The sequence below is a fragment of the Sorex araneus genome, chromosome X (assembly GCF_027595985.1).
Source record: "Sorex araneus isolate mSorAra2 chromosome X, mSorAra2.pri, whole genome shotgun sequence".
Taxonomy (NCBI): domain Eukaryota; kingdom Metazoa; phylum Chordata; class Mammalia; order Eulipotyphla; family Soricidae; genus Sorex; species Sorex araneus.
In genome coordinates, this window is record NC_073313.1 from 288,867,894 (window position 1) to 289,140,843 (window position 272,950).

Sequence of the window (272,950 nt, forward strand, 5' to 3'; positions counted from 1 at the left end):
AGTATCAAGGGCATATTCAAAAGCTAAATATTGTCCAGAGATTCGTGGAGAGTACAGATGTTGAGGGCCATTGGCATTAATTACCATGAGACAGCATATACTTAAAGGTATGACCCTGTGAGGAAACTCTGAGGAGTCTAATTATTCTGTGAGCATTGACTATTATGTCTTAAAAGTGATTCCATGTATGTGAAATGAAAAAAAAATCTCATATAGTTCTGTGAGTGAGAAATTAAATCACTGCAGGAAAACTGAAATGAAATGATATCATGCATGGCTTTATGTTTCAGAAACACAATACTCTTATGGTACTCCCAGGCTTAATAACAAGAAAAAAATAAAGCATACAGTTGTCTGTCCCACCTTGTTTGAAAATTTGGTCAAGCAAAAGTGAAAGCATTCTTCAGGGGTATTCCTATATCATTCCCCACACCCCACCCAAAACTCTTATTAAGGAAAGAAAAGCTTTCCAGTTTTAATTCTATACCAGCACATAAGAAAACACACACAAAAAACACTGCATATTTTAGGCAAACCTCATTAAAATATAATCAGAAATTGACAGAAACACAACCACAATAACATTTTCATTTCCATTCAATTTGTTAAGATGATATAATTATTTGTATGAACATCATACTATAGTTGGCTATACCCTTTAAAAAATAATTCACATGAATTACCCTGGTCTTATTTAAAAGTTCATTTTAATTATATTTTTATAGATCAATATTGTATCATCATGGGTCATTTTGTCAAAAATTTAAATCATTGTTGAATGAAAACAGAAAAAGAGAAAGCACAGACATGTTTTTATTAATTGTACAGAAAAGCATTTATTTAGTTTCTTTCTGTACAAAAAGATATTAATCAAGAAGACTATAAACAACCATTATTCACTGGATATGGTTAAAAAAGCACCCTCATTCACTGCTGATGATACCGGTTATTTGGTTCATCCTCTATGAAAAAACGTAAGAAGATTCCTCAAGGACAAATTGAGCTCTGATATGACCCAGCAATTTCCTTTCTTGGCATTCTAATCTCTGATGCAAAAATATTGGTTTGAAAAGATATACACACACCTGTGTCTATTATAGAGCTAAGTATGGTAGAAAGGATGTGAAAACAACCCATATGTCTAGTGACAGATAGATGTATAAAGAAGCTGTGATGTATATACATTATAAAATACCATGTAACTCCAAGAAAAGATGAATTCACATAGTGCTTTTTGCTGCAATGTGGATGAAACTGGAGGGTAACATGTTGAGTGAAATGTGAGAAGGACAAATACTAGATGATTTTATTCATCTGTGTCTAGAGAGATAAATAGGGGAATACACAGAACAGAACGATGACAAATCTTTAGTCTGGGATTATAACCCCGAGATCATCAAGTAGTGGGAGCGAAGTTGAAGGCTATAAAGAAGTGGATTAGTGCTGACACAGAGACAGCGGTGGAAGGCCTTGGGCAGGTTTGTAGTGGCAAGGTTCAGTAACTTTGTACATCAAAACCCTAAGTATTAACAGCATTATAGACATGTTACTTAAACTATAATTTTTAATATTTAAAAAAATTTTTTAATATTGAATCACCATGAGGTACATTTACATACTTACAAACTTTCGTGTTTACATTTCAGTCATACAATGATCAAGTATCCGTTTCTCCACCAGTGCCCATTCTCCACCACCAATGATCCCAGTATCCCTCTCACCACCCCACCACCCCTGCCTCTGTGGAAGGGCATTCCCTTTTGTTCTCTCTCTCCTTTTGGGTGTTGTGGTTTGCAATAGAGGCATTGAGCGGCCATTGTGTTTGATCTATAGTCTACATTAGGCATGCATCTCCCAACCTAAGTGGGTCCTCCAAACACCCTTTACTTGGTGTTCCCTTTTCTATCTGAGCTGTCTTTCCCCCAGCATGTGAGGCTGGCTTCCAGACCATGGGGCAAACCTCTTGGCCCTTATTTCTACTGTTCTTGGGTGTTAGTCTCCTATTCTGTTACTTTATATTCCATAGTTGAGTGCAATCTTTCTATGTTTATCCCTCTCTTTCTGACTCATTTCACTTAACATGATACTTTCCATGTTGATCTACTTATACGCAAATATCATGACTTCATCTTTCCTAACAACTGCATAGTATCCCATTGTGTAGATGTACCAAATTTTCTTTAACCAGTCATCTGTTCTTGTGAACTCCTTTTTTCCCCAGATTTTGGCTATTGTAAACAGTGCAGCAGTGAATATACAAGTGCAGATGTCATTTTTACTATATTTTTTTGCATCTCCTGGATATATTCCCAGAAGTGGTATTGCTGTGTCAAATGGGAGCTCAATTTATAGTTTTTTAAATTTTTTTATTTTTTTATTTTTAATTAGTGAATCACTGTGAGGGTACAGTTACAGATTTATACAATTTTGTGCTCATGTTTCCCTCATACAAGGCTCGAGAACCCATCCCTTCACCAGTGCCCATTCTCCACCACCAGTAAACCCATCATCCCTCCCACCCTCCCCAAACCCATCTCTCCCCACCCCACCCTGCCACTGTGGTAGGGCATTCCCTTCTGTTCTCTCTCTCTAATTAGCTGTTGTGGTTTGCAATACAGGTGTTGAGTGGCCATTGTGCTCAGTCTCTAGCCCTCATTCAGCCCGCAACTCCCTTCCCCCACATGGCCTTCGACTACATTATAGTTGGTGATCCCTTCTCTGAGTTGCCCTTTCCCCAGAATGTGAGGCCAGCCTCCAAACCATGGAGTCAATCTCCTGGTACTTATTTCTACAATTCTTGGGTGTTAGTCTCCCACTCTGTTATTCTATATACCATAGATGAGTGCAATCTTTCTATGTCTGTCTCTCTCTTTCTGACTCATTTCACTCAGCATGAAACTTTCCATGCCGATCCACTTATATACAAAATTCATGATCTCCTTTTTTCTAACAGCTGCATAGTATTCCATTGTATAGATGTACCAAAGTTTCCTCAACCAGTCATCCATTCTAGGGCATTCGGGTTTTTTCCAGATTCTGGCTATTGCAAACAGTGCTGCGATGAACATATAAGTGCAGATGTCATTTCGACTATGCTTTTTTGCCTCTCTGGGATATATTCCCAGCAGTGGTATTGCTGGGTCAAATGGGAGCTCAATATCTAATTTTTTGAGAATCGTCCATATTGTTTTACAAAAGGGCTGAAAGAGTCGACATTCCCACCAGCAGTGTAGAAAGGTCCCTTTCTCCCCACATCCTCTCCAACAGAGGATGCTTTTGTTCTTTTGGATGTGTGCTAGACACATTCAATTTCTAATTTTTTAAGAAGCGTCCATACTGTTTTCCAAAAGGGCTAAACCAGTCAACATTCCCACCAGCAGTGAAGGAGAGTCCTTTTCTCCCCACATCGCGCCAACACCGGTTGGTTTTGTTCTTTTGAATGTGGGCCTGTCTCTGTGGTGTGAGATGATATCTCATTGTCGTTTTGATCTGCATCTCCCTGATGATTAGTGATGAGAATTTTTTCATGTGCCTTTTGTCCATTTGGATATCTTCTAGTTTCTGTTCATTTCATCGCCCCATTTTCTGATGGGGTTGGATGTTTTCTTCTTGTAGAGTTCAACCTGTGCTTTCTATATCCTTGATATTAACCCCTTATCGGATGGGTATTGGGTTCTTTCCCATTCTGTAAACTATCTTTGTATTTTAGTCCTTGTTTCTTTTGAGGTGCAGAAGTTTGTTAGTTTAAGACAGTCCCATTTGTTTATCTCTGTGGCTTGCTTGGCCAGAGGTGTGTCATCTTTGAATGCCACCTTTAGCTTCAATGTTATAGAGAGTTTTGCCAACTGTGTCTTCAATGTACCTTATGGATTCTGGTCTGATGTTGAGGTCTTTAATCTATTTTGTTCTGACTTCTTTCTGTACATGGTGTTAGGTACAGATCTGAGCCCATTTTTTGGTTATGTAGCTGTCCAGTTTTGCCAGCACCATTTGCTAAAGAGGCTTTCCTTGCTTCACTTCACATTTCTTGCTCCCTTATCAAAGATTAGATGATCATATATTTGAGAAGGTGTCAGTATATTACACTCTGTTCCATTGGTCTGCGACTCTGCCTTTGTTCTAGTACCACGCTGTTTTAATTATTACCACTTTGTAGTAGAGTTTGAGTTTGGGGGAGGTGATGTCTCCCATTTTCTTTTTCCAAGGATTGCTTTACCTAATCATGGAGGCTTATTGTTTCATATGAATTTCAGGAGTCTTAAACTACAATTTTTAAAAAATTATGTAAAATAGAGATGTGACCCCTGGGGCCGCACGCATGTGCGGCTCCTCCACAGCTGCACGAGCGTGAATCCAGACCCAGCTGAACCAACTTCAACATGGACTGCTCCTTGCAGATTGTCTCCAGACAGAGAACTAAACCACGACCCCATGCCCGCCCAGGAGGGGAAAGGTATTTCTCTCTCTCTCTCGCCTGTCCCTTCCCGGGGATGAAGGGCTTGGGGACCGCCATATTATGACGACCACAGATGGGGTTTACCAGCTTGCAATGATCCGGAAGAAATCTCCCTGGACTTAGTTGTTAAAGTACAGAAATACAAAACCTCATATCTCTTCACAACAGGTCTGACTCTAGTGGGGTACTCCTAATAATAATGGTGAGGTTTGTGTTGAAATATTGAATGTAACCAAAGTAAATAGAAAGTAAAGTGAAATTTATGAGTTACAAGGCGGGGGGGGGTGCGGGGGTGGGGGGGATGGGAGGTGTAGTGTGGTTGTTTTTTTTTTTTTTGTCTTCGGTGGTGGCATATGGGCACTGGTGAAGGGATGGTTGTTTCAGCATTTTATGACTAAGACTTAAGCCTGAAAGCATTGTAATTTTCCACCTGGTGATTCAATAAAATAAAATTTTTTAAAAATTATGTAAAATAGTACAAAAGTCTCAACTCTAGTTTTCCCTGATGAACTTAATGTAACCATGGAATGAACTATATTATCAATTTTGTCAAATTATGTACTAGAACCAGGGGAAGATGATTCCTTATTTATAGGTTCGATGAACACCCAAAGGGATAGAATTATATAGAGGGTTGGTTGGTTACCCAAGAGGTATCTTGGAAAATTTCTTAGAATCTCACATACCCAGTGAGGAAATGGATCTAAAGGAATCTTAACCACTAATTGGCTGAGGGAAACTGGAAGAAGAGAATAAAATTAATTATGTAGAAAGAGGAACAATAGCTGAGCACACCATATTGGAACAGAATTGGAAGAATTTATGAACCTGGAAAGATTATAAATGAATCTGATAGTAACATACAGAAATGGCATTAAAGAAATTCTTGTGACTTTTTAAAACATTCATTTTTTGTATTTTCCTTAAATTGCCACATAATGTCTCGAGTTTTAAAGATATTATAATTATGTTGAGAAATTTCAGTGACATCTGTTTTTCCTAAAGTGTTTGTAATAAGGATCAGGATTAGAATCATAGAACAATCATCAGAAAGCCTTAAGACACTGGAAAGTATATAATTAGAGAATTCTATAATAGAGACCAAATTTAGAAATTGGGCAGAATTGAGCCTGGAAAGGTAACATACTGAGTGTCTCATCAGGAAAATATTGAGTGTATCATTTTAAAGAAATGATTTCGCTGCAAAGAAAATTAGAATTTCAAGCTTAGAAGTGTTGGCCAGATAAACATTTCAGAGGTTTTTCAGTCTTCATTGGTGAATAAAAAATAAAGTAGAAAATAATAGTAATAACCACTGTTTTTTTTTTTTTTTTTTTTTTTTTGCTTTTTGGGTAACAGCCAGTGATGTACAAGAGTTATTCCTGGCCCTGCACTCAGGAATCACCCTTGGCGGTGCTCAGAGGACCATATGGGATGCTGGAAATTGAACCCAGGTCAGCCACATGCAAGGCAAATGCCCTACCCGCTGTGCTATTGCTCCAACCCACCACTGTGTTTTGGATGCCTATTATATTCTGGCTGCTGCTGTGTGTGAAGCAATTTTTTTTAGCTCATCTAATCTTTTACAACTCTTATCAGATAAGAAATTTAATTATACCTTCTATATAAGAAAGCAGAAGCTAAGGGCGTTCCCAAAGTCACTTGGTTAATAACTGATGGATCCTCGTTCCTGGTTGCAGATGACATACAACAAGCATATAATTTCTACTACTGTGCATTATGTTGCTGTCTTTCAAAGAAAGGAGAGTGTCACAGAGAGGAATGAATGGAAGGAGTGATGATAAATGGGTTCAAATGGCCAGTATCCTGTTAACAGATTAGATTTCACTCTGGGTAGAAGATTAAGGGAGGTGAAAAAACTCAAGAACAGTTCAAGACAGGTATAAAAAGTTGTATGTTTTTGCATGCAGCTTAAGTTGACTTAAAAGTCACTCAGTAGGCAATGATCTTGGGGACAGGAGCTGGGGGCACAGCTGACTGTGCTTCGGGCTCACTCTGGCTCTGCTCATGGCCCACTCCTCAGAGGACCACATGACATCGTGGACTCAATCTTGTTTTCTCCATGTGAGGCAAGTGCCTTACTCACTGGACTCTCTCTGGGCCCTGCAGTGAAGTTCTGCACCTTTATATTTACAAGATTGAAATTCAAGTGGTTTAGGCCTATGATGCAATGAGAATATTATAGGTGTAAACCTGGATATGCCATTAACACGATTTATAACTATTAAAATGATATTTTTGCTGTGTGGATGGAGCCTAAGTTTCCTGAACTGATATATGTGAGAGAGTCGTATTACTATCACAGGGTTTGCTGATCTATTTTCATTTCATTTACAGTATTTTAGATTTGTAATGATAAAGGTACCTATTGAGAATTTTTATTCTAATCATAAACAGGGAGGATGTAGATGAATATTGTTTCAACTTATAAAATTTAAGTATTCAAGATTATGTTAGCGGTCAAATTGTACTTTCCAGAAAAAGTGCACCTATTTCTAGTCCTTTTATCGGGAGGAAAAATTAAACAACTATAATGTATTTGGTCTTATTATTACTAATAGTTTTGGCATATATAAATATATAACTGCATTTGCATATTCATATATAAATAGCGTTTGTATTTAAAATCTTTGAACTTATTTCATTTCTTAAATAAATTAAAAGCTGATAAAATATCTTTACATCTCTACTTCAGTTGAAACTAGAATGACTTTGGCGAATTGGAATCTGTTTTCTAAGATCTTCCCTGGTTAGACAACAAGCCAGGAGGTTCCTTGTGATGCATTCTGTTTCTTAACAGCAGAGCATCAAACACTATTTGCTTCATCTTGGAGCTCCTATTCTCCCAAACCCCAGGCATCTGTCGCCGGTTTCTCACAGTGGGAAGGGCTGTTTCGCAGGTCACCTACGTGTCTGCCGGTCTGACTCTACCCTTTGAAAACCACAGACCGCGTCTGCGGGGCGCGGGGCGCGGGGCGCGGGAGGGAACTCCCGCCAGTGGGGGCGGGGAGCGGCCCGGCCAGGCTTCCTCGGCTGAAGGGCTCGGCAGGTGCGGGGACTCCGCAGGTGCTGCCATGGGGAACGTGCCCTCGGCCGTGAAGCACTGTCTCAGCTACCAGCAGCTGGGCCGCGAGCAGCAGTGGACTCGGGACCCCGGGGCAGGGGCGCTGCAGCCCGTGCAGGTACGGCTCGCGCCCGGCCCACCCCGCCCGCCCGCCCGCGCCCGGCCCGCCGACCCCCGCCCGCGCCCGGCCCTCCCCGGCCAGGCACCTCCTCTCCGCCTCCCGCAGTTACTCCGCGCTTTGCTGCCACCATCCCCGCACCTTCCCCCAGCATCCCCGCGCCTTCTTTCAGCATCCCCGCATCTTTCCCGCCTGCATCCCCGTATCTTTTCGTCCTGTATCCCGTATCTTTCCCTTCCCCTCCTGCATCCCCGCATCTGCCCCCAGCATCCCCGCACCTTCCCTCACAGCATCTATGCACCTCCCCCCAGCATCCTTGCATCTTTCCCCCAGCACCCCCGCGCCTCCCCCCGCCCGTCTCTCCCACCCCCTACCCCGGTCTTCCTGGCGAGGCAGCGGCCTAGGCCTCACGGCCTGCAGGCCTTTTGTCCTTTTCTGTCGGGTGCGCTGAGACCCTCACCTGTAGACCCCAAATCCCTCCCAGGCCCATTGGGTGCTCCTTCATCTCCCCTCGGGAAGGAAGCGTTATGTGATTGCAGCCCAGCCGTAAGCGCCCCTCCAGGATTAGGGCCTTCATTTTCGGCTCATTCCTCATACCATGTGACAAGGACAACAGATGCATAAAAAGAAAAATAGTGAGACAGAATGTAAGGAAAGCAATGCAGGTTAGAAAAGAACGCAAGGCAGGGTTAAATGGCTCTTCGCATCGGTAATTACGGTAATTACTCCTCCCCAGTGAAGCTTCAATGCACTGCAAGGCTGGGTGGGGGCAGGGCATATAGAGCTCTTCAGGCTAAAATTCATTCATGTGTGATTCCTAAAAGTCGTTTTTAAGACAATACTTAATTGTATTCACATTTTTGTTTGTTTTAGTACACTCAATCTGAAATGGCTAGGAAATAAAATCTTTATAAAATATTTTTTGCTTAAGTGATAGTTAAATTAATATTTAAAGTAGCACTGCATCATCATCGTCCTTTGTTCATAGATTTGCTCAAGCGGGCACCAGTAACGGCTCCATCGTGAGACTTGTTGTAAAGTAAGGGAGAAAAGGTAGGACTAGAAAGGGTCTAGCTATTTATAAAAATATGTTCTGCTAGGGCCTTGCCTTACAAGTGACCACCGAATGCAGAGCCAGGAAAAAGCCCTGAGCACTGCCAGGTGCGCCCCCAAACAAAACACACCATTTATTTCTGACCATCTTCCCAGCATAGTTAATTATACTAATGGTACATTTTAGTAGACCCAGTAGAGTTTGCTGTAGATTTAGGTAAATTATTCCAATGTAGGGATCTATTTTCTTAAAGTTTTACAGTTAATTCTTTTTTTCAGTTCTACTTAGCATTGTGTTTAATAGTGACCTTAGCTTTCTCTACAAATGAGGAAAGCTTGGCTTTGTGTGTTCTTTCAACAGAAACATTTGTATTGAAATAGCACTGGAGTCAGACGGACTGAAAGCAAGCTTCAGGTGGTGCAGAGAGAAAGCTGGTTTTGACAATCCTACTGATGGCTCATTTTCCTTCGTTTTCTTACTTAACTTTTTCCATTGTAGCTTTTATCTTTTATATTCAGTCTACTACTAATCAGGAATTTGTAACTTTTAGTTTCCAAGTCTAAAAGGCCATTTGAGTCCCCCACCCTTGCGTTAAAATGGAATTTCATTTTCCCCAATCACTTTCTTTTTGTGGGTTTGGGGAACAATAATTGAATCTAGGCTCCTAAATGTGAATGCCTACTTTGCTCTACTAAAAAGTAGAAGTATGGCAAATGAAAATGGCCAGGATGACTGAACAAGGAATAATAAAAATAGGACTTAGGTATCCCTATCAGTTGAAGACACTTTTTGTGCTACTTGAGAAAAATAACCAGATTTTATTATTTTTTTAGTCTTCCAAATGTTTTGCCTGGGAAACTTATTTATTCCTAAAACACAGCTTAAAGTTGATAAGTTTCTTTTCCCGCTTAGAGTTCTCCTTTTCTGTGATGTACTAACCATTTGTGTAGGACTGTATTTTGTTCAGAACTTAGCGAAAAACTTAAATTATTTTCTTCTATTTGAACTCAGAGCAGTAGTGACTTATTTTTTGTATTTTTTATTATAGAGCCATGATTTATAAAGTTATAAATAATAGTTGCGTTCTAGGTACATGGAGTTCAGCACCAATCCCTCAACCGGCATTCCCTCCAGCAGTGCTCCTGGATTCCCTCCCCAGCTCAACCTCCACCCTTGCCTGGACACTTGACTGGCGTGTGGCTGGTGGAACCTGTGTGTGGCTATCTGGTGCTACCCCTCACATCTCTGGTCTAACGAATGCCCATTGATTCTTGTTCACTTTTTTCCCCTTTGATTTCTTTTCTTCTCTGTGACAGCTGGCTTTTGACTTATTGACTTAGCTTCTATCTGTCACTGTCACTGTCACTGTCATCCCATTGCTCATCGATTTGTTCGAGCGGGCACCAGTAACGTCTCTCATTGAGAGACTTATTGTTACTGTTTTTTGGCATATCCAATACACACAGGTAGTTTGTCAGGCTCTGCTGCGGGGGCTCCATACTCTCCGTAGCTTGCAAGGCTCTCCGAGAGGGGCGGAGGAATCGAACTCGGGTCAGCCGTGTGAAAGGCGAATGCCCAATGGCTGTGCTATCGCTCCAGCCTAGCTTCTATCCAATAGCATAAATTTGCTGCTTTAAGCCCTTCATTGTTCTTCAGTTTCCTGGACTGGCTCGGGCCTATGTTTATCTGGTAAATGCTCTTTATGACTTTTTTTCTTTTTGGGTCACACTTGGCACAGCTTGTGGGGAATGTATGTGGTGCTGGGATGGAACCTGGGTCTGCCAGGTACAAGGCAAACCCTTACCGGCAGTATCGGCATTCTGGTTCCCTTCTACACTTCTTTCCACACTCACGGTTTTGATGCCGGTGGGTCCACAGGTGACTTGTGTGAAGTGAGGAGAAAAACAGTCACTTTCTCCCCATCTGCCTCTGCCATCTGGGACCCAGGGTTACTGGGTTCTTGTCTCGCCTCCCAGAAAGGAATTTCAGGAGTAGACAAGCAGTGAGATAAATAGATTTTATTTGGAGGGTTTTTGAAGGTGTGGAGGGGGAGAGAGTGAGTGACACACAGAGAGAGAGAGAGAGAGAGAGAGAGAGAGAGAGAGAGAGAGAGAGAGACACTCAAGAGAGAATGTGAGCTTTTCTAAGGGAGAGCCCCTAGACACATCCCAGCGTGAAAGTCCACATCTCAAGAGGGGAGATGCGGGTGACAGATACAGATCTGCTTAGGCACCACATGTGCTCAACCATGAGGGCACAAGCAGCACATGGGCTCGGGCAGCATATGTGCACCCTTCCTTTGTTCAAGATGGCCTTTATAGGGTTTCTCCAACCTGCCCCCATGTGGGGCTTCTACCTAGATCTAACTCCATTGCTAAAGAGGTTACCAGGGAGGTTGGGAGTGGTGATGGTCTTCTTTGTGCTGAATCACTAAAGTTAGGGTAGCACTGCATTGTAGCACCCGTTGTTCATCAATTTGCTCGAGCGGACACCAGTAATGTCTCCATTGTGAGACTTGTTGTTACTGTTTTTGGCATATCGAATACACCATGGGTAGCTTGCCAAGATCTGCTGTGTGGGTGGGATACTCTTGGTAGCTTGCTGGGCTCTCCCGGAGGGTTGGAGGTATTTGAGAGATTTTCTTCATCGGAAGGGGTCCAATCTCCTCATGATCCATTGCTGCTCACGGTCTTATCAGGCCTTAGTTCCTGCTTCTCCTGTTTTCTGCAAGGTCGGCTTTTGACATTGCCTTGAGAGGGGGCCTTTCCTGTCTTGCCTACATCTGCTTCAGTTACTGGTTGTGTTTTAGTGTCTTCCTGGTTTCTATTTCTCTCTCTAAGATATAATACTGGTTCTTTCTGACCCTTGGTGTCATGCTAGAATCTCTCAAAAGCAATCTTAGGGTCCAGTATTTCCAAACTTTAATTGAGATGCTCTCTGTTACTACCTGAGGCCTTCCCTCTGAAGGAAGAGAGTCACAATTTATTCTGTTATTCAAACCACAAACCAGGAGCATATCCCCGCCCCCCCCTCCTTTAGTATCACTAAGCTCTGCAGTTGGTTTTTTTAGCCTTGAAATTCTCTTAAATCTGTTTCCTCAAATATACTGTTATACCACCAATTTTTTTGTTGCTACCAATTTTACGTTTTGTTTAAACTTAAAAAAAATTATTTTGGTGTAGACAAAAACCACAACTCTTGATGCAATCCTAGAGTTAAAATTGAGTAGATAACAAGGCTCCAATATTAAAGTCAATATGTATAAAAATTTTACTTTTTGTATGAAAATTGTTTTATCTGACCACGCAGTTGTCACGTCCTTGTTTAACAATTTATTGAGCTTTTATTTATTTATTTATTTATTTATTTTTGGTTTTTGGGTCACACCTGGCGATGCACAGGGGTTACTCCTGGCTCTGCACTCAGGAATTACTCCTGGCGGTGCTCAGGGGACCATATGGGATGCTGGGATTTGAACCCGGGTCGGCCGCGTGCAAGGCAAACGCCCTACCCGCTATGCTATCACTCCAGCCCCTTTATTGAGCTTTTAATTGCTAGTTGAGCCTCTTATATTATTATTTTTGCTTGTTGGATTTCATTGGCTTCTCTGCTACTTTCCCTTTCAGCACTGGTGTGCTCCCGCTGGACTTTCAGTACTGAGGGATTAGGAGGCCACTTGATCCAGTGGCTTCAGGCAACATGGTCTGGGCCATTGGGTTGACATGGAGGCAGCTGGGAGAGGTGGGTGTAACTGTACTGGGGCAGTGGGGGTTGCCCACCCCGACTCAGAGAAGACCCAGAGTTCTAGTCTGGCCACCAGTTTGGTGTCTCTGCAGAGAATATTCATGAAGCTGTGGAACTGAGCCATGGCTGCAGTAGTGGGATGGGTGTGTCTGCTGGGGCTTCGACAGGGCTGGTACTGGGCCAATTGCTCCCTTGTGCACACTCTAATTTTTAACTGAGGGGATTCAGGTGTTTTCATGAATCGGAGCTCCCTGCAGAGTTAGGTGGGAATCAGTAGAGCAGGGCTGGTGGGTGAGTCAACATTAGAGGAGAATATACTTTCAATTTTATTTTTTAAATTCATTTTATCTATTTAATTTTTCTTTTGGGGCCATATCTGGTGATGCTCAGAGTTAATCCTGGCACTACACTCAGGAATTACTCCTGGTGGTGCTCTGGAAACCATGTGGGATCAGGAGATCAAAGCCGGGTTAGCTGCGTGCGAGGCAAGCACCCTACCTGCTGTACTGTCGCTCTGGCCCCTGTACTATCATTTAAAAATGCCATTATTTTTCACATGGACTATTGTGATCCCTTAAGATCACTGTACAATTAGTTGCAAGACGGTTTTTGGTTCACAACCACCTGTGAATTACTATTGCTCTTAGAGATGAGTTCCCACCCAAACTCTGAATGATCTTTTCATTGTGTTTTTCTGCAATTTCCTATGAAGCTATTCTTTCCAAGTTTTCTTTTGAGTTTTTAATCATATTTTCTCTAGAAATAGGGTCTTTGTTTGTTTGTCCTAATGCAGGAATATTATTTTAAATTATTTATTTACATTCACCCTTCATAACTCAAGTGATGCAATCTCATAAAATCTCTTCCAAACTTTCAAGGTAAGTAGGCTTTATTATATTACACAATATGTTGTTAGCTTACATGTATATTGTTAGTTACATATTTAGTGGTGATTATTTGATGATTAATTCCCTAAAGTACTCTAAAGTGTAATAAAAATAAGGAAAATATCTATCACAGGATTATAAATAACTAATGGAAGAGCTGGTTACTGTTTGGTGGTCAATATATACTGTTGAATGAATAATGGATGTTTACCTTCTACCTACCTTTTGCCATACTTTGATCATTCTTACGAAAGACTGAAATTCTTTCTAGATCTATGGAATCCTAAACAATAATTGAACAATTTAGCACAATGATAGTTGAATGAATGCTAAAGTGTTAGAAAGACGTGTCAATAAGATTTGATTTTTAGGGAGAATATATTGAATATTATTATTGAGTTTACCTTCTCATCTCATAAAACCTAATCATATTTTGATGAGTTGAAGTTTAGAATCGATCCTGGAGGCTGTGAAGAGAGCTTAATACCCCACCACAATAGTAAAATCTAAATCCTAGTGCTCCCTTTTAAGTACCTTAGATTTCTAAAAACTAAGGTATAGGTTATGTGAGGTTAAGTCTACATTGTATCCTCATCCTGACGCTGATTGAGAGCCCTCAGTCCATTCTGTCAGAAAATCAAACACCGTTACACAGACTTTTGCAAGGAGGATATTAGGGTAAGTGAAGTCAGAAGAAAAGGGACAGATGCAACATCTCTGTGTGGAATGTAACACACACTGCCATGAGACTACAGATTGTACCTGACATCCCACATCTCTTGAGAACCTGCCAGGTGCTCAGTCCAAGCATTGCTGGTGTGGCCCCTAAACAAAACAACAATAAAAGATACTCAGCAAGATAGTAACGAAGATCCAAAGGCAACATAAAGGGGGAACGGGCACCAGAACTGAGTGGGTAGTGGGGGATAAGGACATGGAGGGAAGCTGGGACCCTTGGGAGACGGAGATGGGCCCACTGGTAATGGGGGTGCTGTTAGAATTATGTCCAAGAGAAACCGTTATTAATACTACTCTGAATTTTGTAAAAAGAAAAGAAAGGCTGTATTGCAGTCCAGAGTGCAGGAAGGGTAGGAACGTTGCTTTGGTTTATGTGTCCCTTGTTTCAAGGAATATTTGTAGAAGTGGAAAGAGGGACTTGAAATTAATCTCTTCTCCACTTATTGAAAAATAGGAGGTGTATTTCACGACTAACAGGCTGGAGGACACTTCTGACTTATTTCGGAAGTAAAAGGCAAGAAGGACGTGGGTAGGGGTTTTCCGAGTGTGTGTTTGAAGTTCCTACCTGCAAACCGTAGATCTTGCAGTGGTGGCATATTTGCGTCTACAGAGCAGTGCCTGCAAAACAGCGTGAAAGGGTTGTTTTCTCCAACTTCCATCTCAGGCACCAAATATGGTCCCTTAAGCAGGACCAGAAGTCATCCCTCAGTGCAATGCCAGGAATAAGCCCTGAACATATCTGGATGTGGGCCCCACCCTCCCTATAAAGAAGAGTTATTATTTTTGTCTAATACAATTTATCAATGTCAGTTAGCGTTATTTATTTAGTATTATTTTATATGGCCCTGCCACTTTGGAACTACAATTTCTGTCTTTGAATGTTTATTGTTCATAAAATTTATTACTTGGTGTTAAGGAGGGGGGGGAGCTTTTGAAATTTAACCTAAATCAGCTATATTTCTGCTTATATTTAAACCCCGGATCATATGATTACTTTTTTTTTTCATTTGGAACTCTGTAGTTGTTAGAACATTTGCTTAAATACCTTTTAGAGGAGGGATTTTTCAGGAAGGAAACCCAAAACCACACTGCTATTGTGTGTTTGTAAATTGTGAGGCGTTGTCAGTGTGTAGGGTCTTAGAGCTGCTCATGGAGATTGTGTTAGTGTGTGGGCCCATTTGTTCGCTCCTTAGTATAACCATTTCTATGGTTCCCACTGTGGTGAGGCTTGTGCATAGTTGTTTGCAGGGCTTCCTGGGGGCATTGTTTTGTTTGTGGTGCTTGGTTGTAGGGTTGTAGTCCTCACATATATATTTGTTATTTGTTATGCTTGCTTATTTCTCACATAGGAGAGATCACTCTGTGTCTGCCCTGCCTCCTGACTAAATCACTGAGCATGGCATGCTCTAGTTCCATCCCCGTGTCAGAAAATTGCATGCTTTTGTCTCGTCTCATAACCAAGTAGTATTTCATTGTTACTACTGAAATGGAGATAAACCCAATGAATTCATGGGTTTATATATCAATATAAAACGTACATTTTTCTGGAAATCAAATGTTGGCTATAATTTTATCATGAAATCTAAATATTGAAGGATAGGGTCAAAATTTGGGCTGAACGGAATTATGGGAAACAAGCTTATAAAAATTTAATGTATAAGGGATCAAATTCTAAAGTAGGAATAAAAACCTGTGTGAACAATGGCACATGTTTCTCAGAGAAGAAAGGGCTTTGATACAAGTAAAAAGGAGCCAGTCTTTTTTAAGTAGTGAAAATCAGAGACGCCATTTATATGTCTCATCACAGGTAGGTAGAGGAGACAACTCAGCTTGTGTCTGGGACGGTATAAGTCAGGCAGGAGGCTCACAGAAGGCTGATGGGCTGTTTGGAGGTCAGAGGGTGATGGATACATTCAGTGAAGGGTTTGGGGAGATGGTGCAGCTGTCATCAGAGAGCTGAGTTTCCAGCTAGAGAAATCAAAAGACTTGAGCCTCATTAAAACTGGAAAGGCAGAGAATTCTGTGGGGGTTCTACGGCAGACAATGGCTGTTGGATTATAATATGTTGGGGAATAAAGAAAGAACAGGGTTACGTGATAAAGTAGGTGAGTGAGACTCAATAATGGTGAATAAATGTAAGTCTTTGAGTAACTCAGCACTAGCCAAGTTTTAGATTTGTTGCATTTCAAGAGTTCTATTCTCTCAAGAATAAAGGCCATGCCCTTTGGGGATGCCTTTAATTTTTTTGAGTTCTGGCTGCACTGGGGAGAAAGTTCCTGGTCAAGGCCATTCACATGTTTATTCCCCAAAATAATTGCCTGACGCAAGCATACTGAAACGAAGGACTGAACCCCTGACATTTTCCCTGAGAGGTGTCCAGCAGCAGGTAAGGTACTTCTCAGTAGTCCAGTTAGGACCACGGAGCTGTAGAATCCTGAGCACCACCAATTATGACACCAGGAACAAAACCTAGAGGAGCCATGAAACTTGAATCTTGGTGTCTTCCCTTTAGAGTATGCTCACCAGTATCTTATAAGAGATGAAATAATTTTCATGTCCTTTCAGTGTTTCATTCTGTACTGAACTATAACTGTTACTCTGTAGAAGTCAGCTCTAGTTTTATTTTAGTTGATGGCGTGGCTGAGTGTTCAGTATGCACTAAGTCATGCCTCATTGCTTTGTACAAAGTAGGTTATTTAATTTTCAAAAAGATCAATGTTCTCTATTTAGGATGTGCACAGATTACATAACTTGATCACAGTGGACAGCTAATGGGTAGCAGAGCTGGGAGTTGAATTCAGGTAGTTTTACTTCTGTCACCCACAGTTTTCATGACTGAAGCAATACTTCCTGCATGTTTCATGTGATTGGAATCATCTGGGGTGTTTATTTAAATGTACTGGTCTGATTCAGTAGTCACACCAACTATGTTTGTTGTAGCTATGCCGTATTTTGAAGACAAGGGTGACTCATGCTACCACCCCCTTATTCCGGTACCCACCCTCAGTGTCGGCTGTCAATTTTGTTTTCTGTAATCAGCTTTCCAAAGACCCTGACTCTTGCCCTTGAAATACTCCCATGAGTCTCAGCTTCCCTTCTCAACTTTGAGGCTGAGACTAGAATTCTGTCTGGAATAGAATTGAATTGGATACAAAAGGAAAAACAAGTTGCTTTCCAATAAATTTCCTGTTCCCTTCAATCTCTGATCCTTTCTGTCCTTGAATTTCTGTTGGCTCCTGTATTCCTTACTTTCTCTCAGTCCAGCTGGCTGTCATATCCTTCCCTCCCCCACCCTGTGTGCTTGTTTTTTTCATTAATTCCGAAGTTTTCTAAGTCTCCTGGCTTTGTATATGCTTATTCATTCTGTGTTGTAACTTCCCCTGACCCTTTATTCTCTCCTTGTCTAGTCTCAGTTTAGTTTTTATTTAGTTTTTTTTTCTTTTCCTGGATCTATGTAGATCTTTAACTGCAGTCAGTCTAATGTTATGGAAGATATTGAGATAATAAGGTAAAGGAAAAAATCACTTATTTGCAGACTGTACTTTTAACAGAAATTCCTTTTAACTCTATTATAAAAAACAACATGGAGTACCTCAGATTTTTTTTCTGCTAATCTCTATTGTTTGTCAAACTGCATGAATTAGATGTATTTTACCCATGAAAGGATTTTGTTTCATTGAAATAGAAGCAGAGAGCACATGAGTGCCTGTATCAGGATTTATACTTTTAATTCTTATATTTAGCTGCCGCTGGCATTCTGGTTATCTTCCTATGCCTGTAGATAATTTGATTCTATGATCCTCCATGGACAGTTTCAGATGATTCATTAATGAGAGTTTTCTGGACAATACTGTCTCAGTACTTCATAATGAGAGTATTTTAAACATTGGAATAATTTTTAGCAATGTACAGCCTAATCATAATCATTCAGTAGAAAGCTCTTTTTAATAAAATTTCCAGACACCATTTCTGAGAACTTGTTTCCAATACATTCATTCTGAGGTCAGATTTTATAATAGAGAGTTTTATAAATAATTCTAAGCATTTAGGTTCTTAGGGGTTTATATCACTATTTGTATTTGAATCCAAACACATGTTCACTATAAGAAACTAATTCTTTTTTCCATGGTCAAGGATAAAAGGGCTGTGGCCTAGCTGTCTGATACCTGCAAAGTGGTGAGGACTGTGGTGGGGGGAGGGGGAAGTTACTATACAATCACTGCAGATTCTGTTCCGAGAGATCCATCCAGACCATATTTTTATTTCTCATTGATGTATTCATCTGGAAGAATTGGTTCCTCATTTTGGCATATTCCTCTGAGAAGAATTGATTTCTCATTTTCCCATTTCTATTGTCATTTGTTTCACTCTATTTCTTCTGTAATCCTTACTTCAAGTTCAGTTGGAAACTTCAGGCTGGAAGTTGGTGTAGAGGAAGTGAACGATGCTAATGGCAATCCTTGTGATCAGGGAAGATTTTAGGTAACACAGGATTTGGATAAAAGACGTTTATGGTCAGAATTTCATGATTCAAAGTTTATGAACAAAATTAATATGGTAAAATCATGCAGAATTACTCATTTAATTATAAACATACTTGTGTTTGAACATATATATATCATTCTATATCTGTATCTGCACATATGCATAGATCATTTTCTGTGTCTACATATATTTATATCAGTCAACTCTATAGAACAGATTATACGTGACCCTCTCTAGGTCTATTTTACAGAATAAAATCTTAAGTTTTCTTTTTTTGTTGGTTTATCATAGTTTATCATAGGCCATGTAAATTCAGGGGATATAGATTCACCTTTTCATATGTGCTTAATATTCAGGATTTTCACCATCAAAAACACCCTAAACCTGTTCCTCACTCCTGATTTTTCTCTCTCATCACCACCATAGTTTTCACCATGGCTAGTTTTGTTTTAGTAATTTATATTCCATCTAGAAGTGATGACTTCCAGCAATATTTTTTTGGGGGTCATACCCGGCAATGCACATGGGTTACTCCTGCCTCTGCACTCAAGAATTACTCCTGGTGGTGCTCAAGGGACCATATGGGATGCTGGGAATTGAACCTGGTTGGCCATGTGCAAGGCAGACGCCCTCCCCACTTACAATTACTTCAGCCCCAATTGTTAATTTCTTCCTGACTTACTGCATGTAGCACAATCCCCTTAAATTCCATGTTTCCCCCCCCAAACTCATACACTTTTATTAAGTGTATTTTACTTTGATTTTTGTTGTTGTTGTTTTGGGGCTTTACCTGAAACAACAGTGTTCTCCGGGCTTACTCCTGGCTCTGCACTCACTCAGGGATGACTCCCAGCAAGTCCTTGGGGACCATATGGGTACTGGAGATTGAACCTGATTTGTGTGCAAAGCAAAAACCCTACCTGCTGCACCATCAGCCCTGTTAAAAATTGTAGTTTTAATGGTAGAGCAGCATTCTATTGACTATATTCCAGCTTCTTTGCTCAGTCAACTATTATTGAACATTAGGGTGACTTCATATTTTAACAATTGGAAATAATAGTTACTATGTAAAGAATGATGCACATTTCAGAGAAAATAAGGATTCACTCATCTTAAAGCCTGACAACTTATTATTATTATTTTTAATAATGTAGGAATACTTCTATTTGTTCAGCCATTTATTAAGCTGAATGAATTGGGCATAAACTCCACATTACTTTTTTAATTTTGCTGTATCATCGTGAGATAGAGTTACAAAGCTTTCATGTTTGAGATTCAGCCATACAATGATGGAACACATAACCCTCCACCACTGCACATTTTCTACCACCAATGTCCCAAGCATCCTTTCCCCGACACACATCCCACTCCTCACCCTGCCTTTATGGCAGACAATTTCCCCAATACTCTCTCTCTAATTTTGGGCATTATGTTTTGCTCGAATTTTCCTATCACCATTCAAGCCTACTTTCCAGGGGCAGATACTAGATAAATTATTTTCCATTGCTCATTTTGAATGTCACAAGAGCTCATGTGGCCGCAATTATAAATGTAAATTTCTAGATTGTAAATGGTTGGGTTCCAGAGACATCTCTGTATGGCACTAATCAATTTTGGGATTCAATTGGGAGTCTCTGGGTCAGGGCTGTTGGTGCACTAGTATAGCACCCAGAGGCAAATTGTGGGCATCACAGCCAGTCTGCTGGGTGGGCGGAGACCCGGGGAGGGGAAGCCCAGTTCCTTTGCCTCCATGCAGCCTGGAGATTTAGCCCTGGAACTTGAATACTGAGGCCTTGCTTATGGAAGCTCTTGGTCACTGGGGTTCCATCTGGAGTAGGCGGGGAGACTGATGATGGAGTCATCTGGGGTGCCCCGGTGATATTGGCTCGATATGGGGCCTGGAGAGATCTCCAACACTGTGGCTGACAAAGTTATTTTTTAAGCATTTAAATATATTTAAAAATGAGTGTATACAGTTTATAAGTGGTGAAATTCTCTTACAAGTATTCTCTTATGCCCTATTGCAAGCCACACTTTTGGGGCAGTGCTCAGTGGACCCATCTTTATGTTTCTGCATTGAAACAAAGTGACCTACCAGACATGATTCAATAGAATGAAATATCTTTGGTGTGTGGGAAGGGGCCACACTTTTAGTGCTTCGGGGTTCCTGCTGGCTCTATGCTCACTTGTGACAGTGGCTGCAGGACCCTATGCAGTGCTAGGGATGGGGTCAGCCACATTCACATGCAAGACAAGAACCTTAATGAAGTATCTCTTCATTAACTATTTACCATGTGTATAGTTCTACATTGAGAACTTAAGAAGAAAATATAATCACTTATTACCCAAAGAACCTAGATATTTAGATCAATAATAAATGTTTATATACCTAGTTTCTAGTTTCTAAATGTTATTACCACAGAATTCCAGAGTATAAACTTCAGGTTCTTTAAATCAAATTAACTGTTTTTCTAATACATAAAATCTGGCTTCAATTATATAAAATAATTTCTACACACAAGAATGAGAAGTTTTAGTTCCTATTTTTATATTGGCTTGTGATAGTTATATTTTAAATCCAGGTACTAAGTTTGGATGTTTGATATACCAATGTTTTTTGTTGTTGTTGGCTTTCACTGTAAGATCTGAGAAAGCAGAATGTAGCTATCTATTCACTTTTTCTGTGCTTCTGTTAACTCACATAATACACAGCACACATCTCACAACTCAGTTTTATCAGTGGAGGAACATTGAGGATCTAATGATCCCCTTGGGGCAGTGAGCGTCTTCCTTTCAGTGTTTATCTATATTTTTCAGTTTGGGATGTGGCTGGAAGTGACACCGATGGTGAGTGCATCAGATGTCACCTTGTTGCTTGCAACTTTTGAAGTCCCGCTTCCTTGGATTTGTGAAGTAAGGAAGTATTGATCACAGGAAACACCAACTACATAAAATAAGTTTAATATGGATTTTACTATGAAATGAGCATTTTATAAAATTTTTCTGGTGAACATTTTAACAAGCGCTGGGGTCTAGGAAGCTTGGCAAAAGGGAGGCAGGAAACCCCAAAGAGCACACGTCTGTCAGAAGTCTTTCCTTCTGGGCTTTTCTTCCAAATGTTTTTGGATCTTGAAGGAAGTGGAGTGGCTCCCTGCCACCACTTGCATACATCTGTGACCCACTGGGTGTACAGTCAGGCACTCACTTTAGAACTCTGTGCTCAATCACATTTATTTCACTCAGAAATAAAAGCTGATCAGAGGTTAATGTTGAAGTCAAAATAGGAATCTTAAACACAATTTCTACTCTGGAGAAACTTTGGTTTAAGGACCAAAAATTCCCAAATGTTAGATCTGTGGAATAATGTAAACTTGCATTTTACAGAAAGCTGGGAACCTGGTTAGAAGCTGAGGGCAGTTGTGAGTGCTGCTTGCATATGTTCTAGGTCTGTGTTTAAAAGGCTTTTGCAAGCGCTATGGAGAAACAGATGGAGTTATTCAGTGTTTCACTCGTAAATGTCTGCTATCACTTAGCCCTGATTCCCTTATGACACAATTTTAATATTTAATTTAATATAATTCTGCTGAACTTATGTTCTAGAAAATATTGAAAGGAAACGTTGGCCTAATGGAGATGGAACAAAACTAGCAAAAATGCTTATGAGCTCTATCTCTGAAACCTACTTGTACTTTGGAAAATTTTATATATATGTTGACCTTTTGACATCGTGATAAATTGTTACTAAAGTGTCAAGCTTTTGCCTGAATTGAAAAAGTGTTATCAGAAACACTAGTAATACTGAGCATATCTGCCCTAGATTTCCAATGGACTTATTGTATATAGCAAATGATAGCGATTGAAATGTAGAATGCTAAATTTACTGCTGTTATCGGCTTTATGAATAATTGATTCATTATATGCTAATATTAACATCAATCATAATTTATCAGATAGTGATGTTGTTATTCCAGTGATTTTGCTAAAAAGTATTATGACAACATGTTGTTCTGTCTTTTAGGATGAGCAAAAGGAGCCCCAGACAGTTGATAAAATTTTCATCTGGTGACACACTTGTTAGAGATAATAAATCTGAACCATTTCAGATTCTGAAGTCTGCAGTTCTTTTACTACTTAATATTAATTATCAGTTATAAGAAATAGAATCTTCAATTGTTAGGACTATATAATTTTTCTACTCATTTAATGTGACCTGGCTTTCTTTGAGTTAATTAATGAAGTTCTAGATTAACCCATCACTTATGCAAGGATAATGTCGTGGATTATAAATGGGTTAGGATAATATTGCTGAGTCTTCCTCATCAGTTCATTTTCAGATCTTGCACTAAAACCAGAAGTAGATCAACCACAATGTATCGATTCTACCTCCCCTAGGTATGGGAAGAGAGCTGGAGTGCACGGAGCCTGGAGTGGGGGTAGTAGATCCAGAAAAACAATCTACCTTTTCCCCCAAATATTTTCAGCATTAAAATGATGTCTCTATGTGCTCCTTTATTTTTTTAAATTTTCTGTTTGGGAGCGGCACCTGGTGATGATGCTTAGGTGTTATTCCTGGCTCTTCACTCAGGAATTACTCCCAGTGGTGCTCAGGGACCATATGGGATGGCAGGGATAGAACCTGGGTTTGTTACATGCAAGGCAAAATACTTGACCCACTATGCTATCTCTCAAGCCCTATGAGTTTCTTTCAGTACATTGTAATATATGCTCATATTCCTTAAACTTATACTTCTTGCTTGCCATAGAACTTAAAGAGGGGTAGAAAAAAGCTAAAGGACTCATGAATATTATAAAGACACTTTAGATAGTTGTTTTAGAATTAGGTGTTTGAGACTTAAGATTTCATAGTAGTGAATAACTATAGTGTGTATGCCGATAATATTGACTAGAAATAGCTCAACTGAGGAAACAAATATCTTTTCCACATAGATATTCAGTAGTGGGATTCGAAAGGAAGAATTAGTAAGTTTATTACTCATGGTTTGACACTCAGTATTAGAAGTTAAAAATTAGAATTTTTAAAATCAGTTTTACATTATAGTGGTAAAAGGATAATACTCACAGTTGGTATACAATGCTATTTAAATATAATGAATAAGTCTTTCTGGGTGGGCACACCAGGCAATGCTCAGAGGTTACTCCTGGCTCTGTGCTCAGGGGTTACCCCTGGTGGGAGACCATATGGGAGGTTAGGGATAGAACCCAGGTTGGCTGCATGCAAGGGAATAATCCTACCCGCTGTACTATCTCTCTGGTCTCAAGAATTTTTTTTAAGAGATGACTAGCTAGGGCTGGAGCGATAGCACAGTGGTAGGGCGTTCACCTTTCATGCAGCCGACCCATGTTCAATTCCTCCGCCCCTCTCAGAGAGCTCAGCCAGCTACCGAGAGTATTGCACCTGCACGGCAGAGCCTGGCATGCTACCTGTGGCATATTCAATATGCCAAAAACAATAACAACAAGTCTCACAATGAGAGACATTACTGGTGCCTGTTTGAACAAATTGATGAGCAATGGGATGACAGTGACAGTTACTAGCTAGACCTGTGGGTTTTTTCTTTTTTTTAAGACCTGTGCTTCTTAAATTGTGATCCTTGAATCAACTGTATCCCCATCATCTGGTTAATAGTGCAAGTTCATGGACACAACCTGACCTAATGAATCATAATCTCTGGAGATGATCCCAACTAGTTTCAACTAGATCTACAGGGGATTTATGCACATTAAAGTTTGATAAATATGAATCTGAAGGAATAGTCCATGACTAAAGATCATTATGATCTATACAGGAAGCAGCTGGAATGAAGAGGCATTCAATTTGTCTCAGTGTTATATTGAAGGGACCTTCCGTATTTTAAAATAGGAAACTGCATAAACTGAAATTGCATAAGAAATAAATTACAATTAAAATTTATCTTAAAAGGTAATTGAATTAAATTACCGCAATATTGTTATTTATATGAATTTTCTGGAAAAGAGTATATTATCAAATATAACATAGTGCTTTTTTTTTTGTTTGGAACCACATAAGCAGTGCCTATAACTTATTCCTGACTGTACTCAGAAGTTGCTCCTGGCAATGCTTGGGGAATCATCTGAAGTGCAGGGGATCGAACCTGGGTTGGTCACATGCAAGGCAAATGTCTTACCCACTGTCTCTCCTCTCCCAGCATATTCCTAATTTAGAGTCAGTAGTTTCTAAAATAGATTGACCAAACTAATTATCACAGTTTAAATGAAAGAACTAAATTAAGTGTTTTTGAGCACTCTAATAAGCTTTGTTAGAGATTAGTTTCCAAGCACAATGTTGCTGGAAAGTACTAACTAGTCATTGAAGGTAATCTGGTAACTAGTCCTCTGAGGGGAAATTGAAAATTAGTCACTGTGATTGACTTTGTACATGGAAATTGAAAATAAGAACATTAATTTATTGCCTAAAATGGCCAATAAAGGTTTTATCCAACTTTAGCAGAACTGTGCACAACTTTTTCCCTTTGTTTTGATGTTTTAGTCTGCAGATGTTAGCTGTTTTTGTGAGGAAATAATGGTGTTAGCTGTGAGTTTTCTTGGAAAGAAAGAGCTCAAAAGCTTTGGAGGGCTGGAATCACAATCTGCACAGCCAAATGAACATGGATGGAATGTTAGGTGAGGCCCAGGGGGAGTCGTTCCACAGCAGCATCTGGAAGGAAACAATAAGTGACTGGAGGGGTTTACTCTTCAGGCAGATGATTAAGAGGCGATTAAAAGAAGGTGTTAGGATGTGAGGGAGAGAAGGAAGTACTGGAGGTGTATATATAACATGGAATGGTGGAATTATGAAAAAGACTTAACAGAATGAACCATAGATCACAGCTGAACTTATAAAGAGCTTGAATTGGAATTTGGACAAAACAGCTTATAGGTATCATGTGAAATAGAACATGAGATTTATTTAATATAGAACATAAGGTACTTTCTTTTTTTTCTTGAATAGTTAAAGACCATGATGATGTCTAGTTATTCAGAGCCACTGGAAATCATTCTTAGAATTGGAAAGGCTTTCTGCTGTTGCACCTTTATGGTCTCACTCTGGTTCTATTGGCCTGACTTTAAAGTCTCAAGAAAGTCCTGAGCTTTAGAAATAGAATTCCAAGATTTTGATTAAGTGAGTGGTTTTCTTCTAGAAGTTTGATACTAAACCTGACATGATGCAGCAGTCAATGTAAATAATGTTTCTTTTTACTTTTCTCATGACCAGTTTTATCTCTTGCCTACTGAGAATTCCCCACTTCCAGTTGTAAATGAATAAATTTACATGAACAAACAGATTTATATGAACAAACAAATGAACAAATCTCATTTAGGTGGTATGAGATGAAAATGAGTTTAATTTCTTCCCAAAACCTTTATCCTTAGGCATTAAATCAGTTGTACTTCTGACTACCATTTTCTTGTGATGTAATTATTTGAGTTCCTGAAAAAGCTAGACATTTAGAGCAAAGGTAGGTAAGAGCATAATGGAACCTAATGCTCTCTTTTACCCCAGTTATCCTTCCAACCAGCCACTTAACAATCCTTTATTATTTTTGAAATTTTCATTTGTTTTTGGGTTTGAGGTCATACCCAGTGATGCTCAGGGCTTCCTCCTGGCTCTGCACTTAGAGATTACTCCTGGAAAGGCTCTGCAAACCACATGTGGTGCCAGGATCGAACCCAGACCAGCCATGTGCAAGGCAAATGCACACCCACTGTACTATTGCTCCAGCCCTGAAGATTTTTTAGTCCTAGTGCATGGAGTGTTTGTAAGCAGAAGCTCAGTATCTTCTCTAGGCTTACTACCAAAGAATTGAGTTTTATTGACCTAAAATACAACTCTTCATTTTCTTTGGCTGAAAATATCCTCAAAAGACTTTTGGTTCAAGCTCAGCATGGATAATTTGGTCCTTCATAGACTACATTCAGAGAGCCAGATTCCTTGTCTTCTGGACCTGTTCTCTTCTACATCCTATCCATTTAGCTGGGGATTAAGAAATATATCATGAGACAGACATATTTACTCGTTATCAATTCACTCCAGACACACTGTTACTTCTTTTCTTTTCCAGAATTGATGTGAATGGCCATCCCCCAGTGTTTATTGAAAAATCACAACCATTCCTACCAATTACTTAGAAAAGCTTTATTTCTCATACAGAAAATTTCAATCAAAGTGGAGACTACTTTGATTTCAATCAAAACTCAGGGACTAAATGAGCAAATTAAAGGCCATACCTGTAGTTGTTGCTCTACAATAAAACTTTGGAATATCAAATCACATTTAATTCTATGTAAATACCTCTCTGGCCTCTTCTCCTCCCAGCCTTTAGAGATTTTTGGTTTCTTAATGTCTAAGAATGGTAATTTCTTTGAGTGGTCCTGAGAAGTCAAAGTGTAAGAGATTCTTGATTGCTAAAACATGTCTTGGGGTTGATTTCACAAGTAGGTGCAAGGTGTGGGAATAACTACCTGCTCAAAATCTGTTCTGGGTTATTTTAAGATTAAGATAGCACAGTTGATAAATAAGATTGCCTTGGCAGGTTATGAACAAGGACTGGCAAAGTTTGATGAAATTTGGAAAGGAGGAACAATTTAGTTACTTCTTGGGTGGCAAATGCATGGGGTTAGGGGTGTGCAGGGTCATGGTGGAATAGAATAAAAAAAAAGTCCAAAAACCAAAAGTGTAGCTCTGTAAGAAGCAGAGTTGAAAATTAGTCTCCTTCCCCATTTTTCCTTTCTCATTCCAAATAATATTTTTTATAGAAACACAGAAACTAAATATGACACTATTTATAGGTTGTAAAACACTATCTGCCAGGGGCTGACTGGTAGAAGAGCCCCAGTGGCCCTCCCTGTCGGCCAATCCCTGGGTTTCGGGGTTCAGTCCTGGCCACTCGCCCAGCAGAGCAACCGGGTTCATGGGGCAGATGAAAGAGGGAACGAGGATCAGTTGCCATTTATTCCATTCTCTCCACGTGTGTGATCCAGTCTCAATGAGGTCCCCATATCTCCTCTCTCCTCTGTCTTCCCCAACAGTCTTCCTCTCTAGCTCCTCACTCCTCCATCCCACTCTCTTGATCCTCTTCTCACTCTCAAATGTCTTCCTTCACTAGTGTCTCCCCATACTTTTCTCTCTGTACCTTGCCCTCTAGGCTACACACAGTCAGGTAGCAAAATAAGAAACATAAGAAAGCCCTTCCTGAGGGCTGGGCATTCCAAAGCCCTTCCTGACTGTCAGCAGGCAAAATACCTCTTAAGGTTTTTCTCCTTTCCTTTGTCCAAGAAGTTATTAACATCTTAATACTAGTTATTTTTGTATGGACACAGTAAGAAATACATTGAGGCTTGCAAGGCAGCTCTCCTGAGAACATCTTGCAGACTCAGACTACAGCGCTCAAGCCAGATTAATCATTCCTAATGCTAGCAGGGTCTGAATCTAGTTATCACTGTTTGGATCATGACAGCATTTGTCCATGACCAAACTCTTAACTTGTAGTTAAGCATTAGGCACTTTGGCCAGGCCCATCTCGATGCCAGGTTAGCACACAAATCACCGCTTGCCCTGGATCCATCTTGTCCCTTGTCGGGACCCTGCTTTTGGGGGTGCTAGGAAGTAAGGGCGGCTGAGGCTTAGGTCAAGAGAACAGATGCCCAGGAGAAAAATAACATGCAGAGTCAAATGACTCCCAGGTTACAAAATCATAGCATTTGCTAAGTCTTCCTGTGCCCATACAAAAGGACATAGCTCTGAATAAACTATGCAATGAACTCAAGGAGAAGAGAAAAACAATATTTACAAGTCAACAGGACACAAAGAAAGAAGTTATGAATTAAGGCAGAGGAATGGGAGCACTGTGAGGGGAACGACCCAGTAAGCCTAAGCTATCTGAGGCTTTGTTATCCTACAGTAGGCGATTCACATATTGGAATTAAAGGATTATTGGAGGAGAGCGATTTTGCTTATTTTATTTTATTATTTTTTTTAGTGAATGACCATGAGGGTACAGTAACAGATTTACACATTTTCATACTTGTGTTTCCCTCATACAATGTTCGAGCACCCCTCCATTCTCCAACACCAGTGAACCCAGTATCCCTCCCACCTCCCAATCCCATCCACCCCCTGCCCCCGCCTCTGTGGCAGGGCATTCCCTTTAGATCTCTCTCTCTCCTTTTGTGATTGTGGTCTGTAATAGGGGTATTGAGTGGCTCTTGTGTTCAATCTATAGTCTACTTTCAGCACGCATCTCCTCTCCCGAGCGGGTCCTCCAACCAGAGCTTACTTGATGTTCCCTTCTCTATCTGAATTGCCTTTTCCCCCAGCAGGTGAGGCCAGCTTCCAAGTCATGGAGCCAACCTCCTGGTGCTTATTTCTACTCTTCTTGGGTGTTAGTCTCCTACTCTGTTATTCTATATTCCACAGATGAGCGCAATCTTTCTATGCCTGTCTCTCTCTTTCTGACTCATTTCACTTAGCATGATACTTTCCATGTTGATCCACTTATATGCAAAATTCATGACTTCATCTTTTCTAAAAGTTTCATAGTATTCAACTGTATAGATGTACCAAAAGTTCTTTAACCAGTCATCTGTTTTCAGGCATTCGGTTTTTTTCCAGATTCTGGCTATTGTAAACAGTGCTGCCATGAACATATAAGTGCAAATATCATTTCTACTATACTTTTTTGCTTCTCCGGGATCTATTTCCAGAAGTGGTATTGCTGAGTCAAATGGGAGCTCAATTTCTAATTTTTTGAGAAGCGTCCATATTGTTTTCCAGAAAGGCTGAATAAGTCGGCATTCCTACCAACAATGTAGAAGGGTCCCTTTCTTCCAACATCCCCATTCAACAGTGGTTGCTTTTGTTCTTTTAGATATGTGCCATTCTCTGTGGTATAAGGTGGTATCTCATAGTTGTTTTTATCTGCATCTCCCTGATGATTAGTGATGAAGAGCATTTTTTCATGTGCCTTTTGGCCATTTGTATCTCTTCTTTGGAAAAGTTTCTGTTCATTTCTTTGCCCCATTTTCTGAAGGGGTTGGATGTTTTCTTCTTGTAGAGTTCAACCAGTGCTTTATGTACCCTTGATATCAACCCCTTATAGGATGGGTATTGGGTGAATATTCTTTCCCATTCTGTAGATTGTCTTTGTATTCTGGTCACTGTACCTTTTGCAGTGCAGAAGCTTCTTAATTTAATATAGTTCTATTTGTTTATCTTTGTTTCCATTTGGTCGATCAGTTGCATGTCATCTTTGAAGATACCATTAGCTTCAATATCGTGGAGGGTTTTGCCAACCTTGTCTTCAATGTACCTTATGGATTGTGGTTTGATGTCGAGGTCTTTAATCCATTTTGATCTGACTTTTGTGCATGGTGTCAGGTAGAGATCTAAGCCCATTCTTTTGCATGTGGTTGTCCAGTTGTGCCAGCACCATTTGTTAAAGAGGCTTTCCTTGCTCCACTTGACAATTCTTGCTCCCTTATCAAAGATTAAATGATCATACATTTGGGGTTGTGTGTAGGAATATTCCACCCTGTTCCATTGCAGCTCTGCCTTTATTCCAGTACCATGCTGTTTAATTCTTAGCACTTTGTAGTAAAGTTTAAGGTTGGGGAGGGTGATGCCTCCCATCATCTTTTTCCCAAGAATTGTTTTAGTTATTCTTGGGCCTTGGTTGTTTCATATGAATTTCAGGATAGCTTGATCCATTTCTTTAAATAATTTCATGGGTAATTCTTTATAGGGATTGCGTTGAATTTGTATAATGCTTTGGGAAATATTGCCATTTTGACAATGTTGATTCTCCCTATCCATAAGCACGGGATATGTTTCCATTTCCTCATATCCTCTTATTTCATGGAGTAGCGTTTTATAGTTTATTTTGTAGAGGTCCTTTACTTCCTTGGTTAAGCTGATTCTGAGGTACTTGATTTCCTGGGGCACAATTGTGAATGAGATTGCTTTTTTCATGTCCCTTTCCTCAGACTCAATGTTTGCATATAGGAAGGCCATGGATTTTTGAGTATTGATTTTATAGCCTGCGACTTTACTGTACAAGTCTATTGTCTCTAAGAGTTTCTTAGTAGAGGTTTTAGGCTTCTCTAGATATATTATCATATCGTCTGTGATTAGTGAGAGTTTGATTTTTTTCTATCTTATCTGGTTGCCCTTAATGTCTTTTTCTTGCCTAACGGCTATTGCAAGTACTTCCAGTACTATATCGAATAGAAGTGGTGAGAGTGGGCATCCTTGTCTTGTCCCTGATCTTAGAGAAAAATCCCTTATTTTTTCACCTTTGAGGATAATGCTTGCCATGGGTTTATGGTAGATGGCTTTGACTATCTTGAGGAAAGTTCCTCTAAAACCCATTTTGGTAAGAATTTTTTTTATCATGAACGGATGTTGGATCTTGTCAAATGCTTTCCATGCATCTATTGACATGATCATATGGTTTTATCTTTATTTTTGTTGATATGATGAATTATGTTGATTGATTTCCGAATGTTAAACCATTCTTGCATCCCCAGGATGAATCCCACTTGATCATGGTGTATGATCTTTTTGATGAGTTGTTGGATCCTATTTGCTAGTATTTTGTTGAGGATCTTCACATCGTTGTTCATCAGGGATATTGGTTTGTAATTTTATTTGTTAGTGGTGTCTTTGCTTTTGATATTAGGGAGATATGTGCCTCATAGAAACTGTTTGGGAGAGTTCCTGTTTTTTCAATTTCCTGGAAAAGCTTGAGGAGAACTGGTAGCAGGTTCTCTTTAAATGTTTGGAAGAATTCGCCAGTGAATCCATCTGGACCTGGACGTTTGTTTTTAGGGAGACTTTTGATTACAGTTTCAATTTCCTTGATATTAAAGGGTTTATTCAAGTATTCCAGGTCTTCTTTGTTCAGTCTTAAGAGATTGTAGGAATCAAGGAATTCATCCATTTTATTTTAGGTTCTCTTGTTTCGTGGCATACAGACCTTCAAAGTAGTCTCTGATGATCTTTTGAATCTCATTGGTTTCAGTTGTGATGTCCCCCTTTTCATTTCTGATTCAGTTTATTAGGGTTCTCTCTCTCTCTTTCTTTGTGAGTCTTGCTAGTGGTTTATCAATCTTGTTTATTTTCTCAAAGAACCAGCTCTTAGTTTCATTGACCTTTTGGATTGTTTTCTGAGTTTCCATGTCATTAATGTCTGCCCTAATTTTTATTATTTCTTTCCTTCGGTCTGGTTTGGGTTCCTTTTTCTGGTCCTTTTCTAAGATCTTGAGCTGTGAAGTCAAGCTATCTATGTAGGCCCTTTCTTCCTTCCTGAGGAATGCTTGCAGAGCTATAAATTTTCCCCTTAACACAGCTGTAGCTGCGTCCCATATGTTTTGGTAGTTTATGTCTTCATTATTATTTGTTTCTAGGTATCTTCTGATTTCTTCCTTGATTTCCTTCCTGACCCACTCATTGTTCAACATTGAGTTGTTTAATTTCCAGGTGTTTGATTTGTTTCTCCATGTCTGTGTGTGGTTAGCTTTTATCTTCAGCACATCGTGGTATGAAAAGGTAGTTGATACATTTTGTATTTTTCCAATTCTATTGAGGTATGTTTTGTGGCCCAGTACATTGTCTATTTTGGAAAATGTTCTGTGTGCACTGGAAAATAACGTGTTTTCTTTCTTTTTGGGGTGTAAAGCCCTGTGTAGGTCTATTAGTCCTCTCTCTTCAATTTCTTTTTTCAGAGTCAGTGTTTCCTTGTTTAGTTTTGTTCTTGTCGATCTATCCAGAGGTGATAATGTGGTATTGAAGTCCTGACTACTATTGTGCTGTTAGTGATGTCCTCTATAAAGTCTGTTAGGAGTTGTTTTAAGTGTTTAGCCGGTTGTTCATTAGGGGCGTATATGGTTAAGAGTGTGATTTCCTCCTGTTGTACATATCCCTTGATAAATAGAAAATGACCTTCACTGTCCATTCTAATCTTTTTCAACCTGAAATCTATATTGTCGGATACTAGTATGGCCACTCCAGCTTTTTTGAGGGAGTTGTTTGCCAGCAGGATTGTTTTGCATCCTTTGACTTTGAGTCTGTGTTTGCTCTGACTGTTCAGGTGTGTTTCTTGCAGGCAGCAGAATGTTGGGTTTAATTTCTGGATCCATTTTGCCACTCTGTGTCTCTTGATAGGTGCATTTAGGCCATTGACATTGAGAGAGATTATTGTGATGGGGTTTTGTGTCATCTTTCTGTGGGGTTTTTTGTTCTTATGGGTTCCTCCTTGTCTTACAATAGCCCCTTTAGACCTTCTTTTAAGTTTGGTTTTGAGTCTTTGAAGTTCCTGAGCTGTTGTTTATCTGAGAAATAGTGTATGGTTCCTTCGAGTTTGAGTGAGAGTTTAGCCAGATGAAGTATTCTTGGTGAGGTGTTCATTTTGTTGAGTTTTTTCACTACGTCCCACCATTGTCTTTGGGCTCAGAGAGTTTCCTCTGACAGGTCTGCTGTAAACCTGAGTCTTTGTATGTGATTTCCTTCTTTGACCTTGCTGCTTGCAGAATTGTGTCTCTATCCATAGCATCCATCATTCTGATTATGATATGCCTTGGAGTCTTTTTATTCGGGTCTCTTTTTGCTGGTACTCTTTGGACTCCTTGGATCTGGATGCCTGCCTTTTCCAGTTCTGCGAATTTCTTGGTAATGATGTCTTTCACTGTGTTTTTTTCACTGGGGTTACTTCTCTGTGCTTCTGGTACTCCAATGATTCTTATGTTGTTCCTCTTGAAGTCATCCCCAAGGACTCTGATTTGCTCTGTAGGCATTTTGAGGTCTTTTGCCATTATTTGCTGTTCTCTGTAAGCTTTCTGCAGATCATCCTCAAGCTCACTGATTCTGTCTTCGGCTTTAGTCATTCTACTGTTGAGGGCATCTACTGAGATTTTTAATTCATCTAACGATTCCTTTATTTGTGTGACTTCTGCTCATAGCTTTGAAATTTCTGCTCTCATTTCTTCCTGCATTTTTGGTAGACATTTCCATTGCTTCATTCATATCCTCCCTTAATTCATTGAATGTCTGTTCCATGGTTGATTGGAGTATGTCGACTGTCCTCAAGATTTCCTCTCTGAATTCTTTATCTGAGAGGTTGCAGATGTGAGTAGCCCTTGTTGAGGTTTCTGGAATCTTCTTCTCCCTCACTTCTTAGAGGGGATTTTTGCTGTTTCTTCATATTGTTATGGAAGTATAGAGTTGGAACCTTGTAGCTGTCTATTCCTATTCCCTCTTGCTGTGGGAGAGGGTGGGAGGGGGGTCTGGTTGTGCTATTGCTGATGGCAGCCTAGTTCCTATTCTAGAGTTCTTCCTTACTCTCAGGTGCTCTTCCTGATTGATGTGGGGCTTCTAGTGAAGGCTTAAGGCTATGTTCTCTTTACGAAGGTTTTGCCCAGCTACTATTATTCACTGATAGTTTTTTTGAAGTTAGAATAAGCTAACAGGCTATTTTGCATAGAATGATTGAGATGGCTAGGGTGATTTTCAAAGAAACAGACTATACCTATTATGCTGAACCAAAAAATAGTAAGTACAACCACGCCCCTTCTGAGACCACGCCCTCTGATATACAGGCCACGCCCCCAGTATCTTCTTGGGATTACCTGGAGACAGGGACCCAGGCTGGGAGTCGCAGTGCTGGGAGGCAGGACTGGGCGGCTGTTGGACCGATTTGCTTGTTTTAAAAACATTCTCATTTACTTATTTCTTGTTGAATCAACATTGACTTTGCTTATTTGTGATTTTTCCAAGTCCATGTGGAGGGAATGTGAGAATCACATACCAGAGGCAGAGACAGATGCCTTCTTATGTCATAGTGATCGAAGAAAGCTCTGTATTTTAATCGACTAAAAAGGTTAGAGAATGAAAGCAAGTACAGGAGAACTGGTCCTCAGTAGGATGCTTGTCCCTGGGGCAGGAGTGAGGGGACAAGTTGGGAACACTAAACAATGGGGGAGGGGAAATGTGCCTGCCACAGAGGCAGATTGGGGGGTGGGAGGGGAACTGGGGACATTGGTGGAGAGAAGTGGCCACTGGTGAAATGATGGGAGTTGGAACAATATAGTCCTGAGACTCTATCATAAATATCTTTGTAGCCCTGATGATTCAATGAAAAGAAAAGAAAAAAAAAGTTTCATAGAGTGAAGTCTGTATTCCTTCAAATATAATTTATAAAGGTTATTTATGTGAGAGGATTCTTCAGCATGGTGCTCTTAAGATAGTAGTATAGTAATTACCTGATGATAAACATTCAAAGTACTTAGCAGTCCCACCTTTAAGAAACTTTTTAGCTTGCACATCTTTCAACTAATTCCTATGTTAAATCAAAATGTACAGAAATGACTAAGGTAGACTTTTACATGTAAAATGCACATAATTTTCCATTATTCCTCTGTCTTGAAGGGTAAATTTGCAGTACTTTTTTAGCTGACTGTGCAGGTAAATCTCTGTAGGATGACATTGCTTTGTCCTTTCTCCCTTGCCACACGGAGCTTAGGTTTATCCAGGTCACACCCATCAAGGTGCTCCCGAGTCACTCCCATTCCTTTGTTTATCTGTAACCATTTCTCTATGCTTTCTTCCCCAAACATTTAATCAGTTCCCCCCCCCCAATCAGACTGTTAATTTGTGAGATCAGATCTTTCTAGGGCACTGAACTTATATTGTAAGTTAATATTGCCTATCGCCTCTCCTTATGTCTTTTGAATAGTTTACTTTAAAGCAATGTCCTTCTTATGGGCCGGAGTGATAGCACAGCGGGTAGGGCGTTTGCCTTGCACGCGGCCAACTTGGGTTCGATCCCCGGCATCCCATATGGTCCCCTGAGCACCGCCAGGAGTAATTCCTGAGTGCAAAGCCAGGAGTAACCCCTGTGCATCGCCGGGTGTGACCCAAAAAGCAAAAAAAAAATAAAATAATAAAGCAATATCCTTTTTGTATAGACACAAGAAGACAGATTTATGCCTTTGTAACTTGGGATTTAGTTGGCTTCGAATATTATTCATTCCCGGGCATCTGTTTTCTTGACTTGAGACTCAGTTGCCCTCAGTTTCTAGCACCCCAAAATCAGGGTCCCGACGAGGGACGGGATGGACCCAGGGCAAGTGGTGATTTTTGTGCTACCCTGGCATCGAGATGGGCCTTGCTAAAGTGCCTAATTCTTAATTATAAGTTAAGAGCTTGATCATGGACAAATGCTGTCATGATCCCAATGCGATGATGAGCCTAGGACCCTGCTAGGGATAGGAAAGACTAATCTGGCCTGAGCACTGTAGTCTGAGATCAAGATGGTCCCAGGAGAGCAATTCTATAAGACTAATGCATCTCCTACTGTTTTCATACAAAATAATTAATATTATGAATGCTTATATGTTTGCTGGACGAGGATAGGAAAAACACACTTGTGGGATTCCCCCCTTGGGTGGATGGTCCTGCTGAAAGAGAATCTGTCCTAGAAGCGGCATCCCCTGAGGGAAAGAACTTTAACCTCTTGACTGTGACCACACCTATGTGTAAACCCCAATGCCTCATGCTGGGGGGATTTAACTAGGCTGGAAGAGAGGGCTGGAGGTCCTGATAGAGAGCCCGGAGAGAAGCAGAGAGAGAGAGAGAGGAGTGAATGGGGGATGAAAATGGAATAAACAGCAACTGATCAATCTGATCAATCAACCGGCTTGGCCCTTGTTTCCTTCTCCGTCTGCCCCATGGCCTGGGCCTCTCCAGCTGGGTGAGTGGTCCAAGACCACCCCCTGAACCCGGGGCGGTCAACTGGGAGAGCTGCCAGGGCTCTCCCCCGGCCATCCCCTGGCAGATGTTTTTTACAAACTTCTTCTGAACGTTTTTTCTCTTTAATTAGTACTTGAGGCAGTGAAGCCCACTCTAGGTTACAAGTCTCGAGTAAGGGGTTTCATACTGATCCCAAAATTTTAAGCTTTATCTACATATCCTGTTTCTTGAAAACTACTCCCCTGTTCAGTTTGAGAACAGAGGACTGGGGCATGAATTAGGAACAGCCTTTTTAGTAGAAGCAGCACTTTTAAGTACAGGAAGGGTACTACTGTGCTCCCTTTGGGCAATATAATTTATTGGGTAACCCAGATATATGGAGAACATTTATGCAGGGCTAGATTTAGACTTACAGGCAATAGATACACAGATAATGTGCTCAGTGGCCCTAGTCCACCTCTCACCAGTCTGCTCATATTCTCAACATCAGAGACATTTTTGGGGTCTATAGTAATGCTTCTCTGAAATGAAATCAACCACCTCAGCTGGGCTCTGAGCCATATGAGAACAAAACATGTTTGTTAGACCTGAGGTCAAAGTGTTAGAAAACAGAGCCTGGGCCAAAGCAATAGGATAGAAGGGAGGACACTTGCCTTAAGTGCAGCCAACCAAAGTCTGACCCTTGAAACCCCATATATGGTACCCTAAAACAAGCCAGGAGTAAGCCTTGAGCACTGCCAGGCTTTCCAAATGGGGTTACTTGCTGTGGGAATATGGCATTTCATGTTACTGGGAAGCAAGACGGAAGAACTCTCTCTTACCCCCAAGTTTACTGCCCATTGTGGGAAACAGGTTTAATACAGCCATGGACTTTATACTTAGTACTTGAGGGAAACAAGAGTATATTTTTAAGCAATTTCCATGTAAATTAGTATCCAGATGTGAATTCTTTGTTTGTGGAGGCCTAAGAGTTAAATGGAGAAAGAGTACCAATGATCAGTATCTTTGAATTGATTGAATTTCACTGAAGGAAGTACAGGGAAACTCCTTGTAGGGAAATAGTAGTATTCTGCAGGAACATAAGAATGATTTAATGAAACAAATTTTTGAATACATTTAAGAGTTTACTTTCCTATTTTTTACATGTGACACCATTTCTTTCTGAGATTATCTTCACTTTCTTGCATTTTACATTGTCAAACCTGCAGGGAAAATAAAGATTTAAGAATTTTACTGAGAAGGCAGGTGAGCCCAGCACCTTCCCAAACAGAGCTTCAGCAGCCATAAACCTTCCATTCCACAGTTACAGCCATGCTCATGGCCAGACTCCAAAGCGTGGGACAAGCCTCATACAGAAAGTGATCTGTTGAAAAACTAAGATGTCTGGGTTCTGTGACTGAAATCTCCAGACTCTCATCTCCATCTCCCAAGCCAGGCTACCTTCCCCCATCTCTCTGTTCTTTGGGAAGCCTGGCACTCATGCCCATGAACTACCTCTGGTGCCAAATGAGCACATTTACTGGCCATGATCCAAAGACTCATAAATAAATCTTTAAAGAGATAAACAAATTGCAGAGATACTTCTGGACCCCGCACTAGGCTCTGTTGTCTGGGGCACACAAACTCACCATCCAGTTAAAAATTTAACTCCAGCTGTATCGTCCTATTCAAAATTTTAGAATTCCTAGAGCTTGTGACCATGCCACATCTCAAACTAGACATGACTGACAAACCAGGTGTAACATATCACATTGGATGTGATGGAAAGTATAAGGCAAACAATCTCAATAAAAAAGTATAAACACACAAGGCTTAACATGTAACATGGTAGTAATCTTTTCTATAAGGGCTTAATGGATCTATTGTGAGACACGACAATATTCACTTTATTCTAAGGAAATATTTTTGGTCATTTTTAGCAAATTATAATAAGCAATTTAAAATAAATTATTCAGGGCCTGCTATAGGTTCAGGTTTGAGAAGTGGTTGGGAAAATTGGAAATAATGATGATGGGAAGGTGCAATGGTAGTTGGATTGGTGTTGGAATACAAAACATAACAAATCATGAAAAAATATTTTAAGAATTTAAAAAACAAACAAGACATTTATGTGTCCTGCCTAGTTCAGTGCTGGAATCAGGACACTTATTTTGTCTGGTTGAAATGTTGTTTGTATCCTTCATAATCTCTTCTGGACCTCTCTACTCAAACCATCCTAATTTAAGCCTTGTTTTTCAGCTAGCAGCCATATGTCCCCTATCCCCCATATATCCTCCTATAGCGACTGAGTAGTGCAAACAGGACCACAAGTTATTTAAATGATAGTCATGTAATGGGAGCCAATGCAGGAGACTAGAGGACAGTTGGCAGGACTGGGACCATAGGAAGGGAACAAGACAGAAGCAGGTCATGGTTACTGCTTGGGTCAGGCATTGAGTCAAGGCACCACCATCAACAATCTGGATTATTGCTGTAACCTAACTTTGAGTCTCTTTGTTTTATTGCTTCACTTTTTCAAGTTATTCTCAGTAGAGAAGCCTATGCTTAAATCTCAGTGTTTTGTATTTTGAATGGGGATAAGGTTTGAAATGTTTTGTTGTTCTTGGTTATCATAGAAACTACCCAGAGTGCATAGCCCTACAGGAGGTAAGGAGGTGGTGGTGCACCACAACCTATGTGGGAGAAGGGCCACTCATCAAAGTTATTGCAAGAAGGATTCAGTATGACTGGCGCACAGGTGAAGGCGGGATGAGAGAGTAATGCAGAGATGGGCTCAAAGCATGGTAGAGACTTAGGACATATCTTTAAGGATAAAAGAAGTCATGGAGATGTCTCCTTCCTGGAGTTGCGATTCTAACTAGACTCCAGGGAAGCCAGTTTTCATCCTTAATCTGTGGGGGGCAGGAATTGAGGCACACCATGCATACCCGAAGCTGCAACATTCGGGGCACACTCTGCTTATCCCATTCAGGTATCTGGCCTTTATCAGGGCTCCTTCCTGGAGCAGCGATTCTAACTAGACCTCAGGGAAGCCGGTTTTCATCCTTGATTTGTGGGGGGCAGGAATTGAGGCACACCATGAGTACCTGAAGCTGCAACATTCCAGGGCACACTGCTTATCCCATTCAGGTATTTGGCCCTTGTCAGGGCTCCTTCCCAGAGCTGCGGCCATGTTAGTTATTCTCCCCCTCCCCTTATATCCCATAAGAACCATAAGGTACCCTCTTAGTTGGAACTTTCACTAGGTTAACATAACCACCAGAAACACATTAGCTGATAACCCATTAAGCCCACTTCAATTAATACTGCATCATAAGCAAAATAGTAACGGTGAGTGTCAAGGGCTAAACCACATAGGTGACAATGATAAAGCAATGCAGAAGCCCACCAAGCTTACTTATTGAAGAGGCTAGCCCAGAAGACCCCAACAGCAATGAAGTGCTAGACAACCTCTCTGACAAGGAATTTAGAAGGGAGCTACTGAGGATGCTTAGGGAACTAAAAGAAACAACAGAAAGCAACGCCAATAAAATACAAGAGAATTTGAAGGTAGAAATGTGGAAAATGCAAACAAAACTACAAATGGAAATGTCAGACCTGAAAAACCTGGTAGGCGAATTAAAAAACTCAGTGGAAGTCCTCAACAGCAGAGTAACAGCTGCTGAGGACAGAATCAGTGAGCTCGAAGATGAAGTCCAAAGACTCTCTAGAAAAGAACAGAAAATGGAAAAGAGACTCACAGGAACAGATGGCAAGAGACTATCGTGATGAAGTCAAGAGGTGTAACATAAGAATTATTGGAGTCCGTAACCAAGATAAAGCGTAAACGAAGTGAAACTTATCACTTACAAGGGCGGGGACTGGGGGGGCGGGAGGGGGCGGGAGGTATAATGGGGTTGTTGGTGATGGAATATGGGCACGGGTGAAGGGAAGGGTGTTTGAGTATTGTATAACTGACATAATCCTGAGAACTATGTAACCCTCCACATGGTGATTCAATAAAATTTAAATTAAAAAAAAAAAGAATTATTGGAGTCCCCATGGCTTGGAAGCTGGCCTCACATTCTGGGGAAAAGTCAGATCAGATAGAGAAGGGAATACCAAGTAAAATGTGGTTGGAGATCCTGTGCGGGAAGGTAGATGCGTGCTGAAAGTAGACTAGAGACTTAACACGATGGTCACTCAACACCCCTATTGCAAACCACAACACCCAATTGGAGAGAGAGAACAAAAGGGAATACCCTGCCACAGAGGCAGGGTGGGGTGGGGGGAGATGGGGTTGGGGGGTGGGAGGGATGCTGAGTTTATTTGTGGTGGAGAATGGGCACTGGTGAAGGGATGGGTTCTCGAACATTGTATGAGGGAAACACGAGCACGAAAATGTATAAATCTGTAACTTGTACCCTCACGGTTATTCACTAATTAAAAAATAAATTAATTTTAAAAAAGAATTATTGGAGTCCCAGAGAGACGGGAAGAAAACCCTGATGAAGAGGAAACTGTCAAAGATATCATTGCTACGATGTTTCTAGAGCTAAAGAAAACATGCGACCACATTCAGGAAGCCTGAAGTGTACCAGCTAGAAGAAATCCAAATAAAAATACCCCAAAATACATACTGATCAAAATGACCAAAACCTTAGATAAAGACAAAATCCTGAAAGCTCAAGATCAAAGAAAGAAATTGCCTATAAAGGAGCATCCTTAAGATTCACGGCCAACTTGTCTGATGAAACCCTTACAGCCCAAAAACAGTGGTGGGATATAGTGAAAAAACTCAATGAAATAAATGCCTCACCAAAAATGCCTCCCAATCCTCTTTAAACTTTTCCAGGAAATTGAAGTATCAAAAACACTTCCAAACAGTTTCTATGAAACAAATATCACCCTGATACCAAAAGCAGACAGAGATACCACAAAGAAAGAGAACTACAGACCGATATTCCTAATGAACACAGACGCAAAGATCCTCAACAAAATATTAGCAAATAGAATCCAATGACTCATCAAAAAGATCATACACCATGACCAAGTAGGATTCATCCCAGGGATGCAAGGATGGTTTAACATTCGCAAGTCAATCAACATAATTCATCATATCAATAAAAGAAATAATAAAAACTATATGATCATATCAATAGATGCAGAGGAAGCATTTGACAAGATCCAGCACCTATTTATGATGAAAACTCTCAGTAAAATGGGCATTGAAGGAACTTTCTTTAATATAGTCAAAACCAACAAGCTCAAGGCAAGTACCATTCTCAATGGGGAAAAAGTAAAAGCTTCCCTCTAAGATCGGGCACAAGACAAGGTTGCCCGCTTTTGCCACTCCTATTCAATATAGTACTGGAAGTCCTGGCCATAGCAATTAGAAAAGAAAAAGATATCAAGGGCATACAGATAAGAAAGGAAGAAGTCAAGCTATCACTATTTGCAGATGATATGATACTATGCTTCGAAAACCCTAAAGATTCTAGAGAAAAGCTCTTAAAAACAATAGGTGGGTATAGTAAATTGGCAGGCTACAAAACCAACACCCAAACGTCCATGGCTTTCTTATATACAAATGATGAAAGAGAAGAAAGAGACAATTAAAAAAAACAATCCCGTTTACAATAATACTTCAGAAAATCAAGTACCTTGGAATCAGCTTAACCAAAAAGGTGAAGGGACCTATACAAGGAAAATTACAAAACACTACTTCAAGAAATAAAGCAGGACACTAGGAAATGGAGACACAGCCCCTGCTCATGGATAGGGAGAATTAACATTGTCAAATGGCAATACTGCCCAAAGCACTATATAAATTTAATGCTGTCCCTATCAGGATACCCATGACATTTTTCAAAGAAATAAACATACACTCCTGAAATTCATATGGAACAATAAACACCCACAAATAGCTAAAGCAATCCTTGGGAAAAAGAAGATGGGTGGCATAACCTTCCCCAACTTCAAACTCAACTACAAAGAAGTAGTAATTAAAACAGCATGGTATTGGACTAGAAACAGACCTGCAGACCAATGGAACAGAGTTAAATATCCTGTCACAGACCCCCACATATATGGCCTCTTAATCTTTGACAAAGGAGCAAGAAATGTGAAGTGGAACAAGGAAACCCTCTTCAACAAGCGGTGCTGGAAAAACTGGAAAGCTACCTGCAAAAAATGAACTTTGACCTCTGTCTAATGCCAGGCACAAAAGTCAGATCAAAGTGGATTAAAGACCTCAATATCAGACATGAATCTATAAGGTACATAGAGGAAAATGTAGGCAGAACCCTCCATGACACTGAAGCTAAAAGCATCTTTAAGGATGAAACAGCACTGACCATGCAAGTGGAACCAAACATAAACAAATGGGACTACATCAAACTAAGAAGCTTCTGCACTTCAAAAGAAACAGTGACCAAAATACAGACAGAGCCCACAGAATGGGAAAGAATATTTACCCAATACCCATCTGATAAGGGACAAATATCCAGGATATACAAGACACTACTAGAATTGTACAAGAAAAAATCCTCCAACCTCATCAAAAAATGGGGAGAAGAAATGAACAGAAGCTTCCTCAAAAAAGAAATACAAATGGCCCAAAGGCACATGAAAAAATGCTCCACATTGCTAGTCATCAGGGAGATGCAAATCAAAACAACAATGAGATACCATTTCATACCACAGAGACTGGCACACATTCAAAAGAACAAAAGCAACCAGTGCTGGCATGGATGTGGGGAGAAAGAGATGCTCTTTCATTGTTGGTGGGAATGCTGACTAGTCCAACCTTTCTGGAAAACAACATGGACAGTCCTTCAAAAACTAGAAATTGAGATTCCATATATTATATCCCGAATATGCAAAAAGCACAGTAGAAATGACATCTGTACCTATATGTTTATTGCAGCACTGTTCACAATAGCCAAAATCTGGAAACAACCCAATTGCCCTAGAACAGATGACTGGTTAAAGAAACTTTTGTACATCCACACCATGGAATACTATGCAGCTGTTCAGAAAGATGAAGTCATGAAATTTGTTTATATGTGGATAAGACATGGAGAGTATCATGCCAAGTGAAATAAGTCAGAACGAGAGGGACAGAAATGGAAGGATTGCACTCATTTGTGGAGTATAGAATAACATGAGGCTGACACCCAACGACAGTAGATACAAGGGACAGGAGCATTGCCCCATAGCTGAAAGCCTGCTTTATGAGTGGAGGGGAGAAGGCAAATGGAATAGAGAAGAGATCACTAAGAAAATTATGGCTGGAGGAAACAGTCTGGATCAGAGATGTTTGCCGAAAGTAGGTAATGGACCAAATATGATGGCCTCTCAGTATCTGTGTTGCAAGCCATGATGCCCAAAAGTAGAGTATGGGGAATATTGTCTGCCATGGAGGCAGGGGGAGGTGGGAAAGGGGGGGTATACTGGGGATATTGGTGGTGGGGAATGTTCACTGGTGGAGGAATGGGTGTTTGATCATTGTGTGATTGTAACCCAAACATGAAAACTTGTAACTATCTCACACTAATTCAATGAAAATTTTAAAAATAAATAAATAAATGAATAAATAAAAGAAGTAGTGCAGATTTTTGAAACAATTGAGCTATGGATCTGGCTTTTTATGATAAAGGTATCAGTAAGAGAGCTTCTTTGGGTGGTGAGGGTGGAAACATAATTTACAGTGCTATCACTGTAGTCTAGGTGAGAAACAGTTATTTGAAGGTAGTTGGTTGATATATAGTGTAAGAAGAGAAGAGTCAAGGATGAATTGATGAATATCAGTGTAGGGTTGAACAGTTATCTTAGACTGTTTGGGTTTGTACCTGACAAGGAATGGAGATTTATTTTCATTGTTGTTAAGGCTGGGATGTTCAAGTCAGAATGCCAACTAATTTACTGAGGGCTGAGAGCTACCTTCTAACTCACAGCTATTTTTTAAAAAATTTTATTGAATCACTGTGAGATAGTTACAAGCTTTCATGTTTGGGTTAAAATCTCACAATGATCAAACACCTATCCCTCCACCAGTGCACTTTCCCCACCACCAATTTCCCGGGTATACCCCCCCTTTTCCACCCTCCTCCTGCCTCCATGGCAGACAATATTCCCCATACTCTCTCTCTACTTTTGGGCATTATGTCTTGCAACACAGACACTGAGAGGTCATCATGTTTGTTCCATTATCTACTTTTGGCATGCATCTCCCATCCCGACTGATTCCTCCAGTGATCATTTTCTTAGTGATCCCTTCTCTATTCCATCTGCCTTCTCCCCTCCGCTCATGAAGCAGTCTTCCAGCTATGGGGCAATCCCCTTGGCCCTTGTATCTACCGTCCTTGGGTGTCAGCCTCATTTCACAGCTATTTTTATTTTACTCTCACGGAGTAGAAGTGGAGAGGGAAATCTCAAAATCTTTTTTCCCCTGTTTTCTCTTGTGTGTGAAGCTTGTGGGGTTGGGCTACACCTGACTCTAGTCAGGGCTTATTCCTAGCCCCGCGCTCAGGGATCACTCCTGGAGGTGCTCTGGGGACCATACCTGATGTCATGCTAACATCCTGGTTGGCCTGTGCAAGGCAAACCAGCAGCTGCATGTGTTCTCTCTCTCTGGTTCCCAGAAGTTTCTTCTAAGGTAGAAATCCTGTGCATGAGGGTTCCACCCTCACAACCTCGTCAGTTCCCAGTATCCAACCTCCAAATACAACCACGCTGGGAATTTAGGTTCAAATGTACAATTTGAAGAAACCCATTCTGTCCATTACTAATTCAGTTTTTGGTTTGGGGGCCACAGCTCGCTCAGTGCCTGGGACCAGGCCCAGTGGTGCTTGGGTGACCATGGGTGGTGCCATGACATCTGCTAGACGAACAACAAAATCTTTGTACTGTTGCTGTCCCAAATGCAGCAGTTCAGAGAAATGCCATTTCTGAGATGGGGAGACCCATGGGAGTGCTTTATATTTTAAGTCTGCTTTAGACTCGACCACTTGTAGGTCTGGCAGGCAGGCCCTTCTCTGCATTCCACGCTGCAAGAGGCCTGATTACTTTCTCAAAATTGTCTTAGATCTTCACTGCTAAGTATATTCTACTACCCTTATAATTTGAATATCTTTTTTTAGTTTCCAAAAATTCTAATGTATTTTGAATGTTACAAAACTCTTCCAATTCTAGCAACTATAATGACAATTAAAAATCATCATGTTACTCTTAGAATATTGACAGAGTGAATCACTGGGAAGTTATTTTTAGCTAAGGTTGTAGGTCAGTTCAAACTGCTTTGGTGGGAGTATCTAAGTCTATCTGCCAACTTTATATTCCAACAAAGAAAGTCCTACATTAAAAAGAAAAAATTTGACCTCCTGTTTTCAAAGATTATTTTTTGAAGTGATTAAGAAGCTTCCAGAGAAGAAATTAAAGCCTATCTTATAAAGAGGACATTATTCTTTATAGTACTCTAGCCTCTGAGTCTGCAATAGCAATAATAATCCGAATTATTAATGTATTTAATTTGCCTTTTAAATTATTTTTTCCATGAAAACATTTCCAATAAGTAACTTGCAGTGGCTCCTGTGTTCACTGAAGGCATCATCAGCCGGTTTTGAATCTGAACTCTTATTTACGCGCATGATGAAGTGAGTGCCCTCTGCTACCCCCAAAGTTCCAAGCTGAGGTTGACATGGCCAAGTGGAACAGGATGGGTGGAGCTCATGGTGTCAGCACTGGTTGTGGATAAAATCACTGGCAGGCTCCAGAGTGGGATAATGTCTCTAAGTTTTCAGGTCCTTGCTGAAAGGCCTTGAATAATTTCCATGTATTATTTTGATTGTGGCAAGAGCTGTATAAGGTAATCTGCTCCATTCTAAACAATGATTCCTTTCAGTGCAAGTTTTAGACAAGTAGGTATATTTTAAAATGATAAATGGAGCAATTTAAGCTGTCCTTTAAAAGTATTAGGAAAAGAACTTTACATCTCCAAGTTTGCCTTCAGTTAGGCAGCTAGTAAACAAAACATTGATTAAATACTGAAGCACCATGGTAAATGCTGCATATTCACATTCATATTTGCAAGTGCCCAACATGCATTATTATCTCTCCAGCCCAGGAATGTTTTCTCTTTTCTAATCTCTCCTTCTTCCATCTCTCTCTGTGTGTCTGTCTCTCTGTGTCTGTCTCTATCTGTCTCTCCTGTTCTGTATTTTTTCTTATGCCGGCTGAACAGTAGGAGTGAACAGAAAGCTTTCACTTGCCTTTTTCTAATATAATGACCCTTATTTTTTAATATTATGCACCAAGGGATGCATTGGTGGCCATGCTGTTTCAGCTTCCAAGTATTTTTTTTGTTCTAATTGCACATCTTTTAACAAGAAAATAACTATGGAGAAAAGTGGACCCAGGTGTCTGCCCCACCAAAGGGACATAAGGACACTTTGGGAGTCAAAGTATCAGTATCGCCTTGGACCTTGTGACCAAGATCAAAATTGTTTTGTAATTTACTCATGGTTATTTTGAGTGAGAAGGCTGATGGTTCTTTTGGGAAAACTTAGACGAATTCCTGTATATAGTTATCTGTATATAGTTGAGTATATACAGAGTATACAGTTGAGTGAATGTTTGTACCATTTACTCAAGGTTCTTTTGAGTAAAAAAGGCTGATGGTTCTTTTAACGAAACTTAGACGAATTCCTATATACAGTTACCTAAGAAATACAGGGTCTTTTTCATTGGTATCTGATTTTTTCTCCAGGCAGTTGGTTTTGGTCTGAAAATTGGTTTTGGTATACAAAGCATGCAAAGAACTTTTTATTGAGGCAGCTAACCTCAGTTATCTGAACCAACATAGCCTTGATTTCTGTTCAGATCAGGGCCTAAACCTTAACCCCATTAAAATTTTGGTTTCAGTAAGTGTTTTGGAAGCCTGCTTTGTTCAAGAGAAGATGTGTAGCTATATACCTGACCTAGGTCTAGATTTTTGGTCGATGTTCCTGAACTGGATACTAGTAAATACTCAGAAATTATGGTTAAAAAATGACTAAGTATTGCCAGTCGCTTGTCAAAACCATCCTGGGGGAAAATACAGTATCTTTTGACATTTGTGTTTGCTGTAAGTTAAAAGGGAGTTTTAATATCCCAGATGTACCCAAAGCTGAGAACTAATGAAAAATAGCCAACAAATGATCTAGCTCTGAAATCCCATTTTAGGTATTGCTTCATTAATTCTGTTAGGCCTGATTTTTAGAAAACAGATTCTTGTTGAGTATTGTAAGTTGTGTTACTGCCTTTGATTGATTCAATATGGGTGAGAAAGTGAGTAAGTTTGGACGAGGCAGAATGAGAAGTGGAGCGACCCGACAGTCAGTCATTTGAAGATGCCTTAGTTCAAAATTTCTCCAAGCAGAGCTGTTATGGTCTCTGTGAATTGTACTTTCTTGAGGCAGAGGGACCAGACATTTATGCACTTGCATCCAACACTAGTTGGTCACAGATAAGAGGCATAACATTAGGATAAGGATTTTTTTAATGTTAGTTAGAACTAGCAGCCCCTGGGCCATTCCCCTTCCTGCCTGACCCTGTGGCTGCTGGTTTTGTATTCAAGGACCATCAGGGGTACATTCACTGGTGCTGGGGGTGATTGCATGTGGTGTCAGGGACAAAACTGAGGGCCTGGAATATGGTAGACATGTGTTCTACATGAGTAGGAAACCTCACCTGAAGGCTCTTAAAATTCTTTTTTTTTTTTTTTGCTTTTTGGGTCATACCCAGCGATGCTCAGGGGTTAACTCCTGGCTTTGAACTCATGAATTACTCCTGGAAGTGCTTGGGGGACCATATGGGATGCCGGGGATTGAACCCAGGTCGGCCGCGTGCAAGGCAAACGCCCTACCCGCTGTGCTATCGCTCCGGCCCCAAGGCTTTTAAAATTCTAAGACAGTTCTTGAAAAGTAAAACATCGTCAGACACCAAAAACTTAAATTTCCGGAAGTAGCTTAGTCCTGAGTAGCATTCCTAAATAACCACTTTCCACTTTAGTCCATAATAATAGAAATTAAATTTCCAAAGGTATAGATTTTACCAAACATTATTAGCATATGGCAATTTAAAAAGATCAGCCTCTTATTCTGCTGCCATTGACACTAAACAATTAGAGCCTAAATATATCTAAATGTATATTTAGGCTCTAATTGTTTAGTGTCAATATACAAGAAACTAGTAATGCATCTTAATGAGTAAGACTTCATGGGTGTGTAGTCTGTTGTCCTATTTTCTCAGAATTTTTGATGTATGTTAGAACCATGCAAACATGAGTTGATTTTGATTGATCTCTGCCATTAAGAAAAATAGGTACCATGTAAGCATTTGTTTTGATAGAGGATCTTCATTAAGAAATGAAAAAATTTGTTCAGTGTTTGACTTCATAGATGGCTGAGTACCCCTCATCTACTTAATGAAGGTTATTATAAGATAAAAGGTCATATTGTATCTCTGGTGTAATTTCCTCGTTTGCTATTGCTGTACTATCAGTAGTCTCTAATCAAAAAGTTTTATAAAACAATGTAATTGATTTTTGTTAGTTACAGTAACTCAATTTGATAATCATTTAGAGCAATTTATCGTGATTTGTTAGCCAAATTATAAGGTAAGAGCCTTGCTATAACAGAGTAGGATGCCTACAATTCCAACACAATTCTGTACCTGAGTACTTAACCTTTGCGATTATAAGGTTACGCTGCTTGTAAAACTAGATTACTATAGTTAGCTGAAATTTCCATTATAAGTCTGATCCATTGTTTTCAGAAATTTATTATCTGAAAAACTATTTCCATGACGAAAGGCTATATTACATGGCGTATCACATTTTGCCCCGGGAGATCCAGCTATTCCAAATACATATATTTTCCAATCAACTTGATTGCATTTGTGTTTGCAAATGACACATATAATTTTAATGGTTTCAAAACTATTTTATTAACAAAACACTGAGGAAAATAAAACTTTCTACATATAAAATATCTCAAGTCACATTTTTTTTATCTTCTCACTAACTCTTACCTTACTGTTGTAAACTTTAACCTTAAAAAACGTAAGATGATAATAATAATAAAAATCTTTAAACAACACTAACAAATTTTCTTTAGTGTATTTTACTTTATTGTTATGGTGTCATCAATGCAAAATTAATTTTTCTTGAATTGAATAATATAAGTAACAGCTACCATTTTGAAAGCTGTTATTATGACGCAGGCTTCCATGCTCTTAGTTATAGACTTATTTGAAGTGCTGTTACTAGGTGATTTATTTAGTTCTTGCATTCAGTTTTTTCTTTTCAGTGGGGAGTGCCTCCTAAGCAGTGCTCTGTGGACTGGGGACTGGACTCTCTTCCCAGTAATACTCAAGTCATCCAGGGCAGAGGGGATGGTGCTGAAGGCCATCCAAAATCCTCAGGACATGAGTGCTTGGGTTCTCTCCACAGGATGCCCCTGCAAAGTACTTACCCAACCTCTTGTCCCCACAATTCATGACTAATTTTAAGTAAATTTTTTTCTTACATGATCTTATTGCCATACTTATTTATTTATATTATTATTACCATTTCTGTTCAGAAACTTTGGACATGCTAATATTTTTTGCTTTCAGTTCTCATACACTATATTATTTGTAATATATTCATGCTTTTATATTAATACTTAATGCATGACTAATACATAGGGGTGTATATTTTACCCAAGATACTTAAAATGGAATTGTTATTTAAAAGAGAATGTAGGTAGTATAGATATTAAGAGCCTCATTTTAAACTTTAGCAACTAATTTTAGATGACCTTATGTTCATCATTCTATATTTTGATCTTCTATAATGGCAGAGATCCTATTATTTTATTAACTACTCTTGATTTTCAGAAGTGTTTATAAAATTTGTGTACTCTCAGGAGGACTTGATATTCAATCATGCTGTCAATCTACCTTGACATCCAGAAATTAACTTCCAAGAAATGCCCAGAGCAAACAACACACATGCACATAGAGAAGTGCTCACATTTTTAGTGCTTTTTTTTAATATATTAGAACTTTGATTTGAAGGCATTTCGGAACAAAGTATTGCCATGCTTCTTTTCCTTTTTTCTCTCCAAAAATTGCTAGTGGGTAAGTGGATACCTTTCTTTACTTTTTTGATTTAGCATATGTATGTGTATGAATATATATTTGCAGTAATTGAGGGAACTTAATAATAAATTAAAAACTTATTTTTACGTGGTTACAAATGAATTTTTCTCAAAATGTAAGAGATTCCTTGGGATCAATCTTGGGAACATGGATCTTCTGCATGATGGGTTTCAAATATCAGATTTGTTGAGTCAGTTTTTCATCACAGAAAAGTACCCCAGGAGAGAAATGTTTTTAGATGGTTCCAGAGGACTCATAGATCTTTTGGATAACAATTTTCTTAGTAATAATGCATTATGTGTTTCTTTCTCTGTTTAGTTAAAAGAGAAATTAATATCAAAGAAATAACAAATAGAGGAATGTGGAAAGTTTAACCTTACCACAAAATGCATCGTGTGCATATTTTAGATGAGATGACAAAATCGTATTATTTAGGAAAATTGGACACCTAATGCTCCCTTTAAAGTCCAATTTAATTTCAAAAGAAAATCACATAATTTCCTGATTCAGACTTCTCATCTGTGCAGTGGGAACATTTGATTTGGCTATCCTACTAGTTTTCCATAGGAGTACTGGCTATGAAACAGAATATTTCAGAATCCATAAAGACTTTATTTACACATAAAATTACTTAAGAAATGAAGTAGAACATATAAAAATGTGTCTAGAAATTTCTACTGTGGATGGAATCATTTTCCTAGGGGAAAAAGCAGTACTTGTAGAGTGAATAACTAAGAATCATATCTGTCACCCTGGAGACTTGATTATATATATGTGTGTATATATAATATATATATGTAGTCTCTTGCCCAGCTGTCTTCAGTGGGGCCCCTGGGAGTGGGGCAAGTTTAGTTTCCCTCCTCGCCCCAAGTGGAGCCCCGGCAGCAGAACCCAGCCACAGCCATGCTCAAGGTCCTGCTCCACACGTTCAGACGAGCCTCACACATGAAAGAACTGCAGAGGAATCCAGGTGTGCGGGACCTGAAGCTGAGATCTCCAAGCCTGCTCAGATTGGAACGGGGCCTCCTTCACCCAGACACCCCATTTTCCAGTAGCTTGGCAGCCACACCCACAAACTTCTTTTTTAAAAAAATTATTTTATTGAATCACCATGTGGTAACAAAGTTACAAAGTTCTCAGGCTTATGTCTCAGTTATACAATGCTCAAACACCCATTCTTCCACCAGTGCCCATATTCTACCACCACCAAAAAAGAAAACAAAAAAAAAAGTACACCTCCCACCCCCCACCCCCACCTGCATAACTGACAAAATTCACTTCACCTTCTCTTTACCTTGATTACATTCCATATTTCAACACAAAACTCACTATTGCTGTTGGGGTTTCAACACAGAACTCACTATTCTTCTTGGAGTTTATCCCCCCAAAATACGGCCCTATTGACAAGGAAACATTTAATAATTAGTTCTCCACTAATGAGAATAAAGAGATATAAGGTCGCGCGGCTGCGGTAGTGGCCCCGCGGTTTAGGATTTCTGTGTTTTAGTAATTAAGTACATGGAGATTTGAGTGGGAAATTTCATCATTTCCCTTCCTGGGGCAGCATAAAGCAAAAGCTTAGTTCACATTCTGGGTACATGGCTGTGAGCACTTGCTGGGTTCAGAAGTAATCTAGCTGGCTCTGGATCTTGGTTGTTCAGCAGCAAAGCGGCCGTGCAAACACATGGCCACCTGGTTCAAATCTCGGCAGAGCGCGAGCCGGAGCTGGTACTGGCCCCAGCCCAAGACTGCCCAAGCGTCCCGCTGTTTCAAGTTCAAAACACACCCACAAACTTCTTCCGGCATCCTGTAATCCCATCAATGGCCAAGATCCAGAGAGTGTAAAACAATGCTCCCGGAAGTGCATGTGACCTCTTATAACCTTGTTTTCCCTCTCAGAGAACTTAGCAAGGTACTGAGAGCATCCTGCACGCACGGCAGAGCCTGGCAAGCTCTCAGTGGTGTATTTGATATGCCAAATACAGTAACAATAATGGGTCTCATTCCCCTTATTCTGAAAGAGCCTCCAATGTGGCACCGCTGGGAATAACGAGTAAAGAGACTGCCAAAATTTCAGGGCTAGGATGAATGGAAACGTTACTGGTGCCCACTGGAGCAAATTGATGATCAATGGATGACAGTGATACAGTGACAGTGATATATATATTTATATATATGACTTATGAGACACTCCCTACTCATTTTTCATAATTGCCACACCATATTTGATAGGGTTCAGATAGTAGGCAACAAATCATAGAGGGAAATATACATATTATATATAAATACATAAATATATATATATATGCCTGACTGGGAACACCTGTAAAGGTGATTAGAGGCGGCCCCAGAAACCTCCATCCCTCTCCAAGAGCCTGGAAAGCTACCAAGAGTATCCTGCCCACACGGCAAGCCTAGCAAGCTATCCGTGGCATACTCAATATGCCAAAAACAGTAACAATGACAGTCCTCATTCCCCTGACCCTGAAAGAGCCCCCAACATGCCATCGTGCTACACTACCATGCAAAAGGGATGAATTGGAGACATTACTGGAGCCCACTCGAGCAAATCGATGAACAACAGGATGACAGTGATATAGAAGCCACCATTATGACTGCTGGTAATTAAGCTTGCATGCTATCTAATAATTAATATAACACATAGGTCCAAACAGAGCATCCCGTGCCATGGAGCAGACTTTGGGGGCTTATTGTTCCATATAAATTTCAGGAGTGTATGTCTATTTCTTTGAAAAATGTCATGGGTATCCTGATAGGGACAACATTAAATTTATATAGTGCTTTGGGCAGTATTGCCATTTTGACATTGTCAATGATCAACCAAAGCTGGTTGGTTGATCAGATGTCGTTTATTCCATTCTCTCCACGCGCCTGTTCCAATTTCTCTGAGCCCCCATTCTAGTCTCACACTGCCCCTCTTTCCTGTCTCCTCCTGTCTCTCCTGCTCATTTCTCTGTGCTCCATCTCGTTCCCTGCTCTCTATCCCACCTCCTCCAACTTTCTCTCCATGCTTAGCACTCTGGGCCAAAACTATACCCAGTCTGGTAGCAAAATCAACATAAGAAAGCCCTTCCTGACTGCCCATCAGGCTCAAGGGCAGAAACACCACCCAGGGGTGTTCCTCTTCTCCTTAGTCAAATAGCTTAGTTAACATCTTAATTAACATCTTAATATTAGTTATTTTTGTATGGACACAATAAGAGATACATTGAGGCTTATAGGGCAGCTCTCCTGGGAGCATCTTGCCACAGACTCAAACTACAATGCTCAAGCCAGATTGATCTTTCCTAACCTGAGCAGGGTCCAAATCTAGTTATTATTTTTGGATCATGACAGGATTTGTCCATGATGAAGCTCTTAACTTATAGTTAAGCATTATGGCACTTTGGCCAGGCCCATTTTGATGCCAGGGTAGCACTTGCCCTGGGTCCATCCAGTCCCTCATTGGAACCCTGCTTTTGGGGTGCTAGGAAGTAAGGACAACTGAGGTTTAAGTCGAGAGAACTAAGATGTCTAGGAGGAAAATATCATTCAGAGTCAATTAACTCCCATGTTACAAAAGCATAGAATTAACTGTCTTTTGTATCCATACAAAAAGGACATTGCTACAAATTAACACTGCAAAGGACTTAAGGAGAAGAGCAAAACAATATTTACAAGTTAACAGAGCACCAAGAAAGAAGTTACAAATAAACACAGAGGAATGGGAGCACTGTGATGGGAGCAACCCAATAAACCTAAGCTCCCTGCGACAAGGCAGAAAGGACAAACCAATGTTATCCTACAAGTATGTCAGAGAAATTCCCATTCCAGAATATGATGTCTGTTTAATTTGATGTAAAATTGAATATGCGAATAAAATTACCCACTTATGTTTTGCATAAGAGAATAGTCTATTATTTTTTCTTCCTATGCTCAATTGGCAATGTTTTTAATCTCATCCTAAAGAAAACTTGAATAGGAGCCAGGGAAATTAGTTGGGTAACCTTAGAAAGCCACTTAATCTCTCTTTCAGTTCTGTCTACTTCACAGGGTAGCTTCATAGATGCACTGCAGATAGAAAAGAGCTTTGGAATAATAAAGCAACATGTAACTGCAAGATAGTATTGCTTTTGTTGTTGCTCTGTGAAAGTGAACCATTAGAAACCTGATGCCAAGTGTGGGCACACACTCAGCCATATAGCATAGCTTTTTGAAACTGGATAATACTTCTTTTGTTTTTCACCAGAATCGTACACTATTCCACATTAAACAGGATACACTGAGCTCAGTAACATAGGGCTTTTAATGCTATAAAAATAAATGTAGATGATCGACCAGTTTAAGGACTATGTTCCTAACTTCTGCTGACTACTTTTTAAAATTCGAGCCCTTGTAACTCACAAGTTGTTCATCAACTCTAGATTTAGTTGTGAGAAAAGTGCTCCTCTCCCCACCTAGCCCACTTCCAGAAGACAAGGCGCAGATCCCTATGTCCTTAAGGTGTGAGCTTGTCAGGAGTCGGGATTGTTGGTCTCCATCACACAGTAACTGTAGTAACGGCGGATAATGTGTTAGAAAAATAAAAGGTCAACTTCTAAATTTTAGATGTGAGGTCATTGATTCATGCATTTTTTCATTTAATAAATGCTTAGACATTTTTTAATGAACTGAAGTTTGTATAAAAAAGGTGGGATACATGCAAAATAGTAAAATACATTTATTTTTACAGGGCAATAGTTTATTTTCTTTATTATATTATTTCTGAGAGACTTAAATAAGTTAGAACCCCCGAATTATTGAGGACAGGGCATTTGAGTGGCAATAGATGAATGTGAAAAAGAAGGTAAATACATTTTCCTTTAAGAGATGAGTAGAGGTGAAAAACAAGGTTAAGCACATGTGTCCAAGAAAAATACTGAGAAACTAATTTAGACAATGAACAAATTCTGGGAAGAGTCCTTGATCCTCTTAGGAGTATTTTTTTAATTAAAAACTTTAAGTTAAGAAACCACAATTTACAAAGTTATCATAGCAAGTTTCTGTGTGCCATGTTTCAGAAGCAGACCCCCCTTCAGGGTCAACTTACTTCATCCAGCATTCTTGGATTCCCCCTCACCCCCAAGACCGCCTCTGTGACAGGCACATTTTATTTTATTTTATTCTCCTATTTTTATTTTATTTTTTATAAGGAATATATTTCCCTTTAAGATTGGTTGCCTTCTACTTTAAACCCCATCAAGTGTGGTGTGCTGTTCTTGGAGTATTAGTGGTGTGAGGTAGGAGATGTCTCATTTGCAGCAGCGTGGTCCAGGAGTAGGTTCACCCATGGGTGAGGCTTGGCCCAAGCATGTGGAGAGTGGCCTTGAGCCTGGTGGTGGTTGAGTTCTGGAGGTTTTTGGTTGCTGGGGCTGGGTCCCTTGGGGCAAAGAGGGGCCTCACCCACGCACTCCAGGATGCTCTGAATGAAACAGCCTGGTGCAGGGTCCAGCAGCATGGTTGTGGCGAGTCTTTTTATGCTCTTTTCGAGAGAGAAGGACAATGAATCTTTGGATCTTGGCTGTTGATGAAATTATCTGGCCCCAAGGTAGACACAGAACTAGCAGCCAAAAACCTCCAGAACTCACCCACTGCCATGCTCACAGCTAGTGACTGAAAACACCACATTCAAAGGAACCAAAATGGGTGACCCTTGCCTATGTTCCTCCACATTTCCAGCGACTTGGCAGCCACACCCACAAGCCACCTCTGGCTGGCTATAGGCACAATTTAAACTTTGGTTCTCTCTTTTTTTTTTTTTTTTTTTTTGCTTTTTGGGTCACACCCAGCGATGCTCAGGGGTTACTCCTGGCTTTGCACTCAGGAATTACTCCTGGCGGTGCTTGGGAGACCATATGGGATGCCGGGGATCGAACCCGGGTTGGCCGCGTGCAAGGCGCTACCTGCTGTGCTATCGCTTCGGCCCCTAAACATTGGTTCTCATGGCTTGGATCTATTGCTTCTAGTGTTATTTGGTCTACTTTGGCTTTATACCAGTCCTCTACACAACCAATGTCCCAGAGACCCTTGACCTTTGGTCCCCTGTGATCTCCCACCCACTTCTTGCTACCAACATCCATTTATTCCCCTTCTTTTTCTCCTTCTTATATTTTAGGGTCAAGGATGATTCAGTTATTCTCCCTTTAATGTCTTGCATTCCCCCCTCCAGTTATTTTGTAAATCACACATAAGTGAGATCATATGGTGTTTGGTCCTTTTTCTTCTATCTTCACTTAACATGACGTTTTCTAGTTTAATCCCAGTTGCAGAAAATTGCATGATTTTGTCACCCCTTGGTGCTGCATAGTAACATAATATTCCATACAATGGATGCTGAGAAATGCGTGATCTTTAGGGAAAAAGGAAGAATGGTGTTTTCATATGTAGTGAGGGATTTGTGAAAGTCCTTGGGAATTGGTAACAAATATGTTGACCATATATTATAGTTGACAACAGCTGTCAACTATATTGCCTGTATTGTAAAGATTGTTATAGTTTGGTTGCCCAGAAGTATGTTCAAGCATCGACTTGAACCCATGGTTATTCTGATTCTGGGTAGCAAATGTTTTTGGCAGTCTGGAGGTCAGTTCTAGATCTACCCATCCTAACAACTCACAGTAAAATGGGATCTAAGTGAGCTGAAGTTTCTTCTTCCTCTTATTCCAGCAGTTCTGGTGAATGGACAAGTGAAGTATTTGCCCAAAAGGCACAAAGTGAAACATCTGAACTTTGATGACATAAGTAGAAAGTCTTGAGAACTGTGTTGCCAGTTGGGGAACAGCAACAACTGCTCCTTTCCTGTGCTTATTCCATCCCATGGTCCGTCATAGCAAACTTAGGGACATTAGAGTTGCTAGCTAGTTGTTCCCAGGTTTTGTACTGTGAGTTTTGGCTCTTTCCAGGAAGTTAGTGATCTCGGATAGACAAACTCCCGTGGGGAACCAGAGAAAAGTCATTGAGTAGCATGCAGGGTCCTGAGCCCCAAACTAGTGTAACCGTGCAAAGAACAATCTAAGATTGAGAAACAATCAGAAGAATTAGAGATAAGTTTTATCGTCAGCCTTACCATCTAAGGAAATACCCTGAGCCATCATATCTTATGAAAGATGTCAGATATGCTATATTGAAAATAGAGTATGTGCAAAGTCAAGGCTATAACACAATAGACATATATATTATATTATATTTGCTATTTTGGGCCACACCTGGCACTGATCAAGGGGATACTCCTGCCTTTGTACTCTGAAATTACTATTGGTGGAACTCAGGGGGCCATACGGGATGCTGGGAATAGAACCTGGATTGACTCCATGTGACGAAAATGCCCTATTCCCTACTCACTGTACTACTGCTTAGGCATGGGATCAAAACTTTTCTTTTTTAATCTTGGTGGAAACCAGTGAAGCTGTGCTCACTACAATCAAGTTTTATCATGGTTAAAATAGATACTAGATATGATGATTTGTTGGCCCTATGATTTGTGGCTTTCTTTGGACACTAAACATTTAAGTTCATTTGAATGGGCTAGTGAGAAGTGGTTACATTGCTTAAGAGTCAATGTAATTGTGCCCTTCTTGCTGATCCAGAGCTCATATATTCCATGTTTTTCCCTTGATATTTCCTAGCTTTGTTTGTTCCCTTGCTTTGAGGGAAACAATGGTTATTGGTATATGAAAATAATGCTGGATATGCTGGAGAATTTGGAGATGACGGAGACTTTTATGACTGTAAAAAATAAAGGCATAGAATTTAGCACCCTCGTCAATCCTGGGGGAAGAGACCATTTGGTAGATCCATGGATCCATCTGGGGAATTTAGACCTAGTTCAGACTGGGGAAGGAGAATAGAATTGGCTGTGTGAGCAGGACATTTTTGGATACAACACACTCTATGTTGTTGCTCCTTTAGCTGGAAGTAGCAAAAACAACTGATGGTAGGTAAATGATTGTGAGTCTCTGGCCTCTGTGTGCCATGCACATTTCAATCACAGCATTACATCGTGAAATACACATGTTTGTGGTTCCTTCTCTTAACACATTTTCCCACATTCTGATATCCCTTCAAAACCATAATTCTCAGCAATTGGTTATTTTGCAAATGGGAGCTTAGTCTGGGCACTCATGACTTACTTGGAGGAAATAGTACTCGAGGACAACTCACTGCCCTGTCATTGCTACCAGACAGCTTCTGAAAATTAGCTTTTAGTTTTCCGCCCACACTCGTAGTAAAACTAGATGTCTGATTCATAGACTTTCAGAACTTTGGCCACTATAACCTTTTTGACAGATCAATAAGGTCTCACCCACTAACAAGGAATGGAAATCTAAAATGCCCTACTATCAAATGGAAGTGGTCGATTCAAGAAAGGATGGATCGCTGCCAGTACTTCTGCAGTTTTACATATACAAAAATCACACTTTCTCTTTTCTTCCTTCTCTGCTGTCTGAAGCGCAGCTACATGCCCTGTGAGTCTCTCTCTGTCACCTGCTTTTCCTGATGTGTGAGCCTGCTTGAACGGTGCATTAGCTTCACCAAAGTAACATGCAGCTGCTCTAGAGCCAGAACTGAAAGAATGTGGTTGCTCAGTAGAACTGAAACTGTAGCTGTGTCTCTACTGGCTGTTCCATGGTGGTCAGCACCCTCTTACAACTCTGCCATTGAAAACATGTTTACTATTCTTCACAAATTATAGCTTCTTAAAACAAGCTGCCTCTACTCCCAATGGTCTAAATAACATGTATTGACATGTATTGCACATAAAGTACAAAATAATGCTGCAGCTTTTGATTCTCCTTCTCCTCCTCTTCCTTCTCCACTGCCTCCTTTGCTATGAACTTACTCCTGGTTCTGTGCTCAGGATGACTCCACACAGTGCTTAGGGTATCATATGTATGATGGGAGATCAAACTTGGATTAGCTGCACCAAGGCAGGAACCTTCCCTCTTGTACAATATCTCCAGCCTCACAATTTCATCTTACCACCATGAGATTTCTTCCTTGATGGTGATGCAGGTGTTGTCCCCTTGGGTATCTTTGTATATGTGTCTTTATCCATTATTATCCCTTTTGACCCAGCTAAAGGGAAGAGAGCATGGAGAAGGGTACGTGGAATATTGTTATGGGCCAAGCATAAAAGTTGTATACATAATGCACAAGAACTTGTCCAAATATGGTTTCTTTGGGGTGAGTAAGTCAGACCTGCTGGTGGTCTGGGTTTATTCCTGGATTTGTGCTCAGGAATTGCTCTTGATTGCTCTGGGTGGTGCTCAGGGGGCCATATATGGTGCTGGGGACTGAATCTGGGTTTGCCCCATGAAGCACAAGTTCCTTTGCTGTGTGCTGTCTCTTCAGGCTCAACACATAAATCTTAATGCAATCCAGCCAGTCCCATGTCCACAAAGAAGAAAGATGTTCTCAGTGGAAAGTCTTTGTCGTAGATGAACTATTACAGTTGAAATATTTTACTTAGCATGTTTCTTTAAAATACTATTTACAACTTTTTTTTGTCAAACACTGATATTTGGCCAAATAATGATATTTCTTTAAATAACTTATTGACTTACCATTGCTTTATTGTAATATGAAAGCTCAGCAGTACAGCTTGCTTGACACTTCTATATGTATAAAAGCTTCACTATATCTGTCACCAAAGTTCTAATGCCATGACAGGTTCAAGATGACCCCCTCCACCTGTTTCTCCCACTCCATCCCTTCCCCTATAACCATCCTATTTTCATATATAGCAAAAAAGGTAAATTTTATTGTGTTTGACCAGTTTGTTTGCATTGATTATTTATATTCCACATAAAAGAGAAATATTTAGTACTTGTCTTTGACTTTGTGAGTTACTGCTCTTAACATATCTCAAGTTTAATGTAGGTTGTTGCAAAAAGCAGTTTTATCTTTTTAAAGAGATGAGCAGTACCCTGATGTAGAAATGCAGTTTCTGCTGATGTAGAATCTGCAGTTAGGTAGACTCGGGGAATCTATATGAATAATGCTTCTGTGAACATTGAGATACAATTATCTTTGTGAAGCAATATTTTCATACCTTGAGCTAAAGATTTGAAGTGTTTTTTCTAGATCATGATATTGGTGAATTGTATTTCTGTGTTTAAATCTTTAGGAATCTGCATATCAAATTTCATAGTGGCTGTGCTATTTAACCTTCTAGTCAACATTGTATACATTCCCTTTATCCATGTTCCTTATCAACAGGGCTATAATTCTACAATAGTTATAATGAATATTAAAGTTTTGTTCATTTTTGAGGTGATTTACGAAGTTATTCACCCTTGAGTTCCAGACATACAAAACTCCAATGTAATCCCATCACCAGTGGCGACTTCCTTCCACTAATGTCCCAGTTTACTTCCCGATCCCCAGCCTGCTGCTCTGAGAGTAATTCTTAAAGTTTGGTTATTATGTTTTAGATCACATCCTTTCAGTTCCGTTAGTTCTGTGGCTCCATCTGCCCATGAACCTCCCCTCTATGCCACCATTGAGCCCAGGCCTCCAGCCCCCTTTCTCCCTTGGACTCTTCTTACACTCCTCCCCATTTCTTTTCTTCTCAGTCCTATAATCTAGGAACCAGAGTATTCTAAGTCAAATACTGATATTCATTCATCTATAAATAATTTTTTATTGATTTACCCCTTCATACCCTGCTGTTCTATATCTCACAGAGAAGTGAGATCATCTGGCATGATGCTGAACAATTTCTTATAAACTTGTGAGGTATTCTTCGTAGTAGAATCCATTCTGATTTTTTAACTATTTTGTTATTTGTTTTATGTTATTGTGGACCTGTGTAAGTTATTTATATTTTTGCTAGCAAATCCTTCTCCATGTAGGTTATACAAATATCTTCTAATTTGTAGGTTATCTTTCTTTGATGGTCTTTCTTCAGTTGTGTAAATATTTTAAATTTTGGTTTAGTCCTATCTGCTTGTTTGTTTTCTTACTTTTAAACATGGGTGTTTAAGAAAGAGATGGGCTGTTCACCCAGCTCCAAGCTAGTTGGCGTTAAAATTGAAATTTCGACACACACAGATACACAAGTAATGAAGAAACAAGTCTGTTTATGGCATTTTGCATTTTGTTCTTATTTCTGCAGTCTTTAATTCAGAGGTAGCAAGAATGAACTTCTTTTATTTACTTCACCTTCATGGCATCTATATTTTATTGCCTAATCAAGATTTGTAAGGGACTTTTTGTGAGACCCGATTTCATGATTGCCATCGCAAACTCAGCGTCAGTCTAAGGAAAGCCATATTTCTTATCTCAACCCAGTGTCCTATGTTAGCCATATGAATCATAATGTACTCAGAAGATGTGGAAGTGAGAATTCTTTTTCTTCTGTGTGTATGTGTGTGTGTTTGTGTGTGTATTTTGCTTAATGAATCACTTGATTTCATCAACCTTTTAGAGAAGTATATGTAAACATTGTAACAGTGGCCATATGGATTCTTTTACTAAATTAGTTAAACAAGAATGCTAATAAAATCAAATAACTGCTTTGAATTCTAGAAAAAAATAGGAACAATATTTGTGTCATAGAAACAAATTGGACTGTGTTCCGAAAGAGCCTCTTTACCAATATACGCTAAGAATTTATTTTTAACCAATATGTACTAAGGGGTATTTGTTACAAGGACAGAAACAATCCAGTTTGGTCAGCCCTAATTCATTGCCCTGATGAAAGAAAATAAAAAAGAAGTGAGACAGAGCTTTGTAGGAAAGATCCTGTTTATCCAGTTTCATAAAATATTTTTTCCTTTTTTCCCCCAAGAAGTTGTATAGCGTATCTAGACTTAGCACAAAGATACCAAGAATATGTTAGTTAAGTCTGAAAGGCATAGCCTTCTTTTAATTTCATTTAGCTATTGGGGGTGAGGTGGGGCATTGGCCACAATCAGAGATGCACAGAGGGTATTTTTGGCTCTTTGCATAAGAATGACCCTCTTAAGGACAATATAAGATGCCAGGGATTTGAATTGGAATAGGAGGAGTGTAGAGCAACTGCCTGTATTCTGTGTGACAGAATTTTATATTTATTAATAACATACTTCTAATTTAAAATGCAAAAAGAAATTTAGAAGTACTATAATTTTCCCATTTTAAACATGTCCTAAATATCATATTTTATAGTCCTTAGTAAGGGGCCAGAGATGCCAGCGTCCAGATTCCCTACCATTGTAGATTTGGTAAAAAAAGTAAAATGAAGTTCTGGGCTGGACTGAAGCTAAGCTGTCCTCTCTCGAATGTCAAGTAATGTTGGAAGGTTTGAACTTCAGGTTGTGCTGTGTGACACAAAGAAGTAAATAGATACCCTCATCCTTAGTTGTCATCTTCTGGGAACATGCTGGAAAAGGCAATCCACTCTACTAAAGCCTCAGACTCTGTAGGACATATCTGCTTGATTATAGTTGCTAAAATCTTTTAATGCAAAGATCTGTTTTGTAGTGATTTATAATCAGACCTTGAATTAGTTACTCCAGATGGATTTTTTTTCTGGGTAAGTCACCTATCCCAAAGTGACTTAAAAATTAGTTGTTTGAATTTGAGTCATACCAATACTCAATAACACCGTGTTAAATGGAAAACAACGTGTAATTATAAAAGAAACTTGGTATTTAGATGTTATGACTATATTTATTTCTTATCACTTCGATATTCTGGAAGCAGAACTTGATAGAATGTAAGTTTTATTATAAATAAACATATGTGGAGATATGATTTTCTTTTCCTTCTTTTTTGTTTTTTATTTCAGCAAGCATCCCCATTGTCTGGACTCCCAGAGTATGTTAAAATAGTAGAAGTTGGACCCAGGGATGGACTGCAGAATGAAAAGGTACTTTGACATTAATTTTAAACAATTTATTTCAAATAAAAAGCCTAAATGTTATACTAAGAGTTAAAATTTAAATGGAGCTCATATATTACATGATTATCTTTAGTCATAATTGTTACATAAATTTATTAATGTTAAATTTGATTTCCTTTAAGTTAGGGAGTAGCTTTATGTTTTTGCTTTAGTGGTTCCTTATATATAATACAGTACTTAACGTTTCAATGTTTTAATAGGTCATAGTTCCTACAGATGTAAAAATTGAATTTATAAACCGGCTTTCCCAGACTGGACTGTCTGTAATCGAAGTGACCAGCTTTGTCTCCTCCAGATGGGTACCACAGGTATGTACATCACCATTTATTAATCAGATCCTTAATTCAACCTTACCAAGATTTTGTACACAAATATACATTGCTATCAAGTTGATATAATTACTGATTTTGCTTTCTTCTCACAAATATGAAATAATTCCATGTACATGGAATTCTTAAAAAAAAGAAAAAAGAAAGAATCTGGCTCTCTACTGAGATGTGACCTGGGTGGCTGCACGTGTGTGGCCTCTTCGTTGCTGGATGACCGTGATCCTGGAGGCCAGCAGCTTCTTGCAGAAGTGTCTCTAGACTGTGAACTAAGCCACGGCCCCATGCCGCCCCAGGAGGGGAAAGGTTTTTCTCTCTCCGCTTTTCCTTTCTAGGGAGGAGGGGGGTGGGGGGAGAGAAAGGCGTGAAGACCACCATCTTATATGGACCACTAAAGAGAGGTATGAGATTGCAATGATGCAATTTCTGGCAGAAATTTCCCTGGACTTATTTTAGTTACAAGATACTAAAATACAGAAATCCAAAACCTTATAACTCTTCATTCTCACCAATGGAAAACAAATTATCAAATGCTTCCTTTTCAGCAGGTCTGATTTTTTTTTTGGGGGGGTACTCCAAACAATAATAGTGAGGTTTTTTGTGGAGATATTGAATGTAATCAAAGTAAAGAGAAAGTAAAGTGAAAATTATCAGTTACACAGGCGGGTGGGGTGGGTGTGGGAGGGGAGGTATACTGGGGTTCTTGGTGGTGGAATATGTGCACTGGTGAAGGGATGGGTGTTTGACCATTGTATAACTGAGACTTAAGCCTGAATGCATTGTAACTTTCTGCATGGTAATTCAATAAAAAAAAAGAAAGAATCCTTTGATGAAGTGTTTCTTATTAATCAAGTCATAGAAACTTATTTGGAGCTTTAGACAAAACCAACTTGAGTATTGTTTCACTATAAGGGTGAAGGGAAACATTCTTAAGTAGCAGCATGTGTGTGTCTGTGTGTGTCTTTGTATGTGTGTGTTGTGTTATGGAGGGGATGTCTCTGCTTTATATTTACTGTTTTATAGGTCTTTGTGAATGATCAGCACATCTCCAAGTGTCATAACTATTTTGTTGTTAGAAGTAAGTGTTGATGAATCTCCTCATGCCTACTTTGTGTAATGCCTCATTGATAAGTGAGAAATAATCATTTGCAGTTTTCAGGGCTTCTGTCTACTAAAAGAGTTATATATCCAGAACCTTTTTATTCTATCATTCTAGGTGGTTCCATTTATGTTCTTATTTATTTGATATTTATTTATTTAATTTTAATGAATCATCATGAGATATATTTACAGACTTACAGACTTTCATGATTGCATTTCAGTCAAACAATGTTCAAGTTCCCATTCCTCCACCAGTGCCCATTCTCATCCCAAATGTTCCCATTATCCCTCCACCCACCTCTACTCCTTCCCACCTCCTGCCTCTGTGGCAGGCACAATCCCTTCTACTCTCTTTGTCTTTTTGGGTGTTATAGTTTGCAATATAGGTAACAGAAGTCATCATGTTTGGTCCATAGTCTACTTTCAACGTTCATCTACTATACTGAGTGATTCCTCCAACCATCATTTATTTAGTGCTCCTCTCTCCACCCCAGCTACCTTTTCCCCCAGTGCGTAAGATCGGCTATTAAGCCGTGGGGAAATCCTCCTGCTCCTTATTTTAGCTGTCCTTAGGCATTAGTCTTCTATTTTGTTACTTTATATCCCACAAATAAGTGCAGTCATTTTATGTCTGTCCCTCTATTTATGACTCATTTCACTTAGTAAGACACTCTCCATGTTGATACACTTATATTCAAATTTCATGACTTCATTTTTTTTCCTAACATCTACATAGTATTCCAGTGTGTAAATACACCAAAGTTTCTTCAACCAGTCTTCTGTTCTTGGGCACTTGGGTTTTTTCCAGATTTTAGCTATTGTAAACAGTGCTTCAACAAACAGAAGTCATTTCTACTGTACTTTTTTGCATTGCTGGCATACATTCCCAGAAGTGGTATTGCTGGGTTAAATGTGAGCTCAATTTCTACTTTTTTGAGAAAGATTCATATTGTTTTCCGAAAAGGCTGGATCAGTTGGCATTCCCACCAGCAGTGAAGGAGAGTCCCTTTCTCCCCACATCCACACCAACACTGGTTGCTTTTGTTCTTTTGGATGTGGGCCAGTCTCTGTGGTGTGAGATGATATCTCATTGCTGTTTTGATCTGCATCTCCCTGATGATTAGTGATAAAGAGCATTTTTTAATGTGCTCTTTGGCCATTTGGATTTCTTCTTTGAGATAGTTTCTGTTCTTTTCATCGCCACATTTTCTGATGGAATTAGATGTTTTCTTCTTGCAGAGTTCAAGTGCCGTGTATATCCTTGATATTAATCCTTATCAGAGGGGTATTGGATAAATATCCTTTCCCATTCTATAGACTGTCTCTGTATTCTGGTCACTTTCTTTTGAGGTACAGAAACTTCTTAGCTTAAGATAGTCCCATTAGTTTATATCTGTTTCTACGTGTTTGGACAATGATGTTTTGTCCTCGAAGATACGTTTAAGTTCAATGTTGTAGAGGGTTTGCTGACCTTTTCTTCAATGTACCGTATGCATTCTGATCTGATGTTGAGGTCTTTAATCCATTTTGATCTGACTTTTGTGCATGGTGTTAGGTAGAGGTCCGAGCCTATTTTTTTTTTTTGCATGTAGCTACCCAGTTTTGCCTGTACCATTTGTTAAAGAGACTTTCCTTGCTCCACTTCACATTTGTGCTCCCTTATCAAAGATTATATGCTCATATATTCAAGGGTATGTGTAAGGATGTTCAACCCTATTCCACTGTTATTCAGGTCTGTTTTTGTTCCAATATTATGCACTTTTAATTACTACCATTTTGTAGCACAATTTGAATTTGGGGAAGGTGATATTCCCCATCTTTTTTTCCCCAAGAATTGCTTTAGTTATTCTTCATCATAAAGGGGTGCTGGATCTTCTCAAATGCTTTCTCTGCATCTATTGATATGATCATATGATTCTTGTCTTTTCTCTTATTTCATATGAATTTCAGGAGTGTTTGATCAATTTCTTTGAAGAATGTCATGGGTACCCTTATAGGGATCACATTGAATCTGTATAATACATTGGGGAGTATTGCCATTTTGACAATGCTAATTCTTCCAATCCATGAGCAGGGGATGTGTTTACATTTCCTCATAATCTCTTTTATTTAATGAAGTAACATTTTGTAGTTTTATTTTACAGGTCCTTTACCTCCTTAGTTAAGCTGATTCCGAGGTACTTGATTTTCTGAGGCATGATTGTGAATGGGATTGCCTTTTTTATATCACTTTCTTCTCTCTCATTATTTGTTTATTATTTGCCATGGACTTTTGGGTAATGATTTCATAGCCTGCAACTTTACTACACAAGTTTACTGTTTCTAGGAGTTTCTTGGTAAAGGCTTTAGGGTTCATATCACCTGCAAATAGTGAGAGTTTGATTTCTTCCTTTCCTATTTGGGTGCCCTTAATGTCTTTTTCTTGCCAAACTGCTATGGCAAGTACTTCCAGTACTTTATTGAATAGTAGTGGTGAGAGTGGGCATCCTTGTCTTGTCCCAGATCTTAGAGGGAAGGCTCTTAGTTTTTCATCATTTAGGATAATGCTTGATGTAGGCTTGTGGTACATGGCTTTGACTATATTGAGAAATGTTCCTTCAATGCCCATTTTGCTGAGAGTTTTCATCATAAAGGGGTGCTGGATCTTGTCAAATGCTTTCTCTGCACCTATTGATATTATCATATGATTCTTTTCTTTTATTGATATGATGGATTATGTTGATTGACTTGCGAATGTTAAACTATCCTTGCATCCCTGGGATGAATCCCACTTCGTCTTGATGTATGATCTTTTTGATGAATTACTGGATTCTATTTGCTAATATTTTGTTGAGGATCTTCACATCTGTGTTCATCAGGGATATCGGTCTGTAATTTTGTTTTATGGTGGTTATCTGTTTGCTTTTGGTAGTAGGGTGATATGTGCTTCATAGATACTGTTTGAGAGAGTTTTCATTTCTTCAGTTTCCTGGAAAAGATTGAAAAAGGACTGGGAATAGGTCCTCTTTAAATATTTGGAAGACTGGACTTCTTGTTAAAGTACAGAAATTCAAAACCGCGCGGGCGCTACTGCGGCCGCGCGACCTTATTTGTCTTCACAGTAGGTCTGAATCTAGTGGGGTACTCCTAACAATAATAGTGAGGTTTGTGTTGAAATATTTAATGTAACCAAAGTAAACAGAATGTAAAATGAAACTTATCAGTTACAAGGTAGGGGGTGGGGGGGCGGGATGGGAGGTGTACTGTGTGGGGTTTTTTTTTTTTTTGGTGGTGGTATATGGGCACTGGTGAAGGGATGGTTGTTTCAGCATTGTATAACTGACTGAGACCTAAGCCCAAAAGCATTGTAATCTTCCACACGGTGATTTAATAAAAAAAAAATAAAAAAATAAATATTTGGAAGAATTCTCTAGTGAATCCATCTGGACCTGGGCTTTTGTTTTTCAGAAGATTTTTAATTACTGTTTCAATTTCCTTGATGATGATAGGTCTATTCAGATATTCCAGATCTTCTTGGCTCAGCCTTGGAAGGTTATAGGAATCCAGAAATTTATCCATTTCTTATAGGTTCTCTTATTTTGGGGCATATATTTCAAATTAATCTCTGATGATCTTTTGAATTTCGTTGGTTTCTGTTGTGATGTCCCCCTTTTCATTTTTGATTTAGTTTAATAGGTTTCTCTCTCTCTCTCTCTCTCTCTCTCTCTCTTTGTGAGTCTTGTTAGTGGTTTATAAATCTTGTTTATTTTCTCAAAGAACAAACTCATGGTTTTATTGATTTTTTGGATAGTATTTTTTGGGTTTCCGTGTCATTAATTTCTGCTCTAAGTTTTATTATTTTCTTCCTCCTACCTGGTTTGGGTTCCTTTTGTTGGACCTTTCTAAGATCTTGAGCTGTGAAGTCAGGTTATTTATGTGGGCTCTTTCTTCCTTCCTGAGAAATGCATGCAGAATTATAAATTTTTCCCCTCAACACTGACTTAGCTGTGTCCCACAAGTTCTGGTAGCTTGTGTCTTCATTCTTATTTGTGTCCAGGTATATTTTGATTTCTTCCTTGATTTACTCTCTGATCCACTCATTGTTCAACATTGAGTTGTTTAATTTCCAGTTGTTTGATTTGATTCTCTGTTTCTGTGTGTGATTAATTTCTATCTTCAGTGCATAGTGGTCTGAAAAAAGAGTTGATACAATTTCTATTCTATTCTATTCTATTCTATTCTATTCTATTCTATTCTATTCTATTCTATTCTATTCTATTTCTATTCCTTCTATTCTTCCGATTATATTGAGGTATGTTTTGTGGCTCAGCACATGGTCTACTTGGAGAATATTCCATGTGCACTGGAAAAAAATGTACATTCAGTTTTGGGGAGATAAAAAGTTCTGTACACAACTATTAGCCCTATCTCTTCCATTTCTTCATTAAAAGTCAGTACTTCCTTGCTGAGTTTTAGTCTGGTTGATTTATCAAGAGATGATAGGGTGGTGTTAGTGTTTATGACTAATATTGCACTGCTACCAATGTTCTCCTTGAAGTCTATTAGCAGTTGTTTTAAGTATTTAGCTGGTCCCTCATTGGGTGCATATGTGTTTAGATGTATGATTTCTTCCTATTGTACATATTCCTTGAATATTACAAAATGGCCTTCGCTGTCCCTCTTAATCTTTTTCAGCCTGAAATCTATGTTGTTGTATACTAATATGGCCACCCCAGATTTTCTGAAGGAGTTTGTTCTGACTGTTCACATGTGTTTCTTCTAGGCAGCAGAATGTTGGGGTGAGATTTTTTAATCCATTTTGCCACTCTGTGTTTCCTAATTTGTGCATTTAGACCATTGATATTTAGAGAAATTATTGTCATGGGTTTTTCTGCCATCTTTCTATAGGGGTTTCTTGTGCCTATAGTGGGTTTTCTTGTCTTACAGTAGCCCCTTTAGTCCTTCTTTTAAGTTTGGTCTTGAGTCTAGAAGTTCCTGAGTTGTTGTTTATCCATGAAATAGTATATGTTCCTTTGAATTAGAATGAGAGTTTAGCTGGATAAAATATTTTTGGTGAGGCGTTCATTTCATTGAGCTTTTTCACTATAGACCACCATTGTCTTTGGGCTCAGAAGGTTTCCTCTGGTATGTCTATGGTAAATCTAACAGGTGCTCCTTTGTATGTGATTTCCTTTGTTGACCTTGCTGCTTACAGCTTTGTGTCTCTATCCATGGTGTCCATCATTCTGATTATGATATGTCTTGAAGTCTTTTTATTGGGATCTCTTTTAGCTGGTACCAGACATACAGTTTTTCACCCTACTTTGTGCTGATAGTTTAACTGTCCTCTTTGAAATTATGGTTTTGAAATATCAGTGGTTTGACTATTATATCTATTTAGTTATGAATGCAAAGATTCATCCTCAGCATAATTTCTACTTCACTGTCATTGATACAGTAGAGTGTACTGTAATTGCCTCACATGAAATCCATAAGCATTCTTTTTATATCCCTTATATATTTTATATATTGCTTCTAGTTAATCTTCCAGACATTTAGTTTATCTCAAACTCCTGTTCTGAATTCTCTATTTCCTTTCTCCATTGAGAAAGTCTAAAAACTTTGATCTGACATTCAGAACTATCTAAATCTCTTTCACTTCTAACTTTAACCCTGATCTCCCTTCTGTGTTCTGCTGAAGCTTTTCCTAAACCATATTGTTTATTGTTTCATGTTTCCATGTCCTTATGTGACAAGCACGCTATACTTTTAATCTCTATGTCCTCATTGATCTGAAGTCAAAACGTGAGAGTAAAAGGTTTTAATATACCTTTAAAAAGGTAATTATTAACATTAAACTGTTGTTTAGTTAAATATTAAACAATTTTAATTAAATATTTTGTTTATTTACTTCTGCATTGGGGGTCCTGCATGTGCTCAGAGGTTGTGACATCATGTCTGAAGAGTCTCAGTTGGGCCTGGGGTTCCATGCTCAACCCCAACCATGCTGTCCTGGTCAAGCGATGGACAGTGAGCTCTGAAAGGCTTAGAGTCCTCCAGGTAGATGTGGTAATGCTCATGGATTACAAGGTGTTGGCATACAATTCGGGTCCTGGACCATGTGCCCTTTAACCCTGGACTATCACTCAAGTCCCTATAAATCCTGTAATTGTGTAGCAACAGAAGCAACAAAAACTACCTCAAGATTGCTTGTTATTAATTATATGTTCTTTTCATAGTCAATCCTTCATCCCTCTCGGAGATCCCGGCAAATTACTGACAGTATTCCACCCGCACAGCTGAGTCTGGCAAGCTACCCGTAGAATATTCCATATGCAAAAATCAGTAACAACAAGTATCACAGAAGAGACGTTACTGGTGCCCACTCGAGCAAACCGATGAACACGGGATGACAGTGCTACAGTGCAGTGATTCATAGTCAAGTCAATTTCATTCAGTATTTTCTTTATACTTTGTCTCACATTCCAGTATGTATGCTCACATATACGAATATGCATATATAAGTGATATTTTAACCTATTTTCTTCCTGTACTTTCTTCTGTAAGGAGTGGCCATGTTCTACAAGAGGACATTTCTCTTACTCACGTATCACCATTCTTATCACTACTTGCCTAACAATTGCTGCTATATCCCCAGTGACTAGGTCCTACTCAATTGATACTCAGTAAATGATTATGAACTAAATGACTCTTCCTGCCTGAAACAATAATAACATTGACTTCATTTTTTTATATAACCTTATGAAATGGACGTCTCAGATGCTTTTCTTTGGTAGACACAAACTTTAACGAGATTAGAGTTATTTAATAAGTATATTCATTTTGTGAAAGGGCTAGTTTTACTCATTAATTAGAAGATTTATCAAATTTAGATTTTAAGAAAAGTCACACTTTTTCATTGTGATGGGGTCAGTGGTAGAGCTCAGGGGCTTCTCCTGGTTCCATGACCAGGCAACTTACCTTTGGGAAACTTGATGCCTGATACTAGGAAGGTTTGGGGTGAAAAGTCATACATGAGTTCCTATGTGTGATTATTCAGAGTCCATATCATGGACTAGCTGAGCAGTGCATTAGCTTAACCTGTCAACCAATAGAAGAGTATTCTTACCTAAGACTCCCTGCAAGTGAGCCAGTATCTCCTTGATGAACAGCCTCTTAAGTATTTTAATTAGATATTTAGCCTAACCTAAATAATTAAAAATATGTAACTTTCTGACATTAATACATATTTCAGAGTTAATGTTTATTTAATTACTTGCATTTAAATTCCAGAACAAAAATATTTTATTTATTTACTTATTTTGGTTTGGGGGCCACATTGAGCAGAGTTGACTCCTAACTCTGGGCTTAGGGATCACTCCTGGTTGGGTCCAAGGAACTATATGAAGTGCTGGCTCTGTAGCTCCTGTCAGCAGCCAGTAAGGCAGGGCTTACCCACTGTATGCCTATCTGTTGTCAGAAGCAAATGCTTCATGTCAGTTACCTTGTACAAAGTAGTTATGTCATATTAAAGACATTATGAGATTCATTTTCTTAATTTACAGGGGTCACTTACTTCAGAGTGTTTGTCAAAGAGTACTGTGAAGAATATGCTATTTTATTTTCAGTTTAATTTTCGGTAGTATACTTGTAATTTTGATCTCATGGAAATTGCATGAACAGGAGCACTTTTTCTTGCAGTTGGAGTTTTATCCAACAACTGCTGACTTGATTTCTGTGAAATAATTCACTTTAATTTCTTTTTTGAAATCCTATGTTCTCATTATTGAAGAAAATTTCATATCAGATTTATGTAACAGAATAATGCCTGAGACTCCTGAAAATAATTATAGTAGAAAAGCATACTTGTAATTGTCCACAGTAATTCTTACTTCTAAAAGCAATGAGTCTAACTTTAAATTGGTATTCTACTAATTCTCTGCACCTTTTATTTCTTTCCCTAAAACATAGGGCATGGGAATAGTCCTTTAGTTTATGCTTAGATTGCTGCTTGTTCACTTATTTCTTTTTTTAGCATTTTAAAGCTTTTTTTCTTTTTACAGTTTCCCTCCTGATGTTTTGTTTGGCAGAGGTTTTCTAACTAAAGCAGCTACAAGAAAGTTCCACAGTAGCAGGGTGCCATGTAAAACAGGATCCCACACCTATAATCTAAATGACCAGAGATGATAAAATACCTGCAATGAAAAATACATGTTCCTTACAAGTTATCTGGGAAAAGTTTTCCTCAGAGTGACGTATAATAAAAGAGCATTTGAAATGGGTCCAGGTAGCTCTTTGTGTCAATGGAAATGAACAGAAATAACAGAAAGAAAACATCTTTACAAAAATAGATAGGTTTATTGCAAGCTTGGGATGTGACTCATAGTAGTAAGATATTTGACTCATTCTAAATGCAATAACTTTTTAAAAAATAAGGTATAGTTTAATTTCCACCTTGTATGTAGCCATTTGGGCTTAAATTTTCTCATGGACATGTATGATTAAAATAACATCATTCTTTTAAAAATTAGAAGACCTAAAACTCACCCAACATATATGTGTATGTGTATGTGTATGTGTGTATGTGTGTGTGTGTGCGATGTGTGTATGATATGCAAAGCTTTATTTAAAAACATTTGCTCCTTTTTTAGCTGGTAGAAACAGTGGGTCACTTAGTTCTGAGAGCATGGATTAGAAATAAACTTTTCTCAAAAAGAGTAGAAATATACACAAAAGACTGAGTTGTTTATAAACCAGTTGAACTTAAGCATGTTGTCTATGCATGATGTAAGCTAGAAAGAATTCGTAAACCTTTGCTTAACCTCCTTATACTGTGTGATAGTAAATTGATTATTAGTAATACAGATAAATTTACTAGATTCAAAACCCAGATGCAGGAGGTTGTTGCCTCTGTTACTAGATCCCCTTCTGGTTTCCTTTTTTTACTCTTTTTGTGGTTGTGTGGAAAACAAAGAGGGAAATTTAGAATAGATGTTGACTGTGTGTGTTGGGGTGGGGGGTGAGGATAGGGCAGGGACATGGAGGGAGGACGGGAGGGAAAGAGAGAGGGAGGAAGAAGGGAAGAAGGGGAGCTAATTTTGAACAGAGAATCGCCAGATCATTTTGCTTATGAGGCTAGTGAGCACAGCTAACTGGAAGGCAAAATTTGTAGCCTGGAAGTTTCCCTGGGAGACTCATCTGTGACAACCCAGAGGACTGACTTCTTCCCTCTCTCCAGGAGGCTCCTGGTAAGAGTGATCAAGACCTCAGTTCCCATTTTTGAAGTTAAAGAAATCTTTCTTTTCTTTTCTTTTCTTTTCTTTTCTTTTCTTTTCTTTTCTTTTCTTTTCTTTTCTTTTCTTTTCTTTTCTTTTCTTTTCTTTTCTTTTCTTTTCTTTCCTTTCTTTATTTTTTAACTTTTTTTATTGAACCACTATGAGCTACAGTTATAAAGATCTCATGTTTGAGTTTCAGTCATACAATGATTGAACACCTATCTCTCCACCATGTACATTTCTGACCAGCATTGTCCCCAGTATCCTCCCCCACCCTCACCTCTTTGACCGACAATTTTCCTTTTACTCTGTCTCTCTACTTTTGGGCATCATGGTTTGCAATAAAGATACCGAGAGGCAATCATGTTTGGTCCTTTGTCTACATTTATCACACAATTCCCATCCCGAGCTATCCTTTCCAACCATTATTGATTTAATTGTTCATTCGAGTACCTGAGAACAGACTGGTTAAAGAAACCATGGTACATCAACACAATGGAATATTATGCAGCTGTTAGGAAAAATTGAAGTTATGAAATTTGCTTACAAGTGAATGGACATGGAGAGTATCATGCTAAGTGAAAAGAGTCAGAAAGAGAGGGACAGATATAGAATGACTGCACTCATTTGTGGAATATAAAATAACAGTATGAGACACCCAAGGACAATAGAGAGAAGGGCCAGGACGATTAGTCCATGATTGGAAGTTGGCCTCATGATCTGGGGAGAAGGCAGCTGGGATGGAGAAGGGTACAGGAATCCTTTCACCCCAATATACTGGGACACTGGAAGGGATGGTCTGACAAGAAAATAAGACTCAGCCCAAACTCAAAGAAGACTTGTCTTGCGGTATTCTGTTCCCCACTAGTACACTCCTTCCTACCATGAGCTACATTTAGCGTAGTCAGACTCCTACTCAGTATATATAGGTCTTCTACTTTTTTTTTCTGTCATCACGAACTCCCGTTAATCACCGATTTCTCGGGCGGGCTCAGTAACATCTCATTTCGTCAATTCCCTGAGATCTTAGAAGTCTATCTCGACTCAGCCCTCCTAACAATGTTGCACTGGGGGCTCTTTAGGGTCAGGGGAATGAGATCCAGCTTCTTACTGGATTTTGCATATGAATACACTATGGGAAGCTTGCAAGGATGTCCCATGTGGGCAAGAAACTCTCAGAAGATTGCCAGCTTCTCCCAGAGGGAGAAACAGGCCAAAGATAACGCTTCTGAGAGCTTGATTTTAAGTCTCTCTCTGGATATTGGCCGTTGATGGGATTACACACACCTGGGTTCCTCTGCCAGTACCTTCATGCATGAGGCCTGTCTGAACGTGTGGAGAGGGGCCTCCAGCATGGCTGTAGCTAGGTTGCAGTGGTCTTTGGCCACCGGGAGCTCTGCTCGGGTTGGGGAGGGAAGCTGGAGCCCATCCCCTCCAAGGAGCCCCGGGGAAGACAGCCAGGCGTGTGGGCAAGAGACTCTCTGCATTCTTTTTATTGGTTTTGTTTTGTTTTTGGGGGGGTCACACCCGGCGATGCACAGGGGTTACTCCTGGCTCATGCACTCAGGAATTACTCCTGGCGGGGCTCAGGGGACCATATGGGATGCTGGGAATCAAACACGGGTCGGCTGCGTGCAAGGCAAAGGCCCTACCTGCTGTGCTATTGCTCCAGCCCCTGCATTCTTTCTGTTGTAAAGGACTTATTTATTGTCTCATCATTAGGATTCAGATTATACAGACTAGTAATTGGTGGAATATACTCTGCTTATTTTGTTTTGCTTTTTGGGTCACGCCCAGCAGTGCGCAGGGGTTACTTCTGGCTCTGCATTCAGGAGTTACTCCTGGCGGTGCTTGGGGGACCATATGGGATACTGGGAGTCGAACCTGGGTCAGCCGCGTGCAAGGCAAACGCCCTACCCGCTGTGCTATCGCTCCAGCCCTGGAATAACCATTTTCTCTAGCACATACTAGTGCTATTTCCTCATCCAAAGTCTTATGTAAAAAAGGGTTTCAGTTATATTTTATTTAGAAATTGCTTCTACGTAGTCTAATTCTATTTTTAATTTATAAATTTCTTTAGGGTTCCACTTTTAACTCCAATTTATTTCTTTTAGTTTTTTTTTTTTTTTTTTTTTTTTTTTTTTTTTGGCTTTTTGGGTCACACCTGGCGATGCACAGGGGTTACTCCTGGCTCTGCACTCAGGAATTACCCCTGGCTGTGCTCAGGGGACCATATGGGATGCTGGGATTTGAACCCGGGTCGGCCGCGTGCAAGGCAAACGCCCTACCCGCTGTGCTATCTCTCCAGCCCCTCTTTTAGTTTTTGAGATACACTGGCAGGGCATGCTTCTGGCTCTGTGCTGAGAAATTACTCCTGCAGTACTCAGGGAACATGTGCTGTGTCAGAGGTCACACTAGGTCAGCTCTATCTCTGGCCCAATTTATTTTTTAATTGACATAATGCTGGTTTGGGGCTGGGGCAATAGTGCAGAGGGTAAGGTGTTCGTTCACCTTGCACGCCTCCGACCTGGGTTCAATTCTTCCACCCCTCCTGGAGAGCCCAGAAAGCTACCGAGAGTATTATGCCTCCACGGCAGAGCCTTGCAAGCTACCCATAGTATATTCAATATGCCCCAAAACAGTAACAACAAGTCTCACAATAGAGATGTTACTGGTGCCCACTTGAGCAAATTGATGAGCAACAAGATGACAGTGTGACAGTGAATGCTGGTTTACAATTGTGTGTCTATAGATGCTGTACAAGCTATAGGGATATGTAGCATACCACATTTTCCACCAACTTATCAATTCCCTGCCACAGTTTTTCCCCATCTCATCTGCACGTGTCCACACTGTAACCTCTGTAGTGTTTCTCTTAGACCTCAAAGTCTTAAAGTTTCATTTAATTGGACACTGCCGACTCACTTGATTTAAAAATTTTTATACCACACGTGAGAACATCTAGTATTTTGGCCTCAAGGAATTCTTTTAAATAAGAATGATCCATGTTTTCTGAATATTGGGTACTCTCCACATACAATGGGGGATTTGATTTATATTTTGTACCAGAGTTGCTTTTCTAAGAATGACATTGTTTATTTTAGTCATATAACTAGTGATGATGTGGATTTCCGTGATCAGGGCCTAGGGTTTGCTTAATAGTTTTCTGTGTTCTAAAGCAATGACTAACCAGAAATGCAATATTTTAAGTTGTTTCAGTGGACAATCACATCATTAATATTTTTGTCATGTAAGGAAAGAAAATTGCTGATAGCATATATTAAAATATTTTAAACATTTTTTTTCCTCTCAGAAAATAACATGGAAAAGTGAAATAAATTTTCATTGCTTAGAATACTGGGAATTGGATTTTTTGAATTTATTTAAGGTTATACATTGCAATAATATTGGGAAAATAAATTGCTAACATTGTACATATTATTTAGCATTCATTAGCAAGTTATTCCCCAAATATTATTATTATTATTATTATTATTATTATTATTTTCTTTTTGGGTCACACCTGGCGATGCACAGGGGTTACTCCTGGCCCTGCACTCAGGAATCACTCCTGGCGGTGCTCAGGGGACCATATGGGATGCTGGGGATCGAACCTGGGTCGGCTGTGTGCAAGGCAAATGCCCTACCCACTGTGCTATTGCTCCAGCCCCCCCAAATATTATTTAAGATGTAGGTTTACTGCAGTTTCCAAATCAAAATTAAAGCTTACAATTCATATCAGTAATGTAGTAGATCCAATGATTATATTTTCTTGTTTTTCACACTGAGTATGATTCAATATTTCTTGGACTTATTTCCTATGAGGCCCCAAACTATGATTTTAGTCATTGATTTATTATGCTCAGATGCACTGCATTTCTAATCATGTAATTTGATCAAATACAGTTTGACTAAAATGATTTTTTTGTTCATAGACTAATGAAAATTAGCAAAATAAAATGCTAAAATAAAACACTTTTTAACCAATATATTGAATTTATCACATTTCTCAGTATATTCCCTCGAAAGAAGAAATCTCACCTCTAATGAAGTTTGATTATATTCAATTCCAGTTTATAGGGGGGTCACACCTAGTGATTCTTTTAGCTCTGTACCCAGGAATCACTCCTGGTTGTGTTCAGGGGACCATATGAGATGCCTGGGATCAATCCTGGGTCAGTTGCATTCAAGGGAAACTCCCTTCTTGATGTGCTATCACCTCGGTCCTTAAATTCCATTTTTATATCTAATTAAAATTTCTCTTAAAATTCTATCTTGTAGAATTATCTATATGAATTTCTGGTTGAAAAGCTTTATATAAAATAAATTGTTTCAAAACTGGATAGAGGTACATTTTGGCACTAAAGGAATTGATTGTGACGTATTCATTTTTTCTGCGTTACTCATTAGTTTGTAAATAGTCATTATCAATCTTTTTTTTTCACATGAACTCATTCTATTCATGTACTCCAAAGTTATACAGATACAATTCACTTTAAGAGAAGCTACATATGCCCAATGGAGTAAACTGAAGTGAACAAAAGTATTTGCAGTATCTGCATTTTGATTCTTACAAACAGAGAATCACAGCCATCAGTGGTTCAGCATTTTAGGATATTATGTTGTGTTCCCAGCAGTTGCATACTAGTTACAATGGTCTAAAATTTCGCACTGTGTCAGTGTTTGTCCACTGGGCTGGCCCTTCTCATGGTGCTCTATGTTGCAGCTCTGGGATGACATTCAGTAATGTAGAGCAGAATTCAGGGATCAAATTTATGACTTTACCTATGCAAGGTCGAAGGTTTTTCAACTGTTTTTAGTCTGGGTTTCCCAATTATTTTAAAGTAGACTATGATTTTAAAAGATAATTTTTATGTTGATATACAGTGGGTAGGGAGTTTGCCTTGCACATGGCAGACCAGGTTTGATTCCTCCATCCCTCTCCGAGAGCCTGGCAAGCTACCGAGAGTATCCCGTCCACATGGCAGAGCCTGGCAAGCTATCCGTAGGGTATTCAACATGCCAAAAGCAGTAACAAGAAGTCTCACAATGGAGATGCTACTGGTGCCCACTCGAGCAAATTGATGAGCAACGGGATGACAGTGATGCAGTGATACAGTGATACTTAGTTGTCTAGGGTAGAAAATAGTATTTTTTAATCTTTATACACACACATGCACACATACACAATTTAATCTAGACTGCCCAGTAAAATTGTTGGATTATTATCTAGAAAAATAACATGTAATAAATTTAAAGTAAATCTGATTTCTTAAAGTAACATTTCGTTTAAAAAATACCATTGAGGAATAAGTAAGTTTTAGATTTTTAATCAGATTTTAGACTTAGATATTGGTGAGACACATACATGCTAACATTGAACTGCTTCATTTGTGAAATATATATTTTTAGATTTATCTGTAAGCATAAAGCATATTTTATAGAGCCCCTAATTTCATCATGCTTCAAATTTTTATTCAAATTTATTTTGAATATTAAATTTAAATAATTAAAAACCGGCTGGAATTATAATTTTTAAAGTAGAATATCTCACACGGCAGAACCTGGCAAGCTACCCGTGGTGTATTCAATATGCCAAAAACAGTTATAATAATGGGCCTCATTCCCCTGACCGCGACAGGGACAAATGGAGATGAGCACAACTGTGTCCACCATAAGATGCATCTTATGTTAAATTCTGTTTACAGAATACAGTAAGAAATATATTCCTTAATAACACAAAAATAGTCATCACTTTACCACCACACCCTCCCCACCCATCCCAGTCTTTGGTGTTATAGGGTTAGCACTTGGCAACATTATTCTGCTTGGAGCATAACAAAATCTGTGACCTTACTCTTATGTATGATTTGGGAAAGCACTTTTGTCTCTCTGTTCCTTGAGTGGTTTCCATTATTCACTCACCCGTTGATTGCTCTCTATTTAAAAGTTGGTTGAGTTCTTTTTTGGGGGCTGGAAATTTGAAAACTCAGACTTGCTAATGATAAACACAAGATCTACTTAATAAGGTAACTGTAAATTTAAAATAGGAAATGGGAATAAAAGCATTAAAATGTTTAAACCCAGAAAGGGATTTTTAGTTTATTTTGTGGTTTGGTGGACACAGTTGTGCTCAGATCTTTCTCCTGGCTCTGTGCTCAGGTGGTCACTGACGTCCTAGGAGATGCTGGGGTTTGAACCTGTGTTGGCCCTACACAAAGCAAACATCTCACCAGGCCCCAGAAAGGGATTTTGAAATCAAATGAGTGTAGGTAAATGTGTTATAATTAAATAAAACCCAGGGACTAGACTATGTTAAGAGATTTGTCATCGGTGTCACTTACTCCACCTTCAAACATCCTGTGTTCTATACTGGCTTCTTTAATCAAAACAAAAGGCCAGAATCAAACCATGACCAAATCATTGCAATTTGATGATTCCTTTGCATGTGACAGCAGAAGGACCCTTGATGCTTTAGCCTTTTTTTAGTGTCAGTGTTTGGTTGCCAGCACTCAGGCTTCCTCTCATGGGAGGTTTGCAGAAAGAGCTGTTGGTGCAGAGAGGAAGCTCGGTGTACAGTGAGCATACCGTGAGTCCAAGTAGAGAACAGCATTGTAATGATAGTTTTGTCCGTGGGAAACAATGCTGACTGTGCTCTTATCTCACACAAAAGCATGATCAATGAGTGGCAGCACAGTTTAGCACAAGGAAAATCATATGGGAGCTTGGAGATTTCTTGCCCTTTCTTCAGCAATGTTGGGAACATGATTGTTTTGACCTGGGGAGACCGGGAGAGTGGTCACCAAAGGCACTGACCTGAAGAAAGAATAACACCATGGATCATGTTTATCTAAGGAAACCTTGCAGTTATTATTGACTAAAATGAATTTGGCTTCTGCGTCTGGAGTATTGGTTTTCCAGTTTATAACCTACAAATCCACTGGGTAGATTGGATTTATTTTACAATTAAGAATGAATAGTCAAGACATCAATGGATAACTATTAGGATTCTTGTCTGCCTTCACAGAGTCAGATGCTGTTTGCTTTGGTGCCTCTTCAGAAGCATGTGTGTTCTATATTATAGGAGGCTGTGCAATGGTCTTTGGAGCACAGAAGTATCGTTGAATTAGAAAGTCCAGGAAATTATATACTAGACCAAATTAGTTTTAGGCTTCTGGACTTATTTTGTTGAGTGTGGTGTCAGACCATTTTAGCAGTGGCTGCCAAGACAGGGTATGAATGAAAAAAAAAGAAAAAGAAGAAGAAAAAAGCCTAACAAAAAACTGGATGTTCAATTTTCCAGAGATTTCCTGTGTTTATTATTGTAAGACTGTGATTTATTAAAACTGTCTTACTTCTTCAAGCAGACCAAGATTTCCTCTGTGCTACTGAGGCTAAGATATATGAGGTTTGTGCATGGCGTCTGTGAACGAGACAGGGTTATAGTACCCAGGCTACAATGCTATTCATAACGGGGCAGAGAATTTTCACCAGGGCTGTCAGGAAGCGCTCTAGTCGAATTTTTTTTCTCATTATTGAATTTACGAATATATTACCTTTAAGAGCAGTAACTGGTCAAATTGAGTTTTGAGTTATGGGGTCTGAAACCACATTATTTACATTTTTATAGTAATCGATGGCATGTGTTGAAGAAATTGCACGTTCTGTATCTGTCTTCTTGCCGAACTCCTGCACACAGAACGTAATATTTCTAGTTATGTCTCATCTGGCTCACGGAGATTGTAGGCAAATAATTTGTGACATTTTCTGCTTATTTGAGAAGACAAAAATATTTTCTTGGGTGATGGTAATAGTGGAGGGACAAATGAAAATAAAGAATCCCCTTTTAAAATCTTTTTTTTTTCTGTTATGGAGCCAGAGAGACAGTACAGGGAAAGGTGCTTGTTTTACATGCTGTTGACACTGGCTCGAATCCCTGATATGGTCTGTGAGCACTGCCAGGAGTGATTCCTGAGCACAGAGAAGGAAGCCCAGAGCATCACTGGCTGTGACTCAAACATTATAAAAAGGAAAAAAAATAGCCTAGCTCACTTCGAAGACCCTAAGTGGGCGCCAGTGATATTTTTACCTTGTCATGGTAGTTAGTTAAATTTACTAAAGCTAGATAGTTTTGATATTTTTCCTTGGTAGATTCACTTTAAAATGAAATTGATTTTGTATTATTATTTTCTACTTTCTCATATTTTGTTGAAGATTTTGGCATGGATTTTCATGAGGAGAATTGTCAGTATTGTCATCACTTTTTCTTTTCTTTCTTTGTAAAATTTTGTCCTTAGGAAGCTTAAGTATAGGGATGATGTTAATTTTGCAAAGAGAGCTTGGGAAAATTTCATTGTCTTCAGTTTTTAGTTTTACTTTTTCCATTTGCTGTCTTTTTTTTTTCCAAGTTTGAGGAGAGTTATTAAATCTTTGGATGTTTGGTATCATTCACTGGTTCTGGATTTTTGTTTTGGGAAGTTTATTCCTTAATTTATGATTCAGTTAACTTAGTGATTATTGTTGTATTTATTTTTTCTATTTCTTCATAGTTTATCCTTAGAAGATTATATGTTTGTAGGAATTTACTCAGTTTTAAAAGGTAATTTGCCATCTTAAGTGGTTTATACTCACCACACACTCTTATCCTTTCTATGTTTATGTCATCTATTCATCCATTTCCTATTTTATTTATTTGAAAGTGTTTACCCCCTTCCCCTGTTGTGTGTGCATGACTAGCTAAGGGATCGGCATTTTTGTTCAACAACGCCTAGAATTAGATCTTAGCTTCATCGATCTTTTCTGTTGTCTTGTTCTATTGTTCACTTATTTCTGGTCAGAACCGTGGATTTTGTTTTTATAATTACTTTAGTTATAATGTTGGGTTGTTTCTTTTAGATTTTCCTTCTATTTTGAGGTATGCCTCTGCATTAACTTCTGTTGGATAGCATTGGTTTGTCCATGCTCCTCCCTTGGGGAGCTTAGGTTTTTTTAGTTACTCCCACAACAGTGCCCCTGAGGCACTGTTACATTAGGCAACAATAACGGGTCTCATTCCCTTGATCCTGAAAGAGCCTCTAATATGGCAATATTGGGAAAGACGAGTAAGGAGAGGCTGCTAAAATCTCAGGGTTGGAACGAATGGAGATGCTACTGGCGTCTGCTGGAGTAAATCAGTGAACAATGGGAATTGAGTGATACAGTGATACAATATGATACTGTATCACTGTCATCCCTTTGTTCCTAGATTTTTCTCGAGTGGGTACCAGTAGCTGTCTCTATTGCACTCAGCCCTGAGATTTTAGCAGCCTCTCCTTACTCGTCTTTCCCAAATGATTGGAGGTTCTTTCAGGGTCAGGGAAATGAGACCTATTGTTACTGTTTTTGGCAAATGGAATATGCCATGTGTAGCTCGCCAGGCTCTGCCTTGCGGGCAGGATACTCTCAGTAGATTGCTGGGCTCTCCGAGAGGGATGTATATATCTTTTACTGTATTTGAGATATGAATACGCCATGGGGAGCTTGCAAGGCTCTCCCATTCGGGCAATAGACTCTTTGTAGCTTGTCAGGTTCTCCAAGAGGAAGAACAAGGCTATTAGATGTCTAGAACAAGGCTATTAGCTTCCAGGAGCTTGGTCTTATAGGCTCTGGATATTGGCCGTTGGTGGGATTACATGGTGCCAGGGGCAGTTTGTGGGTGTGACTGCCAAGCTACTGGAAATGGGGGGGTCTGGATGAGAAGGTCCAGTCCCAATCCGAGAAGGCTTGGAGATCTCAGCTCCGGGTCCTGCACACCTGGGTTCCTCTGCCGGTCCCTTCATGCATGAGGCTTATCCAAACAATGTGATACTAATAATCTTATATTGCTTTTTCTCTTTTCTTCATGTCATTTGCATGGTTTGTTTAGCAATGTCCTCTTTGTATAGACACAAAAAGACAGTTAATGCTATGCTCTTGTAACATGAAAGTTAATTGACTCCAAATAATATTTAGTCCTGGGCAGCCATCATATTTACCTGACTTAAACCTCAGTTTCCCTTACTTCCTAACACTCACAAAAGGAGGATCCCAACAAAGAAACTGGATGGATCCAGGCCAAGCTGTAAGCTACCCTGACATTGAAAGGGGATGAGCTAACCACTTACAAGTATAATAAGTTAAGAGCATCATCATGGACAAATTCTTTCTTATTTTATTTTATTTTATTTTATTTTATTTTGCTTTTTGGGGTCACACCCAGCGATGCTCAGGGGTTACTCCTGGCTTTTGCACTCAGGAATTACTCCTGGCAGTGCTTGGGGGACCATATGGGATGCCGGGGATCGAACCCGGGTCGGCCGCGTGCAAGGCAAACGCCCTACCCGCTGTGCTATCGCTCCGGCCCCTCTTTCTTATTTTAAATGACTGCTCTAAATTTTTGTTTTCTGATTTCTATGGTGGTTATTTCAAACTTGCAGTCTTAAAAACATCTATTTTTTAATGTTGATATTGACATGCTATTTGACTATGTTGATTTTTCCCTAATTTTCCTCCCTCATTATTTTTAATTTGATTTGGATACACACCTGGTGATGCTCACAGGGTATTTTCACTCTTGGCTCTGCGGTCAGAAATCATCCTGGCAGGCTCAAGGCACTATGTGAGATGCCATTAATAGAACCCCACTATACTATATCTTGGGCCCCTCTTTTGTCATTATATCATTGTTGCTTCAGCCACCATTTTATGGCTTAAAAGTCTGATGAAAGTCTGATAGACTTTGTACATTACTGATTTGTGTTTGGGTCACACATGGCAGTGCTCAGGGCTCAGTCAGGTCAGTACCTGGGGGACTATATGCAATCCTGACATTCAAAGCAGGAGTCTGTAGCATGCAAGGTCAGTGCCTTCAATCTCTTTATTACCTCTGTTATCCTGTATGTTAGTCTCTTTCCTTAGCAACCTTAGGCACTCTTTATTGTTGTCTTTTTGTTTTGCTTCTGGCCTACAACTTGCTGTGCTCAGGCTTACTCCTGGTTCTGTGCTTAGGAATCACTCCTTGCTGGGCTGGGAAGAGAAAATGAAGTGTCAAAGATCAATTCTGCATTGGCCGCCTGCAAGACAAGCATCCTGCCTACTGTCCTGTTGCTGTGACAGCCCCTGCCATTTCCTGTTGCGGATTTAATAATGGTGTGTCTTTTTAGGGGGTGCTCAGGGAACAACATAGTTCTGGAAATTAAACCCTGACCTCCTGTCGAACAGTGGTCTCTCTTAATATAGAGATAATTGGGACTTAAAAATGAGGCTGACCTCTTGGTTTCTTCTAAAATCTGTAGTTTTTCATTTGGGGAATTTCGCAACTACTTGCTTCTTTGACTAATTAGTGTCCCTTCTCTTTTTATCTTTTAGTATCTATTTTTAAAAACATATTTAGCCTTATAATTATATCTGATTGTTTACCTTTGTTTTTTAACACCCTCCCCACCCCCCGCAGGACCAGACAATGGGTATATTTTCTGACTCAGATTCCATCCCTGGCATCCTGTATGACCCCAGGAGTGCTGAGTGCTGAGCCAGGAGTGAACCTGAGCATCGTCACCCACCCTCCCTCCCCAAGAAAATACAAACTTATTTTTCTTTGTAACTTTTTTCTCTTTTCCTTTTTCAGCTTTTCCATTGTTGTAATTTTATCTTCAATTTCTGATATTCCTCCTGTCTCAAGAATGAGCCTATATGCTATGTTTTCTTTGCTAGGATGGATTTCATTCAGAGATCTCTTCATTCTAAACATCTTTGGTATCTTTCTTATCTCAGTCTAGTTAGTAAAGTATTCTGTGTGTTCCTGTTAACTCCTTATCTTTTGTATCATAGACTTCTCTTTAGTTGAGAAAAACAGAATTTCTTTAAGCATCTTTCAGTTTTTCTTTTCTCTCAATTCTTTGTGTTGCCACTTCTAATTCTGTCTTAAAATTTTCCTCTAGAGGTTTGTCATTTTTTATTTTTATAACTGTTGCAGATTTTTTCTGCTTATATATCTGGGTTATTTTTCTTCCCCCTGCAAGTAGTTCTTGCCTTTTATGGATGAAAATTCTTTTATCATTAGCATTTTTAGGGAGGAGAGAGCATGATGGTGATAGGAGAAATCAAAACACAATGAAAAACAAAAACCAAAGGGATAGACAATATCAAATGAGGCCAAATATTTTTTTATATACCTTTTTTATAATTGACTTTTGGACTACACTCTGCAGTGCTTAGAGCTAATTCTTGTCTTTGTATTCAGGGGACCATATTTGGTGCTGGGTTTTGAGCCCAAATCTACATGTACAAGGCAGGGACCTTACCTCCTGCACTGTCTCTGTGGCCACAAACTTTTGACCTTTGGTCGCAAAACTTGGGGTTTCCAAGTTGTGCTGGAGGAAGAGAGAGGGAGGAAGAGCTGTGTAGGCATGGCCCAGGGATGCTGGCAGAGGGTCTTGGGCACTTTGGCAGTGGTGATGGTGTAATAATTCTGTTCATAAAGTCCACATGATTGTAACTTTGCTACCTTAAAGTTAAAATAAATAACCTAAATTTGTTACAGTGCTGTCAATAGCCCTGCCTTGTGCATGGGTTCTGCTCACACCTATTTATTCCTAAATTCTGCATTGCTCTTTCTGACTAAGTAATGGCTAGATCTTTGAGATAATGTCTCAAGGGACACTTGTTGGGGCTGGGAGGCAGGGTCCAGGATGAGCAAGCTCAGCTGTTGCTAATCTAAAATGCCAGGGGCCTCATTTCCCCCCACTCCAGCCTCTCCCCTCCTTTTTTTCCTTCCTCCCTTCCTTTCCTCCTGTAAAATGTCCCAAAATTCATTTTCTGCCGTTAGCACAGTGTTTCACCTCTGTGTAAAGTGGAGCTATCTTTATTCTCTTTTTCTTCCTTGGGGCAGGCGGGCACACTGTGTGGGGTCATGGGGTTGGTAGAGGTGGTGGGGATGGAACCAAGTGAGCTGTCTGAAAGTCAAGAGCCTTACCTGCTCTACCATCTTACCAACCACTGTTATTCCATGGCCGACGGGCTTCCCTTAGCAGTTTAGAGGCTGTTACACTCAGGAACTTCGCCAATTGACTGAAACTTCCCTCTGTGCAGCTGTTATGGCCCTTCCAATACAAGGGACACATATATGACTCCTGCAAACCAAGCTGTCAGTTGATGAGATGTTTATTTTTATTTTATTTTGGTTAAACAAAGTGAGGAGCTTTGTTTGCTGATGTTCGTTCTGACATTTTTTAACTGAAAGTTTTCAGCAGTATCCCTTAATGCATCATTAATTTTCTTTTAAATATGAGCCTCTGTTTTCTGAATTACTCTAGGACTTGTAAATACTGTATTGTTGTTCCCCCCACCCCCCAAAAACCCAGATCTTATTTAATTTTACTTGTTATATTTTTGGTTTGGAGGCCACACATGTTGGTAATTGGGCCTTACTCCTGACTCTGTGCTCAGAGGTCACTCCTGGCAGACTTGGGCAATCAGATGCAGTGACAATCAGATGCAGTGACCTCAGTGCGTGCCACACAAGGCGAGGGCCTCATCTGCCAGTCGCTCGCCCTGGCAACAGCTCTTATTTTTAATTGATCCTTTTGGTTGTTTTTCTCATCTCTGTTATATTTATTTCCAGTCTGAACTGTGGTGGGGTTTTTTTTTTTAAATACTAATATTTGGGTTTATGTTATTTTTAAAATTTATTTCAACACATAATCATATTAGGGCTTTCTAATATTAACATGGACATTTATTGCTATGAATTCTTCTATAATAACATTACTCCTCTTGGGGTTTCTTGGAGTAGTTTATTATTCAGAAGTGCTTGTGTAATGTTAACAAATAGAAAGATCTCACTTTTGCCTTCCTGATTTCTAGCTGTTATTGATATAAATAACAGATATAAATCATTTCTGCATTTGATAAGAGGAAGAATTTAAATTTTTTCAGAATTTTAAGAGCACCTGAGGAATTCAGAACATATATCATTATGATACACTCTCTTAAAGCTGAAAGTTTTTGTTGCTAATTTAGTTACATTTTATACTCTTTAACTTACTCTAAAATCGCTTAATTTTTTGTAAAAGATTATTCTACTAAGATCTCATCATCATCCCATTGATCATCAAATTTCTCGAGCTGTCTGAGTAACGTCTCCATTCATCCTAGCCCTGAGATTTGGAAGCCTCTCTCTACTCGTCCTTCCCAACAATGCCGCATTGGAGGCTCTTTCAGGGTCAGGGGAATGAGACCCAGCTTGTTACTGGTTTTGGCATATGAATATACCATAGGGACCTTGCGAGGCTCTCTCATGTGAGCAGGAAACTCCTGGTAGTTTGCCAGGTTTTCTCAGAGGGAGAAGTAGGCTCTAAGATATCGCAAAGCTGCTTCACGGGAGCTTGATTTTAAGTCTCTGGATGTTGGCCGTTGATGGGATTACATAGCTCTGGAGGCTGTCCCTGGGTGTGACTGCCTAGCTACTGGGAAATGGGAAATCTGGGCCAAGGAGGCCCAGTCCTGATATGAGCAGGCTTGGAGGTCTCAGCCCTGGGTCTCACACACCTGTGTTCCTCTGCTGGTACTTTCATGTGTGAGGCTCATCCGAACGTGTGTTGAGGGGCCTTGAGCGTGGCTGTGGCTAGGCTCCGGAGGTCTTCTGCCACTGGGAGCTCTGCTTGGGGTGGGGAGGGAAGCTGGAGCCCAACCCTCCGAGGAGCCCCGAGGAAGATGGCCAGGTACACGGACAAGAGACTCTGCATTGCTCTCTTCCGGGAGCTTGCTTTTAAGTCTAAGAATCTATCATATATATATTTGCTTTTGGGGTCACAACCATGATGCTCAGGGGTTACTCCTGGCTCTGTACTTAGGAATTACTCCTGAGACCATATGGGATGCTGGGGATTGAACCCAGGTCGGCCACATGCAAGGCAAACAACCTACCCGCTATACTATCGCTCCGGCCCCTATCTTGGTTATATTTTTATTTCAGTAAAATATGTCTGCTGTTTTTAATTTAAACTTGAAATGTCCTTTGATTTACTTGGCATTGCATCAGCAGGTCTAGCGATGGTGGAGGTGGACTCCGTTAGCTCTACCCAGGAGACCTTTGATTTTTCCCTTCAAATATGTCGTAGAACTTTTATCTCTCTGGTCCCTATGCAGAGGTTTCAGGGAGCTAATGGTTTAGTCAGGGAGAGACACATAAGGGAATATGTTATATAAAATGTGACAAACTATCAAAATGTGATATATATGGAATAAATAACATATTTACATATGTGCATATGTGTATATATACACATAATCAGAAAAAGAAGTTAGAGACATATAAGCTAATTGTCGAGAATTAAGCCATATAAGCCAATCATCAAGAATTGGCTTATACATATAAGCCAATAGTCGAGAATATTTTATTTATTTATTTTTGGCTTGGGGGCCACATAGGGTGATGTTTAGGCCTTATTCCTGGTTCTGCACTCAGGGATCACATATGATGGTGCTTGGGGGCCATATGGGCAGAAGGGCCACATAGTAAGGAACAAGTAAGCCACATGTAAGTCAAGCATCCTAACCACTGTTGAGACATAAGATAACTTTTAAATTAATATTGAAGGTTGAAATGTAAAATAGAACTATGTTTTAGGCACTATGATACATGCCAATGGTCAGTGATGTGGAGCAGAATGAATGGTGCAGCATTGCAAGTACTTTATTGAGTCTAGGGGTAAACTGTTTAGACATCAGGAACTAGATAAGCTATTGAGGGGAAATAATGCCTCCAGAGTTCTCAAATGCTGCAGGCCTTAGCAGCAAACTGTTCTGGAATTTCAACAGTGGGAAGAGTGTAACTAGATTCCATCAGGGGACCCTCTGACAGTGGATAAGGCTATCTTAAGTTGTATAATGGTCGTGGGTTTGTGATCCAAGATGACACCAGTTTCCTGGAGTTCATTAAGTCAGGGTCGGTATGCCCTGGCCGCCCCATGGCGTTCTAGACAGCACGCTGCTGTGGCAGAGGAAAGGGTCATTCCACAAGGAGCGTGTGAGTATAAGTAGCGACTGCAGCATGGCTTCCTTTGGGAGAACTTTTGGACTCTCCGAGACTCTGTATAAATTACCCAAGGAGCTTAGTGAATGTAGATTTTTATACACTCAGAGATTTGATTCACTGTGGCTGTTACAGACACAGGAAAATTCATTTGAGAAATTCCTTCCAGATCTTTAGCTCAGGCCCTGCTCAGACCACAGTTACTGAGCGTTTCTCTAAACGCAGTGGGCGCCACAGGGCCACAGACCGTGTTCATTATTCTTGGTGATTTATTTTTTAAACATAAATTCTCAGTAACTCTGACTCTACGTAGAGCTTTAAAAAAAAACCAACAAACAATCTGATTGTTTGGAGGCTACACCCAGTGGTGCCCAGAGCATACTCCTGAGTGTGCCCAGGAATTCTGTCAACAGTGCTCAAAGGGCACTGGTGGTGCTAGGACTCAAACGTGGGTCTGCCATTTTCAAAATAAGTGCCCTTCCTGCTGTACTAGCTCTTCATACCATCAAAAAGTCTTAATTATTTCAGTTAGATATAAAATAATATTTGCATGTCACAAAAGTCGCATGGCATGACAGCAACTTACATATATTGATGCATCTTCAGTGTCAAAATAGGGTCACTCCAATCTGCACTTGTACTCCATACCTGTACTTCATATAGAACTGAGATCTCTAAAATTATTTGGAAAACTTCCCATTTTTTAAAAAAGAAAGCAGTATTATCCAATACCGTTCCCCAGTTGCATCTAAGGCTGCTGTCAATTCCATGGATCTTTCCAGCACGCCCTGAGGCACCCACTTTGGGAAATCCTGAGAAAGTAAAAGAGGCCCAATCTACATCTTCCCATGAGGCTTTGAAAATCTGCTTTCCTTATCTCTCCAACTGTTTTTTGCTATGTATACTTTTTGCCAATGTGCATTTTAAGAGTTTGTCAGTTCCATATTTATGTGCCTGGTGGGGAGCAATAGAAAGTCTATGGGATAGAATAATGACAACAATGCCTTTTCTAGTAAAATAGGGTATTCATAGATAGTTTGAGGTCATGAAGAACCCTCAGTTCTCTGACCAGAAATTCACTGTGGTAGTTTTAGTACCATTAAAAGGTACTGGTATTAGTCATATGACTCAAAAAAACGCACTGTAGGGGATGTGACTCAAGTGGTTAGCCTTAAGCCTTTTCTGTGAGGTTCTGGGCTTCATTTTCGATCACATTTCCCCATCCCAGCACTGGCAGGAGTAGCCTCTCCGCAAGGACTCCAGTCTAGGCCTGTACCCTTTATTTCTCTCCATCCCTTCATCCCCTTGGTTTCTAAAGTGCCATCATGCTGAATATTGTTGTCGACAGTTTGGCAGAAATCACCAGGAAACCCACTTGAAACTGGGTTTTTGTTGTTCAAAGACTTTTAACTACTTGATTGGATTTTCTAGTTAATAATTGGTCTGTTCAGGTCTTCTGCTTCCTCCTGAATCAGTCCTAGGAGGTTATCTCAGTCTTAGGGTTCCAAAAATGTATTCATTTCTTCTATGTTTTATGTTCTTCAGTTATGTGGCCAAGGAGTAATTCCTGAGTGCAGAGGCAGGAGTAACTAACCCCTGTGTGTCACCGGGTATTACCCAAAAAAGAAAAAAAAGCCTCATGGTCAGAGAAGATGATTGATATAATTTATTCTTGATTTTATGGCATGCTTTATGGCCAAGTAAGTGGTCTACTGTGAAGGTATCCCAGGTGCACTGGAGAAGAATGCTACTCGAGTTCTGGGGGCAGGGGAGAGCTCTAGACATCCCCGTTAAGCTCCTTTTGTCCTTTAAAGCCAATGTTATAATGATTATAACAATATAATTGTTATATATAACATTTGCTGAGTTTAACCAATGGTGAGTGATGGGTATTAAAATCTAATATTATTATGGTGTTACTGTCAATATCTTTCCTCAGGTTTATTTTCAGTTACTTTATAAACTTTGATGGTATTAAAGTAGGTGTATATATGTTTATGAGTACAAAGTCTTCTTGATGTATAGTTCCCTTGATAATTATTTAAAAAAATACTCTGTCCCTTATAACCTTTTGTAAATTCTTGGGCAATTGTTTGCAGTTTATATTGTTTTCAGACTTTTACTTTGAATCTGTATTTATAAAAAGTCAGATGTATCCATTATAGGCAGCATAAAGTTGGGTTCAATTTTCTGATCCAATTTGTCTTTTGATTGTTGAGTTCAGGTCTTTGATGTTTAATAAGATTATTGTACTGAAGGAATTTATTGAATATCTGTGAGCCTTGTATTGTCAAGAAGAACTTTTAATGCTTTTTGCAAAGCTTGTTTCACAGAAGTTTTGTTTTCCTGTCCACAAAGCTTTGTAGCATTCCTTCCATTTTGAATGGCAACCTACTGGATAGAATGTCGTTATTAAGATGCTTATTTTATTCACGCTTGCTGTATCCTACCATTTTCTTCTGGCCTGTAAACTTTTATTTGGTATATCTGCTGTAAATCTGATTCCTTATGGATTCTTTCCATCTAAGTTTCTTCTCTCATTTTGTTCTTGCCTGACACATAGCCAACTCAGGTTTGATACCTGGCACCCCCGTAAGTCTCCCCAGTCTAGCCAGGAGTGATTCCTGAGCACAGAGCACAGCTAGTTGTGGCATAAAAATTCTGGCCCTCAGAATTATAATTTTGTAATTTTAAGTACAATCACACAAAAAATTGTTTAGGTTTATATTAAGTTGAATTCTGAACTTCTTAAATCTGGGCATATGACTCACTTTTCAATTTAGGGAAGATATTAAAATTTTTTTGACCATGGGGTCAGATTGTACAGCAGATAGGGTGTTTGCCTTGCACACGGCTGATCTGGATTCAATTCTCAGCATCCCACATGGTCCCCCAAGTATCACCAGGAGTAATTCCTGGGTACAGAGCCAGAAGTAACCCATAAGCATCACTGGGTGTGACCCAAAAAGGCAGAAAATAGTTTTTTTCTTTAACCTGATCCCAGAACTAGTAGGTCTCTTGCCTAGCACACAGCCAACTCAGGTTTGGTCTCTAGCACCCTTGCTAGTGTCCTCAGCCTTGCCAGGAGTGATGCCTGAGCACAGAGCACAGCTGGTTCTGGCACAAAAACCAAAATCAAAACATCTTTGTTCAATAGTTCTTTGTTGGTTTGTTTCCTTTTCCCTGTGGATTCTAATAATTCCTAATAATGCTTTCCTTGAACACATTCCATAGTTCTCTGGTTCATTCTTTTTTCTTTTAAGTATTGTATCATTACTGATGGTTTTTGAATGTACTAATTTACTCCTTAGCTCCTGCAGTGTCCTACCAAGGTGTCCCAATGCCCTAATTCCCTGCCACTTGTTCTTTATTCCTGTCACTTCTGATTGCTGTACTTTGGTTTGGGGCAAGGAAGACTCTTTCTGCTGTCACAATCAGAACTATTGCTCTGGCCTTATGACTATAGTTTTGTCATATTCTAATACCTTTTATGTACGTGTGGGTTTTGGATCTATATCTAATTGTTTAGGCAACCATATGCAGTGTGGGTGATTGAACCAGTGTCAAATCAAGGCAAGCACTGTACTACTGTCCCAGCCCTGAGATTTTTAGCAGCCTCTCCTTGCTCGTTTTTCCCAATGATTGGATGCTCTTTTCAGAGTCAGGGGAATGAGACCTGTTACTGTTACTATATTTGGCATAACGAATATACCATGGGGAGCTTGCCAGGCTCTTCCATGTGGGCAGATATATCGGAGAGCTCGGCAAGCTACCCATGGTGCATACAATATGCCAAAAACAGTAACAACGAGTCTTATAATGGAAATGTTATTGGGCTCGAGCAAATTGATGAGCAATGGGATGACAGTGACAGTGACATATATACATATATACATACATACATACACACACACACACACATATATATATATATATATATTTCCCTTTATAATGATGAGTTGCACAACCACTTTGTGGCTGCATGGTCCAGGAATATGTTCACTCATGTGTGAGGTTCAGCCTGAGTGTGTGGAAAGTGGCCTGGAGCAAGGTAGTAGAGGTCGGCTGCCAGGGCTGGATCCCTAGGGGCGGGGAAGGCTCCCACCTGCCCCCCTCTTATTATTTCTTCACTTGTATCACTTGTCATCCCGTTGATACTCGATTTGCTTGAGCGGGCACCAGTAATGTCTCCATTTGTCCCTGTCCCATGCTAGTGTAGCCCAATGATATCTGCTTGCTCCAGGAACAGGAAATGCCTTAAATCATTCATTCAGGGTTTTGACTAAGAAGTCTGACCATCTCATTGTTGGGTGGCCATGCAGTCTTTTGACATCCCATGGAATCCAGTCGGTAACAGCTCTAGTCCAGCGGCCATCTCTGAATCGCATTGCATGTCCAGCCCATCTGCTTTTCAATGCCTTGGCAAACAAGACAGTGTCCCTGATTCTTGACCATCAACAGAGGTTGGAACTCTGGATTCCTTCTCTCACTTCAGTAGAACATGATACTCCTAGCATAGCTCTTTCAATTCCTCTTTGGGATACCCGAATAGCATTCTCATCCTGTTTGTGTAGGGTCCAGGTCTCTGAGGCATATGTTAGTACAGGAAGAATGGTGGAGTTGAAAAGATGTGCCTGGAGCCAGAGGTTCTTCATCCTCTTAACCATTTCTTCTATGCTCTTGAAGGTGTTCCACACTGCTCTCTTCCTCCTGTGCAGTTCTGGCGCCATGTCGTTTCTCATGTTGAGTTCTCCACCCAGGTACACATAGCTGCTGCATTTGGAGATCCATTGAGAGCAAATGGAACATCAGGGACTAGTTCATTTTTCATAAGCATCGTTTTGCTGAGATTCAGCTGCAGTCTGACCTTTCCACAGTCGCAGTTGAAGTCGGCCAGCATTTGTGCCGCTTGGCTAATGATTGGTGTAATGAGAACGATGTCATTAGTGAAGCGGAGGTGGTATAGTTGGTGACTGTCTATCTTCACTCCCATTCCTTCCCATTCCAGCCGTCTCATGACGTTCTCGAGGGTAGCACTGAAGAGTTTGGGTGAACCCCTCTCTTTATGTCAGTGATCACTTCCTTGTAGAATGGTGAGATCATGGTGGTGAGTCCATAATACAGATCACAGAGGATCCTGATGTACTGAGTTTGAACACCCTGTTTGGCTAGGGCTTCAATGACCACTTCAATCTCAACGGAATCAAAGGCCTTCTTTAAGTTGATGAATGTTAGACAGAGTGGCATCTTAAACTGTTGTGAAAATTCAATGAGTTTGGTCACTGTGTGGATATGGTCAAACATACTGAATCCTTTTTGGAACCTGGCTTGCTCGTATGGCTGTCCTTTGTCTAGTGTTCTGCCTATTCTATTCAGGATGACACGAGTGAACAAGTTGTAGATGACAGAAAATAGGCAGATTGGGCGATAGTTGCCGATATCGTGGATGTCTCCCTTCTTGTACAACAGAACGGTCTTGCTGGTTTTCCATTGGGACAGAACCTTGCATTCAGACAGGTAGTGTTTGAAGAGCCAAGCCAGCGTATTGACGAGTACTGGCAGCAGATTCTTCAGGTGTTTGGATCTGACCTTGTCTGGACCAGGTACTCTACATGTCTTTACTGACGAAATGGCATGTCGGATTTCAGAAAGGAGGACCTTGGAAATGACATATCCATCCTGCAGAATTTGGTATGTGGGCAGGTGGACGTGGCTGTCGAGTAGAAGTCGTGAATAATCCTCTCCATTGCCCTTCTGGAAGATGTGATAGATCTATCAGGACGTGGGAAGGCAGTCATCTTGGTCTTGTTTGTAGTTGGCGAAGGACAGACGAATACTTGCAAATTGCGAATTCCTTTCCCAGCTTCTGCTGCATGGGCCAACACTGCGGCTCTTCTCTCTTTGAGGTCTTCCTTTATCGCTTCTCTGCACAGCTTTGCGAGCTTGGACGTTAGCTTGTGGTTGCCTGAGGCTCATGCCAAACCACATTGGCGAATGAGCTCGAGAGTTTCCTAAGACAGGTGTCTGTTTGTGGTTTTCTCACTCTCGGCATTTTTCGTGAAATCATAGAGGTGCTGAACCAGTTGATTTTATTCCTCGTTGATGTTGTCAATGACAGCATCTTCCCGCATTGCCACAGTAGTGCCAAAGAGCTCCCAGTTGGTGGTCATTCTGGGAGTTCTCTTCTTAAATTTAGTCTTTGCATTTTTATTTCTATTTCTATTATTTCTCTGGTCCCTGCGATAGAATAGAACTGAAATAGAACTGCCCAGAAGATAGGGAATGGCAGTGATCTGCTTAGGGCTCTAAGAAATTTTCCAAATGCAAAGAGCTATGATGCAGTAGCCCAACTAAATGTACAGTCTCAAACTTGGAGAGCCAGTGAAACTGGGACAACTTGGTGCAGCTGGCAGCAGAGGCCAAACCGGTGACCCTGTATTTGCAGGGAAATGTAAAATGCTAAAGTACACTTGACCTATTAGATCTCCACCTGCCCATGGCCAGATGCGAAGCTGTGATCACAGATGAAGCCTATTCTGCCAGCACCTCAAGCAGATGCTTTTAGCCTCAAGGGGAACACACCCTAAGACAAAACATAGAACCTTTCCCACAAATCCCACCTCTAGGCAAGGATCTACTGAATTACAAAAGAAGAGTAACTAAGATGAATTACTCTTGAGTGAACAACTAAATGACAGTGATACAGTGATACAGTGAATAGCACTGTAGCATTGTTGTCCTGTTGTTCATAGATTTGCTCAAGTGGGCACCAGTAACGTCTACATTGTGAGACTTGTTGTTACTGTTTTTGGCATATCAAATACGCCACAGGGAGCTTGCCAGGCTCTGCCGTGTGAGCGGGATACTCTGGGTAGCTTGCTGGGCTCTCCAAGAGGGACCAAGGAATCAAACCTGGGTTGGACAGGTGCAAGGCAAATGCCCTACCTGCTGTGCTATCGCTTCAGTCCAATAATGATGATGATGATGATGATGATGATGATGATGATGATGTTGATGATGATGTAGCACTGTAGCACTGCCATTCTGTTGTTCATCAATTTGCTCAAGTGGGCATTAGAAATAAACCATTGGGTAAACTTGCATGCAGTTTTCTTAATACCATTTGCTGAAAGAGATTATCTTTTTTGACTGTGTATTTTAGACATTCATGTTGAGGGTCAACTGAATGTATGTGTAGGTTTATTTCTAGGCTCCCTACTGACTTGTATATCTTTCTGTTGGGACCATACTACTTTAATAATGATAGCATTATTTTTTGAAAATAGAAGAAATTCAATCTCTAGGTTTACTATTTTTTCATGACATTTTTTATGACTAATTGGCGTTTCTGTGTAGCATTTGATAGGGGCTACACTGGATGTCTTCCTTTGTATTTCTCTTACTGTTTTTGCTAATTTTAAGTGTAGAGGAGATTTCCTTCTTAGGTTCTTTTAAATATTTTAGTTTTAAACACTGTGGTTTAAAAGTTGCTCTTGATCCAGTTCATCCAGGCTCTGAATGCTCGAACACCACTGGTGTGACCTTCCCTCCACCATCCTCCAAGGCTGCTCCCTTAGTGGGCACACAATAATTTACTTCATGCTGCTTGCTGAATTATGGAAAACAAATCAGTAAAAGAAATGATATGAAATTGTTCTGTCTCATTGTGGTTGTTAAGTCTTTGTCAAGTAAGCTGTTGTCACCAAGTGAGCCTTCAGTGTCCTTGAGTTGGTCTGTGTGCTACAGTATGTCATGTGGTATGCTTCCATTGGAATTTCACTATTCAAGTGTTTTGAAAATTTCCTTTCTAGATATTTTGTTATTAGCTATATAGAATGGCTAGTGATATTGAATATTTATTCTGCAAGTTTACTGAATTTTTTAAAACAGTTTTTTTGAGAGTTATAGTTTAGTGTGTAATAGGGATTGTTTTCGTTCTATCTTTACAATTTAGAAAATTTTTCTCTAATGGTTCTGAAAGATTTGCAATATCATGTTGAATGGATGTCACAAAAATGTGTATTCTTGTGTTAAATGATGTTAATGTTGTGCTTTTGATCAAAGACTGCATCAGTCCCAGGCTTCCCAGATGGCCCTGGCTGGTGGGGCGTGGCACAGAGGCAGAGTGGGAGAAAGTGACTGTCTCTCTCCTCCCCGCCTCACATAAGCCACCTGTGGGGTTCCCCCCCACATCAGTATTTTCAGGTATGTTTGGCTTGGTAGACTCAACAGCATTACTATCTAGTTCTAAACTTGTCTATGTTCAGATTAATTTTTTAAAAATAATTTTGAATGATTAAGCCTTAATTCCTTATGTAAATATGTTCCAATATTTTTTACAGAGAAACGATATGTTTCATTTACTCTTTCCTAGTGTTTATTAAGATTTTTAACCCAATGAAGTGAATTAGGAAAGTATTTCAGCTTAATAGCTCATGACTGGCAAGTTCAGGATAAAATGTAATACTTCGTGAAAGGATTTGAAATTTGAAATTGACCAAAAATTGTTTTATTTGAACCACATTTTCCTTCAGTACTTAAATATTTTTTGTGGCAATATTATAAAATATAGTGAATGTAAATTCTTTTCTCAACTTAGAATGATTATTTTACTACATGCATGACCAGTGGCTCATACTTGAAAGCGTGTGTTGGGGGAGTGATTTGGGTTATACCCAGCTGTACTCAGGAAGCAAATCTCCAGTGGCCTCATACAAGGCAAGTTCCTGCCAGATATACTCTCTCTCCAGCGGATGTGAGTTTAATTAGGACAACTTGCAGCATCAGCATCAGCATTCTCCATGAACTAGGAGAGTATTTATACCAAGAAGTGTGGGAGTATGTCCTTAGCTTATAGTAGGCTTTGCATTCTTTTCCTCTTCTGCATTTACCATATTCATTTCCCAGAGAAGGCAAAGGGGGATTCAGCAGCATAGCGAGACTGGTCCTTTCTTGCCTTTGCTCTGGTTGGATAGCTGATAACTCACCCTCAGTTCCTGTTTGTGCTCAGAGGACCACATATAATATGCTGAGAATCAAAATTGGGTCAGATGCATGCAAGGATTTCATACCTATAATTGAAATCTTTTATTCCATATTTATCAAATTGTATCCTATTAGGATGCCCCCGGGGCCTCTTTACATAATAATTTTTATTGACCAAATTTAGTAAAAAATACATAGGGAAAGCAAACATCAGGTTAAGATGTATATTATTTTCTAAGAGAGAAATGCAAGTACTTCTCTTTCACAAAGATGGTTTTAAACTAGAGATTTTTTTCAAACTTCCCCACCTAAAACTTTGTTCTTTTCTATTTTCCTTACTTTACTGAACTCTATACTGTTTATAGAAATAGTTCATTCATTTCTATTACTGTGCTAATATATATGTATTTCAATATTAAATATACTATGTTAGGTTATACACATAAGTGTTAGTTACATGGATTAGAATTATTCTCTATTAACAGAGTACCTTAAAGCTAATGGTAGTTTGTTTTGCTTTCTGCTCAAAATTTGGAATACATGATTTAATTTTTTTTTATAATTTGTACATGCCTAGGAAAGCTCATACTCCAGGATCAGGCACAAAGGATATATTCATGGTTCTGTAATAAAAAACTATGTTGAAATATTCACAAATGTTAAATATTTTAAAAGAAAGATTATAAAAATAGCCAAGACTTCAGTTTTGAGTAAAGTATTACTCATGAGACAAGCCACTATTTCCTATTAATGTGTGATTTTTTTACAATACAAATTATAACAGCTCACAACACTGCAGGATGTGTCCTCCGGTTATTTATAGTACCCAATGAGTGAGGTAGAGGAGATATTAATGTTTACTACTTCCAGACTATTAATGAATACCTGTCATAAGTATGTATTTTGATTGTTTGTGGAGGTGGGGGGTAGAGAAGGTTGTTTCTAGTAGAAAGTGATTGACACCTTAGCTATGTGACTTGGAGATCTAGATTAAAGTTATCTGAAGGCTGCTTTATTAAATTTAAGGATGATAGTCATCCTTGGTGACTTTGAATAAAGTAATTTTACACAGTAGCTTTTCCTGCAGAAAAAGTCACATGTTCTCCTTTCCAAACAATAGACCCTCAAAAGTCAGATGAGGGTAAATAGATTCTGTATCTTGATGGGAATTTAAAATATTTCTGTGGATACATAAAAAATATATAGTAATTAGGGACTATACTTTTTAATCCAATGTCCTATTATATTTTCCTGGATTATTATGGGGTCCTATAGAGATCTTGGACCTGCTCAGTAAATATTTCTTTAAAGACAGACAGGCTTAGAATGGCATGACAGACATAGGTTTTGGAGACTGTGGATGTGATCCCATAGAAATAAATGTGTTTGGATTGAGTGAAACATGTACGCTTAAATATCAATAAGGAAACATGGCAGACATATTTAAATTTAATTAATCCCCTAAATTTGAAAGCAATTAATAAGACCATTAAGAATATATGCTTTACATCTTTAAAGCAATTGTAAACTACTTAAGAAAATCATCCTTTTGAACCTAAAAGAAACCGGTACCTTACATGCAGCTGAGCACTGAGTTAGAAGTCTGCAGGGTCAGAGGTCAGACATTGCATTATCTCTCCCCTACCATCTTTCATCTTAAAAGTTAAAATGCAAAGTTTGGTGTGTTTTTTCTACTCTCATTTTATAGTTTTGTTTACCTATCTTGTTCATGGCATTATTTATTCTTAAATGTAAAAAACTAAAGCTCGCCGAGGGGCAAGCGCACTCGCGGGCTCTCTGGGCGGCTCTGTCTCACCGCCGGCGTCCGGTGCCCCAGAACCGCTGTGTGTGCTGTCAGTCGAGGGCAGGCGACGGAAGGAAGAAGGAAGAAGGCCAAACTGTTGCTTGATCCATTTATTTCATTCTCTCTCTCCGCTTCTCTCCCGCTCTCCTGGATCTCTCCCCGTGGATCTGCCCCGTGGATCTGGCCCCCCAACCCACTCTTACAGCCTAGTTAAATCTCTACAGCATGAGGGGTTTGGGGCATACACATAGGTGTGGTCCCCATCAATAGGGTAAGGTTCCTTTCCCTTAGGGGATGCTTCTCCTAGGACTTAATTCTCTTTCAGCAGGAGGATCCACCCAAGGAAGGAGTCCCATGAATGTGTTTCTCTTCTCCTCAGCCAGCAAACATATAAGAATTCATAATATTAATTATTTTGTATGGACACAATAAGAGATGCATTAAAGCTTATAGAATTGCTCTCCTGGGGCCATCTCAATCTCAGACTACAGTGCTCAGGCCAGATCAGTCTTTCCTATCCCTGGCAGGGTCCCAGTGTCATAATTACTGTTGGATCATGACAGCATTTGTCTATGATCAAGCTCTTAACTTATAGTTAAGAATTAGGCACTTTGGCCAGGCCCATCTCGATGCCAGGGTAGCACATAACTCACCGCTTGCCCTGGATCCTTCCTGTTCCATGTCGGGGACCCTACTTTGGGGTACTAGGAACTGAGGGCAACTGAGGCTTAAGTGGAGAAAGCAGATGCCCGGGAGGGAATAATATTCAAGGCCAATTAATTCCCAAGTTATAAAAACATAATATTGTCTTCTTGTGTCTATACAAAACAGACATAGCTTTAAAGTAAATTATTCAAAAGGCACAAGAAGAGGAGAAAGGCAATATTAACTTATATAATATAAATTCAGTATCCTAGGAAGGTCTGACCTTGCAAATTAGCAGTCAGATTAAGGGAAAGCCGTGGATTAACTGTTTTGGGGAAGAGAGCATGGAGAAGTGATTATAGCTAAACAAAGGGATGGGAGAGATTCGGGAACACCTTGATGGGTGTGACTGGGGTAAGCCTAAACTCTGGGTAAAACCGGGACAAGCTACTTGTGGCAAGGAGGGAAAGGACAAAGTAATGTCATCCTACACTTAAATATGCTCTATATTCATGTTATTACCAATATGTGACTTAAGAAGGTAATTTGTACAATTCTTAACTTTAATTCAAAGTTAATTTTGTCAATGTGAAAAGAAAGTGGTTCAGGTTTGGGGAGTGAAGAGAATAAATGTCAGTGGAACAAAAATCTTAGAGTTTAAAATTCAATAGTATTTGTTCTTACACTTTTAACTAGATGTTGGGAATTAAAGTACTTTAGCTGCTCTATTGCTGTCTTTTTGTCATTTCAGACGTTACTGCATAGGTAATGTTTGAAATGACAAAACGACACCAATGTATGCTCTTTCATACAAAATTTTAAACATCTTTTTGGCTTGAGTATTGCATTTACCTAAAAAAGTAGGATACATGTTTATTCGTAATATTATGTATTTCAGATGGCCGATCACACGGAAGTGATGAAAGGGATTCATCAGTACCCAGGCATTCGGTATCCTGTCCTTACTCCTAATCTTCAGGGTTTTCACCATGCTGTAAGTATGCTAATAGACTGATAGACACGTGCAGATCATTACTCCTGTGAAGATTTAGGAATTAAAGTGCTCTACAGGGGGCAAAGAGATAGTACAACTGGTTGGGTGCTTGTGTGTGAGGTTGAAACTGGGCTCAATCCCTGTAACTCCATATAATCCTCCTGAGCATGGTTCCCAGTCCCAACAAAGTGTTCTACCTATATGAACCTGATAGTTTGACAATAAAAAGTTACCAGTTCTAATGAAAATAAAAATTTTCACTGCAGTAGATGGCTGCATGCAAAGCAAGCACCTTAACCCAAATACTATCTCTGTCCATGATGAAATTCTTTTGAAGATATGTAGTGCTTTCTTCTTAAATAGTGTCATTAGTATTTCCTCCAAGTTCATAATTATTTAATAAATGAAGAATAAGGGGGGTGTTGAGAATGGTAGTATATGAAAAGCCAGAATATGGCTCCCCCATAAAGGAGAGAAGCTCCAGGGAAAACAATTCCCTCTCCAGCATAGCGGATGGCCACATACAGAGGGCCTATTGTGGCAATCCACTTTAGGCAGTAATAAAACCAGTGAAATACCTTCCACGTGGGAAGGACCGTGTACCCTAAACTCTTGGGACTTGCACCTAGGATCTTCATAGGGTTTTGTAGAATAGCCACGGTGCTGAGGATGTAGCAACAAGCAGCATTTTGAGTATTTTCTAAAACTGTGTGCAGAGATTTTCTCATCATAAAACCAAACGGGCTGGCACAAATCAAGAAAAAGAAAAACCCTACTGCCTATACAATCACAGAGGTTGATGTGGTGAGAGATAACTACATTTATGTGTGTTTTTAGGGGTGGGGGTGAGGGGGGTGTTGAGTGCACACAGAAATGCTTGGGAACCTTGTAGGATGCTGGGATGAAACCTGGAGTTGTCTGAGTGCAAGGTAAGTGTCCCACCTGCTATACTATTGCTCAAACCCCCAGTATCACTGTGTATCACTGTGATCCAGTTGTTCATTGATTTGCTCAAGCAGGCACCAGTTAATGTCTCCATTGTGAGACTTGTTGTTACTGTTTTTGGCATATCAAATACACCATGGGGAGCTTGCCAGGCTCTGCCCTGTGGGCGGGATACTCTAGGTAGCTTGCCAGGCTCTCCAGAGGGACAGAGGAATTGAACCGGGGTCAGCCATGTGCAAGGCAAACACCCTACCCGCTGTGCTATCACTCCAGCCCAGTAGCATCCCCAGTAGACACACTGAAATGACATAATTTTATCCCATGAACAAGACCTCTTCCTCCAAAGAGGTCTCTCCAACTAATACATGCAACAGAGGATTATGTAAAATGGCAAAATGTTAATATGTGCCTAAAAAGACAAAGCCTAAGAGTTCAAAATAAGCTTTACAAAGATGCTCATTGAATTCAAAGAATAAGACAGAGTAAAGTATCAGTGATTTGCAATAGAAATTGCAAATAGAAAATTTACCCGAACAGAGAAGCAAAGGAACATGTATAGTAAAAGGGTCTGAAAAGAGATAGAATCCAGTACCAGAACATGCATACACATACCATGTCACATTATAATTAATGTCAAAAGAGAGAATTTTTTAAAAGGGAAAAAAACTTGTTACCTACAAGGAAATCTCCACAAGACTGTTGACAACAGTCCAACTTCAGTGTCAGAATTTTTACTAGCTTGTTATGCTGCCTATTTATCTATAGCCTAGTATATAAGACTGGCATGGAGTAGTATTAAATAAGTAGAACTTATTTGTGGTGTCAGGTTTTGAACCCATGACTCACACATGAGAGCACTCAACACTGAGACATGTCTTCAACTTGAAGATGGGACTTTAAGCCCAAAATATAACCAGGTGTGACCCCAAAACTCAATGTAAGTATTAGTGTCCTTTACTTTAATGACTGATTGGTTGGTCTGAAAATATTTCCAAGATATTTAGAAGTTTATTGGGATGTTACTATAATTAGAGTTAAATATTTAGAGTTTTTAACAATTTGTAGATTTGTACTTATTTTGCCAGAAGTTAGTTTTGTTACTGCTAAGAATCTAATGTTAAAATTCTAAGCAATTGCTAAGAATACTAGTATGTCTGTGAAGAGTAATTAATAGTTTTTCAAATGATGTCATCACATTTTTAGAATAATTACCTATTGCTTTTAAATTATCTTTTTCAGGTTGCTGCTGGTGCCACTGAAATATCAGTGTTTGGTGCTGCATCTGAATTATTTAGCAAGAAGAATATTAACTGTTCAATTGAAGAGAGTATGGAGAAGTTTGAGGAGGTTGTTAAGTCTGCAAGGCACATGAGTATTCCAGTCCGAGGGTACTTGTCAATCCTGTGTATTCTGTATTAATAATGTTTGTTATAATAGTCACGTGTAGGATAATATAGCCTCAGGTAGTTTAGGTTTATTGGGAACTTCCTCTATGTTTATTTATAACTTCCTTCTTAGTGTTCTGTTGACTTGTAAATATTGGTTTTCTCTTTGCCTTGAGTCCTTTGCATAGTTTATTCGGAGCCATGTCCTTTTGTATGGGCACAGGAAGACTGTAGCAAATGCTATGCTTTTGTAACCTGGGAGTCATTTGACTCTACATGATATTTTCCTCCTGGGCTTCTGTTCTCTAGACCTAAGGCTCAGTTGCCCTTACTTCCTAGCACCCCGAAAGGCAGGGTCCCAACAAAGGATGAGATGGACCCAGGGCAAGTGGTGAGTTATGTGCTACCCTGGCATCAAGATGTGCCTGGCCAAAGTGCCTAGTGCTTAACTATAAGTTAAGAGCTTGGTCGTGGACAAATGCAGTCATGATCCAAAAAGTAATAACTAGACTCGGACCCTGCTAGGGTTAGGAATGATTAATCTGGCCTGAGTGCTGTAGTCTGAGTCTGTGGCAAGAAGTTGCCAGGATAGCTGCCCTACAAGCTTCAATGTATCTCTTGCTATGTCCATACAAAAATGACTAGTATTATGATGTTAATGAGTGTTTGGAGTAAGGAAAGGAGAAAAACACCTTAAGAGGTATTTTGCCTGCTGGCAGTCAGGAAGGCCTTTGGAATGCCCCTAGGTAGCGCTGCCTTTGAACCTGACTGCCCTTAGGAAGGGCTTTCTTATGTTGACTTTGCTACCTGACTGTGTGTAGCCCAGAGGGCAAGGTGGAGAGAGACAAGTAGGGGGAGAGACTAGTAAAGGGGGATCCAGAGAGAAAAGAGAATCAAGAGAACTGATGGAGGAATGAGGTGCTAGGAAAAAAGAGTGGGGGAGAGAGAGGAGAGAGGAGATATGGGGAGCTGAGAGAGACTGGAACATGCACGTGGAGAGAATGGAATAAACGACAAGTGTTCAGTCAACCAGCTTGGACCTCATTTCATCCTCCGTCTGCCCCATGGCCGGGCCGCTCTGGCTGGATGATCGGCCGGGGACCCATTCCCCTCGAACCCAGGGACAGCTGACAGGAAGAGCTGCCGGGGCTCTCCCTGGTCCCCCCCTAGCAGAGGTTTTTTACAGTCACCTATAACTGTCTAGATATCATTTTACCTTTTGCAGTAGTATGAATTTAATTTATATTTTTTGTGATCGTGGCCATCAATATCTCATTGCTAAATATTATGTCTCACTGTAATATAAATGATCACAATGGTTAATCTGTTACATGACCAAAGAGCAGCCTGCAAGTCTAGTCTAATATTGGTAACACTTTTTATTAAAACTGAATTACCCAATTTTGGCTAAAATTAATAGATCAAATTAGCATAAACCTAGTAGTTTTGGGTAAGGAATTATTGGATGTGGTATCTAAGTATTAAAAATTTATTAGTCTATGAACTGCAATGGAAATTTGGTCTCATGATTTGTCCTCAGCTACTGACACCCTTACTTTTTCTCTTTAACCCCTCAAAAAAGATTTTTGGTGAAATACAGAAAATGTGACTATAGCTCTTGTGTGTTTTCAAAATCAGAAATTATAGCATCTGTTGATACAATGTATTAAGGTCATTTTTTTAGTGAAGGAAAAGTTGTCAAAAATATTAATTATGAGCTCATGACAAGTATCAATAAATTTAAGTCCAGAGTATTTATAAGAAAACACTGTCAGTTTAGGTTAAACTTTCATTTGAAATAAGCAAATTCAGAGTAGCAGGAAAGATCCAGAAGCAAATGTTGCAGCTTTGATTGTATTTGAAAACAAACGAATCATTTTGGATCCAGACAAATCACTTGGAGAATGTAGTTAGATTGTGCTGAATTATATTACCTTGTTATCTAGATTGTTTTTCATTTCTGATCTTTTAAAAATATTTATTACTTTCTATTTTCCTGTAGTAAGATATTCAGATTTTTTTGTAATTTATATATATGGTATGCATACACACTGGTGCAAAGCAAGTGTCCTATATCTCCAATTTGATACTTAAAAATGTTTTAAATGTAATATATTTTTTGGACAGAAAACAAAAGATCTCCATGAGGAGAGGGCTCGTAAGAAGCACTCAGGAGGCTGGGTAAGGATGTCAGATATTGAGACCTGCCAGCAGTGCAAGGGTCACAGCCGGCAATGCTCGGTAAAACAGGACTTGTCGGGCGAAATCCAGGCTGGTGACTGGATCTAAGCACTGTGACATCTCCCAACCTCAAGGATGTCTAGTCACATAACAATGACCAAAAACAGATAATTTGAAAACACAACATACAATAGTAAGTTAAGTAATAAGTTAAAAAGACAAATGTAAGGAGTAAAGCACAACTTGCCCTTTGAATAGGAATATTAAAAATATTTATAGATGTATACTAATATAAATTATAGGTAGAATTACCTTAGTTTTTCTTTTTTTTTTAAATAAAAATTTTATTTTATTAAATCACCATGTGGAAGATTACAATGCTTTCAGGCTTAGGTCTCAGTTATACAATTCTGAAACAACCATCCCTTCACCAGCACCCATATACCACCATCAAAAAGAAAAAACCCCCACACAAACCTCCCATCCCGCCCCCCCACTCCCCGCCTTGTAACTGATAAGTTTCATTTTACTTTCTGTTTACTTTGGTTAAATTCAATATTTCAACACAAACCTCACTATTGTTGTTAGGAGTACCCCACTAGATTCAGACCTATTGTGAAGACAAATGAGGTCGTGCGGCCACTAGTGCGGCCGCGCAGTTTTGAATTTCTGTACTTTAACAACTAAGTCCAGGGAGATTTCTTCCAGATATTGGATCATTGCAGGCTTGAAAATCCAATCTGTGGTCGTCATAATATGGCGGACACCGCGCCCTTCATCCCCGGAGAGAAAGAGACGAGAGAGAAATACCTTTCCCCTCCTGGGCGGGCACGGGGCCGAGGCTTAGTTCTCAGGCTGGAGACATTCTGCGAGGAGTTGCCCATGCCAAAAGAGGTTTTGCTGGGTCTACCTTAGTTTTTCTTTATAAAATAGAATATTTGGCATTACCGACTCTAAATCCTCATTAACATTTTTATTATTCTGTCCTTTTGTGTAAAATAATTCAAAAGTTATAAGGATGCTGCAGTATTGTTTTGTCTGTTTTATTCCCCTCCATTTTACTGACATACAATTGGACTTAGCCACAGTGTCTTTAAAACTTAAGGTTATCTTAAATTATCTTCCATAGTATTAAAATTATTAAATCAGATATGTCAATATTATTGTAGTGTGTCTCAGTTTGGGTTTATGGAAGGGGACAAAGTTATAGTACAGTGGGTAGGCTATTTGCCTTGAACGCTTCCAAAGTGTTCAATGCCCATCACCCCATTTGGTCCTCTGAGCACTGCCACAAGTTTCTTCCTGTGATTTCTGAAGTTTATGATTACAACAGATCACTAACCTATTCAGTGTTCCAGCCCCAAATCCACCACCAATATTATCATCCCCCCCCCACCTGCTTCCTTAGTAACTCATCTTTAAAACTATTAAACAGCTAATATTAGCTCATCTCTAAAGAAAATTCTCACCATGCTACAACCTAAAAGGTTTATGGACTTCCATAAGGTGACACACAGTGAAATCAGCACAGCATAGACCAATGTGTCTTTGCCCCCCGCAGAGGTGTTCCTTTGGGGCACAATGTCTGAATTTCCTAAAACACTTCATCTTTTAAAAAAATGTCTTTTACATGTGAGCTCAATGTTTATTTTTTGTGGTTGAAAATTGTCTTCTTCCTCCCCCATTTGCAGTGTTTAAATTCGATTTTATGTCTAATGAAAGTCTACATTTTAGATATTCGTTACTTTAAGTCCTAGGTCAGGTAACTGGCTGGAGGAGGAGAGCCGAGCCGCCGTGCTCAGCTGGTGGAAATGAAAGTTGATGCTTCGGCCTGTTTTAGTCTGGCAGCTGCATCAACAGGTATTTGATCGTCATCCAGAAAACTTATGTCGTCAGCTGTCAGATTTAAAGGCCAGGAGGCAGTATATATTTTATAAATGCTCACTAAAACCACTTAGGTTTTTATGAAAATAATAAACTTTCATATGGTCTAAAAGGCAGGTTTTATTAAAGTGAGGAAGTCTATTGTTCAATTCCCTGAAATGCATGCATATGTACACATTTTTAATACATGCTCAGAACTTTATGGGACATCTGGGACACATTGGGGAAAGACACCATGCCAAATTATTGACAGGAAATGCAGAGCCAGCTGCCTACTGCCTGACGGACATGATATGTGCAATGTCTGCACTGTGGACCTCATTCTTTAATGTGTCGTTCACATGACATGTGCTTTCAAAGTCTAGATTATTTTATTATCATCTGCCTAAATTTTTTTAAAGGTTAAAAGGCAAGGAAAAACATTCCTGTGAAAAATATAATTATTTTCCCTCTTAATCACTGTCTTTTACCTTTTGGTTTGTCAGAATTCTTTTACAATTAAAATACTCAACATATAAATTAGATATTTAGGAGTTTTTTTCTTTTTTGTCAGAGAATCCATTTTTCTTTAATGAAGTCGTACAATTATCATGATTACTGTCTATGAGACGATTAATATAAAATGCCTATAGTGTACATCATAAATTCACATCAGTAACTGTCTAGTAACATACAAACCTTGAGATCTGCTTTCTATAATTTTGTCCTAGGCTTCTCCTAAAAATGAAGTTGAATGATTTAACCCGGCATTAACCTCTAGAAATTGTTAGCCTTACTAAATGTTACAAAAAGTATATTTTTCACTTTTCATGGGACTCAAGCTTATCCGTGCATTGTTTAAAAATGTGCAAATACTTCACTGTAAAGTTAACAGCTATTTCCTCTCAAATTCCCAGAGAAACTAGAAAATGCAAAATAATGAAGACAAGGAGTAAAAGGAAATTAAATTAATGTAGACAATCTTCCTTTTAAATATAGACTATAATTTTAGCATGCACTGTTTTACTTCACTCATAAATTTGAATGCAATCCAGTTGCTAATTTTGAGTACTGAGAAGGTGATTTTCCTGGAGCCATAATGTCTTCCCATCTCCCATCACCCTCACCCTCTTCTTATCCGAAACCAATAAATATCCAATCTGATGTGAAAGAGTTCCAGATTAGACTGTAGCAAGAATATCAGTGATGAGTTCCTCTGAGTGCAAAAATAACTAAATCAGGCTGGGCTGTGTGTTTTGCATGCTGAAGGCTGGAGCAAGTCATCTGCCCGCCATCAGTGTGGTCCCCAAACAAACAAACTACTAAGTCTTAGGAAATTCTTCCTGGAATTTACATGGTTTTATGTGTGTTGTGTTACTAACTCATTTTATGTAATTTCTATCCCAGTGGTGCTAAGAGATCACTCCTGGCAGGGATCAAACCCAGGTCAGCCATGTGCAAGGCCCTTGGCTTTAATATTGTGTGGCCACAGTCTGCTTATTAATCAAACAGCTCAGGCTGCTCCAATTTCTTTCCTCCTCTCCCTGTCCTGAGTCTGAGTCTGACCCAAAGTTACTAATGTCCTTACTGAATGAGATAATGACTTTCCTAATTTCCTAATTAGCCACAGTGCTTTGAAGGTGGATTCCTGACTGGTGGATGGCCATGTATGTCATCCATGCAGTGATCTAGCTCACTGGGATGCTTTTGCATCTTATAATACTGTTTGATTAGCTAGCAGATTATTGCTAAAGGTCCATTCCAAGTGATATTGTTCAGTTGAGGCCTTTGTTGGCATAGAAAACCTAAATAATCATTTACCAGATAGGGCATATATAACTCTACAAATATCTGTTAAAACTGCATTTTTATAGTTTACTACATATGTTTTGTTTAAGGACTTATATTTCTTATACCCTCAAAAGTTATTCCAGCACTGCTGCTGCATGCCAGAATTACACATACCTGCAATAATGTGCTTAAGCTATATTTTTACACTGATGGTGTAGATTGTCCTCACATAGAACTTTTCAGAAAATGAATGTTTTGTAATTTCTCATCATATTTTCACTTCAGAGCAAAAGGAAATCTTGCCATAATTTCTTTTTGATACCAAGAGACAGTCTGTGTTTTTGTATCACCCACAGTAGTGAGGATTTAATAATCTCTAAATTTTACTTTAGGCTGGCTTATGAATAATTATTTGGCACTTTTTTTGATGGATTCTCCTGGCAGCTCCTATATTCAAATGTCTAAATTATCTTTTTTTTCATTTTATATCATTTCTTAACACTTGTTTTTTTCTGAGTATAAATATGGCTGGCTCTTTCCACTGTGTGTATATATTTGTGGAAGGCAGGTTTAGGTAATGTCTAAGGTTTTGCTTGTTTTTGATGACTTTGGTTCTCCTAAGGACTTATTCCTGGGGGTATCTGGGGGACCATATGTAATGTCAGGGGTGAAGAGGGCTGGTCGCCTGCAGGAAAGTCCCCACCCTCTATACTCTCATCAGCACCTGTCTTTCTTTATAGTATTTTTGTGCAGTAACTTAAAGTTTTCCTCAACACACACAAAAATAACAAAATCATTCTATCCGTAGGGTTTTCTATTCATAGGGTCTATTGTAACACTGCATTTATGTTGTTAATTCTAGCACAAATAACTTCATTGTGGTTAGGAATTCATCTTATGAGACAGGTGAGGTAGGAAATTTGAAGTTTTACAAGTCCTAATCACGAACACAAAGTTTGCTTGGCATACATTGTCAAGCCATTAAAATTTTTCAGTTGTATGTTCTAAAAGCATCCTGGCTATAGATTATGAATAAAATATGAATGGGATGAGACTAGTGGCAAGGAAACCCCGATGAATTGCCTGCACTGCCCAGGAGAGGAGACTCGGGCCTGGACCTTTGGCGTAGCAAGGCCAGTGCAATTCCTGTTCTCCAGGATGGAGAGTGAGCCAGAGCCGGCCTTCACAGCTCAAGGGGTTTTCCAAGTAGACCTTCAACTGATTAAGCAGCACTGAAAATGATATCAGTTTTTAGAATGACAAATATAGGAGAAATAAGTAACTACAGAATAAGAAAGGGATGATACCCATGTGTACACATGATGATGTCACAAATTTATCAATTTGTCATGTGGATGAGGAGTTTTGGAGTTGAAGCTGTACTTAACAGGGGATGTAGGACGATGAGGGGGAGCTGAGCTTCCCCGGAGACTTCCCTTGCTATTTCCACTACAATTACTCAGTAATAATGATATTCATAGAGCCAAAACATAGAGCCAAGTTATAAAGTCCCCATATTTTAACATAAATAATGTGGTAATGTATCATCATGCCACAGTAACTTATTTGATATCTATCCCAGACACATCTCGAGTAGAAATGAACCTTATTATGTTCTGCTAAAACATGAATTTGAAACCCCTTATACCTGGAACCTGGAAGGACCCTCTTGTCAATAACATTAGCACAGGGAGACCAGACAGGCAGTTCAAAGTTTCTGGCACATATAGAAAACCTTAGTCCCATCCCTGGAGCCATGTGATGTCCTGGTAATCTATGACAATGCAGGGTCAAGTAGGACCACGTGCTTTGACCAGATACTGACCCACTGGTTGACTAAGAAGGCTCCCAGCCTGCTGAGCATTGCCTGGAAGTCACCTTCCCTCCCCAAAATGTCTCTGTAACCTGTAAATGAAACTTTGTGTTGATTTATGGCACCACTATTGGGGAATCCAAATCTATAAATTAAATTAGAAATTTAATCCACATTTGTAAAATCTTCAGAATTAGGATAAAAAAGTGTCATTATTACAAGTGACATATATTTGTCCTTTATAGGAACAATTTAATAATTCAAGTCTCTTATCCTTTAGAGACTTGTCACTTTGCAAAGGTACCACAGGACTGGGAGGTTACACAGAAATTAAGATATTTGGTTACACAGAAATTAAGATATTTGTCTTGCATGTAGCAGACCCTGCTTCAGTCCCCAGCACCACATCTGACTTGGGCACTGACAGGAGCGATTCCTGATCACGAATGTGTAAGAAAGAATAAGTGTACCTACAGTAAAAATTAAGCACAGAAGGAAAAAAAAAACATAAAACATCTATGAAAATACAAGTAAAAGAAAAGCAGAAAAGTAAATAGAATAGTCTGAGACAATTACAGTTGGAAAGAAAGCATATAGATCTTAATAAATTTAGAACTGATGAAAATATTTTACTTGAAATAAAAATACATTAAAATTAATTTAACTGAGGAGCAGTTTATGTAAAGTTAAAGAAGGATTAGTTACCTTAAAATAAATTTTGAGGAACTCTAAAAATAATTGAGCCTGAAATATTAAAGTTTTGAAAGTCAAGGGAAACTAGCATAGTTTTAGAAGGAAAAAACATGTAATTTATCTGTGAACAATTTTCAGTGAAGCAGTTCCTGGAGGACTTATTAAAATGACAAAAAGGCACAGAAATATTTTAAGTATAACAAGTCCTAAAAAGCTAATGGTAAAATGTTAGATATAAACTTATCTAACAAAAGATGGAGGAAATTATAAAATTGCCACAGAAAGATTATGATCACTGATAGAAATGTTCTATTCAACAAAATGGAGACCAGAGATAGTGAAGTGCTATAATCAAAATGCTAAAATGAAATTTCAACCTAAAATTCTAATACTTGCTAGAAGGTTCCCCCCTGCTGAGCATTGCTTGGAAGTCACCTTCCCTTCACAAAATGAGAAGTACATTTATATTGATTTATGACACCACTACTGGGGATTCCAGATCTATAAATTAATATATAAATTTAATCCACATTGGTAAAATCTACCAATTTTTTTCAAGGGAAAAACAACCTTTTTTTAAAAAATAAAATCATATTCTACCATTGCTCAAAGGACAGTTCACAAAAAGTATATTAAATTAGTGGATTAAGAACATGGCTAAAAATTCATGGTTAAACTATAATGTGGTTCGTCTGGAGAGCGTGAACTATTTGAAATATGTCTGTAAGAATTTTGTTTGTTTTCATTTGTCCTGGGGCTATTCATGGCACTCTCAAGCTTTACTCTTCTGTTAGAGTGGAAGTAATTGATAATAGATAAATAGAGGAGCATCACTGTGGTCCAGTGCAGTTTTATTTGCAAAAGAATGATGATCAGGATTTTCTCTCTGGGCATTGGTTTACCAACTTCTGATTCAAACTGTTCATGTTCAGATAAGGAACATAATTGAGAACTAGCATCTTTGTTTTTGTGAAAATAAAATATGCTTACATGTGAGAAGATTAAAGAAGTTGACACTGACCATGATGTAAGGGAGTCTATGAAGATGAAATTTAATGGCAGTTTGCATTTTCTATTTAATTGTATCTGGGTTTGGGGGGTTCAGAATAGATAAACTTACATTTTTAAGCACTCTTTAAATCTTTGTATCTGAACTAAGAATATACCTTCTCATCATAGTTAACTTCTCTGGTGTTATGTTCACTTTAACCTAGGTTGGTCAACTTCTAGAACTAGTAAGTCTCTGATGCTGTAATAGATAGGGATAACAGAGATGAGCTTCCTGTCAAGCACGGTATTTAAATTTACTTGAGTGTGCCCTCTTTTCTCTTCTCTGTCCTCCTTTGACTCCCTGACTCGTGGAACTGCTTTTCTTTTAATTTCAGGGCACGATTTTGTTCACAGTTTTACTCTTCTGAAATTTAGCTGTCTTTGTTAAATCAGTAGAATGGATTGAATATTTATACCTATGTTTTCATGCTCCCCAAGCTGTTACGACAGTCTTCTTGTTCCAGAATCAAGAAATTTATATTTTCTTGTGTAATTGTTTCCACCATTCCTCAAATGACCCCTTTCAGAATTCATGAAGAATTCATTCATAGAAAATAAACAATTTTTCAGTCATTCTCTACCTAATGCTTTAAGTGTCTTCAAAAGCTGTGAGTGATCTTCAGCTAGACTCCTTGGCATGAGAGTCAAGAGCCTTCTAATCTTGGAAGTCTTTTGTATTCTTGTTCAAGGAAGAGGACCTGGACTATCTGCCCCCCCATTTATGAAAATGGTGTCATTCCTGACAATCATATACATGATGCATTATTTTAATACAACTGCTGTGAAAAACCTCTGAGGAAAATTTGAAAAAATGGGATTAGTGTTGAGCTGAAAATAGTTAAAACAGACTTTTGCTGAAACTTAATACTTTAAGATAGAAATGTATCATTCTACATACAAGAAAGATTTGATTTTTTCTACTAAATTCTTGAAGAAGCTTTTGGAATATCTTTATTTGGGATCCTCTAAGAGACGAGACACTTTTCTGTTTGTGATGATTTAGGTATACCCACGGGAGATAAGCTATATGAAATTTTAGGTTGAGACCAGTTGTAGGAGTTTTGAGATGATTGATGACTGTATCTAAATAAGGCCAAAACATCCAGATGGGAATGGAGAGAAAATTTCTATTAGTCATGTACATGGTTTTTCAATATAATTCCAAAGAACCTGGATATTAAGAGTTGGAATTTTTAATTTAAATAAAACTGTATTTTGCTATGTTTTCTACTTTGAATATAATATTACTATAAAATAAATAACTCATATGATAATTCCCTATTATTCCCATATTCTATCAATAGCATGCTAAAATTGTAATAATTATTAGAAAGATAAAAATGTGAGTTAAATTTAAAATGCTTGAAAACAGTTTTTGTTTAGCCTGAGAGTAAAATGTTACCAGAAGAGTCACATAGAATAAATTGTCTTCCTGAATTCTAGTTTTTTATTTTTATAAAGTGAAAATCAGAAAATCATTTATTATACACATTTTTATATGGCTTTGTGTTTTTAAAATTTAGGTATGTGTCTTGTGCCCTGGGCTGTCCATATGAAGGAAGTATCGCACCACAAAAAGTGACAGAAGTAAGATATACCTCTCCTTTTTTGGTTTAATGATACAGTGATATTTATTATATTATTTTTATTATTATTAATTACTGAATCACCACAAACCTTTCATGACTGAGTTTCAGTCATACAATGATATATAATATTTTTAAGTGGAAAGTTAACCATTAGGTTTTCCTTAATGGTTATTGTATCTGTACAACAAAGACTAAATAAAGCTGAAATGGGAGATTATCCCCAAAGGTATATTTGACCACTTAAGGGATCAAATTTAACCCTGCCGACATGTTTATTGACTATAACTGTTAAATAATAACAGTTGAGCCTTATCACTTGAGAGCCCATCGATTTTGCTTTTCTTTGCTGTTTTGGGGTCACAGCTGGCATTTCTTAGGGATCACTCTTAGCATGCAGGGGCACTATGCAGTGTTGAGGTTTGAGCTGGTGGTGCCCACCTGCACAGACAGTGCCTTTATACCTGTGCTCTCTCTCTGTTTAACCCCATATTGGCTATTTTGCTTTCAAGTGGCCAGAACAGGGAACGACATTCCCACTTTGTGCAATCTACCTATTTTTTTTCCTTCTTGAGTTTGCACTTATCTGGAGAATATAATAATTCCTTATTTTTCCCTTTGAATATCTTTATGCTGATGTACCATTATATCTATTTTCAAGTACTATTATTTCTAAGTAGTTTCTAGAAAGGCTGAAATCTGATAAATTAAAAATCTAATAGAAATTATAAGTTTAATTAGAAATCTAAGAAAAATAGATTACAGTCACACAAAACATACAACAGTTGGTGTTTTTATCTAGGACAGACTCCATATGATTATGGTGGTTCCAATGGGCCACTTCATGTCATCTAAAAATATTGTCTATTACACTATCTGGGTTTTTTATGTGTCTGGAGTATCAGCAACACTCTATGTCACACCAAGATAAAATTGCCTAACACTGCATTCTTAGGTCCTACCTCTATCATCGAGGTCCACTGACTCTGTAGTCATTAATGCAACCTTAGTGTAGTTCATTTTCTTTTTCTTTTCTTTTCTTTTCTTTTCTTTTCTTTTCTTTTCTTTTCTTTTCTTTTCTTTTCTTTTCTTTTCTTTTCTTTTCTTTTCTTTTCTTTTCTTTTCTTTTCTTTTTTTTCTTTTTTAGGTTACACACGGTATTGCACAGGTGTTACTCTTGACTCTGAACTCAGAAATTGCTCCTGGCGGTGCTTGGGGGACCATATGGGATGCTGGGGATTCAACCCAAGTTGGCCACATGCAAGGCAAATGCCCTACCCACTGTGCTATTGCTCCAGCCCCTGCAGTCCACTTTCAACTTCTAGAACCTGTTTATTGATGCCAGTGGATACAGAATGTTCCATTCATGATGCATTATTAGACTCGTTCAAAAAATCATTTATATAGATGATATATTAGCTGAAACTTATATTTGACTGTTAATTTTGATAGTTATTATTATGGCAATCACACAATGAATATGGAATTTTTATAAAATAAAAATTAAGCAAGAAGAATTTTCAGTTTTGGTGAAATCGATCCTTTTATATCAATTCATTATAACTTTTGATGTCTACTGCATATTTTTCTTTTCTTTTTTACTTTCTTATTTTTTTTGGTTTTCGGGTCACACCTGGCGATGCACAGGGGTTACTCCTGGCTCTGCACTCAGGAATCACCCCTAGCAGTACTCAGAGGACCATATGGGATGCTGGGAATCAAACCCGGGTCAGCTGCGTGCAAGGCAAACGCCCTACCCGCTGTGCTATAGCTCCAGCCCCATCTACTGCATATTTTTCAAAGGTGATGTTTTTATACTACAGATAGAAGCATGTAATAATAACTCAGCTCAAAATGTGTAGCTACTTTACCTGCATGGAGCTCTTCTAACACTGTGTTATTAATGTGTATGCACAATTTTATAGTCTTTAAAAATGGAGTGGAACAACTTCAGGTTACATTAATCATGGGTCCACCAGCATCTATTTATTAAATCCTCACTTTTCTGCCTTTTGTCTCATGTCATGTCCGGGAAAAAAAACATATTAACCCTCAGGCTCTCTGTTCCAGCGCTGACATGCCTTTGGAATTGCTGGAGAAAATCATATTACAGGCAAATTGAAAGCATTAGGAATTTGTGGCTTGTCTGATGTCCTAGCTTGGGTGCCAGTTGTCAGAGTTGTCGTCCTATGGTGACTAGGTTCCCTTGGTACATTCACAGGGAATGACCATCTGCCCAAATGATGGACGAAGGAGCAGGTTACTGTGGAGGCTGGAAACCAGTGCAGTTTATTTAAATCAATCAGGAGTATTATAGAAAAATCCTGAAGGATTTGGCCAGCAGTTACATATAGATGTGGTTGAACATTAACATAACCAATGAACAGATGTAAAGTCCCTCTTTCAGGAGAAATTCTTCTGGGATATCCACCCAAGGACTGAATCCGCCCAAGGCTCCAGCACTTTAGATTCCTACCAGGAGATCCACCCAGAGCTGGAATTCCATCTAAGGGCATATTGCTTTCTCCTTTCCTTTCCTGGTAATCCATTTAAACAATCATATTAAATTGCTTCTTAATAATGTTTTGAGTCATTTTGTATAAACACAGTAAGAGATATAGACTTTTATCTATTCCCTATATTAAGCGTAAAATGGTCTCTCTGGACTCATGGTAAATGGTGCCTTCTCCTGGGGCCATCTCACTATACTTCCCAGACTACAGTCCTCAGGTCGGACTATTTTTTCCTAATCCCAATAGGGTCCTTATTCAATTTATTTTATTTGGGTCATGACAGAATTTGTTCCATGGCTGCGCTCTTAACTTATTGTACTTCTTATGGCTCTTAGGCTGGCATATGTCAAAGCCAGGGTAGCTGATGGCTCACCCCAGGTCGTCCCAAGCTCCTCAGTTGAACCCTCTTTTTGGGGTGTTAGGAACTAAAGTCCTAAATGTGGTTTAAGACAAATAAATATGATGCATGGCCAGGAGTAAGTATTTTTCAGAGTCAATTAATTCCAATATTACAAAGGCATAGCATTAACTCTCTTCCTGTGGCTATATACAAAAAGGATCACTTGTATCACTTGTCATCCCATTGATCTTCAATTTGCTCGAGCGGGCACCAGTAATGTCTCCATTCATCCCTGTCACATGTTAGTGTAGCCCAATGATATCTGCTCACTCCAGGAACAGGAACAGGAAGAGCCTCAAACTGTTCACTCAGGTATTTAATGAAGAAGTCTGACCATCTCATTGGTGGCGGCCACGCGGTCTTTTGACATCCGGTGGAATCCAGTTGGTAATAGCTCTAGTCCAGTGGTCGTCTCTGAATCACATTACATGTCCGGCACATCTGATTTTTGATGCCTTGGCAAACGAGACAGCGTCTCTGATTCTTGACCGTTGATGGAGGACGGAACCCTGGATTCCTTCTCTCACTTGAGTGAAACGTGATACTCCAAGCATAGCTCTTTCTATTCCTCTTTGGGATAAAACCCGAATATTCTCATCCTGCTTTCTTAGGGCCCGGGTCTCTGCGGCATATGTTAGTGCAGGAAGAATGGTGGAGTCAAAAAGATGTGCCCGGAGCTAAAGATTCTTCGTTTTCTTAACCACTTCTTCGATGCTCTTGACGGCATTCCATGATGAACTGCACAGGAGGATGAACTTCCTCCTGTGCAGTTCTGGCACCAAGTCATTCCATGTTGAGTTCTCGACCCAGGTACACATAGCTACTGCATTCGGAGATGGTCGTTCTGTTGAGAGCAAATGGAATGCCAGGAACTAGTTTGTTTTTTATAAACATTGTTTTGATGAGATTCAGTTGCAGTCCAATCTATCCACACTCATGGTCGAAGTTTGCCAGCATTTGTGCTGCTTAGTTAATGTTTGGTATAATGAGAACGATGACATCAGTGGAGTGGAGGTGGTGTAATTGCCGACCGTCTATCTTCACTCCCATTCCTTTCCAGTCCAGTCATTGCATGATGTTCTCGAGGGTGGCACTGAAGAGTTTCAGTGAAATGGTATCACCCTGCTGAACCCCTCTCTTTACATCAATGATCACTTCCTTATAGAATGGTGAGATCCTGGTGGTGAATCCGTAATACAGCTCGAGGAGGATCTTGATGTATTGAGTTTGAAGGCCCTGTTTGGCTAGGGCTTCTATGACTGCTTCAGTCTCAACAAAATCAAAGGCCTTCTTTAAATCGATGAACGTTAGACAGAGTGGCATCTTGAACCCTTGTGAAAAAGGATTGATACAAAAAGGCTGTTGCTCTAAAATAAAAAAAAATGTGCAAAAAATCATAAAGGAAAGAGAAAAGCAACATTTTACTTCCAAGTACAAAATCTAGAACTATCAGGAGGCTTGACTTTTCAAGTGTCTGATTTGGAGATATTTATGACTAACAGATAGGGGAGAAAAACACACAGAAGAGGTTAAAGAGAAACAGGATTGGGTATGCTGGACGGAATCGGGTGTGCCCCCAGGAGCACTGGACTGGGTGTATTTCAATTACCCTAAGATTCACGCAGGAGGGGGAAGGACAACTCAGTGTCAAGTCTCAGATGCCTGGAACTATAATCCAACAGTGACTAGTGTCCTTAGATGGAACTTTTGTGCTATTATGTGATCGATTCACATTTACTTTCTGAATTGATGATTTCAAACTTTGTTAGTTCTCTTCAAGTCTTTACATCTTCCCTCATTTTCTTCACTGTATACCCCATTGCTCAGAATTTTTCCTATTGGCTCTTGAACACTTTCAAGCCTCTTCCATGTGAAAGCATCTGTTTTAAATTCATCTTCACCCTCTCTTTATTGGCTACCTCTGTCCTACAACTTCTTCAAATGGCCATACAAAGTCGCTTAAATTCCCTTGTATATCACCAGCCTGACCCCATATTCCAGACAGCATTTAGAGCACTGTTTCTCAAGCTCTCTCTGACTTAGGCCCCCTCCCAACCTTGTTTGCTTTCTGTAACTCCCCAGTCCCCTTCCTGCTGGTTCACCCTTAGTCTCGACCATCTTATACAATTCTTTTCTGTGCCTCCTTTTGAGTATCTTGTATACCCTCAGGGAGAACATATGACCCCCAATTGAGAAATGCTGGTCTTGACTACCCTCTTCTAAAATTTCCTGCTTATTGCCAAACTGGGTTCAATCCCTGGCAACACCTATGATCCTCTGAGCCCTGCCAGCAGATCCCTGAATGCATAGCCAAGAGTGAACCCTAAGCACATCTAAGTGTGGCCCCAAATTAAAAAAAAATTAAAAATCCCTCTTTCATAAGATTATGAAATGGAACTACATAATGAAAAGCAAAATAATATTCTCTTCTTTTTTGACTTTTTAGCAGATTTTGGTTTCAAAATCCTTCCTGATTCCTTTGTATTCCTTTGAACTCACACTTCTAGTTTTCCATTAACTGGTTGGGTTTATTTTAGTCTCATCTTCTCTGCCAGGAAGGGATTTCATCACTTACGGGGCAATGGTGAGGATAAGCATTGGACTTTCTCTAGCTAATTTCCATCTAGTTACTATTCATGTTGGGATGATGTAATGCCAATTTCCTTCCAACTTATTTCTGATACTATTATTTCCTTTCTTTTCTGTAACATAAATCTGATTATAACATTATTATCCAAAGTTCTGCCATCACTTACTACTGAGTGTATGAAAAAATTCCTTAACAAAATCATCAGTTTGATTCGTGGGCAAAATTCCTTCTGCTCTGCTTCAGACCTACCTGTACAGCTTTATGTATTTTTATTCTGAACTGAAATTTGTTTTTTTGTCAGTCACTCTATTGTTCACATTTCATTCTTTTTCTCCTGCATGGCAAGATTTTTCAACTTGTTCGTTTAGAGGTCAGACAGATGGAACAGAGATTTCGGCACCATTTTTTGCACACAGCCAACCTGGCATGACCTCTGGTACCACACATTGTCCCCAAGAATATTTGACCCTGGAGCACTGAGCCAGCAGTAAGCCCTGAGAACCATACCAGATGTGGCCTCCAGGCCCAGGAATTTGTTAACCTTCCTTTAAGCCTTTGCACTAGCCTTCGCATTTCTGTTGCACCTGGAGCCTAGTCCACAGATCCTTCCTTCTCATCCTTTTCAACAAGTCCCGCTACTTTATCATGAACTGTCACTGAGCCCTTCATGCTTCACAGAATTAGATCAATTTCCTTTGCGGCATACTTTTATAATCCTGTGTCTTTATTCCAAACTTCTTATTGTTGCTTGTATTTGCACAATACTGAGTGGAACTGATTAAGAATTGTCCTCACTTGACTTCAGATGTTGTGACAGTATAAGCTGTTTCAATATTAGCATAACATTAACTCTCAGCACACACTTCTCAATAGGCCCTGAAGAAACACATACCAGCTGAATTAATGAGTTACTGTGTATGAATCTTTATATAACATATTTTATAAATTTGTCTACATTCTTTGCTTGTAAACAACCAAACATGACTAGCACAAGTGGCAGCTGAGACTTAAATTCAGAGCTGTCTGATGCCAGCACCAATATCCTCAACATGTGAATGTTTTCTCCTGCAAATTCACATTGCTCTTTGAAAGTCACTTTAGCTATTGGGCTTGAAGTGGATTTGCAATTGATTTCATATAAATGCATCTGTTCTTTTTTTAACAGAAAAAGATTGATTACAAATCCACTACAGATTACAAAGCTACTTCCGGGTGGAACTGAAACAAGTATTGAGTACTCATCACCCAATCTAATGCCTTGGCAAATATTACTCCATATGTAAATCCTTATGTTTCTATTTGTTTCAAGGTTAAGAAACAAGGGTCAAAGCAAAGGAGGTGGGTAGGGGTTTGCCTTGCATGCCATCAACATGGGTTCAGTCTCCAGCACCCCATCTGGTCCCCCAAGGCTCATGAGGAGAAGTCCCTAAGTGCAGAGCTAGGAGTAAACATTGAACATGGTAGGGTGTGGACCTCCTCAAAATGTTAATATAAACCCTTCACAAATAAAATTGTGCCTCATAATTTCATAATTCAATAAAAATAGGCAAGCCCCTAATAAAAAACAGCAGTGGGAAATGGTAATTACAACAATGCCATTTAAGTTTTATATAATGCTTACTACCTAAAGAGAAGGGAACAGTGACTAGGAAACTAAACTATGTTTTTCACTGGAGAAGCAACTGATCTTAGTTGTGATTTTTTTACCTTTAGAAGCACTTCCCAGGGAACATCTTCCTTTGAGTGTATGATTCCTTGTCTTACTAGCACTTCACTTTTTCCCTACAGGTGTCTAAGAGACTGTATGGCATGGGCTGTTATGAGATATCTCTGGGGGACACAATAGGAGTTGGCACTCCAGGAAGCATGAAGAGAATGCTGGAAAGTGTCATGAAAGAAATCCCTCCAAGGGCTCTTGCCGTACACTGTCATGACACCTATGGACAAGCCTTAGTGAACATCCTAACGGCCCTTCAGGTATTTCATACTACCTGTTTTCATGTAATGGTGTGCCTCATTATTTGTAACATGCATAGAGCTTCTCTGAGTGACGTGTATGGATCATGATGAGTATGGTGTCTGAACACTGCCTGCCACATGAGAAGCACTAAAGAAACATGTGTAAATATGAATTAGGGCAATGGAACCTCACCACAGCTACTTTGTTTTGATAAAAAACAAAACAAAATGCCAAAAACCTGTAGTTGTTCTTTCTAAAGTATACATTAGAAAAAAGAGCCATGGCAGCTTTTCTCACCAACTCTTATACTCTCAACCATACAATTTAATCAAGATATGATGGCAGTTTAGGGGGAGTGCAAAGCATGATAATAGTAGAATATACTGTCATAATCACATAAATAATGGTCTTTTTGATAATTTGGTGCTCTGTGATTAAAAAAAAAAGATATGGTACAGAAATATAGGCTATTCCGCTTCAGATGTTTTCCTGATGTTGGCAAGCATATTTGTAAAAGGCCCTGGTTTTTATCAAGTATATTCAGTTAGAGCTTTCCAAACTTATTTGGCCTACTTTCTCCTTTTCAGAAAAAGAAATTCCTCATGGTTCTGCTGTAAATCTACCTTCCAAGTAGAAACTGCCCTCAACTGACCTGAGGACAGTACCCTTTGCTCCCCTGAATCGTTCCAACACCCTAAAGGGGGGAAGTATCATCTTTATTGGAAAACATCATAGTAGATGATCATCAAAATGAATGGCTATATGAAGTGCAAGAATTAGAAATTTTACTATGTCAGTTATTTTGTATTTCAAGTATTGATGCATATATATGCATATATATCATATATTTATCAATTAAGGGTATTGTTTTAACATCAACATTACTTTCTGAAACTCAGCCCAAAATAGATTCATTTGATGTTATTATAACCCAAACTCTTGACAACTAAAGATAATGCTGTATGAAAGCTTTTTGGTGAAGCTGAAAATCAATAAGTAAAGCTTAATGTCACAGTCCTAAAGTGAACAGTTGCTTGGCAGAAGTTGAAAAGCAACTTGAAGATCAAGCCCCACATGGGCGTGTTTCGACTCTGTAACATATGTGCCCAGATCCTTATTTATCCTCTGGAAGCAGGCAGGGAACATTGCATTGAATTAGAGACAAGAGAAAATGATATCCCATGGACTTCTGAGCGTGGGAATTTTTACAATTTTTCTTTCCTAGGCATTTTAGTTTCTAAAACAATAGAGAAAAGAGACATCCCTTCAGGGTTCTGTGTTCAGCTGCAAAGGTAACTTACTAAGCCTTCTTCACCAGCCGGCTCCAAAGCTTGCTTGGCTGGTTTTTGTTGCTGTTTAATTTCTCTCCCTCTTATTTCATGGTAACCCTTTGAGTTATACTATATATTTTTGGCAAATTAATTACATAATGAATGAATGACAGTTTATTTCTTTGGGATAAGGGATTTATTGTAAAATCTGGGAGTAGTGAAGGAAGTTTCTGGATGCTGTTTGGCTTGCACAGTGTCTCCAAATGCATAAGTGTAGGGTATTGTTCATATCCCATTCTGATTTTAAGTGTTAAGGAAATACAATTTAAAATCCTACCTAGGTAATAAGAGGAATCTGATCTCAGTAAGGTGCGTAAAGTATAAAGAGAGGGATTAAATAGATGAAGGGCCATTTGGATAAAAGATCTAAAAAGAGGAAAAATTGAAGGAAGACTAATATATTTAGGGGAGAAACTGAGGTTTATAACATTGATAAACTGGTTGAATTGCAAGCTTTCTGTTTACAGAGAGGTGAGGACTGAAATTCTGGGTTATTTGCCCATCCTCAGAATAGCTATGGAAGAGGGAAGGAGACAACCTGGGCTCAAAAGAGAGAAGATGCATGCATGAGAACATATGTGAGATAGAGAGCACCCAAATTTCAGATACTCAACAAAGAACCAACAAAAGTTGGACTTTTGTTGGAAGGGGGAGGCAACTATATGCTCCTTAATGCATTTGATTACAGATAGAAGAGAAACACAATGTCTCCTCTGTATATAATATTTTACTTATAGGCACGGTAGAACCTGGCAAGCTACCCATGGCGTATTTGATATGCCAAAAACAGTAACAACAAGTCTCACAATGGAGAAGTTACTGGTGCCCACTCGAGCAAATTGATGAACAATGGGACAACAATGTTACAGTACAGTGCTACCCTTTTATGGATTGGGGATTCAAATTTACATTGTCTATAGAATTGAAGGACCATGCAGATATATTTTGATCAAATGGTGTGCATATCAAGAATAGGTATCTTTTCTTTTAATGTATATTTAAAAATTAATTTATTATGGTACCATGAGATAAAAAGTCATTCATAGTTGAGTTTCAGGCAAAGAATTTTCCAACACTAATCTTACACCCAGTGTCTGCTTCCTTCCACTAATCTCTCTGGGTTTTCTCTACCATTCTAGCCCTCTTTTTGACATTCTAAACTTTATTGTTATAGTTTGGATCTCATACAGTTTTTGTTATCTCTGAAGTTTAGATATATATGTATAAATCTGTTCTGAAGGAAAATGCCTTTAGATTAAACTGAATACTTTGGTATGTGTGTAGAAAGAGGTTGTTTTTCAGCAGCTTCTGTTACGGTTACTAGGAAGAGTGTAAACAAGCTTGTATAAAGGTGTTTTCTGATGTGTATAATAGTACTTCCTATGTGCATATACATATACATATACCTATATGCATATGAAGAGGTTTGAAGCAAGACACAGGAGCCCTGGGAACCCAATTATATACTTCTAGCTTGATTTTATATTTCCATGGAGTTTAATACTTAGTAATGGAGTAAAAAATATAAAGAATAGAGTATCAGAGATAATTGTGTACCTGGTGAAGCAAATGGAAATGAATTATTCAGGAACTGATCAGAGCAGACTCCCACGGAAGCTGAAAGTTACAATTGTGAGTTTTTTTCTTTTTTGCCTCTGTATTTATAGTTTGATAATCCCATATAGCAACAGAAGAAAGGAATGCACACTATAGGTCTCTTCCTACATGGTGCCATACCTGCTGCATCCTTGCTAGCACACCCAACAGCGTCCATGCAAACTCCGTACTAATTAGCCTTCTTCTTTTCTCCATTTCTCTCTAATAACAGCAGCAGCAGCAACAACAACAAAAAAACCAGATTTACCTTTTGTATTGGGGCAGGAGGGGGTTCTTAGAAGAAACTGCCAGTGTTTAAATCGAAGGGAAATCAGAGACAATCTCCCGGATCTTAAGCAGAGCTAACCTTGGCTTCAGGAAGCAATGACCATACTTCACTTTTTAAAAGGAACCTTTGAAGTGGCTTCTAGTAAAATTGGTGTTGGATGTGGAGTGGATGCCATTTGCTTTAATTTAGGGGTTGAGAAATAGTTTACAGTATTCCAGACTGGAAGTTAATATTAAGGCAAGTAGACATGTAATAAATGGAAACTTGGCCACAATAGTAGGAAATAGAAATGGAGTTATAAATGGAACATCCCCTTCTGTATGGAAAGCACACGAAGCATGCCGTACAGGGATCTTTCTTGGGACCCCAGTTTTTATTATATTCTATTTTTATTACTTAAACATATGCCTGTATGGCCGTAGACCAGTGTAGTCAAGAATACATAACTATTATAAGTTAACAGAGAAATTATTCTCAAAATGTAGTTTCCTATGTGAAATATTTGTCAACTTCAAAAGAAAAAAGAAAATGAGGTTGAGAAATGTACAACAGTTTACGGGGAGAAGGACAGAGAAGGGATAAAGGCAAGGGAAAGGAAGATGAGAAAGAAATGTAATGGGGAAGCAGGGCCGGGGGCTGTGGGGAGCGATATGGCTGCATGTAGACAGACTCGACAACACTGGAAGGAAAGGAGAAAGCCTGAACCACAGCCGCTGAGCTGCACCCTGTGCCCTTCAGGTACCAGGGTGGGCGTGCAGGGGAGAGGGCGGGGCAGGGGGCACTGGTGGAGGGGAGTGACACTACTGGGTTGGCGTTGAAACTGTTTGCCTAAGACTCAACTGCTGATAACTTTCTTCTTTCATTAAATCAAAACTTTAAAAGTAAAACACATTAATAATGGGGAAATGTGCATATTCAGTACAGCTTTTTAAATTTTTATATAAAACTTGAGCCCTGCCTTCGTGATGCGTGTCCCTGAGTACTGAGTAAGACATCAGCTAACAAACAGCTTCATCTGCTTCATACCAGGCTCTCTTTTCTCCAAATGATTCTGTGTCTTCATAGTTGGTAAAAAAAAACAGAATAAAACAAATTATATCCAGGACTGCAAAATTAGCGGTGCCACATTAATTGGCAGCATAGAAACAGAGAACTGGAAGTATTCAGTTCTCTCCTAAAGAAATACTAGTGTGCTTTATTCCTCTTAGTAGATATTTAATGTGCTTTGCCTCATAATATTTTCCATATGTTTATTATTCTCTTAAAAAGACAGATTTACCTAGTTTTTATTACTATCTTAAAAAATTTTTATTGAATCACCGTGAGATAGTTACAAGCTTTCATGTTTGGTTACAATCTCACAATGATCAAACACCCATCCCTCCACCAGTGCACATTCCCCACCACCAATATAACTGGTATACGCCCCCTCCCCTTTCCCACCCTCCCCTGCCTCCATGGCAGACAATATTTCCCATACTCTCTCTCTAATTTTGGGCATTATGGCTTGCAACACAGACACTGAGAGGTTATCATGTTTGACCCATAATCTACTTTCAGCACACATCTCCCATCCCAACTGGTTCCTCCAGCCATCATTTTCCTAGTGATCCCCTCTCTATTCTATCTGCCTTTTCCTCTCCACTCATGAAGCAGGCTTCCAGCTATGGGCAAACCTCCTGGCCCTTGTATCTTCTGTCCTTGGGTGTCAGCCTCATGTGATGTTATTCTATACTCCAAAAATGAGTGCAATCCTCCTATTCTGTCCCTCTCTGACTCATTTCACTTAGAATGGTACTCTCCATGTCTACCATTTATAAGCAAATTTCATGATTTCATCTCTCCTAACAGCTGCATAGTATTCCATTATGTAGATGAACCAAAGTTTCTTTAACCAGCCATCTGTTCTAGGGCACTTGGGTTGTTTCCAGATTTTGGCTATTGTGAACATTGCTGCAATGAACATATAGGTACAGGTGTCATTTCTACTGTGCTGGGTTTGTTTTTATGGGTTACACACAGTAATTCTCAGGACTTACTCCTTACTCTGTGTGAGGCTCAAGGAACCATTTGGATTGCCTGGAATTGAACCCATTTCAGCAGTGTGCAAAGGAAGCACCCTGTCCACTGCACTGTTATTCTGGCCCATCATTTATTTATCAAAGATATTTTCTCTGTCACTGATTGTAGATGTTATACTTGTCAAAGTTTCTAATCAATACTTCTTCAAAAAAACTTTAAAAAAATTAATAATTTTTATTTAGGTTCTGTGATTTATAGGTGCAGTTCCGTCTATACTAGATTCTCCGTTATACAATATACCAACAGCAACAAATGCCACCAATAGTGTCAGCCTTCTTCTACCAGTGTCTGCAGTTTCACCTCTTCTGAATTCATTTTTAATTTATAAAGTTTTTCATAATAATTCATTACATTTAATATTCAAACACCAATCCCACCACTATTGCACCTTCCCACCACCATATTTCAAATGTTTTCACCCCAAATTCCAAAATGTGAGCCACAAAGCAGAACCAAAACTATTGATTTCGTATTGCTTGTTATGAATAATCTGCTAAAAATGGTCCAATAAAGTTTCCTTAGGGGGAAGTGTGTGAAGATCATTATATTTCATCCTGAAGCCATTAAGCCCTTCTATAATAGATTACTAATATGTTTGTTACACCCCTCAAATGTTGTGTGCTACTCTTAGTACATCAGTGTGTAGAGTATGAGAGGTACCCAGGAATTCTGAAATTTAGAATATGATGATAGAACAGATTCACTTGTGGGTGAGGCCTATGGTGCTCTCTGAGAGCTTTGTTTCTGAGTCTCTGGATCTTGGCTATTAATGAGATTACATGGCACTGGGGGAAGTTTGTCGGTGTGACTGCCAAGCTACTGGAAAACTGGAGAGGTGGGGAGAGGAGGCCAGTCCCATTTGGAGTGAGCCGGGAGATCTCAGTCATGGGTCCCGCATACCCGGGTTTTACTGCAGATTCCCTTGTGGGCGAGGCTCATCTAAGCCTGTGGAGAGCAGGACAGGCCCATTTTTTTAAAAAATTATTTTTTAATTAGTGAGTGACAGTGAGGGTACAGTTACAGATTCACACATTTGTTATTCCCTCATACAATGTTTGAGAGCCCATCCCTCCACCAGTGTCCATTCTCCACCACCCATGAACCCAGTATCCCTCCCACCTCCCCAGTCCATCCCCCCACCCCACCCCGCCTCTGTGGAGGGGCATTCCAATTTGATATCTCTCTCTCCTTTTGGGTGTTGTGGTTTGAAATAGGGATATTGAGTGGTCATCCTGTTCAGTCTCTAGTCCATTTTCAGCACTCATCTCCTTTCCCGTGCAGGATCTCCAATCACATATTACTTGGTGTTCTCCTCTCTATCTGGGATGACTTTCCCCCAGCGTGTGAGGCCAGCTTCCAAGCTATGGAGCCAACCTCCTGGTGTTATATACTACCGTTCTTAGGTATTAGTCTGGTACTCTGTTGTTCTGTATTCCACAGATGAGTGCAATCTTTCTATGTCTGCCCAGCCAAGTGGCTCATTTCACTTAGCATGATACTTTCCATGTTGATCCACTTATATGCAAAGTTCATGACTTCATCATTTCTAACAGCTGAATAGTATTCCATTGTATAGATGTACCAAAGTTTCTTTAACCAGTTGTCTATTCTCGGGCACTCGGGTTTTTTTCCAGATTCTGGCTATTGTAAACAGTGCCGTGATGAACATATAAGTGCAGATGTCATTTCGACTATACTTTTTGTTTCTTCAGAATATAGTCCCAGAAGTGGTATTGCTGGATCAAATGGAAGCTCAATTTCTAATTTTTTGAGAAGCGTAGGTCAGGTCCATTTTTTAAGACCAGTTATTGTAGTTTGGATATCATGTTTCAGTATCGATGACTTGTGGTTCATATATAAACATGTATCTCACCTCTAAATCATTGAGGTGCCCAAAGCCCTTGTTTTATTCAAGGACAAGGAAGTTAATTCATCAGCCATACCCAAAAGAGGAAAGTGCCCAGTTATAAGTGTTTAATAAGTCTGATGAGAGCAGTGATTCCTAAATGGGAGATATGGCTGCCAAGGGATTGGGGAGTTTGTGTGGCAGGCACTGTAATGATAGTAGCCTCTAGTAGTCCCTTAATAACTTTGTATTTCCCAAGTACATTTTTTTCTAAAAAAAAAGGTGGCAGGAAAGGTAATTTTAAGAACCTATTTGGTTACAGAATCCATCTAGATTATAAGCCCATACTAAACATCCCTTGGAAAGGGAACTCTCCTATTGTTTCAGCTATTCTAGGAATTCAACACATGCTACAAGCCTTGAACTTAGAACTTAAATATTTCTCTAATCTTAAAACATTTCTCTAACTTTAAATCAGATTCTAACAGCAGTCCTCATCTACCTAGGGTCATTGCAGGGCACACATCTAGCAAGCAAAATGGTAAAGAACTGTCTATACCAAAATAGACCTATAAAATCAGAAAAAATATTACAGTTATTCAAGTATGTAGTTACCAAAGTTCTCTCTCGTGATCTCTCACATACAGCCAAACACATACATATACACACAAATATACACATATATATTAATATAAACAAAGGAAACTAAGTAAGCACTGGAAAGTGACATGAAAAGGGAGATCTAGGCAATGCAATTCTTTTCAACATTTCAATGTAATTCTTCAAAGATAAAAATCAAACATTGTTAAAATTTTTATGAACCTACAAAACCTCCAAATCGCCAATGGAATTCTGAGAAAAAGAATAAAGACAGAGGACCTAATGATCATCAATTTCAAAGTATATTATGAAACTATAGAAATCAAAAATAGTGTGGCACTGGAATAAAAACAGATATTTAGATCAGTGAAATATAATTGAGTTCCCAGTAATGAATTCTCAGATATATGAATAATTGATAACACAGGAGCCAAGAGTATCAAATGGAGAAAGAAGAGCCTCTCCAACAAATGGTGCTGGGAAAACTGAATATTCACATGTAAAACTATGTAATTGCATCACTATATCCTACTATGCATAGAAGTTAGCTCAGAATGAATTAAAGATTTGACTGTTAGAGCAAAAACATAAAATATTCTAAAAAAGTATAGGCAACACACTTTATGATACTGGCTTTAGCAGTGTTTTTGGTTATTTAACTCCATTGGCAAGAAAACAGATATAAAGGCAAGCAAATGGAATTGCATCAAAGCAAAAACGATTCTGTGCTGCAAAAGAGAAAATATCACTACAAAAAGACTTTCTACTTATAGGAGAAAATACATATGTCCCCTGATGATGGGCTAATAACCCAAGATATATGAGGCATTTATAAAACTCAAAGCTAGAAAACAACCTTATCAACCCCACTACCAGATGGTAAGATCTGAACAGACACTAAGAATATATGGATACATCTAACAGACACCTAAGCAGGGATTCAAAGCAAAAATCTTCCATGTTTCTCAGGGAAATGCAAGTCAAAGTGACAGGACAGTAAGATATTCTCTCATATCAATGGTAATCGCCTCTATCAAAAAGATTAGGGACAGGCAATGTCAGAGATAAGGAGAAAAGGGACTCTCACTCACTGTTGATGGGAATTTAAACTGCTTTAAACTTCATGGAAAACTGTATGGAGAGTTCTCCAAAACATTAAAGTTGGAAGTAACCTATAGCCCTGCCTGCATTCCACTCTATGTATCTCAAAAGAAAAAATAAACAGTTGAAAAAATATATGCATATCTGTGTTAATGGCAGAAGAAGCAGATTTAAAATAGCATAGAATGAATGTAGCAGAACACAATAGAATACTAAACAGTTCTAAGATAAAATTTTGCCATCTGGTACCAAATAGATGCAGCTAAAGGATGTCTTGAGAAATATTAGGACAACTTATGCCTTATAAGGGCACTGGTCTAGAGTCTTGGACACTTTGGTGTTGGTGAAGTGAGGTGTACATGAAAAAAAAAACAACCCACAAACATTATTGTTTAAGTATATGAACCTCACTATGGTAACTGAATTTAAAGAAAATTTTGTCAAGGGGATACAATGAAGGGGATGGGAAGAGACCTCTTGATATTGGTACAGGGATGCAAACACTTGTGATGGGTGTGGAGTTAGAAAATTGTATGGCTGAAATTTAGTTTTAGCTTTTAAAAAAAACTTAATGAGATTCTGTGATTTACAGTATCAATTATGGTCTTTCACACAAATAATTTCTAAGCACACACATCGAGGACCCCAAGGCTTCTCCCTTTCACTACCGTCCCCCACTCCCAACTCAACTGTGTGGATAGTTCTTCAGTTGGGTTGCAATGCTGTGGATATGATTCTCCCACATATTAACAGTATTAGAAATCATGGTGCCAAAATAGAAATTAGAAATTTAAAAAAGACTATTTCTCAATGTAAAATTTTCAAAAGATATAGAAAACTAATAATTTTTTAAAAGATCCAAAAATATGCTGCCTACAAGAGAAATACTAGAACTTAAAGGCTTACATAAGCTAAGATGACATGATAATAATATCTGAAACAAAACATAACAAAAGTTAAGGAAGGAGGCTGGAGGAATAGCACAGCAGATAGGGTGTTTGCCTTGCACGCCGCAGACCCGGGTTCGATTCCAGCATCCCATATGGTCCCCTGAGCACCGCCAGGGGTGATTCCTGAGTGCAGAGCCAGGAGTAACCCCTGTGCATCTCCAGGTGTAACCCAAAAAAGCAAAAAAAAAATTTACCAACTTAAATTAATAAAACTTATTAAAAAAGATAAGGAAGGTTAGTTATACTTCAGATAAAACTGATGTTTGAGTAAAAGTGAAAAGGGAAGTTATATTATGAGAAAGCCAAAAGTATATAAAAATATATCAAATTGTTAATATTTGTTAAATGATATATGCACCAACATCATAGAATTTAATAGAAGGTAATTCCATAGAACAAAAACTAATAGAGATCAAAAGGAGAAATGAATAGCAATATTGGATTTAAACTTTACTTTCTATTTGGGGGAGGGAATATTTGTTTGGGGGTCCACTCCCAACTTATTTCAGGGCTTCCTCCTGGCTCTGCACTCGGGCTCACATGTGTGCTGATATCTAACCTGGGCAGGCAAGCAGCTTACTTGCTGTACCATCTCTCCAGCTCTGAAGTCGCCATTTTACTTTTTAATTAATTTTTTAATTGAATCACCAAGATAAGCACAGTTACAAAGTTATTCATGATTGAGTTTCAGTCATACAATGTTCTCAAACACCTGTCCCTTGGCCCATGTACATTTCCCACTGCCAAGGTCCCCAGTTTCCCTCCCCCATCCTGCCTCTAGGGAGGACACTTGTCTCTCCCTCTCACGCTTGCTCCCTTTCTCCTCTCCCTTGCCTCTCTCCCCTCTCTTTCCTCTCTCCTCCCCCTCTCTCCTCCCCTTCTCCCTCTCCCTGTCCCCTCCCTCCCTCACCCTCTCCCCCTCCCTCTACCTCTCTCCTCCCCCTCTTCCTTTCCCTCTCCCTGTCCCTTCCCTCTCTCTCCCTCCCCCACTTCCTCCCTCACACCTCTCCCTTTCCCTCTCATCCCTCCTCATCTTTTCCCCTTTAGGCACTGTGCTTTCAATACTGTTAATGGAGGGTCATCATGCATATCACTTTACCTCCTTTCAGTCTCCATTTTAAACAATAACCAGAACCTTCAGATAGTGAATTAGTAAAGAAAACCAGGTTTAAATAACACTGTACAGCAGCATTCTTCTAGCACTGTTTCAGACGTGTAGAAAGATTGCAAACCACTGTGTTCGTGGCCCGCGTCGCGATTTCCCTTCGCCAGCAAAGAGTGAGACGACACGGGTTGAGGATCCTTCTGCAGCAGTTTTATTCAGTTAACTTCACGGGGAGAAAGAACCACAACCTGGGTAATGGCAGTCCTTATATAGCCTGGTTGCCCCGCCTCTAAGGTGGTGCTCATCTTCTATTGGCTCTCGCCCATCACCCCATAGGGTGGCGCTCATTCTATTGGCTCTCGCCAATCACCCCATATGAGGTGGCGCTCTATTGGCTCTCGCCACGCATGCGCAATGCGGTCGTTGCGCATGCGCAATGTGGTTGTTGCGCATGCGCAATGTGTTTGTCGCGCATGCGCAATGTGGTTGTTGCGCATGCGCGATCATGCGCATGCGCACATGCGCAATGTGCTCTGGCTCCCTACATCTCCCCCTTATGTCTTTGTTTATGGAGCCATCCTGTTGGTAGAAGGGGGTGGCGGTCACCACTGCCTGTATTACAAGGGACTGAGGAGGCCTCCGCACGTCCCCTTCAGGTCGCGCCAAGGCTCCACCTGTCCCGCCGTCCTCACTTCCAGGCAGGGCAAAATCCGACGGCGGCCCTATGCAAGTGGCTCGCCACCCTGAGTCAGGGGCCAACTCAGTGCAGTGCTCTCCGGCCTAACACCCTTCTCAGGAAGAATACTCTGGAGCACCCGTACTCATGCAATGAGCCCTTGTGGCTCCGAGCGTGCAAGGGCTGCTCCCAGAGCAGGAGCCATGAGCGCAAGATAGAGGGGGATAGCGGGAGCCAAACGAGTCCGAGCCCCCGCCAGAGGATTGGGGCACCAGGCAGCAGTCAGCTATAACCCAGGTAAAAGCAAATAATCAAAACAACAATCAAAAAATACAACCATCAAAACAAAATCAGAAATGCAATCAACCAACATAGCATCAAGCGGTTTCCACGTCATGGTACACTCTCCGCATTGCGTATTAAATTTGGGGATAGAGAGCCAAAATCAGTTGCTGAATCTGCTGTCCCACCTCCCTTTCCCGAACCACATCAGAGGGACCCCCGTCAGTGACATGCAAGGGGGCACGCGTGGGCCAGCAGGCATCTTTGCCCACTGGGGCAGTGCATGAGGCAGCAGCATACTTAGGGTTCCCTCTGCTGGAGGGGACGACTGACCAGTCACCCCCGAACGTTCCCTCGTAGGACATATGGGGCTTTGCAGTAAAATACCTCTTTCCTCCTAGGGTACATTCAGAATAGCTGGTATAACACATGGCATTCATCTGGTCTACCACTTGACAGTTTTGAGGACAGGGATCCCCCTTATTTATAAAAGTAGGCTTGGGCACGCACTGCCAAAACTGGGTCAGTCCGCCTCGAGCACTGGGCCGCGTGACGAGATATATAGTCAGAGTCCCACAGTCCACGGTTTTCGTGTAGCTCGTTGGGGTCACCGAAGATTGTCCTCCCTGACAGTTGCACGGGGTCCCATACAGCTGTTGTAGGAGGCGTGTAGGGTCAGCCGGCCGGCCCAATCCGGCCTCCGTCGGTTGCACAGTCAGCAGCAGGATCATCATTGCTAACCCGCAGGGTCGGCACCGGACGACGAGCCGCATGTTCTCAACACTGGGCAGTGGTCCGCAGCACACCTCTCGGAGCAGTCGTCCCTGCAGTTCTGAATCCTCCCTCCAAAAGGAGGGGTTCTTCCTCGCGGTGCAAGATGAATTTCCCGGGTTTCGGCACCAGTTGTTCGTGGCCCGCGTCGCGATTTCCCTTCGCCAGCAAAGAGTGAGACGACATGGGTTGAGGATCCTTCTGCAGCAGTTTTATTCAGTTAACTTCACGGGGAGAAAGAACCACAACCTGGGTAATGGCAGTCCTTATATAGGCTGGTTGCCCCGCCTCTAAGGTGGTGCTCATCTTCTATTGGCTCTCGCCCATCACCCCATAGGGTGGCGCTCATTCTATTGGCTCTCGCCAATCACCCCATATGAGGTGGCGCTCTATTGGCTCTCGCCACGCATGCGCAATGCGGTCGTTGCGCATGCGCAATGTGGTTGTTGCGCATGCGCAATGTGTCGCGCATGCGCAATGTGGTTGTTGCGCATGCGCGATCATGTGCATGCGCACATGCGCAATGTGCTCTGGCTCCCTACACCACTGATCTACTATTTTGATAATTTCTGTTGGTTAATGGACCAGTGTGCAATACACGTTCTGCTCTGCAGGTGTAATGATTGCTGAAGAATGCTGCTGTACAACAAATGGAATGATGTTAGATGTCAGCAATCAGCACTGGGCCATCTGGCCCATTAGGTGATGCTGGCAGTGACCTTCAACCCCACTAAACATTGCTCGGAAGACCCTCCCATTGCTACTTTTGCAAAAACGAGAGAGGAAGGAATATATTCAGACTCATTTCATCAAGCATTAGGCCGACCAAATTCTGAAAATCACACTACCTGCAAACTATAAGCCAATATCCCCAATGTGCATAGATGCAAAAATTTTCATTAAGTCACTGCCAACGATATTCAGTAACACATTAAAAAGACAAATTACCATGACCAGTGGTGTTACTGGGGTTCATTAAGTAGAAAAAGAAAGAAGAAAGAAGAAGGAAAGGAAGGAAGGAAGGAAGGAAGGAAGGAAGGAAGGAAGGAAGGAAGGAAGGAAGGAAGGAAGGAAGGAAGGAAGGAAGGAAGGAGGGAGGGAGGGAAGGAAGAGAGGGAGGGAAGGGAGGGAGGCAGGGCAGGGAGGGAGGAAGGGAAGGAAGGGAGAAAGGTACAACACATACTAGTAAAAGAATTAGAATCAAAGAATCATTTACTCATCTAAATAGACTCAACTTGACAAAATTCAACATCTGTTAATAATAAAAATGCCAAATAAATTATATACAAGTATATGGAGCAAAGTAAACCCTGTGCCATGTTGGTGAGATTATAAACTGGTCAAGGAACTATGGAAAATCATATGTATAAGCCTCAAAAAATTAAAACCATACCATTTCTGGAAATATAAACACAGGAAATGAAATACTGACCAAAATATTTGCACCACTACTTACATTCTTTGCAGCATTATTTATGAGAGGTAAGGTAGGGAATCAGTACTTATTTCATCTGAGTGGATATTTAGTGGTATAAACAATGGAATATTAGTGAGGCACAAAGTGAGAAAGCCCTGTCATATGTGACAACAAGAATGGATATTTAGATGCTAAGTGAAATAGGTCAGAAAAGGAAAGGTGTCCAGTCTTATGTCACCTATAGTATGGAATCTAGTTTTTTAAATGTCTGGTTACAGGAAAAGATAACAATAAATGGTAATAGTAAGCAGAGGAAGGGATTGGTTAGAGAATGAATAAATTGGAGGAAGGTGGTTAAAAGATGCTTTTCTTTCATTTATTGAAAATAAACTTTCAATATTAGGAGTGAAATATGTAACATATATGTTTCATACAATTCACACTACTTATGATATATTTTATATATGCATGATATATAAATATAGCTATAATTCACACTACTGTATGATATACTTTTACATTGTTAAGACAGTAAATCCTATCTTAACTGAAAGTTATAATGGGAAAACATCTTGTATTCTATATATAGAAAACAACAGACTCCCACTAAAGATGTAGAAATCATTTTTCAATAAAGGTATATTAAACCATTATGTGGCACACCTTAAACCATAAACAATGCTATTTATCGATTGTATTTTAAAATGTATACAAACACAATGCTGTTTCAAAATATATAGAATATCCCACCAAAAGTATGCAAGTGTTATTTTTATCAGTTTATTGACTTAAAAATGTCTAATAAAAAATAACTCAATCTGCAGAATGTTAATTTATCCTTAATAATGATTTAACACACTTGATCACTTTTCATTGCTTAGATCATTTTCTAATTTATTGTCACATTGGGGATAAAGCGGTAGATGTAGGGGTAATATTTACACTTTGTCATCTCCACTGCCAGGAGTCAGAGCTCAGAGACCTCGGGAAGATGTCTATCAGAGATGTCACAGTATCCGTCTTGATACCTAGAGGTCAGAGATGTCACAGTGTCCCTCTTGATACCTAGAGGTTGAACAGGACAGAGATGGACCTTGAAGAACAAATATGCTCAAGAGAGTAGTCAGAGACTATGGAAATTAAAGTAGAAGCAGAAGGCATAGGTGCCAACAATTTTTTGTGATTCATGTGGCTGTCATGTTTCTCACTTTATTTTCTTCAGGCATTCTAATATTCTTTCAAAAAATATTTACCTTTCTTTTTAAAAAATTATTTATTGAATCACCATGAGAACAGTTACAAAGCTTTCCAGTTTAAGTCTCAGTCATAATCAAATACCCATCCCTTCACCAGTGCACATTTTCCTTTCACCAAGAACCCCAGTATGCCCCCATCCCACCCTTCCCCATGCCAGTTTGGCAGACGATTTCCACTTTACTCTCTCCACTTTGATCACATTCAATATTTCGACAAAAGACATTATTCAATATTTCGACATTATTATTTGGAATTTTCCCCAACAATCAGACCTGCAAAAAGGCATCATTAGATAATTTGTTTTCTATTGCTGATTCTCAAGAGTATACAATGATTTTGGATTTCTGGTATTTTAGTAATAAGTCTGCAGGGATTTCTTCCTAAAGGTGCTGGGTTCTGAGATTGGTATGTGTGCCTCTGGGATCATGGCCATTCAAGAGCCGGAGGAGCGTTAGTGGGCGGCAACTCATTCGTGGGGGGCAACTTGGAGCCTCATCAGGGCAGGGAGATTTCCCTTTCTTAAAGAATGGAATATATTATGCCTCAGCAGTGGATTTTCTGTCAGATGACAACTGTAATATTGAAAATGTCTCAGAATTCCTATGTTCCAGTGTATTCATACACAAAAGGAATCTACATCAGAAGATTAATTGAAATATGTGTTTATGTATTCTGCTATTTTTATTAGTTAAAATAAGATATGTTTATATAAATGATCTTATTTGATTTTCTTTGCAATTTTGACTTTGACATCAATAGATGACTGTCTCTATATCCAATTGCACCAAGATAGCAACCATGAACTGAGATATTAACTTGTGTGTTTGTACTATTACCATAATAATATAAGTTCTGAATCAAGAGGAGACACATTCTGTTTCATTTTTGCCTTTTGCAAAAAAAGAAAACAGTTAAAAAAATGTTTCCTTGCTATTGTACTTCCACAAATAACAGTCATCTCTACAGATTGGTATTTTCCTCAATCTTAACTTCTCTGTAGGACTTTGGCTTTTATCTTGCTTGTGGGAATTAGGACTAAGGTGTTATATGAGTCTTCTCTTCACATTAAATTAAAAATCCAAAACTCACTATTTTTGAGTATCTCATTTATCAATTTTATAATTGTGTTGTATTAAGCTTTAGTTCAGTATTTTATTTGTATCACGGCTTTTCACACTTCTCTCAACACATGTGACTATTTTGGCAACTTTGTTCTGCCAATTGTTTGTGTAGAATCATATAAAGTTGTAAATTATTTATTTTTCCTTTTTTCTTTCATAAGTGCATACAAGAAATCTTTAGGCAGCAGATTCTGAATGTAACATGACACAGGCCTTTTCCTTTAGAATCTTGGTTTAAAATTAGTCAGTATTGATAAAAAAACAAAGACACATATTTGCATGGTTGAAACCATTGATAAATTTAGTATCCAAAACTCAGAAATCCTAAGCTTTATTATTTGAACACTTTACTTACACAGTGCCAAAATTTCTAAGATCTGAATTTGAATTAATTGGGAGAAATATATGTTGTTAGCTCATTCTGGCTCATTTTTACAAAATTACTTTTCATTTTGTTATAATCACAATCACAATATCCCGTTAATCACCAATTTCTCGGGCGGGCTCAGTAACATCTCATTTTGTCCTTTCCCTGAGATCTTAGAAGTCTCTTTCGACTTGGCCCTCCTAAGGATGTTGCACTGGGGGCTCTTCAGGGTCAGGGGAATGAGATCCAGCTTGTTACTGGGTTTTGCATATGAATATACCATGGGAAGCTTGCAAGGCTGTCCCATGGGGGCAGGAAACTCTCAGAAGATTGCCAGTTTTTCCTAGAAGGAGAAGTAGGCTAAAGATATCAGCAAAGCGGCAGCAAAGCGGCCGCGCGCTTCTGAGAGCTTGCTTTTAAGTCTCTCTCTGGATGTTGGCCGTTGATGGGATCACACACACCTGGGTTCCTCTGCCGGTACCTTTATGCATGAGGCCTGTTCGAACGTGTAGAGAGTAGTCTCCAGCATGGCTGCAGCTAGGTTCTGGTGGTCTTCGGCTGCCGGGAGCTCTGCTCGGGGTGGGGAGGGAAGCTGGAGCCCATCCCCTCCGAGGGGCCCCGGGGAAGACAGCCAGGCGTGCGGGCAAGAGACTCTCTTTTAAGTTATATAGCTTGTAGGCAAACAATTCAGTGACAGGAAAGTCTTAGAGTCTCAGTAGGAATCATCTTCGTGAGTGGCAGGGCAAACCATGAACACTCACTATTGCGCGGGAGGAGGAGACGCAATGATGTGTCGTGTTGTTCTGTTGTCCTCGGGCACTCGGGGCAGTTCTCTCTCTCGAGCACGCCGCTTGCGTTCCGTGTTCTCGAGCTGCTGTGTATGGACCGGATAAGGATGGCTCCTCCTTGTGCTCTGCTTCTGTGTGTGCCCTTGTGCTCTCTTCTGTCTGTCTCTCTGTCTTCTTCTTCTGTCTCTTCTGTCTTCTTCTTCTGTCTTTTCTGTCTCCTTCTTCTGTCTTCTTCATTTTGTTATAGCAGACTTATTTAGTAAAAACAGGCAATGTTATATTTAAGAATGAAAGTTTCAAGAATTGTGATAAGTAAATACAGAGTAATAATCCTGAAGCTACAAAGATTTTTCCATTCATAAATGTCTTCAAGCACTCATAGCATAAAAGGGAAATTATGCACGATGTGACCTTTAGAGGTCACATTCTATGGGCTATTTTTAAATTATCATTTTATATAAAATGTCTGTTTTGGTAATGTTCTTTTATTTATATTAAAAATAAATAGAATAATCAGTATTTTAATCAAATAAAACATGAAAATCATTTCAAATTGGTTAATTAATAAGTCATTTTCACCCTGGTTACAAATTTATGGTTAGTTAGTCCAACCTAAAAATAAGTATCAAGGGCCTATGAGATAGTGCAGGTTGCTTTCATGACATGTGGCCAACCCCGGCTCCAGCCCTAGCACCTTGTGTTTCCCTGAGCACAGAATGAATGAAACCCTGGGCTCTGTCCCTTGCCCCACCTAATCTGTTTAGATGAAAAAGACTGAAATAACCATATTACCCTCCATATTTCCACTAAAGACTTTTCAAATTAAGCTAAACCACTTTTCAAATAGTTGTGTTTTTTCTAATGTACATTTATAAGAAACTACAAAAGAGTGGACTCTTTCCGAGCCCACGCCCTCATGTTCTCTCTTGAAAATGCACCTTTCTCTTTTCTCCTTTTCCACTTTGGAGCAGCCTGCATTCTCCTTGAACATGTAACTCTCTTATATCTCTCTAAATTTCACTAATTTAGAATGAAAAGCTAAAAGCTTTTAAAAGCTCTCTTGCTTAACAAAAAAGAAAATACAACTACAAAAAAAATTGCAGTAGCCTGTAAGTTTAACCTCAAATATAATTTTATCTTTAATATTCACTGTTTGTTAAATATGCTAAACTAAACAGCTTTTTACTTAACTCTCTGTTGAAGCATGCACATGTCTATCCAAAGATTACATATTTACAGTATATGTGAACAGTGTAAAGATCTAGTATTTGGAGGACGCATGATACATGAGTTAAGAGTGTACAGAGGGAAGGTTTGTTTTTAATTAATTTTTTTAATTAGTGAATCACCGTGAGGGTACAATTACAGAGTTACAAACTTATACATTTTCGTGCTCGTGTTTCCCTCATACAATGTTCAAGAACCCATCCCTTCACCAGTGCCCATTCTCTACCACCAATAAACCTAGCATCCCTCCCACCCCCAGTCCCATCTCCCCCCACCCTACCTTGCCTCTGTGGCAGAGTATTCCCTTCTGTTCTCTCTCTCCAATTGGGTGCTGTGGTTTGCAATAGGGGTGTTAAGTGGCCATTGTGTACAGATTCTAGTCTACTATCAGCACGCATCTCCCTTCCCACGCGGGATCTCCAACCACATTTTACTTGGTGTTCCCTTCTCTATTTGAGCTGCCTTTTCCACCAGCATGTGGGACTGACTTCCAAGCCATGGAGTCAACCTCCTGGTACTTATTTCTACTATTCTTGGATATTAGTCTCCTACTCTGTTATTCTATATTCCACAGATGGGTGCAATCTTTCTAGGCCTGTCTCTCTCTTTCTGACTCATTTCACTTAGCATGATACTTTCCATGTTGATCCACTTATATGCAAAGTTCATTACTTCATTTTATCTAACAGTTGCATAGTATTCCATTGTATAGATGTACCAAAGTTTCTTCAACCAGTCATATGTTCTAGGGTGCTCGGGTATTTTTCCAGATTCTGACTATTGTAAACAGTCCTGTGGTGAACATATAAGTACAGATGTCATTTTGACTATACTTTTTTGCTTCTCTGGGATATATTCCCAGCAGTGGTATTGCTGGGTCAAAATGGAGCTCAATTTCTAATTTTTTTTTTGAATCGTCCATATTGTTTTCTAAAAGGGCTGAACCAGTCGGCATTTCCACCAGCAGTGTAGAAGGGTCCCTTTCTCCCTACATCCTCTCCAACAGTGGTTGCTTTTGTTTTTTTGCATGTGTGCCAGTCTCTGTAGTGTGAGGTGGTATCTCATGGTTGTTTTGATCTGCATCTCCCTAATGATCAGTGATGTAGAACACTTTATCATGTGTCTTTTGGCCATTCGTATCTCTTCCTTGGGAAAGTTTCTGTTCACTTCTTTGCACTATTTTCTGATGGGGTTGAATGTTTTCTTCTTGTAGAGTTCAACCAGTGCCTTACATACCCTTGATATCAACCCCTTATCTGATGGGAATTGGGTGAATATCCTTTCCCATTCTGTAGATTGTCTTTGTATTCTGGTCACTGTATCTTTTGCAGTGCAGAAGCTTCTTAGTTTAATGTTGTCCCATTTGTTGATCTCTGTTTCCACTTGGTTGGTTAATTGCATGTCATCTTTGAAGATACCTTTATCTTTAATAGCGTGGAAGGTTTTGCTGACCTTGTTTTCAATGTACCTTATGGTTTGTGGTCTGATGTTGAGGTCTTTAATCCATTTTGATCTGACTTTTGTGCATGGTGTCAGGTCGAGGTCTAAGCCCATTCTTTTGCATGTGGTTGTTCAGTTTTGCCAGCACCGTTTGTTGAAGAGGCTTTCCTTGCTCCACTTCATATCTCTTGCTCCCTTATCAAAGATTAGTTGATCATACATTTGGGGTTGTGTGTAGGGATATTCCAGCCTGTTCCATTGGTGTGTGGCTCTGCCTTTGTTCCAGTACCATGATGTTTTTTTCTTTTTTTCTTTTTTTTTAGTTAAATTGCCACGTGGAAAGTTACAGTTTCCAGGCTTATCTCGGTTATACACTGCTCAAACACCTGTCCCTTCACCAGTGCCCATATTCCACCACCAAAAACCCCAGTATACCTCCCACCCCCCCAACCCCACCCCCACTTGAATAGCTGATAAATTTCACTTCATTTTCTTTTTACCTTGATTACATTCCATATTTCAACACAATATTCACTATTGTTGTTGCAGTTTCCCCCCCCCCAAAAAAAAACAGCCCTGCATACAAGGAAGCATTTGATAGTTAGTTTTCCATTGCTGAGAATGAAGAGATATGAAGTCGCGGTTTCGGATTTCTGCATTTTAGTACTTTAGTAGTTAAGTCCAGTGAGATTTATGTTAGAAATTGCATCATTTCCCTTCCTGGGGCAGCATGGGGCTCTGGCTTAGTTCACAGTCTAGAGACATTGGTGGAAGCAGTTGCTGGTACCAAGAGTAGTCTAGCTGTCCTCCGGATCACGGTCATCAGCAGCAGAGCGGCTGCACAAATAAACATGTGGACACTCGGGTCGCATCTCAGCAGAGCGCACCGATATCGCCCTGGCCCGAGACTGCCCATATGTGCGTCCCCCTGTTTTACATTCCAACCTCTCTCTTTTTTCTTCTTTTTTCTTTCCCAAGCCACCAAGTTAATACCTGCTTAAAAGTCCTCATAATATGGTGGACACATGCCGCTTTCCCCCAGCAGGGGAAAGCAAACCGAGAAAGATCTTTCTCCTCCTTGGCCAGCATAGGGCTCTGGCTTAGTCCACAGTCTAGAGACATTGGTGGAAGCAGTTGCTGGTACAAAAAGTAGCCAAGCTGTCCTCTGGATCATGATCATCAGCAGCAGAATGGCCGCACAAATAAACATGTGGCCACGTGGGTCGCATCTTGGCAGAGCACGCACCGATATCGCCCTGGCCCGAGACTGCCCACACGCATCACACTGTTATAAGTTCCAGTCTCTCTCTCTCTCTCTCTCTCTCTCTCTCTCTCTCTCTCTCTCTCTCTATTTCATTACCGCTTTGTAATAAAGTTTAAGGTTGGGGAGGGTGATGCCTCCCATCGTCATTTTCACAATAATTGTGTTAGCTATCTGTGGGTGTTTGTTGTTCCATATGAATTTTAGGATTGTTTGATCCATTACTTTGAAGAATGTCCTGGGTATCTTTATAGGGATCGCGTTAAATCTGTATAATGCTTTGCGGAGTATTGCCATTTTGACAATGTTGATTCTCCCTATCCATGAGCAGGGGATATGTTTCCATTTCCTCGTGTCCTCTTTTATTTCATGGAGTAGTGTTTTATAGCTTTATTTGTAGAGATTTTTTGCTTCCTTGGTTAAGCTGATTCCAAGGTACTTGATTTTCTAGGGCACGATTGTGAATGGGATTGCTTTTTTCATGTCCCTTTCCTCTGCCTCATTGTTTGCATATAGGAAGGCCATGGATTTTTGGGTATTGATTTTGTAGCCTGCAACTTTACTGTATAAGTCTATTGTTTCTAAGAGTTTCTTAGTAGAGGCTTTAGGCTTCTCTAGATATAGTATCATATCGTCTGCAAATAGTGAGAGTTTGATTTCTTCCTTTCCTATCTGGATGCCCTTAATCTCTTTTTCTTGTCTAACAGCTATTGCAAGTACTTCCATACTATATTGAAGAGAAGTGGTGAGAGTGGGCATCCTTGTCTTGTGCCTGATCTTATAGGAAAGGCCCTTAGTTTTTCCCCATTGAGGATAAGCTTGCCGTAGGCTTGTGATAGATGGCTTCGACTATCTTGAGGAAAGTTCCTCCAAAATCCATTTTGGGGGGCTGGAGCAATAGCACAGCGGGTAGGGCATTTGCCTTGCATGCGGCCTACCCGGTTTCGATTCCAAGCATCCCATATGGTCCCCTGAGCAACGCCAAGGGTTAATTCCTGAGTGCAGAGCCAGGAGTAAGCCCTGTGCATCACCGGGTGTGACCCAAAAAGCAAAAAATTTAAAGAAATCCATTTTGGTGAGGATTTTCATCATGAACGGATGTTGGATATTGTCAAATGCTTTCTCTGAATCTATTGATATGATCATGTGGTTTTTATCTTTACTTTTGTTGATATGATGGATTATGTTGATTGATTTCTGAATATTAACCATCCTTGCATCATCCCTGGGATGAATCCAACTTTGTCATGGTATATGATCTTTTTGATGAGTTGTTGGATCCTATTTGCTAATATTTTATTGAGGATCTTCACTTTGGTGTTCATCAGGGATATTGGTCTATTATTTTCTTTGTTAGTGGTGTCTTTGTTTGCTTTTGGTATTAGGGAGATGTGTGTTTCATAGGAACTGTTTGGGAGAGTTTCTGTTTTTTCAATTTCCTGGAAAAGCTTGAGGAGAACTGGCAACAGGTGTTCTTTAAATGTTTGGAAGAAATCACCAGTGAATCCATCTGGACCTGGGCTTTTGTTTCTTGGGAGATTTTTGATTACAGTTTCAATTTCCTTACTATTAATGGGTCTATTCAGGTATTCCAAGTCTTCTTGGTTCAGTCTTGGGAGATTGTTGGAATCAAGGAATTCATCCATTTCTTTTAGGTTCTCTTGTTTTGTGGCATACAGACTTTCAAAGTAGTCTCTGGTGATCTTTAGAATTTCGTTGGTTTCTGTTATGATGTCCCGCTTTTCATTCCTGATTCAGTTTACTAGGGTTCTCTCTCTCTCTCTTTCTTTGTGAGTCTTGCTAGTGGTTTGTCAATATTGTTTGTTTTCTCAAAGAACCAGTTCTTGGTTTCATTGACCTTTCGAATTGTTTTCTGGGTTTTCATGTCGTTAATTTCTGTTCTAATTTTTATAATTTCTTTTTTTTGGTCTGGTTTGGGTCCCTTTTTCTGGTTCTTTTCTAAGGCCTTGAGCTGTGAAGTCAAGTTATCTATGTAGGCCCTTTCTTCCTTCCCAAGAAATGCTTGCAGAGCTATAAATTCTCCCCTCAACACAGCTTTAGTTGCGTCCCATAGGTTTTGGTAGCTTGTGTCTTCATTCTCATTTGTTTCAAGGTATCTCTTGATTTCTTCCTTGATTTCCTTCCTGACCCACTCATTGTTCTACACAGCTGTTTAATTTCCAGTGTTTGTTTTGATTCTTTGCGTCTGTGTGTGATTATCTTCTATCTTCAGCGCATCGTGGTCTGAAAAGATGGTTGATACAATTTCTATTTTTCCGATTCTATTGAAGTATGTTTTGGGGCCCAGTACATCATCTATTTTGGAAAATGTTCCATGTGCACTGGAAAAGAATGTGTATTCTTTCTTTTTGGGGTGTAAAGCTTTGTATAGGTCTATTAGGCCTCTCCCTCCTATTTCTTCCTTCAGATCCAGTGTTTCCTTGCTGAGTTTTGTTCTTGTCGATCTATCCAGAGGTGATAGGGCAGTGTTGAAGTCTCCGACTATTTTTGTGCTGTTAGTGATGTCCTCTTTAAAGTCTATTAGTTGTTTTAAGTATTTAGTCGGTCGGCCGCCAAGATGTGATCCCGGGGGTCCGCACGTGTATGCGGCCTCTCCGCAGCTGCACGAGTGTGACTCCAGATGCCAGCTAAATTTTTCGGCATGGGCAGCTCCTTGCAGAATGTCTCCAGACTGAGAACTAAGCCGCAGTCCCATGCCCGCCCAGGAGGGAAAAGGTATTTCTCTCTCTCTCTCTCTCTCTCTCTCTCTCTCTCTCTCTCTCTCTCTCTCTCTCTCTCGCTCGCTCTCTCTTCTTCCTTTCCAGGGGTGAAGGGCGTGGTAACCGCCATATTATGACGACCACAGATGGGGTTTACAAGCTTGCAATGATCCAATATCTGGAAGAAATCTCCGTGGATTTAGTTGCTAAAGTACAGAAATCCAAAACCGCTTGGCCTCATATCTCTTCACAACAGTTCTGACTCTAGTGGAGTGCTCCTAACAATAATAGTGAGGTTTGTGTTGAAATATTGAATGTAACCAAAGTAAATAGAAAGTAAAGTGAAATTTATCAGTTACAAGGTGGGTGGAGGGTGCTGGGGGGGCAGGATGAGAGGTGTACTGTGTTTTTTTTTCTTTTGGTGGTGGGATATGGGCACTGGTGAAGGGATGGTTGTTTCAGCATTGTATAACTGAGACTTAAGCCTGAAAGCATTGTAATTTTCCACATGGTGATTCAATAAAATAAAATTCTTTAAAATAAAAGGAATGCAAATACTTAAGAGTTGAAATTGTATAATAGTGAGTTTTTTGTTGAAATATTGAATGTAATCAAAGTAAAGAGAAAGTAAAGTGAAATTTATCAGCTACACAAGCTGGGTGGATGGGGGGTGGGGGGAGGTTTACTGTGGTTCTTGGTGGTGGAACATGTGCACTGGTGAAGGGATGGGTGTTTGAGCATTGTGTAACTGAGACTTAAGCCTGAAAGCTTTGTAACTTTCCACATAGTGATTTAATAAAAAATAAATAAAAAGATATATGCAAAAAAAGATATATGCACATCTATTTTTGTTAGTACTACTTACTACTTTCAAGATCTGAAAATAACCCAGATCATAGAGGAGGTAGATAAAGAATTTGTAGTATACCACAGAGACTGGCACACATCAAAAACAAAAGAACAACCAGTATTGGTGCAGATGTGGGAAAAAAAAGTATTTCGCCGGTCTCTCATTAGTTGCATATATGTTTAAGAGTGTGATTTTTTCCTGTTGCACATATCCCTTGATAAATAAGAAGTGACCTTCGTTGTCCCTTCTAATCTTTTTCAACCTGAAATATATGTTGTTGGATACTAGTATGGCCACCCCAGCTTTTTTGAGGGAGTTGTTTGCTTGCAGGATTGTTTTCCACCCTTTTACTTTGAGTCTGTGTTTGGTCTGACTGTTCAGGTGTGTTTCTTGCAGGCAGCAGAATGTTGGGTTTAATTTCTGAATCCATTTTGCCACTCTGTGTCTCTTAATTGGTGCATTTAGGCCATTGACATTGAGAGAGATTATTGTCATGGGGTTTTTTTGTCATATTTCTGTGGGGTTTCTTGTTCTTGTGCGGTTCTTCCTTGATTTACAATAGCCCCTTCAGTACTTTTTTTAAGTTTGGTTTTGAGTCTATGAAGATCCTGAGCTGTTGTTTATATGAGAAATAGTGTATGGTTCCTTCGAGTTTGAGTGAGAGTTTAGCCGGATAAAGTATTCTTGGTGAGGTGTTCATTTCGTTGAGTTTTTTCACTATGTCCCACCACTGTCTTCGGGCTCGGAGGGTTTCCTCTTATAGGTCTGCTGTAAATCTGAGGGGTGCTCCTTTGTATGTGATTTCCTTCTTTGACCTTGCTGCTTGCAGAATTGTGTCTCTATCCACAGCATCCATTATTCTAACTATGATATGCCTTGGAGTCTTTTTATTATGGTCTATTTTTGCTGGTACTCTTCGGACTCCTTAGATCTGGATGCCTGCCTTCTCCAGCTCTGGGAATTTCTTAGCAATGATGTCTTTCACTGTGTTTTTTCATTGGGATTACTGCCCTGCAATTCTGGTACTCCAATGATTCTTATGTTGTTCCTCTTTTAGTCATCCCCAAGTACTCTGATTCGCTCTGTAGCCATTTTGAGGTCTTTTGCCACTATTTGTTGTTGTCTGTAAGCTTTCTGCAGCTCATCTTCAAGCTCACTGATTCTGTCTTCAGCTGTAGCCATTCTACTATTGAGGCCATCTACTGAGATTTTTAATTCATCTACCGACTCCTTTATTTGTGTAACTTCTGTTTGTAGCTTTGTGACATCTGTTTGTAGCTTTGAAATTTCTGATCTCATTTCTTCCTGCATTTTCTTGGTTGACCATTCCAAAGCATCATTCATATCCTCCCTTAATTTATTGGATGTCTGTTCCATGGTTGCTTAAATACATCGACCCTCTTCAAGATTTCATCTCTGAATTCTTTTTCTGAGAGATCCTGTAGTGGGTAGACCCTGCTGAGATTTCTGGAATCTTTTCTTCGACTTCTCTTCGTGGAGGGGATTTCTGCTGTTTCTTCATATTGTTATGGAAGTCTATTGTTGGAGCTTTCTAGTTGTCTATCCCTATTCCCTCCTTTTCCAGGGGGGATTCTGTTTGTGTTAAGTTGATGATGGTAGCCTTGTTCCAATTTTAGAGTATTTCCTTACTCTCAGGTGCTCCTTTTGGTTTATGTTGGGCCTCTAGTGATGACTTAAGGCTATGCTGTCTTTATGAGGAGTTTGTACAGATTCTATGTTCATTGACAGCTTTTGTGAAGTTCAAGTCAGCTAAAGGACTATTTGGCAAAGAATGATTGAGATGGCCAGGGTTATTTTTGAAGAAATAGGCTATAGAGAGTATTATTTAGGAAAAATTACAACTGTGGTCAAGTAAGCGGCTGCCGCTCTGGCAAGTGGTTACACCCCCTTTCAAGGCCACTCCCCCAGTAATCTCTTAGGGCACAGGGCAGGGTAGGTGGGGTCCCAATCCTCCGAGTGAGTACCTGATCAACAGGTCGTTACAGAGGAGCGGAGAGGCATGTCCACACAGTGCAGGGGGTTGGGGGTTCCAGGGGAGCCCCTGCTGCCTGGGAGCCATTGGGAGAGTGTCCTGGGGGTTGATGGGCAAGGTCACGATCCCCAGAATTTTTTGTTTTAAATAGTTGTATGGGGTTTATTGAGTTAAAAGTATTCTGAAGGGGAGAGAGAGAGAGAGAGAGAGAGAGAGAGAGAGAGAGAGAGAGAGAGAGAGAGAGAGAGAGAGAGAGAGAGAATAGGTTGAAACACTGGTTTTGCAAATGATCAACCCAGGTTCAAACCCAGAACTGCACCTAATTCCTGAGCAGCATCAGGAGTGATTCCCTCCCAGTTAATTGAGGATTAAGCCTAGACATGACCCTGAACCAAACAAATGATGCTGAAAACCATGAGGGATGGGCAGAAATGGTCAGATAGGAAGATGATGATTTTCCCCCTCTCCAGGACACTCTGAGTCTACATGAAAGTTTGCTCTGAAAATATTCTTCAGCTAAGCAACTTCTTTGCATTGGCAAGCATGTAGAGGCCCGTGTGGAAGCTGTGAGAAGTTTAGGTGAAGGTTATCCCATATTACAACTGGTGCTGTGACCTCACTCAGTAACCTCAGGCTGAAGCTTTCTTGAGGAGCTAAAGATTTTTGGTTTTACCATCAGTTACTTCTCTTTTTAAGACCTGTACAAGAGAAATCAGCCTCAGAACGGCTGATGTTGAAAAGCAACAAGGCTTAAGTACACCCAGAAGCCTCCGCGTTCTATAGGAAATTCAGGTACTGCATTGGCTTACTACCCTGGGGACGTTTCTTTGACAGGAACCCAGCCTTCCTGTGGAAGACAGTCACTTGTTGATCACACAGCCTTGTTTGGAGGGCAAAAGCCCTGAGATTTAACGCAAGGGTGGAAACTCTCGGTTTCCTTGTTCGAGTCTGTTTTCTCTCCTAGGGTTTCTTGTGTATTCGGTTTCAGTACAACACCCTCCACCAGTGTCCCAAGGTCCTTCTGCTCCCTCAACACAAACCCAGCAAGTTCAATGATATAAAACAGCTCTCTGCTTCTGTTGTCTTTGGTGAATTTTTGCTCCTTTACTAAATTTCTCATATTTCATATGAGAGAGAGACCATTCTGTATATGTGCCTCTCCTGAATTCACTCAGCAGGTCATGCCTTCTTTATTATTGCATCAAACCCTATTATTTTATGTATTATTTGTCTAATTAAATTTTTACCTAATTTATCTGAAGCTTTATTCCTAAAAGACTCCTTACATCAAATACATTTAGAATTGACTTCATTATATTATTATCTATCCTGGAAATTATGTCCATCGAATAAAAATAACATTTGATTATTTTCTTCTAGTAAAAGTTCTGAGAATAAAGTTTTTTTCCCAATTGAAAATATTTTAATACACACATGATGGGTTTTTGTCCTTGAAATTTCTTTTATTCTATCAATACCTCTTCATTTCTTTCACTGAAAATTATTAGCCCCCCAAAGCTTATTTCCTTATTATACATGATTTTACTTCAAAATATTCAACTTTCTTTTTTTGTTTTGTTTTGTTTTGTTTTGTTTTGCTTTTTGGGTCACACCCAGCAATGCTCAGGGGTTACTCCTGGCTTTGCACTCAGGAATTACTCCTGGCAGTGCTTGGGGGACCTTATGGGATGCCGGGGATTGAACCCGGGTCGGCTGCGTGCAAGGCAAACGCCCGCTGTGCTATCGCTCCGGCCCCCAAATTTTCAACTTTCTTATATTCATTTATTAGAATGCTTAAATTTACTTGAGTGAATTTTATGAATACCTTTAGTATTTACTTGAGAAAAAACTTTCCTGCAGATCATGAAACACATTTTTGCAACATTTTTTTCCTGAGGTAAAGAAGCTTAAATTTAAGAGGATGCTGTGAGAATTATATCACTTTTTCTTTGATCTTATAATACTACAGATAACTAAATGAAGCTCACATGTCTTAATAAAATATTTTCAGTTCAGTAAACATTCTTAAAGGGAAAATTTGCTTCATTTTCACTGAAGATTCAGATTAAAAGAATACTGTTTCTATTCTGTGAGAAAAGAATATTTATTTTTCTACGGAGATATTTGGAGAACTTTCCCATGAAAATAATCAAGACTTTATATATATGAGATTTTAGAGTGGAAAATATTTCTATTCACATAGCTGTAAGAACTAGAATTATTTGTGCCCATATATATAGGGGACAAATTAAGAGAAATATTCTGATTGCCAAAACATAACTGAAAGAAACTTTCTGAATTTTATCCTACATGCTTGGAACATAATTTTCTTAAAACTAACAAAAAACTAGACCTCTGCAAAGATTTAAGATAAGCAATGTGTCTAAGTTTGGTTTTCAGTTTGGTGATTTAGAAATGGTAAGGTGTTTCCTAATGTGGTTGTAGCACTTTCTTCTTTAAAATTATGGTGTCTTTTCTTAGTTTCAGTAAACAAGAAATGTCTTTTCATCTCAAATTCTAGGCAGGAAAGTGGGAGGGAAGATGTGTCTAAATTATGAATAAATAAAATGAAAACACTGTTCTTTTAAATTTTATGTGTGCATTAATTTAAAAGTGAAAAACTTAGAAGTAAGGCAGTTGGAATCTTCTTGATCATTTGGCCTGAATACTAATAGAGAATTTCTAATGGCAATATGTGTATTGCTTTGCCCTTTGGTCTTGGCACATAAAGTTAAAGAGACACTAAGTCATTGACTTCTTACCTTCTGGAAGGCACTTCAGAATCATGCTATATCACATTCTTTGTTGTAGATTTTAACATGTTAACTTGTTTATCAAAGGGACTTTTGATTCTTATAATGAAAAGTTATCATAAGATTACAAGTAACCCTTAAAATGGGTCTCACCTCTTGAGTCCACACTAACTGGGCATAGCTGCGCTTCCTATCATACATCCTTCTTAATTCATTCACCCTAAAATTTTTCAGTTTTAGAAACCTAAAATGAATTTCTTTTTTAAAAAAAATTTGTTTGACAAAAGGGAATGCCCTGCCACAGAGGTGGGGCGGGGTGGGGGGGATGGGAAGGAGGGTGGGAGGGATACTGGGATCATTGGTGATAGAGAATGGGCACTGGTGGATGGATGGGTACTCGAGCATTCTATGACTGAAACACAAGCGCAAAAACTTGTAAGTCTGTAGAAAAATAAATAAAATAAAAAATAAAAATAAAAAATTTTGTTTGAGTCACCATGAGATATAGTTACAAAATTGGATTTCAAACATACAATGTTCCAACACTGACCACTCTTCCAAACTGAATTTCTGAAGGAAGAGAGAGTGGTGTTGGGAAATGGCACACTGTAAACAGAATTTTTGCCTCTTTACTACTACTTTGGGATCCAAATTCTTGATTAGATTAGTAGGAATTGGAGGTTAGAATGAATCATGCTAATCTTATGTAACCCTAAGTAATACTGTATCAATCCATGTATAATTGCAATTTTCTTTCTGTATACAATTTTTTGGCCCTAGTCATTAAACGCAGCCCTGCATCCGTACAGAGCATGTGCTCTGCCACTCAGTTTTGTCCTCAATTTCTGCCTGCATATCCTTTTATTCTGTGCTTTCCAACTGGAACGGCGGGGGTGGGGTCTCGCAAAAAGTGATCAAGAATGCTGGGGGCCACTCTAGGCGATTCTCAGCTGACCAGTCTGGACAGCCAAATACCAAGAGCTACTGGTTTGTGCTATGCGGTCTGAGGGACCAAGGCTACCCAGGGTGTTGCTGGAGGGTTAGGCCAGGCAGTTCCAAGTTGGAACCCGTCTTTGCGCTTGCAAGACCATGCTCCAGTCCTGTCTCTGGTCTCCTCTCTCCCCTTCCTATTTTCCCTCTGCCCCATGGTTTTGGGCCACATCTGGCAGCGCTCAGGGCTTATTCCTGGCTCAGCGATCGTTTCTGCATGGCTCAGTGGATCCTATGGCGGGCCAGGGACCAAACCCAGGTGGGCCATGTGCAAGGCAAAGGTCCCACCTGCTGTATTATTGCTCTGGTCCCTTTCCATGTGGTTTTTTCATTTTCTTTTTTTTCCTGAAGAAAGGAAATCATTAAATGTCAACAAATGACTCCTTACATTATGTGACTTGCTGCTCTGATAAAAATGAAAGAAGTTAAAAGCAGAGAGAGAAGGATAAGATTACAGCAGAATTATTTGGTTTTATAAATAAAAGTGTCGAGATGAGAGTGTCAAGGGCTTTGTGATTTTGTGTTCAATGAAAGTGGCTCAGGAAATGTATTAAATCTGTTCAGATTTTATTAGGCTCCATATTTCAAGTAAGCCACATCCCATACAATCAATTGTGTCTTAGCACTTGTTATAATTTAAACACTCATGCAATCGCATTATGAAGTAAATGTGAAACAGTGCGGCATTTATATCTTAAGTGTTGTCACATATTGTTATTAAAATTGGGGTATTAGCTAAAATGTTTACAGTAGGTATTAGAATGACAGTCAGGGCACCCTTGAAGGTTGGATAAGGACATTCCTGCAGTGAAAATGATCCATATATAAACCCAAGCCTGGTAACAATGATCCCTGTTTCCATAAATTTAGTTTCACTTAGCAGTAAAATGCAAGGGTTGATGGGAAGGTTCTGGGATTCCTTTTTACTTTGACTTGGTTTAATGTCAAATTTAATTAATTGAACTATACCAACATTTATACCATATCTCTGCCAATGGAACGAACTATACAGCCATTTATCTCAGCCTATTAAAATGGTTCACAAGTGATATGGGAGGGAAAGAAAAAAATTTCTTCCTACCCTTCAAGATCATTGTTTGGGCTGCTTTAATAATAAAATTAATGCTGGGAGATTGGTAACAGACTAAAAGAACTTAATTTTTTTTATTTTTATTTTTAATTAGTGAATCACCATGAGGGTACAGTAGCAGATTTACACATTTTCATACTTGTGTTTCCCTCATACAATGTTTGAGCACCACCACCAGTGTCCATTATCTACCACCAGTGAACCCAGTATCCCTCCCACCCCCAATCCCATCCCCTGCTTATCCCCCTGCCTCTGTGGCAGGGCATTCCCTTTTGTTCTCTCTCTCTCCTTTTGGTTGTTGTGGTCTATAATAGGGTATTGGGTGGCCATCGTGTTCAATCTATAGTCTACTTTCAGCATGCATCTCCCCTCTCGAGCGAGTCCTCCAACCACAGCTTACTTGATGTTCCCTTCTCTATCTGAACTGCCTTTTCCCCCAGCATGGGAGGCCAGCTCCCAAGCCATCGAGCCAACCTCCTGGTACTTATTTCTACTATTCTTGGGTGTTAATCTCCTACTCTGTTATTTTATATTCCACAGATGAGTGCAATCTTTCTATGTCTGTCTCTTTCTTTCTGACTCATTTCACTTAGCATGATACTTTCCATGTTGATCCACTTATATGCAAAATTCATAACTTCATCTTTTCTAACAGCTGCATAGTATTCCATCGTAGATGTGCCACAGTTTCTTTAACCAGTCATCTGTTCTCGGGCACTCGGGTTTTTTACAGTTTCTGGCTATTGTAAACAGTGCTGCGATGAACATACAAGTGCAAATGTCATTTCGACTATACTTTTTTGCTTCTCCAGTATATATTCCCAGAAGTGGTATTGCTGGGTCAAATGGGAGCTCAATTTAAAAGAACTTAATTTCATGCTTAAATGGGCTGATCTAATTTATGATTAGTTGATATAAACTAGAAACAATTGGTGCTAAGAACATAGAAAGTTGGTGACAGATGCCCACTTAAAATGGGCCTCAGGGAATTACCTGGAATTAAATATTAAAAAGAACACTGTACAAAGTGCACAGATTTATCTATTTGTCTGTCGTCTACAAGTTGTTCACTCGAGTCATCCTGAATAGAACAGGCAGAACACTAGATGAAGGACAACCATGCATGCAAGCCGGGTTCCGAAAAGGATTCAGCATGATCGACCATATCCACACAGTGACCAAGCTCATCGAACTTTTGTGAGAATTCAAGATGCTGCTCTGTCTAATGTTCATCGATTTAAAGAAGGCCTTCAATTCTTTTGTGTACCTGGGTCGAGAACTCAACATGAGGAATGACTTGGCACCAGAACTGCGCAGGCAGAAGAGAGCAGTGTGGAATGCCTTCAAGAGCGTTGAAGATATGGTTAAGAGGACGAAGAACCTCCGGCTCTTGGCACATCTTTTCAACTCCACCGTTCTTCCTGCACTTAAAGAAGTGTTGTTTTGGGACCACACCTAGCAGTCCTCAGTAGTTCCTCCTGTGTCTGCTCTTACTCTTATGCTCAGGGAACCATATGAGATGCCGGTAATGGAATCTGGGTTGGGTGCTTGCAAGGCAAGTGTCCTACCTGCTGTACTATCGCTCTGGCTCCTGAAAAGGTTATTTCTGATAAAATTGCTCATTATAAATAATAACATCAGTTTTACTCTTTTATGGGTATTTAAGTTGTAATTTTTTAAAAATTATTCTGAAGGCTCTCATTTGACCTTGTTTAGAGTAACCCACCTGTCCAAGTGGCCATTTGGAAGGCCTAAGACTGAAAATCATGGAGATTCCTATTATGAATATCTTGCAGACATAATTTTTTAAAGACAAAAACTTCCACAAAAAAGAAATACAAATGGTGAAAAGGGTCATAAAAAATGCTCCACATCACTAATCATCAGGGAGATGCAAATAAAAACAATGAGATATCATCTCACACCACAGAGGCTTTCCACACATCCAAAAGAACAAGAATAACCAGTGCTGGTATAGATGCAGGGAGAAAAGGACCTCTCATTTATTCACTATATCACTGTCATCCCGTTACTCATCAATTTGCTTGAGCGGGCACCAGTAATGTCTCTATTGTGAGACTTGTTGTTACTGTTGTTGGCATATCCAGTATGCCACGGGTAGCTTGCTAGGCTTTGCCATGAAGATGGGATACTGTCGGTTAGTTACCGGGATCTCCGAGAGAGGGTGGTTTATTAATACTAAAAAAAAAACAAAATTAAAATATAAAGATCTAAAATTGAAACCACAACCTTCATTAGCAAGAGAAAAATTTAAATGCATGCTTTACATGAATGGTTGTTTTCAAAGAGTTGCTTGAAATGCACTTTGAAGAATCATTTGAGGAGGCTTTGGAAATGAGGGGGAAATTGTGTGTGAACAGTGCATGTCATCACTGGTAAGGGAAGGTAGTCAAGTTGGGAACAGTTTTGAGAATCAAAAGAAATAGTAAATAGTCTCATTAATTGTTGTTGGGAATTCCAATTGGTCCAGTCTTTTTGTAAAACAATATTGGCATTCCTCAACAAACCAGAAGTTGAGCTTCTATAAGACCCAGCAATACCACTTCTGGGAATATATACTGGGGGTGCTAAAAATCAAAGAAGAAATGACACCTGCACCTGTATGTTCCTTGCAGCACAGTTCACAATAGCCAGAATCTGGAAACAACCTGAGTGCCTGAGAACAGATGACTGGTTATAGAATCTATGGTACATCTACACAATGAAATACTATGCAGCTATTAGAAAAAAATTAAGTAATGAAATTTGCTGATAAGTGTACGGATATGGAGAGTATCATGCTATGCGAAATGAGTCAGAAAGAGAGGGACAGACATAGAATGACTACATTCATTTGTGGCATATAAAGTAACATAGTATGAGACGAACACCTAAGAACAGTAGAGACAAGGGCCAAGAAGATTGATCCACATTTGAAGCTTACATCATGAGCTGGGGAAAAGGCAGTTGGGATGGAGAAGGGACCACTAAGCCAATTATGGCTGTAGGGATCAATCAGGCTGGGAGATGTGGCGAAAAGTAGATAAAGGACCAAACTTGATGGCCTCTCAGTATCTGTATTGCAAACCATAAGGCCCAAAAGTAGAAAGAAAGTAAGATGGAAACTGCCTGTCATAGAGGCAGGGGATGAGGTGGAGTGTGGGTGGTATGAGGGATACTGGGGACATTGGTGGTGGCAAAGTTACACTGGTGGGGAGATGGGTGTTCGATTATTGTATGACTGAAACTCAATCATGAAAGCTTTGTAACTGTATCTCATGGTGATTCAGTTAAAAAAAAAATTCATCGGAATCCCAGAGGGACGGGAAGGAAACCCCACTAAGACAGTAACTGTTAAAGACATCATTGCTAAAGAATTCCCAGAGCTGGAAAATGCATGCAGGCATGCTGATCCAAGAAGCCTGAAGGGTACTGACTAAAACAGACCCTGTTAAAAATATTCCAAGACATATTCTAACCAGAATGACAAATGCCATAGATGGAGACACAATACTGAAAACAATAAGATCAAAGAAAGAAATTAAGTGCAAAAGAGCATCCTTTAGGTTTATTTATAGCAGACCTATTGAATGAAACTCTTCAGGCCCAAGGAAATTGGTGAGATATAGTCATAAAACTTAACCTAATGGAGGCTTGATTGAGAATACTTTACCTGGATAGACTCTCATTCAGATTTGAAGAAATGGTATACAACTTCATGGGTAAACAACAGCCCAGGAACTTCCTAGACTAAAAAGCAATTTTGAAATAAAAACACAGGAGACTACTGTAAGGCAGACAAACCCCACAAACACAACAATCCTCTAAAGAAAGATAGCACAAAACCCATGACAATAATGTCTCTAAATGCCAATGGTCTAAACGCATCAATTTAAGACAAAGATTGGTAAAATGGATTTAAAAATTGAATCCAACATTCTGCTACCTACAAGAAACACATTTGAATAGTCAAAGCAAACACAAACTCAAAGTGAAAGGCTAGAAAACAATTCGTAAGCAAAAAAAAACTCTCTCCAAATAAGCCGGGTGGCCATTCTAGTATCCGACAAAGATTTTAGGCTGAAAAAGCTTACAAGAGACAGTGAAGGCCATTTTTTAATAATCGAGAGATACATACATCAGCAAGAAATTGCACTTCTAAGTGTATATGCACCCAATGAAAGACCAGCAAAATACTTAAAATAACTACTAATAGATTTCAAGGAAGACATTGGTAGAATACAGTATTAGTTGGAGACTTGAACACTGAAAGACTGCTTTGTCATCTTTTGATAGATCAACAAGACTAAAACTCAGCAAAAAAAAAAATACTGGCTTTGAAGAATGAAATGGAAGAGAGGAAGCTAGTAGACATATGCAGGGCTTTTCATCCTCAGGAAACTGAATACATTCTCAACCAGTGCACCTGGGACATCTCAAGATAGATCACATGCTGGACCGCAAAACATATCTCCATACAATTAAAGGATAGAAATTGTACCATCTTTTCAGACCCCAAGGCACTGAAGATAGAAGTTAATCATACACAGAAATGGAGACTCAAATTAAACACCTGAAAATTGAACAGATCACTGCTGAATCAGTGGCTGAGAGAGGAAATCAAAGAGGAAATCAGAAGATTCCTGGAAACAAATGAGAGTGAGGACACAAGCTACCAGAACTTGTGGGATGCAGCAAAAGCAGTGTTAAGAGGAAAGCTTATAGCTCTGCAAGTGTCTATCAGGAAGGAAGAAAGAGCCCACATAAATAACTTGGCTTTACAGTTGAAGATCTTAGAAAATGACGAACAAAAGGAGCCCAAACCAGGCAGGAGAAAGGAAATAATACAACTCCAAGCAGTGCAAATGTCAATGAACCAGCAAGAGCTGCTTCTTTGAAAGATAAGAGAGAACCCTAATAAATTGAATCAGAAATGAAAGAGAGGACATCACAAAAGAAACCACATAAATTCAAATAATCATCAGAGACTACTTTGAGAATCTTTATGCCATAAAACAAGAGAACCTAGAAGAAATGGATAAATTACTGATTTCTATAATTTTTCAAGTCTGAACTAAGATTTGGATACCTAAACAGAACAAGAGAGAGAAAGAGAAAGACAGAGATAGAGACAGAAAAAGATAAGAAAATTACTTGGCACAGAGGTAGGTGGGGTGGAAACGGGACAATGATGGTGGGAAATATACACTGGTAAAGGGACAGGTTTTGGAATAATAAATACAAAATAAAAACAGTGCAAAAAATTGAATGTAAAATCTTAAAAGACCTATTAAGATACTAAAATGTGTTTATCCTAAAAAGTTGAGTTCTGTGTTAGAAATTCTATTATAAATGCTGCTTAAGATTCTGCATTAAGATAAGAAAAAATCTTTACAGATATAAAACACATAGCATGAATAGACAGAGAACATTAAAAACAGCTGAACATTAGTTCATTACATAAAAGTGGAAATTTCTGGGAGTCCATGAAAAGTGTACCGAGTAGGATGCTGATATGGGTTCTATTTCCAGTCCCCCATAAGGTCTCCAAGCCTATCAGGAGTGATCTCTGAGCACAGAGTATGGAGTAATTCTTGAACTAGTATGGTTCAGAAACAAACAAACAAAAAATAAGTAGAAAACCCTTAGCAAGCTAAAAATAAGCATCACTGTATCACTCTCATCCCATTGTTCATCGGTTTACTTAAGTGGGAGCCAGTAACATCTCCATACGTCCCAGCCCTGCGATTTTAGCAGCCTCTCCTTACTCGTCTTTCCCAATGATGCCATATTGGAGGCTCTTCAGGGGAATGAGACCCATTATTGTTACTATTTTTGGCATATCGAATATGCCACAGGTAGCTTGCCAGGCTCTACCATGTGGGTGGGATACTCTTGGTAGCTTGCCGGGCTCTCCAAGAGGTATATATATATATATATATATTTCCCTCTATGATTTGTTGCCTACTGTCTGAACCCCATCACATATGGTGTGGTAATTATGGAAAATGGATAGGGAGTGTCTTATGATGTGTCCAGGAATATGTTCGCTCATATGTGAAGCTCGGCCCAAGCATGTGGCTCAGGAAATAAGCATACTTTTCTTAATCTACTAGATGGCAGCCAAAAGTGTTATGAGCAAATACCATACCTTATGATGAATTGTTGAGAAATTTGTCTTTTAAAAAAGCTCATTTAATACTTCTCACAAATCTGGCTTCAGAACTATGAATTCCCTAAACAATCACTTGTCCATGAATCTTTTTGTCATTCTTTCCAATCTGAATGGAAATCAGATGAAATGAAAATCTAGGTGGATCGAGTCTTCTTGGTTAAGAGTTCACTTCACTGATTCTTTTCCCTTTATTCCACTAATCTCTTCTGAGTTTTGTTTGATAATCCGCTGTGAATCTTAATGAAAATTTCTTTGTTACTGTCTTCTTTAAGCTTACTACTTCTAATAGTCTATCTCTATTTTTGGCTTTTATCATTCTGATTAGAGTATGCTTTGGAGTTTTTCTGTTTTCACCATGACCCCTAAGGCCTCTGAATCGGAGTGTCTGCTCTCCTTGCTCTGGGAAATTTTTATCTATGATTTTTTTTTTGAGTAGTGGTTATTGGTTGGATTTGATGTTCCAGGGACTCTGACGATGCTTAAATTAATCTTCCTGAACTCATCCCACAGCTCTCTGCTGTACTATTTATTTATTTCCTTTTTTAGACTCCTCCCTCCCATCTTCTATTATTTTCTAGAGGTTTCCTGCACTTCATCTTGTAGCTTCATAATCTTTTCTTCAGCTGTTTTCCTGTTTCTCAAGCCTTCTATTCATTTTTGTTTTCATTTTACTTATCACCTTCATTTCTTCCACCTCAGGCTGTAGTTTCCTCACTTTGGTTCATACATCTGTGTGCTTCCCTGACCACCTGAATCATCCATTCTTTGAGCTCACTGAGCAAACTTGCCAAAGTGCTCTCTTAAGGCCTTCCCTGAGAAGGAAGACAGACTAGTTGGTACCAGTAGAGCATCCCGTGCTATTGTTCCCACTCACTGACTTCTATGCTATTATTTTCACTCATTGACTTTCATTGCTTTCCTGATTGTGTTTTCTATGGTCTCACAGTTCACCCAGCTGAGAGTCTCTGAGGGATTAATCTCAGTGTTGCTCATTGCTTCTCTGTGGGTCCTTACTCAGTAGCAGAAGGTAGAGGTGTGTGCAGCCTACAGAGCACTGAGGTGAGCTGCTCCAGTGCATGCAATAGCAAGTGGTGTTATGGGCATGGGGTGTGGATGTGGGCCTGGAAAGTTAGATAAACAATCTGAGGGTTTGATATTTGTACTGGGACCAGATATTTGTATTTGGTGGAGATCATGGTCATGCAGAGTGATTGCCTTGACCCAAAGGGAAGAGAGGGCAATCCGCTTCTGGTTTCAGGATGGTCCCTGGAATGTTAGATGTGAAAACAAGGTGTGTGCATGTAGGGCTGATGTGATGGCAGAACTCAATAAATAATGTGTGTGTGGGGGGGGTGGGGGTGGAGAGAGAGAGAGGGAGAGAGAGAGAGAGAGAGAGAGAGAGATTTAATGAAACACTGTTGAAATTTTGAGAAATTGAGGTGAGAGGAAAAGACAACACGGGCTTCTAGGGAGGGAAGGTTGTTATTTGAGTTGAGTGTTTTATATCAACTCTCTAAATGCTAACTGGGGATGGGGCTATATAAGAGGAAGTATCTGAAAGGCATCTGTAATAGTAACATTTTATTTTCTGATGAAAGATGTTTTTGTTTCGTGAACACTCATTAATCTGTATGCCTCTAATTGGTGACCTACTCTGGAAATATGCTAAACAGAAAAAAACACAAATTCAAGTACATAGTCCCATCTAAAGTCTGGTAGAGGCAAAAAAAAGTAAATTTCAAGCCAGAGTTGAATATGATGTAGATTTACAGAAAGTTTCCTATATTTCTATTTCAATATAAATTTATACAATCACTTCTGAATAAGGTCAGTTACTTGTAGTAATTTTGAATAGGTAGATACCTCATGGTCTCACAATTATTTCCCTCATATATATTTAGCTAATCTTTTTATATGTTGTGCAGGATATGGCAAAAATATTAGACATTTATATAATAAAAACTCAAAAGTTAACATACGTTCAGATGAATTTATTTGAAATGGGGCATATTCACACAGTGAATATATAATATGTAATATCTGTACCTAAATATCTGAGTTCTTATATGGAATTATCTTAGCTTAATGATGGCTGAGGAGCAAAGTATTGATGAATACATAAATATACCATTAATGTAAGTTCAAAAATAGAGAAAGTTATTGACCATATGACAGACACCATGCACCATTAAGATAAACACAAATGATTTGGGAGACTTTGTGGAAAAGATAACAAGTGATCAAGGGGGGTTATAGAAAGATCAAAACACATTGGTAATATTTCTTTTGCTTTAACATGTGACAAACAGAAATGCATTCCTTTTCTTTGCTTATAAACTACGTATCTATTTTAAGTAAAACTTTCACATTAGCAATAACAAGTTACAATTGATTTAGAAAAAAGAGAAATATGCCACTACAACCACATTTGGACTTTGGCCATGATTTCCTGAAATAAAGCTGTCAATTACAGTTTTTAAAACAACAACAACAACATTTTTTCCTTAACGCCTACGCTGACTTTAAAACGTGTTCGTCTGATATCTTTTGGTCCATGGTCATTTGAGAACACAGTGGGGGAAGCTATAGGGTAAATCACCAGGACTTGTTTACACAACAAAAAATGTGGCTGGTAAAATATTCTCTATGGATGTTTCTGAAACCAGAGACCGGAAATGTACAGTGGAAATGGGATCCTCTACTTTTCCTGTGCCAACATAAACAACAATTATAGCACCATGTGAGAAAAGTTGTAAGAAACAGTGCTTGGGTTTCAGTGCTTCAACATGTCAGCATATTTCTGTAACTCTGGGAGATTGAACCCCAAATTTTATAGTCTTCAGCAAGCAATGACTCTTAGGCATTAAACTGATCCCTGATAAAACAACCCTGGGGTCAGGAGAAGGCTATTCTGCCAATTTTATTTCACCACGGGACCCACTGACATCTGGTTCAACTGTGGAAGCTGGAAAACTTCTTTAAAATCCTCTTGACATTAAAAATGGACATGTGGAAAACATTCTAATCTGTTAATCTTTGGTGCTCCCGAAAAGGGGACATTTGGCTTTAGATTTGATCATGATGAATATGAGACCTTTAAATCTAATTGCACATAACTTGAGTACAGACTAGACCTTTGAGTACAGACTGGACCTTTTATTTTCCAAATGTGTCAAAAGACTAATAGGTGCTTGCACCAGTTCCATGACATAAAAGCCTCTGGAATTCTGTGTTTACACTTGAGTTGTGCAATTTGTCCCCTTCCCCCTTTATATAGGTTTCATTTGACCAATGAGCAGGAATAAGTAATTTCTCCCTTTCTGTAGTATCACATCTCCCACCTCTCTGTGTTCTCTCTTCTCTCTCTCCATCTCTCTCTTCTCTCCCTCTCTCTCCCTCTTTCTCTCTCTCCCTCTTTCTCTCTCTCTCTTTTTGTATCTCTCTCTCCATCTTTCGACCCCCTCTCTCTTCTCTCCCTCTCTCTTTCTCTCTCTCTCTCTCTCTCTCTCTCTCTCTCTCTCTCTCTCTGTATATGCCTTATTGTGCTGGCTTACATAATTTTATCTTTCTTCCTGTTGGAATTTTTAAATGATTGAGGAAATGTAATTATTTTCTTATCTACATTTTACACATTATCAGGAAGTAACTGGAATTAATAACTAGCTTAATTTATGATCAGTGAACTATAGATAATGTCTGTCTTAAGAGACCCACAAGTAAAATCTGGTCATGATCTGACTCTGTTATTCCACAATCCTGCTCCCTACTTTCTGTAGCATGTTCCCCTCTTCTAAACTGGTCATGAGGGTTTTGCGGTTTTCTTTCTTTAATTTTTGATTGTTTTAAACAATCTTCTGTCTTCTCTTCCAGTGTTTTTACTTCCACCAAATTCCTCCTTTCAACATTATTGTATGAGTCTTTTGAAACTGGAAAACTGTTAAAAGTTTTGTATTGAAATTAGAGACCAGTGGAAATCTGTGCAAGTCCATATATTTAATTCCCCATTTAATACTACATGCTAGTAAACAAGATTGCTTTCCCTCTGTGAAAATCCTGTGTGATTTCCAGTTAAAAGATGCAATTACATAAGTTTGTAATTAAAAATATAAAGTACTACTATTACTTTTGATAAAACAACTCCTCCCGTATTTTCTGATTCTATATAAAGCCACTCAGTTCTTTAATGGAGAATGTAACTACATACATACAAACAGAGCCTCTGGAATTCAAAAATCTAGTTTCCAATTTTGACTCTCTGGATTTAAGCTTAATTTTCTAATTTACCACTTAATTTTCTAATACTCCATGGCTCCTCATATGTAAATTTAGAATTTTTGTATAGGTAAATTTTTGGAATTGCAAATGTTAGAATATTTTTTCCTTTTCTTTTGTTTCCATTGATTAGCTAACAATAAGCCCAGATTTCTTGCCAGAATAAAAAAAAATCACTCAGTCATCTGCCTTTCCACTAGAAGATTTACATCTCAGAATCCCAAATATAAGACATTTTTTACCTTATTAAAAATTATTACAATATAGATGATAAGGTGAGTAGTGTTCGCATTTACAGTTCTGATCTACAAAGTTCTTGTACCCACCCCCCATCACTACTGAAGTGCCCATGACCCTTCCTCCTGTCCCCGTGTCACCTCTAGTCAGACACTCCTTCCTTCCCACCATCCTGCTGTTGCTTTTGACAGTTAAAGTGCACCCTGTCCCCTCCCTTAGTACCCATATGTCAAGCCCCTCCAAGTCTGTTCTCATGTTACTTCCATTCCCTTACCAAACACTTCATTCCCTTCACCACTATCATCAGCTCTACCCTCCAACCTGGGACTCTCAGGGATCTATTTTAGTATTGAAAGTTTATTCTCAACTGATGTTGTCTACCCCATTGATTTTTTTCCCTGCAAACCACAGATGAATGAAATACTCCTGCACTTGTCCTTCTGTTCTCCATTATTTTGCATGAAATACACCCAACTCCATCCAGATTATCATAAACCACATGGATATTTTTCCTAGTGCCTATACAGTGTCACTGAACACTGTTTGCTTCCATATATATTGTAGTAGGGCTGGAGTGATAGAACAGCAGGTAGGGCATTTGCCTTGCACTCAGCCGACCCGGGTTCGATTCTTCCGTCCCTCTCTGAGAGCCCAGCAAGCTACCAAGAGTATCCTGCCTGCACAGCAAAGCCTGGCAAGCTACCTGTGGTGTATTTGGTATGCCAAAAACAGTAACAAATAGTCTCACAATGGAGACATTACTGGTGCCGAATCGAGGAAATCGAGCAATGGGATGACGAGTGATACAGCGATATTGTAGTAAGAGCTGAAATGGGCATATGTGTGCATATATCTTTCTAAATGTTTTTGATGCTTTGGGGGTAGATGAGTAAAAGTGGGGTAGCTGGATCAAATGGGGGCTCCATAAAGATAGATATTTTAATTAGAAGCAGCATATTATAGAAGAATTATATTTTTTGCAGGACATTAGTAGGTCATTCAAATTCAGTTCAACATCATTGAATCATAATTGAAATTATGGATTCATAATCATGAGCCCATTGCTCTGTTGTTTTAGACACTCCATCATGACCTTAACATCAAGTCCTCCACACAGGGCTCAGAGACCTTTGTGTGCTTGCCCTGGTACTGCATCCTCATCTCTTCACAGACTCCTGTCCCCATTCTGGCCCTACATGGAGGGTGTTCCACAGACTGTTCTTTACAGCATATACCTGCCACTACCTACCTCTGGGCATTTTCTATTCACCTTTTTATATCACAATGTAGAAAGTCCTTATAAGCAGCTATTTTTGAGCTATACTTTATGTTTCTGTATCACATATCTTGTGTCCTTGATTTTTGTGTCAGAAAATGGATTATTTAGTATCACAACATATAAGGATGTAGAATGAGGTAACGATTACACATGGGAGGTGAGTACTCTTGAAAAATTTGCAACATTCAGAAGCTATCTCTTTTTGGGCTGTTAGACTTAAATTGCTTCTTTAATTCGGTTTCAGTTGGTGATACATGTAAGGTAGAGCAGCAATTGGATAAATCATCTATTCAGGTAGCTTAACAACTAGGTGTTAGATGTTTTATTTAAAAAGAACCCTGAGCAGCCAGTTGAAACATTTGCAAAAATATGAAAATACATACAGAAACCATATTTCTTATTATGTGGATAATGTCTAGTCAAACTACCGGCATGGAAATTCAGAGAGTAATTTATTTTTACATGTGTAGGAGCTTCTTAACTATATACTGAGAGCTTGTTTGGAGGTTCTAGCAGGGGAGTGCAGCTACTCGTATACCCTCAACCAAAAACGGGTCCTTCTCTATTTGGGGAGGGCCGTCCTCTTCAACCGAGTGCACAGCTTCGGGAGGGACACACATGGAGTGGTGAGGGAGGAAGGGGACACCTGCCTAGCCAGCCAGATCAACCAAATCAACCGAATCAACCCTGGCAATCAATGGGGTGACAGATGTCGTAGCCAGATCGCCCTCACATCCAACATGAGGTATATATTGGATGAAGTCATCATTTATTTACTTTTTGGTAAAGCAAAGCATTTTTATTGAAACTTACTCAGAAAAGTGTGAGGGAAGAGTGAGAGAGGAGATATGTGTTCAAGAGATACAAGGCTTCTCCAAAGTGAAAAAAGCGAAGAAATAGAGATTAGCAAGTGAGATGCATGGTCAAGGGGTTTGAAGAACAAGTTGAAGCCATGCTTTATTTTAAAAAAATAAATAAGCTTGTATGAAGGATGCAATCCTTTTAGAGGCAGAAGTGTTATGTAATATACAGGTATATTTCTTTGCAGAAAAGATGATTATGGTTGAACAAGAAGGTTGAACACATTGTGGAGGATCTGCAAGAAAGTTTGTTTTGCTAAAATTAAAAATTGAAGGCCACTAGTTAATGGAAACCAAAACATAATGTAAGACAATTCTGCATGACCTATCCTGATGTCAAGTCTTGATGATAAAGGCCCTCAACAATGATACTCATATTGGGCTTTCTCTAATACATAATACACATATTTTTAAACAGGAGAGTAATATTTCATATCTAAATGCAAATGCAAATATTAATATTTGCATTTTAGAAAAGAAATTTCTTGCAAAGCACTAGAAAGTAAAGGGACATAGAACTAATCTGAGTAGTCCAGAGACTATTCTAGTGACCCAAGCAACAAATGCTGAAAGGTTTGTGTGTAGACATACATGCATACAGTCCAGAGAGAAGAGGGGAGATGTACTTCAGTGGCTATCCACAAATTCACGTAAGATACCAACAGCACCTCCCATGTCTCCCGACATGGGAGACAGCAGAAAGGAGAGAATGCAAGGCTAATTCCCTGGCTTTTTGCTTGGGTAACTGGACAGTCAGCAATTAAATCACTGTCATGTAGCTAAATAAGCTTTGTTTCTATCTGTCAGCAGAGAACAGCTATGTCTGGAAGATGCAAAAGGCAGTAGAAACAGAAGCCACAACAAATGTCATCTCCAGTAATAAGATCAGTTACAAGAAGTAGAATTTTACGATGAGTTTCCTATCATACTTGATGACATAACTTGTTCTTGATTTGATGTTTAATTCATTCCCTTTAGCTATTCTAAAGTTTCATCTCTCCTAGGTTTTCTGCGAAACCACAAAACCACATTTATGGCTAGTTACACTGCCTCTTTTTTGTGGGGGGAGGGTGCCCCTGGTGGTGCTGAGGGTTTCTACCTGGATCTGTGCTCGGGGATCACTCCCAGCTATGTCCAGGGGACCTTACGTGGTGACAGAGTCCGTACCAGGTAAGCAACGGCAAGATAAACATTCTACCCCCTGCAATATCTCTTAGGCCTGATAGCTTCTCATGGTTAATCAAAGCATCCGGCACAGTGTTACTCAGTTCCACTCCTCAAACCATAAATATGTATGGTGAGTAGTTTTGCATTTCAGAGTAGAACCTTGAGAACCTGAGTTTTTTAAAAATTGAAACAGATTATGAACTCAGGAATCTTTATAGTTGGCATACTATCACCCAGTTTTTAACTTTAGTAAGTCTTTAGAAAGTTTTTTATTTTTATTATGATGAGTTTATAATAGAATTATATTCAATAGTTTTGAAGAAGTACCAACATTAAGATCTAGACATAGATGGGAATCTAAGAAACAAAGAAGGAAACATCTTAAAGAAAAGTGAGTTTTCTTTTTTTCTTTTTTTTGCTTTTTGGGTCACACCCGGCGATGCACAGGGGTTACTCCTGGCAGTGTTCAGGGGACCATATGGGATGCTGGGATTCGAACCCGGGTTGGCCGCGTGCAAGGCAAACGCCCTACCCGCTATGCTATCTCTCCAGCCCCAAGAAAAATGAGTTTTAGCAACAAAAATTTTAAATTGTTACAAAATTGAATATAGTGAGAATGACCAACCAATTGTTATACATCAATTGTGACAACCCTCTCCCTAATTCATACATTTTAAATATCTTTTTTTTTTATTAGGAGATATTATCTTTGGGGATATAATTTTAGTCCTATTGGTTTCACTTTTGTGATCTGCTTTTAAGCAGAAACAAGCATATGATTTATTTTTCTCCCCATGTAAACGTAGTGTTAAGGCAGTGATTTGAAAACCACGTGAACTCTCTTCAGGCACCACTTCTGCTTGCTCCTTAATCAGAGACTTCCCATCAGATTTTTAAAACTAAATGTATGTGACATAAAGATAGTGTGGAAGTTTTTAGGGAACTTTAGTGGTAGAGGAGGTGCAATAACTTTCTGTACCAAAAGCATGAACATTATGATTTATCATGCTATCTCAATAATAATACTTTTTTAAATTAGCTTTTGTGATGTGTTTTGGGTCTCAAGGCAAGAAATAGACAAATGGAATTACATAAAAAACTCCACCAATCAGAAAGAAACTGTCACCAAAGTAAAATCTACTAAAAGGTAGAAAATCTTGTCACCATATTATCTGACAAAGAGTTAATGTTCAAGACATATAAAGCATTCACAAACTCAATAAGATAAAAACGACACATCAAAAGCAGGGAGAAGGCTGAAACACTCTTTACCAAAGAAGAAAAACAGATGGCCCAAACAAGCTCATAATCAATTATTATTAGGATAATGCCAGTCAAAGTGACAAGGTGATATCCCTTCAAACTAGTAGAAAGATTTATACAAAAAGTCAGAAATAATAAGTGCTGGCAGGGCTGTAGAATAAATCTCATTTACTGTTGATGGGAATGAAAACTAGTTCAGTCTGCAGAAAACAGTCTGCAGATTCTTCAAAATATTTAAAAAAGAGTTGTCACATGATCCAGTAAGTCTATTCATTCTGACCATTCTCATGGTCAATGCGCTTTTATTTTTTAATATTGACCTTTCTTTTTTAGGAAAAAAAACCTATGACTTAAACAGATGTGGAGAAGGCAGACTGCCCTTAACCTTCAGGGGCCAGGGGAGAGGAAGTGACCCTCCTGGGTCCTCATTGCAGCCCTAAAGCACTTGCTTCAGGTACTAGCATGTCTGAGGAAAGGCAATTGCAGGCGAGGACCACCTGGTAGACAGGGATGACTGGTGATGTTTCTGATCAGCAGTGGCTTTGGAAGGGTTTTGTAGTTCAGAAAAACAAATGGCACAAACTGGGGTTCCCTTCCCCAACAGCTGGGTCTCTGCCAACTGCCTGCGTGAGATCGTTGGGCCCCTGAGCCATTGGACTGCTGAGGACCACCAGATTTACAGCCCAAGTTGGGGTGAGGGCTGGATCCATGGGGGGACACAAAAGCACTAATTTGAATATATGCATACTTAGGTGTGTAATCTCCCAAGGGCTAAGGAAAGCCCCAGGGCTCCCCCTCCCGCTGCCCAAACTCAGTGGACCCGGATGCTCTGGGCAGATGAAGGAGGAAACGAGGGCCAGGCCAGGTTGATGATCAGTAGCCCTTTATTCCATCCTCTCCACGTGCATGTTCCAGTTTCACTAAGCCCCTCATTCTAATCTCATTAAGCCCCTTGTTCTAGTCTCCTCCTGTCTCTCCCACTCATCTCTCCATGCTCCCTCTTGCAGCCATGTCTCTCTCCACGTGCCTGCTCCTGCATTCTTCCCCTACACTCTTCTCCCTTTGTCCCCCTGCTAGCCTCTCTGTGCTCCATATATTGCTGCCCTGTGCTCTCTTCCTCCCCTCCTGCCCCTCCCCTCTCCTCCCTCTCCCTTTCCCACCCATCCCACCCTCTCTCTTCCTCTTCCCAGCATTGGGGGTAGCACCCACACCCTGTCAGGTAGCAAAATCAACATATCCAAAGCCCTTCTTGACCGCCCATCAGGCCCAAGGGTGGAAATCTCGCCTAGGGGTGTTTCTCCTCTCCTTAGTCCAATAACATAATTAACATATTAACTAACATCTTAATTCTACTTCTTGTATGGACACAGTAAGAGATACATTGAGCTTTTTGGGTGGCTCTCCTGGGGACATCTCACCATAGACTCAGACTACAGTGCTCAGGCTGGATTAATCATTCCTAACCCTAGCAGAGTCTGAATCTATTTATTACTTTTTGGATCATGACAGAATTTGTCCATGACCATAATCTTAACTTATAGTTAAGTATTATGGCACTTTGGCCAGACCCATTTCAATGCCAGGGTAGCTTACAGTTTTCCCTGGATCCATCTAGTCCCTGCTTTTGGGGTGCTAGGAAGTAAGGGCAACTGATGCTTAAGTCTAGAGAACAGATGTCCAGGAATCAGTATTATTCAGAGACAGTTAACTCTCAAGTTACAAAAGCATAGCATCAGCCATCTTCCTGTGTCCATGCAAAAAGAACATTGCTCTGAATTAACTATGCAAAGGACTTAGGAGAAAAGAAAAGCAACTTTACAGGTTAACAGAGCACAACGAGGTTACAAATAAACAAAGGAATGGGAGCACTGCCATGGGAGTAACCCAATAAGCCTAAGCTCCCTCTGGCAAGGCGGAAAGTACAAACCAATGTTATCTTACACTTAGGTTCATTGCAGCACTAGTTACACCAGTCAAGATATGAAAAATATTTCATATTTTTAAAAATAATAATTTTAAAAGGTAAAAAGTTTCTTTTCGATAGAGGAATTAGGGTACTCTAAATATAGTATCATATCATCTGCAATAGTGAAAGCTTAATTTCTTCCTTTCTTATCTGAATGCCCTTATTATCTTTTTCTTGCCTAATCGCTATTGCAAGTACTTCCAATACTGCATTGAACAGAAGTGGTGAGAGTGGGCATCCTTGTCTTGCTCCTGATCTTAGAGGGAAGGCCCTTAGTTTTTCCCCATTGAGGATAATGCTTATCATGGGTTTGTGGTAGACGGCTTTGATTATATTGAGGAAAGTTCCTTCAAAACCCATTTTGGCAAGAGTTTTTATCATAAATGGATGCTGGATCTTGTCAAATGCTTTCTCTGCATTTATAATTATGATCATATGATTTTTTTCTTTTGTTGATATGATGGATTATGTTGATTGATTTCCAAATGTTAAACCATCCTTGCATCCCTGGGATGAATCCCACTAGTTTGTGGTGTGTGATCTTTTTGATGAGTTGCTGGATTCTATTTTCTAATATTTTGTTGAGGATCTTCACATCCATGTTCATCAGGGACATCAGCCTGTAGTTTTTTTGGTGTGTGTGGTGTCTTTGTTTGCTTTTGGTATTAGGGAGATATGTTCCTCATAGAAACTATTTGGGAAGTTTCTGTGTCTTTGATTGCCTGGAAAAGCTTAAGGAGAACTGGCAATAGGTCCTCTTGAATGTCTGGAAGAATTCGCTAGTGAATCCATCAGAATCTCTACCTAACACCATGCACAAAGGTCAGATCAAAATGGATTAAAGACCTCACCATCAGACCAGAGTCCATCAGGTACATCGTAAATATGGACAGCAAAACCCTCTACAACATCAAGGCTAAAGGTATCTTTAAAGAGGCCACTCCACTGGCCAACCAAGTGGAAACAGAGATAAACAGATGTGACTTCCTCAAATTGAGAAGTTTCTGTACCACAAAAGACACAGCAAACTGAATTCAAAGACAATCAACAGAATGGGAAAGGATATTCACCCAATAACCATCTGATAAGGGGTTGATATCAAAAATTTACAAGGCCTCCTCCTGCCTCCGAGATGTGATCCCGGGGGCCGCACATGTGTGCGGTCTCTCCGCAGCTGCACGAGCATAAATCCAGACCCAGCTAAACTACTTTCAGCATGGGCAGCTCCTTGCAGAATGTCTCCAGCCTGAGAACTAAGCCGCAACCCCATGCCCACCCAGGAGGGGAAAGGTATTTCTCTCTCGCGCCTCTTCCTTTCCAGGGATGAAGGGCATGGGGACCACCATATTATGACAACCACAGATGGGGTTTACAAGCTTGCAATGATCCAATATCCGGAAGAATTCTCCCTGGACTTAGTTGTTAAAGTACAGAAATCCAAAACCGACCTCATTTCTCTTCACAACAGGTCTGACTCTAGTGGGGTACTCCTAACAATAATGGTGAGATTTGTGTTGAAATATTGAATGCAACCAAAGTAAACAGAAAGTAAAGTGAAACTTATCAGTTACAAGGTGGGGGGTGTGGGGGGGGCGGGATGGGAGGTGTACCGTGTAGGTTTTTTTTTTGTGTGTGTGTGGTGGTATATAGGCACTGGTGAAGGGATGGTTGTTTCAGCATTGTATAACTGAGACTTAAGCCTGAAAGCATTGTAAATTTCCACATGGTGATTCAATAAAATAAAATTCTTATTAAAAAAGATTTACAAGGCACTGGTTGTACTCTACAAAAAGAAAATATTGAACCCCATTAGAAAATGGGGTGATGAAATGAACAGAAACTTTCTCAAAGAAGAAATCCAAATGGCCAAAAGGCACATGAAAAAGTGCTCTTCATCACTAATCATCAGGGAGATGCAGATCAAAACAACAATGAGATATCATGTCATACCGCAGAGACTGGCACACATCCAAAAGAACTAAAGCAACCGGTGTTGGCGTGGATGTGGGGAGAAAGGGACCCTTCTACACTGCTGGTGGGAATGCTTCAGACATTTTGAAAAATAATATATGGACAATTCCCAAAAGATTAGAAATTGAGCTCCCATTTGACCCAGCAATACCACTTCTGGAAATATATCCTGGAGATGCAAAAAAGTATAATAGAAATGACATCTGCACCTGTATGCTCATCGCAGCACTGTTTACAATAGCTAGAATCTGGAAAAAACCCAAGTGCCCAAGAACAGATGACTGGATAAAGAAACTCTGGTACATCTACACAATGGAATCTATGCAGCTGTTAGAAAAGATGAAATCATGAAATTCCTATATAGGTGGATCAATATGGAAAGTATCATGTTAAGTGAAATAAGTCAGAAAGAGAGGGACTGACATAGAAAAACTGCACTCATTTATGGAATATAAAGTAACAGAATGGGAGACTAACACCCAAGATTATTAAAGATAAGTACTGGGAGGATTACTCCACAGCTTAGAAGCTGGCCTCACATACTGAGGGAAAAGGCAGTTCAGTTAGAGAAGGGATCACCAAGTAATTGGTGCTAGGAGGATTTGCTCGGGATGGGAGACGCAACCTGAATGCAGACTATAGACCGAACACGATGGCCACTCAGTACCTCTATTGCAAACCACAACACCCAAAAGGAGAGAGAGAGAGCAAAAGGGGTAGGGGTAGGGGGAATGGGGTGGGGATCGTGGGAGGGATGCTGGGACCATTGGTGGTGGAAAATGGGCACTGGTAGAGAGATGGATACTTGGCCATTGTCTGACTGAAATGTAAGCACGGAAGTTTGTAAGTATGTAACTGTACCTCATGGTGATTCTAATTAAAAACAATTTTTTTTCAAGTCATCCAGCCTACATTGTTACTGTCTTAGTAGTCTCAGAGTAGAACACCAAATAAGGTTTATAGCATAAATGAACAAAATATTAGCTTGATATCAGGATTCTAATGTACTTGGGGCAGTAACAAATTAGAGGATAAAATGTTATTTAAATATGTATAAACAATTATAAACTCATGTTCAAACATTGTAAGAGTACACTTAGCTGAAAAATAATATAATTTATGATTAATAACTTATAAAGCTTGCTATGAATTTTATGTTTAATGCTGAACCTTTGAAATAGTCTATATTAGAGGTTCAAGCTAATACATAACATAAATAATAAAAATTATAACAAAATATATATTTTTTATTAAATGGTTGGCCATATAAAATTATAGGTCATATGTATTCTTTAGTGCTTTCATGTATACAATCATGATATTTTCAGTAACATTTTGTTATATTGTAGCAATGAAATATGGATAATATATAGTAATAGGACATTTTAAAATCTCAGTTATAAATATCCAGCATTACTGCAAAGAAATAACACCAACCAAGAGGAATTAGGAAAAACTGAATAGTCAAGTCAGTAAAAATTACTGTGAAGTACAAAAAAGTTAATAGTGTTAAATACATATATTAAACTATTTACATAAAACCTCTATGTAAGAGTAAAAATAACACAAAAATATATCAAATAAATATAATACTAATAGAGAAGATAATTCAATATTTTAAATATGTCAATTATCTTACTTTTAGTGGTATTCTCTGAAATGAGCTTTTGAAATGTCTTCATGAAATGATAATTAAATCAGTAAAGGTCATATGTGAAAAATACACAGTATAAGACTCAATAATGAAAATTTTTAGGAATAGGGCTAGCGTTGCCACTTCCACCACTCATGCCACATCGTAGTACAAATTCTAGACAGACATCTGATGAGGAAACTTCTATAAAGCATCTAAGTTGGTAAGATAGGATGCAATTTTTTTTGTAGATATGTTCTTGCATATAGAAAATTCTAGATACCACACACAGAAACTGTCAGAACTAATATATGAATGTGTTAAATTTTCATTAAAATTTTATTCATAAATTCTATTTTGTTGTATGAAAATATTTATTTTATTATATATAAAATATATAGCAAAACTTTTGTGTTTGCTATATTATTACAGCTAAGCATCTAAAAAGTAAATATCATAAAAATACTTAGAATAAATTTAAGCATAGAAGTGAACTATCTGTACAATGAATACTCTTGAGACCCTGATGAAAGTGAAGGAGACACACAAATAGAAAGGTATTGTATATATGGAGTTGAAGAATATTAAATATCAGTGCTCCTGCCTATGTATTCATTGCAGTTTAATCAAAGTTCCACTGATAATTTTTTAAAGAAATAGAAAGTAAATTTCCCAAATTTGTATGGATCCACAAAAGACACAAATAACAAAAACAACCCTAAAGAAAAGAAAACAAAAGGGAAACGTTATTCTTTCTCATTTAAACCTTTACTACAAAGTTCTAGTAGTATGGTATTGGCATAAAAAATAGATACAGATCCAAGGTGTAAAATTGAGTCCTAAGAAATTAATCTTCACGTATATTCTTAATGGACCATTTCTCAAGGGATTCAAACAATCTCAGTGGGAATAGAACGTCTATAGGTCTATAGTAAATTATTTTGGTTTACTGGATAACCATAATCCATCACAAAATAATAACATTGAACTGTTATATCACTCATAAAAATAACATTAAATGTATTAGACCCTCAAACATAGGAATTTAAACCATAGAACTACTAGAATAAAACCAGGGAAAAACTCTTTGGAATTGTTCTTCTTAATGATTTCTTTTATTCTCTTATATTCTATCATAATCATGACACAAAATCAAAAAATAAGAGGAATAAAAGCACTCTAAATATTTTTATTTTTATGCACAGAAAAATATAAATCCAACAGAATTAAAATAGAACTTACTGGAAATGTAGAGAGGAGAAAATTATTTGCAGATTGTTTGACCAATAAGTTATTACTATCCAAAAATTAATCTACACAACTCAATAGCAAAAACTAAAATAATGCAAAAAGAAGCTAAATTGACTTTGTGGAGGGTTGCCACACACAGCTGTGCCCAGGAGCTACTCCTGGCTCTGCACAGAGAAATTACTCGTGAGGTGCTCGGAGGACAATATGGAATGCCAGGGATCTAACCTGACATTGTTCACCACATACAAGGCAAATGCCTTATCTGCTGTACTACTGTTTTGGCACCTCAATTGACATTTTTAAATAAAGTACATTACTAGTGTCTAATAACTATATTGAAAGTGCACAAGGTCATTGATCAGCAAGGAAATCCAAGTCAACTGTCATGGATTGTGATGAGGGCTCCTCTAAAATCCTTAGAGAGACTAACACCTAAAATGACAAGAGGTTACGTGTTGGCGAGGTATAGGGAAAAAGAAATCCTTATGCTGTATTAGTGGGACTATAAATTTGTGCATTCTCTATAGACATCATTATGGTAGATTAAATTTTTAAAAATCTGCGTATGATCCAGAAATTTACCTTATTATTTTGTATTGGAAAGGAATGATCAGTAGGAGATACTGTCATCCAGTATCCAGTTTGCTGTGACATTATTCTCATCCAAGATAGAAAAGCTATGTAAGTTTCCACCAAAATACGGGTAAAGATGACATGGCAAAGATTTATGCATAAATTGCTGTGTCAAACTGAAAGAAAGAGTGATGGTTATTAAAGAACTGTAACAATGGGAATATGGTACATGTTAATCATTAACACTAAATAAATCCTCATTGGATGTCAGACTTTGTCTCTTGAAAAATGACTTTGAGCAAAATTAAAAATAAATATAGGGGCTGGAGCCATAGCACAGCAGGTAGGGCATTTGCCTTGCACGCAGCCAACCCAGGTTCGATTCCCAGCATCTCACATGGACCCCCTGAGCACTGCCGGGAGTAATTCCTGAGTGCAAAGCCAGGATTAAGCCCTGTGCATCGCCGGGTGTGACCCAAAAAGCAAATAAATAAATAAATAAATATATATATTACAGTGTATCTATCTACTCTCATATGCATCAGTGCAGCTTTGCCACAGCTAGTGGCTAATGAGAAAGAACTGTTACAGTCTATTTCTACTCACACACACACACACAAAAAAAAAACCCACCAAATTTCTAAAGACTCCACTTTTTCTATAAATGTAATTTTCATTTATTACTTCATTTCCAATATGCTTATTCCAGTGGAGGATTTTAGTGGCCCAAACCTTTCCCTGTCCTAAGCAGGATCCCCTTCCACACAGTACACACGCCAAACACCAGCACTCGCTCACACTGGGACGAGGAGACATGCCAGTGAATGCAAAATGCGCCACCAATGCCACGCTTGACTGTGGCATAATTACAAATCACAATATGGGCATCGGTGTGTGAATCTAAACTATACATCTCTGAGACGGGAGAACCCATTTTTAAAATAAAAACATACAGACAAGGGGAAAATGTACAAAAGACAAGACAGACAGTCACATAGAAACTGTTGCTTACCTCCTCAACAGCAAAGCAACATTAAGTGAAACAGTGTTATTTGGGGATCTGCTAATCAAACAGGTTTTAAAAGTTCTTCACCCCAAGAAATATATGATAAATATATGAAAGATGGAGGTAATAGCTAATGACCTGTCACTATTTTTGGTATGTAAATATATTCAATGTATATATATTAACTCTATATTGACCTATATATATAAAATTCTGAATATATAGATCTGAATCTATATTGAATATATTCAATCTATATATATTGAATACATATACACATTAAATCTATATGTTGTATGTTGTACATCTTATACAAGACCACAAGACTATGTCAAGTATATTTCCAAAAAGCTTTAAAACATAAAAAGAAAAGCAAATAGAAGGGTAAATGGAAATTAATTTTTAAAAAGCATTAGATCAGTGTAGAAGCCCCTAGAATGAATCCTATTTTCAATCCTAGGAAGGCTTGCAATTCTGGGTGATTATTTTCTTTTAAGATTTTATTATTGAATCACTGTTAAGTAGATCTTTACAAAGGTGCTCACGATTGGGTTTCAGTTATAGTGTTCCAACACCCATCCCTCCAACAGTGCCTCTCTGCCATCCTCCCCGCCACCAGCCTCCTCCCTGGCAGCACTTTACTTCTCTCTCTCTTTCACTGCGTGTCATTCTCCCAAAGTCCAGAAAGGACCAGGAGACAATTAAGAAAGGCCTGGGCTTCCAATTATGAAGGCAGCTGGGATAGAGAAGGGGTCACTAAGTCAATGATGGTTGGAGGGATAGCTCGGGATGGGAGATGTGTGCTGAAAATAGACAAAGGACCAAACATAATAACCTCTCAGTATCTGTATTGCAAACCATAATGCCCAAAAGTAGAGAGAGTAAGAGAGAAATTGTCTCCCTAGAGGCAGGGGCTGGGGTGAGATGGGTGGGGGGTACTGGTAGTGTAAAATGTACTCTGATGGAAGGATAGGTGATCGATCACTGAATGTATGACTGAAACTCAAACAGGAAAGTTTTTATAACTGTAGCTCACGGTGATTCAATAAAAATAAAGTCTTCCAAATTAAAAACAAAAAAAGGCCTGGGTTCAGCCAGCAGAAGCTCTTACACTTGAGGGAATTTGATTATACCTGGGAAAACCACAAAGAGGAACATTTGTTTTCTTGTTAAATCTTGACTAGGTTGCTCATCTAAAGTAATGTGAAATGCCATGAGAATTGTGCGTGGAAATTTTTTCTTTAGGTTATATTTTTTAAAATATTCTTGAGGATCTGGGGGTAGGTGTCCAGGGCTGTGGGCAGTCCTGGGTTCAGCTCCCAGGCTCATACACCCTCCGTCTTGCAATACCAGGTATAGCCGGATGTCATCTCAGGCCCCTGGACACTGCTGGCCGTGGGTTCTATTAAAGTTGAGGTAGGGGTTTACTATGTTGATATGTAGAGGACTTGAAGTAGAAATATTTTAACTCAAAGTAAAATCATTGTAAGCATACTAGTCAGCGTCAGAGTTACACAACAGGAGTTTGATTTTCTTTCTTTACACTTTGTTCTTTGGTTTCTATCTGCTAATAATCATCTATTTTTTCTGCAATATTCTTTGTTGTTTTGGACTACACCTGGAGGTACTCAGGGCTTATTTCTGGCTCTGCACTAGGTGTCAATCCTGGGGGAGCTCAGGGAACCATATGTGATGCCGAGGATGGAACCTGGGCCATCCACATGCAAGGCAACCACCTTCCATGCCATACATTCTCAGACCTACTTCTATAATAATCATATTTTAAGGTACAATAACTAATGTTCATGGAAATCTCATGGACCATAAAATTGATTATGCTTTAAAAAATAAGATTTTCCTGCTTACCTGGAAGCAGGGTGAGGAGGCCCTGGGGCCACACACACAGTGTCAGGGTTTCCTCGTGGCGGTTCTCAGGGGACCACGTGTGTTTCTGAGATCAAGCCACAGGGAACCACATGCAGAGCAAGGCCTGGGCCACCTGTGTTCTATCCAGCCTGAATTTTCACGTGACGTGTGTCTTGACAAAATGTTCAGTTTAAGATATTTTCATGAAAGCAATGATGCCAATTTTAATGTTCAAATAGTAAGTATAAAATGTGAGTAGGAAAACAAGCTAAAATAAAATGAAATAAAACCATGTTTAGTTCCCAGTTTCCACCTGTTTCCTATTCTCTCTCTGTCTCTGTCTCTGTCTGTCTCTGTCTCTGTCTCTCTCTCTCTTTTTTAAATTCTTTTATTAATTCACCATGTGGAAAGTTACAAAGCTTTCAGGTTAAAGTCTCAGTTATACAATGCTCAAACACCCATTCCTTCACCAGTGCACATATTCCACCACCAAGAATCACGATATACCTCCCCCCTTCCCCCCACCTCCCCAGCCCCCCACCTCGCATGTATAACTGGTAAATTTCACTTTACTTTCACTTTACTTTGATTACATTCAATATTTAAACAAAAAAATTCACTATTATTGATTTGGAGTTTCTTCCCCCTAAAGACGATCTGCTGAAAAGAAAGCATTTGGTAATTTGTTTTCCATTGCTGTGTCTCTCTCTCTTTTAATAATTCTGCACATAAGAGTAATGCCAGGAAATAATACTCAAGACATTCAAATGAACTTGGGAGTATTTTTTTCCTGAAAGTCTGCCTCACATGTCCTCTCTGGAAAGCAGTGTACACAGAGCAGAAAGACGAATGGCTTAATCAGGAGCAGAACAAAAGACAAAGCTCACTTTCTCTCAGTGATGAGTCCATCTGCACAAGTGTCTAGAGGTTATACTCTTAAAGAAAAGTAGATATTTTGTTGAGATACCTGAAAATCTGGGGCTGGAGCAATAGCACAAGGGGTAGGGCATTTGCCTTGCATGCAGCTGACCCGGGTTCGATTCCCAGCATCCCATATGGTCCCCCGAGCACCACCAGGAGTAATTCCTGAGTGCAGAGCCAGGAGTAACCCCTGTGCATCACTGGATGTGCCCCCCCAAAAAAACCCCGAAAAAAACAGATACCTGAAAATCTGCAGTTGGACCAGTTTTTCTGCCAAAAATGTTATTATTGCTTTATCTTAAAACTAGTACTAGAATTCATTTTATTGTTTAGCAAGGATTGTTTGAAAATTTGCATAGCTACCATAACTTTTTCTGAAAATTTCTCTCTTGCAGAGAGTTCCAAAATCAAGTAATTATAGTGAATTTTTAAATGATTGCCTAACCCTTTTTCTTGGACTTTAAAGTATCGATAGAGTTTTCCACATCGCAAGAGCCATTTTTCACTGATATTCTTTTCTCTCTTAGACAAAAAGCTGTATAAGCTCAGCACTGTAAATCTAGCACAATTTCTTTGTATATTCTGACCACACATATTGTTCCAGTTAGGAAGAGATTCTGTGTACCTTCCACGCACAATTTTCCTTCATAAACAATGTTTCTAATTGTGAGAGTCATTGTAATGTCTACATATTCTGCAGTTAACAACTCTGAAAAAGCCTATTGACTGAAATGTATAATAGCAATATTAAACGTTCGAAGGCAGTGCTCAGGATTTTTTTTTTTTAACCTGCAGTCTGGCACTGTCTGACATGATTTGTCTATGGACTGGTAGTTGTAACTAGGGCAGTACACCAGTGGTTTCCACTTTCCACACCATTAGGCCCACATTGGTCTGTGAGTTGGCGGGGCAACGGCACTGACCTGACGCTTATCTACCATGCAGGAGACTTGATTTTAGATGATGTTCCTGTTACTCTTTACGCCATTTTCCCACAGATAATCTAAGCAAAGATGAAGATGTCTGCCATTTTTCTCGATCATTTGAATGGACTACATTAAATCATTTTAAAGAATGTATAAGCTCTACCAACAGGAGCAGAGTTAGATATTTATACTATGACACTTAGATTCCTAATAAAATTAAACAATAAATGCAATTCTTATTCCAGATGTAGAGGTTGAAGGCAGATAGATTACAGAGAGAAAAGAGCTTGGAAAGTCGGGGGCGGGGCTGGTGTGTGGGGTGTGGGAGGAGGGCTCTGTGGGAGAGTGGAGAAGGGGGGCAAGAAGGGGGGCGTGTGGCAGGTGTAGCAGGGGAGGGTGATTCGGAGCAGATTTGCAGCAGATAAAGTAGGAGTTACGAGGAAGGTCATGTTCCATAAGCCGGGAGTGGGAGTGGTATTTTAGACAAGAGGTAACACATTTTAGAAAAGTAAGCATAGTGATGCAATGTAATTGTTTATGTATTTTTAAATTTTAGGCACCAGGATTTACAGTACTCTTAGGTTTTATCCTATAACATTTCAACACCACGGGCATGCACCTCCTCCCATAACAGTCCTCCCAAACAGTTGTGTTTTTTGAATAATTTTAAGTATGTATAAGGTACATCCACAGTGTTCCTTATTAGTTGAACTTTTAAACACTCTGCATTAGGATAGCCCAAAGCACTCCTAATCTAAAGGGATTTATATTTGGCATATCTAATGGATGCCAAAATTGTCTTGATTTGCTTTATTTGCCCATCTTATGGATCAAACAAATATGCTACTATATTAGTAATTAGCTAGCCCAAATTATATTCTTCAATTTTGCCATGATTTAACTTCCCTCTGTAAAGCTACAAATAGTATCATGTTCAACATTAATGTATTTACATGGCTATATATTCTGGACCAGTCAGAATGCCCATTTATTTATTGGTTGACTGTCTTAAGTACTTCTTTAGTTTATTTACGTCAAAGCAGATAATAAAATGTTTCTACGTAAGCTTTAACTTTGTAGGCAGGTCGACCTAATTTTAAGGTGCTATTTTTGAAAGTTTTAATATAATAAGGTTTATTTACTTTAGGGGGAATTTTATTTCAAATAATGTCAAGTAAAGATGTCAATTTTAAGAATTTTGACTTTAAGTCAAAGTAATATGAAGTTCAAAATTACATTCTTATTCTTATTATGCTTCAAGTATTCTACACATCTCTTACTAGTATCTTAAAATCAGCAAATCACTGTAGTACCTGTTCCTGTTGTTTGGGGGGCAGAGAGGTTCTAGATATTTTATTTGTAGTCATATTTCTAAAATGTATTTGGAAAATTATGATGCAATTTGCCTTTGTTTCTTTTTTTAAACTCTGAAAATACTGTACATGTGTCATTCACAGTTGGAGATTTCAGAAGGCTGAAGAATGCGTTCCACATGTTTCTTTTTTTGACACTACAAAAAACCATTTACTCTCAAAAAACATCTTTACTGTCTTAAAGAATGTCTAGATGACTACAAATGTACAGGGCATCATTATTCTTTTAGATGTTTATACTGCTTGCCAACAAAACACCACAGAATAGATTGCATAAATTATGTTGTATTTTCAAAACTTTTTATGATCAGGGCATAAAGTTAAATGATTTTGGTTCCAAATCCTGTAGCAGCACCATAAGGGCAAAAGTCTTAATAAAACATACTAAGTTGTTTCTCATGAGAAGACATTACATTTTATATTTTATATGGTTCATAGAGATTTACCACTCAACTTCACTTGGTCAGATAAATGTTAAAATAGTGATGGCGTTGTGACAATAAATATGGAATGCTGACATTATAGCTTATCTTAATACTAAATTTCAGAAATCCCTTAAAAAATACTGACAATGTTTATATACATGGATTACAGAATTCACAAGTAACAATGAAGTGTTTTTCTTCTCATGCATAAGACTGAAAAATGAATTTTATATGTATTTTATAAAAGTGCTCCACCCATTGATCAGATCAGTATACATACAATTTTGAGCATTTCTATGTACCTGCACTTTTTCCATCTAAAGAATAATAATGTTCATTTAGATTTTTGAAAGAATCTATAATTTACAATTCATTTTAAATTATGATTTAGAATGACTTTGCTTTATTGAAGATCAAGATATATATATGTGTGTGTGTATATATATATATAGCACAATTATTGTACTCCTCTCATCAGAAACAATAAATACATTTAATCTAGATATCCAAGATACCGTAAGATTGCAAAACTGTAATGGATTATACTTGGCAGGTATAGAAAAAATATTCCCTCCTTTTCTTAAAATAAAATGTTTGCTCTGTACGAGAGAGCTAGTCCAGGGGCAAATCACTTGCCTTACATGCAGCAAACCCTGGTTTGAGCCCCCATGCCACAAATCAACCAATCAGTCATAAGCAGAGAGACAGATGTACCCTTGTCTTAGCTGTATGTGGCCCCAAAGCAAACATAAATTTACATATTATAAATGTAATACTTAGATAGAAACTAGTTAAGTGATTTCCAAAGAAGACAGTTTTTCCCAACTCAAATATCCAGTTGCTAAAATCATTTCTATTACGCTTTACCAGAACTTGTCTGGTTTGAAATAATGTTTATAGATATGTCCTTGGTGAAATGAAAAAAACTTGGATAAAATTAAACCTTATGATTTCTTTGAAATTTAGTCATCTGTCATTTGCCTCTAGTAGTGTAAGGGCACCATTTGTGGACTGAAGTGATTAAATTTAGAGTTTAAATGCAACCTTGAAATAAATTTTACATGTATTGAAATAAATATCCCCCTTTTCCACAGAAAAGGATACTATGTTGTATTTATTCCATTTTTTATGTGGAATTCTGGATTTTTTTCTTAGTAAAATATGGTGCACAGAATAATCTGCCTCTGTAAGATCACTAAAATATAGATATTTGTTATAGATGACTCACAAATTTTGATATAAATTCCTCCTGGACATCTGAGATGATGTGAGTAACTGATACAAGTTTAGTTACTGGCTTGAAATAGTGAGCAAGAACAGACATACTTCTGTTAAGAAATGGAATAGTACTTACAGATGTCTGCAGACATTAGCTATAAAGAATAATCTCTGAAAGTGAAACCTTTAACTGAAACGAGTTATAGAATGTAGTCAAAATAGATAAAGAAATAGGTTGAACTCTACAAGAAGAAAACATCCAACCCCATCAAAAAATGGGGCGAAGAAATGAACAGAAACTTTACCAAGGAAGAAATACGAATGGCCAAAAGGCACATGAAAAAGTGCTCTACATCACTAATCATCAGAGAGATGCAGATCAAAACAACCATGAGATACCACCTCACACCACAGAGACTAGCGCACATCCAAAAGAACAAAAGCAACCACTGTTGGAGAGGATGTGGGGAGAAAGGGACCCTTCTACACTGCTGGTGGGAATGCCGACTGGTTCAGCCCTTCTGGAAAACAATATGGACGATTCTCAAAAAATTAGAGGTTGAGCTCCCATTTGACCCAGCAATACCACTGCTGGGAATATATCCCAGAGAGGCAAAAAAGTACAATCGAAACAACATCTGCACATGTATTTTCATCGCAGCACTGTTTACAATAGCCAGAATCTGGAAAAAACCCGAATGCCCTAGAACGGATGACTGGTTGAGGAAACTTTGGTACATCTATACAATGGAATACTATGCAGCTGTTAGAAAAAAAGGAGGTCATTAATTTTTTTATTTAAGTGGATGGGCATGAAAAGTTTCATGCTGAGTGAAATGAGTCAGAAAGAGAGAGACAGACATAGAAAGATTGCACTCATCTAGGGTATATAGAATAACAGAGTGGGAGACTAACACCCAAGAATTGTAGAAATAAGTACTAGGAGGTTGACTCCATGGCTTGGAGGCTGGCCTCACATTCTGGGGAAAAGGCAACTCAGAGAAGGGATCACCAACTATAATGTAGTCGAAGGCCATGTGGGGGAAGGGAGTTGCGGGCTGAATGAGGGCTAGAGACTGAGCACAGTAGCCACTCAACACCTTTATTGCAAACCACAACAGCTAATTAGAGAGAGAGAACAGAAGGGAATGCCCTGCCACAGTGGCAGGGTGGGGTGGGGGGAGATGGGATTGGGGAGGGTGGGAGGGATGCTAGGTTTACTGGTGGTGGAGAATGGGCACTGGTGAAGGGATGGGTTCCCGAACTTTGTATGAGGGAAGCATAAGCACAAAAGTGTATAAATCTGTAAATGTGCCCTCATGGTGATTCACTAATTAAAAATAAATAAATTAATTAAATAAAAAAAGAAATAGGTACAGACTAGCATGTATCTGAATATTTACACAAATAGGCAGTGTGGTGTTGGAAATTTTAAATGTGTGTCTCTATATGCATCAAAACACTATATTAGAAAGTAACATGGGTGAGGGACAGCAAGATCGTGCGATGAGTAGGGCACTTGTCTTGCATGTGGCTGACTTGCCTTCCATCCCCGGCACCCCATATGGTCCCGGGAACACTGCTAGGAGTGATCCCTGAGTGCAGGCCTAAGAGTGATCCCAGAGAATCCATGGGTGTGGCCCAAATACAAACAAACGTAACAAGGGAGGTGCTATGGAAGTTAAGAGTTTGCTCTCAAAACATAATTGTCAATTAACAAGGAATGGGGAGAGGGCAGAATGCTGGACCAGAGCCAGCTCTGAGATGGAGGGGAGGGCACTGAGCACTTGGTGGAGGGGTGTCCTTTGCACAGCACTACCTGAAGCTTTCAACACTATTGTAATACTTTTGTCTCATCTAGAACAAAAATATTTTCAAGTCAATTTAGCAGCCACACATTATGTATGACACATATTGTATTTTACTTACATCTATACATCTCCCATGGTGAGTAGTATGTAGAAAGCACTTAATATGTTTTAATAAATCATCATTATCATCATCCCATTTATTGTTGATTTTCTTGAGCGATCTCAGTGATATCTTCATTCATCCTAGCCCTGAGATTTTAGAAGCCTCTCTTTACTCGTCCTTTCTAATGGTGCCTCATTGGAGGATCTTTCAGGGTCAGGGGAATGAGACCCATCATTGTTACTGGTTTGGGCATATGAATACACTATGAGGAGTTGGCGAGGCTCTCCCATGTGGGCAGGAAAACTCTCGGTGGCTTGCTGGGTTCTCCCAGAGAGAGAACTAGGCTTCCAGGAGCTTGGTTTTACAGTCTCTGGATATTGGCCATTGGTGGAATTACATGGCGCCAGGGGCAGTCCCTGGGTGTGACCACCTAGCTACTGAAAAATGAGGAATCTGGGTAGATGAGATCCAAACAGGCTTGGAGGTCTCGGCCCTGGGTCCCACATACTTGGGTTCCTCTGCTAGTTCCTTCATGTGTGAGGCTCATCTGAACGTGTGGAGAGGGGCCTTGAGTATGGCTGTGGATAGGCTCCAGAGGTCTTTGGCCACAGGAGCTCTGCTCAGGGTAGGGAGGGAAACTGGAGCCCACCCCCTCCAAGGGGCCCCGGGGAAGACATCCAGGCGCAGGAGCAGGAGACTCTCTATTTTAATAAACAGAGAATATGTATTTGGGGAACTTCTTCCAAATCAGATTACAAACAAGAAGAAATTTATATTATTTAGGGGATAATGTTAAACATTAAAATCAAGGATCCATTAGAAATTTAGCCATTGCTATTATTTAACTTATGCTTAATTAAAAAGTCTTTGTTGAATCTTCCTACTCTTCAGTGCTAAGTTCAATTGTCAGTTACTCTATGAAATCCACCTTGGTTAATTCAACCTGTGACAACTTCTCTTTAAACACATCACGGTGGCAGAGAATATAGCAGATGGGACCTGCCTCACACAGGCCAACCTGCACTCAATCCCCGGTACCCTGTATGTTTCTCTACACCCTACCAGGACTTTTTGCTGTACATAGAGCCAGAAGTAAGCCCTGAGTACAAGATGTAGGCAAAAATACCCACTAAAATAGACACAGTATCTTATTAAATGACCTGAATTAGTACTTTACATAATTAAGTATTCACAGACAGAGTTTTTATTGCATTATTTTCAAGTCAAGAATTGCATCTTAACCTTGGACTCTGGGCTCAACGGGACCCAAAAGTGGAGATCCTCTGCCCGCTTCCCCCAGTCTCCAGTGACCCAGGGGTCACTCCCATAGCCACCACCTGCAGGCACCAGACAATCTCATCATTGGCCACCCTCCAGATCCCACAGATGCTTCTCCCGGAAGGGAGCATAAAATGAGGTCCCCATAACCATGCCACCAGACTCTGTGCCAGGCTGTTCTCACCTGGGGCACCCCAGAGGGAGGCAGATGAGAGCCCTCCCCACCCCAAGGGACCCAGCCCCAGCAGCCAACCTCCACTACCCAATCACCGCCATGCTCCAGGCTACCCTCCACATGCTCAGGCCGAGGCTCACATATAAGTGAACATATTCCTGGACACATCATAAGACACACACTACCCATTTTCCATAATTAGCACACCATATTTGATGGGGTTCAGATAGTAGGCAACAAATCAGAGGGAAATATATATGCATATATACATATTTTCAAATATATATATATATACCAAAGCTCATGTCACCCAAACTTTAACAACATGTTAGTGATGTCTTATAGAATGTCTTAATGGCTCCTACCAAAATAGAACAATCTTCACACTGTTTCCTATATGAACACTTTTTTGTAAGCATGTTCAGCAGTTCTTCATTAAAGACAATACAAAATATATTCTTTTGGTTGTGTTTTGGGACAGGGATTAGGGTTTGGGATGAAAACATCCTGAATTTGGTGGTGGGAAGGTGTAATGGTGGTCGTATTGGTGTCTGAATATTAAATGTAATCAAATATTGTGAACTATCTTATAAAATAAAAAAATTTAAAAAATAAACTCTAAAAAAACGAATTGTGTCTTAAATATATAGATATGTTAAGCCTTTGCCAGTGGCTAATTACTACATTCTATCTGATTATGTGGATTCTTCCTTAACTTACATAAAACTTAAGGAACTCCGAAGGACTATTGTACAATAGTAATTTTTTTATTTTTGGAGGCCACACATGGTGAGGTTTAGGGGTTACTCCTGGCTCTGGACTCAGAAATTACTCCTGATGGTGCTTGGGGAACCTCTTGAGATGTTGTGATCAAACCTGGGTCAACCCTACTGACTGTACTATCACTCTGGTCCTATATAATAGTAATTTTGAGAAAGGAGTCTTCCCTGTGCAATTAGAACTTACTTGGCAAAGAGATACTGTTTGATTCATACTGTATTATCCAGAAAGACACTGAAATTCACTATAGTCAACTGCAGAAGATTTATTAAACTTTCTGTTTGTTAGTAAAACATATGAATGATTCCAATTTCTTTGCTAATTACATTACATGGATTTTTACCCATGACTGTTACAATTTGAAATATTGTGACATGTCCAGTAGTAAGGTGTTTTGTAATACCAAGCAAGTGCAGTGCACAGAGATACTTCCACTCAATTCCTATGCTTGAAAAAATGCAGATAGAAAAGATTAAAATACACTTTTCCAAATAATCTGGTTGTGCCATGTGTCATGTCTGATGTTATTTCCTAGCACTGTTTCTCTGGTTCCCTCTACCATACTCTCCATACTCACTTTATCTCTCTCTGAATATACTAAGCATTCTCATTTTTTAAGGCATTTGTCCAACCTTGTTCACTTGAACAATGTTATTTCATATAAGTTTGTCTCTCACTTTCCTACTTCATTGTAATTTCAGCAAAAACTCCTTATTTATTACACAGAGGTTCTTTAAAGAATTGTCTTATTTGGCATATCTTCACTGTCAATTTTCTTGCATTTTTATTATCTTGATTAGTCCTCATAAGTAGGAGATTCTCTACAAGAGAGCAAAATTCACGAGAGAACAGATTAGGGATCTTTTCATATATTTGGCACTTAGAAAATTGGAGAACTCAAATATTTGCTAATAATGGAATAAGTGATTGCCACTACCAAGTAATGAATTGTGTTGAGTTTCTTAAAAAAAAAAGAAAAGGAAGGAAGGAAGGAAAGGGAAGAAAGAAAGAAAGAAAGAAAGAAAGAAAGAAAGAAAGAAAGAAAGAAAGAAAGAGAAAGAAAGAAAGAAGGAAGGAAGGAAGGAAGGAAGGAAGGAAGGAAGGAAGGAAGGAAGGAAGGAAGGAAGGAAGGAAGGAAGGAAAGAAAGAAAGAAAGAAAGAAAGAAAGAAAGAAAGAAAGAAAGAAAGAAAGAAAGAAAGGAGGAAAGAAAGGAAGGAGGAAGGAAAGAAAGGAGGAAAGAAAGAAAGAAAGAAGGAAAGAAAGAAAGAAAGAAAGAAAGAAAGAAAGAAAGAAAGAAAGAAAGAAAGAAAGAAAGAAAGAAAGAAAGAAAGAAAGAAAGAAAGAAAGAAAGAAAGAAAGAAGAAAGAAAGGAGGAAAGAAAGAAAGGAGGAAAGAAAGAAAGAAAGAAAGAAAGAAAGAAAGAAAGAAAGAAAGAAAGAAAGAAAGAAAGAAAGAAAGAAAGAAAGAAAGAAAAGAAGAAAGAAAGGAGGAAAGAAAGAAAGAAAGAAAGAAAGAAAGAAAGAGAAAGAAAGAAAGAAAGAAAGAAAGAGAAGGAAGGAAGGAAGGAAGGAAGGAAGGAAGGAAGGAAGGAAGGAAGGAAGGAAGGAAGGAAGGAAGGAAGGAAGGAAGGAAGGAAGGTAAATAGGTAGAATAATAGTGTAGTAGATAAGTTGCTTGCCTTGCACATGGCCACCCCAGGTTTGATCCCATATGGTCCCCTGAGCCACCAGGAACAATTCCTGAGTGTATTGCCAGAGTGATCCTGAGATCTGAGAGAGAAAGAGAAAGAGTTGGGGAGTGAGAGAAAGAGAATGAGAGAGACAGACAGACAGAGAAGGAAAGAGACAGAGAGAAAGAACAAATTTTCGGATAACTTGAATAAAAAAATCTCATCACAAAATAGTTAACTTTAAAGTTTTGTTCCAAATTATTTTAATGTTTTATCATGGCTATCAAGAAACTTATGGGATAGGATTTATGAAATGAGGATGGGGTTTGAGGCAGAGAGATAGTGTCCACCAGGTGAGTCAGGCACTTGCCTTGTATGCAGCTGATCCGGGCTCAGTCCCTGAACCCAGTATGATCTCCTGGGCCTGCCAGCAGTGATTCTTGAGCGCAGAGCCAGGATCAACCCCAGATGCAATCCACCCCACCAAAATTCTAAAAAATAATAATGAGATTTATGAAAGCTATTATACATTAGTCTGAGCAAACGATATCTAGGTATATATTTTCTGGGTAACAAAACTGATATGAGAGTAAAACTCAAATAATTAAGAATAGACAGTATTTTCTTAAGACATCTTTATAATTAGTACCAGTTATCCTTTGGCAACTGCTAGGTAAATGGAAGTTTAAGATTAAATCCCATGAATGAAATATCAGCATTTTCAAGGTACATATAAGTAGTGAAAAGAAGGAAGTGCTTAGACAGGTTATGGGAGAGCTATGAAACATTCTCAGGAAAGGAGGCTAACGGATTCACATGTGTTAAGCCAGGTGCTAGGATCCAAGCATTAAGAGGCATTCATTCTCAGAAGATACTCTAACTTGCCTGGCAGAGAATGGGTGCCTCCGGAAAACTTGGCAGCAGGCAAGGGTGCTCACTTTTATTCTCTACTTTGAGGGGCACATCTGACTCTGCTCAGGGCTTACTCCTATCTGTGTGCTCATGAAAGAATCACTCTTGGTTGGTGCTCGTGGGGCCATATGCAGTACCAAAGATCTTTTGGGTTCATATGCAGGCAGTGCTCAAGAGTGTTAACCCCTGTGCCATCTTTCTGACCCAGGGGTCATCTCTTTTATAGAGGCACTGTTCATTTTCAGAGAGCAGCAACAGCAGTGAGGACCAATGGACACAGGAAGAGGACAGTGTCATTAGGATGCAGCTTCTAGTCACGGGCAACAGAGGCTGCTCATGGCCAACAGAAGGTGTTAGGCGTCACTGAGGACACAGCTGTGCCTGAGGTGCCTCCCAACGTGACCAGAAAGAGCAGTTCCCTGGCTCTCCAGCCCCAAGTGTGGATTGCTGAACTCATTGGGATTCCGAGTGATGTGGGAGCTTGGGGAATGCAGCCAGCAGGAGAATTCTCTGCAATGAAATCAGCAGGCAGGCAAGACCGCTCAGAGAACACAGCGCTAGACTTTCTCCAGGCTGTGTGGTTTGGTGGCGAGGAGGATGCATGCTTCCTCTTGTTCTCTTGCAAATGCTAAGGAATCTAACTTGCATTCTTCCCCAGAAAGGATGATTATCCTTTTTGCAACCTTTCCCCCATGGTTCATATTTGGTGTGGCTTCCTGCCTATTTTAGAAGTGATCTCCCCCCCTCTTAAATTGTTGTCTAACCAGTAAGGGCAACGAGTGAACTGAACTCAGAACTAAATGTCAGCTTTGTCCTCCTTGCTTCTAAACTAAGGGTGGCATTAAATTTAAGGTGTTTGGAATTAATAAAGTTAGAAAAAAATGAAAATATGTTTTGGATCAGATGGAAGCTTTTGTCAGCCTTGTGGTATTTCGCAGCCTTGCCACAAATGCCAAATATGTGTGGGTTTGGCACCCTTCAGGAGAATCTTCAACAAGTGTTTTTCTTTTAAAACTGTGTTTTATATGACTTTTTCTTGGCTAGTGCTGGACATCACAGTTGTCCACCATCTGGATGCTTCCTGCATGTGGCCTTCCCAAGAAGTCACGGTGCCTTTGCTTAGTTCGTGTTGGCCTTGTCAGATGCCAGTGAATGAACCCACCACAGTCTTGTGCATCGATGACAGTAACAAACCCTTGCATTTTAATTTTATTTGCATATGTTTATAACTTTAGGGAAGTATTAGGTATTATGAGCATACTAAGTGCAACAAGCACTTAAAAATGTCTTAGGATTGGATAAAAGCCTGGAATTAATCAAAGCTAACATCCTCATTCATTGTTGAATGGATTCTAACCACCCTTAGTATTTTAATACTTTCAGTGGCAGAGAAAGTGTAACTTTGCAAGCTAGCTCATTTAAATTTTAGCAGCATTAAATAACTAGAGTTACCAGTCATAATCAACCAAACTATACTCTATTTTTCTCTGGAACCTCACAGAATATGTGTACTTCCTTGACCACATAATGACCTTTAACTATGTAACTACAACCATCATCTATCTTTGACTCTTATCCAAGATAAATACCCACAACTGTTGATATATCATGTTCTCCAGATATGTTGGTTTGCTCCAAACCTGCTCCATATCCTGTATATACATTTAACTATAATTATACCTACTTTGGTTTTCCTACCTTTGGATAACTGACTTTAATTGGGGAAAAAGTTCTGATCTCATATGTATTCAGTTATTTTTTTTCTCTCAAGTTATACTGACTGCTTAGAAAAAAATTTTGTTATCACAGTTATTTTTTAAGTTATTTTGATCAAATATGGCTCTAAAATAAACAAGGTGATTGATATATAGAAGTCAAGTTGAGGGCTGCTTACAAAGAAATATGGGCATGTGAGTGGTAATAATATGCTGGATTATTATAAAATGTTTTTTTAAGGCACTATGACTTACGACGTTATTGATAGATGAGCTTCAAGTATAGTTGAGTCCCAGGACCAGTGTCATCTTCCTTCCATTATTCCCCGTTCCCCTCCCACTATCAACCTTCTTGACAGGCACATTTGGAAAAAAAAAAGAACTGTGATTTACAACGTTACTGATAGTTGAGTTTTAGGCATATAAAGAAAGTCCAGCATCATCCCACCACAAGGGGCAACTTTCCTCCCGCAGTGTTTCCATAGTCCCTCCCCTCACCCCAACCCAGCCTGCACCTTCACTGCCACGTTTCTGAGTTTGGTTGTTGTAATTTGGAGTTCATGCTCTTCATGTTGTTGATTCTATGGTCTGGGTATATAGGCAAAACCTTTACCCCCATTGGTGTACTGAGGTCCCTTACCTGCTCCCCAATTAATTCCATTTCTCATCTTCTTACTTTGCCCCTTGATTTCTGTTCCTTCTATCCATATACTCGGGATCAGGGGGTGATGTAGGTCTACACTCTTAATTATACTTTATTATCTCATTTAGTTATTTCATATACCATAGATCCCATCCAGGGCTGGTGAAAAGTGCCTGGAAAATAGCACGGAGTGGAGAGTTCTCAGCACACCTAGAATTCAGCTTACCCAATTCCACTTTTGGGTATATGTCCCCAAGACACAAACATTTATTTAAGAGAACATATGCACACCATTATTCATTGTACTACTTAGCACAATAGGTATGATATTGAATCGACCTAGGTGGCAATGAAAGATGAATGGATTATGAAGATAAGTCACATACACAATGTAATACTGTGTAGCTGCAAGGGATGATGAAATTATCGAATAGCTGCCACCTGGATGGAACTAGAAGCTATAAGAAAGAGGCACATTTTTAAGTTCGGTTGCTGTAGTTCTGATCTTGTCTTCCATTTTGTTGGTTCTGTGGCTAAATAAATAGATATACTACACATCTGTATCCAAGTATCTGAAGCCCCTGCTTCTGTTACCTCTCATCTGCCACTTCTTAATCCCCAAATTGCTTCCTTTCCTGCCTTTTTCAGTTGTACAGTGCATTGATCAGGATAACCTCGATGGCCCCCATCTGATGCCTTGCATACCCTTGACCTATTGTATTAAATAGCACAGATAAGGACCATCCAGCTGTTGTCTTTCTTCTTCTGACTTATTTTGCTTCATACGATCTTTTTAAGCTTTATATGTGATTAAATGGCATAAAATGCCTTTCTCCATTTAAATATTCCTCAATAAGTATCTCCTAGGAGTGAAGGTCTTCATCAACTTAAGTCATTTATCATTTACAAGTCTCAAGAGTCTCCTCTTTCTCCTGTCCCATCAAGTGACTTGAGTTAGACGGGAACTCAAGTCACCCTGCCATTATTTAGGGCTACCTGATCTGATTCCATTCTTAATCTCCCCTTGGCTCCCCTGAGACGTGACTCTCCAACCCCTTCACCCTATGACTTGGGATGTACTTAACCACGGTCAACAGAATCGAACCCAGACTCAGTCTATCCCTCTGGTCACAGTCCCAGTTCTTCAATGGCTGCCACTACTTTCTTAGTCTATTGGGGGAGGGAAATGAAGCTGTTGTTTTCTGTCTCTTCCAGGTTAAGGTGCCTAATGACCTTTACGGATGTAGCTTTGCCAGGTAGCTCCAATTGCTTTTGCTACTCTGACATCCCAGCCAGCTGGGTGAAGATGTTTAGTTTTATAGCACCTTCAGTGTGTGTCTTTGGTACAGAACCAGTCTTGTCTATACTAGGTGTCCCTAAACTAGCTACTTAGATTTTCTACTACCTACTACCCCAACCACACTGGTACTCAGCAGAGAGGGGCAGCCAAAAATTCTTCTCAGAGTCCCAGGAAACCCCATATCATCTTTTTACATTTCATTGCAAAATGTATAGAAATTATTTGGATTATAAAATGCCTACCTCTGAATTTGCTCATTACCAATGTTATTAAATAACACCAGATGCAAGTAAGTGGAAGTGTGAAATGAGAGGGATTTTTTTAAAGTTAGAACAACCAGGGATGCTTTAAGGGACATCCTGTAATTATCAGGGACCCATGTTCAATCTAGATCACCGCATAAAACCCAGATCAGTACCAGGGATGATCCCCCAGGGGCTGGAGTACAGTGATGAAGGTGTTTGCCTGGCACTCGGCCAATCCGGGTTCAATCCCCAGCATCCCATATGGTCCCCAGAGCACTACCAGGAGTAATTCCTGAGTGCAGAGCCGGGAGTAGCCCCTGAGCATTGGCAGGTGTGACCCTCCCCCCTAAAAAAAGCAAAATAAATGACCCCCAGCACAGATTAGGAGTAGCTCCTTACATTCAAAAAAATAAAAACTAAAACTAAATAAGCAAGAAAAAAAGACAATTTATGTTTTGTTTAGATTCATATGATTTTCAAGCAAAGTCAACTTTGGCCTCTCATACATGTTGTTTCATGTCACTTTCTGGTTAGTGGATCCTCTACTCCATTATCCAGCTAAAATCAGCTTTTATTGATGACCTTCTTGCTTTCATTCCTCATGCATCTGAAGACGATTTTACCTCATACATTTACCTCAAATGTATTCTTTAACTAAAGTTTTCTCTTCTTTAGTGGAAAGTTTTTCCTTCTTTGTTTCATTTTAAACACACCGCTGACTTGATGCATCATATTTCTTTTCTAACTGGTACTTCTGTTTATTTCTCACCTTCCTGTCTGTGTGATCACTGCTCCCTAGAAAACACAATCCAAGCAAAATAAAACTGCTGATAACACGGTTATTGATAAACATTAGTAGGCCTTAATTTTCTAAGAGAAATAAAGCTGCTACATCATGGAAAGGGTGTTCAGAGACTCCTGGTCAGGAACTACACAGCATTAACTGTAACACCCCACAACAGTGTCAGTGAAATCTTGGTACATCCTTGACCTGTTTATCATATGACTTTCTCTCAAGCTGTTTCCTCTCTGTATTTTCTCTTACCTTCTCCCATTTCTCCAAATCTCTCAATACCCAACTCAGAGCCAAACTTTTATCAGTTTTTTCACCTTAGTCCTCCATCCTGTCTCCATTACAAAATACAGAAACCGTCTCACTGCAGTTTGGAACAGCCTTGTCTATCATTCTCACAAGAGCTGCCACATTCTACTCGGAATTGCAGTTTTCATATTTATGAACATCTTTGCTGCCAGGTTATTAACTTAAATGATGTGTTAGTTCCTACTCTTTGTTTCTAAGCAACAATAGCCAATTCATGCTGCCTTAAGCGAGAAAGGAGACTTTCTTGAGGACACAGGAGTGCCTGGTGGAAACGTCGTAGAGGACGTAGACATGCAAGTCCAAGGCAGGGCCTGGAAGCTTTCCCCTGATTCCGAATCTTAGCTTTCATCACTTACCAAATATGCAACATTAGGCATGATCATATTAAGCATTCTGTGGCTCCGTTTTCTCATTTGTAAAGTGAGGATGATATTAATAGTAGCTACTTCCTTAAGTTATACCGTGTAATTGGAAGCATTTGGCAGAGCTCTCATTAAATGTTACTTCAGAACAAAGGTAGGCAGGAAATGAAGCCGGATCTCAGAAAGAATTGAAAGCAATTTGGAAGTCAGATGGCATTTTCCTGATTCAGCCATACTTCATTTTCCTTTTTACCTCAGACCTATTTTCTCTGCCCAACTCCCATCTACTAATCACGCAAAAGAAGTGATGATCGATAGCACAGATCCTCACATCTCTCAGATTCGTTGTTGGGCTGGTCCAAGCTGGGAAGGGGAACATGATTGCTCCAATTCAGAGCCAGTCACCTACAGTCAAGATTATTGCTTAGAGACTTTCCAGAAGTTTATATTTACAAACGAGGCTTTCAATAGAATAATGTTTAAGAAACCAAATGGTGATCCACAGAGATGTTCCATTTAGGCATTTTCACAAAGTAGCCCTAAATTCATAATTAGCTGTGTCCTGTTCAATTTATGAACGTGTATAATCATATCTGCACCCGCATTTTAACACTGCCTACATCATTGTTTTTTTTCTATTGTTCAAGATATATACTGTTTCATCCAGTGGGGGCCATCCACCAGTGCTCGGGAGTCAGCACTCTGTGGCTCTCAGCTCCTGTCTCTGCACTGCAGGGCTGACCCTGAGCACACATGGTGATGCTGTGAGTGAGAGCCTTATGCAGCACCAGGCAGACTGGAACCCGGTCAGTCTGCCCGGACCTATGGCATGTATTTGTGAAAGAATGAACATCATTTGTTTCCTTGTTTTTCAGTAAAATTGAATGAAAATGGCATATAGCTCAGGCCCTAGTTTGATCAAGGGCAATAACAATAAAGTTACACACAAAAAACTGCTCATGTTCCAGGCACTAGGTCATATCTCGAGGGTGAAAGTGAGAGAATAAAGGTCTTACTTTCATATAGATATTACACATTGCAACTTGTTTCTCCTAAATAATGTATTTCCTTTTTTTGGGGGGTTTTTGGGTCACACTCAGTGATGCATAGGGGTGACTCCTGGCTCTACACTCAGGAATTACTCCTGGTGGTGCTCAAGGGATCATATGGGATGCTGGGAATCCAACCCGGGTCGGCTGCATGCAGGGCAAACACCTACCCACTGTGCTATTGCTCCAGCCCCCATGTATTTACATTTTTATAAGCCCTTTCTAGATAGTGAATATTGATAACACAGCTCATTATTTGTTAGTAATATTGTGGCTTCAAGTGTTTTCTATTTTAATATTCTTTTAAAACACCTTTTAAAAACATAGTGGCTGGAGGAATCAGTTGGGATGGGAGATGCATGCCGAAAGTACATAATGAGCCAAACATGATGACTCTCAGTGTCCGTGTTGCAAGCCACAATGCCTAAAAGTAGAAAGAGAGAGTATTGAGAATATTGTCTGCCATGGAGGTGGGGGGGGTGGGAAAAGGGGGTGTAAACCGGGGATATTGGTGGTGGGGAATGTGCACTGGTAGAGGGATGGTGTTTGATCATTCATTGTGCTATTGTAACCTAAACATGAAAACTTGTAACTATCTCATGGTGATTCAATAAAATTAAAAAAAAAAAACTTTTAACATTGTTACATTTCCATGGTATTAGGTAGGCCTGTCATTAATGTCCACTTGGAACTGAAAATTATTTACATCGTTCAAGTGAAATTCTAAAACCATGAAGCTGTAAGTGCTAGTCTATCTAGTTTTCCTGGGACAAGTCGTGGCCGTTTTTTTGTTATTAATTTGGGGCCACACACATTGGTGCTCACAAGCTCCCTAGCTCTGTGCTCAGGGATCTCTCCTTGGGGTTGTCAGGGAAACATGCAGTGCCAGGAGTTGAACTCGGGTCTCCTGAATGCAGAAAATGATGAGCTGTCTGTAGGGCACACTGTGCTTTTGGTAATATTTCAAGAACACAGGGAATTAGTCTCTTTTAAATGCATTAACTTACCAGGAAGGAAATTTTCACTAAATTATCTAGTTGGAAAAAAATTGTGATTTGAAGATTGTTATAAAAATAGAATCAGTGGGGCTGGAGTGATAGCACAGTGGGTAGGGCGTTTGCCTTGCACGCGGCCGACCCGGGTTCGCATCCCAGCATCCCATATGGTCCCCTGAGCACTGCCAGGAGTAATTTCTGAGTGCATGAGCCAGGAGTGACCCCTGTGCATTGCCGGGTGTGACCCAAAAAGCAAAAAAAAAAAAAATAGAATCAGTGACTTCAGAAATTAAAAAAAAAATGAATCATTGACTTCTACCCTCACACACACACACACACACACACACACACACACACACAATCTAAAGTAATTTATTCAGATTCCCTCAATCTATATTGGGGGTGGGGGTGGGAGGGAGAGATACACCCTCGGTGCTCAGGGCTTTCTCCTAGCTCTGCACTCAGGGATCACTGCTGGCAGACTTGGGGCACCATATGGCGTGCCACGGATTGAAGCTGGGTCACTGCATACAAGCTAAATTCTTAGTTTAGTGAGAAATATCCATTCTAGTTTTTAGGATAACCTTTTAAAAATGTTACGTTATAGTATAGAAAATAGTGTTATAGCAGTATTTACACTTATAGCATTAATATACAAGGTTATATCACAACATTTCCACAAAGTACCCAGGAATTTCCACCCCTATTTTGATGTCACCTCTGATTTGATTTCGCTCCCTATCGCTCTGCTATTTGTGAATCAACCGTTACGGTTTTGGTGTATATTGTGCATTTTACCCCCCACTTAAGGGCCCTGTACCTATGCCCTGAGTTATTTCCGGTCCACCTTATCATCACTTCACCCCTTGTCTCAGCCCAGTCTCCTCAGGTCTGTAATGCAGCGCCCAAGTTTTATTATCTATTGATATGGTCCACAACATGGATAGTTTCTCTATATAAATGAATGAGATCATCTTATAGTTAAACACAATGTTTGAACTAATTATACAGTCTTATTTATTGACTCTTGACCTTTCTTTCCTCCTCCTGCTCTTTTCATACTATTATTTCCATTCATCTCTCTTTATGCACACCTTGAAGATAATTGTGAGAGCAGGTTAGAGCTGGGCCCCAGAGAAGCCAAGTGTGAGTGAGAAATGAGATCAGCAGCTCTTTCCCAGAGCCTCAGCAGATGAATTCATTTACTACATATTTTTGAAGACTGATCATGTATATTCCTCAGGAACTTCAAGGTCTTTGCTTTTCTAATTCTGTATCTTGTGTGTCTACAGCAAAGGGTGCTCTTCTCCTCACTCCCTTGCCTTAACTGTATGTCTCCACTTTGATCTCAGCGTTATCTACACCCTTTTCAAGGATGTTTTACTCTGTTGATTTTCTCCTATATGTGTCACGTTATTCTTCACTTTGAACTATGCTTGTTAAGCCTCCAGACTCACATGGCTCATAGTCCTCATATCTTTCTTGTCATCTGCCCATTCACTACATTGTCTTCTAGCTTTTCTCTTTACATTATCACTGAATACCCTATGCTAGGCCTCTAAATTTGTGCTGTATAATTGCTGAAGCCAGAATTCATTGAGTCTTTTTATTAAGTGCCTTTCATAGGAGACTGAGTCGTATCTTCAGTAAGCTCTGGGTCAATTCTATTCCTTGCATTACTTATTTATTCAGGGCCACACACACACACACACACACACACACACACACACATATTGGATCACAGGAGGCCCAGGGCTACTCCAGGCCTCAAGCTTTGATGTACACACCCTCTGAAGCTAACTAATGGTGCTTGTAGGGATCTGTGTGATGCAGGGATCAATCTCAAATCCTTGTACTAGACATACGCTTTGTCACTTGAGATATCCTTCAAATTAATCTATTTCTTTTACAGTTGGGGATGCAAAAAGGTACCATAAGGGGACCATGACTACACAGATGATGGCTGGCTAGCACATTCTAGCCTGAGTTCTGAAGGTTTGTAAGCACTAGGGGATATGTCCTCCATTTATCTCCAGATGTATTTCCAGCTCTCTCATACCTGTCTCGACTGAGATAACCCATTTCAAAATTTCTGAATGGCATAAATCCAGTGATTTTTCTTACCTATCATTTTTGTGAAGTCTGTGATGCCTTCCCCACAGTGCTCTTTTTAGAGAAAATCTTTTCATCCTGGTATATGTCAGTGAACTTTCTTTTGAACTTGTTTCACCAGCTCATCTTCATTCTCCTACCCTCAAAAAGCAGTGCTCAGTCAAAACTAATACCAGAATCCCTGTTATTTTAGGCAAGTTTCTTCAGAGAACTCAGAAATAAAATACATTGAGATCAAAATGATACATTTTTCTTATCTTTGCCTTACGTAACACAAGCAGACTAACATTATCATGGGCTTATATATGTAAACATAATATATAAAAAACATGAATACAGAGGATGGGTGGAAAGATTGAGCATATAAAATTATAAGGTCTCTCCTCACAGCATGACATTTTGAGCATAAACTAATTAAACAAATATATAGAAATCATAGTGTAGTATTTTCAACATGTAAGTAAAATCTTGAAAATCATAAAAACTTCTATTAGCAAAAGGTAAAGGCAAAACAGAAAGAACATCCATAATAGAAAATAGCACTGTCTGTCATCCTGTTGCTCATCAATTTGCTCGAGCAGGCACCAGTAACATCTCCATTGTGAGACTTGTTGTTACTGTTTTTGGCATATCAAACATGCCACAGGTAGCTTGCTGGGCTCTGCCGTGCGGGCAGGATACTCTCAGTAGCTTGCTCCAGTCCAGGATAAAAGATAAATAAAAGATAAATACGCTTTATGCCTCCACCTCCCCGCCCCCCCAAGCTCTCCCCCCACCAACAGATCACAAAGAAAACGAGAAGGGAAAGGGGGCTGAGACTATATTTCAGGGCCACAGAGAGATGCTGTGGGAGAAGCATCATGGGAGAAGACCGCGTTCCTGCCCAGTGCTCAGTGCACCCACATCCCCGCTGCCACCAGAGAAATGGCCCAGCTTCACTGCTGAACTGCAGAGACACCGCAGCTGGCTGTCCCAGCAACAAAGCTCTCCACATATGCGGCCACGCGACACCTCCGAACTTCAGAGCTAACAGCCCAGTAGCACAGAGAAGTAGATGGGAAAGATGCACAGAAGCCTGCGAAGCTCCCTGAGTGAAAACAACAGCACAGAAGGCCCAAGTGGCTCCTAACAGCTCAGCCAATCCTCAGACAACCGCTGAGATGTTGCAACAAGCAATAAGAAGTAAATGACTTTGAGTCTACTATGGGAGCAGGCTTGGGGGTGGGTGGGGAACTGGGGACATTGGTGTAGGGAAGGTCACGTTGGTGTAGGAACACTGAATACCTGAAACAACTGTATTGTGAATGAGTTTGTAAATCACTGTTTATAAATTAAATTTCATGAAATTTTAAGTATATATATATATTTTAAAAAAGCATACATGGGAGAAGATTTTTTAATACTCAGCAAATTATGCACCTTCAGAAGACATCATAATAATTCCTGTAAACTAACAGTAAATAATCCAGAATGGACAAATAATCTGCAAAGTCCCTCTATATACTAGCCCTTCCAATGATGATGAAATGTCGTTTCACTATCCTCAGACTAGCAAGACTTTCAGACTCTAACCGCACGAATGTTGGGGAGAATGTGGAGAAATGAGATCTCTCGTTATTGACGGAGAGTGACATAAAAACAAGGTGGAGATTAGAAACAATTGCTCTTTCTATTATATTGGTACTAGACTCCTTAGAATGCAGCAACTGGGTTCAATTCCCAGCATCCTGTATGATTCCCCAAGCACAGCCAGGAGTAGGTCCTGAGTACAAAGCCAGGAGTTACCCCTGTGCATTCTTATCTTTGCCTTATGGAAAGGTAAGTTGGGTGTGACCCAATAAGAAAAAAAATGCATTCATAATTTTTGGCTTTGGGAGCACTAAAGTCTGAGCCAGTACACATGGTCAAGCTAGTCACAGATCCAGCTGGACTGCAGTGAGGCTGTTTCCAGTGGACTTTCACTTGGAATCTCATGCCATTCTCACGTTGAAGAGAAATTGTTGTTTTTATCAAACATTGAGATGGTGTGAAATAAAAAATTTGCAGACAACACAAACTCTCCCCAGGCTCTGTTATTTGTGAGCCAAGTCTTGCCCTTTAACCGGCTGTCTTGGTTTGTGTTCATTTTTGCAGTTTTGCGCTGGCTCTGTGAATCTTGCACCTGTCATAGTGAAGCCTTGGAGAATGGCATGCGCAGGCCTCTCGGCGATGTCTTCTTACCAGTCAGGCCGCAGGGGGCTGTGGTTCCAGCACATGCATGTTTGTGTCTCTGAGAATAATAGAAAATAGCTAGAAAGATGTCAGATTTTAATCCCACCATATGATTTGGTATATCATCTTAATTGGCCGTTTACTTCTAGCTGATTCCTTGCCACAGGTATTCATTCCAGCCTAAACCATAATGGCTAACGCCCATGTCTCTCCCTCATGGGTCTACTGTAGATTCTCTGCACCAGCATCATTCAGGGCCCCTAGTCCTAAGACCTCATGTCATCTTCATTTGATTATTGTAAAATCAAACAACATATTGTTTCTGCAGACAGTTGTTCCCCAAAGGCCCGACATTGCTGCTTACACACCATTGGTTCACCATGTCTCAACAAAAGGGCAGTTTAGTAATGTCATCTAGCTAAGTCACAGGAGAGGTAGAAATAGTGGTGTGTGTGTGTGTGTGTGTGTGTGTGTGTGTGTGTGTGTGTGTGAGAGAGAGTGTGTGTATGTGCATGCATGTGTCAGAAATGCTACTACTATCTGCCACATATGAATGGATATGTTAAAAAGTTAAAGATCTTTAAGCTTTCTTATTTATAAAAGTGCTGTTGGAGTTTATAACAATGTGTACGCTTGGGTTTTACAACAGAAAACTAAGATTTTAAGGTATGGCACAGAAATCTGAGCTCTTCACTATGACTGCAGGCATTACTGGAAGCTGCACACTCAGGAATGTGCACAAACAGAACTCGATGCTGTGTGACTGGGAGATTACTGATCCTGCAGACAATCTGTTCCAGTCATATGGGCACTAGCTGCTTCATTAAGATTTGGTGATAATTAGAAATGCAGAACTACATCTCTACCCAGACATATTTTAAAAAATAGACTTATTAAACTTTAACAAAAACTGTCCTTTTTATTGCATTTGCTTTTTACAGTGCCAGAGAACCAACCCAGGGTCTCACAGAGGGAAGGCAACTGTAAGGCTGACTACATCCCTGACCCTAAATTTGGTCTAATTTTATACCAATATCCACTCAATAACAGAAATATGGAAAATATTCACATATAGAATTTGAAAAATAAGCGAAGTAGTGAGAAGCATAGACATTGGTATGCTGATATTCTTTTGGCAGGAACTGGACAGGTAGAAGGGAAGGATTGGGATAGAAGAGTGTAGTGTATATACATCAGAAAAAATTATAATTCCAGTAACCAACAATTGTTATAAATAAAATTTAAAATCTATGAAGACAAATGAGTTATATCAAATTTGGTGTGCTATTCTCATACACTTGTTTTGCTTTAGTTTATCTTCTATAACTTATTAGCGGTTTCCCTGTTGTTAGACATTTAATTTATAAAACATTCCCCACTGTTATAAATGATACTACAAAGATATAATCACTAAATATAAATCTCTGTGATCATTTCTGGACTTTTTCTTGATCTAGCTTCATAGACATGCAACCTCAGAGACAATCAGCATTTACTTTCTTAAGGACCATGATAAGATTGCTAAGATAAGGAAGCATTTTAGATGGGGGGCAGAGAGAGGAGAGAGGAGAGAGAGAGGAGAGGGGAGAGGAAAGAGGGGAGAGAAAGAGAGAGACAGAGAGAAAATATAGCAGTGATCAAGGTTTGATCCCCAGCACCATTTAGGTTTGCTGAGCCTCACCATGAATGGTCGATGAGCACAGAGCCAAGAGTAAGCCAGGAGTAAGCACTATTGGCTATGCTCCAAAACCAAAGTAAAACTTCTTTAGAAAATTAAAAAAATTGAAATAAAACTCATAAGAAAACGGTCTTTTGCTTTGTCTAGACTTCCTCCCCAATTCATATGTTGTATCATGGATTTCTGTTTCTGTTTGGGGGCCACAGCTGACAGTACTCAGGGATCACTCCTGGTGGTGCATGGAAGCTTATGCGTTGTTGTACTTGAACTAGAACAGCCACCTGCAGCGCAAGCACATGCACCCTGTACTACTGAAAAACTAAAACCTTGCCCTGGATTTAGTATGTGGCTTGAGGAAATGCATGCAAAATTTTTAATCAACTTCCTGACTTGCAGTCAGTGATATCAACATATGACTACCAATATCGGGTAGTAGTATATGGTTATCTGGGTTTCTGTCTCATGCGGTATGAAGCAGAGAACATTTCCCTTCTCTGATGCACAGTTTCCTCATTGGTAAAACGGGCATATATTACCACCCACTGCAAACCCGCTTTCTTGGAGGCTCTGAGGAAGTGCTCAGGGAGTTCTTGGTGCTGCCTGTGTTTGGGGCAACCCCAAAGCCTCTGTATTTTGTACAGATCTATTTTGTAGAGCAAATCATGTGTGAAGCATAGTATTTTTGACAACATAAACATTTTTATTTATTTCTTTTCAGTCGTACTGAAGTGAAGAATTTTTTGGGCTCTATTTTTCTTATCCCCTTCTATGTAAACACTTCCATTTCTATTTCAATTTGAAATACAATAAATGAAAGTAAGAATATAATTTGTCCCTGAATGTAATGCATGTGGCCCTGGCACTGCATGATACTCCAAGCACCGCCAGTAGCAACCCCCAAGCAGAGTGAGAAACAGTCACAAACACTCTTCTCTGTGACCCCCAAACTAAATGAAAACCAAAATGAATAAAACCCAAAAGAATACTATTATCTCATTATGTGTAGTAAGGCACAGAGGATTGAATCAGGTAGGAAAATCTTTTCAATGATTGTAAATGTTATATGAAAGAATAATCACTAGTAATGTCACCATTTGCTTAATTATACTCCAACAACAACTACTATTTGTACACCAATTTGGTACATACTTCAGTTTCTTTTGAAATGCTAGTCTTTATATATCTATGCTGTTTAGCTTATTTTCTGTGAATTATATAGTACCATATTTTGTTCATCAACACATGAATGGTAATAGGTCTCCATCTCAGTGACATCATAATTTAATATATAGCAATTATTCAGAGTGCTGCTTTAGAAGCTTCTCTGGCATGGTATGGATTAACTAAAGAGTGTTAGACGGGAGGGACCTTGAGAGATCGGAGGAGAGAAGCAGACACTGGTATACCGCATGAAACTCTCACTACAGTAGTGTAAGTCACAGTGCCAGAATAAAACTGGAAATAAAATAATACAGAGAATGCTATGATACAATGGCGGGAAGGGGCCGGTAACCAGAAAGGCAGCGTTTCGTGGCTGGGTGATGTCATCCTATGTTGGGAGAACATGGGCTCAGAAGAACAAGTTGAGAGTTACATGTATAGTTTTAATGTTTTATTCTAATAAATATTGACAATCCTCCCCCCCCCAGTAACTTGATCTAAAAATGAAAAATTCGCTCTATTGGGAATACTTTAGTTGTTGTTTTGCTCGGGTCAGGGGCACATCTGGTAATGCTTAGGTTGACTCTTGACTCTGTATTCAGGAATTACTCCTGATAAGCTTGAAGAACCATATATGCGGTGTTGGGGATCATTTTTTAAAAGTATGACATGACCAAAATTCAGTATGTTGCTTGAAACTATTATATTCCATGTCTAAACTTTATATTTTATTAAATATTTTGAAAGATTACAACTTTTGAAAAATTAATTTTGGCTCTTATTTTTTGATTTTCCTGTGAAATATGTTTGTAGAGCATTGATCGAATGCAAGATGGCACTTGCCTGTCAAGTCGGCCTTGGAATGGGAATCTGAGTGAACTGAGAGTCTGTGGGTCAACTGCCACTGGAGCACAGTGATAAAAAATCATGACCTACTTGTAGCAAATTTCCTACTTTCCAGAATAAGTGACCGTTGTTTTATACATTTTTCTTCACCCTTACGTCCAAACTCAAGTATGAGGTATCTGGAAGCCCACACAACTGAATCCACCAAGTTTATCGGCTCCAGGGATCACTAATAGTTTTAATCATGAGTTTTGAAGAAAGTGGGAGTGAAGGATACAACCATCTTTTGATTTCTGGGTTTCCTGAGTTTTAGGAAGAATTGCTTACCTGTATTCTAGAGACAGTTGAGTTCTTTTTGATAACAGTAACATAAAAAAGTGATTTAGAAAAAATAGATAAATATATTGAGTTTTATTTCTTTCAAAAAACATATTCTAAAGCTTTATTTAAAAATAGCCTAGAGACCCCATCAGAAAATGGGGTGAAGAAATGAACAGAAACTTTACCAAGGAAGAAATACGAATGGCCAAAAGGCACATGAAAAAGTGCTCTACATCACTAATCATCAGGGAGATGCAGATCAAAACAACCATGAGATACCACCTCACACCACAGAGACTAGCACACATCCAAAAGAACAAAAGCAACCGCTGTTGGAGAGGATGTGGGGAAAAAGGGACCCTTCTACACTGCTGGTGGGAATGCCAACTGGTTCAGCCTTTTTGGAAAACAATAGGGACGATTCTCAAAAAATGAGATATTGAGCTCCCATTTGACCCAGCAATACCACTGCTGGGAATATACCCCAAAGAAGCAAAAAAGTATAGTCGAAATGACATCTGCACTTATATGTTCATTGCAGCACTGTTTACAATAGCCAGAATCTGGAAAAAGACCCGAGTGCCCTAGAACAGATGACTGGTTGAAGAAACTTTGGTACATCTATACAATGGAATACTATGCAACTGTTAGAAAAAAGGAGGTCATGAATTTTGCATATAAGTGGATTGGCATGGAAAGTATCATGCTAAGTGAAATGAGTCAGAAAGAGAAAGACAGACATAGAAAGATTGCACTCATCTGTGGAATATAGAATATCAGAGTAGGAGACTAACACCCAAGAATAGAAGAATAGTAGAAATAAGTACCAGGAGGTTGACTCCATGGCTTCGAAGCTGGCCTCACATTCTGGGGAGAGGGCAACTCAGAGAAGGGATCACCAAGTATAATTCGGACAGAGACCATGCGGGGGGGGGGGGGGGGGGGAGGTGATGCGGGCTGAATGTAGAATAGAGACTGAACACAGTGGCCACTCAACACCTCTATTGTGAATCACAACACCTAATTAGAGAGAGAGAAAACAAAAGGAAATGCCCTGCCACAGTGGCAGGGTGGGGTGGGGGGAGATGGGATTGGGGAGGGTAGGAGGGATGCTGGGTTTACTGGTGGTGGAGAATGGGCACTGGTGAAGGGATGGGTCCTCAAACTTTGTATGGGGGAAACATGAGCACAAAAATGTATAAATCTGTAACTGTACCCTCACGGTGATTCACTAATTAAAAATAAATAAATTTAAAAAAATTATCAAACACACAGATAGAAAATAACAAATGCAGAGAATATAGAGAAATTGGAACCCATGTACACAGCTGGTTGTGAAGATAGAATGGAATAATCACTGTGGAAACAATTTGGTGGTTATTAAAAAAATAGCCATAAGACTACCATACAGCAATTCTACCTCTAGAAACCTACAGAAAATTTAATCGGACTGTAACAGATACACTTATATGTCAATATTCATTACACCCCAAATATAAAACAGCTCATGTGTCCACAAACAGATACATATATAATTAAACTGTGGTTTATCCATACATTCATTAGAATATTTCTTAACCACAAAAAAGGAAGGAAATTTTGATATTACGTGAACCTGAAGACATTGAGTTATAAAGTAGTTATAAAATACAAATATTGCTCTTTTATACCTTCACTTCCAACATGACCAAAAATAGAAGAAACAATGGATGGGCCAAAAAGGGCCGGAGCCATGTGCCCAAGGGTAAGGCGATCAAGAAGCTTGTCATTAGAAACATTGTGGAGGCCGAGGCTGTGCAGGACATTTCCGAAGCCAGTGTTTTCCACGCTTATGTGCTTCCCAAGTTGTATGTGAAGTTACACTACTGTGTGAGGTGTGCCATTCACAACAAGGTGGTAAGGAACCATTCCCTCGAAGCCCACAGGACGGGATACCCTCACCGAGGTTCAGACCTGCGGGTGCTGCCCCAAGACCTCCACCAAAACCCATGTAAGGCAACTACAGACCTTAAGGATTGAAGACAAACTCCTTTCGAGGAAAATAAAGTGGAATTATGCCTCGTGAAAAAAAATAAAAATAAAATAAAATAAAAATAAATATAGCCTAGAGAAAAGCACAGAGAGTAGGGCATTGATTGACATGCAGCTGACCTTGGCTTGATCCTTGACACCCCACATGGTCCCCTGAACCCTGCCAGGAGTGATTCCTGAGCACAGAGCTAGTAGTAAGCTCGAGCACCACTGGGTGTGCCCTCTCAGCCTCCATAAAGCAAAATTATTCAAGGAAAAAAAACAAAAATATAGAGATTAATTTTATAGTTAAAATCTTTGTGGGCATGGGGTTTAATAATTTTTATCAGATTATTATAATTTAGATCACGTATTTGCACAAATAATTTTTATGGTTTTGAAGTACAAAGTTACTTTATCTCACCAAAGTGCCCAAGATTCTCTTAGCACTTCATTTCGTGAGCACTTTGTATTCCAAGATCCGGCACATAAAATGTGCTTAATAATTAAACATGTTTGAGTCAAGGGAAGCATATAAAAGATACACTATGTTCAACAAGCTTAGGTGCCCGATCAATAAAAACTCCTTTTAAATGAAAAATCTGGATAATAAACTAATTGTATATGTGATTTGAGGGAGTTGAACGGGTTTGTACACGCTGAGCTTAACTTGACAGACTTTGGTGTTATATTGCCACCTTGTGGCTTCTCAGATAAAGACACCGTTTTCTACTAAAAACAAAAAACAAAGAAAAACACTGAAGTACTTACAGACACGGAACCTGGGAATCTAAGGGAGCTCATTAAGTGTAGACATGTGGTTAAAAGAGTATCTTTGAAATGACATTTTATGAAAATGATGTTATAGGATCAAATTCATATTAAATGTGATGACATTCTACACAATATTTTTCCCTATATCTACTACAAAGAACTTAAGAAATGTTTTAGCTCCTCTGTAAAAAATATTTTTTATCTTATTTTATATAATTTCTAATGTGATAGATGTAAAATAAAATTTTCCTATATGACTATAAATATAGGCTGGAGCTATAGCAGAGTGGTTGGGCTTTCGCCTTTCACGTGGCCGACCTGTGTTGGATTCCTCCGACCCTCTCGGAGAGCCTGGCAAGCTACTGAGAGTATGGAGCCCGCGAGGCAGAGCCTGGCAAGCTACCCGTGCGTATTGGATATGCCAAAAACAGTAACAATAAGTCTCTCAATGAGAGACGTTACTGGTGCCCGCTTGAACAAATCGATGAGCAATGGAATGGGATGACATTTAGACTATAAATATAAATTTCAAAAGAAGTTTTTTTTGAACTAAGAATATGTCAATTTTATGGGTGAAGTTAATGGAAATATATTTCAGGAAAAGAGAAAGACATTATTTAGAGGTTATTGCATAAAAGTAGTATTTTAAAAGTACATGATCTTTTATGGAGAGAGACTTTGAAACACATCTTAACAATTTCCTTCACCGGTAATGTACATTTTGGCTTTTAAAATTATATTTCCTACTTAAACTTTGAATTTTATTCTACTATTGCTCTTAAAGTTGGTTCATTTGTGAATAGAGCTGAATGAAGAGGAACCATGTAGTGGCATTCTGAAAGTAGGAACCTGGGAAAGTCCATTTCCAGTTATCTTTTCATATTTCTCATTCCTCTTTACCAGTTTATCTGTGTAGTTTAATTCAGAAACCATAGATTAAAAAATTGCTTAGTGCAAAATAATGATACCACTGATTTCAGGATCTTCATTAATTTTCTGTGATTACACAACAGGTTTAAGTTTGCAAAAACTTTTTTGTTCTACTAAAGTATGTAAGTTTTAACTGTGGGGCATTGGAAAGAAAATGCAATTAAAATAACACTTATAGGGGCCGGAGCGATAGCACAGCGGGTAGGGCGTTTGCCTTGCACGCGGCCGACCTGGGTTCGATCCCCGGCATCCCATATGGTCCCCCAAGCACCGCCAGGAGTAGTTCCTGAGTGCAAAGCCAGGAGTAACCCCTGAGCATCGCTGGGTGTGACCCGAAAACCAAAAAAAAAATAAAATAAAATAACACTTATAATCATCCTAGATTGTCACTATTTGCATTTTGATACGTCATCCAATTTCTATTTTTCTTAACAAGATTCTGATTTGTTTTCTAGAATTTAAACATAATTGTCTTCTTATTAATTAAATGTTTTAATCTAAAAATTTTATAGAATCACCATGAGATAGAACATTACAAATTGTTAACAATTGCATTTTGGTCCTACAATGTTCTAATATGATGGCTGGGAATTACCAGAAGGGTCTGGGGGGGGGAGGGTAATTAAGAAAGAGGAGGGACCATTATGACAATCCTAGCTGGAAATGATCACTCTGGATCATTTCAACATTCTGGAACTGAGTGTTGAAAGCAGGTAAAGGGATATAGATAACCTTTCAGCATCTGTATTACAGACCATAATGCCTAAAATGGGAGAGAAAGACAACGAGCCAGGACCATGATTTTTACATGCTTTTTTAATATCCTCTATATTGTGTTTCTATTCCTTTACTGTGCACTCACATACCACTTAAAATTGAATTTCACAGCTACACTATCATTATCTTAAATTGCTTCCCATTGTAGACATTTAGATTTTCACATTTTTATTCTTATAAAATGTACTGTGATAAGTCTATAGATGTAGCTGAATGTATGATTGTGGGGTATGTTTCATGTGTCACGCTGTGCTCACTCACATGTTGGTTTTTATTTCTATTTATTTCTTTTGACTTATGAAACATTTCTAAAAATTTCTTTGTAATAAGTATTGCAGGAATAATAAATATTTGCTAGTAAGAATAATTACCAATTAATTTCTGGCCAGCATAATATACAGTTCATTTCCTACTAGTCTGTTTTATGTTTACCTTCAATTTCAAGAACAGTAGCACTGTAGCACTGTCATCCCATTGTTCATCGATTTGCTTGAGTGGGCACCAGTAACGTCTCCATTGTGAGACTTGTTACTGTTTTTGGCATATTGAATACGCCTCGGGGAGCTTGCCAGGCTCTGCTGTTCGGGTGGGATACTCTTGGTAGCTTGCCAGGCTCTTCGAGAGGGACGGAGGAATTGAACTGGGTCGGCCGCATGCAAGGCAAACGCCGTACCCACTGTGCTATTGTTCCAGTCCCCAAAAACAGTACCTTAAAAAAATTGAAAGAACATTTCATTATAATTTTATGTGGGGCCAGAGAGATAGTACCGGTGCTAAGGTGCCTGCTTGCCTGTGACTGACCTTAGCTCAGTGTCCAGCTCCACATATGGTCCACTAAACACACCCCTCTCTCAGCACAGACTGGGCACAGCTGGGTGTAGCCCTAAACAGACAAACAATATTGAAGTTTCAGATGTGTAGCATTAAAAATTAACCCTGCATATACGACCTTTGTTGTTGATATTTATAAAAGTCTAATTTAAAGAGCAACTTGTGCAACTGTAAACTCAGGATAATTTCCATAAGTATTATAATAATTAATTTCCATAACCATTATAATAATTGTAATTATATAATACATATACTAATAACCAGTTATGACATTTAATTTGCCTGTGCACCGAAAATTCTCCTTGTGCAGATGATTTGCTTGTCAAATCCTTTAGTTTGGAAAACCTTGTTACCTATTTCAAGACTGCCTAGGTGAAATCTGATTTTATGGCCTCCGTGCTTCCTAACTTCCTTCAGACAACCTTCTGTTTGCACTATTTCTCCAGATTATACAAGTTGTAGGATATTTCCTATTCCCTTTCTTTACACCAATGGTTTTTCACCTCTACTCAGGTAGACCAGCAAAAACAGGAGAAATGGTTCATGGTCAGCAAAGGCAAAACTAAGTATTATTTACAATAGTGTTTTGTGCAATGGTTCTAAAATCAAAAATAAAGTGACTATTTTACCCAAGGATACTCTATGTTTGGCAGCAAAGATGTTTTTGCAAGCACAGGGAATTCAGGTAGACTGGTACTGGTCTGCAGACTGGCATTGAAATCCACTGCTCTATCCAATTTCCCTGACAGCCTTCATTCATCTGAACGTCTGTAATTGCAGAGTGCTTTAGGGTTCACGTATAAACTTTGATAAAGTGAGGTGAAATGTGTTGTCCTGTTTTTTCTTTGGTTTTTTTTTTTTTTTTTGCTTTCTCTCTCATAAAACTGGCTATTTTTGGTCCTTCATTTTGGCACTGGTTATGCTATTGGAAAGAAATACTTCACTTTTGGTAACACATAGATCTTTAGTTCCTATATTGAAGATATTGTTTCTGCTTTCAATGTTTCCCAAGAGGCTAAGACTATATTTTAATGCGAAAAACTAATTTGAAAAGATGTATGCATACTTATGTCCATTGTGCACGATTTAAAATTGCCAAAATCTGAAAATTACCTAATGTCCAACAACAAATTAGTGGACAATAAATGGTGAGTGTGAACACACACACACACACACAAACTGGAATATTAGTCACTACAAAAGATGAAGTCTTGCTAAAATAGGGATTGAACTGGGGGGGATGCTAAAAAAAGAAGTCAAAAAGGAGAAAGAAAACTGCTGATGATCTAATTCATTTGCAGTGTGGAGAGAAACACTGCTAGGAATAAACGATGGCCAGTGAAAACAAGCGGACCCTGACCACAGAATTGAAGTTACCAAGAAAGGAAAAGTGGGTTAAAAGGGTCCAGTGGATGGTGCAAGTGGATACTCACACTTCAGAGGTGTGCTGTGTGGTGAAATTGTCCCCTAAAACAGACAAATATTTACTCTTATAAACCAATTTTTCCTCAACAAAACATAGATTGATTAATAAAATCACAAGAAAATAAAAAGAAGGCTAGTTGAAAAGTATAGCAGACTTGACAAGGCAGCGGCAAGCTTCTCCTCTGTAAGTCTACGGCCCTTGGTAGTGGGAAAGCGACTCAGTACTCAACTTCTATGAATAAATGGGTCCAGGAATAAATGAGTCATCATCTCTTATAAGTGAAAGCCATCTTTCACCTCTTTTGATGGTTTTTCACTGTCACAATGTTTTTAGATATTCTTGAAAAAACTTTAAAGAGCCATTTGTCATTGTTCTCTATGCTACCATGAGTGCTCTCTGAAATAAAACTCCAGAATGAAAACTCCCCCCCCACACACACACCATTTGATAAACTGTGATAGGGCTGAGGGCTCTTTCTCCAGGGTTTCTCATTTTAGGGAGAAAGGAGAATAAGCAGAGAGAACTGCAAAGTAATACAGTGCTTGCCCCAATTCTCAGAAAGAGACTGATTTAATTGGTTAGGAAAGTTGGGCCATTAGTTTTAAAAGGGCCCCAGGTGATTCTAATAGTGGCCAGAAATGAGAACCAGTGAAATTTGTTTCCTTGGGCAGTGGATTTAATCGGGCTGAATAGAGATTTTTAACCAGAAGAAAAGAAAGAAATTTTTTTATTTGACATCATGTTAGACTTCGAAAGATGAGTCAATATTTTAAGCATTGATTGGTCTCTCTCAGCTATTAAATAATACCCTGAGGTACAGCTTCACATCTCCTCTAGATTTATACTTATTTTGATTCAGAGCAAATACAGCTTATGGATCACTGCTTCAGCTAAAGAGTTGGCTATGACTGAGCATGTCGAATCATAATTTGAGAGAGGTTGTGGTAATCAAAGAAGAGCTATTAACATCTTCCTAAATTGAAGACTGCAATGAGGAAAAATAGAAGTACAGAAGTAAACTTGTTTCTGTAAATCTGATTTTAGTTCTAAAAATGTCCAGGGTTTTTTGGACTCTGCCCTCATAAGACCTGGCAAACCAATCAGTATTGTTTTCAGGGTTCAAAGAAGGAGAGTGGTTTTGAAACTACAGTCTCTTTGGCATGTCAAAGGGACATGGGGACCAGCTGAGTCGCCCCCAAACCAAGTTTCAAACAATTGGAGCAACAACACATAAAAAGTGACATCAGATTGGAATCCAAAGAGCAACATAAATCTCTGTGCATTCCTACTAGTACAAAGAAATGTTTAAATAAATCATAAATAAAGAAATATGAGAGCATGGCTCAAACTCCCTTGTTGGGGAATGCGAGTTCATGCAAATTGATGTACCTTAATTGACATTCTGGTGCCCTTAATGTAACTTTTACCCGAGGAACAGCTTTAGAGTCGGGGAGGGGGTGACTTTATAAGCCAGACAGGCAGCACTACCTCATTAGTCCTTAGTCACGTTTCTAGGTACCTCTGGTCTGATTTATTGAGGATGGCACTTTACCTTGTTCTTTCTTGCAAAACACTCCAGTCTAATAGTGAGAATATCAAGTACACCCACAGCACAAGGATATCATTCACAACACATAATAAGAACTACTTGAAATTGTCAAGATTTTCTCAGGAAAATTGTTGGAGAAACTGTCTCCTCCCCCTGGAGCCTAATTGCTAACTGGAATGAGGTAACTTGCATGGGTTCCTGACACAGAGCAACAGATATTCAGTTCAAAACAACAGAAATCTGAATAAAGTATGGGTTTGTTTGAATAAAGCATGCCCAATAATAATGATATTTAGTTGTTATTATGTATGACAAACATAATAAAGGAAAAATGTAACAACGGGAGAAACCAGATGAGTAAAATATAAAATGTTTCATATCTTCTTCACAAATGTTTTGAAATCAAAGTTTATTTAAAAGTTACTTCCAGACCAGATTCCAGGACAGAATCAATCTAGAATATTGTTAAAAGTGAAACTGAGGGGCAGGAGAGGTAGGCAATCGTGAAGGCACACCTGAGCCTGACCAGGTACAGCCCTGGGTACTATAGGCAACACCAGGTGCTGGATGATTCCTGGACCCTCAGGCTGGAGATGCAGCACACCTTTGGGCTCTTGCATTGAACCATCTGTGCTGAGTGCTAAGAACTGACCAGGAATTCTGATAACTGCCTGAAGTCCAAAAATAATACTTCTCAGGTAGTGAGGACCTAAAAAGTATTTCCTAGTGCTGCTATTAATAATCAGTGTCTTGCCTCTTAAAAACCTTTGCACTTACCCCAAGACAATAAGGACTAGTGTAGAACATAATATCTCCTGAAGATTGGGTGAAGTGAATGGTTGAAATACTATTTGGACAGTAACCATTCCCTTTCACTTCAAAGGCACCTTGAGTTTGAGTAGCATTGTTGCAAATACTTCATGGAACTCATTTAATGATCTAAAAGTTAGAGTACCACTGTATCACTGTTATCCCGTTGATCATCAACTTTCTCAAGCAGGTGCCAGTAACATCTCCATTTGTCCTAGCCCTGAGATTTTTTTTAGCAGTGTCTCTTTACTCGTTCTTCTCAGTGGTGCTGCATTGGAGGCTCTTTCAGGGTAAGGGGAATGACACCCATCATTGTTACTGTTTTGGCATATTGAATACACCATGGAGAGCTTGACAGGTTCTGCCGTGTGGGCAGGATGCTCTCGCTACCTTGCCAGGTTCTCTGAGAGGGAGAACTAAGCTATAAGTTGTGTGGCTGCAAATGCGGTTGTGTGCTTTCAGGAGCATTGTTATATAGTCTCTGGATATTGGCCGTTGATGGGATTACATGGTGCCAGGGGCAGTTTGTGGGTCTGGCTGCCAAGATACCGAAAAATTGGGGGGTCTGGATGGAGGAGGCCCGGTCCCAATCTGAGCAGGCTTGGAGATCTCAGCCCCGGGTCCTGCACACCTGGGTTCCTCTGCCGTTCATACATGCATGAGGCTCATCCGAATGTGTGGAGAGGGGCCTTAAGCATGGCTGCAGTTGGGTTCCAGAGGCCTTGGGCTGCTGGTTGAATTGTAGAACCTGGCAATAAATTAATCTCACCCGTAGCTTGCCCTCTAAAATTATGCTGTTTTTTGTGAGTAACATTTGTCTTTTTACCTAAGATCATTGACCCTCAAAGGGCCTTAGCAAAGTTCTGTAAAGACAAAATTAGTCAGAAAAGAAATAGCAGCAGGTGGGTAAATGAATATATTTGGAAAACAAGTTTAGACTTGGCTTATTTGCTCTTTGGAACAGACTTCCTAGAAGTACACAGTGGTTCTATGGATATGCCTTGACTAGACACATCTTGACCTTTGGTTTGTTTTGCAGATGGGGATCAGCGTGGTTGACTCTGCAGTCTCCGGATTAGGTGGTTGCCCGTATGCTAAAGGTGCTTCTGGGAATGTGGCCACCGAGGACTTGGTCTATATGCTCAACGGTCTGGGGCTCAACTCCGTAAGTGAGCACTTTAATATTCACACATCCCTTGTAGAGCTAAATTGGAATGCATTTCAGATTCAGAGAACAATTTTGAAGTCAAAGTTTTACTCCCCTTTTGCTGTTTACTAAAATGCACAGTGGGAAAACAATGATGATTGTTGGAGGGGCTTACTAAGTGACTTACTTATATAGCTCCATCACAAGGAATGCTACTAGTCCTTACGTTTATAGTGCCTCGTGACCTCCAAAGTACTTTTTCATGAATTATCTGACTTGACTTCACTCACTCTGTGAGGTAAGACCCATGCCTTTGCTGTTATGCCTGTTTCTTTTGCAGTTTTGTTTTTAGGTATGGCTGTTTTCTTTGGAAGAAGCTGAAATCTTGATTTTCTTACAGTGCCAAGGTCTCTGAGAAAGAGCAGGGCATCTTTTAGTATGGTCAGTGGAATGCAGATTTTCCTGACACTTAGCCTGCTGAGCACAGAAGTCTGTTGTTCCAGTTACTTGTAGCACTGTCGTCCCATTGTTCGATTTGCTTGCGTGGGCACCAATAACATCTCCACTGTGAGACTTGTTACTATTTTTGGCATATCGAATATGCCACATGTAGCTTGCCAGGCTCTGCTGTGCAGGCAGGATACTCTCAGTAGCTTGCAGGCTCTTCAAGAGGGCCGGAGGAATCAAACCCGGGTCCGCCACATGCAAGGCAAATGCCGTACCCACTGTGCTATCTCTCCAGCCTCCAGTTACTTATATAGTCAGATATTCTACAATAGCATCCACTAAAATTTCTATCTTGCCATTTTCAGCATTAAAAAATAATCCATTTATCAATAAAATTGATTTTTTAAAAGATATATAAAAGGTCAAAATGTTTTTCTGCAAGTGATTAAAAGTTTCAAATGCTTTTTCAGATATAAAGTTATCTGATTACAAAATAAAGTTCTCTCACTCTCTCATCTCTTTCCTCACTCTCCAACATCAAATTTGTCTGTAGTCCTGTTTGTGAACCATTAATATTCTTGGCCACCCCTTGACTTCATACTCTCACCACCACTAGGAATTCTTTTTCTTCCAACATTCCCTTTAACATGGACAGTGAGGCTTTCCAATACACAAAACATTATCCAGCATTGTCCTGACACACCCACACTGTTGGTTCTTCACACTCGTGCTGCCCTTCCTGTGCCTTTGGAAATACTCTAGGAATGGGCAATGATCTGAGTCCTGAGTGGGGCTTATACTGGAGCCAGAGAGCTATTATCACCATTCAGACTCTAGGCCTGCAGCATGACAATGCTCAATAATATTCCTTGAAAGACTAGTGTCACTTAGCACTCAATGCTCAAAACTGCTGCCTGTTTTCTTTGGTTAGGAATAGATATTTCATTTACAATCATAGCTTGATCATTTACAACACAAATGCACGATTGTAACACAAACAAAAAAAAATAGAAATTCTCTCTTGGAGGGGCCAAAGGGACAGTACACAGGGGAGCGTGCTTGCCTTGCATGCAGCCAACCCAGGTTCAAGTCTCAGTATCCCATATCATCATATGAGCTCCACCAGAAAAGAAAGAGAAAGGAAAAGAAAAGAAAAATTTTAAAGTGATCTCTTAAAGGTTATAAGACTGACTTGAACTTAGCTGGTGCTTAAAACATGTCGAGCTGTCAAGTCACGGAGGCATGGATAAATCATGGCTCCTTCCTAAGATTGTCACAGCTCAAGAAGGACTGCTGGAGGGGAGAGTGGCTCAAATTCATCCAAGTTTCTCTAATCTGCAAGTCAATATTCTCTGAATAACCCAATTTAACTGTGGTACCCAGGCCTTTCAAATACCAAAAGCCATGAATTTGTCTTCTAAAATATTTTGATTCTTTTTCCTTTTCTTGAAATCTTAATTGTAATGACATTAGCATAAGTGTTTATTATTCCTAGCATTATCCACACTGGTCTTCTGGCTTCTAATTTGCCTTTAAATGGATTAATCATGGTGCTATCAGAAAATTTCTTCTAAAATATAAATATGAATATGCCTTGCTTCTGCTTGAAAACTCATCAGTGAATTCTCAAAAATTGCTCAAAGTTTGATCGCAGTACATGGATCTTTAGACTTTCGCTTGGATCCTTTCCCTATTTTTCCACATCTAAGGGTGGTGTTTGTAGATGCTTTCAAGCACCTTTCTCTTCATATGAGATTCAGGTCAGGATTTACCCTCTTTTTGTTGATACATTCCTTTCCATTGCATTTTTTTCAGTGAGTTTACAGCCCTATATCTTTCCCTTCCTAGTTGTTTTCACCTCTCTGTATTAGTAACTTGAATACAGTATGTAATTTTATCTTTGGGGCTTTTTAATGCCTGTGTAGCCATGAGCACCCTGGAGGCAGAAATGACATTCTACATAATGTCTCAAACACAAGAATTATCATAGTAGATGAGATATGTTTAGGCCTGTGATGAACTATTTGAGAATACGCTTTTTTATAAAGTAGTATGTTAATCATATAGCAAAGAAAGACCAAAATTGAAATCTTGGTATGCGTAAAAAACTTTCACTGCCTACTTGCTATAAATTGGATTCTTGGAAAAGGAAGAACACTAAAATTTTCACTAAAATTTTCCAATAATATATTACTGAATGAAAATCAGAAATAAAAGACATATGTCTATAAATGTACTTACAGATACTCTATCTAAAGTTATCTTACAGATGTAGATTTCTCAGCTGAATCAAATGCCATTGACTAAGAATAACTTGATAATAAAAAAGAAAATTAAAACCACTGATAAGTGTCAATTTAAAGTCTCTTTGTTATCATTCATAGACGTATACTGCAAAGAAAAAGTTCTCTGAGAATTTCTGGTGAAGGGGTTGGGAGATTGCTAAGGGGTAGAGTCCACAGCTGTCAGAGGCTGAGTTTAATCCCTGGCAAGACATGATTTCCCTGAGCACTGCTGGGAGTAGTCTTAATGACAAAGAAAAATGTGTTTGCCAGGGATGTGGCTTAATGTTTGCCAGGATGTGACTCAGCTGTCAAGAGCATCTCTCACGTACCGTAAGACTCTGGGTCCACTCCCTGGCACTGTGCAAATAAACACCTACCAGAAAATAATTTAATGACCTTAAAATGATGTCCCTATCATCACTGTTATGCAAAGCCTTGTGTGTATATAGGTTGGTGCATTTTAAGAAAATGATGCACAGATATTAAAATCCGTTTTGAGTAGCAAGGATGTCGATGTATTCCATTTTAAGTATCATTGTTCCTAGTCTGTGTCCAGGGAGGACACCAGAGTTTATAAAATGCTCCAGTAGGGCAAATCTCTGGTTAATCCCCCTAATGCTTAGCTTCCCCTGTCACAGCCAAGGTGCTGGGAGGGACCTTGATGGTGACCTTTAGCTACACCGAGTCCTCGAGATGGGAAGCGTGCACTGAACTTGGCCTTCCAAGCCAACTGTCTGTCATCTGGGGATTTACCTAAGCCTTTGTTGATCCTATTTATGTTTTCAAACAGTACAAATTCTCGGGCAAACAAGTTCCAGATGTGGACTAAAAACTACTTTATTTTATTTGACCTATAACTACTTCCTTCAATATCATAGAGGTAATATGATTCAATACCATTACTGTTAAGCAACAGTAATACTTCTAAAATAGTCAAAATTTAAACATTCTCTTTTCCTATATAGCTTTTTCAAGTTTGGTTTTTGACATAGTGAAGAAGCTTTGTCTTTCTTTTAAGTTCTTTATCTGTAAGCTTCTTCAACTGTTTTTTTTTTTTTGTTTTTTGTTCTTTTTTTTGCTTTTTGGGTCACACCTGGCGATGCACAGGGGTTTATTCCTGGCTTTGCACTCAGGAATTACTCCTGGCGATGCCCGGGGGGTCCATATGGGATGCTGGGAATCGAACCTGGGTTGGCCGAGTGCAAGGCAAACGCCCTACCCACTGTGCTATCTCTCTAGCCCCTTCTTCAACTGCTTTTATTTTAATTTTACCACATTGATATTTTATGAATTTCTTCTAGTGCATCATTGTTCTCCCTAGGTTTTTTGGTGCCAGTATACAGAGTTCCTCTGGTTTGTCTAGTCCAAGGTTTAACACAAGGTAAGTCAAAATATGCTTTAGTTAAGAAAAAAAACTGAAGTATTCATTACATGGTCCACAAAAATGTTTTCCCTAAATCAGTAATAGGAATATTTTGCTTAGTAATTTTGAAAGCTCTGTTACTACTAAAATTTAGAAGAATCTGTTTGTCTTCTTTCTCACTTACCCATACCTGCTTTCCTTTCCCAGGGTGTGAATCTTTACAAAGTGATGGAAGCCGGTGACTTTATCTGCAAAGCTGTGAATAAAACCACAAACTCCAAAGTAGCCCAAGCCTGCCTCAGTGCTTGACTTGAGCAAACAGGCGACAAATCTAAGAAGATCCATTTCAGCTACAAATATTTATCTGAAAACAATTGTCATCAGCTTACTCTGAAACGAAGTAATAAATAGTTGGGGGAAAGGAGATGCTTTGAAAAGGTAGAATTGGATAGATAATGAAGTCAGCAGGAAGCGCCATCAGTCATTGGATAACTTGTAGCAGAGGCTAACTAATAAAACTTGGAGTTGTGTATGAATTGGGAGAAAAGGCTACTCTCTTGGTCTTAGAGAAATAACTTTTTAATTTAGTAGATGTGAAAATTAACTTCAGATTTCTCTAAATATCGGACACTGTGTCAATACTTAATCAAGCTGGCTTAGCACAGTGGACATATTGTCGGTGGTTTATGAGCTCCGCGCGGTGTGTGGCCTCAGTATTATGTGCTATGCCTCTGGATCTCAACTTTTCATTTGCCAAGTCAGTTAAGTTATGGACCAAGCGCCAAAACTCCATCTGACCCTACATAATTTTTAGCAATAGAACTTTTACATTTCAAATATGGCTAACATCTGTTAACCATTTCAATGACTTTATCTTGTTCCAAGAGGCTGTGGTCGATGGCAAGACGCCACATCCTGGAAACGTAACACGACCTCCCATGTTCCTCACATGCGGCCAGTTTACCATCCTTTCCCTTTCATCGGTTATGTGAAAAACCAGCATGGTGTTGCTCAACTATTGAGAAGTAGAAATCCTGATTTTAATCTGATGTCTAAATTACAGTGATGAGATAGACTGATGTTTGTGGCATAACCCACATTTGGAATTTTCTGATCATTTCCAAATTAACCGGGAGAACATTACTGTGATCCTAAGAGTATTAGTTTTTAATTTACAAAAATAAATGGTTTTCCACTGCATCTGGGCACTTTGATTATATCAGCTTTTTTTCTTCGTTTATTTCTTATGTTTACTTATAATCTTGAAGTGGCTGAAATTTTATCTTTGATACTAGAAAGTATTGCCAGAAATAGCAAAAAATAATATATCAAAGATGAGAAGAGGAATAGAAGGACCATATTAAGGAAAATATTTCTGTAATCTATGCAAATCATATGGTGGCAATATTATTACATGTGGGTCTGAAACATCAGTTCTATTATTTATCTAGACTTCTCCAATAATGCTGGGTGATTTTAATCTCTGAATAAATTTGCATATACCTTGGACTATGAACGTGAACTTTGTGGATTTTCTCGTAAATATTTATCGAAACCACTGCAATGAAATTCTAGAATGTAAGTACTGATTAAAACTAAGTTAACATTAAAGACATATACTAATAAGAAACAAATCATAAGGGAAACATTGGTAACAGACAAAAAATAATTCTATGAAAGAGGCCAAGAACCCATGTTGTGGGCTGGTGGAGCAGACACTCCTCACCCAGAGGACTGAGTGACTAGTTTTTGTTTGGACCAGTGCAGGGAGAGGGCGCCAAGAGGTGAGCAAATGAAGCCCAGGTCTTTATGGAGCTGTCTCAGTTAGGGCAAGGGTAGCAGCGCCCCACGGGCTCTGCAGCCCGGGGACCCCCTCTTCCCATTTCCTCTACACCCTGGATTCATTTCTATCAAAGCAAACTGCTCGTAGTAACTGCAAAGGATTCAGCTGAGAGACAGTGAAACTGTTCGGGGGTCCACCAGCACGAGAATGACCCAAGTTCCATTCTCAGGACCGCATGGTCTTCTCTGCATTCCCTGCTACAGCTCTGCATTCCCTGGCCTCCAGATCTGCCCAGGTTACATCCCACTTCTTTGGCCCTTTGCATTGAACCATCAGTGTGGTTGGCCAAGAATTACCAGTCAGGCCCTTGGACTTAATAAGCTCTGCTTGGAAGCCGCCCCTGCTCTTCTAAAGAAAAAAACTGCTATTTTAACATAAAAGCCATGAACTCTTCAAAAGGCAGGAGGGGGATTCCGAAACCTCTGGTTCAGCAGAGAATACACCTAATGGCATGAAGCAGGGGCTCATTTCCAGGGACACCTGATGCCGCCTGATCCCATTCTCATGAGCAAACTTCTCTTCTAGCATGTGCTATCCTTACATGGAACCAGGTCACTTACTCTGCTAACTAGGACGGCTTCACTTGGGGCTCGGCAGGAGAGAGATTCTATAAAGTTGCCTGAAATTCACAGGCAGAACCCCCTCCAGGCTGCATGTTAGTTAAGCAGGAAGCCTTGTCATCTTTGTGGGACCCACACATACAGCCCACCTATACAGAAGCCCACCCAGAGCTGCCTCAGGCAAGATTAGGAATACCAAACAAGGGTGACCTCTATTCAAAGACATGCATATCAAAAGCAGCATTTTATGACATCTGTCCTTAATTCAAGGAGCATATCCCTTCTGTGTTTTAGAATATTTGTTTTGTCACATGTCTGTGTTGAGGATATGATAGACAAAGACCTTAAGTCCTTGGTAAAAGTGATGTTTTTCTTTTAAAAAATTATTGTAAAGATATTTTTAGAGTAGTTTCAGGTTCTCAGCAAAATAAATTGGAAGGGACTCGTATTTATTTCTTTTGCTCCAACCCCACCCCCATTTCGTCCTCAATCTCTGCATTTCCCAATAGGGTGACGGACTCAGTTCAGGAAATTCTCCCGCAGTGAGACAGAACACTCACCCCAAACCCATAGTTTGATTCAGGGGATACCCTTTCTGCTGTTTTTGAATTTGGGGGAAGGGCATTGTTTGAGGGGCCACACCAGTGGTGCTCATAGCTTACTGCTGGCTCTATCCTTAGGGATAATTCCTGGTGAGGCTCAGGGGACCATATGAAGTGCTGGGATTTGAACCCAGTTGAACATCATCCAACCTACCTGCTCTACTACCTCTCCAGCCCAACCCTAACCCTTTTTCATTAACCAGTTTTGTTGACTTACAATATTCTTAATTCTTTGTATGGATTCTTCATTCCAACCCTCTCCCATCAGAGAGCCTGCTTCCCCCACCAGTGACCCCAGGGACTTTTCACTTCATCCCCATGTAAGCTCTGTCCTGCACACAAAATCTTCGGTTACAGCGACTATTTGCTGTGCCCTTACTGTTTCTCTTTTTTATCTCACATATGGGAATTTTTTTATTATTTATTTTTTTTATTGTGGAGGTGATGACACCTACACACATAGATGATAAATTGACCTGTTCAAGGAGACATTTCCTAAAATCTTGACTCACAAAATTCACAAACCAAATGCCTGCTAATTATATGATATTGAGAAGGTTCTGAATGGCCTTTTATTACTATAACCAGGACTTTTAACTTGACTCCTTTGCCTGCACTAGCACAGATATTAGTTTCTGTGTGTCTTGGGTCTCAGAAAAGAGAACTTCAAGACCAGAGAGATATTACAGGGGTTAAGGACTTGCATGTGTGCCACCAGAAATGACCTCTGAGCACAGAGGCAGGAGTAAGCCCTCAGCACAAGCAGGTGTGTGGCTCCAAAAAAAAAAAATGCAGATAAAAAACTCCAGATTGCAAGAGGTTACTTAGCATTGACAACATAAACCACATATATTCCTACCACAATTGTAAAGAGATAAAATTAAAGCCTGAAAACCAGCCAAGAACCAGAATTGGAAAAATTAACAAGTTGGAGGTTTGCTGTGAATACCAATAATTATTTGCAATTTTTAAATAAAATATGGGCTAGAAAATTAAGAAGTTTTGTGTTTATGGGGGCCAGAATAAGACATCAAAGAATATTTTTTGGTGGAAAGGAAGGGGTTGGAAAAATGGGTAGGGAGAGAGGAGGGATATAAAAATGGGGAAGGGGAGGAGAATAGGAGAAAGAAAGGGAGGAAAGAGAGAAGTCAGACCTATTTCTTGCCATTGAGCAGTTCTAGCAGCAAGGCATGTCCTGCATATTATAGTGCCTGAGAGGCAGGTTAAGATGCATGTTTAAGAGAATCTTCATGCAGCATTTCTTATCACTGGTTTGTCCTTGTTCCTGGAACAAGCCAGACTCTTTGATACTCTCTTTTCACAGAATGCTTTTTTTATGAGTTTCAAACTAGCAACTAGTTACAATAAGAACTATAGGAAATGCCCTAACACACAAACACACACACACACACACACACACACACACACACACACACATGCACGCACGCAGATGTAACACCAGTAAAACTGCTTCTTCCTCATGTACACATCTAAGAACCTGTCTGCTATCAATAGAACGAAGACTTCATTGCCAACTGAAAAATGTAACATGTTATTAAGCAAAGTCTGATACATAGAGTGAAATCTATATGATTAATAGGGAATACAAATTTCATACCTATTTGATTTTAAGATCTCATTAATTTGTTATTCCTTAAATAGTTTTCCCTGAGATACATTTCAGAATCTGATCTGAGAAGAGATAACCATCAGTTCTCAGTGACTGACATTTACAAACGAATTTGCTTCCTCAGATCTCAAGGCTGGCAGCTATTTGATCAATCAACAGAAGATAAGATGGGGGGGGAGGGTTAACAGTATTCATGTCTGAGTTCCATCTCCAAAAATTGTGATTTCAGTATCAGCATTAGAACATGTGTTTAAGACAGCCACGTGTAATCAGAGTTGAATATCTCTGCTCTATTGAGTATGTTCCTTAAAGCCTCAAACCAGGCATCAATCACCTGAGTCAACTCACAAAAGCTTTATCATTAAGATGGACATAGAGCAGAGTTGGGGCAAACAAAGAAAAGCCAAGTCATTAGAATGTAAATTAGGATTTAAGATAAATGTAAATTCATGGCTCCCACCCATGAATCAAATATACCAATCAGAAGCTGTAGGTAGGTTAAACACCAGCAAGTTTGTGTTTTACAGGCCCAGCAGGTAATTCTGAGGTAGCCTTAAATTTGAATATAGCCTCAAGTTTGAGCTCTGGGGTAATCATCCAAGAGACTGATTTCCCATGGGCTTAATTGAGGAGAAAAATGGACAAGACTCTGTATTGCCTGTTTTATATTCACACAAAAAAATCATGACTTAAATTAGCACTCAGATAATCACAACAAACATCATTTCACATGTCCAACAAATGGTTTAAAAGGGAATATACAAAAGAAAGAAAGAAAGAAAGAAAGAAAGAAAGAAAGAAAGAAAGAAAGAAAGAAAGAAAGAAAGAAAGAAAGAAAGAAAGAAAGAAAGAAAGAAAGAGGGAGAGAGAGAGAGAAAGAAAGAAAGAAAGAAAGAAAGAAAGAAAGAAAGAAAGAAAGAAAGAAAGAAAGAAAGAAAGAAAGAAAGAAAGAAAGAAAGAAAGAAAGAAAGAAAGAAAGAAAGAGTTAGCATTCCCTGCCACATTCCTCCACAACATCACAAAGTCCAAGAGCCATCATATAAGTTTGCTCATCAGAATTTCTTCAGGAAGTGTGGATCAAAGACAAATTCTACTAGGATTTTATATATTATATCCCTAAATTTAGTACAAGTATAAAGGCAACTTTAAAGTGAGCACTAGGGAATACTAAGGATCTCCATAAAGCAAGATTAAAAGTAATGAGCCAATTACGGGGAGGATTCATCATCACTGATCTGCTCTGTTCCGGGGAGAGGAGAGGTTTAATGGACTGACTCCATTCCATCAGTCTTCAGTCTTTTCTGGCACAATCTGATCAATAGCTGTGCAACCTTGGCGAATCTCTTTAAACTTTACTTCAAACTCATTTCCTTCATCTGTAAAACTTAGATAATAATAAGAGCCCTGGTTTACAGAGCTGGCGGAATTCCTAAACTAATGCCTAGAAGGGTTTGGCAAAGCGCCTGACACTTTAATAAGTGGTCAATAAACATTAACTATTACCATTTTTATGATTCCCGTAGAATGACATGACCTTGGGGGTGGAACAGCTTACGAACTGTTTAACTCTCAGGACTCTTGTAAAACAGCATCATCCTTTACTTCTTGTCTTAGATCATCTTAAAATACCTGCCATGATACCCAAAGAGATATCTGACCATTATGTTCCCACCTGCACAATCTTAAATTGCACATAAGTCCCTGAACTTTGCTTATTATCGTGCATCCTTGGGCTAAACATTCCAAACTTCAGCATGTCATGTGACTACAGTTACAGTAGAAAGTGATTCTGGTACTGTCCTGAGTCACACCTGTCTCAAACACATACTGAGCTCAGTCTCCACATCTCCAACCACATTAAGTTGAAATGTCATGAATGGTAAGAATCATCCCTACTCTTGCAACTGGACAAGTGAATTGATGAATTTGATATTTATTGCCATAGATTTGCCAGTATTTGATAGATTTTTTTAGCCAGACACATCTCTCTTTTTTCCTGGTTTTACAGAATTGTTTATAATATGAACATATTATAAAGTTGTGTGTATAGAATTTAAGAAGGTATTCTTGGCTTCTAAGGAGGCACCTAACTCTAAACTAGATAAGCCATAAGATCATTCTGATGTCACTTTGGGAAGGTATTAATGGCTTCCAGAAACTATAAAAAATACTCCAAACTTCTGATCCTGTTCTCATTTAATTTTTTTCTTTCCTAGATAGTTCTCTAAGGTCTCTATCATTCATAATGTTGAATAGCAATCACAGTAAGTCAGAAAAATATCTCTAACCCTTAATTTTTAATATAAAATGAAAATATTAGCAAAAATTTCTTATATTAGCAAAAATTTGCTTCAAAAGTAATCCATTAATTTTTAAAATTTCATTAAAAATATAAAAAACCAATTTCTTCTTTTAAATTGGAAAGAAATAACAGGAAAACATGTTAATATCATCATGATGTTAACCCAATTATCCACACCATTCACTAAAATTCTATACAAATGATAGTTATTCTAAAAGTTTAAGCTTAGAATAACTAAAAGTTTAAGTGTAGTTATTCTAAAAATTTAAGTTTAGACCAACTTTAGAAGCTTTCACTTATTGGTAATTTAAATAATGTATCATTTTTTTTCTATACTCACTTCAATAAATGTAGTTTCTTCACTGGCAGAATGTGTGAAGAGGTATCCAAAGTTGAATAGCCACAAATACTAACATGGTATCATTACTTCTATCTCTGCTTTAAAAATGTACTTTTATTTGTTTTTAATTTAATTAATGTGTTGCTTTGGGGTGGTCACACCAGGCAATACTCAGAATTTAAGCTTTGGGCTTAGGGATCATTCCTGATGGAGCTTGATGAACTATTTTCACCACCTATATGTTTTTTCAGAAATAGACATAAATGACAACTATTTAGCAGGAACTAACTTTGTCTTATGATATAAGACAATACTAAAAGAACAATTCCCTATAACTTGAACCATATAAAGATATGTTTCCATATAAAGAAGTGATACATTATTAAGAAACATTTAAAATGAGAATCATAACTTTTAAAAAACATTTAAACTATCATTGGCACTCATGCATTGGGGGAGTATAGTGAATGTTCAGCCCCTTATTTATTATCATCCATATGGTTGACACTCTACCGTAGATGGACTAGATGGTCTGCCTTAACTGTAACATGAGAAAATGGGATCTGGAAAGTCTATCTCCTGGTGTCTGGATCCTCTGGTAAAAATCAGAGAGCACAAATGTAAACTGAGTTTTCGAAAACAAAATGGTTCCAGAAACAAACAAGATGTGTATACTGAATGCTAAATAGTTGATTACCATGATCTCATTCGAGAAGAATATAAGTTCCAATTTACATATATTTAAGATAAAACCCTAGGTCCTGTTTTCTACAAACATAATTTTGTGAAATGAATTATATCTTTAAGTCCTTCTGACCTTAAGGTACCCAAGAGGTGATAGCTCCACTGGTCAGCAATCTTCCTATGATGCTACTTTTACTGGTATGTAGAGCTTTTGGGGGACTACTGACATGTTTTTTGTGGAGGATAATCTGTAGACAGGTTTTCACATCCAAAGTCCTTTTAGAATCATGTCAGTGTGAACCAATGGCAAGACCTTAGAATGGAATTAATCACCATTTTATTGATTCAAGGTGCTTTGTACCAGCTGCCAGACACACACCAGACTCCTTCGCCATTCTTCGCTGAGTTCCTAAGGAATAGCATCCCGTTGGACAATCTTAATTGGAAGCATATTTTCTCCCATAATGCAAACTCAGGGTCACAACAGGTAATCTGAAAGATTGTTCCACCATATGTTATACTTCGACAAGAAATTCCCCAATATCTTGATACAAAAGGGGAGGTTACATAAGTCTTAAACTTCCCATCAAGTAAGTTTATTAAAACCAAATAGTTATTTCATATGAAGGTAAGAAACAATTTAGATTTTGGGATACATTATAAAAAATGAAGTTTATGTCTATTCGTAGTAAAGACTGTTACATTTATACTAAAATTCAAAGAATGCTTTAAAATATTCAAAGATGGGCATGATATATAATAACATTCTGGAGCACAGCAAATAGGGATTTTGCTGCAGTAATGTCAAAATCACAGCACTATTTAATGTTTAAAGACTCTTTAAAAAGTCTGGTAGGAATATGTAAGTTCTAAGAAATAAATTTTGATTAGCAGTTCTTTCTCAATAATATTTCAAGTTCATTTGAAATAACTTGAATATTGATGTCTAATTTAATGCTAAATGTTTAATGAGGAATTTTAAATGTCATAATAGTAAGTTTGGGGCCAGAGAGATAGGCTATCTGCTAGGCACTTGCTTTGAATATGCCAGACCAAGTTTAAATTCTGGGCATATAATTCACCAACCCCGCCAGGAATAATCTCTAAATCCAGAGCCAGGAGTAAGCCCTGAGCATCGGCAGATGTGGTCTAATAAGTTTTAATATGCTTTCAATTAGGATAAGATTATTTCCAAATACCTACTTCAGAACTATTTGGACAAGAACAATTATCATTTATACTAATATACATACATCTTATATTATGTAGTATAAATAAATCATACAGCTTTATCACTTTGGGCTGATCCAGAAACTATTAGATTCTATGGTTCATCAGCAATAGCAGTGTAGCACAGAGATGGAGATTTGAAGTGAGAGATGAGAGCGCTCCTGTGTGTGGGTTCTGGTGAGATGTGGGACCCTCACACAGGGGGAAAGAAAGTGATACTTATAGTTTCTTTGAATGACCACTCCATAATCACGTCCTAATATTTCTTTGACAAGCCCAAATCCTAATACCCTGAGTCAGGATTTCAATACAAAAATTAAAGTGGGGATACAGTAATTCTGGCATAGCATAATATTACATCTGAAGTTGTAATATTTTTCTTTTTTTTAATCAAAGTTGGTCTACTAGTAAATGAAGTGAAATATTTCCTGACTTTGGGGGTATGGAGGTGGGTTCCAGATATGTGGCCATTGGCATCACTGCAGTAGAGTGCCAAGCCTGCAGTAGATGCCACGTAGAGTGTGTGCCCCAGTCAATTAAGTGACTTCCTCATCCAAAGAACTTAACCGCAAAGCCATAGGAATATAAACTGCAGTACTAGAATGATCATCAGAAGAATAATAGAGTAAGTTTAATAAGAAGCAATGGAACAGAATTTAGAGCCCAGCATAAGTCCTAAGTATGAATAACAAAGTTTGTTGTAATAAATTTAAAACAAAGGAGCTGGCTGCATTAAGTAAATGGCAGAAGAAAAGCCTCTTCAGCAAATGATTTTGGGAAAATAGAAGAGGAGAAAGGAGGAAGGAGGAAGGAGGAAGGAGGAAAGGGGGAGGAGGAGGAGGAGGAGGGGGAGGAGGAGGAGGAAGAGAAGAAAGAGGAGAAGGAGGAAGCTATACCCCTATTACACACCCCAAACATAGTAGCTGGCAGAGAGTTGGGAGTAAGTCGTGAGCAGAGAGTCAGAAGTCAGTCAAGAGCCCAAATAGGTTTGGCTTCGATACCCAAATCTGCTCCATTCTAAGAAGGATGGAGAAAAACAGAAGAAACATCTGGTCCTGAGAAAGAAGTACCCTGTGACGTGCAGGCGCCTGGGCGAGATTCTGGCCATGCCTGGATGCCTGGACAGCAACAGGGAAATTCCTAAGTCACAAACAGGGAAGAAACCTTGAGATTGATGAAAAAGGAGAGGGCAGGGGGCTGGAGCAATAGCACAGTGGGTAGTGCATTTGCCTTGCAGTGGCTGACCGGGTTCAATTCCCAGCATCCCATATGATCCCTTGAGCACTGCCAGAGCGCAGAGCCCGAAGTAACCCCTGTGCATCGCCGGGTGTGACCCAAAATGAAAAAAAATAAAAAGAAAAAAAGGAGAGGGAAGGAAAGAAAGCAGGAAGTAAAGGAGGGAGGGAGAAATAAAAGATAAGGAAAAATATCATGCTACGGTAATAGCAATTACATATGCATACAATTTCATATATAAAAATGACATCCAGAAAACTGCAAATGTGCACTTGACAATTTGAAAATGGATGGATATTGGATAAGCAGTGGGGTCAGTGACAATTTGTTAACTAGCAGGTTTGGAACCACATCTATGTATGTAATAGGCTTAACTTTAATTCTTTTTTTCCTCTAATATGTTTAACGACTTATGTACAGAACTTTTACTTTTCAAATATCTGATTTGACATTTTTCAGCTTTTCCCATCGACTTCATTCCATTGGTTTTCTAAACACCTCTCACAGCTGTCCTCCAGCTACAGTTTCATTAACCAGCAGTGAGAGAAGATCATTAGTCCATTAGCGACTGCTCTGCCGCACTGGCATTTGATTCCTAGAATGGGGCTAGGTGAAGATGCACTAGCAAACTTTTTGGTTCTGTTTCCAAACATTGGAATCTGAAGGCAGGTCATTCAGTTTTTTCCATTTAAATATCCATCCCCTTTATCCCAAAAGGGTTAGGAAAGAATAGGAAGATTAAAATGGAAAAAAAAAGAGAGGGTTCAGGTGATAGCAAAATCCAGCTTCAATCCCAACTTTGCCCCTGTCACTTGTATAAACTTGAACATATTTCTTAACCTCTAATTTTATTGATAAGAAAAACCTGAGTGTTGAAAGTAGGTAAAGGGATATACCTGATAACCTTTCAGTATCTGTATTGTTAACCACAATTGATCTAAAGAAATGAGAAAAGGGAGGAGAGAGAGAGAGAGAGAGAGAGAGAGAGAGAGTGATAGAAAGAGAGTGAGAGTGAGAGAACTCAGTGCCTGCCATAGAGTATTGGGGGAGGGGCAGGGGGTGGAGGGGAGTGGTTTGTGTGGCAGAAAGTGGGAAATGCACACTGGTGAAGAGACAGGTGTTGGAACATTATATGACTGAAACCTAATCCTGAGCAATTTTAGAACTATTTCACTGTGATTCAATTTAAGAATAAATAAAAGTTTTGAAAAAGAAAAACCTAGGACACACTAAACAGAATTCTAAGGAGTAATAAATGTATTTACTATTTAATATTTATATGTATTTAATATATTTACATTATATTATTTACCCATCTTATGTACTGTGGCACTATCGTCCCATTGTTCATCGATTTGCTGGAGTGGGCACCAGTAATGTCTCCATTGTGAGACTTGTTGTTACTGTTTTTGGCATATTGAATACACCATGGGTAGCTTGCCAGGTTCTGCTGTGCGGGCTGGATACTCTCGCTAGCTTTCCAGGCTCTCCAAGAGGGACGGAGTTATTGAACCCAGATCAGCCGCGTGCAAGGCAAACGCCCTACCCACTGTACTATCACTCCAGCCCCATATTATATTACATTATATTTCATTGTAATGTATTTACATTATACAGAAACAACGCCAGATAGAGGAAGTTGATTTGAAGAAGTGCTATCAATTTTAACAGCCTGTATTGCTATCTTCACACAGCCCTAGGTTACCTCTCTGGAGAAAGACCATACTTCCCTGTCTCAGATTAGGCAAGCATAAAATTTTATTTTATATTTGCTAATGAAATGGCATGAGCAGAAACAATTTGGGAGTTTTAAGTGCTGACTTGTACTTATTCATAATATCTCAATTTCCTCTGAGTATGTTTCGGAGAACTATTTTATCAACTGGAACTTTTCAACAAAGGGAGTAAGGTTTCTTTCATGCACATGTAGTGTGAGTAAAATAGAAACCTTTGTTATTCGAGTCTAGTGACATTCATGATTGCTATTGCTACAGAATTACTCAGAAAATTGTCCTATGAGTCCTAAAACAAAAAGGCTTATCCAGCAACTAGAATCCAATGAGAGAAGCCATTCCTGCTGGGATCTTTCCTCATTGATCTGTGGCAACGATAATTAATGTGTCTTGAAAACAGCAGACAGCTCACTAAGCCCCCACAAGATCCAGCCTGGATAGGCCGACCACAAGGGGCTCCTCTGTGACTAACGCAAGTTTCTTTGACCTGAAATTAAGGTGTAAAAAAATGAAAAGGAAATAGGGTCCTTTTTTAAATGTCTTCTAGTATCTTTTTTCTGTCTTCTAACTTCCCTTTCATCTCATTCTTGCCTTCTCATTTTCCTGCCCTTATTTCCCCTTTCCTCTTTTTTAACTCTGGCTTTTCATTAAACTTTGTGTGTATGCTATATTAAAATTGTGGGAAATCTTGAGAAAAGACAGGTACAGACTTAGAACAAAAATGCCATTGTTCAAACAACCCAAGTGCCCTAGAACAGATGACTGGTTAAAGAAACTTTGGTACATCCACACCATGGAATACTATGCAGCTGTTCAGAAAGATGAAGTCATGAAATTTGTTTATAAATGGATAGACATAGAGTGTGTATCATGCTAAGTGAAATGAGTCAGAAAGAGAGGCACAGACATAGAAGGACTGCACTCATTTGTGGAGTATAGAATAACATCACATGAGGCTGACACCCAAGGACAGTAGATACAATGGCCAGGAGGATTTTCCCATAGTTGGAAGCCTGTTTCATGAGCAGAGGGGAGAAGGCAGATGGAATAGAGAAGGGATAACTAAGAAAACGATGGCTGGAGGAATTAGTTGGGATGGGAGATGTGTGCTGAAAGTAGATAATGGACCAAGCATGATGACCTCTCAGTGTCTGTGTTGCAAGCCATAATGGCCCAAAGTAAAGAGAGTAGGGGGAATATTGTCTACCACGGAGGCAGAGGGAGGGTGGGAAAGGGGGGGTATACTGGGGATATTTGTGGTGGGGAATGTACACTGGTGGAGGGATGGGTGTTTGATCATTGTGTGATTGTAACCCAAACATGAAAGCTTGTAACTATCTCACAGTGATTCAATGAAAAAAATTTTTAAATGCCATTATCAAAATGAAGAGGCAGCTAAAATCTCCCCTCCTCAAAATCTTGGGAGAAACATTAATGAGAGCGGGTTTGTGGAGAAAGCAATATTTCCTCAAATATAAAATCTCTCCTGTATATTATGACCATCCATGTTTTGTAAACATGAGTCACAAAGTGGGACTAAAGTTGGCAGTAGACAGGTGGCTATGGTGCCACAGTCCACACTAGTTGGAGCCTCGGGCCTTGAGGAAGGAGGAAGGGAGAGGCCACAGCCTCACTGCAATTTGCCCCATCTCCTTCACAGTCAATATTACTCCCTCTGCCAAGTGTCATTCCTCTCCACCCGCTCTTTATCTCACTGGCACTCAGGGTCAGGCCAGAAATGAAGAACGTTGACACCCATAAGGGCTGGAACGATAGCACAGTGGGTAGGGCATTTGCCTTGCACGCGGACAACCCGGGTTCAATTCCTCCATCCCTTTCAGGGAGCCCGGCAAGGTACTAAGAGTATCCTGCCCTCATGGCAGAGCCTGGCAAGCTACCCCTGGAGTATTCAATATGCCAAAAACAGTAACAAAAAGTCTCACAATGGAGACATTACTGGTGCCCGCTCGAGCAAATCAATGAACAATGGGATGACAGTGATACAGTGACACCCATGGAAGTTCTGGAGACAATTCCAGAGCCAAGAGCTTTGTGATTAGGAGTGTCAGGGCAGCCGGCCCTGGCTCCAGCAAAGGGCAGGGAAAGTGGAGGAACATGTGCATATCCCGAGCAATGGAGGCGGAGCTGCTCCCTAAGGCCAGCTGAGAGCATGCCTGAGAATCAGCAAGTTCTGAGGTGAAGTGTTGACAAGGGGACATGGCAGTCCAGGTTTCTGGGAGCACTGGGGACCCCTCATGCACCACAGAGTGATCTGAGTGAGACAGGACAGCCATTCTGCAGCAGACCTGAAAAGATCCAGAAAACAGGCTGCAGGGTTTGGCATGCTTTGCTCCCGTTAGTACAGCCCTCAGGGCAGAGAGGAGGGAGGGAGGTACACTCCTGGTGGGAAAACAACTGGTTAATCTCCAGAGAGAAATGAGTGCATCTAAATAAGCATTTAGCTTAACTTCCTTGACAACTTTTAAGCTGAATGATCAGTAGGAAAAGAGGTTTTTGAGACCACACCTTGAATATTCATTTTCTCCACATAGATGCAATAAAATGTTGTGAAACAATAGTGTTTGGGTCCTTTACTATTTTAGTTTTCGTCTTTTTTAGGTCACATTCAGTGATATTCAGGGCATACTTCTGGTTCTGTCTGGCCCCAAGCTCAGCTTTGTAGATATTACATATAAATCATGCACTTTTTGTAGGTCACTGTTTTACTTCATTAATATAATATCCTAATTTTTTATTCTTGTCATTACAAATATTTTTCTTTCTTTTGACTAAACAATATTCCATTATATAAAATACATGAATATATATTAAAATTACATACACTATTCACAATGTCAATGAACAAAGTATGTATTATATGGTATTATAAAAATCACTTTTTTATTTTGGCTTTTGGGGTCATATCCAGTGATGCTTGGGTATTACATCAGGCCCTGCACTCAGAAATTACTCCTAGCATTGCTCGGGGAACTATATGGGGTGTCAAGGATTGAACCGGGGTCAGTTACATGCAAGGCAAAACCCCTACCAGCTGTACTTTTGCTCCAGCCCCCTAAAATTTACAGTTGTATCCTTCTATCCATAGGTATACATTAGCTATTCACAATGATGTACAAAATATCAATGGACATGTATGTTATACAATATTACGGAAACCACATTTCTATTCATTTTATACTTTTGGTGTATATTGGCTATTATGAATAGTAATGACATGAGGTGATAGATTCCTCCTTTGTTCATTTGTGGGCCACTTCAAGCCATGGTCAGGGTTTACTCCTGGCTCTGCTCAGGGTCACTCCTGGCAGAGTTCGGGGACCATATTGATGCAGGAGCAGAGACTGTAGTCTCTGTATTGGTCCATGGTTCCCAGGTTCTTCAATACTTTCAAGAATGAAAATACTGAGTAATGAAGTTGCTCAGACTCAGAGTAGGAAAGCAGGGAAGTTTACTGGAGAGTAGCAGAGAAAGGAAAAGGAGCTCTCCATGGAGGGGAGGGGGCACTTAGTATAGGATTAAGCTAACCACAGCTCATTTTGTGGGGTTTTATTGGAACACCTGGTCTTTGTGAGACAGAAAATGTGGGAAGTTAAAGTGTGGTTGGCTGGTTTGAGACTTTAGGCATTTGCTTCAGGCGTTGTCCATGTCTTAGTCTCCCAGTGAGCCTAAACTCAGGGCTTTTTTTTATGGTGGACAACTGTTAACTCCCTGTTTATCAGAAAGAGCCCAGGAGTTTGCAGGAAGTGGGAAAAACAGGAAAAAACAGGAAGTGTAGGATCGGGCAGTCAAAAATGGGACTGCCCACATCAGCTGGCAAGGGAAACTGAGGCTTCCTCCTTCCATTTGGGTGCTCGGGACTAAAACCAAGTTGCTGTGAGCAAGGCAAGTGTCCTCTGGACTATCCTAAACCTTTGGCGCAACAGTTCTACCATGAAGGTCTTTATTTCCTTTGGGATATACTCGGAAGCGGGGTCTGTGAGCAAAGACTTCCATTCCCGGCAATAGCGTGCATCTCAGCAATACTTGTTTCCACTGTCTCTGTAGAGCAGCGTCAGCTCTGACAGATGTGCTCTCCCCCAGACTTCATGAACGTGTTCTTCATGCTAGTGGTTACTAAATGTCCTTCATGTTAGTGGTAGCATCTTTTTCTGTGCCTGCTGTCTTTTGTGAGGGGAAAAAAGTTATTCATTTGTTCTGTCCGTTTTAAAAATAAGATTGGATCTTTTGCTATTGTTATGAGTTTTTAGTGTACTTTTTATATCATCATTTACCAGACATGATCTGTCAGCATTTTTTCCCATTTATTGATAACCTTTTAATGCTTTTTTCTTCTCTTTTTTGTTATGTTTTCAGAAATGTACATATGTAAAATGCTCTGTGCCTTGCTCTGGACTGTAATTTCAGGTGATTGCTTAATTTTAGTTTGTCAAAATTAAATTATTTTGGCTCCTTGGTTTTTTGCCTTGAAACTCTGTGTTATTTATTAAGCAAACTCCTTTATAACAGTTTGATCAGTTATTTTTTCTAATAAGGTATGATTTATCTTTTCTAATAAAGCAAGACTAATTTTTAGTAAAATATTTTATTACCAATAACTTATTTAATGGATAATTTAATCCAAACTCACCCAATTTTAGAAGTTGTACATCCATAATAATTCACAAACAAATTTCTTATCTATTCAAAGGGCTACGCATTTATCTAAATAGTAATGGACTGGGCCATTAAAATAGTAATGCCAATATTTTGGTAGAAAGGCAAAACTGGTTTCTGATTTCATACATCGTGAAGTCACAGATGGGGAGATTAACAGATCATATTCTCACACAAATATGTGATTTCAGCTGTAATAATTTCTTCAAATAGAAAGATACATAGCCCTTCAGAGAAATTGCTGACTCAGCCTGGTGACAACTCGCCAAGGACATGGCTGTGTAAAATATGTGTGTTGCCTGGGAATTACCAGTTAGAGGGAAAGGAGGGAGGATTGCTGCTGATTGTTAGAGAGAACAAGGATGTGGACAGGTGGAAAGGAGCTTATCAGTTGAAAGGATTTAAAGCACAAAGAGTGAATGAGGGGAACAGGCTGGTGGTAGATGAGTGATATATAAAGACTGAATAGCTGAAGCATTTATTGAAGTCTTGCTAGCATCAGAATCCACTTTGTGTACTCTAAATTCAATCTTCACAATAACTTTATGAAGGAGAACTTGCCTATCCTTTAATTGTAGAGAATAATGGAGACCTCCTTTAAATACCTTTCCCAGCCCCACAGAGTTAATAGGTATGAAATGATAAACCTTCAGGGCTGGGGACTGCTCTCAAACGCTAAACAGCACTTATTATGGCTTTAGGGCTCTGTTTTTAATTATTGCTTTAGCACTGAGAAGCCAATGAGACCGTTTAAATAATTGATGGAGAGGAAAGGAATAACAATGGTCCTGTTGAGCCAGCAAACTAAGGTCTATTACAGAAGTCTAAGCAAGTGAGAACTTGACTGAAGTACCTGTCTTAACTAAAATGGGTATTTTTTCTTGCATAAACAAGTACCAATCACTAGATATGAAGAAAAATTGTTTGTTGTTAGAATATAGAGGTTCTATGTTTAATGAAACAAGTGTATAAATGTCCAGTTCTCTTCAATTTATCTGTTCGTTATAGTCAATAACAGTGCAGGAGGGAAGCAGAAAATAGTGGATCTATCCACTCCTATTTTGATTCTTCTTACTGTATCACTATATCACTGTCATTCCATTGTTCATCGATTTGCTTGAGTGGGCGCCAGTAATGTCTTCATTTGTCCCTGTCTCATGCTAGTGTAGCCCAATGTTGTCAGCTTGCTCCAGGAACACAAAGAGCACGTTGTTATTATTGTTTTTGGCATATCAAATACATCACGAGTAGTTTGCCAGGCTCTGCCATGCAGGATTCTTTTTACTACTAGAAATAATATATCAAATAAAAATACCTGTGTGATACCTTCAAGGTTATGATTTTGCAGTGCTTATGGCACCACTTGCTTTTCCTGTTCTCTTTAAACCTTTATCATTTCCACTCTTCATGTTATTTCTCTTATTTCTCATTTAGTAATTCTTTACCTTGTACTAGATGTTAGAATCACTAATATCCATATTAAAAAGTTATCAGTGCTTTGCAATCATGAATCACAAAATCCTGTTGATCATCGAATTTCTCAAGCGGTCTCAAGTTGGTCTTCCCAACGAGGCCACATTGGAGGCTCTTTCAGGGTCAGGGGAATGAGATCCAGCTTGTTATCGGCTTTGGCATATGAATATACCATGGGAAGCTTGCGAGGTTCTCCCATGTGGGCAGGAAACTCTCAGTAGCTTGCTAGTTTCTCCCAGAGGGAGAAGTAGGTTATAAGATATCACGTGGCTGCTTTACGGCTGCGTGCTTCTGGGAGCTTGCTTTTAAGTCTCTGGATGTTGGCCGTTGATGGGATTACACACACCTGGGTTCCTCTGCCGGTACCTTCGTGCGTGAGGCTTGTCTGAACGTGTGGAGAAGGGCCCCGAGCATGGCTATGGCATGCTGTGACATGGCTATGACAAGCCTCACGCATGAAGGTACTGGCAGAGGAACCCAGGTGTGTGTAATCCCATCAACAGCCAACATCCATAAACTTAAAAGCAAGCTCCCAGAAGAGAGCGATGCAGAGAGTCTCTTGCCCGCATGCCTGGCTGTCTTCCCCAAGGACCCTCGGAGGGGATGGGCTCCAGCTTCCCTCCCCACCCCGAGCAGAGCTCCCGGTGGCCGAAGACCTCTGGAACCTGGCCACAGCTTTGCAATATGTGACATTAATCAAACATAGAGCAAAAAAGAGTATGTATGCAGTGTTGATAGTCACTAGATTGCCGCTTCTCACAGTGCAGTACCACTGTCCCCACCCTGACCACAAGGAAGATAAGTGGGCATCACCTGCAGCCCTATTGCCTACCCAGTTCTCACAGACCAACTACATAGAAACTTGGGCTTATGTTAATTCCAGTGACTGGGTAATGTTTTGCTTTGCTTTCTCCTTTACTACTCTCACCTTGGTGACCTCAGTGATCCCAGAGGATGATTATGTAATGCTGTGCCTCTTCATTCCTCTCTTAAGGGGCTTTTCCAGAGAGCCACTGTCTAGCCCTCTTGATTTGACTTACAAAGTCTGTTTCACCTACTCCCTTTCCAAGGTTTCTAGGCCAGAAACAATGAGCTTTTCACTCCAGCACTGAGCTCCACTGAAATCACTGACTGCAGACAGACAGGGCCACCTCTGGCTGGGCAGGGCCACCTCTGGCTGGAACATAACCTCTCGACTATCTTCCTACAAATTGAAGCCAGGCAGAGCAGTAAGTTCTCCTGCAACTTGCTTCCTCCACTGAACATATCTTAAAAACACAACTTCATGTTTTGTGGTTTTTGTTTTTGTCCTTGGGCCATACCTGGCTATGGCCTGGTTACTTTCGACTCTGGACTCAGGAGTCCTGGCATTGCTCAAGGGATCGTCTGGGCTGTGGGATGTGTGTGAGCAAGCACATCAACCTCTGCGCCATTGCTCTGGCCCCTTACCTGCAGTTTTTATCCACTTTCAGCCTTTCCTTTTCCAAAGTACTACCAGCTTATTTTAGATCCTAATTTCAGTTATATCATTCTCTTTTGGGAAGCCATTTTAAGAATTCATACTTGCAATCAGAATAAAATTAACCCTCGTCTTCATATTGACATCTCAGACTGAGATGGAAATGAACTTATTTTACTATAAATTGAATTTCCTTTGAATACATTTTTTAAATATTTTAAAAGAATTGTTCATTCATTTTCTTTCTTATCTAGTTGGATCTCCCCTCTAGCACCATGTAATCCCACCATCAACATCCAGAGTCTTAAAACCAAGCTCCTGGAAGCATGTGGCTGCACAACATTTTATAGCCTATTTCTTCCTCTGGAGAACCTGGCAAGCTACTGAGAGTTTCTTGACCACATGGGAGAGCCTCACAAACTCCCCATGGTGTATTCATATGCCAAAACCGGTAACAATGCTGGGTCTCATTCCCCTGATCCTGAAAGAGCCTCCAATGCGGCATTATTGAGAAAGACGAGTAAAGAGAGGCTTCTAAAATCTCAGGGCTAGGATGTATGAAGACGTTACTGAGACCACTCGAGAAAATTCAATGATTAACGGGATGATGATGATGATGATCAAGTTGGATGCCTAAATATAACTAGTCAATGTAATTAGTAGAGTAAGTGATCCTCTTAAATCTTGATACTGCCTCAAACAAAGGGAAGGTCTTCCAGTTGCCCTTATGTAGGATAACATAGCCTCAGGGAGCTTAGGTTTATTTGGGTTACTCCCATCACAGTGCTCCCATTTCTCTGTGTTTATTTGTAACTTCTTTGTTCTCTGTTGACTTGTAAATATTGTTTTTCTCTTCTCCTTGAGTCCTTTGCATAGTTTATTCAGAACCTTGTCCTTTTGTATGGGCACAGGAAGACAGTAGTAAATGCTATGCTTTTGTAATCTGGGAGTCATTTGACTCTGCATGATATTTTCCTCCTGGACATCTGTTCTCTCCACCTAAGCCTCAGCTGCCCTTACTTCTTAGCACCCCCAAAGGCAGGGTCCCAATGAGGGACGGGATAGACCCAGGGCAAGCGGTGAGTTATGTGCTACCCTGGCATCAAGATGGGTCTGGCCAAAGTGCCTAATGCTTAACCACAAGTTAAGAGCTTGGTCGTGGACAAATGCTGTCATGATCCAAAAGTAATAACTAGATTCGGACCCTGCTAGGGTTAGGAATGATTAATCTGGCCTGAGCGCTGTAGTCTGAGTCTGTGGCAAGATGTTCCCAGGAGAGCTGCCCTACAAGCCTCAAAATATCTCTTACTGTATCCATACAAAAATAACTAGTACTAAGATGTTGATGGAGTTTTTGGACTGAGGAAAGGAGAAAAACACCTTAAGAAATATTTTGCCTGTGGGCAGTCAGGAAGGGCCTTGGAATACCTCTAGGTGGTGTTTCCTTTGAACCTGGTGGATCCAGGTTCAAAGGAAACACCGGGCTTTCATTTTTTAAAAAAATTTAATTTTTTTATTATTTTTCCTTTTTGGGTCACACCTGGCGATGCACAAGGGTTACTCCTGGCTCTGTGCTCAGGAATTACTCCAGGTGGTGCTCAGGGGACCATATGGGATGCTGGGAATCAAACCCGGGTCAGCCATGTGCAAGGTAAATGCCCTACGCGCTGTGCTCTTACTCCAGCCCAGGAAGGACTTTCTTATGTTGATTTTTCTGGGTATAGCTAGGGCCCAGAGAGACAAGTAAGTGGGGAGAGTGAAGAGAGCAGAATATAGAAAGCTGGGATGGAGGAATGAGGAGCTAAGAGAGACAGGAAGAGATGGGAATGAGGGGCAGTGTGAGACTAGAATGAGGAGCTCAGGGAGACTGGAACGGGCGCGTGGAGAGAATGGAATAAATGCAACTGATCAACCAACCGGCTTGGCCCTCGTTTCCTCTTCTGTCTGCCCCATGGCTTGGGTCACCTTGCCTGGGCGAGTGCCCGGGACTGACCCTTCCCCCCATCCAACCAGGTGGCCAATGAGGAGCTTCTGGGGCTCTCCCCGAACCCCCCCCCCAGATGTTTTTTACACCCTTACTCCTCGAACCCTTCCCTCCAGTGCTATCAAAGTTCAGTACAAACATGGACATTAAAAACAACAACAAAAACCACCTATGTGCTGATCAACCATTTCACTCTCTCAGTCCCTTCAAATGAGCTCCAAATTCTATTATTGAAATATCAGGAATATTTTAATATTTCCTTTCTTGTTACATCTTTAATTTCTGATATTTTCCTTTACTTCTTATTGGGAAAATTAACTTTGAGAACACGATAGGAGAAGGACAAGGCATTTTGAGAGCTTTTTCCTCAAGGCATGTGCCACTTCTGAATATCTTCTTGGGGGAAGCTGTTTTGTGTTACTTACTTTGACTCCCAAATGTTATTTTATGCCTTTATGGTATACGTTTATTTACCCTCAAATATCTCCGATACTCTTTTGATTACTATATGAGATACAGATTTTCCCCTTTATCTTTTCTAAGCTAATAAAGCAAAGCTTTGCAACAAATTGATGAGTCTCTAACACAGTTGTCTTCAACAGCCATTCCAGAGACATGTATTGGTCTATAGGTATTGAAAACCACGGTTCATATACACTGACACTGAAATCATACATCTCTTTTTAACTTTGCATTCATGGTAATTCACTAAAAAATAAAAATAAATAAAATTAAATCCACAATAAACAATTTTTTAAAGGAGAGTGGAGTCAGTGCTACCCCTCCAGTTTCCAGAAAAGTAAAGGTCTGTCTCGCCCAGCCGCCTCCATACTGCAACCCCAATTAGGGACACAGCCCCCATGCTCTTCCTTCTTGCCAATGAGATGTTTATGTATTTCTGGAGAAATTTAACTGGAAGGTAAACTATTTCTAATGACACAAAGTAAAAATATTGTTTTATTATTAGACAAAGCTTGCTCTTTAATAAATAAAAGAAAATTCTCAGTTGGTAAAAGTCAGACACTTTGTATTCTAAGAAATATTGTATTACATTTTTCCCTTTTGAGACCCTGCTCAGCATGGAGGAGCTCTTCCATCGCCCCCCACCCGCGGTCTCGGGTTCTGAAGCTCCCAGCCCCGCCTTGCTGCTCTCAGTCACCGCTCCGGGCTGCCCTGACCCCTCCTATTCTAGAGGTCACCAGGATTTCCCTTTTGAGACCCTGTCCAGCGTGGAGGAGATCTTCCATCGCCCCCTGCTCGCCCTTGGGGTGCTGAAGCTCCCAGCCACGCCTTGCAGCTCTCAGTCACCCTTCCAGGCCGACTTGACCCCTCCTCTTCTGGAGGTCACCGGGATTTCCCTTTTGAGACCCTGTCCAGCGTAGAGGAGCTCTTCCATTACCCCCGCCCGCAGTCTGGGTTCTGAAGCTCCCATGCCCCCATTGCAGCTCTCAGTCACCTCTCTATTCCACCCTGACCCCGCCTCTTCCCCAGGTCACCGTGATTTCCCTTTTGAGACCCTGCTCAGCGTGGAGGAGCTCTTTCATCGCCCCATGCCTGAGGTCTGTGGTTCTGAAACTCCCAGCCCCACATGGGCTGCTCTCAGTCACCGCTCAGGGCCCCCGTGACCCCGCCTCTTCCGGAGGTCACCGGGATTTCCCTTTTGAGACCCTGTCCAAGTGGGAGGAGCTCTTCCATCACTTCCCGCCCGGGATCTGGGGTTCTGAAGCTCCCAGCCCCGCCTTGCTGCTCTCAGTCACCTCTACAGGCTCCCCTGACCTCCGGCTCTTCCCCAGGCTTTTTGGGGCTTATCCTCACTTCAGGGGGCGTGGTCTCTAAAGGGGGCATGGCCTTCTTCTGCAAAGTCTGCAGTTATGTCTGCCATTCATTGCATTGCACTTTGGTCACAATCGGTATAACCTATTCCTCTGAAGACTAACCTGCTCATCTTAATCACTATATGCTAACAGTCAACTAGACTATCCTATCCTAATTTCACAAAAAGTATCAGTGAACATATTAAGCTGCACAAAAAGTCCTTTGTAAAGAGATCATAGCCCCACATCTTCAATTGAGGCCCCTCACATGCTAAGCAAGAGCGCCTGACAGTAAAGCCCATAACAACATGAAGAAACAGCAAAAATTCCCACCACCAGGAGAGATGGAAGACAGGTCTCAGAAACCTTAACAGGGACTTCTCAGAAATACAAACCCTCTCAGATAAAGAATTCACAGAGGAAATCGTGAAGATGGTTGACGTACTCAAAGCAACTATGGAACGAACATCAATAAATTGAGGGAGGATATGGATGCAGCATTGGAATGGTCATTGATCTTTTGGATTGTTTTTTGGGTTTCCATTTCATTAATTTCTGCTCTAATGAAACAAAGAGCTGGTTCTTCACAAAAATAAATAAGATTGATAAACCGCTAACAAGACTCACAAAGAAAGAGAGAACCCTAATAAACTGAATCAGAAATAAAAAGGGGAACATCACAACAGAAACCAAGGAGATTCAAACGCTCATTAGAGACTACTTTGAAAGTCTATATGCCACAAAACAAGAGAACCTAAAAGAAATGGTTGAATTCCTTGATTCCTACAATCTTCCAAGACTGAACCAAGAAGACTTGGAATACCTGAATAGGCCCATACATATCGAGGAAATCGAAACTGTAATCAAAAATCTCCCCAAAAACAAAAGCCCAGGTCCAGATGGATTCACTGGTGAATTCTTCCAAACACTTAAAGAAGACTTTTTGCCAGTTCTGCTCAAGCTTTTTCAGGAAATTGAAAATACAGGAACCCTACCAAACAGTTTCTATGAGGCACATATCTCCCTAATACCAAAAGCAAACAAAGACACCACTAAAAAAGAAAACTATAGACCAATATCCCTGACAAACACCAATGTGAAGATCCTCAACAAAATACTAGCAAATAGAATCCAACAACTCCTCAAAAAGATCATACACCATGACCAAGTGGGATTCGTCCCGGGGATTCAAGGATGGTATAACATTTGGAAATCAATCAATATAATCCACCACATCAACAAAAGTAAAGATAAAAACCATATGATCATATCAATAGATGCAGAGAAAGCATTAGACAAGATCCAACATCTGTTCATGATAAAAACTCTCACCAAAATGGGTTTTGGAGGAACTTTCCTGAAGATAGTCAAAGCCATCTACCACAAACTTATGGCAAGCATTATCATCAATGGAGAAAAACTAAGGGCCTTTCCTCAAGATCGGGTACAAGAGCAGGATGCCCACTTCCAGTACTATGTTGAAGAGAAGTGTCTATGTTGAAGAAGTGTCTTTTCATCATAGTACTGGAAATACTAGCAATAGCCGTTAGCCAAGAAAAAGATATTAAGGGCATTCAGATAGGAAAGGAAGAAATCAAACTCTCACTATTTGCAGATGATATGATACTATATCTAGAGAAGCCTAAAAGCTCTACTAAGACACTCTTAGAAACAATTTACCTGTACAGTAAAGTCGCAGGCTATAAAATCAATACTCAAAAATCCATGGCCTTCCTATATGCAAACAATGAGACAGAGGAAAGGGACATGAAAAAAGCAATCCTGTTCACAATCTTGCCCCAGAAAATCAAATACCTCAAAATCATCTTAACTAAAGAAGTAAAGGACCACTACAAAGAAAACTATAAAATGCTACTCCATGAAATAAAAGAGGACATGAGGAAATGGAGACATATCCCCTGCTCATGGATAGGGAGAATCAACGTTGTCAAAATGGCAATACTCCCCAAAGCACTATACAGATTTAACACGATCCCTATAAGGATACCCATGACATTGTTCACAGAAATGGATCAAGCAATCCTGAAATTCATATGGAACAATAAATGCCCATGGATAGCTAAAACAATTCATGGGAAAAAGAAGATGGGATGCATCACCCTCCCCAACCTTAAACTTTACTACAAAGCAGTAACAATTAAAACAGCATGGTACTGGAACAAAGGCAGAGCCGCAGACCAATGGAACAGAGTGGAATGTCCCTACACACAACCCCAAATGTATGATCATCTAATCTTTGATAAGGGGGCAAGAAATGTGACGTGGAGCAAGGAAAGCCTCTTCAAAAAATGGTGCTGGCATAACTGGACAACCACGTGCAAAAGAATGGGCTTAGACCTGGACCTGACACCATGTACAAAAATCAGATCAAAATGTATTAATGACCTCAACATCAGACCACAATCCATAAGGTTCATCAAAGACAAGGTCGGCAAAACCCTTCACGATATTGAAGCTAAAGGTATCTTCAAAGATGACATGGACTGAAGCAATCAAGTAGAAACAGAGATCAACAAATGGGACTATATTAAACTAAGAAGCTTCTGCACCGCAAAAGACACAGTGACCAGAATACAAAGGCAATCTACAGAATGGGAAAGGATATTCACCCAATACCCATTCCATAAAGGGTTGATATCAAGGGTATATAAAGCACTGGTTGAACTCTAAAAGAAGAAAACATCCAACCCATCAGAAAATGGGCCAAAGAAATGAACAGAAACTTTTCAAAGGAAGAGATATGCATGGCTAATAGGTACATGAAAAAAACGCTCTGCATCACTAATCATCAGGGAGATGCAGATCAAAACAACCATGAGATACCACTTTCACGAGTGCACATATTCCACCACCAAGAATCCCAGTATAGCTCCACACCGCACCCCCACACCCCTAGCCCCCCCACCTTTAGCCCCCCCCCCCACCGCCTGTGTAACTAATAAATTTCACTTTACTTTCGCTTTGATTGCATTCAATATTTCAACAAAACTCAGTATTATTGTTTGGAGAGTCTCTCCCCTAAAGTCAGACCTGCTGAAAAGGAAGCATTAGATAATTTGTTTTCCATTGCTGAGGATGAAGAGGTATGAGGTCGAGTGACCACACTTAGCGGCCTCTCGGTTTTGGGTTTCTGTATTTTAGTATTTTAGTAACTAAGTCCAGAGAGATATCTGCCAGAAGTTGCATCATTGCCAACTTGTACTTCTCAGTTACATTATATTCCACATATGAGTGCAATCTTTCTATGTCTGTCTCTTTCTTTATGACTCATTTCACTCAACATGATACTTTCCATGTTGATCCAAAAAATATCATGGTATTTTAATGTTCATTTTGCACATGAGTTTGCCACTCTAAATAAGTGTATGCAACTATAATATGTACACACATATCTTCTCTTCATTTATCTTTCAGATTTTGTAGAAATATTATAAAGAGTTACTCATAATCACAAATAATAGATTGTCCTTAAATTTTTTTCCAGTGGACAACTATGCATTGGAAATAAAATTTTGGATATGCATGTGAAAAATTATTAAACAACTGATGGAACAAATTCTTTGTACTAATTCTTTGGGACTAATTCTGCTTAATTGGTACCAAAAATATGTATCCTACATAGGCTTAGAAATGAATATTCTACTTGAAATATGGGTGTTTTATAGTTACAGCTGCGTATTTATAGAGAAAAATTATTGACTATTTTATCCATTTGCATCCCTATTGCTTTTGGTATAGCTTTAAATTATATGTAAATATAAAATAATTTTAGTGCAATGAAGAGCTACATTTTACATATACTGTAACATTACTTTTATTAGCCAGAGAAATGTCATCGTTTTCTGAAATCTAATGACTCTGCTATTGTTCAAGTTAAGGACAATGGGAGCAAAACAAGCCTTGGAATTCCCGAGCAGATGAAACCAGTTTTACTACAAAATAAAGTTCACCTTGTTTTGCAAGCTGAACTGGCTTGGATCATCTGTTATTTATGCCTATGGAAATCATAAGTTCAATTTGAAAAGCTTCCCAAGGTTGATATGTGGTAAACAATTTCCTATCATTTAAGAATTGCATACTATAACCAACCCGCACAAAGAACAAGCATCCAAGGCCTTCTCGCTGGCAAACTATAGCCAACCCACGAAAAGAACAAGCATTCAAGGCCTTTTCTCGAGCAAACTCTAACCAATCCGTGTGAAGAACAATCATTCAAGGCCTTCTTGCTAGCAAGCTGTTTCATCACAATGTACCCAAGTTCTGCACCATGTTTTGATTTGAGTGCCGGTGTGAACTCAATAATGGCTAAATTAGTACCACCACAGAGATTCATTGCCTTTAACTCTTTCAGAATGTTAGCTCCTGTATTTAAGTCTGATGCTCTTGCTAAATTAAAATGTTTAAACTACAAAATCCTGTTGTCCCTCCCTTGTTGAACCATGATAATGGCAAACTCTATTTTCAACCCTATGGAAGGGATGTTTATTGCCACTGACATATCTAGGGAGAAAGCTCTAGAAACACAGTCTGCCACCTTAAATTTGTCCTGCACTACCTGGGCTTAAAGAGATTCTAGAGTCTCAAAGAGGCACTGAGGGAGTGACTTTAAGAACAGTTTCCTAAACTCAGTTTTAGCAAATCACATCCCAGAGAGTGCACCTGAATTCTAAGGAGGAACAAAGCATGAAAATCAAGACCAAGCAAATTCATAAAAAGAAGTGGCAGTGCATCAAGGGCACATTCCAAAACAAGCATCATTTTACCTTCATACTCGTCATTTGCATTCTTTGGTTATAGAATTCACAACTGTGATTGTACTAAAGAATAAAAAGCAGAAATCTCCACTTACTTTTTAAGTTGGCTTCTTTTCATCTCATGTGGTGATGAGAGGGACTCGTGCTTCGGGAACCTCCGGAATATCCCTCAAAACACTCACAGGGAATTCAAAAACAGGAGCTGACTTGCGCCCCAGCTACTCTGTAACTACCCTGGTGTCCTTCTGCCCTAGATCTCCTGAAAGCCTTTGTATTCACATTAGCAGGTCCTACTTTACTGATTCCCAGGGCCCAGGAATGCCTGTAAGAGTTTAAAGAAAGGATTCTGGGAAAGAAAACACCCTCCAGGGTAAAATATAATGAAGGAACTGAGGTAGAAATCTAATGACTTCCTTTCTTTTGGGGGAGTGGGGGATCACACCCAGCGATGCTCAGAGGTTACTCCTGGCTCTGCACTCAAGAATTACTCCTGGCAGTGCTTGGGGGAACCATATGGGATACCGGGAATGGAACTCAGGTCAGCTGGGTTGCAAGTCACACGCCCTATCTGGTATACCATGGCTCTGGACCCGAGGTGCAAAAGTTTTAACTGGAATATCAAACTACTCTGAAAGCAATTTGTTGGATTCTGAGTATAGACATCTGTGATCTGGCAACCCCTTCTAACAATCTCACCCCATTCACCCTAGAAAACACTTAGTGATCTTTGATACACTTGCATTCTCTCTGAGGAGAGGAAAAATAAGACAACTTTGCAAAACTTTAAATTCATGTCTTTTGCTCAGACCTTACCTAGCAGTGTGACAACCCTAATTTTCAGCTGGACTGTGTGCTAACTTCATATGCATATGTAAATATCCTTCTGGTGTAGGAAAAATCAAAGAGTGTAAGCCTGAAAGTTTTAACACCATCATGAGTTTTGAAACAGATCCTGTAATCAATTTAGGAAAAAGCCCACTTTAACAATTTAGATTACTCTTAAGTGTTTGACTTAGGAGTCTTTACACAGGTGTGGTTAGTTGCAGGAAATCCCTGAGGGGTACTAGTAAGAGGTGAGTTCTTATCACCTGTACTAAAGAGAAAAGGAGAGGGAATTTTTACTAAAATTGAAGGATCTTATAAGAAAGACCTCAATGATAAAAATATTGACAGTCTGTCTATGAAAAAGAAGAGTAACAAGTCTCACAGTGGAGACGTTACTGCTGTCCGCTCGAGCAAACTGATAAGCAATGGGATGACAGTGCTACAGTGCTAGAGTCTAAGAAAAAGCCTGCCCACATGTTTCCTTGTGGAGGTAAACGACAAATAATTTCTCCCATCTTCTGCAATTTCTCAACATAGGTTAAAAGCCTAAAGAATGGGAACATGATTTTTAGTTAGTCCAACTATTTGGGTGAGTAAGATGTAGAGACGGGGCTAATGTGCACGCCTCGAGCACTTCAGAACCCAGGTGGACCCCCAGCTTCATCTGGTTCCCCCAAGCGTGGCTTCCTAATGGTGGTGGAGACAACGCTAACATCACGTCATCCAAGAAGCTCTTCACAGTGGAAGGTCAGCTCCATTGGCAGAAAATCAGGGGGATTGAACCCTGGTCCCTGAGCTTCACTTGGAAGATCAACAGAAGATGTGGAGGAAGGAGAAAGCATAGCTGAAACAAATAGAATTTTGTCTTTTTTTCACTTCAAACTCACCTTCTCTTGAATGATCCAATTTACTATTTAGTGCAATAATTTAACTAGTTTCATGGTCTGCTAAAATAATGGTCAGCTAAAATAATTTTATTAAAGCAACATTGGTTTATAATATTATGCACCTGATGTCTTTATACATATCCTGATCCTTACTAAAAGTTGGATACTTACTCACCACTATGGAATAGATTATAGTTATTTTGTAGGATGACATTACTTTGTCCTTTCCCTCCTTGCCACAAGTAGCTTGTCCCTGTTTAGACTTACCCCAGGCACACCCATCAAGGTGTTCCCGAATCTCTCCCATCCCTTTGTTTAGCTATAATCACTTCTCCATGCTCTCTTCCCCAAAAGAGTTAATCCTCGGCTTTCCCTTAATCTGACTCTGCTAATTTGTAAAGTCAGACCTTCCTAGGATACTGAATTTATATTATATAAGTTAATATTGCCTTTCTCCTCTTCTTGTGCCTTTTGAATAATTTACTTTAAAGTTATGTCTGTTTTGTATAGACACAAGAAGACAATATTATGTTTTTGTAACTTGGGAATTAATTGGCCTCGAATATTATTCCCTCCCGGGCATCTGCTTTCTCCATTTAAGGCTCAGTTGCCCTCAGTTCCTAGCACCCCAAAGCAGGGTCCCTGACATGGGACGGGAAGGATCCAGGGCAAGCGGTGAGTTATGTGCTACCCTGGCATCGAGATGGGCCTGGCCAAAGTGCCTAATTCTTAACTATAAGTTAAGAGCTTGATCATAGACAAATGCTGTCATGATCCAATAGTAATTATGAGACTAGGACCCTGCCAGGGATAGGAAAAACTGATCTGGCCTGAGCACTGTAGTCTGAGATTGAGATGGCCCCAGGAGAGCAATTCTATAAGCTTTAATGCATCTCTTATTGTGTCCATACAAAAGAATTAATATTATGAATTCTTATATGTTTGCTGGCTGAGGAGAAGAGAAACACATTCATGGGACTCCGCCCTTGGGTGGATCCTCCTGCTGAAAGAGAATTAAGTCCTAGGAGAAGCATCCCCTAAGGGAAAGGAACCTTACCCTATTGATGGTGACCACACCTATGTGTATGCCCCAACCCCCTCATGCTGTGGAGATTTAACTAGGCTGTAAGAGTGGGTTGGGAGGCGAGATCCACAGGGAGAGATCCACGGGGCCAGATTGACAGATCCAGAGAGCGACCGAGAGCCGGGAGAGAAGCAGGGAGAGAGAATGTAATAAACTGATCAAGCAACCAGTTTGGCCTTCTTCCTTCCGGCGCCTGCCCTTGACCGACAGCACACACAGCGGTTCTGGGGCACCGAACGTGGGCGGTGAGACAGAGCTGCCAGGAGAGCCCGCGAGTGCACTCGCCACTAGGCGAACCTTAGTTTTTTACAGTTATTTGATTCCATATGCTCAGCCCCTTCTCTCAGGCGTGTACAAATTTGTATCATTATCTGAGTCTGTCTTTGATAAATTCATTAATTTGTTTCTTGTTTTGAAACTTAAATTTTATAACTTAATATTTCAATAATTCTATATACATTAGGATCACTATTGGGTAACTTAACACCTTTGATAGGCCCTTAGACTGATTCATTTTACACCCTTCTCTTATTGTAAACCCTATTCTGTGGTCAGAATGTAAATTTGTTTTGCTTATTTATTTCCTTTGTTTTCTTATTAACAGGATCATATAGTATTTACCACTCTATATGAATTATTCATTCAGCATGATCTTCTCAATACCCATTAATGCTTTCCAAATGACAATATTTCATTTTTTAATTGCAGATTCATGTTCCATTGAGTATAAAGAGGTACAACATACCTCTTTATCTATTCATCTGTTGATATCCACTTAGATTGTTTTGATATATTTGCTATTATAAATAATCTAGAAATGAACATACTTTATGTATGCATAAGCCTTTGAAAAACTGTTTGGGGAAAATTTCTAGAAAAACTACATCATGAAATACTTCCCCCCATAAACCTCTTATTTTCCATTATAGCTGCACCAACTTGCATTCCTACCAAGAGTGGCAGGGATTTTCTTTTCTCTGTGTTCTCACCCTTACCTGTTGCTTATCTTTTATCTAATCATAGGTATTCTGTCTGGTGTGAAGTGGCACATTACTGTTTTATTTGCATATCTCTAAAGATAACTGATAAATATATTTTCATGTGTTTGTTGGCCACTATAATACCTTGATGCAAAAAAATGTTCATTTCATGTATATATATATATGTATATATATAATGAACTGAGAGGGAAAAAGAAAAATGATAACAGAATAGTTTAAAATTACACTATAAAAATCTTCATATTATATAGATACATACATAGAAAGAGAGTGAGAGCGAGAGCGAGCGAGCAAGAGAGAGAGAGAGAGAGAGAGAAAAGCATCTGCATAGAGAAAGGTTGGGTGGGGGTGGGGGTGATGGGATAATGGGAGGGAAACTGGGGACACTGGTGCTGGGAAATCTGCCCTGGTGGAGCGTTGGGTGTCAGAACACTGTATGGTGGAAACCTAATCATTAACAGCTTTGTAGTTGTCTATCTCACTATCTCATAGTGTCACTGTCACTGTCACTGTCATCCCGTTTGCTCGAGCAGGCACCAGTAATGTCTCCATTGTGAGACTTGTGGTTACTGTTGTTGGCATATGGAATACGCCACGGGTAGCTTGCCAGGCTCTGCCGTTTGGGCTAGATAACTCTCAGCAGCTTGCCAGGCTCTCCGAGAGGGGCGGAGGAATCGAACCTGGCTTGGCCGCAGGCAAGGATCTCACAGTGATTCAATTAAATTTTTTAAAATAAATAAATATTTTTTTAAATCTCAAAAAATTTATGAATGAGGTGAAATGAAATACCTAAATATTAAAATATATATGGCAGAGGGAAGGACTTTGAAGCAGGGAGAGAATCAGTAGATTATGGTGGGGGAATGTTCGTATTTTGATGGTGGGTACAGTGTGGTGTTATATATTTTGAGGAGTTTTGAATATACCAATAAAATATACATTGCTGTATATATATTAACATTACCTAAATAAAAAAGAAAAAAATCTATGCGATGATAATACTATGGTATTTACATAAGCATATATCATTAGATGAGCAGAACTGAGTCCAGAAATAAATTCATAACAAAAAATATATGAGCACATATATAGAGCAAGAAACTTTTTTTAATGAATGGTATTGGATAAACTGAACAACTACATGTAAAACAATGAGTCTTAACTGCTAACATCTACACAAAACATAACCAAAATGAATTAAAGATTTATATGTAAGACCTGAAACCATAAAATATTCCCAAGGAAAGCACAGTAAGTGTTTCTGCCTTAGCGCTGTCTTTGTGAAATTGTCATTAAGAATCAGGTTGGAATGATAGTACAGTGGGTAGGGCACTGACCCACATGTGCTGAGCTACATTTGGTTCTGGAACCACAGGACCCCACCAGGAGTGATCCCTAAGCTTAGACTTAGGAGTAAGCCCTGAATACTGCTGTGTGTGGTTCAAAACGCTGCCTTCACATTCCCCCCCCCCCAAAAAAAAACACAAGAAAAAGGGGTAAAAGCAAATATAAACAATTTAGTTTATGTTAAACTTTACATAAAACTATTGAATAGAAGATATTTGCAAATGTATGTACAACATCCAATAAGGGATTAATAGTATACACACAGATACAGACACAAACACAACTTGGGTTACTCAATAACAATCAAGAGGAACAACCATATTTATTTATTTATTTATTTTTAAATTTAAATTTTATTGAATCACCATGTGGAGGGTTACATAGTTCTCAGGATTATGTCAGTTATACAATACTCAAACACCCTTCCCTTCACCCGTGCCCATATTCTATCACCAACCACCCCATTAAACCTCCCGCCCCCTCCCGCCCCCCCAGTCCCCGCCCTTGTAAGTGATAAGTTTCACTGACAATCAAGAGATATTTGGATTTCTATATGAAGTCCAGGGAAAATTCTTTTGGTAATTGCATCACTTGCTGGCAGCACCTGGGCTAGAAGCTCCCAGCACACAGTTTGGAGGCATTTTGGGGGCGCCGCTCGTGTCCAAAGTGGTTCAGTTGCCTCCAGGGTCGATCTTGCGCAGGGCCGGAAAGGAGCGTCCCCACATGGCTCTGTGCTTAAATGTCGGCCGGCACAGGGCGGATCCGGAAGTCCCGCCCCATCGGCTTTCCCGGACTTCCTGCATAGTCTAAAAACCGGCTATTGCCTCGCTGCATTCAAAAAGAAAGAGTTGAGAGAGAAAAGAGCATACCCCGCCGGCAGCGCCTGGGCCAGAAGCTCCAAGCACACAGTTTGGAGGCATTTTGGGGGCGCCGCTCGTGTCCAAAGTGGTTCAGTTGCCTCCAGGGTCGATCTTGCGCAGGGCCGGAAAGGCGAACAACCATATTTAAAAATGGATCTCAGTAGGGGCTGGAGTGATAGCACAGTGGGTAGGGCGTTTGCCTTGCATGCGGCTGACCTGGGTTTGATCCCCAGCATCCCATATGGTCCCCTGAGCACTGCCAGAAGTAATTCCTGATTGCAGAGCCAGGAGTTACCCCTGTGCATCACTGGGTGTGACCCAAAAAGAAAAAAATTAAAAATTGAAATATTTTTAAAAAGATGGCTCTCAGAGTCAGGGAGATGTCGCAGTCAAAGTGCATGCTCTGCATGTGCAATCCTGGCCTCACTGCCAGGTCTGGCTCCGGTAGCACACAGTATCTCTGCATCACCAGGTTCAACCTTGAACCATGGAAGTGCTTGGCCAAATACTACCCAGGCATTTTCTGAGCACTTCCTGGGAGGCCAAAAGTATAAAAAACAAATCACGAATCACGAAATCATTAAATCTCTTGCCTGAACGCCTGGCTGTCTTCCCCGGGGCCCCTTGGAGGGGATGGGCTCCAGCTTCCCTCCCCACCCCGAGCAGAGCTCCCGGCAGCCGAAGACCACCGCAACCTAGCTACAGCCATGCTGGAGGCCCCTCTCCACACATTTGGACAGGCCTCATGCATGAAGGTACCAGCAGAGGAACCCAGGTGTGTGTAATCCCATCAATGGCCAACATCCAGAGAGAGATTTAAAAGCAAGCTCTCTTTGGCCTGCTTCTCCCTCTGGGAGAAGCTGGCAATCTTCTGAGAGTTTCCTGCCCACATGGGACAGCTTTGCAAGCTTCCCATGGTATATTCATATGCAAAACCCAGTAACAAGCTGGATCTCATTCCCCTGACCCTGAAGAGCCCCCAGTGCAACATCCTTAGGAGGGCCAAGTCGAGATAGACTTCTAAGATCTCAGGGAAAGGACGAAATGAGATGTTACTGAGCCCGCCCAAGAAATCAGTGATTAACGGGATTTTGTGATTCGTGAAAAAACAAAAATAGATGTAAATAAATAGCAATTTTAAATAGACATTACACAGAAGAAACTTAGATACCCAACAGAAACATATAACTATATACTCATCAGAAACTTACCATTGCTGTTACTCCCATGATTTCTACATCAATTCTCTGAAATTATCTAGCCCCAAATCCCCACCCCTTCTCTTTATGAAATATTTATAAAAGCCTTCAACTTTCTGTTATCACTGTTACTCTATTATAGTCACTCCACTCAATTTATTTCTAGCAGCTATCACTTTCAAATGATCTAGTTCATTTATATTTTTGAATTTCTAAGAATACTTTGTTTAGAAACTCCACCGCCTATGCTGGCACAGATGCCACGCAGGTTCCTTATGCTTATTAGCCAAACACTGCTGAAGATTTATAAGCCGTTTCCTTGGCGTTGATTCGAGCCTTGTCAGTGCTTCATTCACATTCTCACCAGATGCACTTTTTAACCCATAATGATGATGGTGACGTCACTCCCATGTTTAAATTGATTTCATGGCATTTTACAATCTTTCAAGTAAAGCAAGTCATTAATTGACCATCTTATTAACTGATGTGTTCAGGAATAGGAATAAGAGATGAGCCAACAAACTCACACACTTATGTGCTACTCATAAAACATGAAGAGTAAATTATATTGGGGTGGAGTAGAGGGGAAGGAGGGAGCAGGAGTATCTGACTGGAACAGGGAAAGGCTTCTCAGAGTAGAGAAAGATAATAAATGAGAATGGTTCTAGGGGCCATATCTTGATAAGGGAAAACACCCCCCCCACACACACACTTACAGAGTTTTGACTTCCAGACATCATGCTTCAGGATCTTTGGTGATCAGTTCTGATGTTTACCCCGTATTCTATGTTTTGCACCCCGTACTTGGAATCTCTGCTCTAAAGATGACCATTTAGAGTTCCCTAAATGTCATCTGCCTGTGACATGACATTCTGCCTCTGTAATTCTGCCCAGGTACCCTACTCCATCTCACTGGTCTAGAAAACAAGTTTTTATTTTTTGGTTTTGGATCACACTAGCCATGTTTAGGGCTAACTCCTGGCTCTGCACTCAGAAATCATGCCTGGGGGTGCTCAGAGTTCTCTAGGGGGTCCCGGGGAACAAACCTGGGGCAGCGATATGCAAGGCAAATGCTCTGCCTGCTGTACTATTCCTCTGGCCTCTTCTCTTAACTAACCATGTTCTGAAGCAACTTAACTTCTTACCTCTGTTTTCCAGAGAACACTTCTTTTAGTTGTTTATTTTTGTTTGGGGGACACACCTGGCAGTGCTCAGGGTTTACTCCTTGCTCTGTGCTCAGGGACATGATCTGGACTGCTGGCTCTGAGTGTGGTGCATGCGGAGAGTGAGGAAGATGTGATGATGACCGTGTGTAGGGACAGGGATCGAGTGCGGGCCAGTGAGTCCACTTACAAAGGAAGCACCATACTCACTGTACTCTTTCTGATCCCCAGAGAACAGTTATTCCCTAGACATCAGCACGCCCAATTAAATGACAGGGGCTGGGAGATAGAAATGACTTGCTCTTCATCATAAGAGAGTGAGCAACCACGGGGATATGGAGCACTCTTTAAAGAGAATTTTTGATTCTGTAAACTATTTTTACCTATTTTAAAGATGAAGAATAGCTCTTCAGTTATTATGGGGGAAAAAAGCCAAATGTTAATTTGAAATTTAATTTAATATAGACAGTTTAATCTGATGTATAATGAACAGCAACAGAGATGAAATCACAGGCAGAAAATATTTGGCTCTTATTTGTAAACATGTGGTTTATTATAAATATGATTAGTTACTATTTTCTCTTTGTATTACTGTAGATCATATAATTTCATATTTATTCCAAACATGGCATGCCACATATGGCTGCAAATAGTTAAAAACCATATTTATATATTATGTGTATATCTAAAGCTTAACTAATAGACAACTTTTTGACAATTTTATGATAAGAATTATACTTTGATGTCAATTCAGGCGAAGTTAATGATATGGAAAGTAATAATTACAGTGTTATTCTATTATTGCAAACGCATGTAATTATTGGCATAAAATTAAATTTACAAACACAATAATCATTATTGACATGCATATGATATTTTTAGTCAATCTAGATGAGTTGTCTTCCAACACTATAGATATGAAACTAGTCTTTATCAAGTAAAAAGATAAAATTCAACAGTATTCAAATGACAAAAATCTGAAGACATCATTTTTGATTTTTAAAACTAACCATCTAACTGAATATATAGAAACATATTGCAAATGGTTTAACTGATAATTTGAATATAGAGACATAAATGACAAATAGTTTAGGTCCTTAAATTAGCATTTTACTTTTGGAAAATAATGGGGATTTATAAAATTTATCAGATAAATCCATACTAACAATACGTCATTATGATACAGCTTATTATTATAATATGCATTTAAAGAAACTAGATGGTAGCTTATGATGATACTTTTGACAACAATGGAACTTTAATTTTGTGCTGATGTGATAAAAGATAACACTGCAATTTGTACTTGAATATTGTCTTAATAAAAACTCTAATATCTTTTCAGTATATCACATGCCAGTAACAATGTACTACTATACCTGATGTAATCATATTTGGTGAAACAATATCATTAATTTCACTTTAACATATCTTCTTATTGATGAAAATGGGGTATTTTGTTGACTGACTGCAAAGACTTGCTTTAAAGAAAATGACTCTTAATGATTTGTGACTGAATGAATCACGAGTCCTTCAGGTGTCTGGGTTAGGGAAGGGTCTCTTGTTTGGCTTGATATTCTGGACATTCTATATAAAATAAAAGTAAGAGTTAGCAAAATGTCATTTCAAATAATTTAAAAATATGTTTGTATGTGCTTATATTTGGGAATGGATTTTGTGCACAGGAGCAGAAAATAATTAAGTTCCTGAATGCTAAATCTCAGTAGTAAGATACAGAATATTCTATAATCTTTTTTAGAATTATGATAAATTTTACTTCAATTTCCAAGTGTATATATATATATATATGTATACATATATATATTTGCCCACATGGGACAGCTTTGCAAGCTTCCCATGTTATATTCATATGCAAAACCCAGTAACAAGCTGGATCTCATTCCCCTGACCCTGAAGAGCCCCCAGTGCAACATCCTTAGGAGGGCCAAGTCGAGATATATATATACACTTGGAAATTGAAGTAAATATATATTTATATATATTTTAGGCTAGGCTAGGCAAAAGCATGTGTTTCTCTGAACAGTGCTTTCAATTGTAGGTCAAATGCAAAAAAAAATTAATACAATCCGTTTTTACCTTAAAATTTGCCTCTAATTATTTAACCATTATATAATATCGTGCAACCTAAGGAAAGTCTTCTCATACAAATAACTTTTAAGGCTGTTGCGAAGGGCAGTTGATGTGGGGTGAGGTTGGTGAGCAACAAACTAGATGGTAAGCATGGTTAGATCCCAAAGTGGACACGGCTCATCCAGCTACATATTCAGTTAGATTGTTTGCTACATTGGGTAACAGTGTTCAATGTCACCATGTCAGAAAATGGAGAACTGTAAAATCAATTCCTGGCCAGACCAACCCTATATGTTATTTGTTCGTTTTCTTCATGGCTATAGTGACTGCTCTGGGTGCTCCGGTTTTCTCTACGAGATGTCCCTGAGGTTAGCCAGTGTCTGAATGGTCAGGCAGAGGCAGTGGGTGAGCCTGTGTGCATGCCTTAGTTGGAAAGGTTCTTGGTCCAGGGCTGCAAGGTGCCACAATCCCTACCAAGTGACCCGCCCCTTGGTCTCGCCATGCTAAAACCCTTCTCACCGAAGTGTTTTCTCTTCCTGGTTGTCCAGGCCTGTGTCGATGACTAGAGGCATGTGTAGATGGATGATCATCTCTTTACTGAATCTCTGTGTGTCATGACATATGAGAAATGCACAATGTCCTTGATCCACTCTAAGCCTAATCTTACAGATAATATTTTTGTTTATGTGTGTAAATTGTTTATGTTCACTATGCTTTTTTAATATTATTTATTCATGTGTATATCTGTTTATATGACTATACTTGAGTATTATATAAAATTATATAGTATTTATTTATTAACATTTATGATACTCGAATTAACACACACATGTACATGTATGATAAAATGTGAATGAAGATTATTAAAATTAAAATAAGGGTAATATTTAGTTTAAAAACTAAAGTACATCTGATTTTATCTCTACTTGAATGATGAAATGAAAAAATTTAAAGCCAATATATTTAGAAACTAAGTATTCAAGTATTTCTAATCTTAAATCTTACATTTAACATAGAATATTACTGCATCTCAGTAATAATGGAAGCTAAAGAAAAAGGGGTTCAAAAACTTAATCATCAATGGATAATAGTTTTTCTCAAGCCCTTTTTAAATAACCCTTTTAATAGTTATTGTTAAAATATGAATAAATTGCTTAGCATATAAGAAATCGTATTTTGGTGGACATAAACTGCCTGAAGTACACAACCTATTATGTAAGCTGAGCAACCCTGTAAATGGTGTGAATGAAGAATACAGCTAAATTCAACTTAGATTTTTCATAAAAATCAGAAAAAAGACATAAAGTAAAAGACATTAAGTAAAGCGAGGAAAAGTGAATAGTTTAGGGAGAGAATGTACTTGTATGATGTCACATAAAAATTTCCTATAATCACATTTCCCTTTGCTATGAATAGTGACTCATGTTTCCATGGATCTGACCATAGAAAGATGGATTCTGTATGTGCTGCGGTGGGAATTATGCCTTATCCTTGCTGACCCCTCCAGCCTTCCCCACCTGAGCTGGAGTGTTACCTCAGTTTCAGCACACCCAGGAGAAGGATTCCACAGGTAACCGTCACGCATGTGATGGCGTAGATGACGACTAAAAACAAAAGGTACTTTTTAATCTACTATAATTTTAGAGAGAATAAATAATAAAAATATCACAAAGAACTAATTTTTAACAAACCTGTGAAGAGGGAATAAAGTCCATACATTGACATTTTCTTTACATGTTTTCTATTATGCATTTTGACATTAGAAGGGGCCAGATAATCTGAAATAAAATGTTGAAAATAATATTAAGGTATTGAAAGCATTATATCCCATGGCTTTTTAGTTTCCTATGAATTATATCACAAGACCTCAATTTATTTGTTGGACATTATTTTAAATCCAGACTAGGCAGAAATTGGGCACACTTTTCTTGTATTTACCAATTGACATTTTTCCATTTTAATCAGATGATTTTTTATAGAACCTAATTTTTTCAAATTATAATTAGAAAAATACATTTTAAAATATAATCCATTGTACATTATAGGCAGAATAGGTAGAAAGAAAACAAACCTTGGGGTGCTTTTCAGGGTTTTGAAAAATATCCCTGTTTATGAGTGTTTTCATTTGCTTTCTTTTTTTTAGAGATTCTCATTTCCTAAAGACATTTTATGGACTTTCGTAGCAGAGACCCCTGAAGCACTCAGTCTGTCCTAGTGCATGGAGACAGTTTAATACCTGATTGTGCTGATTTTCTTGTGGTGATTTCTTCAAAGCTCTTCAGTCTCTATTTTTGTTAACAATGTTTGTGTCGCTTAAGGTCTATTATTGATCACGCCTCTAGTCTCCCTGCCACACTCTCCTAAACACATTTCTGTTGCATCTCACTAGTTTGAAGATTCCTAACATTAATTGATATCTCTATTTTAGGTAGCTTGAACTGATAACTTTGAAGTGAAAACACACCTAATTTTAGTGCAATTCAATAAAACATAAACAACAAAGATACAAATAGCACAAGTGCCAAGTTTTAAAATGATAAATGATGAGTTGAGAGGTTTTTAATTGTGTGTGTGCGCACACACACACATACACACACATATATAAAGTTTTCATTTGAGAAAAACTTGACTGCTCTCTCTTCTAGATGTTTCACAATGCATTTTGAGACTTGGAAGGCAAAGTCTTTTTTAAAAAGGACATAAGTTTTAGTATTATTATAGTTTAGATAGTTCCAATTTTGTTAGAATATATAGTGTTAATATAAATAAATGACTACACTTCAGCACCATCACACTCCATACTATTTATTCCGTGTCTCTCCTAGTCTGGTCTTCCCCTTCTCCCCACACTGTTTTGTAATTGGTTCTATACTACAGTGCTGAAATTTTGTCATTGCTCCACATTGGGCAGATATTTTTGCAGAGATGAGTGTATTGAGAGCAAGACACTGCATCTGATGACAAATAGTGATTACAGGTACTCAGGAAGAAGGGAGGTAAGAGAATAGAGTTCCAAAGATTCTGTTCTCTCCTCTCTCCTCCCAGAAGCTAACTTCTTGGAGGCCAAAGTGTGAAGCCTATGTGAGAATACATGTGAGAATACTATGTGAGAAACTAGGAGAATCATAGGTTACAGACTATTTTCAACCAGGATCCACTCTTCCCAGGTGAGCCAGGACAATCAGTCCCATGTAAAGAGGTAGAGAGTTGGCTGAGGATTTGGAGGCGGGAAAGAAAGTGCAGATTAGGTACTTGCTTGCTTTGCGAGTGGCCTCTGTTGGGTGCTTCATTCCATCCCAAGCACTGTCAGACCACCCAGGAATCACTCCTTGCCCACCAGAAAGCAGCAGAGGATTTTCTTATTGTAAACAAAATTTTCATGGAGTCTGAATTCTATTATAGCTATGACGTTTTTATCTCAACTCATATTGGGGATTATTAATCATTGATAAATCCAATGTTCTAATAAACTTATAAACAAATCAGCCTGATCTGAACGTAAAAATGTCAAGATAGACTCTAGAGTATTTCCCCCTCTTCTGTAGCTAAAATAGTTTGTTATTCATTATAAATTTTGACTGAAAAAAATGTAGTAATTTCAATTACTTGAAAAGCCTCTTGAAAGCCTCTTGAAAAGTCCTTCAAGTATCCCGCCCACACGGCAGAGCCTGGCAAGTTCCCCCTGGTGTATTTGACATGCCAAAAACAGTAACAATAACAGTTCTCATCCCCTGACCCTGAAAGAGCCTCCAATCATTGGGAAAGATGAGTAAGGAGAGGCTGCTAAAATCTCAGGGCTGGGACGAATGGAGATGTTACTGGCGCCCGCTTGAATAAATTGATAAACAACGGGATCACAGGGATACAGTGATATGGTGATACAGTGATATAACTGTGGACTTTTTTAAAAAAAGAATTATTTTTATTCAAATAGAACATACAATTTTTTTTAAAAGTTAGGCATTTTATATTAAAATAAATTCAGATTATGTAGAATAAATATAGTTTGTGGTTTTTTTTTGCTTTTTGGGTCACATCCAGTGATGCACAGGGGTCACTCCTGGCTCTGCACCCCAAAACTACCCCTGGCAGTGCTCAGGGGACCATATGGGATGGTGGGAATCGAACCTGGGTCAGCTGCATGCAAGGCAAATGCCTACCTGCTGTACTATTGCTCCAGCCCCTCATTTTGTTTCTTTAGTATTTTGTGACATTTTAGGCAGGTTTGTGACTTAAATATAAATGAATAACATTGATACTTTGATGTGTTTAAATGTACTACAGCTTTTCTTGATTCAACGCATAAGTATTTTAACTAGATTAGAAATACTTTATTTGCATTAGGAAAAACTAATATTACAAATTAAGTTCACTTTTATATATAACTACCCTAACAAATAACTAAACATTCACCTAGAAAACTTTAGAAAGAATCCTCTCATTCGCTAAACTTCACTCACATGGAACTCATTAACAAAGTTATAATAGATCAATGACAGAAATGCTCGCTAATGATCCCAGTGAAAGTTTTTATGTGTCTAGCAATCACTCCACAATTTTAAATATTACACCCTAGGAGGATACCAAATATCAGTCAGAGAGATTAATATTACAGAGAATTTCTTGGCTACTGAGGCCCATTGGAGATTCTCTCCACCTTTTATAAACAGTGAGGTATACAGTGTTTTACAGCCACTAAAATTAAAGCCAGTAGAGTTAATAATCAACCATAGTCCCACACCATCTGCTATATTTATAGATAAACACTGTAAGTGACTTGTTTATCTTAACTTGCACCCTTGAGGAATTAAATAGTATTCTGAATGATATTATAAAATCCCTGTACATTAGAGGGGAAATCAAGATTAATTTCAGGTGAACATTAAGAACAAATCTAAATAGTATTCTTTCCAAGTGAGCTACGGATATATGATCATTTTTTATATTTTTTCTTTTCAAGTCCTTGTACAGATGTGGCTGAGAACTGATGGACACTAAATTTCTACTTAAGTTAATTCATAGGAAATTGCTTTGTAAATATCTAGATCATATACAAAAATTGCTTTGTAAATATCTAGATCATATACAAAATATTTGTTAGAATACCTGAAAGAATGTTAGAATAAAAAATTAGATATATTACAAATTTAAATTTTTAAAACATTTGATAAAGTTTCAAATAAAGCATAACTTAGAAGAGTACTTATAAGAAAATATTAATGGAAGTTTCACAAACTTCTTATAATATATTTTGTAACTATTTAAAAGAATACATTACAACACAACTAAAATTGCTGTATTTTCTCCATATACAAATTAAAGAATAGTAAGGTCACTGGACAGCTTAGTGAAAATAAAAGTTCTAGTGTTACCTTGTTTTTTGAATATTCAAGAGTTGGTGCTGTGTATCAGTCTTAATACATTAAAGGGTTAATTTGGGCATTCCACTTGAAAATCACCCACATCCCAAATTGCATTATATAACCATTTTCTTTTTACTTTATAAATTTTCATATGATATTTTAGCTTATACACAATGCTGTTGTATGTCATTTTCAAAGAAATTAAATAGATCATTTCAATTTGGCATTAAACAGAAATACGTATACACACACACAAACACACACACTATGGGGACCACACCCCAGGTGTCCTAGGGCACAAGAATCCTCCTGGCATTGTGTGGTTGGGACATGGGTCATATGCCATGCCAGGAATCCAACCAGGCTCTGCCATGTGCAAGGTTACCATCTTAGCTCCGGGCTAACTCACTATACACTAACAGGATACATAAATGAACGTTGAAATTTTAAAAGTAATTCTAGACTTCTAGTTTAGCGTATTTTATTTTTCACAGATGTAGGATTAAGACTATGTATAAAGTTTCCATAGCATTTGTCAGGTAAAAAGCAAAGAATTAAGCACAATAAATAGCAGTATCACTTGTATCCCTTGTCATCATGTTTCTCATCAATTCACTGGGGTGGACGTTGGTAATATCTCCATTCATCCCTGTTGCATGCTAGTATAGCCCAATGTCATCTGCTTGCTCCAGGAACACGAAGAGCCTCAAACTGTTTGTTCAGGGTCTTGACAAAGAAGTCTGACCATCTCATAGGTGGGTGGCCATGCATTCCTTTGATGTCCTGTGGGATCCAGCTGGTAACAGCTCTAGTCCAGTGGTTGTCTCCAAATTGCATTACATGTCCAGACCATCTGATTTTCGACACCTTGGCAAATGAGACAGTGTCCCTGATTCTCCATCATCAATGGAGGCTGGAACTCCGGATTCCTTCTCTCACTTGAGTGAAATGTTATATTCCAAGTGTAGCTCTTTCAATTCCTCTTTGGGAGACCCAAATAGCGTTCTTATCCTGATTTTGTAGGGTCCAGGTCTCTGAGGCATATGTTAGTGCAGGAAGAATGGTGGGGTCGAAAAGATGTGCCTGGAGCCAGAGGTTCTTCATCCTCTTAACAAAATCTTCGATGCTCTTGAAGGCAGTACACGCCGCTCTCTTCCTCCTGTGCAGTTCAGGTGCCAAGTTGTTAAGTCATGTTGAGTTCTCAAACCATGTACACATTATTTCTACATTCGGAGATGCTTGTTCCATTGAGAGCAAGTGGAATGTCAGGAACTAGTCTGTTTCTCATGAACACTGTCTTCGTGAGATTCAGCTGCAGTTCGACCTTTCCACACTCACGGTTGAAGTCGGCCAGCATTTGTGCCGCTTGGCTAATGTTTGGTATTATTAGAACAATGTCATCAGTGAAGCGGAGGTGGTGTCATTGCCGTTCCTTCCCATTCCAGTCGTCTCATGGCATTCTTGAGGGTGGCACTGAAGAGTTTGGTGAAATGGTATCACCCTGCCGAACCCCTCTCTTTACATTGATGATCACTTCCTTGTAGAATGGTGAGATCCTTGTGGTGAATCTGTAATACAGCTCATAAAGGATCCTGATGTATTGAGTTGAATGCCCTATTTGGCTAGGACTTTGATGACTGCTTCAGTCTCAACTGAATCAAAGGCCTTCTTTAAATTGATGAACGTTGGACAGAGCGGCATCTTGAACTCTCCCGAAACCTCAATGAGCTTGGTTACCGTGTAGATATGGTCAATCATGCTGAATCCTTTTCAGAACCCGGCTTGCACACATGGTTTTCCTTTGTTTAGTTTTCTGCCAATCCTATTCAGGATGACTTGAGTGAATAACTTGTAGATGACAGACAACAGTCAATCAGGCGATAGTTGCCGATGTCGTGGATGTCTTCCTTCTTGTACAACAGAATGGTCCTGCTGGTTTTCCATTGGGACAGAACCTTGTATTCAGACAGGTAGCATGTGAAGAGCTGAGCCAGTGTATTGAAAAGTACTGGTGGCAGATTCTTCAGGTGTTTGGGTCTGACCTTGTCTGGACCAGGTGCTGTACACTTTTTTACTGATGAAATGGCATGTCAGAATTCGGAAGGGAAAATGCTGGGAAAGACATGTCCATTCTGAGGAATTTGGTATGTGGGCAGGTGGACATGTAAATTTAAAATTTACTCTCTCTATTGAAGAGATCCAATGGGAAGTCATGGATAACCTTTTCCATTGCCCTTCTGGAAGATGTGATAGATCCATCAGGATGTCGAAGGGCAGTCATCTTGGTCTCATAGTTGGTGAAGGAGAGGCGGACGTTGTGAATATTTTTCCCGACTTCTGCTGCATTGGCCAACACTGCTGCTCTTATCTCTTTGAGGTCTTCCTTTATCACTTCTCTGCACAGGTTTGTGAGCTCGGATATTACCTTGTGATTGCCTGAGGCTCGCACCAAACCACATTGGCGAATGAGCTCGAGAGCTTTTGAAGACGGGCGTCTGTTTGTGGCTTTCTCACTCTCGGCATTCCTCACACAATCATGGAGGTGCTGAACCAGTTGATTGGATTCCTCGTCGATGTTTCAGTGACAGCATCTTCCCACGTTGCTGCAATAGTGCCAAAGAGCACCCAGTTGGTGGTCATTCTGGGAGTTCTCTTCTTAAACTTAAGCTTTGCAGATCTTTCTCCCTGCTCTGTGAAGTAGAATTTTGCACGAAGGAGACGGTGATCCGATCCCATTTGGAATTTTGGGACAACAGCGACATCAGTCAGGCAAAACATTTGATTAAATATGATGTGGTCAATTTCGTTGTAGAACTGTCCACTGGGAGACTCCCATGTCCAACATTTAGATTCAGCCTTCTGGAACTTCAAGTTACCATGGATGATCTTGGTTGACATGATGAACTCAAACAGTCTCACTTTGTTTGTTCCATGCTAGGCCATGGGTCCTGATGTGGAGTTCTTCGGGTGACCTTCTCAGTCCTATCTTGCACTATAATCAAAGACAATAACCTTGTAGAAGGTGTGGTCTTCTTTATAGGACTTCTCCAGCTCTAAGTAGAACTTCTCAATTTCTTCTTTGTTGTAGTTGGATTTTAGTGCAGAGATGACAAAGATAGAAACTGTGGGCAATGAGCCACATTTATTCAAACATAAGAGTCTAATTCAGATTGCTAGGCATTGGAATGAATCAATGTTCATAGCCAAGGACACTGTCACCACCGTTACCTCTACTGTCACATGTTCCAAGGAACAATTCTTCTCCAGTTGTATTAAATAACAGTATAACTGTTTAAATTCAGATGTAACAATTTATTTGCTTGCTATACTCTGTGTATACATCAATGTAACCTGAATCTTAAATATAATGTATGACCACTATTTTAAAATTTACTATAATTGGAATGAAGACAAAGATTAAAAATATGTACAGAAAGTTCAACAGTAATTTTCCTTTGTGTTTTAGCATACAAGTATTATTGATGCGAGTAACAAGACTAATATAAGAAGAGCAATAATTTATTATATTTGATCAATTTAATGAGTTTGTACATTTACATATTAAGATTTTGAATAAACAGAATTCTTTATGAAAAGTATATGTGGTAAGAACTATTGTCTAAATAACTTTCTAATATCCATATTTGAAGTGGGATGATTCATTAGTGTCTTCCCATTTGTAAATATGTGAGGCATGACCAGGCTATCTTACAATAGCTTTTTATACACTAAGGAAAACTCCAGGGAAAAGAAGGTTAACAGAACAAAACTAACGAAAAATACATTTTGGAGACCTCTGAGTAAATTAGAAGGAGGAGATGATTTAGAAAAGTTTATTTTGTTGGGTTTAATTAGAACAGTGTAAAAGAAAAAGAAAATTGAGATTGAATAATTGTAGTATGCCTTCCTTGCATATAAATTTGTAAATCTTCAAGGGAAACATTAATAGAAAGTCTGGTACATAATGATAACTTCTCCTAGAATCTTTTGAATGAAATTACATATCTATATAATTTATAATATATGTGGCTATCATAAGATCATACCAATGCAATAAATGAATGGCCAAAATGTATATATTATCAACACTCAATTAGAAATAGTATACGTGTCAGTATGTAGTGATATATACTATAAAGAGTGTATGATTATTTTATCCTTTCTTTGTTATGAGAAAAGAGTTTTAATTTAAACTCACATCTTACAAATATTTATTACCATTTATTAAAGTGTAAGTTCACTATAATGCATAATATTAACCAAGTAAAAGTATGTGCTAAGAATCTATTTATCTTATGATTCTCACACTTAGGTTTGATAAAAAGTAGTTTGTCAAAGAGTAGTCATTAACCATCAGACTAGGATATAAGTTAAAAAAAATTAGAATTTCCCTGGTCTTCAGTTTTTATATTTATAAAATGCAATTAAGAATATCTATGCTTGTAAGAATTTTTAGCATAAAATTACTATTAAAAAGACTACAATAACAAAACTCTTAAAAAATTCCATGAGAATGAAAAGTGATTAATGGGAGGAACAGAAGGGAAATCAAGAAAGAGAGAAGAAATTTCTTCAATAGTAGTTCTTTCCTTCTTTATTTTCCATCTACTTCCTACCCCTCAGACCAACCTCTTTTGCTGGGAAAGATCTTCCCAGTCCAATTTATTAATGTATAACACTATCATTCTATAAGAAATGTCAGGAACTTGGATTTAAGAAGTGACACAAAAAGTTCAGTTGGTTAGAAAAGATAGTTTTCTAAACTGCTTCATGGAACATGGTTTTGTAGATATTTTTACATAGATGTTCTGTAGATGTACTAGGCACATAGATGGTTCCGTAACTAAATATCATTGGAAAAATTCGCATTAGACAAAATACAGTCTATACTTTTTTTTCCTGCAGTGTTTTCAAGATCTTTACTAGGGGAAATGAGCATGTTTTAACTAAGTTTATTTTCTCTGTGGGATATAACTAGGAATCCATACACACACACACACACACACACACACAAATCCAAACTTAGGAAACATAAGTAAACGTGTTGATAGATAAACATTTATAAATTTTGATAGGCATAAAGTATTCATGGATGATTCTTAGTTTAACTTAGTCAACAGAAATGGAATGCTAAAATGGTATACCAACAATATTTTGTATCTGTCCATATAGGCACAGATCTATAATTACTTCCTTGTTAAATATACATCTATACAGGCAGCTGACACAGCAATTTCCCTGGTGTTCTATTCCTAGATATCAAGCAAATTTTTACCCCATAATATAGGAGATTCTTGACCTCCTAAATTCGGGCTCGTCTGAGGCTATGTGGTCACAGTGTGGTCAACATTAATTTCCCCATTTCTGACAGAAATCAGGGGCAGAGAGGAACATGCATTCATTTAAATAATGCTTTATCTCCTCACTTACACTCGTGCAAATTTCAAGTTTACTTCAGATTAAAAAGTAAGTATGAGATGTAACATTATTATCTTAGCAGAGATTTTGATAAGCTAGTCAATTAGGGTCATATGTATTTGTTTAAAAATAATTTCAGCTTACATTAAAATACAAGATGTTAGGTCATTTAACTATTGGTTTCCTAGTTATTCTGCTGCTTTAGATAAACCCACAAAGTCATAATGAGAATTAGAAATAAAAATGGGCTACTAGTATAAGTAGACAATAGGGTGGAGAGAGCAATGAAGCATGGTGGAAGGAGGCCAAATTTTGCCTTCGAGCCAGATTAAATCACTGTTAAAAAGCTTGCCTGACGTGTGCATAATAACTACTTTCTAATAAGTACTTTCTAATAACTACTCTGTGCCCCAGTTTTTGATTCTCTTAAATCATGGTATTATCTTAAATTATTACTAAAAGTAATAATTGAGACAGGAACATAAAGCACTATAGAAATTTAGAAAATCTATACAAGTTATAATTTTCCATTATGACTTAATTGTGGGAGTAAATCTGGCCTTATTATTATATGGTCTGATTTAATAAATCAAGGAAGAATTGGTGATAATGTACTAGACACTCAAAATTTACAAACATTTTCTAGGTATTTTTGAAGCAGTGTTAGGATAGAAAGCCACCGATAGTTGGAACACACAGCTTGGGAATGGATGTCACATTGAGATGACATTAGAAAGAGATGTCACATTGCACATGACATTAAATTAGATTAGGAGGATAGAAATTAAATCGACAGAGAGGAAGACATTGGGAATTATGTTCAAAAGATAATAGATTTTGATAAAAATTTATGGAGATAAAGCAGATGATAGGGACTTTAATTGCTAACTTGGTTTTGCAAACTGG

At 39.2% G+C, this 272,950-nt stretch overlaps 2 protein-coding genes across 2 annotated transcripts; both read left to right on the plus strand.

The window, feature by feature from the left end:
• The first annotated feature begins 7,330 nt into the window (after positions 1-7,330).
• Positions 7,331-87,172, plus strand: LOC129399893 (3-hydroxy-3-methylglutaryl-CoA lyase, cytoplasmic-like). The gene is made up of 4 exons (XM_055121304.1): positions 7,331-7,659; positions 63,327-63,404; positions 63,638-63,745; positions 87,026-87,172. Exons 1-4 carry the CDS (start codon positions 7,552-7,554, stop codon positions 87,170-87,172), a joined length of 441 nt encoding a protein of 146 aa, XP_054977279.1. The 5' UTR covers positions 7,331-7,551.
• A 15,329-nt stretch (positions 87,173-102,501) lies between these two features.
• LOC101548692 (3-hydroxy-3-methylglutaryl-CoA lyase, cytoplasmic) lies at positions 102,502-223,982 on the plus strand. Its single transcript, XM_004615811.3, has 6 exons — positions 102,502-102,597; positions 104,782-104,930; positions 115,842-115,905; positions 123,196-123,384; positions 218,268-218,393; positions 222,678-223,982. Exons 1-6 carry the CDS (start codon positions 102,502-102,504, stop codon positions 222,777-222,779), a joined length of 726 nt encoding a protein of 241 aa, XP_004615868.3. The 3' UTR covers positions 222,780-223,982.
• The last annotated feature ends 48,968 nt before the right edge of the window (positions 223,983-272,950 follow it).

What these genes read in the sequence shown, in the direction of transcription:
- LOC129399893 (XM_055121304.1), top strand. Translation starts at nt 7,552, where the DNA reads ATGGGGAACGTGCCCTCGGCCGTGAAGCACTGTCTCAGCTACCAGCAG. An exon ending in ATGGACTGCAGAATGAAAAG is followed by an intron (nt 63,405 to 63,637) that starts GTACTTTGACAT and finishes ATGTTTTAATAG; the next exon opens with GTCATAGTTCCTACAGATGT. An exon ending in CCTCCAGATGGGTACCACAG is followed by an intron (nt 63,746 to 87,025) that starts GTATGTACATCA and finishes TCCTTGGGGCAG; the next exon opens with GCGGGCACACTGTGTGGGGT.
- LOC101548692 (XM_004615811.3), top strand. Translation starts at nt 102,502, where the DNA reads ATGGCCGATCACACGGAAGTGATGAAAGGGATTCATCAGTACCCAGGC. An exon ending in TTCAGGGTTTTCACCATGCT is followed by an intron (nt 102,598 to 104,781) that starts GTAAGTATGCTA and finishes TATCTTTTTCAG; the next exon opens with GTTGCTGCTGGTGCCACTGA. An exon ending in ACATCCTAACGGCCCTTCAG is followed by an intron (nt 123,385 to 218,267) that starts GTATTTCATACT and finishes TTTGTTTTGCAG; the next exon opens with ATGGGGATCAGCGTGGTTGA.